Here is a 230,097-nt window from a genome sequence, read left to right on the forward strand (position 1 = left end):
ATATAGGATGCATACACCTTTTTGTAAGTGCAATAATATTAACATTTTAAAAACAACCTGGTATTATTTTTATTGTTAACTGTTTACTTTATTGTTTAACTATTATTTTAGTCATATTGAAAAAAGTGAGTGAATTTTATTTCCCAACTTTCTAAGTTTGATTGTGAGCAAAAATTACAAAAAAAATTAAAATAATAAAAAAATTATTATTCTTAAAACAAATAAAAATAAGTAAACAAACTTTTTATAAAAAAAAATGTCTGAGTGTATGTGTATAATTTTTAAATATGCACGCTTAATGGCCGGTAAGCACTGTTTTTAATGCTTTTAGGGGCTGTTGCGAGTATAAATCTCTTTTTCATTTTAAGGGAACGCAAAGAAAAACAATTTTATCCAAAAAGTGGCTTACGTGATTTAAAAATTGCGACCAAATTATAAAAATATATATTTTTAACTAATAAATTCTATAATATTAATTTTCCATAAAGAGAATGCTTTCTTAATGGCTTTAAATACTATTTTCGCAACCAAACTCATTTCTTTTGTGTCATTCTCTACTTTTACGTTTTGAGAATTCCAAAGTATGAATATTACAAAGGTAATTCAGGGCTAAGATTCTTTAAAAAAATTGGTTTTTTAAAAAAAAAAGTATCCAAATATTAACAATTGTATGCATGCTTTGGCTTTTAAAAAAGTAATGGCAAGAAAGTGCTAGCAACATAGCATTGCAAATTATTAAAAAAAAAAATTAAATTTGAAAGTAAAAAAAAAAATATTTTTTTGATAATCTGAGTAATAACTATTCAAATATTTTTTAAATATAATCATGCGGATATTCAGAATTATTCGGTGCCATTCAGGTACATGCTTATAGTGGCCATACCACCCTATTGTGTGCACTAACTGTTTTAATATGCACGAATAACTGTGAGCAATAACGACAGACACACACATACGAAGGTAAAAACTTATAAAAGAAAACTTTTCAGTCAGACAATCGGGCGAGTCCGTGCGTTGTCTAGCTCATTCATGTCACCCTATAGCACACCTGTTCGGTAGTCTTGGTTGCTTATTTCACTTTACTTATTGCAATATGTAGATATAGTCGCTATATCTTTTATTGCTGTTGTTGCGACTGTTGCTCCTCTGTTGCTGTGGATATTGCCATTGTACGGCCAATACATGGGTACAAACATACAAATGTATCTGTTGCTTCAAGCAACTTTGCTTTTCTCCATGAAAGCAAGCAAACAAAAGAATGAACGGCATGTACATTTTTACACACGAATTCACAGCACACACACAGACACCGTTTTTTATAAACCTGCTTAATCTCCTAAAAGTAGGCTATATGCCACAAAATTCATGCATATTCCGTTCGCTTTCAGTTACAAAAATACACATACGTCAGCTTTGTCTTTGGTGTTGAAAATGCTTCACATGCTCACATGTGTATGTATGTGTTGACCGCTTGTCCATCTCTTTCTTCTTATTATATTCGATCTGTTTTTTTTATTGTTATTTTTTCACTTGCCACTCGCGCACAGAATGCTTTTGTAACCGCTCGGTATAGAGTTGCACATGTAAAAGTTACACACTCATATAATATATACACATATATATGTATATGTATATCATCGTTTGTATTTTTAAAATGTGTGCACACCAAACATCGTCTATTCCCTAGACACTCTGTCGCCGCAACACGTTTTGCTTCATTTGTTTTTTGACTGGTTTGTTGAGCTAGAAAATGCCGACAAAGGACACAGTAAAGAGTAATGGTCGTTTAGGAAAAGTGTTGCTGATAATATATGCTTTTTTTGGGTTGCCAACTGTCATGCAATTGAATACCCCAGTGATTTGATAAGAAAGCAAAGAGTTCGCTTGTGAAATACATATTTGCGGCTGAAACTTGGAGGTTTGTTAGGAGAAAATCAATATGACACAATATGATAATATTTTTGCATTATTTATGGTAAAATTCTTATAAAAGGGTTAACTGAACCAAACAATTAACCTTGTAATTTTTCTACTACCAAAACTCTTATAGCTTACTCGCTATAATCTTTTATTAAATTGCCATATTTGTCTATTATAAAATTATTTGTCTTGTATATCTGAGTTAAAATACCATTGAATCTTTTGTCCACCCTTTCATCTCCTCTTGAAACTACAGATGGACTTGACGAGTAGCTTTTTATGTTAGAAATACGCTCTGGGAGATGACTACACACCTAACTTACTCCTTACGCAGGTTCGTGTCAAGAATAATTCAAGGTAAAATTGAGATATTTCAACCAGGTTCTGAGTGAGGTTTTATGCCTTCGCTTTTAATGAAAAAAATTTTTATCATGACGCATAATTATTCCGAAAAAAATATGATCAACATAGACTAAAAATTAGCAATATTTCTGACAAATTAGGAGGCATAGCGAGGCTGACCTTGAATATGTGGCGAACAAATCGGAATCACATCTAACTCTCATGAGGAAATAATGTCAACTTTCTTGTGTTGGAATTCTCTAACCAACATGTTCTCGATATAAGCAACAAGAAAAAATGTACAACGAGGCAAAACTATAACACCTTTCAAAAATAAATAAATGTCCATGCAAGAAATTGATTTTGATCGATTAGTTTGTATGACAGCTTAATGATATAGTAGTCCGATCAGAACAACTCGTTCGCAGTTTGTACTGTTGTATTCAAAAATAAGCCATGCCGAATTTCGTGAAGATATCTTGTCAAATACAAAAGTTTTCCATACAGGGGAAAAGAAAGTGCTTAAAGTTTTAGATCGACATTCCAAGAACTGAGGGACTAGTTCGCGTACATACAGATAGACAGGCGGACATACGGATATGGCTAAATCGACTCAGCTCGCCACGCTTCTCTTCCACATACATATGTACCTACTTTATAGGGCCGCCGAAGCTTTTCTCCGGTTTTTACAACCTTCGTGGCAAAATTAGTATACTCTGTTACGAATATAAATATATTATCAACAATAAGTCCAAAAAAGCTATAGTACTAGTGCTTCAGTCAGCTTCCTTAGATTAACACTGTGGATTACCTATAACTGTTATATAAAAGGAGCCAGACAGCTACAAAAAGTTTTGACAGTTTCTTTGCTCCGGATATATCTCGTTAATATATTCTTGGTATGTTTAATAATGTGAAGTCATAACTCGAAAGACTTCTAAGAGCAAATCAATTAAACTTAAAATGCCAATGGATAAATAAAAAGTGCCAAGCATCGAGAAAATTTAGTAAATATTATATTAAAAATGGCAACTCTAACAACACAATTCAGAGCGCTCCACACTAATAACACAAATTGTAATTTGCTCTCACAACAGCACAGAACCAAATTTGTTCTCTTCATAAAGCAGCACGCATCAATTGTTCTCTTAAATTTTCTATTTCTACTACCTTTTAGTACTTTTCTATTTCAACTACCGTTTAGTAGGCTCTCATAATGAATTTTAAGCACTTTTTTGCAACATTAATTTAACTGGCAAAACCTCACATTTCTACGGTAATAGCTTACACAAAGACACTTGAAACATGTGGAGCACATTTGCACTCAAATATTGCTGCCGTTTTTAGGGTTCCCCTGTCGACGTGAAATGTTTGCTTGAGTACGAAAAAGAGCAACAGGCAGTGGCGGCAAACGAAATGGGCATATTTACCTATACATATGTACACGTACGAATGTAAGACAAACCACCAGGCGGACAGTTATACGAGATCGGCAAGGTCCTTGCTCCGTTAAGCGGATTCGTGCACAGCATAACGGAATCAACTGTCAGACTGGCAGGTTCGTTTGCGCGCATTTAACTCGCATTCTATTTAAAAAAGGAACTTTCGTCGCTTGGTGCACGGGTCCCCCGTATGTGTACGTGTATTTATGTGTTGTGCGCTTAATCGCACTGGTGTAAAGTTGTTTGTTATTTTGGGCACCTTGTGCAGTGAAGTGACAGTGGATATCGGTATTTCGGCGAAGTTAAAATGGAAATGTGCAAATAAGTGAAGTGATGGCTGAACGCAAAGCAGCGGAAGTGGTGATAAATGAGGTAGCTGGTGCTTATACTTATACTTTTGAGAATGTGTGTTTGTATGGCTGTGCTGAAGTGAGTTGGAGCTGCTCATAAATAATCAAGCGCAACAAAGCGTTGTCGTTAACAACTAAATGAAAAACACATGGCCGGCATTGACCATAAAAAGCAGCTAGCAATATTTATTGTGAACACAAAAGGCATTATAATGAACACAGCCGAAAAAACTTTTAATTTCTACTATATTTTCATGCGAAAAGTTATTTTGCAAAAAGTTTCTATAGTCAGTTCAAGTCAACTTGTTGGACTCCGTCGTCGCCTCCTGTGACGTTCTATTAGCGTTGGGTGTGTTTTTTCTTGTTTTCATTAACCGAACAAGTTTTATGTGTTATGCATTTTGTGTTTGGTTGGAATGCTGTGAAAAGGCTTAATGGCGCACTCGGCCACTGCGCGGGATGCAAATGGTCAATTGTTGCGCGCTTTTTGTTGCATACTTTTTTGCGCCATCACCATTGTTTTCCCATTTGTGTTATTTTTATGTAAATGCAAATGGGTCGCCGTCATTTAAGACCCCATAGGACGCCACTTCAATATGAAATCGGCTGAATTTCGTATTTCTTTGAGAGTTTTTGAATGTTTTCGCTCGTAAATGCGTTGATTTAACGATCCCATATAAATTATGCTGAAAATTGTTAATTAAACTTGTGTTGGGAAAAAATTTTAAATTATAATAAAGAAGATCCCTTGAACTTCTGGTAATAAAAAAGCAGTGGAGAATATTTAAATTAGAACAAAAGAAGAATATATAATGAAAAACCAGTAAAATAGTAACAAATGTGGTGATATTATAACTGGAGTATAGGAAGGTTTGCGAAAAAAATTACTAGCGTTTGAAATTATAATGGTTTTTTATTGCTTTATATAACAATTTATGTTTAAAGTACTGAACATTTACAGCACAGGGTCAGTTAAGATTTAATTTGCAGGCTAATCGGAGTTACAAATAATGCATTAAAAAGACAATTGAATTAACATTTAAATATTTTTTTTTATTATTTCGTAATCCTGCATATCTTAAAAAAAGCAAATATTAAAATTTCTAATCCTAGAAAATTAGTTGAAAAATTCAAAACTTATTTTAAATCTCAAAAATTGGATAAATAATTAAATTTGTAATATTAATTACCCGATTGAAAAATAAAAAAAAATTTTAAATAATTTTAAACTGTTATTAATTTGGTTTTGGGGGTAAAAGTATATATAAGAATCTCAAATCTTTTATATAATTTTTTCTTTCTTTCTTTCTTTGACGCGTGCTTAAACAATATTGAGTCAATTAGTCATAAAATTGTCCGTGAAGTTTTTTAAGTACGAAATTTTATCTTATCTTAGGAAAACTCAGTTTTTCAAAATCAAAAAAAAAAAAAACAAGAAAAAACGTTAACTTCAGTTGCATCGTAGCTAAAATACCGTTTACAAATAAAAAGGTTTCCATACAAGAAATTAATTATGATCTTTCAGTTTGTTTGACAGCTATATGCTATAGTCGTCCAATCTGGAAAATTTTTTCGAATATTATAGCATTGACTTGGATAATATTCAATAAGAAATTTGATGAAGATATCTTGTCAAATAAAAAAGTTTTCCTTACAAGAACTTAGTTCCGATTCTTCAGTTTGTATGATAGCTATATGCTATAGTGGCGCGCTATCGGCCGTTCCGACAAATGGGCAGCTTCTTGAAAAGAAAAGAATGTGTGCGAAATTTCAGAGCGGTATATCAAATCTGAGGAACTAGTTCGCGTATATATGGTAAAGAGAGGCGACATGGCTAAATCAAGTCAAGCTGTTCGTTTACATATATGTTTTATAGGGTCTCCGACGTTTTCTTCTGGGTGTTCAAACTTCGTGGCAAACTTAGTATACCCCGTTCAGGGTATAATTAAAATTTTGTTTGAAATGCATTTGAAAGTTACGTATACCGCACGTATTTCACGGTATTATAAATTAAAATGTGGATAATTCAAGTTTTTAAATAAATGCCAAGGTAGACAGGTTAGTTATAATCGAATAATTTTTGACATGTCTCAATAACATTTTAACTTTATTAGTCCTAAGTTTCCGTTTTGGCGTTAAACACATTTTGTCTACTTATAAAGAAAAATTTTAAACATTTTTTTTCAACTACGAAAGCTACTGCATTGCTTATGTAAGGCGCATATTTGATATAACTGATCCCATTATGAAGATCTAAATAAATGAGAAAACTTTTTTGAAACTTCGGTGTATCCCAAATTATTCAAAGAATTCACTAAATGCACATTAAGGTGTTTGTCATTTCCCTAGTTGATTTTATTTTTGCGAACGCTCCCTGAAATTTCAGTATTTTTCAAATCTAGCCTAAATCCATTTACTTTTGCCATTTTCCTATTTAAAATCTCCTAATTCTATCTGGATTAGCTGTATTCCATTTTTTCTTATCTGGCAATACTATTTATCTCGAAGAAGTGTAAAAATTCGAGAGTTTTATCTGTTATATCAAGTACCACATAGTCTCCTTTTATGTATCTTTTGGCGGTACAGTTTACATTTTATGACGAAAAGATATATATTCGAGAAGCTTTCATACCATTCCATTTGTATATCTACGAAATAAGTTTTTTAAGATTCTAATATATATATTTTTAAGTAGTCAAAAATTTTCAAAAAAAATTTAAGAGTTTTGGAATTTCATAATTTTTAATTAATACTATTATTATTTAAAACGTAATTCAAAAGGTTATCGTAGACTTTATTCTCAAAGCATATAATTTTAGTTAAAATAATCGTTTTCTACCAGTATACCTATTATTATATAAATTAAACAGTTTCCTTGATTCCCTGAAATTTGAAATAACTGAGTTATTAGGTAATAATTATACTTGAACGTAAGTGTTGGCCTATATTGCCAAATTTCCTTATCAGCTTTTGTGAGAAAACTTGCAAATAGAGCTAACTACGGTATCATTGCCACTAGAATATGATGTATGTTTAGTAGAATATGTTAAATATTTTCCTAATTATAACTTATATATGAGAATATTGAAATTTATACTGATATCATGTTGAATTTAGATTGAGGTATTTCCACAAATTGTATATATTTTTTTTATAAAATGACTGATCTCCCTAAAATCTTTTACCGGGGGCACCCCTTCTAATAATGTCATTGCTCACACTTTTCAAATCGTTATGTAAAAATAAAACGTTAGGCTTAAATTTGAAAATGTACTCAAAAACAAGGCTAAGTGCTTTGTGCCGTAACCATAATGAAATTACAATTTGCGCATTTGAGCGGAATTATTTAATTTCCTGTTTTCGAACTTAAAACGCCTACATATCTAGCTGAATGCTTTTCTGCAACGCTAACAATATAAAAAAGGTATGAAATATGTTTACATGTCCTTGCTTAGTGTACGAGTATGCACACTCTGGGTTAAAAGTAAAACAACACTTCAACAAAGTGGTCTTTACCCATACTTATAAAATAATGGGGGTGCATTTTCGGTCGAAAATCAAAGGCAAATTTTGAAGCAATATATATATTTTAGATTAATTTGTTTTTGGTGTTTTACTTTTGATTAGAGCTGTAAAGGAATTTACTCTTGTATTCCTGTTCAACTTAGCTTCAGTCGACTCCCTACTTTCTACATATTTGCTAACTTTCCTATAATTGCAGGGTACTTGTAATTCATTTACTGAGCTCTTTTGTAGAAGTTTATTTGGGTAGAAATTTGAAAGAAATAATAGAAATTTGAGTTCTTTCAAGAAACGTTGACTCCTCACCAATTTTGTACAATATAAAAACGTTTATTTTACGGTAATTACACACAATATAACTTGATACCGCAACAATATTGGGTAGAAAATATTTGTAAAAGACAATGCTTCAGTAAGCAACTATCAGTTTACTTGAGATTTGCGACACATATTTTACCAATGAGAGAGAGATTTACATAAAAGGGAGTTATATTGACTTCCGTAACAGCTTTAAATGCAGTAACAGCTTAAACACAATAATTGTAATTTTCTACTTTTATAGCTTTTAAATTTAATAAATAGATAGTACCGGCGTTAGAGAGGTATACCTTCAGAATAATATATAAAAATTATTAAGAAGGTTTGCTAAGGTCTATGTATGTCCAGCTGATTATCTGATACAAAAATAAAAAATTTATAACTCAAACGAAAGTTCATACTCTTTTTGTTATTGTTTTCAATAATAATAGAAAATCTCCGGTACTTGACAGTTTTGTTTTTGAAATCATTGATAATGAAAGATAAGAAAACCCAAAATTTTCATCAAATGAGATAGGTTTCGTGTAACTGTAGATACCATATGTCGTATTAGCTTCTCCTAATCTTTTTAAATTTATTTTAGGTACCTTGATAGTGTCACCCTGAAAATAGCAAAAGAAGCTCGAAGTAGTCCCATGTTCCGTTCTGAAAATAAATATAGATGGCATTTAAAATGGCGAAAGCAATCACGATTAAAGCGTTAGTTTGGCTTTTTTGCAACTACGCTTTGACAGAATTTTTGGAGTATTGTATGCTTTATTTTGTGCAGATTGATCAATAGGTTTGTGAACGAATCCTTAGCTCACTTCTATAAGAATTCAGTAAATAGACCTCAACCAATAAAGTTTTAAGTTGTTGGTCAAGCAGCAGTGAAGAATATCATTATATGGCAGAACCACTCGTTAGATCATTTCAAAAACCGAAAGACAGCAACAAGCTTTTCTTTAGTCGGAGCTTTTTCAAGAAAAATATTTCTGAAAAATACTCAATACCGATTAATACGATATACAAATCGATCGATAAAAATCAAAAACTCTTTTGTTAAACAAAATATATTCAGGAATTTTTTCATGGATTATTATCCAAAGAAGCGCTACAATCTGCGGCTTGTAGCTGTCATATAAACTGACTGATCAAAATCAAGACATCATTTCCTTACCGAGTAACCGTAATTCGACTTGAATGTTTTTTTATATCAAACAATGTGGCTAGAGAGAACTAGCAATGCAATTGCCGTTAGATGCAAACCGTTAGCCGGTTACGTTTTTAGATTTATTTATACATATAGTAGTTAAAAGAAATACACCTGTCAGGGTTATTATAATTTTGGTGCAGCCGAAGTTAACGTTTTTTCTTGTTTTTCACTCAAGCTAAATGCAACTTTTTTATTTAAAACCAACCTTAAAAATTAAATGAATTTAAAACTTTTCATACAAGCATTCGCTAAAAGCTTTTCTTGCAAATGAAATACGAGTCTATAGATACCTGCAACAAAGTTGCAGATTTACGTAAAAGCTTCTTGAGAATTTCTTAATTAAAGTTTACAATTTTGCTACAAAATGCGAAAACATTTCGAGTTTTACGAGTATACAAATGCTCTTATTGAGATTAATAATATCGAGGTTATACCAAGAACTGCAAATAAAATTAATTTAGTTGAAAGTATGCATTTGTACCAAAAATCTCATGCTAAGCATGTAAAGCAAAATAAGGAATGTGTTCGAGGAGAGTGCGTGCTGGCATTTGATAATTTGTTAATAAGTAAAATAGTAAACGTTTACTATTAATTTAAGTTCGAAATTTGTTGGAAATTTTGATACTTTTGGGTATTTGAAAATATTCTGTTTCCTGAACTGATGTTTGTATGGGCATATATCCTATTTATCTGTAAATTATTTTTTATTTGTATATAAATATTTTATAATTAATAAATATACATTTTTTTAAAAAATTTGATAATTGGTTGAACTGTAGGAGGAAAAGAAATAACCAGAAATTAAATAACTACGGCTCCATTAATGAAACTAAATACATAGCAAATTCCACTCAGAACACAGCAATCAGTTAATATTGTAGTTGAAGGTATCAAATAAAAAAGTACATACCATATAGGTATACATATATATAATATACTCTCATATCTAAAACTCAATGTTTGACATTTATGTTCAGTATACTTTGACAAATCGGTTGCATTAGGTTAAACGGTCGATTCTGTTACAAACGCCAGCAAGAATATCGATTGGACAGTTCAGAATGTGTTATGGCCAGGCACCAAAACGAATGTAATAATGAAGAAGCTTGATTCTATTGATGGTGAGGACAAAAACTCCCTAACTAACTTTGAGCGCGCAGTGACGAGCTCAAGGCTAGTATTGCCGCTCTGCTGGCGGAGTTGGCTTAACTACGGTTTCGTAGTGCTGAAACACCAGCTTTGGGGAGAGGCCCTACATCTTCTTCCTCTACAGCAGTATAAGGAAACTAATGCCTCTCTTCTCAAACCAGTACAACGTCTAAAAGTCATTTAAATTTATCTCAAAACTCCTATTCTAGACTTATATGTATGCTTGTATTTTTGCCGGAAAATCATACCAAGTGACGAATGTTTGGCCGCGAGTATTCTTTGCCTTTACTGACGTTTACATGAAATCAGATAATTGCTCTACATTTTTCTAAAACTCAAGATTTAGTTAAGTTATTGCCAATGACTAACGTTTAAATCGAGGTATTCGCAATTTTTTGATTCCCCACTTTACTAATATTTGTCTAATACAAATAGCCATGTAGAGTCTGAAATCATCATTTTATTGTGACGAACTTTTGAATAGGGAATTTTATCCAAAAATTGATTCTAGATCGGCCATCTTGCACTTCATTGGATATATTTTTGTGGGGGACTTTACCTCAAGCATTAGATAAGCCGCTATGCTGATAAACCGGCTACGACTGACAGTATCGATATATTATGGTATATTATTGGCGGTATAAGACTAGTTATGCTGAAATAAGATAGACAGGAGATGTAGCCGCGGTAGTCGTATGCCCAAAATTGTATTCAAACTCCAAACTATATAAGTTTTTAATACAGCCGCAATATCGGTTGCTTTATTAAATTTTTGTCTTTAGTTTGAAATATAAGTTCTATACTTCTAAAAAAAACACCATTTATATACACACATTTCCAGTATACGCTTTAGAAATTCAACAAAGTATGCATTAAAAGTTTTTTAAGGCCTTTTTACATATGTAAATATATGTATGTATATTCCCAACCATAAATGTATTGTTTCGCTTGACCCATGTTGCTTGCATTCTCAATTGTACCATATGAAATCATTGGGGAATTTGTGGTGCCACCCATATGTGTGCGATGTTTGTTCATAAATGTGATTACAAATATTTATTTCCGTATTTCACTAAAGTGAGAAATATGTATATATATATATATATACAAATATTACGCATGAATTACTTAATATTCGTGAACTCAAATTAATTTATAAATATTGCATATGATTATGAATTTATGATTATATGTGCATTATCATAACAACGAAATAATTTATGGGAAATTTTAATCCGCTTATGTAAGGTATTTGGTAACAAACTCGAAAAAATATTGAACAGGTGTTAGACCCTTCAGGCACTTCAGGGAGTATGGCGTATTCTTCTTCTACTTCTAACTCGAGACATGTGATAGTAAAAAGATGTAAAAAAGTTTTTTTAAGAGGGTTGCCTCCTTTTTGAGTATTCTGCACTAAATTATCAGAATTAAGAAAACTTATATTGTAGATGAAAATATTTTTGAGAAGGTTTGCGACCAGATCTTTTTGATATCCATTGAAAGGTATTTCAACTTCTTAATTTGTGTGAGGTATTTTATTTAAACATTTTGTTACAGAATTTAATGTACTTTAATAATTATTACAAAAGTCTGGCGGCTGAAAACTTTTTTCCGTTTAAAATTATCTCAAATCCAAAAACCAAAAAAAAAAATTATTACTGTACAATAAAATACAATAAAAATTTTCGTTTAGAGTGGCTTAACAAATCGAAATTATTATCAAAAGCCTTCCCTCCTCCTTTGATCAAAACAAAACAAATGTATCAATTTGCCGAATAACTTCAAATTTTCGGTGAGTATTTTCAAATATATATACCTACGATTTATAAACAAAAAAATTGAGTTTTTGAAATTCACAAATGGATATTATCTCTTATAGAGGGGTTTTTTTTACTTTTTGCATCAAAAAAGTTCATTTAAATAATCTTAAAAATAATAACGAACTAAAATCAAAATTTCATGTTGAGCGCAATACTATGAAGAAACTAACTGTGAATTCTCAAGAAACTAACGCAAATTCAAAAAAAAACTCTCGCTCGGCTCATGAAGAAGAGCTACTCCATTTAATGGCATATAATAATAGAACTAGTCGGAATTTTTGTTAAAAATTTTGGGAAAATATTTTTGAATAGTTTTACTAATAATGTCGTTTTACTAATAAGTTTATATCCAACCATATTTCCTAACTTAATGTAAATACTTAACTAAACTTGTGCTATTTTTGCTGTGACATTATACAATACCGACTGGGCAAACACTGCATCGATTACTAAGAATACGATTAATAACGACGTTACTGTTCACCTTGTCCAGACGATTGACTAAATCGTTGAAGAGCCAATTGATGTGCAAAATCGCTTAAATACACACATTCAAATAAAAATTATAATCCCAGCTATTTCGGTATATTTACAAGCTCATTCAGTTGGGTGTTGACGTTCTGAAGAAAGCTTTTAATATATAAACACACATATACATTCATGTGCATAAATAAATATTGTGATTTATTGATTTTCATGCGAATTAGTTAGTGGCTGTCTATTGAAGGATGAAACAGCCTGCGCAGCCAAGTTTGTCTGGACGTTTGTGTTGGTTTGGCGAATTGCCAAAAATATGGCAGACAACCAACACTAGCAATCGCACTAAAAATAACCACCTGATGAATATGAAGGATATACAGTTATGTGTGTATATATACATATGTATGTGTATATACGGTATTTGTAGAAACTGCTCGTAATACTCGTATTTGTGCAAGTTGTGATGAAAGTACAGGCTTAAATTGTATTGTTTCAGTGAAGCTCTTGGCAGACAGATTTAAGTGCTTGCAGTTGTCGTTAGACCTTTATAAATGTGTTGTTGTATGTGCAAAAAATACAATAATTAAGTTTTGAAACTTATGGAGAAGAACTTGTGTATATATGGCAAGTAGGACTGCGAATTTCAAATCGATTTTCAGCAAGCTGCATATAATCAAATATTCCATCACCCGGATAAAAAACAGCACAGCAGAAGCTATTACAGTATATTTTACAGAACGTGACAAGATTTCGTTATTAATGGGGTACACCTAGTGTAAAATTAAAAAATCGTTTTTTTATCATATTTCGATAGGTAATTGAGAAAAATTGTTGATATTAAGTTCTAATAAGGGGTTATATCCAGTTCCAATTCAGAAAAATTTCGTTTTTTGTGCGGAAGTTAATTTGACAAACCCATAAAAATAATGTTCAAAAAAACCTATTTATTATTATAATAGATAAATGCAAGTAATGATCGAAAAACTTATTAAAATTTTGCTTTTTGGCAAAATAGAGATATCTCAAAGAAAAAAAAAAATCGTTTTTTGGTAAAAAAATGTAAACTTCAAAACGACTTAAAACATCAAATTATCAAAAATCATATTCCTACAATTAAGTCGATGGTTCCAGCCGTTTTGGAAAGAACGTTTCGAGAAAAATGAGTTTAAATATTTTGGTAGGCGATTACACTAAGTTAAGAAACTCTTATAGACACGCTCAAATCTGCGAAAATATTTGCCGGATGGATTCGCAAATACAAAATCCGAAAATTGAAGATCAAAAAGTTCTTCTATTAAGTTTTGCAAAACTAGATTAATAATTACCCTAAAATATGAATATTAACCGGTATTGCCGAATATTAGTCGATTGCCGAGTATGCCCTAATTCCAGCCCTAATGTAAATATTAAGAGTGTTTTTTAGACATGTGATTCTTAAAAAAAAATAAAACTCTTATAATTTAATTTTACCGCCAAGGATTTCGCTTTATTACAAAATAAGGGCTTATCATTTGTTTTCAATATAAGACGCCCAGTTTTCGACCACTTTTTGCAGCAAAGGGCCCATGGGATGCAAGATAATGCGCGCACCAAAAGTTTCCTTCAGTAAATTTATAATTTCGTTGGCTGTACTAATATGGCATGTAGCGCCGGCTTGTTGGAACCAAAGGTCGTCCTCCAATTCAGGTACGAGAAAGTCATTAATCAAGTACTCTATAGTGTTTCACATTGACTGTAACAGTATGGCCGGCTTCATTTTTGAAGAAATACGGACCAATGATTTCTTGTTCTTGTAGAGAACACCAAAAAGTGACTTTTTTGAGGATTTAACGGCGTCTCTACAATGACTTCTGGGTTATCATTACTTCAAATGCGACAATTTTGTTTATTAATGTACCTATTTTACCAAAAGTGAGTTTCAACGCTGAACGAAATTTTTTTGTAAAAATCGGGATCGGTAGCCATCTCGTTTTGGGCTCATTCACTGAACGTGCGTTGCGCTTGATGGTCGTTCGGTAAACATGGTATCTCGAATTATCGACTCTGCTGGGTGATTATATCGACCGAATATTGGACGCAGCGCACGATGCGTGTCGCGAACCGAGCCATTATTTTTGTAATTAATTTACACGATTTGCAAACGTTGTCCCGGAGTAAGTCTGTTCATTATAAAATGGCAAACCAAACTGAGTATAATTCAAGTAACAGCTGACATAGCTAACGAAAAGAGCAACTCCGAAAAAAGTTTCGGCTAAATATTAAAAATTGTTTTTTTTTTAATTGGCTTGGATTTAGCATTTTTAAAAATGCATGGCAGTTTAATAGCATCACTATATGAAGCTTGTGGGGAAGTACCCAATTAATTGTGTTGCAAGGCAAAATTATAATAAAAATTGTATGAAAACATTTCAAATATCCTTCACAAACAATAGGATATAAATGTGCGTGTGTCTGTGTGTGCTTTAATTTCATATTGAAATATATAAACACAAATGCGCGCATTAAGCAATTGTATGCTCGCTTGTGCGTAATTGAAATAATACAAATAACAATAAAAAACGCAAGAATTCAATTAAAATCGAGAACGTAAACTTGCTATTATTTCCAATACAATAAGCAGCATGCACAAACCGACTCTAGTGGCAGCAACAAGTTTATCAAAATCAAAAATACGCACACCATTGCAAATGCTGCTGAACTTTTGACGGTTATGCTTTAATTCCATTGGCACATGGCAATAAAATTTATTTGATATATCAAATACAGAAAATTGTATAGATGAAAACTCAGGGATTTTTTTCTAAACAAAAATTGAAATACAAAATTTTACAATAAGAGAGTTATGATTAAAAAAAAAACTAATTGTTAAATAAATTCAATGTTTTTTATTTAATGTGAAATAAATTGTTACAATTCAGTTTTGAATATAACATCATTCAAATGGACTCCATGATTTCTTTTTCAGGCGCGAATTCGATGAACCCAATTTTCGACTACTTTTTCCACTAAATCAAGTCGTATGTCATAAATAGCACGTTTAATATTGACTTCTAAAGCTTGAAGATAGTCTGTTTTATTGCTGAAGACCAATGATTTCAAATAACTCCACAAAAAGTAGTCTAATGGTGTTAAATCACAACTTTTTGGAGGCCATTTAATGTCACAATTTCTTGAAATTATCGCATCTCCAAACATTTCTCGCAATAATTCCTTTGCTGCACGGGCTGTGTGGCACATAGCCCCGTTCCAGATCAACTTATTCCAATTGCGGTTATAAAAATTTGCTTATTATCGATCTATACCGGTATATTCCATTGACAGTAACGGTGTCACTAGACTTTTTTATTTGACAAGATATCTTCATGAAATTATATTACTGTCCCTAGTAACGCTATAATCTTTGAAAAGGGTCAGACCGAACCCCTGTAGCATATAGCTACCATTCAAAGTGACCGGTTACGTTTTGAGTTATAGATATCAAGAGTTTACCAACAAAAATGACGCGATGTAAAAATGAAATAAAACACTAAGATTTGGTAAAATGGTTTTTATTTTGTTATGCAAATAATTTTATTCCGTTTATGATTTGAACAAAATGTCGACCGTTTACGCCAAAATGTCGAGCGTTGTTGGTTGATTGGCGTAAACCTTTGATTTCACATGATGTTGGCGGCCATTGGACTGGGCCATTACCGAGTCGCCGAACTTTTTCCGCGTCTCCATGTTAAGGCGTCAAACATAAGGCATCATAGTGTCTTGTTGGCAATAGAAATCGCCCAGTAATGGCATTTATTGTCTGATTTCGAAAGAAATAAGACCCGATGACGCCGTAATACCACAATCCGCATCAATTTTTGGGCATGCAATTGCGTTTCTGAACCACACGAGGACTTGACTCGCCCTAATGTCAAAATCACGTCATCCCTATTGGTAGACGCTGTGCATAGTATAGTTGCTATAAGAAATGCTCTTGTGAAGGAAATTATAGCTGTGGAAGTTAACGGTTTTTCTTGTTCTGCTTTGTGGTTGGCTACACTTATTCTGTCATTGACATCAAATGGTTTGTGTTTTACAATTCCTAACTTGTCTTTTCAACAGAGTAACTTACAAATTTGTTAAAAATCTCGAAGGACCTTTTATGGAAAGTTGCAAACAAAATTCACAGCTAAATTTCCTTAAAATATCAACGAAGTTTTTCGTTTAAAGCATTAGTCTAATTTACTCACACTTAGCACAACTGATACTTTCTGTTGGAAATATTGCTAAAATTTTTCAGAAGCGCATCAATTTTTAAAACCCATTAAATTAGAAAGCTGCTTGGCAGCAACAACAACGAAGCACAACACGCATAACAGACAGCGACATTAATGCCAAGCATATTTCACTTAGTCGAACCACTTGAGCATTAGACACTAACTAATGCAATAAAAACAAGACACAACAAAAACTAAAATCAGCGTTTTTAAAAACCAGCTGAGCTAGTAGCTTAGAACTACATATTATACATATAAAAATGAAAATGCACGCGAATGCTAGCTAGCTAACCCCTAGCAGTCTGCTGGTTTCTTCTGAAGTCGCGGTGAAAAATTGGTACGCAAACCGAGACACTTTAATAACAGCATGTACATACATACGAGTTGGCATAAAGGATGAGACCAGCTTAGAGATACATACATGTATACTTATACCCTGTGCAAACTTGTGAGAAGTTTTCACGAGCATTCTTATAAATTTTTTGCCAAGTCAAAGATGTGGCATGCCATAAGTGTTGGCAACAGTGAAATGTGGAGAATATACAAACATAAACAAAAATGTCTTTGACAAATTTACGAGCTAAAAAAGACGAAAGCATGAGCGAAAGAAATGAAAGCTTGAAATACAAAAGAACATTAAACGCAATAACGAGAATTGTACGGTTGCAGAGGAGATGACATGACAGTAAGGAAGTTTGTTGCAGCGCGTGTAATTTACCATTGCGGAAAGGAAAGTATCAAAATCCCTATCTTATTACGCCCAGAAGTACAACTGCATCGTAGTTGGAGAATACGAGGGCATCGCAAAACGCAATGAAGAAAGTTAAAAAAGGAAGAGAGAAGGAGTTTAGCTCAGGCGTACCTGAACTTAATTTAAAAAGGAACTAAGATATGCTACCATGGCTACCCGATAGGTGGCTTGTGAGTTACGACCGAGTCAGAGCGGTTGGAGTTTTATTACTGTCTGTATCTCTTTATATATTTCTGTCGGAAGGAAGTAATCGTATAACAGATAGAACTCATCATAACGGGAATTATTTTTATATTTATTTTAAATTGACGCTAAAGGTTCATTTTAACTAAAAAAACAAAATAAATCCAGATTGAGAGATTTTCTGCAGAACATCAGGCGTCTTGTAAATTTTAAATATGAACAGTAAATTATGTAAAAGTAAGATTAGGCTTTTTCCTTTTCACATAAAATCTGTTGGAACCAAAATGCTGAGACATAAGTGTGTAATTACAGACAAATATCTAATTTTTTTTAGTCCGAAGATTTATGCGGACATTTTTTTATTTGAGAATTTTAAAATACTTTAGTAGAAAAATTGTGCTTTGGTATAAAAAGATGGAGCTTAAATTTGGGGGTTGCCGGGTAATGCGTAGAAGAAAATAGGGAAAGCAGATTCGGAGTGGGAGCAAATCGTCAAGCACAAATGCAGACATATAAAAGTCTGTATTTGTCCCAAACTACTTTATGTGATTGCGGGTGCCCAGGTAGCATCGTAAAAAAGAGACGCGCTTTTATCGGTTTGGCGTTAAGGTGATGAAATGCAATAAACTGGCAAACTGATGTTGAGGAACTTCTTCAGCAAACATTGTTGGGGCGGACGCCTGTGAATGTGTCTTTTATGTGGGTACACAGTGGTTAAAATAAACCAAGTTCAATGCCTAAGCGGGTATAATGTCTAAAGCAAACAAAATATAATTCTTTCCAAAAAAAAAACATATTTTCACAAAGCAAGTAGAGTAGAGCGAGTGAAAGCTTTAACGTGCCGTGAAAGCGCCCCGCTCGGAAGCGAATATCTGATTGAGCCGAGCAGCACGGCCTAAATACCTGTCTTGCTGTTTTTACACTACACTATTATTTTGATTAATATTATCGTTGATGGGCGTGAGCGTAAGTGTGAAATATTGATAAAGCAGCCGTCAGAGTTGGCTGAGTTTTCAACAACTTTCGAACGATGAGCGATGGCTGTCGGTTACTTGCACACCCCGCTACATGTGCTCGCGTTAAAAAACTGCCAATTTAAAAGTGATCAGATAAATCATATAATTAATCAAACTCATTAATAAATAGGCCCTAACGTAGCAAGTGAAATATGTCTAATGCTTAAGGGTGGAAAACATACCGGCGTTAGGGCTTGCGCGAAAACATTGCGAAGTGAGAAATTAGTGCGAGGGGCTAACGATTCTTCGAGCAGCCAAAAAGCTCAGTGATGATATCCTTATTCGAAACAATTTCCTATTACAAATTATCCTAATTTATTAAATTTCAACAACATTTGACTCTTCGTTGGTAAATGCGTACTCTCAATATACACTTAGAAACCGATTCCGATGAAATATTTATGGTGCGCTGTCAATGAGTGAGCGTATCACAATAAAGTGAAATGTGGGTGCCTGCGTGTCCTTCGCCGAGGTGTCAGCTGTGGGTGGTGATTACCCAAAATGAAATTCAATACCACATCCAAATCAAAATTATTCAAACACCAGATCAAATTATATGGCACACCTACGCATACACCACCCAAGCATCACGAGCAGTGGTTACACTAGTTGACTGGCTCCATGACTCGTGGTTACCTGCCAGTACTGTTGCTCTTGTGGTTGATTTGTGGGCAAATGTTATGTGGTAATCTGATGCTCGCCCATAGAAATTTAAACTGTGAAAATGAAGTAAGAAGCTTTTTGGCGGCATTATAAAGTATCCTCTTTAATACCTAATAAAAACAAATAAATAGCCAATAAAAAAAAAAATTGGATCAAAAGAACATAAGCTGAATAAAAATAAATGTAGTTAGGAAGATATTGTACTTCTTTTTCACTAATTGAAAAATATTATTTTTCCTTTATAAGCCGTATGAGATCACAAATCGCTTCATTTCTTCGTGTAGAAAGCTCTTTGAAAATGTTTTTACATTGTCATCGATTGCGATTTCTTTTGCTACAGACCAATAACTTTCTATAAACTCAAACAACCTATGTGTAATTTTTTTAAATAAAAAGCAGCCTCTCTTGGCGTCGAACCACACTCTCTGGCGTCAAACTACACCTACACTTTCAGCAACATTTTTAAGTTCTGGAAGGATTGTTGGTCATTGATCCCTGCATTCTTTTAGTTCATCAGTTAGGATTTTTTTCATTAAGAATAACCTCACTTTCCTTAAAGTTTGCATTTATTTCATAGTCTCTTTATTTAAGCTAAATAACTGTTAAACACTTAAAGAGTGCGTTGAGTTGATCACATCAATTTGTAAATGACATTCACATTTAAACGGTGACGAATGAGGTGGGATTAAGCATTTACCCACATTGCTGCGATGATTAAGTGCCGAGTACGATATGAGAAATTCATACTGCTTTGCTAATGATTTAATCGATAACTGATTGGTAGACTAGCATTATAGGCACCCACAAGCCAACACGATGCCTCCAACGACCAAAGCCAGTAATAGTTTACCGACTCGAAAACTCACTCCAGCTGCATGCAAATGCAAAGAGCGCAAAAGCCGTCTTGTATGTATGTGCGCGTAATTATGAATAAGAAAATTTGTATCGGCAGGCAAAAACTGAAAAAGGAAAAATCCAGTTAAACCCAACTCAATGCATTACAACGAGGCACTCTGTTAGAAGTATGCTAGACTTTCAGCCGCCATTCAGAGTACTTTTCAGCAGCGTTAGCTGTGCTGTGTAGTGTTTTTCCGCCCTCGCACACCGCAACTGAACAACACTGAAGTGAGCTCGTGAAGAGCACTTTTTAATGCGTAATTATGAGTATTTGCAAAAGCTGGTGCCGCTGCTGTTTCTGGCTCTGGCTCTGGCTGATGGCCGCTCACTCATTCCCGACTTGTTGCGCTCAATTTACATCAATGGCCGCCGCGAATAGGCAATTCATACTAGTTGACTGCCAGGCATCGGAGAAAGCGGTGAGCGGCAGTGGCATATTTCCGCCAGTACCAGCTAACCAATTTGCTCCTCAACTTTTTCGCTCTTAATTGACTAGAACTGCTTGTTGCATACGCGCCTGCTATTGGATTTTGTTTCGCAAAAGTTCTATTTAGCTGCCGGTTTTTTGTTTGTTTGTTTGTGTGTTGGAGTTTCGGAACTGCTTGTTGTTTTATGCGCCTGTGTATTGTTGTTGCTATTGCCATCAGCTAATCTGTTGCGACATCAATAGGTTTTTATTGCTGAGCGCTGCAGTTGCACATTGAAGCTTGTCGGGTGGATTTTTGTTGTTTTTTGCTGTTTTTTGTCGCAGCACTTCCGTTACAGCGATTGCAACGGATACATTTGGCATTCGATCCTGGTTTCCTTTGTGCGCTCGGCATTGTGGAGCAGGCGTGCCGTGAATCTGCCATTGACTTTAGAGACTTGACTGCACGGCTTTGACCGGAACACAATAATTAGTGTGGTAATGAAGCGCTTGTGGTGAATATATTTGATGATGCCCACCGGAAATTGATCTACGGAGATTTGTTTAATGTCGTTTCATATAATGTATTTGAGTATGATTTAAAATAATCAGGTAAATTACATGTGGACTTAGAAATATAAATTTAAAGTGCTTTATCTTGACCATTCCACTTCCATTTCGACTATTTATGAACCCATTTAACTTATTCAAAGAACTCGTTGGGTTGATTTCTATAAGAAATCATGGTGAAAAATTGTGTCAAAAATCGTAATAATAACGCTAGAGCGCAAGAGGACAACGGAGTACCAACTCGCTTTCAATTGGATTAAATCGGGGTATTTGTCTTAGGTGAACCTCTAAATTCGTAAGTTTTTAAAATAAGTTTTCTTTTCCGATAGAGGTCGCTCCTAAAAGTATATTTACGTCATCAGAAATTCTGCATACACCTTGCGGAAGTGGAATACTGGCGTAGTAGAAAAGTTATATATTAAAAATTTCTCATTATTTATCGTACTTAACTACACAACACTTGATTAGTCTACATAAAGCGATAGCGACGTGGCTTGCCATATCTTTTCATATATTTATTAGCAAACCAGCAAAAATTAAGTACTAACTCTGATCACACATACAATGACTTTTTAAATACTCTCATATCATATAAAACTTTCAATATCTTATTTAGAAACAGTATAGAATTTACTAATATGCTCGTATAATAAAACAAAAATATTTTATTGCCCCATAAAGAATATTTTCCAGCAAGAAAATACACAACTAATATTCTTCTTATATGACAACTTGCAATTTGCACATAAATGCTTCTACATACTCGTACATATATATTATAAACGGATATGAGCTTAATCTAGACTCAGTAACCGCATTTCTCCACATTACCATAAATATTCGACCCTAAGGCCAAAGTATACTAGCCTCTCCGTATATTGTATACTATATAATAGCAGCAACTAAGTTCAGCAACAGCTGCCACATAACCTCCACTTCTCTAACCCCTAGAATAGCTAATACATACATATGTACATATTAAATACGCCTGCAGGTCCCATATTCATGGTGGAGATGCAGCTACATATTAAAATGCAACGAAGCAACAGGCAAATCGAATGCCGGCACTGCGACTGAGCACAGACCACACTGGCGCTCAATAAGAGATAACAACAATGCAGCTGGAAGTTTTCACCTAAAACGACAAGGCGCTTGCTTGGTCATCTTTCCGGTTGCATGACTTTGTGTTAAGGATTAATCGATATGCAACAAAGTAACTGTGAATGGTCCTTACTATGCAAATGCGAGTGTGTGTAGCTTTTCTAGTGGAGCTACAATTTGTTCGGTTGGAAATAATTTGATTACAAATTGTAGGTTGCTTGGCCAATTGCTTTAGCTTCTGCGCGTCTTTTTATGCTTTCAACATTTCACTGGCAGATATCGACTTTCTTTTGTGCGTTTGTGTGTGTGTTCCGTCTGCCTTACTACTCAAATTATAATTTATTATCTATGTATGTATGTACTTATACTGTTTGCCGCAAATGTCTATTGCACGCATGTATCTTGTTGCTTTCTCTTCAGTTGCATTGAAAATTTCCGGATCTTGTGACCAGTTTTGTTAATTTTTTATTTTTGTTATTTTTCATTTTCTTGGCTTATTTTGTTTTTATCATTTTAAATCCCTGTCGAACCCAGCTCGTATATTTCCATTTTTAATCGATTTATTTTATTTTATTTTAATTTTTTGGTTTGCGGCAGTGCAAAATTTACAGTTAATTTAAATGTGAGTGTGTTTTTGACACCTACTTTAAAGTAGATTAAATTCAAAGTGTTAAATTAACAGTTAGTTGCTTGAATGAATATTGTGGTATTTTTGTTTCAGATTTTTATTAAATAAATTAAGTTTTAGTCCCTCGCTTCAGGCTTATTTGCATAGGTGGTAATCTTTGTTCTGAGTTTTATGGTAGTGTTAAATCCTTTATTGTCTGAATTATTAAACTGCATCTAGCAAATTATTGTACAATTTTTTATATCTTTTAACAAATTAAATCGGGTTTGGTTAAATACGCAATAAAAAATCCAAAAAGGAAATGAAACGATTACCTAACACTGAGAAAAAATACTTTTTAGATATCAATGACTCATTCGAAAGTGCCTGTCTTTCAAAAATATTTTCAAGAAACAAATTGATCGATTTTTTACACCATAGTAAGCTATTTTTTATGTATTGTACAATATTTAAAAAATCATTTCATCCATAATCATATAAAAGGAAATATAATATCCAATTTTTTCATTGTAACTTACATCTTGAATTATATATAGATATATAATATTATATGAACCGATTTCACTTAAGTTTTAGTGACAAAATAGTAGATTTGAAATATAGCGATGTAAATCTACTTTGGGTAAGCACATTTAGGTGGAATTCGAGTATTTTCGCGATCACCAAATGAAAAGTATTATATTATAATTATTTATTTAATTAAGGAAGAAATACGTATCAGAAGTGTACGCGAAATAATAAAATATGTTTCAGAATAAACGAAAAAATATTATCGTACATATATAAATTAACTATTTCGGAGAGAGCCAATCAAAATACTCTACACCATCAGTTCTTGTTATGAGAAAATGGCAAAGTTTTCGAAATACTGCGCCTATCTTTCATGTAAATGTATTATTCAGATTTATAAAATCGAAAGTTTGATATAAGAATGACTAATGCTACTGGAAACGTTAAATAAAATAAATATGGGTTTTGATCGAATTTGATCCATTTTATTATGTGATATTCTTGACTTTGCAAGAATCAATCTACGGAGAAATTACACAGATCGAAGCACTATACCACATACAAGTAAGTGCCATACAAATTAAGCTCAAAATAAAGTTCTTGTTATGAACGGCACAACCGAAGATAACATTTCTTCTTATTTATATTAAAAAATATTTTTGCTGGTAAATTTCAAGCTTGAAGTTTCTTTTCCCGAATGATAGTTTTAACTACCCAAATTTTCTTGGCTAAGAAGTTTATGGAATATGAATACTCTCTAATTCTCAGTAAGCATTTGCCAAAAATTATGCCGTTGCAGAACTTCACATAATAATTGCGGGACTAAATGTGTCACTATTATATTCATAAATTTCAACTGCAAAACGGCATGATAAAAGCACACATATGTCTGTTACGAGTTAATGGAAGAAAATTCCAGAAATTCAGAGGAGAATAATTTAGATTGCTCACCTTCCACTTTGCTTGACATTTCATTCCAAGTGGTTATTACGATATGGTTGAAAAACAATTTAAAGTTTTACCCAAATACTGTAAGTATACGAGTATGTGTGTGAAGCTTTCACTTGCATCACAGCATTTCGTAAATTCTAAAAATGTTTCACCAACACTTTGTGTGTTAAATTTTCCAACAGCAATTTATACACAACTTTATCGAATATACGTTTGTAAATATGTGCTTATGTGACTCATGTAGGAGGCAGAGTATTTTTTTTTTTTATTTAGAGGAAAGCTGCACAATGCCTTTTAAATCACATTTTAAGTGTTTCCAACTGAATTGCTGGCAGTGATGTCTTCTTCACGCAGCGACTAAGCAGATTATTCAAACAATGCGGCAAAAGGGATAATGCTTAGTTAGTACACAAGTGTAGATGCATGTGGGAACATAAAGAACCGGTGACTGTGATTGAGGTTGAATAATGTGTTGTGTGTGCGAAAAAGTGAAACAATTCACATATTTGAATGAGAAGACTTGCTTTATGGAGGAGACATTGCTTTGTGTTCGGTTTTTCAAAAGAATTACAAGGGTGTAAAGCGTGCTTTGGATTAGAAAAAAATAATTTTTGTTAATAATAAAATAAGTTAAAGAATTTAAATGTAAAATAGAACACATAGAAGAGTAAAGACTAAAGAAGAATTTTCTTAAAAATATGCGATCATTAATGTAGGCAAAGTAGGTACTCCTCAAGAATTCAAGGAATACACAAGGGAAGCACAAAATATGTCGAAAGGAAATTTAATAGAAGCAAAGGAAATTGCATAATCTTATAATTGTGGCAAACACTCAGCAGACTTAAACACTTAGCCATTAGCAGGCGAAGCAAATGTTGGTTCTCTTTCATACAATACCAAGCTCCGTTGTTATTTGTTCATATTGTTGCATGTAGCAGTTTTCTTCTATCTTTGTTAACTGATCGCTATGTGTGTGTGTGTGTGATTGCTAGCTATGTTTTTCTTCTTATTCTTGCCGTTGTTTTGTTTGCGGTCATGCTCGCAACGTCAACAAGCGTTAAACAATAGCTGTGACAGAGTTTGAAAACTGTTTACCATTTGTGACAAACTTTATTAGAAGGCCATCAATATATATGGTGTGAGGATGTAGACGAGTTTTCTTTTAAAACTGTTATGCGACTTGTTTCTTATTCAAGAACTATAAGCGCATGGTGGTGAATGCATGGAAGAGAGAAGTTTCACATTTGACTTTTTTACAATCTGAGTTAGAAGAGATGCTTAAATACAGTTGTGCTTTTCTGAAATTTATGATTTTATGGCATTTGATTTCTCAACAAGAATTATTGTGTTCACTTAGTTACCAATCGAAGGTAGTATTATCTCGTTCTTTAATAGGCATCTTCTTATCTTAGTAATAGATTACAACGTATGATGTTTGAAGATACTTTATCGTACTCAATTGATATCGCTTCAGAAGTTACACAAAAAAGTCATACCGTGGCGATTTTTTATCTTCTTATAATAATAAGGTACTCAAAAATTTTTTCGTATGGAGGTTAGTATTGACCTTAATGGTTGTTGAGAATAAGTTTTTCTAGCACCTTTTTATACTTAGTGCTAAAATGGATAAAATCGGCTGATAACCAAGGCCCGACTAATTTTAACCAAATTTGGTGCATAAGATATCTTTAGTTTACTTTGAAAAAATTGCCAAAATCGGACTACAATCACGCATATTTGCCATATAACAATATTTTTAATTCTAACAGGTTGTTTAACCTTACAATATATATATCGGCCGCAAATGTCGTTATCAAAATAAAAATTTATGTAAATAGTGGCTATGTTCAACCCCCAAGATACTGAATATTTGGACCATAGTATCTGCAACTGTCTTTTCACCAAAAATATCGGTCAATCTCTGAGATATAATATTGGAATTCAGAGAAAATATTTTCCCAATAGTAATGAGAATGTTTGTGTTACAATCTTTGTTAGTGTTGCAATCTGGCAACTCACAACTTTATCGTAAAGTTTAACATTTTTGATGTTATACATGCACAGAACGTGTTGACATACGATCGCTATTTGTATTGTTAACAGTAGCTTTAAATATTCATACACGAACATATTGGCGCGATTTTTTTTAAAACTTTCGTGAAGGTAGTCTAAAATCAGTGTTCCGGAAAAAATTGATGCTGTGCGCAAACTGAAATTGTAGGATCCTCATGTGACCTATCGCGAGATAGAGACTATTAAAGGCATTAGTGGGACCAGCATATCTTAAATATTGCATGCGCAGTTGACTGTATAAAAATGTGTTCACCTTGGATACCAAAAAATTTGTCAATCGCTTAAAAAGGCTCGTTTCGATAGGTCGAATTATGTGATGAATTATGGATTTACGCATATGAGCCCGAAAGTAAACAGCAGTCGACTGCAAGCTGTTCGCGCATGAACTACTTCTAAGCAAATAGTTGCCGGTATTTTTTGAAAAACTGGACATGTCGCAACCAAACCACTAGAATAATGGAGAACATTAAATTATAAGTGGTACACAACCATATGTTTGCCAGTTGTCTTTCAAGAAATAAGTAAAATCAACCACCGAAGACGGATCACTTAAAACATCGATTTGATGGGTCAATCACCGTATAGTCCTGACTTGAGACCGAATAGACCTATTCCCGTACGTAAAAAAAAACTGAGAGGTCAACCTACGTATATCGGTCAATCTGCGAGATTTCTTATTACAACTCAAGAACACGTTTTTTTCGTAATGTAAAAGTTTTATTCTGTCAGCCGGCTTTATACCATATGTGTCGGTCAATTTGTAAAATACCTTAACAAAATTAAGATAATATATAATACTGCATATAATTTAGGGCTTAATTCGGAAAATGTGTGAAATCGGTCCACGAGTTACCCCAGCGATGTATACATGTTCTCCAGTATTCTGAAGTAATGCAATGAATTCAGACCTTCTCCTTTCTAACATATACCCATTATAGCGGTTTCCGCTTGACATTAGTCCATTTGTGTTGTTCAAATTTTATGATATTTTATTAGAATTATGTAAACACGTGTATTTAAAATAATGTGATTTAATGTGGAATATGAATAAAATTGGTCTAAACCTAGAAACTATACACATATTCTTAACATAATGATTTCCGATCTTCTGTTTGAATTTTTCCATATGTAGCCATTTATTATATTTAACCTATCTTAGTCTATATCACATATATCTCATTTGATTTTCGACTTTCCAGATTTCAAGACACACATATCTTTCAACCGGTTAAGTGTATCAAGCTATAAAGAGACTAGGTTCAGTAAGAAACAGCTTTTTTTCATTATTTTCGTTTACCTTTTGGAGACTAATTACTTATCGGATAGCCCTTAAAGATTTTGACGCTGAATAAATTCTCTTGCAAATTCGTAAAATAAATTAATTTTTCGAAATCATAAAAATTTCCAGTCAAGCTGGTGTAAACTTTTATTCATATATGAGTAATTTGTTTAAAAAATCATTTAATGAATTGCTTGGTAGAAATTTTGATAACGACTATTTAAATAATAATATATAGAATTTTTAGTTCATCTAATTTTTGTCACGGTGTGTCATATCTAGTATACTACTCTAACCTAAACTAAAAAATATATATATGATTTTGATTTTATTGCGAAATGTTTTCATTTATTTCGAGAATTTTACATATTGAAAAACATTATTAGACCAAATAATAATTATATACACAGAACGTATGAACTTTTCATAATTCCAAATGCTTCTATAGTACAATTTTATCCACAAACCTTACCTCCTTCACACTAACCGCTCTGTGCTCAATGAGCATTACCTTGATATCCGCACCTACAATGATATATATATATATTTGTGCAGCAACAATGTAACAGATGCTTACATCTACCACACCGTATAACCTCTAAAGTGTCGACACAAATGCATGATAGCTGCATTGTTAAAATATAGGTCAACGAAGGCAAACTGCTTGTGTGTCTGGTTTTGCTTTTATTACTTCAGCATGCGTGACACTGCGTACTAAGTAGTGTTTAGGTAGCAACATATCTACCAAGAGCTTTTTGTATTGTATTTGAAGTTGTGCATTTATACGAAATACTCGCAGCAATATATAATAAAGCAACAGTTAGCAGATTAATTTCAGAATGCCTGACATATTTTTGGGGTTTAACAGGTAATTAAAAAAATCACTATTTAGTTTTGGGATTCTATAGCTAATTAAAGAATTATTGTAACAATAAATTAAGGTAAAAGGTAACGCGCTCTTTTAACATTATTAGAGGAGTGGCAACTGTTTATAACTGTCTTTTATAGCTGGGACTTTCGTAAGCTCAACGATTGTGTAACAATTGACAGAATCTGTACAGTCGCAAAGTTCTTGTGACCCAACTAGTGGATCTTAGGAGGGTGTTGTTATAGTAGCGATAAACAAATTCCCAAAATGGTTACGAAGAATGCTATTAAGTCGATAGTGTTTGAACTGATATAAATTCGGGTTCGTTTCGATTACGTAGACCCGACTGCCCAGGTAACTGAATCGTAGGAGATTTTGGTAGTTTTTTGAGCTCAACATAATAAGTCACTATTCCTGTGACCACGATATTCTTTTCAAATTGATAATTTTTCTATTGGTACCCACGCAGCAAGGCAAATATATTTGTTTTATACATCGTATTCTACAGCAGCCTTTTGGTCGCAATCTCCTCCTAGATCCGGTAGTAAAATTGTGATATAATGCTAATGTTATTTAGTGGGATAAAGCTTCAGAGCGCGAATTGTTGAATCAACTAACGATAGCGAACCTCTCTTATAATTTAAGGAATTGCAAGTTTAGATTACAAGTATTTAGCAGAGCCGCAAATTTATTATTATATTTTTTCTTTAGGATATCGGATCTCGACAAATTACATTAGGAACGAACTCAATGTTTTTCGTTCGGATATTTCAGTACCTGTCAATAAATTACTGTAAAGTGGTTTCAGATTTTTTTTGAAACCTTTAGTTGCAAGTTTATTATTTGAGAATCTCGAAATAGTTTTGTTTGTATAAGGTAATATAGTTAGTTTAATAACAAAGAGTATATCACAAACTTTATCTCAACTATGAATAAGGAACCTTTTTTTTTTCTAACCCGCTACTTCGTTTTCCAGTATAGTTTAACAGATGTTTAACATGCGTACTTACATGAAAATGCACAGCAGAGTTGAAAATATGTCTGAGCATAGCATTGACAATCAAAAGCAGGTATGTATGTGTGTGTGTCTTGTCACTTGTCTTCTATATTACTTGCAGCAAAAATGTGTAAGTATTTACTTCACCTCATACACTTACACATAAACACTTAAACACACACATGTACGCAAAAAGGCTTGTACAATGAACATTGCACTTATGTACACATGTATATGTGAGCACAGAGGAATAAATGCAAATAAGTCGGCATGTGCGAGCTCGTATGATTACCCGTGTAATTGTTTGTTTGTTGCTGTCAATTTACGATAAAGACATGAGTTACACAAAAGTTTACACACTTCATGCGCTTTTTCAAGCAAAAGAGGCTTCCTTTTGCGCAAACTTTTCGTTAACTGTTCAGCGTGTATTGTGTTGTGTCGTTGGTGATACAGTGCGTATGAGTTATTTTAATTTACACTTAACTTTTGCATTCTCAGTGCGTGTGGACAGTGTGTATTCATAAAAAAAATATTAAAAAAATACTATTTACATAATTCTGACACTTTAACTGACACTTTATTGTTAATTGGAATGTAATGAGTTTTTATTTTATGTGCATTTAGGGCTGCAGGAGTTTTGTATAGCTAAATCTAAAAACCGGCCGAGGGTTTCCATCTTACGGTAAACGTTCTTTCTAGCCATTGTGTATGATATAAAACAATCTTCAAGTCGAATTAAGGTTACTTACTAAGGAAATAAGGTCTTATATGAAGATCTTTATCTTAATTTTGATGGATTCTTTTGACTGACTGACTGCTATATTCTATAGTGGTCCGATCTGAGCAATATGTTTGGAGATCATAACGTTGCCTTGAATAATAATCCATGCTATATTTCGTGAAGATAATATGTGAAAGAAAAAAGTTTTTCCATACAAGAACTTGATTTTTATCGAGTAGTTTGTATAGCAGCTATATACTATAGTAGTCTAAACTGAGTAATATTTTCGGAGATTGTAGCATAAAGTTGTCCATACCCTAAGCCAAAATACATGAAAAATTTTTTTCAAATATAAAAGTCTTCCACACAAAAATTTTTTTTGGCCAGTTTATATGACAGCTGTATGCTATAGACTAGTTCGCGTATAACAGAACAACGCACATTGCTTCGTAGTTCTGTTCTAGATAAAAAACTTAAGCTGAAATTTATTTTTATTTCTTTTAATATTTTTTAAACAGTAAATCGTGACTCAAGATTCAAAATTAAATAATTGAAGTAATAGTACGACGTTAAGACCGTCAAAAATCGCTGGAGTCTCATTTAATATTGTCTTTAATTCAAATAAAATTATTTTTCTTGAATTAAATTATTTCTTAATTAAGTTATATTAAATCTGCTCATTTTTGTTTACTCTTGCATCCGTGTTTATTTCTTAAATCTAATAATATATTTCTTAAATCCTATAATGCTTAATTAAGCGTTAATCTCAACTGGGAAATATTGACTTTTAATTAAACTTGCTATAAGCATCTCCAAGCTACAGCAAAGACTTCATAATTTTCTTTTTTTACTTACTCACCCACATGCTTGTGCGTATACGAGCGTGTCGCTGTGTTATTTTTTTAAGCGCTTACTCGCTTATTCCACTTGAGTTCATTTAATTTCTGTGTTTCCGCAGGTGATCAAGTGCAGCTGTATAACAAGTTGCTCATATTATTGAGGCGTTTATAAATTGCCTGCTTGTTTGTGCAAATTAAGGCTAATGAATGGAAAAGAAAGCACCAAATGGCGTGGAAATGTAAATGTTAGCTGGTTAAATTTGTTTATGTGTAATTTAAAGGCGCTGCTGATTAAGAAGCTTCAAAAGCATGCTGATGTGAGTGTGAAATATTTTGTATTTTAAAGTTTAATTAACGTTTTATGCATTTAAATGTGTGTAATTTGGCGATTGAGATTAACTATAAAACATATTTTTGTCAATATCTGATTTGTGAGTGATTTGTTCATTTTTTGTGTTTATTATGCTATAGATTTTTCAATTTTTGAATTTGTGGTTATGTTAACATCCACTTCATGGTTTTTAATATATACATACATACATATTTCCGAATATTTATATTAGGTATATGGGTGCAAAGGAAATATTGATCCGATTTTACCCATTTTTGACACAAGAGCATGCTGTCATTCCAAAAACATACCCTCCGAACCTTTTTTTCTCTAAACCTTATAAAAAAAAATCTCTCCCTAGCAAGGTGATAATTTAGTTATAAAATTAATATAATTTTTACTCTTGTTATTGGAAACAAAATTTAGCTGTCGAATGTTTATATTGCTTCGCATATTTAAAATGTGTTTTTTAATTAAGATTTCGTTTCGTTGTGCGACCTTAAGCTAGCGCTGTCAGTTGAATATTGAAAAATGCATAATTTATCTACCTAAAATCGACATTTGTTTTTTCTTACTTTACTTTGCACTCGATTTCAATCGTACAATATATATGGATTACTTCCACGTCATGGCAGTATCAACGTCATGTCAAAAAAGCTTATTTTACTTTCACTTTGACGCACCGAAGGGATTAGTTGTTGTTTATATTTTTTCTACTGCTTTCAAATGCTATATGTAAAATATTATAATTCTTTAAAACAACGCCAGACAAAAGTAGATTCTTTTAAATTTATTTATTATTATTTTTTTTAAAAGTTTTTTAATTGCGCACTTTTTACTTATTTTACATGCAGACATTCTTTAAATATTTAACGAAACAAATATTAACTGCTTCTTTATTAATTAGTTCTATTATTACTTTTTTACAACCTTACATATCGGATATCTTGCGAACAGCTTAATTTCATACAATTCATCTTCCAATAACGGCGCCATTTAAAACGTTTTTGCAATATGCTAATTATAAGTTAAAACTATAACCCACTAACTGATTGATGAACTAAATAATGCTCCATCATGTGTATATGTATGTATAAACTTTAAAAGTTGCGACGGAAAAACGAGTATATAATTTCAAGTCCTTCTGTCTCTTGTATACACGCCTACTCTGGTGTATTCGCATCATTGGAATGCAATCAACAATAAAAGCCCGCTCCCACTCGAATATGTGATTGAGTGATTTAGTATTTCGGTCGAAGCTTTCGTTTGCTCGCCGCCAATATTTGTTTTGATTGTAGTCTCAATGTCCTTTTAGTGAAAAGGAAATTTGACACGCTTCAATTTCCTTGACTTTGCAGTGTGTTTTGTGAGGGTGTGAAAGCAGTTTGTTGTTTGTTGACGTTTAGCGGTAATTCTAAAACGTCAATTTCGCGTGAAATTGTTGGAGTTAAAACTAGTTCGATTACGAGAAGCGATACGTGCATTAGGTAGCGACATTTTGTAAGCGTAAAAGTTTGTACTCGTTGATAGTATTATATAATATTATATATACAGCCATTCCGTTTTGTTGAAATTTTAAGCCGTTATGTGGAATTAAGAAAGTGTAAAAATAATAAGTGTTATATTTTCAACTGGTTTAAGGTGTCTATTACAAAACTAAAAAAATATTAATATTACAATATTAGTTCGAATTAACTTGTAGCTACATCTCTAGGGAGTAGAAATCAATAAGGTGGCGTGTAATCCCCAGTATGTATGTTGAGTCAATACAACGGTTTATACAACTGTCAATACAACTGCCAAAACAACTGTTAACATAACCGAACGGTTATTTTCAATGTAAAGATTCCCTGATTTGGTGCGTTGTTTCCATGTGGGGCAATTGATGCCTAAAATTATTCCCAAAACATTTCTAACCAACTTAATGGTTAGTAAATGTCCAAATTATTCATTGTTTTTATACCTAAATAAAGTGTCGGGCACCCTGTACTTTCCGTTAGTAATGACTTATTGCTTGAAATCTACGTACCGCCCATGTAACCAACAATTTGAAATAAAACTGTTAATGAATACAAAAACCAATTTTAACTAAACGAGACTTGAATATCGTTTTTCGAATAGCCTTTTTCGATTTAAGGGGTTAGATGAGTTTAAAGCCGTAAAAAATAAACAATTTAGTTTGGAGGTTAGTAAAAAAGAATTAAAGCATTCTAAGCATAATATAATATATTTGCTACTGGGACAGTTTTAGGAATCACCTTTTTCAAGAGGGCCGCTATAGGTGGCGATGATTCTAGGAACTTGTGCCATCTGAGACAAATTAAAATGTCATCTTAATCTATGGATATATCTGATAGTCTCCAAGTACTATCTTCACCCGATTTGAAATACGTAAAAACAGCAGATTAGAAAGGAAAACTTTTTTTCTAACAATTGAATAACGCTTTTAGGACTCCAAAGTGTATTTCAGACTAAAAAAAAAATAAAATAATTTTGAATATTCTAGGCAGGCTTAACTTTTTAATAGAAGCATGTTAACGGATTTTCACTAGTTATTTTCTCAAATTTCTTTTTGTATTTCGATTGACAGGAAGAGAATCTAATGAAAATAAGAAAAAACGTTACATTCGGTTGCACCGAAGCCTTTACAAATACAAAAGGTTCTTAAAAAGAACTCGATTCCGATCGTTCAGTTGGTATGACAGCTATACGCTATAGTAATCCGATCTGAAAAATTTCGCCGGAGATTCCATTCCATGAAGATATCTCGTGACATGAAAGATTTTTCCATACATGAACTTAATTCCGATTGTTCAGTTTGTATGACAGCTATATGCTGTCGCATTTATTATTATCAGGTTTATTGTCTGATACTCACAGAGACCAAATTGGTTTTAAGAACTCTCGACGAACTTAGGTAGCTACTAAATACCACCCAAAATATTACTTAAGAAATGGTAATGAGAAAACATTACAATATTTTATCACTAAAAAGAAAACAATTTACATTTTAACTCTACAACTCATTGTAAAAATATACGCTTTAAACAAAAGCTCGCTAAAATAACACTATTTTATTAACTGCATTTTTCCACAAACAAAAGAAATACATACTTTTTCATTATAATTCAATTAGTTTATAAATGTGCACCGCATTTTAAAAAACAATGCGCTTCAATTCAATTTAAACGTAAATAACTCATTTGCCAAACAAAAGCTGGGCAAAGTTATTGCGCGTCGCTCTGCTACTTTATGTTACTCATACGCCACGTTAAGCGGGCATGTGTCAGCGCAAGCGATGTGCTTACTTGCATGCAGATGTGCTTGCATTCGAACATAACTGCAATTTGTTGTGCACATATTGCAAATAAATTAATATGCAATAAAAGCGAGTGGCCAGTAAAAAGAGAGAACAATGAATGTGATTTACAATGGAACCGGCGAAAGGTAGTGCTCTTGATTGTACTCGTGTGTCAAGCATACAATATTGAATGCTATTAATAAAATAATAAGTAGCGAATTTTTAACCATTGACAGCTGATTGGGTAAACTGCATAGATGACTGCTCAGATACAAATATCTGGTGTATTTTTAGACTCATATTTTTATACACTCTAACTCTTATATAATGTGAGTTTTTCCAAAGATTACCATATAATATTTCTAATAAAAGAGAAAATTTTAGTATTAAACAACTTTCTTCTTTATTTATTTTATTTTTAATTTTTTTTTGAAAAATAAAGAAAAAAATAAAAATATCTCTAATATCATCTCAAGTTTTAAAGTTTTAGATGAAAAAAGCTGCCTGTGTGTGGCACACTCTAGTACACCTGTTACGGAAATTTTTTTTAACTTTTCATATTCGATTGAAGAATTTGAGATCCCTCCACCTTGGGTTGTGCATTATGTATCATCAGGATAAGTTTACATCACTTGTGTGATAATTTAAATATCCGATATTTAAGGATATTATATATATATTGAATTTAAATATTATAAGGAGATACTTCTATTCGTATCATTACTTTTTTGACCACTTTTTATATACTCACGATGCCAACAACTCTTCTGGGCTTGCATATACATTTTATTGCCTTGCTCTAAAGGATATTTGGTTTTGATATAAATGTCCAACCTTCAACGTTTTTTTGGAAACACCATTAAGACTATAAGTTCAATGCATTCACCGTGCGTTAAATCTTGTTTTGAGCTTATATAGCACTCAGTATTATACCACAAGTTGTTGGTGTTATAGTTGCAAAAATATTCTCCCAATAATTTTAAGAATACTATTAAGTTGGCAGTACGTAAAACTGGACAGTTCTTGTAACGAACACTAAATTGTCGTGGGAATCGCTCTTTTTCTTACTTTATGTTGTAATTCTTTAAAAAAATGTAATACTGGAAAATTATTCTAAAAATGTATAAAGAAGCAATAATTAAAATACTAAACCATCAGAGATTTTGTTCTCTTTAGATTTTAAAAATGTTTAATTTGCAAAGCAAGTTTTCGGAATCTTGCAGGTTGAATTTAACTACTCTTTTTTCCTTTTTCGAAAAAAAATTGTAAATACGCCGAAATTCTAGTTTCCTAAAAAAAGACACTTTTTCACGAAGAACATAGCTCAATTACTAATACAATGTTCCAATATTCCGAACATAAGTTGGAAAGCTACTGTTCTTCAGTATAACTCATTTATGTGAAGCGTAAACAACAATAATTGTTTTTCAACTAAAATATGTCGAACTTTTTGCCTGAAAAGTGTTTTTTCAAAGAGTAGAGCCGAAAGCCCTTGTATTTTGTTGGGAGTACATAGTGAACACATAATCGCTGAGCGAACGTGACAATAGTGGCTTGTACGATTGAAAAGTGGGAATTTGGGCTGGGAAGACGAAGAACGTCCTGGGCGGCCAGATAGGACTGAAGATGAGAAACTGAAAGCATCACTTTATGAAGATTGTTGTCAAAGAGGCTCAAGCAGCCATTACAAAACGTTTAAAAGCAGTCGGGTACACTTAAAAGTAAGGAAATGGGCAGACATACGAAGGTTTAAATACGTCGAAAGATGATTTTGAATGTCAGAAGAAATGATACTTGAAAGCTACAAAGAGAAGTTGTTTTTGCAGCAGATAGTGACAGGTGACGAAAAATGGATTCATTACGATAAGCCTGAATGCAAAAAATCATATGTGAAACTTGGTCAGCCAAATTAACGGCAAAGCTGACTACCATACGTTTCGGTCAAAGCAAAACGTCCACATTGTAATACGGTTCACAAAAAAAGTAGCAAAAAGTGGTTTTATTTATTCTTGGTCGCCAAGTCGGCGCAGTTCTTTTGGGATGGAATCCACAAATTGCTAGAAAGATGAGATAGAATTTAGTTGGGCAATACCGTGACTAATACTATTGTACATATTTTTATTAAATAAACTTTCAAATTAAAAAAAAAAACGCAATGTAGTTATAAACCCAATATATTTCACTTATTTTTGGGAAATATTTATTTTAGCATATATAATATGTATATGTATTTATTAGCGTACGATTTTTTTGTTCATAAAATTAAATGTGCTGCTTAATAGCGCTTCCACTTAGTTGACTGTAGGTGTATACGTTAAATAAAACTACAATTTACCGATTGGTCATTTGAATAATGATTTTTTAATACGTTAATTTTACAATGTAATATTTTATATGCACACTTAAAGCCCGATTATGTCATATTACAATTAAAAATTGTTACTCTTCTTTATTTTTGCAGCGAATATCGGACAAAGAATGTCATTGCCATATAATTGCATTGATGTACAGCAATAAACTTAAATAAATTGAGGACTTCAATGTATTGTAGAACCACCAAAACAAATTGTTGTAACAGCGAAGAGCTGACGACATAAAAAAATACGAGCGCATTGTGCATGAGTACGGGAGAGTAAGCGCCGCTAGTAAGCAACAGCTAGTGGCAACAATGAAGAAAAATATGTGGCATGCAATGGCAAATAATAACAATAGCGGTGAAGTAAGTGAATAAGGGCAGCATAAAAATCGTATTAATAAAGTGGCAGTAAGAAAACAATAAAAAGGAGAAGGCAAGAAGAGCGCAGAGCAACCACAAAGGCCAACTAAGTAAATTGTGTCGCATGCGAAGTGCCAACAACAACAAGTGTAGAGTGAAGTGCTTTGAAAATTGAGTGTTTTGTTTTTATTTTTGTATTTTCTTCTCCATACGAGCATAATATTATGTCAAGCGGTCGCAGTGCACGTCTGCCACCCACGCCCAGCGCCGCAGCCAACACTGCCGCGAACAAGCCACGAGGCGTACACAACACACTGCCCGAACCGAATAGTAACAATGTGCTGCCGACAAGCGCTTACGGTCACATGAAGAGCAACAGCAATAGCAACAATGGTATCGGCGGTATTGGTATGGGCGGTGGCAGCAGCGGCACCGGCGTTGGTGGCATGTCCATGCTGGGCGGCATGAATATGGCGGGTTATACGAATTTTTGCGCCGGCATGGGCATGAATAGTAGTGCGGGCGTAGTTGGTATCGGTGGTGTCGGTTTGATAGGAGTCGGCGGTAATGTTGGTGGTATTGGTGTTGGTGTTGGCGGTGGCGGTAGTGGTGGTAATAGCATTACAACCATCGATGCTGCCACTGAGGGCATACCCAGCGAAACAATCGATGCACTCGGTCCAGAGTTGGCGGTGGCCACGTCGCAAGTGCTGGAGAATTTGTCGGAGGCGGAGCGTAAAATGATAATTGAAGTTTTGAATCGGGATGAGAATGTGCGACAGCGCGATGCCACGCGTATAATGTGAGTACAGAACAAAAAAATAATAAAAAAGAACAGCAAAGTGCTGCACTTTATTGTTATTGTTATTATTACTATTATTATTATTGCTCGCATAAAGTATTTGTTACTGTGCTGACTAGCGCAGCAGTTTAAGTGTTGCGTATACGACACGGTGTACGTGTTTAAAACTTGTTTATTGCACTGCTTATGGTTTACGGAAGGGAGAATCAGCGAAAAATTATGCTACGCTGATAGTATTTATTGTGAATTTATTTATTCGTCGATTCGTAAAATGCTTACGAGGTGAATTATTTCATTTTTTTTTTATATAGGTACACCAATACATGCAAAGTTGCAAAAATACAATAGGAAACATTTTTGCAATAGTTACAACCCTAGATTTTTATTGAATTCTCCTTCCGTAATGAATTATATTTAATGATTTTTTGTTTTTCTTCTCATTAACTGAGAAAGGAAATTTACTTTTAACTAGAGGAAACCAAGCCTTCGCTCCAAATAAATATTTGTCAAATGTTAATTATTTTTATCTCTTTGATTTTGATTATTGACGATATACATTTAATTTATATTTTTAAGGATTTCCTAAGCATCTTATACATATATAACTTATTGTATAGGAAATCTGTTGATTCTGCTATTATTTCCTATGTAAAGATTAAGTTTTTAGGTTGGAAACTTACATTGAAAATAAAAATAAGAAAAATTTACGAAAGTAAGATCACGGTGGTGATGGATAATTTTATGTCATTTAGTTCTAACAATTTATGGCCATGATGGCTGCTATCTAGAGTATCATTCTGTCGGTACAAATGTTCACTACTTTTTCCAGCATTGCTGGTTTTATAAATGGAGACAAATCACATAACATTAGTGTTCAATTGAGAGGTTGGTTTTTCGATATTCGGTTACCAAAGGCTCGTATTACAAAATGATGTTTTCACATGCTGTATCGCTTGTTGCTCCATTGTATTGCAATTAGAATTGGGCTTCCCATTGGTAAAGTTGAGTTGAGTTTTATTTGGTTTTGGGAGAATGCGAGTTTTGAAAATAAATTTCTACGATTTTTAGAGAAATTTTCGATACCAAAAACCTATATCTAACGATTGATATTTGAATACCATTACACTTGATTGTGAAAGGGTGCGTTTGTTGTTTTTGTAATAATAATAATAAAAAAGTTGCTTGCTCTTGTTTTTCGAGGTTCGTTAACTGTGAGAGAAGTTGTTGTCTTTCCTTAGATTGCTTCAACTGTGCTAACACAGCTATAAGCCTACCTGAAATGACATTTCCTATTATTATTTGGCTCTATTACTTCTATAACCACTTAAATTTCTCTTAAACTGCCTTTTTTAAAAACGTTGACATCGAAGACACGTGTCTAAAGTTGTCTAGCTACACTTTTTTACTCCAAACTTTTTGAATGAAAAATATTTCAAGTATAATCAATAAATTTTTTCACCACAAAATGTGTAGAAAACAAAAAATAAATGCTTCACCTAAACTTTGAATTACGTCAGAGCAATATTACGGGTAAAACTTTTGAAAAACAAATTATCTGCGCAAAAAATTTAGATATGTTAGTTTAAAAAGGACTCCCCTTCACTTTTTGCTGCAGCCTAAAAGTTTTCAGCTTTCACTTCAAACAGTTATTTTATTCCAGTAAAAAGTTTAAATACAGAGTTCACGATTTAAGCATAAATGTATTTAAATTAATGCAAAAATAATGAGGGTTAACAAAAATTTGCATAAATGGCATGGTCAATAAGGCATGGATAGTATGATAGTTTGGTGGGTCAGTGGCGTTAAAGTTTTACCTACAATTTTGTACTGATCTTCAACTGCTATTAGAAAATTATTTTTTAACTCATGTGAATGCTTCCCAATCATTTAAAAGGTTCACAGATGCTCCACACATACATTGAAATGGATATGCCAGTTTTTTATATGTAATCATTCGCGTTCTTTTTCAATTTAAACCTTTTCATTTTAAACTCGTTTCGAATCTTAGGGTCACTCAGTATTGGTCAGTCTATATTGAAATGCATGAATATTTTCTTAAATGATACAATATAATGGACCTACTTGGAATGTAAGGAGATGTCGAATGCGATTTAAACAGAGTATGTAAGCAATTTTGATAATTTAACTTTTTTGCTTTGATATTATTTTGTAAGTTATTTCTTGATATTTGACCTGCATCACTTCTCCTCCATCTGGTTAAATGCTGATAATCACACCTTGCACAAATGATCGCTTGTTGCAGTCGGAGTCTTTATATTTTCAATTTCCAGCCTCAAAAACTCGATCAACATAACTGTGGCTCGCGGGCACCTTTGAATGATAGTGCGTTGAAAACAACAGTTTCAAAGGAAAGTTTCTTCCTAGTGTTATTGTTTTTCTCATTTTTTGAGGACACACCGACCTTCACAGAATCAGGTGCATATATCCCAATTCCCAGATTAGTTATTTGCGATCTTTGTCTGATAAGCTGAATTTTGGGGGAGTGATAGAGTTCCCACAAAGACATATTTAAAAGAAGTAAAATTTAATATAAAGTAGTAAAAATTTAATAAAAAAATAAGTTAAAATTACATAAAAATTATACAACAGATTTCGGATAGCCTCATAGCACTACCGAAAATATGTTGTTTTTATTCTGTTATCACAAAGAACGTATACGGTTGTGATTCTGTGCTCTCTGTTGCAGGGATAAGCCGCATTAGCTGACCTAAACTATCGGTTAACCAAATCTTTACAGGCAATCGTTATATAAACCAAGCCACAAAAAACTAACCCACACATTAAGTTCGGGCATAAAAGACAACATTTGACTGGCATTATGCTTTTATGTACAAAGGGCAACCGCAAAGTAATTTAAATTGTTATGATATGTATGTGTGTAATATTGAAAATTCCTTATTTTTCTCAACAAAATTTTTCTATAATATACTTTGTCCTTTATCCATGACCAACTTATTTGCTTTGAAGACACAATTGCGGCTTTATTTGTTTTGGCATCTCTGCTTTGCCTCTTCACGCTTTTCATATTTTATTTTTATGTCTCTCTTTCCCGTTGTGCAAATATAAAAATGTAATAAGTCGCTCAAAACAAAGTAATAGGTAAATACACATACATCCACATACACATATACATAAACATATATAGGTATATGCTTGTAATCACAGTATAAATAAACTTGATGGCTTTTTGTGTTGATGACGGTAAGTTGGCGTTTCTTGTTGTTGTTAGGCTGAGTATTTATAAAGCACTAATCCTAACAGAAGATCAACAGAAATGTTAACAATAACAATTGTTGCATGCAACATTTGGTTTTAATGACGTTGTTTTGAGCTCTGTTTAACGAAGGTACTGAAGGAAAAAAAAATGTAACAAAGACCACCAAACCATAAAGTAAAAAAGAAGCCAAATAATATTCAACTAATAAATATGGCGTGACCCTTTTTTTCTTGTGTATTGATGCGAAAACGAATTTGTGCATTTTCTAACATAAATTCACGATTCATAGACGTATTTCGTAACACCGTTATCACAATTTTTTTTTAAATTATAATATTACAGAGTGACGAGTCGAACTAACTATGAAATACCAATTGGCTTCGGTCTTTCGACCTACAAAAGCTCAATCAAAAAGTTATATTTTAATTCTTAATTTTATACATTTATACATTGAACGCTTAGAGCACTTTTATCAGATGTCCCATTATTTTCTTGTTTCGCTTTCACTTCGCCAACGCTTTTCTTGCTTTCACATGTAAATTTTTTTACCTGACCTTTAGCGAGCAACTTAATGACTAATCGATGACGGCTATAATCGTCAAAATTGTGTACTCGTAAATCTCTCCATCGGAAAACACTTTATCGAACTAAGCAAAATTCAATTTCTCTGATTTGAATGTGCTCTCTTTAAGGGAAAGTAAAAAAAAAATTTTTGAATGGTTAAAAAGTAAAAAAAAAATCTTCAAAAAATTTACCATTGCTTTTTACAAATTTTGACCACCTTCCTGGCAATTTGTGAATACCATGCCAATAGTAATGTTCGTCTTTTGAAGCAAATCAATCAGACATCCAATTTTTGAAGGAATCGAAGTGCTGCTCAGCCAATGCGTGTCCCAGCGCTGACAACAAATGGCAATCGGAAAGTGCTAAGTCTGATTAATACGGAGGGTGGGGTATCAACTCCCAGCCAAGTACTTTGACTGTATCCTGAACTGATTTTGCTTCATGTGCAGGTGTTTTCTCGTGTAAAAAAATTAATTTGCCTTGTCTTCTGGTCCATTCTGGTCGGTTTTCGATATCAGTAGCGATTAGTATTAACAGTTTCACTAGCTAATAGAAGCTCATGATATGCCACATCCTTCTGATCCCACTAAAGGCAGAGCATTGCCTTCTTACCGAATCTATCTGTTTTTGAAGTCAAAGACGATGGTTGTTCCAGATTAACCCATGATTTTCCCCGTTTTGGATTTTTAAAATAAGTCCATTTTTCATCGCCACAGACAATTCGATGCAAAACTGATTTTCTTTCGTGTCGTTGAAGCAAAAATTCACAAGTGTTGTTTCGGTTTTCCTTTTGCCTTTATTCAATTCATGTGGCACCCATTTTCCACCCCTTTGGATCTTTCCTATAGCTTTCGAACGCTCTGAAATTGTTTATTATGTAACATTTAACATGGCTGCTATTTGCTTTTGACTCAAAGTATCATCTTCATCCAATATTGCTTGAGGTTCGGAAGTTCGGTTTTTTGTAGTATATGCATCATATGACTTACACTTCGACGTGGAATGATGCCTTGTGTAATAAAACTAATAACCTTTTAATTAGTAAAATTAATTATAAAATTCATGTTATACAATGTTTATGCAACTAAAAGTTGTAGATTTGGTAAATCCATCAAACTAAGTTGAACTAAAATCAAAGAGCACGACTGTCTCTCAACTAGCTTTTGTATATAGTATATATATAAGTATTAATGTCTACATATACAGTTACATACTGATTGGTATAAAATGTAACATTTTAATTAACATTCATTAAAGAAAATTTAAAAGTTGTTCATCTTCTGTTGCGAACATAGTTTTTCCATTTGTGTAGGCAACACAAAGCTTCAATAATCTAATGCAACATATCGATTTCGTAACAGAATCCCCATTAGCATTTCACTTAAGCGATGACAAGAGACAAGACTTAAAGTAAAAATTGAATAAATCAAATATCTATAACAATGAACTAAAGGCAAATATACATACATATATACAAGTATATATATTTATTTACGAGTTCGGTTCGATAAGTAGGTATTTAACCTAAGGAAAAGATTTTTTTGAAGAAATGACGAATTAAAACTGAACATAGTCTTCTTTCAGCTAAATACACTTGACTCAGCGATGCTTTGATTTTTTAAACTGTCTGAAACATACGTTTCTGTTGGTCTGCAAAGTAAGTCTGCAAATTGAAATCCCTTGAGGTACTCACTGCAGATCACAACTGTAGCTCTTAAAAATCGTTGACCGTCTCTTATACGACTTATCATCTTAGTCCCCTTCGGTTTAGCTTTGCCGGGATAAGTCCATTGTATTGACTTTTCTTTGCTCTCTGGCACCCGTGGATCCATTCTGGTACTTACTGCATCGTCCTGGTATGTGTATGTGTGCGAGTGTATAGGTGTGCATTTAGGCAATAACAAACAGTTTATTGCAGATATTGAGAACTTTTTTTTGCTTAGAATTTCATCAAAGTTCAAGTGCTTCGAATAACAGCTGCATTTTTAATAGAATTGGAAAAGGAGAACAGTTTAAGAAAAACAACAAAAAAGTGGACACATTATTCTGATCGCATATATCAGAGTCTCAACGCAATCACGAAGGATTTTCGAGGGCCATGTACACTTTCATATAGTACAATAAGTCTGTATGTATATAGCCAAAAGCAAGCATATAAAGTTCTCAACGCAGATATGCGAACGCCTGCGAAATTTTAGTGGAAAAACGAAACAAAGTAACAACAACAACTAACCGCCTTCACTGTGCAAGGGTGTATAAAACCACGGAATTTTTGCGAATGTGCACATTGTTGTTGTGAAAATTTTAAATTATGCCAAATATACTAAAATAACAAAAACAAAAAAAATCCTTTTCACCACACGAATGTGACAGAACACTATAGAGAGTGGAGTGGGGCGTCAGTGGAAGTCAGAGAAGTGGAGCGGTTAAGGATAATATTTATGTTTGCATAGTTGTGTGTGTATGTTTGTATATATCTGTATGTATGTGGGTGGATGTAGGTATAAGAATGTAGTTTAAATATTAAGCCGGAAAAAGTGAGTAGTGCCCGCAACTGCAAACATGAGTGTTACCTAACATATATATAATACATATGTGTAATGTATGTATTACAGCGGTGGCGCAGTTAAGAGGGGGAGTTTAAGGTAATGGTATGGTGATAACGCTGTTGCAAAATTTCTTTTGTTTATGCCGTCGTTATCATATCTTTGCTAGAACTATTTTGAGCCGGAAATGTAACTTTAATATCAACCTCTATAAGTAAAGGAACCCTACAAGAAACTGCTGATGGGTTCACCAATACACTCACATTTGTTATGACGGTCTATTTACCCGGCAATTGACCCGCACTGTATGTAAGAATTAAATTGATAAATTCTTTAATACTTTCACCACTGACAGTCAAATAAACAGTAAAATGACTGTCAAAGTTTACGATTTTTCCAAAAGCAAATTCTCTATACGTCGAAAAAAAACAGCATACAGCATGTGAAATACCCATGTAGCTGTTATTCCGTGCGACAAACTGAAACTGTTGCGTGCTCTTGTGCAATAACACTTTTTGTGTTAAAAAATTAATAAATAAAGAAGAAGCTTTTAAATATAATATATGTAAGTTATTACTAAGGTTCAAATAAAATTATATTTTTAGTTAATTTTCATTTTTATTTAGACATTTTTAAACTCCGAAATATCCATGAACTGGAGAGGAGCAAGCATAGAATCAAGTGAAAATTTCTTGTCATAATTTATTATTTAATTATATTTTTGTTTCACCCTTTTTTATATTTACGTAGTGGTATATCATATAACTAAAATTAATTAAAAGTTTTGAATTTATTAAAAACATAAAAATTGTATTATATAAGGCGCAAAATAATATTTCACTTGTGATAGATTTACAGTTTTGATGGATTTATGATTAGCAATGAGGAAAAGGCATAAGAGTGAGCAGTGTAGATATATAGTGAATCGATTCCGAATATCCATGTGTTAAAGGGAGATGCAAAATCACACACATGTGTTTGTTTACATCAGTGTTTATACGAAACTCTTAAGAAAATGATCGAAAATTTGTTGCATTGTGCTGCTACCGGTACCGTATTACCGGTTAGATGACCGGTCACTGTTCTTGTAGGGAAGTTATTAGCTATCTCATCTGCCCTTTGTATGTGTATCTATTAACAGTAAGAGCTACTCTTATATCTTAAAGTAAGAAGACAAACGAATTGCCATATAAATGCTAAAGCCTGTGAATTTTATAAAAAACCGGTGCTTTCAATACCTGTAACGATTTTCTTATAAAAAAATCCCTAACATCATCTGCTCAGAGTTGGCTTGCAATGATAAGAAAGTCGAAAAATATTAGAGGAATGTGAAAGCGCAGAAAGAAGTCTTACGCGCTGAAAAGTCAGTTCACAGGCTAATAATCTCTTCAAAGAGCTCAAGTAAATTCAGTTTTAGTAAAACACACTTTAACTCTCTAAAGCTAAGAGAGACAATGTGAAACAATGAAAAAAGGAATATTAATATTTGGACTCAGTCTTATTGAATTTCTGATGAAATTGTCTTTAATGAACAAAAAACTCTGAGAAAGCTCTATAGAAGAATGCTTGGACCGATATATTTGTGTATGTTTGGGAATATAGTAGAATTATATAATAAATTACATTAAATGTTGCTTACTTTTATTATATAGCATATAACACTTAACAAATGTCCGACCGCTTTTGATAGAGTCCACCTTAATAAAAGTGTTAAAGTATCACTGACAAGTACTTCCGTTTCCTAACTAGAAAGTTTTTGCTGTTAATATATAATTGTTACACTTGCCGCAACAAAGACTTTTGGCCGAAGTTCTCCAATCCTTTGTCGTGTGCGAAGATTTTATTTGAGTAATAAAGCTTAATAAAAGTTTTAAGTTACCTCCAAGTGGATAATGAATTTATGAAAATTATTCTTGTTGGAAAATGACACTCTTAAGCTTTTTATATTATCAAATTACCGAATTACACGGAATATTATAATCATAGAAAAAAAAAAAAATTCAACAAAATTTTCATTCAAAATTAGAAGCGAATGAGTAATTTTATGGACCGGATATTTTTTAACTAATATTTGCGAAGAGAATGTACTTTTGAGTCAGAAAATATTTTGGGATGAGTGGTAGAAATGAAAATCGTCATGTTGAAATAAATAAGGAGTGGAATAAGAGATATTTCATTGTGAATTGATTTCCCCATCTATTTTAATATTTTTTTTATACTCTCGCAACTTGTTGCTACAGAGTATAATAGTTTTGTTCACCTAACGGTTGTTTGTAACACCTAAAACTAATCGAGTTAAATATAGGGTTATATATTATATATAGGTATAAATGATCAGGATGAAGAGACGAGTTGAAATCCGGGTGACTGTCGGTCCGTTCGTCCGTCCGTCCGTGCAAGCTCTAACTTGAGTAAAAATTGAGATATCTTTATGAAACTTGATAGACATGTTTCTTGGTACCGTGATAATATTGCAGATGGGCGTAATCGGACCACTGCCACGCCCACAAAACACCATTAATCAAAAACAAATAAATTGCCATAAGCTCCACAACAAGATACACGACTCTTATTTGGTATACAGGATCACATTAGGGAGGGGCAGCTGCAGTTTAAAATTTTATTTAAAATTGGGCGTGGTCCCGCCCCCTAATAAGTTTAATATGCATTTCTCTTAAACGTGAAAAAACGTTTTTATGTAAACATGAATCTCTAAAATTATTTTCGAGACGGCGACCCATCCTTATGCAGTACTTTATGTAGTGAATACCCTTATTTACATGTGAGCTCACCTATAAATTCCGCTGGCAAATGCTCAAACCACCGTCAAGCAATATGCCGGTGATCATTTAAAATTTATGTGAAAAAGCGTAAACTTTGTGGTTCGCTACTCAACAGCTGCGCTGCTATGCCCAGGGAAGCAGTCAACATTGTAATGCCAACCAAGAGCGTTGTTCTTTGCCGCTCGTACATAACCACATGCATACTCGTACACACACTAACATACATACGCGATCCCACATGGCGATGTGCACGAATATTTGTGTCCTACAGGGCGTATGCGGTTGCTTTGTCGTTGTCTGGTTGTTGTTGTTGTTCATCGTGTTGGCGCATTGTAAATTGTGGTTTTGATAAATTTACTTACAGGTTGTGGTGAACGAGCAAACAAACGCTAAAACAGCGATGAGGAAATTGAGGTGGAAAAGCGATATGCTGACGAGGGTGTGTATGTGTGCATGCCTGATCGGATTTGCGTGGCGGTGATGATTGAATGCGTGTGTTGCTATTGTTTGTATATTGGTTAAAATTAATACTAAAGTGATATAAATTGATTACAGTTGGTTAAATTTAATTTGTTTGCAGACATGTGCTTTTTTGTAGTGCTTGGGTTGATTAGTATCGGTTTCATTGAATCAAAGCGCAGTGTTTGTAATCTAAGTGACCCGGTGCAACGGTCATCGAGGTTGGTGTATACGGGTAGAGATATGCAAACGGAGACGTGGTGGACATTTAGCCGACATTTTGTTCAAATCATAAATGACATAAAATTATATGCTAACAAAAAAAAATAAACAGAACCCATTTTAAGCAAATTTGAGTGTTTTTTTCATGGCAATTTTAAAACTACGTCGTTCTTGTTGGTAGACCCTATATATGTAGGCAAATGTATATATGTAGGTAGATATCTAAAGTTAAGGTATATTACGATGGATATAATGTGCTCAGGTGTGGTGAATGATGATCAGATAGACTTTATTAATCGTAATATATCTTGTTTGGCCCCAGATACCGAGCATGAGGACCTCTGTGGGGATTTCGAGAGAATTTAAAATACTTAAGGGGTTATATTCGCTTGTGAATTTAAAAATATCGAATTTTGTGCAGAATGCACATATATTTGAATTTTATACTGTGGACTGGTGTTAAAAAAGATTAAAATCGGTTAAGTACAATATATATACTTAACAAGTATAATGATTTCCGAACTTTATTACGCTTATATCGGGCAAAGTGCGGGTTATCCAAATAAAATTGGGGGGAGAAACTTTCTTGATCATACCTTAGCTAAAAAACCCAAAGTTAGTGAAATCGGTGTAGACCTTCCGCTAACTCCCATAAACTCAATATATTGATTTTGGCACTTCTAATAGACTGTAAGCCGACTATATCGTATACGAAGTAAAATATTTCAATGAAATTAGGTTTCATACTTTCAATTCCTTGGCCTTAAAAAAATTTTCTGCGAACCGCAATTAACTGAAAGTATGTTTGTATGTATGCAACTTTTCGTTATAATCCTCTTGATCAGGCTTTCTTTTGGAAAAGTTACCCTTCAAGTAAGTAACCTTTAGTTCCATAGTGACAGCTGTGGAATTTCGCTTGCTTGAAAATGTGGCAAGCCATTGAAAATTCATTTATCCGGCTTCCATATTAAATTATTCGAAAATCGGAAAACGGAAAATCACCACTGCAGATTTAACATACTTAAAGCGTAACGGAGGCAGCAACACAAACGCACGATGAAGGGAACGCTAAAGATTCAATAAAAAGCCGAATTTAATCGTGGAAAATGGGACAAAATGGCGATAGCTAAGGAGAAGAGCAAACAGCGCTGCGCCTTTGTATGTGCACTGTCTGCAAATGTGCGCACAAATGGAGCGATGAGGCGTATGTGTGTGATGGACATGCTGTCTAACAATGGAACGGCGTTTTAATGAAGTCAGCAACTTGATGAATACCATTCACTGTGGCCAGGCACGGCTGGTGGTCGTCTGATCGAACAGCTGTGGCTTTTCGGTTAGCTCTTATGCTCAGCGGCTAAGTAGGCCGCCGCTGCGACGATGAAGCTGTGAGGCTACCAGAGTACACAATTGATTGGTGAATGAGCTGAAGCCTATTTATTGCTATAAGGAATAAACGGTACATAACAGTAAGGTTGTTGGGAGAAAAAAAAGGGAAACCAGTAAGAAAGGGCAAAATTCGGGTGCAACCGAACATTTTATATTCTTGCAACTTGCCAGAATCATCAATAACTTTGAATGGTTTAAATACAAGTGGAAAGACGAAAATAATTTTATGGGGTATATTAGGGATAGAGAACGGGGCCGTCCCGCATTAATTTTGACATTGAACATATTTTCAAGTAATTCTATATATAAATAATACTCACTGACCGACATAATCGACATAAAACTTTTTCAAATAATGAAAATCATTATAAGTAGTATATGGGAGTTGGGGGTAGTATTGACCCGAATTTATTAAAATGTCACATACTACTAACATGCCACAGTCTAATAAAATGCTCTCAGGGTTTCATTAAGATACCTAACATATCATCACCAATCATACGGAGTAAAGTCATGTGTTCGAAAATCTTGATATTAGGTATGTGGCGGCTAAGGGAAGTATCGACCCGATTCAATCCATTTTTGACATTCAGACACACTATTACTGGGAAAGGTGAACAAAACTATTATACTCTGTAGCAACATGTTGCAAGAGTATAAAAAGAAGAAAAGTAGAAAGCAATGCTTGAGAAAATCTACAAAGGAGTTTGCTGGCATTGCAGAGGCAACAGCTTGTTGCGGTCACTCACATAAGTGATTGAATGAAAGGCGCTGTAGCGCAGGCGGGGCGACAGACAATGCCATCAATGAGTGATGATTGCAATCAGCTAGACGCTGGCTCAAGCGCGATTATGATCGTATTGATTTTGGCGTTGATGAAAAATTACTGTTTCGCTCAAAAGCAATAATTGAAATTTGCGCTGCGGTTGGTGTAAGAAGGATTTGGCAGAGCAGTGAGGTCCTTGCATTTGAAGCTGACGCTTAATGACCTGTACCGTTGCGGCTTGTGTGCATGTCAAATATGCAAATGAAAGTGTAAATCATCGTGATCAAAGTATAGTAAAGAGAAAATAAATGATGTGATAAAAACCGCAATTAAATGGGAGATGATTTCCAAAAGTAATGCATACCTATTTGCAGGGCATAGGAATAAACGTAATCACACAGCCCCACACACACACACCCACACACAATCCCACACATCTGTAGAGTTTCAGCATGCAACAGCGCATATCCTTTAGCAGCCATTTAACTGCGCGCACACGCTTTGCCTGCCACCGACTTGACGTCCGTTTCCGTTGCCATCAATCATTCTTTTATCTCTGCACATATTTTCACCCCTCTACACCGCTCTACTGTAGTGTCATGTGCAATTATTAGCATAAATGATGTTGGCACTTGGCAAGCGTAGTGAAATCTCGGCTTTTTTCTGTTGAGTCATCATCACGTCCATCTGAAATGGCTGACTTTTTGCCGCGCTGTTGCACAGCTATGCATGCGCCACGCTTTGTGGCGAAATGCTAACGTGTTTTATTCTTACTACTGCGAGTCAGCGGTGATGTGTAAATTACGTTTATTTGTATGCATGTGCGCACAACAGAGACTGTTTTTTTTGCTTTTTAATTCCCTGCTTCATTCCGTTTATCATAATCATTTTGGTTAGTTGATTTGACGACTAAATTGTCTCGTCGTTTGACTGTTTTTGTGATGTTATCGCATTTAGTTTCGTTGTTAAATTTTTTTAAAGTTGTAGTTGTAGTCAGTGAAAATTTAATTTTGGAGTTATCATAAACGATATGAATAGAAAGCGATCTCCAGTTTTTATAAAATATACATTTTTACTAGAATTTTCAAGGAATTAAATTAAACAAGTAAGGAAGTTCGAAATTCGCGTATTGCCGAACATTTTATGCACTTGCAACTTGCGTGAATCAAAGCCGGCTAAATACCTTTAGGTGTTGGTAATATTAAAAAGTGAAGCGAAAGGGTTTAACGGAATCGTCAATGGATTACAATTAAATTTGGTATCATATTAATTTATTATGAAATTCATAGACTCCTTTAGTTTTATTACTATATTTTAATTTCCGTTAGCGAAAAATATAGTAAAATCATTCTCAAATGAGATATGTACATATATGTAATATAAACTCAAGCGAAGAGGCTAAATTTAGTATTTTGAGTTGTTATGAAAAACGTCAACCTAAGGATCGGAATTCAATATATTAGGGATATGAGGTTTAGACCAAGACCAATTCATTTATATCGAGCGCTAAACTATTAACAAAATTAGCTTTGTACATAATTTAAAATTAAGTTCAATAAAATCAATTTCGTTAAAATATCACATATTTTGAGCAACCTAAACGGTTTAAAGTCAGGAGGAAAGTCGAAAATCATTGTATACGATATATTGGTGTCTAAGAAATGGAAGGCTGATTGCATTATTTTTGACATTGACAAGTTATACTTGAAAAATTATTTTCAAGCAATTTTATAAATATATACATATAAACGTGTATGTATGTATGTATATGGCATAAGGTTTGCCGGATGTTTTAAAATCCTGAATATCACTTATATGGAGGCTAAGGCAAGTTTTTGCCCGATTTCATCCATTTTAGACACAAAGATAGTTATTAGAAAAACGCGTTCTTCAATTTCATTAAAATCACTGGTACATTGGCCGATATATGTGGTATAAAGTCAACTGGAAGTTCGAAAATCTTTATATTAGGTATATCAATGAAGCATTTTCTCCAAATTTGTATGATATATATCACAGATTGACCGATATTTTCGGCAAAATTCAGCTGTACGCTCTGGGGTCTACACACTTGGAGTCTGAGATTTTGAAAAGTTATAGTCCGATTTTGGCGTAAGTTGAAATACCGTATGTTTGCAAAGTTTTATCCGGATATATTGATTGGTTCTTGATTTGTATACTGGAAAGTGAAAAAATCAGATAGAATTTAAAATTGTGTATCCCCCATATACTTCATATAAGATTTTCAAACTTCCGATTGGCACTATACCGTATATACCGTATATATCGGTCAATATGTAAGATATCTTAGCAAACTTAACTGACTGTATGTACTATAGTTTAATGCCGAAAATATCTGAAATTATATTATACTACATATAATGATTTTCATTATTCTAACAAGTCCGCTTTGATCCTTGCAAGTTGTAAAAGTATGAAATGTGTGGTTACACTCGAACTTAGCCCTTCTTTACTTGTTTTATTACTTCAGAGTAGATAATGTGAGCCTGAAATTCCAAAATTAGTCGTATTGCCCACTTTTTCAGAATTTGAAGCATCCGATTGTATTAATAACTCAGCAGAGAGGAAAATTCAAATGAATATAATAATTCTTTTCCAAATATCTACTTTAAATTAATTTTTATTTATAATATGCCAAGTTTTGACATTTTTGTAGAAATTCAAAGAAGTAAATATGTTTAAATTAATATAAAATAAGCACAAGAAATATCATGGGATTCTCATACATACAAACATACTTGCATTTGTATGTGCACCTTTGCGATATACAGAGATGCCAATGGTTGCCAACTAAATCCCAATTGGTTTGTGTACATTTATATATAAGCACATATAAATTCTACTCATAATCATAGCCAACTTTCCATTCAGTTTAACACACACCAACACACGCACACATTCACATATAACCCTACAAGAACAGTGACAGTCATCTGACTGGTAATATGACAGTCACAGCTGGAAAAATATTGTCAGCGCGCAGAACAAAGTTTCTATAATTTTCTTAAGAGCTTTGTGCAAGCATATAATAAAGAATATAAAGAAACCTATGTGTGTGAGTTTGCATCTCTCTTTAACACATGGGTATTCGGATTGATTCACTATGTATGTATGCTGCTCACTCTCATGCCTTTTTCTGAGTCATTGCTGACCAAAAATCCATCATAGCAGAAAATTGTCAGTTATGACTGTAAATCTATCACAAGTGAAAAATTTTTTTGCGCAGTAGACAATGTAATTTTTATTTCTTTAATAAATTTTAATCTTTTAATCAAAATTAGTTATAATAATATACATAAATATAAAATGGAATGTAACAAAAATATATTTTAATAATAAATTAAAATAACACATGTAAGCAATATAATTTGAAGATGTCTCAGTTTAGCAATAACAGTGACGGTCAGTTGACAAGTAAACTGTCCATCACGACTGACATAACAAATGTGAGTGTATTGGTGAACCCATCAGCAGTTTCTTTTAGGGAACTGTCTAACGCTTTGAAAACCAACCATTATCATTAAGCTTTGCCGCAACCCATGGCACACGGCCAGCACCAAAGCATCAACGCTAACGGTAATATGCGCCGGCATTTAAGGCTTCGCTAATAATTGCAATAAATGAAGTGTATGATTGCCGCCACACACATTTCTACGTTCATACATTTGTATGTTTGTATGTGCGTGCATATGTGTTTGTGTTTGCTGTAGTTTTCTGTAGTTTTAATGCTCTGGTGTATAAATGCCTTGTGCTTGTTGGAGTTTGTTTAAACTTTTTAATTAAAATTCTGCATAAATTTCAAGTTAAATGAAATGAAAACCAACCGAAGAAATGATAACGACTATCACTGTATAATTGTTGTTGTTTTTATGCTTTGTATATATGTCAGAATGTTTTGATTGCGGCTTAAATCGGTATGCGGTAGGCGAATGTAGTGAAGGAAGTGTTGTGAAATAAGTTGGATATTTACGAGCATTAATTCGAATTATGTTGCGTAAGAGAACAGAGGAGAAAATATTATATAATATAATAGCATCTAGTAGCTAATATATTTACCTTGATTACTTTCGTAATCGGATGATATAGGGATATTTCTTAAAAATACTATTTTAGTATCATACCATTTTCCCGCTAATGAAAAATGCTTTAGCTACCTCTACCTATGGCCATTTATATTATACACTTAGGTGAAATGGATCATAATAAAGCCTATTCTTTTCCCACAAAACGCAATTAACCTATAAAGTGCCATAACTGAGCTCCACAATAAGGCTATTATTTAGTTCAACGAATTTCATTAGGGAGGGGCATCTAAGATTAAAATATTCTTATAAGTGGGTGTGGACCCGCCTTCCACTAAGTTTAATATACATATCACCATTTAAGCTATAATAATCAAGTTCACTCAGTGCATCTTTGGTATCTCTATCCAGCCTGTGAAACTGGGTAAACTCGGATTATAACCTCCACAAAACGAATTGTTAAAAAGTTCCAAAAGTGCGATAAATCTATAAATAAATCCGGCAGAGACATAAAATTTTACTCCTGAGATGGAGGAGCCGGTGTAATATTTGAACGATGGTCGTAACATCACACATATTTAGGTGAAAACTCATATCTCGGGACCTGCTCGACCGATTTCGTAGATAATATTATCCTTACATTCCCAAATTACAGTGTAAAAATTGACGATGGAAATCAGACAAAAACCACGCCTACTTCCAATATAACAAAATCTTAAATACCATCTGATTCTTTTACTTTTCAATATACAAATCAAAAACCAATCAATGTATCCGGATTAAACTTTGCACAAATAGTGCCTTTGATGTAAGCCACATTATGACCGAAAATTGCCCATATCAGACCAAAACTATTTATCGAAAATATCGGCTCTCATATCTGTGAGATATATTATATAAATTCGGAGAACATTTTCCTCTAGTGATGGTATACTTGTATGTCGAAAATGGGTTTCATCAGATCAATAATTCAATTAGCCCCCATATACCTAATATAAAGCTATTCCAACTTCTCTAACTTTATACCGCATACATATCGTATATCTGCAAATCTGTGAGTTATCTTATTAAAATTGAGAGAGCGTGTATTTCTAATAACAGTGCAATTTTGTGCCTAAAATGCTTGCTCTAGACCCCATATAACTAGCAAACCTTATGCCTGAAGGTAATTTTCCGGCTTTGATTCTTGCAAGTTGCAAGAGTAAGAAATGTTCTGTTAACCCGAACTAAGCCCCTCCCTATTTGTTTAGATTTGGATTTTTACACTTGTGTTAAAAATAATTTTTCGATTCGAATTCAGTAAGTTTTTGTCCAAAAGTGCTTCAGAGTTGACTAATATGTATTAATAATTTTTGTTTCCTGGTACCATCAGGCATTATTTGCTGTTTCCGTAGAAAATCTTGACATTTTAGCCGAAACATACATTCAAGTTTTAATTTGTGGGTTAAATTTGTGTATTTTACAGTTTCTTTAAAAATGTATTTCATTAATAAATTGGTTTCTTCTGTGATTATTTTCCTGTAATTAATTTTTAACTGGGCCAGAATGCATCGATATTGATTTCTGAGATATCGATCTGTAATTTTCCACATGTTGAATATACATACATAACTGCTTTATAAACTAATGAATCAAAAATAAGTTCTTGTATGGGAAACGTTTTTATTTGACAAGATAACTTCACAGATCGGACCACCATAGCATATAGCTGCATTTTAAACTGATCGATTAAAATCAAAACACATTTCTTTATATACTGTACTATATTAAGTTTACCACGATAGTTGTAATACCCTAAAAAAAAAAAACGTCGGAGACGCTATAAAATATATATCTAAATGATCAGCGTGACTAGCTCGATGCAAGTGCTTGTATGGAACATTTTTTCATTCAAGAAGATATTTTCCCGGAATCTTCCATGGATTATTGTTTAAGGAAATAATGCATTTTACGGTTTTTTGTAATTGTGAAGGGTATTATAGCTTCGGTGCAACCGAAGAAAACGGGTTTCTTGTTTCTGGTGTTCTTTACTATTAAAAGAGTTTAACAAAACATTTAAACAAAATATATAACATCAGGAGAATTAAAAGAGAATGTTTAGTTTCTTTTTAAACAAGCCGATGGCCGACCCATAAAGTTAGTAATGTCAAATTGCTTATTTTCTAGTCTATGTGGTTTACGTATTTATTACTTTAAATTACTATTTTTATGATTCATAAAATATTTTGTACATTTGATATTAAAAAATCAAAACGGTCTAAAATTTTAGTTCAGTAACAATAAATTATATGAGAAAATCTAAAACTTTCTTATATTCACTATTGAATTTACCATACCGGAACGTCTTTATGAGGTGGTTCCTCGGATATTTTCCTAACTTTTTAAAATAATTATTACTCATATTTTGTTTATTTCAGATATAATTAATGTTAAATTTTTCGAAATTCGTGAAATAACTTTTCCTCGTATTAAATCAGTATACAAATTCACGCATTTAATGCATTCGAATCAGTAACTTGGATGTAATTCACTGGCCACACGCCCCATTTTACCGATATTATTTGGCCATACAAACAACAAATTCACGAAATTCTAAACAACTACGTTATATCCGCAGTTGGCTATTAAAAGCCATTATTGTTTTTGTAATGTTAATTTACATCTTAACATTCAGCACCCTCCTCCGTCAGTACTTTGCACCTTTTCTCTTCGTGTTTGAATTGTAAAACATTGGTAAATAGTTGAACAAAAAACAAAAGGTCAAAGACTTTGCTTAAGAAATTTACGAAAAAGAGCAGCGAGCGGACAGCCGACTTGTGTCTATTTGTATGTTTTGTGTCAGTGTGAGCACCTACAGAGCATCTACATATATACTTAGTGAATTGAGAGTGGCGGCGTAGTGCCAATTCGCGTGGCACAAATTATCTGTTGAATTGTTGCCTCAAAAACAAAAAAAAAAGCAGTAAACAAACCGAATAGACGAAGTTTATTGGCTGCCGGTACGCAGATGGGCCGATTTAAACAAGCCATGACTAAGCGTCAACTGACTAGCAAACTGTCAGAAGCGAATACACAATTAGAATTTCTCAGCCTCCAATCTAGTTTTATTTACTTAGACTGCTTTGCTCGTTGCCGGGACGTTCGCAGTCATTTGAAGCAAAAGCATTCGCTTTATTTGACAGCGAAATGCCATTTTAGTTGACATCGGAGTCAAAGATAATTGCAATTATTTTTATTAAATTTTTTGGTTAGCATGTTTTCAAAAGCACTAATTGAGTTGTTAATTCGTCAACTGGAATAATTGAGCAAATGCTGTCAGATTCATGTACTCGTATACGCGGCGGTTTGATAAGTGGAGAAGTTAGAAAAATTTCAATTCTTATACTGCAAATAACTATGGTCTTTAATTAAGAAAGAACAATTGCTTACATTATTTAGTGTATTCTTAATAATCTGAACAAAATATAATATGTAGTCCTTATTTTTTCAAACGTATAGTTTAAGGAGAGAGTTCCTGTTTTGTTGCATAAATTTAAGGAGGAAACCTCATGATTGGGTTTTTCCACTAACCAGTCAACTTCATATGATCATCAATTTAAGAAGCGTTGTTCAACAGTAATTCTAACACTGCTTGTTTTTGCACTGATTTATTATTATTCTCATATAAAACGCCATTCGATACCTTTCTATAGTTTCAGAAGTTGCTAATTTAAGGGTCTTGTATAAGAGATTGTTAACCCGTTATTAATTATACTTGTGTTAAAAGCAGCAAGGGATGAGTCTAACGTCAGGAACCGGAGTTCTTTGAGTAGAAGAAAAGCGTGAGACCGGCTCCACAAGTTCTTACCAAACGTCATGTGTTTTTTTTTTCAGAGGAAATTTTACAGAGCTCAGGTTTTGTATATTAAGTTTGCCACGAAATTTTTACATCTTAAAAGTAAACGGCGAGCCAACAGCGGGAGTGAGCGGCGCTGCATTTTATTTCTAGACATGCGACATTTTTCTAATACTTACATTTTCAAACTCGTTAAATCGTTCATTCGAATAATTCAAAAAGTTGTATAAATGTATTGAATCAGTATTGAATACTAAGTAATTTATTTTGATAATGATTAATACTAAGGTACAAATAAAGAGCTTTTACAGAGGCGTCATTTTAATTTTTTTTTTTTTTATAAATAAAAGAACACTTATTGTGACGTAACTATAACAGTTAGTTTAATCAATACTATTCGCAGCGCACGCGATGTAAGGATTTTTTTTTGGTAATTTTTTACACCTTGGGTTACGTTATTGGCGTTTTAATAAGGATTTCTAAATTTTTTGAAATAATAATATAATAAAGCTTATGTTCACCGGAGACAGTGTAGCTTCCCAACGTTGAAAGAATTTTTCAAATCCGTCAATTAGTTTCAGAAGCTATGCAATTCAAATAAACAAACGATCAAAACTTTCCTCTTTATAATATTAGTATTTAGGTGACCATATTTTTCCCGCCAAAATCCGGTACGGTTTTTGTAGTCATCGATTTTTTACATATTATAATTCACTGAAAATCGCGACATATAACAGGTGAGAGAGCAGCACAATTTTATTTCTTCAATTCATTCTTTTTTGTTTAATTTACCCCAGGACGGCCGGGACGCTTAACTCGTAATCCGGACTGTACCGGCCAAACCGGTATGAATGGTCAGCTAAGTATAGATATATGTGAAGCTGAGTTGATTTACAATGTCCGTTCGGCTGTCTGTATATCCGCAAACAAGTCCTTCTGTTTTTGAGATATCGATCTGAAATTTTCATATCAATCCGAACTAGTCAATAAATTCGAATTGTAAGTAGTCATTCAGTCGACTATAACGATTACGGTTATTACATAATTATATTATTATATATAAACGAGTATAGGCACACTAGCTCAAATGGCTGTCACTTTCTAAATAGCTGATAGGCTAAGCGTACGCTCATATTTATGAGGTCATGGTTAAAATTGACTAGTTTTTACTTTTTAGTCTATGATTATCCTTTTGTTGAATTCTTGTAGTTAACCTTTTCGGTTGGTTTATTAACAGATGGTTAAGGATCACATTTAGCCTCGGATTAAATAGACTCGACGACCGATGTCGCAACTTAATTTTAAGCTTTCTTCTTGGGCTTTCAGTTAAGCTTGCAATTATAATTTGTCGAAATAAACACAAAACAAGTACATATAATATATATGTATATTGTCATGCGCATGTGTGTGTGTGTGTAAGTATATATGCATATACATATGAGTATATCAAAGTACTTAAGTGTTTCTTATTATTTGCAACTTCCACCAAATTACACACATTCTTTTGGTATAAAAGTGTGTGCAGAATAAATAATATGCAAACTATGCGCAGTACCAACAACAAATACAAAGCAACGTTGTTGCATTTATTTATAAGAAAATACAGGCAGTGCAATGCATAGCGGCGACGAAATGTGGCTGAAAAGCACTTAAGCTGACTGTGAGCGCGCAGCAGCGCACTTATGAAGTATAAACAGCAAACAGATTACGACAAAAAACGAACACACACACACACACACTTATATATATGTATATATATATATACATAGGTATGCAGATAATGCAATGCCGAAAGAATGTAGAGAAATTGCAACAAAGAGCAGAGAGTTGGGAAATTTTTAATGGAAAAAAAGAAAAGCGCAAAATTCAAATGATGAAGGGGGAGGGAGGGGTAAAGAGTGGGGGATGGTGAGAGTTATTAAGTGCAAGTATGTAGATATTTGTGCTTATATCTGTGTGTATGTATATTATATATACATATATAGTATATGTTATCAGTGCGTTGGTTTGAGTGGGTGGTGGCGAAAAATAATTACTCTCATACATATAAACATACATAGATCAGTAAATATATTCCCATTATATATTTATATTTATGTATGTATGTATATATACAAGTATATTTACAAATATTTATATCAGCTTTACAGTTCGCCTTGTGCCATTAACATTCGCAGCGGTGGCAGAAAACCCAGCGCTTGTCGTGAAGACCGCCGCTGTCTGAGCCACAACATTGCGGTGGGTCATGGCTAGCCCAAGTTGGTTGGTTGAAATGAGGGTCGGCACATAAATTTTTTCCGTGTTACTTTCGCATATGCTTGCATGTGGGCGTATGTGTGTGTGTGTATGTGTGTGAGAAATTCTTACTGGCATTGTTTAGACCAAGCGCTAGCGAGTAGCTATGCAGCATATAAGTAATATTGGAGCTGAGAAGGGTCTTGGCCGCCACACTGGTGAGGTAAATAACTAAAGAACGGTGAAATAGTGGCAGAATGCCGCAGTGTGGGATCGCTGGCTTAGCTGTTGGCTTGTGGAAGGCACATATTCATTGGTTGTGAGCACGGCAAATGTAATTAATTGATGTTGACGGCGTTGCAGCAGCGACAGGGTTGCGCATTCTAAATGATAATGGGATAATGCTAATGATGATAATACGTTTTATAATACCATGGTGTATTATTTAGCCGAAGATGTGGCAAAGAACGGGCAGAAAGTGGCAGCAGTGAAGCAGCCACGCAGACAAACAACTGAACTGTCAACTCGCGCGGTGTTGTAAGTATGAGTTGAATAAGGAAAATCTGTGGCGGTGACACGGCAAATAAACAAACACAAATCTACCTGTGTGTATATGACAGATAAACGAAACAAAGAAAGCGAATAAGAAGAGGCAGAGGAAAGGTATTTAATTGGAAAAAAATATATGGTGAATGAAAGAACGCGAAATAGCCCGGAGAGAAAAGCATAAATATTGAGATAAGAAGCAAGAAAACACAAAGTCAACAAGCGCAACAGGTAGACCACTATGCACACATGCACAAACATACACCTACACACAATCACATAAAACAACAACACATACAAGTGCGAAGAAATGAGCTGTGGCGGCTGACGCGGCCCTTCGTGCGCTGCGGAGCGCCAAGCGAGCTACTTGCCAACCTGTTGAGCGCAACGCTCGCAGCAAAAGTCTACAAACTCTCCACACATACCTATTGGCTATAACTCGTTTGCTGCGGCAACTTAGCGCTGAGAAATCACAACGTTAGCCGCTAAGATCAGTTAATAAACGGGGTTCAAAGCGAACGTATCGACCTTTAGTGGAGTTACGGTAATATTACCGAGGCGCGGTGTGGTGTGCATAGGAAGGGTGTGCGCTTAGGCCAATAATATATTGGGCAAATAGTGGAGAAAGAAGCCTAAGTGGCAGTAATAAAAGTAAAAATAAGCAAAAGAAAAAAAAATAGAAAAGAAATATAATATAAATAAGAAATAAAAATAGTAAGAAATTCAAAGTAGAGCGAAATACATGCAAAGTGCAGTTTCAAAGAAAGCTAGAAGTGTCAGCAATTTAATAAAGATCTGCTAAGCGCGACGCTGGTAGATAAAAATACAAATGCAATTTTATTTATGCGGTGCGAGCAAATATTAAAAATAATTTTTTAAACACAAATATTTTACGATTATAGAAAAATATGTACATATACATATACACATAACGAACAAACAAGCTTAGTGGCAAACGACGACGAAAAATGTAAAAATAAAACAAACCACAAAGAAGAAAAGCGCACAAAAATTCTAGTAACTTGCGCAACGAATAAATATTTATAAAGTTACTTAGCGAAAGTGGCAAAAAGTAGTGCAAAAATCGTGAAGAAATAAACAAATACAACAGTAGCGCAAAAAGCTGTTAAGACAAACGTTAAATATAATTTGTGAATACAGGCAGATAAATAAAGGAATCTCATAAATCAGCGCATAAAGAACGACAAAGCGACAAAGCTAAGTGATAACGAGACGAAAAGCAATAGAACGAGTCGAAAATACGCAAATACACACATATACATTCAGAGCGAGGAATAGCAAGGAGTGAAAATTAGTGTGAAAAGTGGTAAGATAAATAAAGGCTTAGTGCTTTTTCAAACTAAAAGAATTAAGAACTGCAATTAAAAAATATATATTTACAATTTTCTGCGGATTCTTATTAAAACTGAATGTTAAACAAAACAAAAGAAAAACTCGAAAATTCGTTGAAGAAGGCCAGCCTAAAAGCTTATGAGAAGTCTTAGCTTTATTTGATATTCTTAAAAAATATAGAAAATTTAAAAAAAAGGTGAAATGTGAAGATATGCGAGTTTAAGAGGTTACGTCAGTCTAGAACGTTGATAGAAGGCCTCATTTTAGTAGTTTAGCCCGGATTTAAGGAAAAAGCTATATTCTCTCTTTCATACTTTATTAAATATGTATTTGAGTGTAAAAAAGATTTTTTTTTAAATTATACCCTTAACAGGGTACATTAAGTTTGCAATACCCAGAAGGAAACTTCGGATACCCTATAAAGTATATAATATATAAATCATCAGCTTGTCGATTTAGCCAAGTTCGTCTATTTGTATGTTTTTTTTTTTCTCCCCAAGAAGTTTCTTATTTGTCGTAACCGTCGATATCGCAACACTATAGCATATAGCTGCCATACAAACTGATCGATCAAAATCACATCCTTGTATGGAAAACTTTTTTCTTTAACGAGATATCTTCACGAAATTTTGCATAGATTATTGTACAAGGCTTATGCTAACTAAAGCTCGGAAAAATAGGGTCTTAATTTATAATTTACTAAACAACTTTTCGCGAAGCTTCAGTGAAAAGGTCAAGTTCAAAAATGCAGTTTCACATTTTTTCAACAAATTCAATACTTCTTTAAGGCCCTAAAGCATACTTTAAGCCATGAAAAAAAGGAATATTCGAAAATCCCAAACTGGCTCTTAACGCAATGTTATTTTAAATATTGAATACACACAATTTAATAAAGCCTGCAGAGAAAAACATTCCTTTTTTCTTACTCCCAGAATAAATTGCCAAAATAAGGGTTTCCTAAGCACTAATTCTGCTATTTGCAAGCTTAAACGTATGCAAATACTTATAATCCGCTTTACTACAAATACTACAAGTAATCCTTATAATAAACCCAAGCGAACAGTTCGAAAAGGCATCTCCAGTTAAGCACATTTGAATTGCAGCGAAAACTAAAAATAAATGCATGGAATGAGCGCTACAATACACATAACCGGATCTTAAGTAAATGAAACAGAGCAACAACACCAACGCAGCAATAAAACGACTTCATACACAACTGCACACATACAGATAAATCTGTGTTTGTGAAATTCCTGCACGAAATAAGAGCTCTACGCTTACGCACATAGCTATGTGTTGCATGTACTATACATACATATAAACGCTTGCATACATATATACATACATACACACAATATACTTGCGCTCACACGCGAGTCCTATTTGCCTATAAGCAACTGCTAGATACACAATTCGAAATCGAAGCGATGCGACAAACAAAAATACTATCTTATAAACATAAAATCCAACTAGAATAACAATACAACAACAACGCGTGCCGTACAACAATGGCAACGTCATCCGGACACACACTCACTGACGTCAAGGCAATCAAATAAACGACGACAAACTGACCAGCCAATTGTTAAGTCAATCATCGGATATTACAAACGACAGGACGTGCGTGTGTGTGTGTGTGTGGGTGCGAACGTATTGATGTGTTTGCGTGTATTCTTAGCAAGTGTATATCGAGTTGACGTTTGAGCGGTGTTGGAAGGCTTTGCACTATTTTTAAATAGTAATTGTTGTTTTTGTTCTTAAATTGCCATTAAATATTTATGGACGTATAATTATCTAACCCCTTCTGCGCAATCAATGCCCTACTTTTGCATGAAATCAATAACTATTTTAAGTACTTAGCACTTGGTTAAGCGCATGGATCGCAATTCCTGACAAGTATACTTTAATTTTGCTAAATAAGTGCGTCAACTAATATATTGAGTTGTTAAGGAAAACGTCAATCAGAACAATGGAATTCATTATATTAGGGATATGAGGTTTAGACAAAGGTCTAAACCAATCCTATTCTATTTTAGCGCTAAGCCACATCATTTTTAAGAAAACTTGTCCATATAATTTCATTAAAATATTACATTTTTACCAACCTGAACGGCTTAAAGTCAGGTGGAAAAATGGAAATCATATTGAGACACACAAGTAACCATGAATTAAAGCTTACAAGTTGACTTAATTTCTCTCGGTTTGTGGTATGTGTCTTGACTTTCATAAGCTTCAATTCAATTCTGAAGAGTTTATGAACTTTATGGAAATCTTTTTGATTTAAGGGATTATATCCAGTTGCAAGTCATCTTTTTTAAGGTAATTAATGAATGATCGAATTATTAGTCAAATTTTAGATTTTAGAAAAATGGCTTCCAATGTCGTGTTTTTTGTGAAAAAATTCATACCTTAGAGTGGTTTAAAAAATCAAAATTGTTATTAAAAATCTTATTCCTTCTATAATAACCTGACAAATATAAATATTTACACAGGAAAGTTAAAGTCGATCAGTTGTTATTCCTGAGGAATTGTCCTCTTCGACTCTGAGAACAGCGTTTCAGCGTTACAAGAAAAACGTGTTTACAGTTTTGGAAGCCGATTACAATCAGTTAAAAAATTCTTACAAATAGGCACATATCTCCAAAAATATTTGTCGGATCAACTTGAATATACAAAGTATTTTTTAAAATATTTTATTCAATATAATCTAACATTACTTAAATACACTTATTTCAATGATCCTCCAATAATTTTATGCTATCTCTATAATGACATTCCGAAAGCTCTGCAAAATACCCGTTTAAAGCTGGAATAGCTTCTTCATTCGACGCAAAACGCTTTCCACGAAGGAATTGTTTCAGGTTTCTGAAGAGGTTGTAGTCGTTGGGAGTCAAATCTGGTGAATACGGTGAATGCTCAAACAATTCGTATTTTAATTCGTTTATTTTCGTCATTGTTAACACACCTTTGTGAGCAGGTGCGTTGTCTTGATAAAAAATTTTTTTTTGCTGCAAATTAGGTCTTTTCTCACAAATATTTTTTTTCCAGCTGATCCAATGCAATAATATTTAGAGTTAATTGTTTTACTTTTCTGCAGATAATCAATCAACGAAATTCCTTTTGCATTCTAAAAAACTGATGCCATAACCTTTTTCGTTAATCGGCGTGACTTCACCTGCTTTGGAGCTGAACAACCAGCTTCAGTCCACTGTAAACGTTCTTGTTTCAATTTAGGATCATCACGGTGGTAGATCCAAGTTTCGTCCATAGTTATAAAACGACGCCAGAAATCGGTTTTATTTTGCTTTAAACGCTCCAAATTATGGTGTTATGTTTTTCATCCAGTTTTCGTTGAATTGTTAACGTGTGCAGCACTGACTTTTCAAATAGCTCTTTCATATGTCATTCTCCATGTAAAATATGAAGTACTCGTTCGTCTGAAGTGCCTATGGCATTAGCTATTTCACGCTTAGTCAAACTTGGATCTTCACTAACAATATTATGGACTTGCTCAATAATTTCTGGTGTGGTTGCGGTTTCGGTCGACCTTCGTGTGGATCGTTTTCAATACTAGTACGACCACGTTTAAGTTCACCAGTCCAAAATTCAACGGTGCGTTGTGAAGGTGAAGGCACCTCATATACTTTTAACAATTGTGCATAAATTTACTTTGCTTTTAAACCCTTCTAATCTAAACACTGCGCGATATTTAATTTTTTCCATATTAGAAAATTGACACGTCAACTTCAAATGGCTTGTATCAACTTCAATTCTTGTTAACAGAATGACTTGTAACTTTTCATGTGTTCTAACGACAGATGTACCAACTTGAGAAAACAATTTTTAGCTAGTAGTGCTATTTCTTGGTGAGAGCGGAAACTTTTTAACCAATTTTAATAAACAAAAAAAAAATATAGGTATATATATTTAGGAAGTTCACTATTGAATAAGACTCCTTATGTTCCCTTCTCATATTGATTGCTTGAAATAAGATATTATTGTTATAAATAATGTATCCGCTATTCCTAATCCTTCATAGGTACATTTCACTATTTTTTTCTGACTACATGACGCCACAAGTGATGCCTATAGTACTTTTTCACATGAACAAGTCCAAAGTTAGTAATTTATGTGTATACGAACATCATATCTTTCAGTTATTTTTTTAGTCAGTTATATTTAGAAACTGTTTGAACCGATATTGTATCATAACGGTAAATACTCTATGTAATGCTCCTTTGTTACTTTTCTGCAGAACTATTCAAAACTAAAATAAATATGAATAAGTTGAGATTCTCAAAAGCAACAATATTGCATAGTTGAAGGGGCAGCAACCACATCACTTCTCAACTCTGTAACTCTGTTACAGGTGACATTCGGTGCTAATTTGTTAAATATACATGAAAATTCTCAAGTTCTTTATATAAGAAGCCAAACAACAAAAACGAAGACTTAACAACAACAACAACAACTATAACTAACAAAGCTGCCAAAACATTTTAATATCGTTTGATAAGTACAAGCGAAAGCACTTAAGTAAAAAATTAGCAAGAACTTTCGCAAAATCATTTCTGCCATGGAAGTTTAACGGAATGAGCATCAACAAACAACAACAATAAGCATGCAATCTAGAGTCAACAAGTCAAAAAGGATTATACTTACTGAGTTGAGTACATAAGACACGATATAACGGTATATGCGATCATATTTGCATGAGAGCAGCGAGTGGTTCACATGGAGATTTTTGTCGATTATAGTAAAAAAACTTAGATACAAGTACAAAAAATCGGTTATGTTGTGAGTGTGTGTGCCTATTTGATATGGGCGCCATGAGTGGATGCTGTCATTAATTCACCTTTAATTCGTTGCTGTTGTTGCAGGTAATTAAGGCCTGGGCTTTTGTTTTCCAATTGCTGTTTCGTATCGCATTTCACACTAGTGCGTTTTTTTATCCGCACATTGCAGACGACGTTGGATCGAACGATTGCGCGTACGCGTGAAAATCGCAAAGCCGCACGAGTTGTACCATAAAAGCTTTAGCGAGCAGCGAGCAGCGAGCTTACGCACTGTAGTTGTGTGCGTGCGTGTGTGTATTTTGTGCAATTGGAATTTTTACGGTTTATATATATTTTTTTGCTTACTAATGTGTAAATTTAATTAAAAAGATAAGGCAGCGCAATATGACAGCGAAAAATGCTGCAAAAATTCAATAGCATATAAAGCAAACAATGAGCAACTCAGAGCTTAACCATGCGCGAAAAGGGAGAAATTACAAAAACAAAAAATAAGTGTCTGCACTCTCCCTCCTTTTATTCGCGCGAAATTCGCATATTGCACGGCGCTGCTGAAGTAAAGTAAAGTAAAGTAAAGTTTAAGGCAAATATTTACTTTCGGGTAGTACGTGAAGGTATGCAAATGTTGCAGGTGTTTAAGATGGAGGTGTTGAGACGGTTGCATGCGTCTTCGCGTGGTGTCCGCAACCAGTTGTCTTTGGATTTGTGAAGTAGTTTGGATAGTGTATACACTTAGATACAATGTATGAAACCATTTAATATATGTATATGGCTGTATTATATCTACATGTGTATGTATATATAGACACATGTATATAAACAGCGCTGCTCGTCTTTACTCGATATTATGTTTATAGAGAATATACATATATTGAATGGATTAAAAGAAAGAGAGAAGGGTTAGAAAAGGTTTATCAAACCTTCGAGTAAATACATACATATATAAATATGCATATAAAGCTAAAACTTTCATTTTATTTTATAAAAAACCAAGAAAAACCGTTAACTTCGGTTGCACCGTAGCTATATCATCCATCACAAAAAATAAAGTTTCTATACAATAACTTGATTTTGGAGAAAAGTGTGGACCGAGCTGGTTACTTATAAACTTTGCTTTATCTTTTTGAAGATAATTTTTATCCCATAACATTTTCTGCTCTAAGCTTCTCGGAATGTTAATTGTTTTAACTCTACCACTGTCAAACATGTCCCGTCTGCACAATTTTGGGGAGCAAGTTTTCATATCAAAATTCTTTATTTGAAATATAATATTATTGGCACATTCTTCAATATTCAACTTAAGCTGATTCTATGCTAAGTTGTTAAGAGATGCGGCCTCTGACTTTAATGAAGCTTTGGTAAAATATCTTTTGAACCAAATTTAAAAAAAAAAAATTGTTTTTGTAAAATATAAAAATAAAAACCCATCAAGTTGGTTATTTAAAACTTTCACATACATTTTGAGGTTATATGAAAAAGTTGTTTATACAAAAGTTATAGACATATTTATTACTTATCACTTTGTCATAATAACTTTTTTTTCATAGGACTCGTAGTTTTGTCGAAAATGGAGATAATCCATTTTTAACCTTTCCGCCCTCAGCTCGCCCGCAATTTATTACACCCTGAACAGGGTATATGGTATGAAGTTTGCCAGGATGTTTGAAACACCCAAAGGGAATCGTCAGACACCCTATATAGTATATGTATAAATGAGCCGGGTAACGAGCTGAGTCAATTTAGCTATGATCATCGCTTAGTCCCTTAGTCTGCATATATACGAACCAGTCTCACAGTTTTAACAGTCATACAAATTCAACGATCGGATTTCAAGACTTGTCTACCCTGATCCATAAAGTTATTTCCTCCTAGTAAGATATATATGTAGGTATGTCTATAACAAATATGTTACCATATTATTTGTGAGTATTGAGCTAACATAACAGCTTTTTATTGAGTTCACAATAACGAAAAAAAATCGAAACGAATCCAATTAGCAGAGATTTGAGTTATCAAATTTCGACTATTGGCATTCAAGTACACACCCGTGTGCACCAAGTCCCTGGAACAGCTTCACGTGCTGTCCTCCACAGCTTTGAGTGCAAATGTCTGCAACATAATTCACATACATACAAAGAAATGTACATTTGACTCTCTCATTGCTTTTACCACTCTTTATTTCTTTATATCGCACATTTCACTTGTGACACTGCGTTACCATGCGTTTGAGTTGTGTGCGTGTGTATGGCCTGTTGCAGCCGGCTCATGTTACTGCCGTTAACTTTTTTTTTTAGTGTTTTTGTAATGGTGTGTAATGTATGTATTTTAAAATTTTCTGCACGTTGTTTGCCGTTGTTCGAATCCTGTTTGTCTTACCGTTGCCATCGCTGTTGCTAATACAACTGTTGCTGGCTGTTTGTTAGTGTTGTTGCCGCATATGCGATTGTTGATTTCTTATTGCCGTGTTTTTTTTCTCGCTTTACAGCTGCTATTTTATTGACATCTGATACGAAATACGCGAACTCATGTAACTGCTTATTATTTTTTGTTGCGCATCACTCTTTCTCTTTTTCTCTTGCCTTGCTTGTTTCTCCCTTTACCGTCGATGGAAATGCGTTTTGCTTTTCTTTCCTTTAAATTTACGCAATTGCTCAAGTGAACATAACAGTTCGTATATACTTGTAGTGTATCGTTCGTTTAAGTGTAGCTAATGTCGAGTTTAAGAATTTCGGTGTAAATGTTTAAGTATTTTTTAAACCTTAAACAGTAGAACAGAACATAGTTGTACCACGAAGTGTGTAACATTCAAAAGGAAACATCGGAGACTCCATAAAGTACATATGTACATATATGCTATACACATATGTATAAATAATCAGCGGGACGAGCTGAACCGACTTAGCAATGTTTGTCTGTATATCTGTATATACCGAACTAGTTCCTCAGTTTTAGAGATATCGATCTGAAATATTTGGCACTTTCTTCTCACCCCAAGAAGCAGCACAGTTGCCGGAACATTGGCCGTTCGGACCACTACAGCATACAAGTATAGCTGCCAAAAAAATTCAACGATCAGAATCAAGTTCTTGTATGGAAAACTTTTTATTTCACAAAGATATTTTTCGAAATTTGGCGTGGATTTCCTTGATAGGATCACTATATCTTATATAAATACCATTCAAACTGACCAAACAAAAGTTCTTTTATGGAAAATTTTCTTTTTGACAAAAGATGTTCACGTTGTTCTCATCTAAGATCATTATCACTTTTTTACTTACTTCCAAGGCATATTCGGAAGATCCAAGCTTGTCTAACGCCATTTCCATTCTTTAACTTTGAGGTTAGGACCATCTTCTGTACCTATTGTGTGAGTCAATACGAGCGCACTTATTTATGCGCGTGAGAAGTTTGAGTCTTTCTTGATGGCTTTTTTATTGAGAGTTCTATTCTGTAATGTTTAACTTCAATCTCAGTGAAGCTTTGAAAGATTTCGTAGTTATCAGAGAAGCATGGATGGGCTAACATACTATATGCCAGAAAAGTTACATTACTCAATAAAATTAACCTATATTTTTGGTGGTGTATTGTCTAGATATTCTATTAAATGTTGAACTTCAGTAACATCTTTTGTTATGGAATCCATTTAATTAATAGAATCTCTTTCGTATTTAACAATAATTCTTGACAGTCAATAGCATTTTTCTAGTCTGTACAAGAGAGGAAGCTGCCGAGTAAACAAGTTTATCAATAGCAACTGAAATACAGAGAGACAACAAAAGTTTAGAAAACCCATTTTCATTAACTAAATTTTTTAACTTTTCCTTTGCTAAAAATAACTGTTAAAATACAGGAATCCCATACATTTAATTTTAGCTGAAAATACGCTTCCGTCGAACTTGCGTCAAATTTATTTTTCTTAGTTAAGTTTTCGTTTTTAGTAAAAAAATACAAAAGTTTTAAGATAATATCTGATTGAGGGTCAGTTTTATTTTTAAACTTCTTGTGCGGGTGGCTACGGCTATTATTATGGCGCTGGTGTTCATTTACCATGAATGATTGTTTCCCAGAATAGTATTTAAGTAACTAAAAATATATGGAATACATTCACTACTTGCGAGGTAGCAACTCAAAAGAGTTTCATTCGACGGTTCATATGTCTTCACATCCCTACCTATATATTTAAGAGTATGAGTATCCCAGATTGACATGACGAGTGCTTACATATGTACCCTTCTCAAATAAGTGTACGCTTTTTTCTTGTGGGTGTTTTTGGGGTATTAAAGCGCCTCTGATGCTACCCTTTACTACAGTAATTGTAACCGTAAGTTTTACGAGCTGTGAACTTTAAATTTTCATTGAATTTGACTTCAGGTTATTTTGCTTTTTCAATTTCTTTGTGTTCTGTTTTCTTATTGTATTGTATCAATTTATAATATCGCCTGACGCTTATTGAAGTTTGAAATGCCTTAAAATTAATTTAAAAAAAACCGCAAAATTGAAGTCTAAAACATATAAATGTTGTTGATATTTTGGTTTACCTTTTTCCTTTAAGTTTGTCACAACCGGACGTAAAGAAATATATTATATGTCTACCTGTCGGCTAACATATCTTGTTATATTTAGTTTGTATCTCCAGCACCTGCGATTGGGAAATAAACAAAAAATACAGGCATCCACATAACTGAAACAGCCAAAGGATTTAAAATTCACCTCAGCAACTTTGTAAAAATATTCAATCATGCTACAAGCCGCTACAAAATAAAAACGATAAATTAATTATAGCTTTTTTTAATGTATATAAAAGTAGTTTAAAATCTCTGATAAAGTACTGAAGTATTTACTTTTGTTATCTCTGAAAAGATTGTGAAGAGATACGATCTCGAATAAGTTCTTTACTTTTGAAAATATGAGTTTTAGAAATGTTTAATAAATTTCACTAAAAATGGTCTACAGGTAGATATTATTTAAATTAAATGATATAAACAGGAAAGCGAATTCTTGTTTTCCCCACATTCAAGCTTACGCTTCCCGAACGAACCCGGTTTTATAGCCAGCCGTGAAATGCCACCATGCCACCATGGCCAATAACTGTCAAAAATAATAATAAGAATGTAGGAAACCTTTCATGGATATTTCTGTTTAAAATAAAATAATTTCTAAGAATTATTTCAATAGAACCCCAAAATTTTCTGAAGCAATTCAATTAAAACTTACTGAACTTTATATAGGCTAATTTCTAAAAAAGCTGCATAGTACAAATTAGAGTGCAGACTAAGTTCTTTATTTGCTGTAGCTACTCAAAAAAATTTAAATCTCTTCTAAATAATATTAGAACACTTCCCCCTTTTTTCTCCCAATTGGAGCTAAGAAGCTTTTTAAGTGATATTCATACATGAACTATGAACCCCTGGCTGCTAAAATAATTTAATCCCAATAATTTGATTCATCATTGTTTGATCTCTTGACTCCTCGTGAAAAAGTTACATACTCCGCGCACTAGCTTCGTGCATTCATCGTGTATTGGGTACAAAAATCAAAACTCCACCCATATTTAGAGACTTCTATATTTATTTACTTCTTTTTCAAATTTTTAATTCCAGCTTGTTTTTGCTTTACTGCTTCTTTTGTGGCTAACTTATATGCATGAATAATAAATATTTACCTGTTGTAGACATACAAACAAATGTAGCTATGCATGTCTGCAGTCCTAACAGAACAAATTTTTATTTTGTGGTTTGTTTTTTTACTTAGAAAATATCTGTCTGCGATGTATACGGACATAGCGATAAATTTGGCTTCGTTGGAGTTCAGAAACCGCAGCCATTCTGCAAACAATCAGCAGACGTAAGAAAGTACAAACAAGCTGTATAAATTCCAAAAGAAACCAACTCCCCTGACGTATGAAGCTTTGAATTTATACAAATGTACTTTCTGGTTCCCAAAGTCAAGCAAAAAATAAATGCAAGAATATGCATATTTACAAATAAACTAAAACGATTGTTGAATATGATAAAATGAAGTTAAATGAAAGTGATGAAATAAAATTAAAGGAATGAGATCAATAGAAGCCTACATAAATATAATATTATATCTAATATACGTTAATTCAATTCATCTTGGCGTTAAAGAATCTCCTCAATACACCATATAATGGCAGTGGATTTTAAATTTGCTCAAAGCAAACAACGGATTTCTTACACGTTGATGAAGGGCGATGGTAAATTTACCATGAATGCTTTTTATATACAGCTTAATATTTAATCTACCCCTAAACTACTGAAATCATAGTATTTTCTAGAATATAAATTTTTTAACCTTGGATGCTATTTTGCTAACGCAAACAACGTATTCTATTAGAAACAGAAAGTCAGACTAATTTCTTCATCCAACCTCACCGGAAGCGGAATCCACTACGTTTTTGGTTAAAACAATAAAGCCTTCGGCACGATAACCATCGTAAACTTGATATACTGAAAGGCTGGAACGTATTCATTCCGTGCACTTTAAGATCATATTTAAAACTCTTTGAATAAGCTTTAAACGCAATCACTGGAGTTTATGAACGGCTAAGAGTTCCAACCACCATTTATGCTTAAAAAAATAAGGAGAAATATAACATGTTCAAGAGTTTTCAGTATACAATAGGATTATGAGTAATAGTCTAATTATAAAGGCTTCAATTTTTTGTAAAGATTAATTTGAGTAACTTTTAGGACTAAAACCAGAGATCTCGCCTAAAAAAGCTTGTTAAAATATAATTACTAAAATATAGAGATATCTTGAGCATGCGCAGAGGATGAACTCTATAATACTACTTTTGTAAATACCCAGTTTTCAGTGGTTTAAAAGAAGATTTCGTTCAATTAAAAAAAAAATCGAACAGCGGTACCATTGAACATAAGGAGGTAGTGGGGGTAGTGGGGACTCAATGAGTTTAGTAATACATTTTTTTCTTAGGTACAAATCGCCAGACAAACTTTTATGTCGTAAATAAACTTGACACTTTAAATTGGCTTATGGAGATTAAACTTCACTCGAAAACAAAAAAAAGTTGTACCAGTCTAAAAAAAAGGTTTTCTCGATTCAATTAGTGTGCGCAGTTAGATTCTGTGAGCAAACTATTTTCGCAAATTTTTTTTCTTAGGTGTAACAGTTATATAGCTACATAATCATTACTTCTTAAATATTATAAATTGAACCTCGAAACTCTCCCGCGCATGGAAAGAAAGCTGTTTCAAAGAAAAGGTTCACCAAACCGTACACATAAACTGAAATAAAAGTAAAATGTGACAAAATATTGAAACAAGACAGCAAATATTCTTATTACACAAAACGAAAAAGCCTTTAATAACTTTTAATTAAAATGCGCTGATTCCCAAAAAAAGTCCTATTAAAAGCGAATTGCGAAAACATAATCTCTAATTACTGAAAAATTAACGCGCCTCAACGCAATGAAACGGATTTGATAATTTGTCTCCTGACTCGTCAGCAAATTGGCGGCAAATGTGCGAGTTTTCATATAATTTTGTTGTTGTTAATAATTTTCTTATTGCAACTACGGTAAGTCAACGGCTGAGCCTTTTCGTCAACAATTTGCAACAATTTGAAAATAAGTCGAGTACAAGCAAGCTGACAAATAATTAATTAAACTAATGCAAATACATTTAAGCGTTTTTTGTGTGGAAAAGGCGACATTAATAATGCATAATCAGCAAAGAAATTGAAGAGTGACTTTTAGTGGGGTGGGCTGGGCGTAATATTTACGTCTGAAACTGAAGACGAACTGCTTATTTTAAGTAGTTTGCGAAAAGCACACACACACACACGCACAACAATAAAAATAAAGGTGAGAGAAAACGGACAAAGGCCAGTGAACCGCTTGGAAAGTGGCAACGCTACAGACTTGGGTTTGGCGCGTTTCATTGTTTTGAGGCGCTCATTGATGGGCCTAACAGCTCTGCTGTACGCATGCCTGCAAGTGTATGGAAATAATGTGGGAAATTTGCTGTTAGCCGCGCAATGGCACTGAGGGAAAAAATTTGCGCGCAATAATTATAATTGCACAACAAACGCTTAATGGCGCTGATTAATTTAAGTGGAGTGAAAAAGTTGCACAAAAAATAGTTTAATAATGTGAAAATTCAACAAAACGAAAATAAGTAGCTACTTATTTAAGAGCGCATTGACCAGTTATATTCATTATGTTACATAAAGTGTAATAACTCGGTTATATCTTTTATGATAATTAAATATTATATAATGTTTTCAATTTCTCAGATTATATATGTTAAAGATTTTTCTAGTATTATTTTAAGGTTACCAATTCTTTAATGGTAACTGTATATTAGGGTGGAGCGAAAAAAGGTTTTTTTTGTTTAGCCTGAGGTTAAAATCTGTAGATTATAAAAAAATAAAATTTTTGTACAAAAAAAAAAAATATTTTTTAACAACTCAGTTTTAAAGTAAATTTCGAGTTAACATTTTTTTTGGACAAGAAAAAATTATTTTTGGTTTAAATTCTTTATATTTATATAAAAATTACCAAATGTGACAGTTTTTGACTCAACATTTATTTTAACGCTTTCCATGTTGTCGTTTAAGACTTTTTTTGAAAACTCCAATAATGACCACAAAATTTTTTTTTAAGTTGATAACTTTTAATTGGCCAGAAAGAGCCCTCTCCACAGCATCTAGAACACTTATTAACATTTTTTTACGAGATAAAAATTTTAACTCGAAAATTTAGTTTAAAACTGAGTGCGCCCCTAGTTTAAAAAAAATTTTTTTTTTGTCCAAAAATTTTCTTTTTTTATAATCTACAGATTTTACCCTCATGCTAACCAAAAAAAAACATTTTTTTTCGCTCCACCCTACTGTATATATTGAGGCTTCATTAATTTAAAAGCAGATCCAATTTTATCCCAGTTGTAGCCTTTAACTAGGATACAATGATTTGTATATTATTTACACGGAAATCTGTATGCAAAACCCAAATACAGGTATACACAACATATTGTTAGTACCGTTTATAAAAAAAATAATAATAGCAATAAAATTTTACTTCCAAACTGCATTTCGTACAAAAATCTCATTTTCTTCCAAATCAAACTGAGGCAACATCAAAGAAGCCGATATCAGCCAATTTACAAATTTCGAAGCAACAGAATTTTAAATATGCAGTTCTTTGATCTTGGTACGAAATTACGAATTTCATAGAAAAAGTGTATTCATTTAAAGGCTAACTGGTTTGTGTTAATGTGTGACTTGTAAGCAATGCTTTACTCACCAATTTATTGATTGATTTGCACGTAATTCATCGAAATCCAATTAAACCACAAATGGCTAAAGCGTTATCCCACAAAATCATATATGTAAAAGTATGCTTGTATATTTTAGGGGTGTGACTTATGCTATATTTTTTTTTACCAATAATCAATTTTTAATATAATTTTTAAACTTCAGTTATTAAAATCTCGTTATTGTATAATTTTTATAAACACTTTTATATATATAATTTGTTTCAAATTATTTTACTTATTTTTTCCTACCCCTAAACTGCCGTGGAATGCATCTTTTATGCGTTCAGTGCAGCAAATTATCTGCTCATTACTCAACAGCTGCGTAAGCCATTTCACGAGAATTCAAAGCGCATCACCAATTACGGGTTGAAGTTGAGTCATAAGATCTCAGCTTTATACCCGCTTAGTTGTTTTAAGTGCATATAACACGCAAGTATATATGTACATACATATATTGCAGTATAATAGTTACTAAGGGTTTAGTAATATGTAGCTTAATTAGCTTGTTTTATATTGAATTACGCCAATAGGATTCCCAATCCCCCTTGACTCGTTTACGTTTTGAAACAAATTAGGGGTCGTACGTTTGAGCCGTTACGTTGCAAGCGTACTTTTTCTGCAATTCGAAGTCAAATCGGCCCAGTAATTCGGTAGCCATGTTCTTTGAACATTTTGCCTTCTACAGAGCGCGTTCGCCGGTGAAGTGCACTGTTGCGAATATTCCTTGGTTTCTTGTGTACCAAGTTTCTTCGACGTTTCACGAAATGATGCTGAAACTTCTTCATTTTGCGCGCGTTTAAATACCGCTAAACACTGTTGTGAAATGTTTTCACTGTTGCTTTTGTATCCAGAGTGAGAAAACGCGACGATAGCTTTATCATACCCAATATTCAGTATATGACGGCCGCAGTTTTTGAGCCTACTGTCTCAGCTATCTTGTGGACGTCCATTGGGCAATGTGTTAATATGAGATGATGAACTTTTGTCACTTTATTCTCCGCGGTAGCCATTTTTGAGACACCTGGGCGTAGCTCACCAGAAAAAAAAGCGACCATGCTGAAAGTCGTTAAACCAGATTTTGACCAAATATTGTCCTTTGTCAAAATAAGATTATGAGTCTGATACGAAAATTTTCTTTGAAACTTTGACAGAAGTCGCCTACGAGAACGTACGACATTATCGTGAGGTGAGCCCAATGTACTTATCGGACTTCCGATAAACCTCTTCATATATAATTGTATATTAATGTTATTTTGAGCTGTTATGAAGAAAAAAAAAACAAGAAAAAACTTTAACTTCGCTTTCTCCAAGGCAGTAATACCCTTCACAAATAAAAAAGATTTCTTACAAGAACTTTGATCGGTTAGCAGTTTAGAAGTTATGCTATAATGACTCAGCTATATGCTATAGAGGAAATGAGCAGCTTCTTGGTGAGAAAAGGATAGGTGCAAAATTTCAGATCGATAGCTTACAAACTGAGGAACTAGTTTGTATATATACAGACAGACGGACGGACATGGCTAAAGCGACTCAGCTCGTCATGCTTTTCATTTATATAGATACTATTGTTTATTGTTTACGGTATAATTAACGTTTGACCTTATGTTTGATAAATGTCGAAATGATGCACTTGGGATTTTGTCATCAAATTGATCCCAAAGGTTTTGGATTATAAATTGGATTTTTTAAAATTCGCTACATCGGTATTAAAAAATGAAAATATAATTTTTAATCCAAAAAGTTTGAATTAAAAAATTCGCAACCCTGCTTCCTCATCTACTACTATGCAATTTGCATGTAGCTTACCTGAAAGGGGAACGCCAGATCGTTTCTGAGTGCGCCGAAATTATTTTAACTAACTTACGTATAATACATAATTTACAACCTGGTCAGCGAATGATATTTATATTTAAATTTTCCTTTATACGAGCTCATTTTATGATTCAATAAACCTAGACATTAATTTACCTTTTGTTGTTGCTCTATTTGCAAAAACAGCCATATACACAGAAAATGTAAAAAAAAAGCAAAGCACTCCAAAATGGCAAAGCAACCACTTCTCAGATGATAAGTACTTTGCACTTTGCCTTTTCAGGCATTTATTTGCCTCAAGCGTGCTGCAATGCCCCGTATATGTATGTATGTATGTGGGTCGAGAGAACACGAAATGAGAACAGCTAAATTAAAAGCATAATAAAAAGTATTGTATATAATAAATAAAGCACATACATATGTATATCGGGTAAATGAGGGCTTTCCATGGGCGCGCATGCGATTGAACTGACAGGCTATCATCCGCAGCGCAAAGTGAAAGATCCAGCATATCTACATTATATGTATAAGTATAGTATATGGTATATTGCAAATAAATATGCTTGAATGAGAATGACAGAAGGCCGCAAGCAACAGCGTTCAACAACTAGAAATATTGCGATTTTTGTTTTTATTCGGATTTCTTTTGATTTTACTAGTTATGCAGTAGTATTTGATTTTCTCTATTTTGCCACTCTTGAGAGCATTTCATATTGTGTTTGTCCTTTTGCTGCGACTACATTGCATGTTACTGATTAAAAAGTGGAAAACAATAACAACAAGAAAGCATTCTACTTACTGCGATTTAAAAAGATTTTTAGTTTTTTCATATTTATATATAATATTTATTGTACATACTTCAGTAAGTATGCTCGTAAGTACATGAAAGTAGTAAAAAAGTGTTATAGTTGAGCATAAGCTAGAAATTGACCTTTTCTTATCGCTAATCAGTACCAACCACCCAAATCGAATTCAAAATTGTTTTATTTATCGATTATTGAAACCAACGATAAATAGCATTTACTTACAGGAGTTTAATCGAATAACCATTATTTTCGTTTAGTTTTGCCTGTATTTGCTGTATCACTTGTTGTGCACCCAATTGTTGAAGCAAGAGATGCAAAGTCTGTAATATTTATTTTCTTGCTGCAAGCGAGTGCGAAAATAATGCTCAGCACTTCTTGATGTATGGTCGCTGCTGGCAACATTTTATGTATCGAAAGATTTATTGTTCGTTAATTGATGTTTGAAATGTTCACGGAATCTCCCCAGCATATCTATGATACATTGCCTTGCCTCCACACTTATTTTGAATTGCTTTGTTTTAGTCAACATTCTTGAACTCGATGAAATAGTCGAGTTAGCATATTTTCTTTTAGTAGTGTTTCTTGGAATAACAATAACAATTAAATATGACCCAGACTAACGAAAATAACATTTTCCGATGATTTTCAAGTACTGTTCCTTTAACTCGTTCGTATGAGGCAAGTTTTCGACGACTTCTCGACCTTCACCGAATACTTTATGCCACTCAAATACTTGTGTTCGTGATAAAGTAAACTCCCTAAACACAGTCAAATTTGATCAGTTATTTGAGCTAATGCATATTAGGTTAGTAATATATCTTTACAAAAACTTTTCTAAAATTGGTTTTTTCCTAAGCAATCAAACAGGTTGGAAAAGGTCATTCGATACTTATTTTGTGAGACAGATGCAGCGATACATATCTATATAGTAAGACTAGGAGCGCTCCGCTGCGCTCCGTGACGCTCGCTTCGCTCGCTCACCTACGTCCGCCCCCCGCCGAGCGCGAGCTAGCTCGCTCTTATGTTAGTTGATTCTCGACAGCAGCAGAAAACTTTTATATATAATAGAGAGATAGTTAGTCTAACGGCTCCGATTTAACTGTAGCTTATCATGAACTCTAGATTACGAAGAGACATAATTAAAAATAAGCAAAGCACTGCTCCACAATCAGTTAAGAACTTCTAACTTCCAGACTTTTATGAAAAGAACCTTTTCTAATTATAAAGATATGGATACATCACTTCAAATATATATTATCTTTTCTAATTATAAAGATATGGATATACCACTTCAAATATATATTATCTGTAGTCACTATAAACATCTTTTTGCGATCGTTCAATTTGCATGGCAGCTATAGTTTTTTAACTAAAATATAAAATTCTATTATAAATTTATATGAAACAGCTATACCTCGTCCGTTCATACCAGCCTTCAATTAAAAGACTAATGATTATGCTACCTTTGCACAGTTAGAATACTGCGGCCATTTAAACAATTTCAGTGGGCACGTCAGACTTTAAAAATAACTCAAAAAGACATGTTTTTGTTAAACGGGCGGGTAAACAATAACTCGTGACTAATTTCCATGCAAGCACTCTATTCCGGTCGTTCAGTTAATATGGCAGCTATATGCTATAGTCATCCGATCTCTACAATTTCTTTGGATATTACATTGCTGCCTTAGGAAATAACTCATGCCAAATTTCGTGAAAATATTACGTCAAATAAAAACGTTTTCCATACAAACACTTGATTCCGATTGTTTAGTTTGTATGTCAGCTATATGATATAATGGTCCGATATCGGCCGTTCCGACAAATGAGCGGCTTCTTAGTGAGGAAACGACAGGTGCAAAATTTCAGATAGATAGCTTAAAAACTGAGGGACTAGTTTGTATATATACAGACAGAAAGACGGACATGGCTAAATCAACTTAACTGATCATGCTGATCATTTATGTATATATTTTATAGGGTCTTCGACGTTTCCTTCTGCGTGTTACAAAATTCGTGGAAAACTTAATATACCCTGTTCAAGGTATAAAACCAAGTCACATTCACATCACCTAAAATCCATAAATATAATTGCAGTTATGATATATGTATGTATATGTATAAATAAGTATGTCTAAGTATAAAAGCATTCTCATTCTACCAGCCATCAGTTTGCAACAAAGAGCCGAGCATGAGCTCATTCTACACATAAAACTGTCATTGTTGAGTGAGTGTGGGAAATATCATCGCATGCAACATGCATTGAAATGAGCGCTGAGTGACTGTATCAAATGCATTGAAGTTCTCACTCTGTCTATTCTGCCATTCACGTCTTATCATAATAACTAGAAGCAGTCAAAAACAGCTGACGCTTCACAAAGAAAATAATAGAATTAAAGAATAATAATTATATATCTAACGTCAAGAAGTGTTTAGTACATATGTGGGAGTAAATATATTTATCTTATATATTATTTCTAACCAATTCAATTAAAAATATTACAATATATATAAGGTAGAATCATTATTCTTCGAAGAAGTATTCTAGATAAAATACTTTGTTTTCTATTGAAATTTAATGCAAATAATTTTGTGTAGAAGTTAGGTAAGATTGGTGGCAGCATTTCAAAGCAGCAAAGAGCAATTTAAATAATGAAGGCGTTGTCGAAACTTTTCCATAAGTGCGGTAAAAAATGGAAAATAGCCGTTTTCCTAAATTATGTATGCGAACGACCTCTTATGAGTTCAACGAGATGATAGCGCGTTCTCCAAAGCAGAGTTTTTAGTTTCGATATCAGAAACAAATCACAGAGAGCAAGAGCTAGCGAATACGGCGGCCCAGTTCCTAAAAAAAGAATTCGAAAGTTTCTAGCACTAAGCCTATCGTAATGTTGGTCTATCTTGACTAATTTTTAGTTCATTAATTTTTTTTACATATCTTTCGGTTTCATGACGTAAGACTCCCTTAAGTGTTCAAAGACACCGCATTTATGATTAAAACAACAACAAGCGAAAACATGAGCTCTGAAATTCTTATAATTAGTTACGATATTTCGAATTTTCAGATAAATATTAGTGCAGTGCATAAAAATACCAATTTCTCTACACAACACTGCATTTATATCAATTTTAAAATGACAACAATAACAAAAGCAATTAAATTTGTGGGGGAAGCTGTGAGTCAAGCCAAGAAAGTCGTTTCAATTGTTGAATTGCAATAAAAGTTGAAAAGCAGTAAACGCATTTATGGTTATTTTGCGGCAACACAGGCGACAACAACAGCAAAGCAATTGTAATAATGATGGCAACAAGCTGACAGCGAGGCGCAGCAATGCAAAGCAACCCTGCGGCGAAATAGCAAGTCATTAAAAATATTACTTTACAACTAGAAATTTTGTACTGTAAATGGGCCAGCAGAAAGAAACTAGTCGGCTGCTAAGATATCTGGACTGCATATGAACTGGTCCGATGAAGATTAGACTGGTAGTTATTAAAAAATTACTTTATGATTAAAATTAGTTAAATACAGGTTAGGTTGGATTTTAGGGTTGATACCAAAAATGGAGTCACAGTGGAACTGCCAAATACAAGTCCTCCATGATGTCTGAAAATTGTTGTAGTTGGATCTTATTTCAAGACAAAGCAGTTTCAAGCCAAAATCTGCTCCGCATTTTATTTATAATCCCGTTAGTTAAATGGTTGGCTCCCAGTTGTTTCAATCTTTAGCTCGAAAGTGTGGACAGCCCAGAAATGTATGTATACTGAAATAATTCTACTGAAATAATTCTATCCTCTTCCAAAAAATGTCTACATCTGACGTATGGACAACGATTGGACAATGATCAGTTAAAACCCATACAACTAGGAAAAGGCGAACCCTGGCGAAAGAAAAAAGCGTATTATACCTTCTGAGATTCACCTTTGACCAGAATGTTCTTGCGACTGTGCAAAGGTTAAAAGTTGAATAGCGCTGGCCAAGCTCACGTAAGGCTCAAATCATACAAAAATTAACCGCTTGAGGACTGCAAAGCTCTATATTTCGTCCCAAGTCACCATGTAAAAGATAATAGTTGCTTGTGTGGAGAATAGGCAGTCAGTGAAATAATTAAGGTTAATATTCTTACTAGTTTTAAGCTGGTTCACTTCAAGCTCAGTTCACTGCGGGTAATCATCAGAAAGCCAGCACATACATAAATAAAATAATAGTAGAAACGACCTCGAACCAAATGAGCCACTAGTTTCTCTACATTGTTGTTGTTTTTGGCGTTAGCGCTATGCGCTATATATCAGGTCTTGGGTAGGAAGCTGTAACGTTGAATCCATATGCGAATACGAATACTTGCTGTTGCATTTAATTCCGATTCCGTTGTGGATTGCAAGTTCGATTTTAATGTTTTACTGTTGATGTGTACACAACGTATGGTGTTGGTATTGGTGATTGCAAATTAAATTTTTGTGATTCAACTTCCCACTGGAGTAGAGTGGAGTGGAAGGAAGGCGGAAGTGAGGAGTGCGAGTTGTTGGGCGCCAATATGCATTTAATCGAACTCGAGATACTGCTGCAATGATCAAGTATATATGTATATATGTGCATGTGTGTGTGATATGTGTATATATGTATAGGTATGTAGGTGTGTGTGTCATGCAGCTGTTTTTATTTTTAGTGTTATAGCTATGGTTATATAAATTATGGGTGTCTGTTTTGCTGGCATATGTGTCAATTTTATTTCCCGCAATCGATCAAAGCAAAGTTGTTGTTTTTGTATTTTTCATTTTTCCATTTTTTGTTTCTTGCTATTTTCTCACTTCGCTTCATTCGTTGGCGCATTTCAAACGAGTGTCTATCATTTCGCTTTTTATACCCTAAACGGAGTCTAAAAATTCTGAAATTTTGCTCAACTTCTTTTCTCTCCAAAAAGCTGAACATTTGTCGGAAACATCGTTATCGGATCACTATAGCATATAGCTGCCACACAAAGTGGGCGATCAAACTTAAGCCTTTGTACGGAAAACTTTTTTATTTGACGAGATATCTTTACGAAATTTGGCACACTTTATTGTCTAAGACAAAGCGCGAAAGAAATTGTTGAGATCGAAGACTTATAGAATATGGCTGCCATATAAGCTAAACGATCAAAAGCATGCTCTTTTATGGAAACTTTTTATTTGTGAAGGGTATTTAATGTTTTTTCTTGTTTTTTGTTTGCACTCGCCTATGGAACTCGTCGACGTGACTATTTTCAACAACACCACTGTGTAGACAACTGCAATGTAATCAACATTAAGCGATCTATAAAATCGTGATCAGTGTTACTCACTTTGATACTCATTCACCTACTTACTTACATCACAAAGTGTCGTGCAAACTCAAATGCAAATGAGAATGAAAAACTAAATATTGAATACATACTTACATATACACGTATATGTAATTATATAAGAAAATTGACAAGAAACATTAGCATTATTTATATATGTATATTGTTTTAATAATAATTGTGAATGTAGTCTAAACTAAAGCACATTAATCAGCACACAAACAAACATTCACCTACAATTAAAATTAGTGTAAACTTCTAATATAGTATACTTCTTTTGTGTGTTACATATATAGTAATTAGCCGACGATTAGTGACGTATAAATTGAGCTCATTTCGAATATAAATTATTTAAATCTTTGCAATAATTCATATTTGTAAATATTTGTGCTATTTATAGCTATTTAAGTAATAATCCCTTAATTTTTCACAGCCATTTAAACTACTCAATCAGAACCTGTTTTTTGTCTTTGCATGTATTTGTAAAGGGCATTATTCTATTTTAATTCGTTATTGATTACTTCTGCAGGTATTTAGCATATTTTGTTTACTAAATTAAAAAAAAAAATAAATAAAGACTGATTAATTACTTTTAGCTTTGTATGGTTACAGATAACCTTGAAATATGTAATTAGCATACATAGAAACTAAAAATTGTACACATAGTATTTTGATATTTTCATTTTCGGTATCAAGTCGGATATACTATTTCTAATATTAAGCGCTTAGAAAGCAAAATATTTAGCTCAATATCTCATTAGAGAAGATAAACAAACAAAACTTAAGATCTTAATGACCGTATTTCTGTCCGCTACATAGTGGACGAAATGACCAATCTAGCACGGATTAATTAATAACTTCAGAACGAAAAGAACAATCTCCGTTTTGTTTTTTTCCTTTTAATAGTTAGGAAATAAGATCAAATCTTGGTTAACCTCAAAAACAAAAACATTAATTGTGGAAAAACCTTTTTTAACAATAGTTTACACTCTCTCAGACGTATCGGAGGGACAGTTGCAAGCAAAGTCCTTTTCAGCAGAAAGTAACAGTTCATCCTTCGTCCAAATTAATATCTATTTTTGCAAATTTTGCTGATGTTGTGGATTTGGAAGAAATTAGTGGGTCTGAAAAAACCAACAATGACTACAAACGATCTTCCATTGTAGCCAGCCTAAAAACTTTTCGAGTGTGAATCTGCCGAAAGTAACGAAAATCGTTTGTGCGCGTCTAACGCCTACTCTGCTATCATCCCAATTGGAAGTGATCGATTTTCTGTTATATCTGCTCCATGAATTAAAATTTTATGGACAGATGGAAGCCACTGATATGTACAAACGTATATTCCTGCCGTTTCAAATGTTTAAGTGCGAAAAGCTTCCATATTCACTGCATATCCTACGTCAGTTGCTTCCGAAGCCATTGTAGGGTTATAAAATAGGTAGTTCAGTATCGCATTCGACAGTTTTTAAATATTTTGATGCTATTTCTGGATTAGAACCAACCATCAAAAGTAATTGCGAAGCACTTCTCTTTCCAATGTTATATTGACTAACGCTGACGGCCACCATCAATTTTTTGCACAGACTTACATCCACAATTGTGCCAACCATTCGTACTTTAGTGTCCGACACGAAATGACTTAACTAGACGTCTAGATGACATATTTACTTTTGGGCCAGTTAGTACAAAATTTCCGTACCATTTTGTTGACAAAATTTCGTAGTTGCGTTTTTATTTTATTGATTTCATCGCTTTGATATTTACCCTTGCCAATAAATTCATTCAAAATGAGAATTCATAATAGAGAACAACCGATCTTGCAACATGAGGCCGAACGTTGTCATAAAATAAAACTATTGCCTTGTGTCTAGTCACAAATTCTGGGCGTCTTTCGGCAATTGCTCGCGTCAATTTGATGAGTTCTAGAAGCTCAGAATACAGCATGCCCTTCTGATCCCACCAAGTAAAGAGTATGAGGCCAAGGTCATGGACATTCGGCTTTTCCCTCGATTTGGCAGTTTTTCGCTTCGGCTGAGGTTTTCTTCATATTAAAGTAATGAAAAAGAACTCCCCGAAAAATCTCTTTTTCAGGCACAAAGTTCGACATACTTACATATTTGAGTGAAAAAAATTATTGTTGTTTACGCTTAAAATGAATGGCATATACTGAAAAAGACGTATAAGGAAAATTTTCCAACTCATGGTCGGACTATTGTTACAATGAAAGAATATTTATGTTATGTCAACTCCGATCCGATCCGAAGGTGAACAATGTAACTAGTTTTTGCGCTTGTAGAGAGTTGTTAGACTGCTACTGTGGTAGAAATTGCCTTTGAAAAGTTTATTCTCATTTTGGTAGGCTTTAGTAGGACGAAGGTTCCGATTTTTTGTGTTTCTCCAAAATATTATCTATGTCTTCTTCAATTATTTTAACCCTAATTAGTAGTTTTATACTTAATATTCAATGTAAAAAGTTTCAATAGAATACACGATGGTTTCAAACAAAATTTCGTCTCAAATATTTTATGGAATTTTGCAGAATTAACAGGCAATGAAGTAAATATTTAGAGGGTATTCCAGTCTAGAGACCCATATTTAGAGCCTTTTTTGGCAATTGATATTTGTACCATCGACTTTTCTTTTAATTACTTGATTCCTTGTCCTCCAAGTGTATGAACTAAAGAGATAAAATCCAAGATGTTAGCTGTCAAATTATATTAAATGAAAGTATCAAAAATGTTAGTCAAAATCTCCAAATTCAATGTCAAACCGAACCAAAAGTAATAAATTTAAATGCAACATCTCAGTTTACTGAAAATTTATCATACTCATGCTCCCATTCATATCTTTCTACCCATCATTGTCTCACAGCCCTTTAACAAAGATGTCTGTGACAAAGTTTTGAGTCTTATTGCAAGTGCCCGCTCATATTACTTGTAGACACATCGAGAAAGTTTTTAATCAGTAGCAAGTGGTAAGTTTAACTTGCCGGCGACCAATCCATAGAAGAAGCCTGTGGCTTAAAATTATGAAATAGCTGCTTAGTACTGTTACTTAGGGGTAGGTCTGTGCGGTTTGTGCCTGTGCAAATACAGAAATTGTCAATTTTAAAGTATACAAAGTTTTTAGGTCGTTTTGTATATAGATATGTATATGAGTTTGTAGATGAAAAGGAAAATTTGAACATGCATAAGCACTTTATGGCCTAAGTTGCGTAATTTATATGATATGGACAATGTTTTGAATTTAATTTATGTAGTTTGTATTGAGATGATTTCAATTTATTCCGTACTTTGTTACTAAAAGTTGGAGTTCAATGTAAAAAAGGTCACTAGGTTGACAATATCAAGCATATTCTGTTATAGAGAAATCTGCTTAAAAATATCAAATATGTACATATTTAGAGGTTACAAGCATGCTTGAGTTATCCATTCCTTCAGAAAATCTGGAAGCCTTATATAATTGTTGCGTGGTGTTGCCACTTAACTACAATAACATTGTGGATAAATAAATAAAGAGTTGTACATTTGTGATGTGAGTAAAAATTTATATACTTCTCCAAGTTTATGTTTCATTTTAAATTGGAATAGGGTTGCCACATTTAAATTTTCATCAAAATATATATTATAATTTACTTTAAAAATATTACAGAAATTTAAAATTAAGTTTAGAAATAAATAAATAACGGTAATATTTTCTGTTGCGTAGACAAATTGCCGCAATTAGAAATAACAACAACAACAAAAAACTCGTGTAGTAGCATATTTGACCCCTTTTCGCATCAAACTTCGAACATTGTCCATTGGGAAATACCCAAACCGCGAGAGGCAACCCAACAGCTCCAGATGTATTCCCCAAACAGTGCCTTAACGACCGCAATGAGCAAAAAAAGAATAGAAGACATGAAAATGTATATGTAAACGAAATTGAGTTGCATACTTATAACTGGCTTAAAACCACAAAGCGCCTGATATGACGCCAAGCAGAGACTTAGATGCTAGATGAGAGATTACACACACACACACACATACAAAGAGTTATATTTTCCATGCCGAGGCAAAAGTTGGCAGCAGCATCGAAAGTTGAGTGCCTCACATAAGTATGTGGGGAAGCACTTATATTTGCTTGCGGCCAGCTACTCAGCTTTTCAGCCGCTCAGCTACCAGTTTGTTAGCTCTTTCTATTCACCCACCCACTTTCTGTATTCTACACTTGTTTCTTTGATTTACTTCGCTATTTAATCGAGCTGAAAATGGTGAATGGTTTCGAGCAGCACCAACTGTCTGCCGTACTGAGAAATAGTATAAGCAGAAGCTTGTCGTGGGACTGGTGCTTATTGTGTGGCATGTTGTGTGTGGCAGGTGTGCGGAAGCCAATTCAAAGTCATAGGGGCGGGTTTCCCAAATATTTCACATTTATGCGCTCAATCAACTAGAGAAAGTTGAATTGACTTTCAGGAAGAACACCGAAAATATGAAAAATAAATTAAAATAACAACACCAACAACAAGAGTAAAGGCACTTTCAGTGCGGAATGAAAATATTGCTATTTCGCATTGATATACAACAAATGTTGCACTTACTGCTGAAATATTTTGATTTACAACTTTAATAAGAAAGAGCGTTAGCATGTAATTTACATAAAGCATTGCTCGCTGGCAAACAAACATATTTACAGAAGGTTGTTTGTTTAGAAATGAGCTGGGTTGCCTTGTGTCAGCAACGTTGATTAAATTCTGTAACAAAAATCTGTGAAAATTTTATTGTTGTTGTTGTTAAAATATATAGTCAAGTGGTTTTATCTACAAAAGCATTTCTAAACAAGAAAATGCGTTAACTTCGCCTGCACCGAAGCTATAATACCCTTCACAGCTGCATTTCTTATAGCAACTATAGCAGTTAGTGTATAACTAAATCTGATATACAAGTATAGAGGTCTGAACAGCATAATTTGTTCGAAGATTATTATAGCGTTGTCTTGAAGAATAATACAAACCAAATTAAGTGAAGATATCTTGTCGAATAAAAAAGTTTTTCATGCGAGGATTTGATTTTGGTCGATCTTTTGGCAGCTATACGCTTTAGCCGTTCGATAACGATGGTTTCGACAAATAAACAGCTTGTTGAGAAGAAAAGGAAATAAGCAAAATTTTGTAGAGCTATATTTCAAAAATTGAGGGACTAGTTCACATATTATATTTACAGGCAGACATGGCTAAATCAAATTCATTCTCGGTTTTACAAACTTCGCGGCCGACATAATATTATATACCCTGTTAATATTATACAATTTTTTTAATTATGTAATTTAAATTTTTCCATGAACTCTATGTTTTTAGTTATCTTTATGTACATATATAATGTATGTGTATGTGTGTGAGCATCTTTATAATGCATAAAAATAATATTTTCTCTGCCTTCAGCAAACAATTATTTCACACTTTGAACCAAAAAAAAAATTGAATTTTTTACGGTTTAATTGTTGCACTTATATACCTTTTTGCATTCATTTAAGCGTCTTTTATCGATAAACAAGCGAATAAAAAAATTTTCATTGATATAACACTTACACCGTGGCCAAGGTTAGATCTGTAAGTGTGCGATTACGACCAATTAAAATGAATGACGTGCTTAAAAGCCAACAACTTACGATATATACAAACGTCAAGCTAAGCTATGTACGGACATATGTATGTATGTAGACAAATACCTATAAAGTAAAGTGATAACTTGTTAATATTATAGTCAACGGTCCACAGAGGTTAACATACACTTGTTCTTGTATATAAATTATTTATTGTTACACATTTTTCTTCACTTCAAAGTCATAACAATTTTGAATATTTACTAATTGCAACAATAAAAAGTCTAAAGTATAAATGTTTATGTTTTGCCATGAAAACTAATGAAATAATTTTTGCTGTTACAAAATTACTCGTAGAAGCTGAATTTTAGAGTTTTAAAATTTACTAAACATGTTTTTGAAACTGATAAAGTTTAATTGTATTAAATACATATCTATATAAAAACCAGTACGGCGGCGAAAAAGAATACTCGTTAATATACCACCAAACTGTAAGTAATCTCACCAGTTTCGAATTCTAATATTGTATATAGAATTTATTCTTCACACCTGAGATGCTATTGGAGTAACATAACTCCTTAAAAGAAAGTTAGTTTAGGTTGAACATTTTTTGTCACTCACCTATAGGAAAAAGGTGCAATATTGGAGATACTACTTTAGTTACCTATATTTTTTTAATGATAAAGTCTTTAGTTTTCTCATTCTGAGAAATAAAATAGGTTTTCTAAAATACGATTACTTTAAAACTTGACCGATTTTGCTCGAGAATACATGGTTCGCTGGTGAAAACTCTAAACACCAAGTGTAGACAAATTCTTCTCCAGTTGGCATTTGCTGGGACCTATTTTATCCCTGCTAGTGTGTAATTTTTTTAATAGCAAAAAATTCTGAGTTTATAGCACAAATAAACCAAAATATCACACACTTGACAGCTTTTCTTAATAACTAAGTATTCAGCACTTTTTAGAACAATTAACTTAAAAAAAATTTTAAATCTAAAAGAGGAAATGTAGATACTATGGTATATTCATAACGGACATTTTATATTTGCTTTAAACATTTGAGAGAAAATTGTATGTACAATAGCATTCTCTTATTGTAGAAACAAAATGTCTCTATGATAACATATTATATATATATGTTTTGAGTTAAATCTTTGAAGAATATATTGAATAGTTATTTTAAGCTGAATCTTTGAAGAGTAAATAAATTAAACCAATCTGCAAAATAACCAATAAATAAATTAAGAAATAAATATGTAAACGTTCACTTTATATCACTTTAAAGCGCATTTTTATGTTATATTCTATGAGGATTTCAACATTTTTTCTGTCATACACACAAATACATACAAACGTACTGATATTTACCAATATTTGAATAAGGCGAGAAATTCAAATTCGGATTTGTGCGCACATGCGAAAGTGATATAGTACTTACGCACACCAATTATACATACATATATCTATCAGTATAAATACACATATTTACATTCCAAAGTAAGCTGAGAAGCTGCAAGTGGCTTTAAGCGCTAGATATGGAACACGTGTAATGCTTAAAGTCAAATACGAGTGCACGTTGCCTAACTTACATTCAAATATATCTTGTATGCGTAGACATATGTACTTTATATACATATATGTGTGTATATTAATGTAATGTCATTACATATCATTTATTTGAGTATATTTTCATAATGTTTCTATACCCAACAAATCAAACTTTTTGTTAGCATAAGAAAGTACTTTTTGATAAATGCCATGTATTTTTGTATATATAACGAGGTTTACTAATGAAAAATTACTTTCGAAGCATAGATAACTTAACTTTAAAATTCTTCTGCCAGAAGCATGAAAAAAGTATTCCACTGAGTGACCTCAAACTTCAAATGTAAACCTCTAAATCTGCAAAACATAACTGGTAACCTTGTCATATGTTGGAATATGGAAGACTACTGCTAACGCTTAGAGTCCCTAAGCTCTTGATATAGGTATTGGTTAATTCAAGGGCTGTACAAGAAGTCTAATTAAAACCATTCTTTTGTTTATAACCATTTTTGAAATTTCGATTTTACCATCATTTCAAGGTATTCTTGCACTCTCTCGATTCTAAGTATTTCTAGGACTCGTGGTTGTGAAAAATATTTCATCGTTTCTTTGCTTTCTATTATGCATCTCTATTTGAAATAATATATTGAATTCTTGATTTTTATAATCTTGCAACATGTTGCTACAGAGTATAGTAGTTATGTTCACCTAACGGTTGCTTGTATCATCTAACACCAATTGAGTTAGATATAGGGTTATATATATATAAATGATCAGGATGAAGAGACGTGTTGAAATCCGGGTCCCCCCGTCTGTCCGTGCAAGCGATAACTTGAGTAAAAATTGAGATATCTTGATGAAACTTGGTACACATGCTTCTTGGTAAGATGGTTGGCATTGAAGATGGGCGTAATTGGACCACTATAACGGGGATGTGCATCTTTAATTTAAATATATTTTTTATAAAGCTGAGCCCTACTGCTCAAAGTAATGATTACTTATGAGCTATTATAAATTACTCAAAATTGGTTATTATTGATGAAAAAATCATTAAAGTCAATAATTAATATAATTATGTCATTATTAAAAAAAAAAAATTTTGGTTCAAAATAATGATTACTTATGAGCTATCAATATATAATCATTATCATGTTATTTTTAAAATAAAACTTATACTGATTACGGTCTCTGGCCAGAAGTTATTATCTATAACCTCAGCTCTGAGAGCTTGATGCAAAAGCATCAATACCTCTAGATTTGATAGATGAAGGTGAATAAGGACTTCTTTCAGCTCTACATACTTGATATTGCGAGTTCGCAATTTTTTGCGAAACGAAGAGATTAAAAGTGCTCTCTTTATGCCGGATCTTTACTACCCATGCCCGTGCGACTATGACTTTCATCAAGAATAAGAAAAATAAGTAATTTTAATAGCTCCCTTCATTGCATGACACTCGACTTTCGACTCGTCCGAATATTGACAACTTCTGTGTGTTGGGTGTTGCACATTGGCAGAGTGTTCGCTAAATGAATTCGCAGGGAATGTGTGTGCGCGTCGAATTTCATCGAAATAAGTGGCACAAACGGCGGATGTTGATAATGGCTGACGGCTGGGAGGCTGAACGTTGCGATGATGTGCACACACAGGCACAGCGTTGACAGGCTTTAATGAATATGCAAAGTGCAAAGCTAGTGAAAACATGTGCGTGAACATACACACACAAACGCCTCGAACCCACACTCGCACGCGTGAGCGTACACACGCACAAGCATACGATTAATCAATCAGCAATGAAAAGTGAATGGCAAAAGCAACAGAGCAATAATAATCACGACAACAATAATAACAGCAACAACTACGACAACCACAACAACGTGCAATACATCAACCGCAGCTGTTGAAGCTATAACGTCAACAGCAAACGCATGCCGCACCAAAAGCGCCAATATACGCGCCAGCAACGGCGGCGGCATTAGTGCAACACCTGCGATGAAGCGACAAAATTCACCAACGGCAAACCACCAGCAATGCAATCAAATTAAATGACAGTAATCATTGCTGAACAACAACAACAACAACGAACAATGATAAAATACGCAACAAACGGCTGCGCATTGGAAGCAAGCTTGAAAACTGCAGGCTGGCAAAGAAATCTTAAAGCCGATGACAACAACAAAACATCAAATACGAAACCGAAAAATCCATTAAAATGACCGCGCTGAGAATTTGAGTTATTATAAAACGCGGCATAAATGTGTGATTAAGCTACAATAACAACAACAACAATACTGATGTGTAACGGAAAGTAGGTAAATCGCATTGGTTGCACCATTAGTGACAATACAGCTCGTGCGCCAACAACAAAAGCGACAATCGCCTGCGACTGCAAAATAAACCAAAAACAACAACAACAAGAATAACAACTGTAAGAGTGTAAACAACAACCAAGAATATAATAACAATTACAACAAAATAATAATAAAAACAACAAGAAATAATAAAAACAAAAATAATAACAACAACAACAAAATTACCTACGTCGTTTAGCAAAACTTCTTCTGGGACTTTTGCGACTACTCTCGGCAAGATAACCCCACAGCTGTGGCTTCAAGGCAAAACTTCATGCCAACAACAATAACAAAATCAAAACATTAAATTGCAACTGCAAAATGCGGACGCTGTAAATATTAGCACTCGGCAAGTAAAAGGGCAAAAAGCGAAAATTGTTGGTCGTAAGTGGCGACAGCGACGATAATTGCCAATAAACAATAACAGTGCTTACAAAAAAAAAAAACAACAACTGCCGCAACGACAGAGCGCCACTGAAAATATTATATATAAAATTGGTACAAAGTGAAAAGTAGAAAGTACAATAGAAAGGCAATAAAGTGCAGCGAGTGACATTCAATATACTCCTATCTGTATATCTAAGTCTCTACCATATATACATAAATATATTATATTTATATGAACATAACAAACATACATATGTATAGGCATTAGGCACCTAAATTTCTACTTATGGACATATTTATATATCGTATAGGTTTTGTCGGTTGCACTTACTGCAGTCGGATGTGGGATCAATGCCGCTGCATTGTTGTTGTGCAATTGAAGTGACCACAAACGCAGACACACAGTCACACTTAGACACCTAACCTATCTACACACATGATAGAAAGAGAGTGAGAGTGGGCTCATAGAAAATGATTGTCGTTCGAGACGTTAAAACGTAAATTAAGTGTTTCCACTAGAAATATTACTCTCAAGGGAATAATATCGAAAGCCATTGAAAATGAAAGAAAAACAATATTTTTTTATTAAATAGATATTTTTAAGTGAAATAATTGAGTAAATGCAGTTAGAAGTTGCTAACTTTTTGAAACTATAAATTGAGTTCGAGAAGTATATCGGATATTGATGTTAAGTGACCCCGGTTACCTAATATATTATATAAAAACTTAAGATTCGAAAGTAAATTCTGCTTAATGTTCTCTACTAAACTTCGATCAGCTTTGACATGAGATACAAAAGATACCTCACTATTGCTACCTTGTTCCATAGTAACTTCTCTCGAGTAAAAAAATGTTATTCCACATCACTTTTGTGGCAATTTACATAGCTATTACCGCGAGACCCATTCAAACCAGTGCTTCGTGCTGTTTAAGCGTTTCGCAATGGTCGACTAAACATGGATCCGCTCGTATATGTTGCACTAAAGACCAAGGTATGGTCGAAACTGTGGTCTTCAGTAAATTAGCTCCGAAGTAGGCGAAGACTGTCCTATTGGCAGGATGACAACCGTTGATTTTTTTAAACTCACAAGCTGTATTCTACTTGTACAAGTACATCGTCTGCTGTCCCATACACAGTGTTCTCCCGAAGTGCCGGGCTCGACATTTTTGTTTCTCAACAGCCAAGAATACATTTGATTCATATAGTTCAGAGTGGTTGAAGAAGTTGTAGCAACGCTTTTCACCTTTTTAATTAATGATTTTTTTGTTATAGAAAAGTATTATTGGAATCGATCCAGCTTTTGAAGAAGATTTTGCATTTGTCATGAGTCGAAGTTTTCGCCTTTCCTTGATCTTTCAATCATTGTAATTCTGATCAGCTATCCGATAGACAAGAGGCTTTTGATCCGAGCATTTATTCATAAAATCCAGTCCTTCACTTCACCTTCGCTACTTTACATGAAATGAAAAAACAAAATTCAAAATGATATCAACAACTATTGGTTTACATTACGGTCATCGCATTGGTTCAGTCATAACGGGGAATACTAATGTATATTTTGAATTACAAGGCATTTAGGCCGATGATTCCAGCGGAAGTTTTAAAAAGATAGAAAAATATAAAAAAAAAAATTCGCAAAATGATATTGGATATTACGGCTATAAGGATAAGGTTAACAGAGATAGTAAAAAAGTTTTGAAATTTTGGTGAACGAAAGCTCTCGGAAAAGTGACTGCCGATCGGGTTAACTAACGACCGATTCCTCATGTCACAAGCCAATGAAAACCATCGTAAAAATTTCATAAATATACATCTCTGTACCTGGTACCGAACAACCTTTTAGAAAAATTGGATTAAAAAACTGGTATCGAAAAGTTGAAACGATTGATTGTGGATCGCAATTATCGGATACATATTAAACTCTGATAAACCTAATATACCCTCTTAAGTTTGCTACAATTTTTTTAAAAGCTATAAGGAAACATCAGAGATCTTACAAAGTATAAATCGATACGTTCATAAAATTTTGGATAGATCAGAGTCCAAGGCAACGCTAAAATCTCTGAAAATATTGTTCAGATCGGACTAATATACCACATAACTCCCATATAAACTGACCGATCAAAATCAAGTACTTACATGGAAACCGTTTTATTTGTGAAGGGTAAAATACTTAGCTTCGGTGCAGCCGAATGAAACGGTTTTTCTTGTTTCTTGTTTTTTTTATTTTTACATCGATATTCACTTTAGACTTATCGCTTCTTTGATAGATTTTGCTCAAACAAGCTAATTGTTGCATTCTAGATAAATGATTTTGAATAAAAGAGCTGAAATAGTTAATGACTTCATTACATTTTAGCTATAGATATCGTACATGTGTTAGCAAGCGATCACGTGGCGCCTAAATTTCGACTTTCTGAATTAATGGCTTTGCAAAAAAATCTTGCCACAATAATTATTTATAGTAAAGTGTAATCAGAACAACTAATGCTGCTTAATATATACTTTTGCCACTAAAATTTTCAATTAACGTTTTTGCATGCTAATAAATTATTTCGCGCCAGCTATTAATTGATAAGATTGCATATGATTTGCACAAAGCTTTGGCTATAAGCGAATTTATGTACGAAAATAAAATAACTGCGAGTATTTAACACACAAATAATTCCTATTAATAAATAAATAAAATGTAAATATATACGTTTCGTGCTGCGCGACTTTTTAGCTGCCAACTTACCATGATTTATGGCCACGCCATTCCCGTGCGACACATTTACACATACGCACACCTACCCAGCTACTAACAACAATATCCACTTCGCTTTGTTTGATTGTGTGCCCATAACTAGCTGGTAGTTATACTTACTAATGGATACACCTATATTAATTAATGCCGACGTAAAGCCACAAGTCGCTGGGGACTCATTACCGGCAGCGGCGAAGAGTGACGCAAAAAATGCTTTCAAACTAAGTAAACACGCAGCTCAGCTCAACGTGGCACAGAACAATTCAGCTTAGCTCCGTACAGCATATTACAAGTATAGCGGAGCATAGCTCAACATAGCTCAGCTTCCTTCAGTCGCTTCAGCGACAGTCTTTGATGCTCGTTTGTGTGGGTGTTTGAAGACTGCTGGCAGCATGTTGAGCGTAAGCTATTTAAGTGTTGGTGCAATATTTCACCTTACCGTTAATAGCGATTACACTAAGTGTGCGTCTCAGCATCGTTTTCGACACCATAAACCACCGGCGGCGCGCTTTGCTTGGCAGCTACTTACCTGGACGCAAGGTCAATGGCGGTTAGCGGCAGCTGGCTGAACACTCTGGTGGAGACGGCTACAAAACAACTCTACGCACTTAACGGTAACAGTAGCAGGACTTATTAGTTTCTTTTCCTTTTCCTTTTATACTTTAAACACGGTTTATTAAGTTTGTCACGATTTGTAACTACCCAAAAGGAAATGTTAGAGTCCCTATAAAGTATACAGATATATGTTTTCGAGATATCGATCTGAAATTTTGCATCCGCCCTTTTCTCACCGAAAAGCTGCTCATCTGTCGGAATGGCCGATATCAGACCACTATAGCATATAGCTACTGAACGAACGGAATCAAGTGCTGGCATAGAAAACTTTTTTATTTGACAAGTTATCTTCACCAAATTTGGCGTGAGTTATTGTCCAAGGCAATAGTGCAATCTTTGAAAAACTTGTTGAGATCGAGTTATCATAGCAAATAGCTGCCATATAAACTGACTTATCAAAGTTCTTGCAAGGAATCTTTGGTATTTGTGAAGGGTATTATTTCGGTGCAACCGAGTTAACGGTTTTTCTTGTTTTATTTCTTTTTATTTTTGTTGTAGTTTCAATATTGAGATTTCGTCGGTGACCACCTTGCATGTAAATGATTGAAGTTCCGTGTCGTTTTAATTAATTTTTATTTATACTTAATGGAATTGTGCAAATTTTGTTAAAATAACGGTGTATATGCTGGCATTCGCTTGCACGCACTACTCCAGCGCCGTTCTCTTCCTCTCCTAAAACTTATGTGAGTCACTTCTACGCATCATATCTCATGCTTTACCCTCACCTCGCCTCAAGTTTACCGTTTTCCTGTTGAGCGCAGTGACGATACTTGGCGATAACACTCGCAAAACGTGCTCAATGCCAATTAATCTGCTGCCTGTGCTTAAGCGCAAATATTCAACATGTCGCGCGATAAGCGGGAAATTCGAACTGCCATGCTTTGCATGTGTGTGTGTGTTATGTTATCAATATATGGGAATATTTTCATTTTTATTATATTGTACATACATACTTAACTTCTTTGATTCATTTTGCTATTCGCAGTTTCACATTCATTCTAGTTGGCACAAATAGTATTCACATTTCCATTACCAAGTATAATTGATAATTACAATAGGTACGATACTGTTAGTGGCACTTTCGCAGCCAACTGGAGAAAAGTAAAATAAACGAGATTGGCTTACAAGCAGGAGCTGATAAAAGTTTCTCTATTAGTTGCATATATTAAATTCAAATTCAATATAGCCGTAAATGTGCTACCCAGTGGGAAATTTGTTAGCCAACACTTTCACGATATTTTTATTATTTATACAATATATGTATGATATAATCAAATTATGAGAATGAGGCGAGTTAAACCATTTCCAAGTTATTACATAACGACTACTGAAATTGCTGGAATTTCACTTAAACTGATAGGTGTCACGCCCATAGCCTAATTTTAAAACAATTGACATGTCATCTTGCTGTCTATCTTTATGGTTAAATTAAAAGCTTCTGATGATTTTCATTCGAGTGGTACGAAACCACTAGATTTAGTATATGTTATCTTAACGGTTCTATGGAATGTGGGCATGGTTGTCATGAAATGCTAGAAAACTTATTCCTAGTAAGTTTGGTTGATATAATTTTGTATTTTGTGAAATATTTATGTATATAAAACATTTAGATGATGGAACTCGGTCTGTGTAAATGTAATGTAAAGATCATAGTGTTTTTCTACCTCTTCCATGCAGTCTGAAGGTAAAAATAAATAAATTTAAGGGTTTACTCGGAAATGTTCGTGGGTAATATATCTATTCCAATATGCATCGGCAAATATATTATTTGTTTTGAGATTCCTTTTACCGTGGCGCACTATGGTCTGGAAGAGAGAGAAATATAGGTAAACTCCAAAAAATATAATTGAAATACAATATTTCTTATTAGTTTTTATACTTTTGCAACATTGCTACAGAGTATATTTTTGTTCACCTAACGGTTGTTTGTACCACCTAAAAATAATCGAGTTAGATATAGGGTTATGTATATAAATGATTAGGATGACGTGACGAGTTGAATTCCGGGTGATTTGGATACAGTAAAGCGAAAAAATCAGCTGAAATTTTAAGTTGTGTTATATGGGAAGTAGGCGTGATTCGATTTCTTCGGATAGTTGTGGAATATTACCAGGATTTTGAGTCCCTAACTGAACAGATTGTATCGATTCCAAACTGTCAAAATAACAATAGATCATCTCTTCTATAGGTTTGAAAGAATTTCATAATGGAAAAATTTATTTACTTCATATTCCACGCTTTCAGTCGATTTTGCCGCTTTAACCAAAATATTGTAGTTCGCGGAATAATTCCGAATTAATTGAGCTAAATATCTACAATGAGGATGCCAGTTTAAACAAACAAAAAGATTCACGGCGGTCTTTTCTCTTGGCAGTATTATGTCCATTAAAATAGCATCTCGCAGAAGCCACGGAGTACGGAGTTCTTATGACAAAATCTCGTTTGTCAGATAAAATCAATACGCATACCTCAAATATAAGCTTCGTTTAGTATCAAAGAGTGAATTTGGTTTTGTATAATTATACTTAGGCTTAGTAATTACACCGTTTATAGGGCCTTAAATACGAACTTTACGACAGTTAAATTTCATATTTTTGATATTTAAAAATTCTTGACTTACAAAAATTACTTAACATATTAAGCATAAACTTAAAAAAATTTAATTGACTGAGATTTTTGCACAAATAAAATTTTTCACATCACCAAGCAACCGATCAGCGCTTAAAAACCCAACATGTTTGAATATATACACACACATTAGAGTACATACATATGTACATCGTACATAAGTAATCAGCTTAACAACGCATGCAGTATTATCTAGATATCAAAGCAGATAGTTAACACAACAATTTACAAGTATTTACAAACAAAGCTTTCTTATTTACGCCAATTAAACAATACAAGCCGCCAACAGAGCGAAGCGGAGCAGCGAGAGTGAGTTCGGGAGAGTGTGATGTATAATGAAACGCGATTGTCAGATTTTAAAATGAAATTGACAAGCCGCACAATTCAAATGCTAATGTGTGTGCTAGTGTTGGTGTGGACGGTGCATACAAACACATACACATGTATGTACATATATACTATTATTAAAGCACTAAATGTCACAATGCAGCAAATTGATTGATTGAATTTTAGGAGAATAGATTTAAATGTGTGTTGCTGCTATTGTAATGTGATGATGTGACTTTTTCCGATCTGATGTTGACATATTCTGATTTATTTATGCAATTTGACTTAGTTGGAGAATTTTATTTTTATTTTTATATTTATATATGTACATATGTACAAATTTTTTCATTTTTATAGCGTTAAACTACTTTTAAGTGATTGAACTCGTGCTCAAGTGTCATTCATAGCTTTCGATAGATAGAATTTTCGCTTTTTATCGTTGTTACAAATTTAGCAGAGAATTACAAGTGTACGCCCAAACAAGTGCATATTGCATGACCGGTGATTAAATGGAATTTTCGTTTCGCCAGAAATTATATAAATGAACATAATATATTCTACATTTGATATAGGGTTTTACAATATGTTTTGAAGTACTTTTTTATTGTTAATTTACCAAGCCTAACGTCTATGCTTTTGTTTTAGCATATAGCTCTTTTTTTTAAATTACAACTGAAGATCTTTTCAACTTGACACAACTTGGTTTTGATTTCTTTTCAATGAAAAATTGTAAAACTCGAATTCTTTCGATTTTGAAATGATATTAAAAAAAATTATTGTGTTGAAGAATGCTGCAATATACTGCTTTTACCCTTACCCCTAATTATAATTTAATAAAGTTTTGATTAGAGATTTCAGCACAGAAAATCGAAAAATTTTCCTTCCTTGATTAATGATAAGATATATTGCCCTGCGATATTCAATCCAAAACTATTTTAAGACTGTTTCATACCTCTACCATGCTTGTAAGTTGGACGCAAACTAGACAGCCGGACTTTATATGGCTATCTTAACTTTAAGAAATCTATAACTATGTTTATTCCCGATTTTTGTATTTTTCAAATGTGAACGTATATTTAAGAAAACCGTGAAGACAATCCATCTGAAATTATCATTCATTTTTCTGGTAATTTGTTGATTCCGTTCCGCCGACTTGGCGGCCAAGAATGAATCAAATAAGTGCTGAAATACCGTTCTGATGTAAAGCGTATTGCATTGAGGTCGTTCTGAGGTCGACCGGAAAAAAGGTAGTTAAAAGGGGCAAGGTCTGGGTTATTAGCCGGGTAAAGCAAAACTTCTCAGCCTGCTGTTTTCCCACTAGTTTTTAACCCGTATTGCAACATGTTGGAAGATTATTGCCTCATCTTAAATTCTGGTCAACTCTTGACAATCGATCGCTTCAATTTGATAAGTTGTTGTTGATAGCATTTCCTACTAATGGTTTCACCCGGTTTTAGCATCTCATAATACAGCACGTCTTCTGATCTCTTCAAATACAGAGTATTACTTTGTGGTCATAAATTTTCGTATTTGCCGTCGGGTAGGTCTCACTTATGATTTTTTACGTTTAAAGAAGTCATAATGATCAATTTTTTATCACTACTCACACCAGCCACTTGCAAAAACGACTTCGTTTCCTAGCTTTAAAGTAGACATACAAAAACGTTTTTCAACGCCTCTTTGTTTTAATTCATATGGCACCCAAATTTCGTGGCTTTCGAATATAGCTGACTGCTTTTAAACTGCTTGTGTGACTTCCAAAGTTTCTGCGAGCGTTTCTTGTGTTTGTCAACAATCTTCTTCGAGTAATTCTTGCAGGTACTCACTTTCGAACTTTTTTGGCCATCCAGTACGTTATTCATCTTTCAAGTCGAAACCACCACGTTCCTCCTCAGCAGCAGCATGTTCGCCTTAAACTTGCACCAAAATACGATGACTTTTGACTGAGGTTTTATTCATATTAAAGTAATGAAAAAGAGTTCCCGGCAAAAACACTTGTTAAGGCAAAAAAATCGACATATTTGGGTGAAAAAATTATTGAGTTTTTTTCAGAAGTTCTTAAATTTTTAGCCGCTGATATTTTCGGTTGTCAAATCGATACTGTACTCGTGTATATATGTAGGTATACATTTGTATATATTTTTAATATCAATGAATTCTAGTCTGTCTGTGATACGGCATTGATGTGATTTTAATTGCGATTCGCTTTGCACTCTCATTCAAATTTCATGCTTCGTTAATTTCAAACGGTCACTTTTTAATCGTGTTGTCTGTTATTGTCGCTACATTTTGACATTCACAATTCATATTGCATTTTAATGGCGATTAAATTGCAACGCCTCGTGTTGCATGCATATAATTTTGACACCTTCGCCACAAAACTCACAGAGGTTGCCAAAACTGTTTCCAAAACAAACTCAAGTGTTTACAAACATACATAACTATATAAATTTACATAAACACTATTGTTCGTGGGCATGACAAACTGTGTCTCGCGTATAAATTGTTGTAACTGTATATGGGTACACTCACTCGTGTTTCTCTTTGTTGTTTTCAATTTTGTTTTGGCAAAACACATTTCATTTTAATTTTCTTGTATTTTTTATATTTCGCATAGTTCGCTACAATTAATTTGCACACAAGTGTTCGCTTGTCACCGCTGCTGCTGCTGTTGCTGCCGCTGGGCGTTTTGTGCAAATTCCGCTGAATGTTGTGGTTTTCGAATTTGATTTTTATTTAAATTGTTGTTTCGCTCCCAAAGCGGAGCTTGCACGTGTCAACTGCCATAATGCATCACTGCAATTTGATGGGCTTGTTGTGAATTGAAAAATTTAAAGCGAGTGGAGAGAAAAAGTGTACCACCAAAGTAATATTTCGATAAAGTAAAAAAAAACCGCGATAAAAATCAGTACAATTTTTTCGGGTAGTCTACGCTCGGGCGAGTTGTAACTCACTACACATAAGGAGGATAAATTAGGAATTAATGAAATCGATAAATTTTTATGGTTTGTTCCATTTATTGGTACTTGATTTGTGTGAGAAATATAATTTAGTGGATGTCGTAAGATGAATAGAAATTTTCCGCAGATGAGTTCTAAATCTCTGCCGAAAAATTGTTAAAAGTCGATAGAAACCGGTAAAACTATTTTGGGTCCTTCCCTTTATCGATAATATATTTGGGTAGAATAAATAATTCATATGGGTTGTATATCGATCACAATTTACGAAGTTTAATTGATAAAAGTCGATAAAATCGATCAAAAATCTATCAAAATATTTAGGGTAGTCCAATTAAGCACCAATCTCTTTGTTATGTATGCTTGCTCTGGGTACCATAATATGGAGAGAAATTTTTCTCAAGTTAGTTAGGAATATCGAGCTCAAAAAGTATAATGTTAGCATTATGAGAAAGCAGAGACTCTCAACGTCTTTTATGGTTCGATTTTACATATGTTTGATGATATTTTGGGTATGAAGTGCGTAGCCGCCAGACATACATCGAAAGACTGAATTTTTTTCGAACAAGATCGTCGAGTGGATATCGCAAAATTAGTACTGCGAAGGAATAAATTAATTTGTGGGTCTCTTCAATTTCCAAAATAAAAAAAAGGAGTTCTATGTGTAAACTACAGACAATTAAAGCCGAGGTCTGATGAAATATAAGGTTATAATGACTGCATAGGATTCATATTAGTACTGGTTCATATCTTAATTATTGAAAGAGAAATTTTTCAGTATAAACAATTTGATAAATTATCACTACTGCTCTCAAACAAGTGCCTGGCCATAATAAATATTGTTCGCACTCTCTTAATAAATATATAAATTGGAGACATCGAAATTGAATACTAATGCAGATGTCTAACTAGTGATTAGAATTGCGATATTTCATTTAGCTGTCAATGAACTGTTATTTATTAGAGACTGTCAATTCGTTTATAAATTGACTTGCGATATTTTATATATAATATTTTTCTTCTTCTTCTTCTTCTTATTTTTATTTGCTGAAAACAATCGCAGCGTAAGTGAATAAATATTTGTTGATGGCATAATTTCAGGTTCAACTGTTTGCAAACGAAGCTACTCAAGCGGAAGTAGATATGTATGCACATAAGTACATACATATATACTTATGTATGTACATATTTGCACAAGATGTTTGACAAATAGTGATACGTTTTAGTACAGAGCGTGTGGTACTCTGTCAACTGACAAAGCTCCAGCGGTAGAGGAATGCAAATGACAATTCAAATTTGCAGTTTGAATAATAATTTTTTGCACATGTCTATATATGTGTTTGTACGAAAAAAGCGTTAGCAAATTTTTTAGCTAGATGTATTTGGTATATTTTTTGAACAGGCTTCTATAATTAATGCTATGTGCATGCGAAATAAGTTTTCTTTTGCTGCTAAATAATTATGAAACATCGAAAAAATTAAAAAAAAAAAGAATAATAAAGATTTAGTAGTTTTGAATTTAATCATAAATAATATAATATATTTATATCAACAAATGTTTATTTATATAAGCTAGTTATATACTTATTACTTAAAAAACAAACATAAGTACCAAGTGTCACTTTTACCTAATAAAATATGAAAGAAGGGGAGCTATTGATTTTATTAATCTCAAAATATACTTATGTTGATAGTTTTGAAATATTTAATGGAGAAAAATAATTCGGCATTGTACTAAATAAACTGCACTATGTTGCAAGGAGTTGCAAGAAAATCTGGCTGGCAGATCGAAGACATACATATGTACATACATACTATGTATACAGGAGTCGTTTGCTAAATTAAAGAGCTCCACTGACAGCACAACACACGATATTTTTAGACTATAATGCATCCCTGAATTGATAATTGTTTCGAAGAACTTTTGGAAAAGCATTTTCTTGTTGCTGCAGTTTTAGCTGCCGCATTTCGCTTTGTGTTGCCTAGAGGGCTTAAACTCGTACACATATATGTTGACTCAGAAGCCGATCTAAATAATTTCTTCGGAGATAATTTTGTCAAGATATCTTGTCAAATAAAAAAGTTTTCCATACTACGGCGGTTCCAGCAAATGACCAATTCTTGAGCAGAAAAGGACGTGTGCGAAATTTCAGTTAAATATTATATATAATAAACTATTTATACCTTCACTGCTGCAATTATTTCGTCCTCCGATTTCTCCGTGGATGATACTTAAAGAAAAAGTTCTCTACTAGAAGATAGAAGTCCGTCGACTAAAAATTTGCTATATGGCGACGTTTCCAAAAAAAGTTGATTTTACCAAAACTTTTGATCGATTTTAGCCTGTCAAAATGCAATTATTGATCAGAACCATAAAACTGGTAGGTCAGAAAAAAGTGATAGTAATCGCATGTTTTTTTTTGAGTAACCGTTTGGAAAAAAACGCCTTTACAGAAGTACAATTACGGTAGGTTATACTCCCCATTAGCACGCCAAACATACATCATGCCATCGTCATACAGGACTTGATTTCTAATGTTGATACTTCATCTAGTCCCATGAACTATGAAGCTCCTAGATACTTAGGATGAGTTCTAGATAAGGCTGGACAGAAGCACAGGAGATGGTTTAGCTTCTCTCACATGCCTAGTCTCCTGCATTCCATCTCACCATAATACGTCTGCCCGCCTTTTCGGAAATTTCATTAAGTATTGTTTTCAACGACGTGCATATTACCTATAGTGGTTCGGTAGCCAGATGGATGATACTTTTGGCAATCTCATTAGCTTTTTCCTATTACGGAATTTCTTTGTGGCCTGCAACTCAGTATATATGCAGCCGCTTTCCGCCAGCTACTGCATCTACTTCCTCAACGCTTCTAAAACCATTCTCTGATCGCAAAGACTTCCGCCTGGAAGATACTACGGTTTTCCGGAAGTTTGAAGGGTCGCCTAAGATCCAGCTCCGAGCGAGGCGACGCCCACTGGAGAGTGGCATGCTTCTGAGCCACCCTCTTCTAGTATGATTGGAAACTTTTTCTCCTAAATAAAGCGTTTTGTTTTTTATCCAACTGCTAATGGAGCTATGCCCGAAGGCCCTTGTGGAGATTTCACCTAAAGTCGCAAATTTTGCAGCTGATTTTGCTGCAGAGCTTTTCACTGCAATTTCGATTGGTGGTAGATTGAGTAAGCTAGCGCTCCCGTTATGCAGAAAAGAGCGAGTCGTTGTATCCGTTCCAACGATTTTCAGTATGAGATTTTGCTTACAGCGGTTCACTACACCAAAACACCGTAAAACAAGATTGACTTGACCACTGCTATATAAAACCAATACATGAGGCCAGATTATAGGTCACATGCAGTGATTTCATTACTAAAATGATTTAGGTATACTTTCAAGTTTTATATTTTCGAAATCTCAAATAGTTGAATTTTGCTGTTAAACATGAAGAAATATTTTATTCTTCTACTGAAATCAATTTTTTAGCCTTGCAATATATTGTTTGTGATTTCACATATTTTCTTATAATTGCATATGTTGGAAAGTTATGTTGATATACCATGAAGGAAAACAAAATCGAAATTATACAAAAAACTAGTGCAAATAGATATAAAATTTTATTTTATTTAGAAATATTTGAAAAAAAAGTGTATGGCTCACACTCGTACCATATAAATTATATTAAATATAATAATTTTTTTCATAACGAAAATAGCATTTCACTCAATTAAGATAGCCAAATGTGGTTTAAAAATTAAATTAATTTTATTGAAGAAACCCTAATCGATTGTACATATGTAAATTGTAAATTCTATTAGAAATGGCGCGAGAGTCGTTATCCTATTAAATTAATTCGTATGTATGTAAGTATATATATGTATTTAAATGCAAAAATTAAAACAAATGCAAATAAAACAAGTAAGGAAGGGCTAAGTTCGAGTGTACCAGGATCAAAGCCCGGGAAATACCTTCAATGCTTTGTTAGTTATATAGGCTATAAGGCTAGTTTTCACTTGGTTTTAACTAAATACTTTAGGCATAAAGATGTATCGTTATTAGAAAAACAACTTTCTTCCAATTTTATTAAGTTAACTCACATATTTGCACATAAATGCGGTATAAAGTCTGCCCAAAGTTCGAAAATCTTTTTATTTAGTTTATAATCGCTAATGGAATTATTGATCCGATTCAACTCATTTTTGACATACAGGCAAACTATTATTAGAAAAGGATTCTCTCTAAATTTCTAATAATATATCTCACAGATTGACCGACATTTTTGATAGCAAGTCGACATGTGTGAAACTGTGATCTACATATTTGGTATCTGGGGGCTAACTTTGGTCCGATTTTTCTCAGAGGCGTTGTTCGTGCAAAGTTTTATCTGGATACATTAATTGGTTCTTGATTTGTATACTGGAAAGTGAAGAAATCATATGGAATTAAAAGTTGTGTTTTATAAAGTAGGCGTGGTTCTGGTCTGATAATGGGCGAACATTTTCACTGCGTGAAGTAGGCCCCGAGATATGAAGTTTCACCTGAATGTGTGCGGTGCTACGTCCGGCGTTCAAATTTAACACCGGCTCTTTTAAGCCTTTTCGTATCAACTCGGGTATACAATTTTATGTCTGTGGCGCATTTATTTATAGATTTATCGCACTTTTTTAGCTGGCAAAAATATATGCTTCCAACAAATTTTATTATTTTAGCTTGAACACTTTGGGAGATATGTACATTAAACTTGTTAAGGCGGGACCACGGCCGCTTTTAAATAAAATTGTAATCATAAATCCCACTCTCTAATGCAATTCGTTGTACTAAATAACAGCGTTTTATATTGTTGTGAAGCTTAGTTATGGCACTTTATAGATTTTCGACTAATGGAGTTTTGTGGGCGTGGCAAAGGTCCGATTACGGCCAACTGCAATACCCTCTTTGAGTGTCAGGAAATATGGGTACCAAATTTGATCAAGATATTTAAATTTTTACTCAAATTATCGTCCGCGCGGACGATCAGACAGACAGAATCTCACTTGGAACTCAACTCGTTTCGTAATTCCGATCATTTAAATATAACTCTATCTCCAACTCGATTAGTGTTAGGTGATACAAACAACCGTGAGGTGAAGAAAACTATTATACTCTATAGCAACATGTTGCAAGCGTTTAAAGTTATAATTCGATACTGCCAAATGCAGCCACAATTCCAAATGCGCACACATACACATTAACATATTTATCTATTTCCGTCTGTGTGTCTGTGTGCGTGAAATCAGTGCACAGTTCATTAACCCTTTGCTGGCATGTAAATAATAGGCAAAACCACAGCCTACATTAGCTGCAAATGGTGTTGACAATATTGCTGATTTGGGTGACGTTGACAGCAATTGACAGTTACACAATTACTGTAAACAACAAAAATGGTAAATGACAAATAACAGGACAGCAGTAAGAACAATAAAATTGACAAATATGAGGAATTCCTCATCAACGATTCACAACGCACTCACATACAGACATATATACATACACACATATATACAAACATGCAAGTAAAATAATTTAACACTAAGCGTGTGTCAAAATCAACATTAATAAATACATAAATTTTTAGCTCTATAGACTCATATATTATGTATTACCGTTGTATGTGTGTATGAATGTATGTATGTATGTGTGTATTGGTGCGTTAATCTACTCGTCTTACTCATCACTTTGCTAGTCTTCTCTGCCAGTTGGCTGAGCCAGCACGCTGAGCCGACCGGTCGGTCTTAGCCGAAGTCAATTTGACAAACTACTTTGATGAGTTGCTGCTTCCCTTTGCCCTTTTTCGTGCGACCCAAAAAACGCTGTCACGTAGAGAACAGTACATTACTCGCACGTTAACAGGAAAGTAGCTGGAATAAGCACGTACTCATATGCACATTTATACATAACCACTTAAGTATGTATGTATGAATACGATATGCATATAGTATGTGTGAATAGGTTCGTGGTAAACTTAAGTGCTGCATTCACATGCTAATATTCTTCAAGCCAAAAGATATATGTACATATGAACACGAACGTTTATAGCTTGTGTGGTGGGGAGTTCGAAAACTAACCTAATATGTCGGCAAGTGAAAACTTTGCGAATAGTTTAATATATGGTATGATATTCTGTTGTTTCAATTTTGTGTTAGTAAATTTGATTTAGTTTTTGATATAAGTATCGATATTTCTAGTAGAATTTCTGAAAATAACTTTCGAGAAACCCGAATATTGGCTCTCCTACATATATTCAAAGCGGCTGGGTGGCGCTAACATGAAGTCAATATGAAAACTTCATATAAGAAACTTTTAATAAAATATAAATTGCGTTTGAAAAAAAAAAATTCGTCCGCTAGTTGTCGCCAAAGTTAAAGTATTCTTAAAAGTGGGGCTTATGGTCGGTTTTGGTTAATATTTCAAATAAGTATTCATAAGAGCACCGAAACTATGTTTTTGTTTTCAAGTTTCGAATTATACAAAAAAATTTGATTGTTAAAATTATCAAATTTATCAGTTTGTCGTGAGAAAAAAATTGTAGCGAAAGATTTAGTAAAACTGCCTAAGAGCGTGGCCAACTTTTGGAAGCAAGTGTAAAAGACTACCAGATATAATAAACTATAATATACATATTCTTAAGATTTGTCACGTGTTAGAAATGTGGGTTTACTTTATATTTTTTTATCAAAAAATCTAATGATGCTAAAAATACATATTTTAGGTCTGACAGTTGATTTAATATCTGATGAAATATGATCCGGACTGACAAAAAATGCTATATTGTCACGTATTTCAGCTACATTTCTTTTGCGACCTCTACACGACGTCTAGCATTGATACGCTTCACAATCATCATATTAACCAAAATGTGTTGAGTCGATCTATGAGAGATGTTGTGTTCCTCTGCCATTTCTCTGATGCCAACACAACTCTTTTTAAGCACTGATTTTTTTAACTTTTTCGATGTTATCGTCATTAAAAGAGGTGAATGGACGACTCGCACGAGGCAAGTTTTCGACGGCATTCACAGAATGCTTTGTGCCACTCAAATACGTGCCGATAAAGTAAGCTATCCAAAACACTTCTGCAATATTTTCAACAATTCCGTAGCCGTGATTCTATTAGAAACACAAATTTCATGCAAACTCGTTCTTAATTTTTTTCATGGTAAAAACGCCAGACAAACTTTTCGCTAATTGACAGATCAAACTCCGAACATAGAAAAGTCTAGGAAAACATTTTTTAACGATTCGGTTTGAGCGCGTAGTTTAAATGGATCAGTCTATTCTATCTATCAATTTGTGCCAACTGAGGACCCATCCATTGTTAAAACGCGTATGAACAAGCCGACTGAAAAAAGTAAAAACATAGCGAATTTTAAAGGGAAGGGAGGTGCTTGAAAATTGGCTCTTGACGGTGGGTTTAGTCACATCGTGACAAGACGGATATTTGTTAGTACCTTATGTGTCTCGGAAACTTTCATATATAGATATTAAGCGTTGTGAATTACTAGTCTACTTATAATACTGCCGGACTGGTTAAGGTAGTTCTGCCAAGGTTCGGTTATTCAATCAATTATACACTAACCCCTAACCCCATCATTATACTTTAAGGCTGGAAACTCGTTATATTACTATTAATATATTTTGTATTTGGTATTTTTGATAACAGTAAAATGGTAGAGACAGAGAAATATCACATATTTAAGAATATGTCAAAGGGATTGAACTCAAGACCTACGGTGTGGTAATCAATACATAAAGGTAAAAACCATACAAGTATCTTTAGTGTCAATAATGACGAGTTCCAAAGTTTTCCAAACTAAGATTGCACTTGAAAGAATTATGAGGCCGTCTTTTAAATACCATACTTAGGTAAGGTCAAGTGGTCGTACTTCTTCATTGTTGCCAGATAATATATTTGTCCCATATATGTTGATTTCAAAGTTGATTATCTTATTATTGCCTTGAAAAATACTCTATGCCGGATTTTACGAAGATATTTTGTCGAATAAAAAAAAAAATCCATAAAAGGATTTGATTTCTACCGATCCATTTATATTACAGCTTTATGCTGTTGTGGCTCGATCTGAACAATTTGTTTGCAGACTATAGCGCTGACGTGAAAAATACTCTGCTTCAAATTTCGTGAAGATATCTTGTTTAAAAAAAAAAGTTTTCCTGGGAAGGATTTGATATTGACCGATGAGTTTGTATTCCAGCTATATTCTACAGTGCTGCAATATCGACGGTTCCGATGTAGAGAGAAGCACGTTTTGTAAATCGATAGATCGATATAAGTTTACTAAAAAAAAAACCAAACAAATTATTTCCAGCAAATTGACCATCGAAAATTTCTCGTCCAGAAAATCAGAGAAATTATAGTCGTAGAATATTTTCACTTAAACACTTTGCGCGAACAATGCTTGTAGCACTTTTTTTATACATAGAGTAACACATACGGTGGCGTGTTGGCATTAATGTTCACTTGCATTAGCGTCTATCTGTAGTCACATCAGCAGCAAAACTATTTGCACCTTTCCAATGCATTCATTGCTTCAATATTTTATTAAAACTCAAACAGACAGACAGACCACAACGAAGAGGCTTCAACTGACGGCGACGTATTTGCACTCGAATGGTTAACGCACTCATACATACCAAATATACATACACACATGCATACACATACATCGAGCGTCACCACCATTTTTCTTGTCGACTTTTGAAGGAATTCACGCCATGCTCGTCCATTGTTTACAATCACTCGGCAAACTTTTCGATTTTATCTTTTCACTTTTACACACTTGCATGCCATTTAATGGTTTGACTTGTGTTTACCTGCGCCAAAGTGACTTGTATGTATGTATTGTATGTGTGAACTTCTTTTTATATGTACATATACTTGTCACTCACTTCTATGGATGTGTGTAACGATTCAGTAAATGCTATAAGGTAAATATTAGAAGTGTTAAAGTGTTTTGCGGCTTAGTGGTAAGTATTTGTATGTGTTAGTGTGTGTAAATAATCCATTTGCGCGAATCGGATGCATATTTTATGTTGCAACTAATCGCGACTGATGCGTTTATACACTTTGAATGGCATAACAAGTGAGTGGGAAGTAGCGAGAACGTATTGGTATCAAAAGTGTGTATGTGTTAAATTTCTCATTTCTTGCAAAGAACTTAAAAATCGAAAAAAAATGGGCAAAAATCAAGCTGAAAATGCTCGTACAGAAATATTAATAAATTTCGATTTGCCTAGCGTTTGAATCCAACACATTATATTAGCTGTTCCGAGCTAACAGCACTGAAAAAGAACTTTCCAGTATTATATTATATGTAATATATATTATATTTGAATTCACCGAATATATTTTTTAGTAGCACTGAACTATTCGACAGTTCAAAAGCGTAACAAATGAGGCAAGATGCTAGCAGCGTCTATGCAAACAATTGTAGCCTTTGTCTAACAAGTGTTGGGCAGATATGTATAAAGAATCTACACTGTTGTTTGATCGGTTACGGAAAGCTAGGCAAATAAAGTTAATATATATGAAATAATATGCAGTTGCAATCGCTCGCATATGAACGTGGCACTAAAATCTTTGACAGCTAAAATTTATTTAGTCAGCTAAGAATTGCTCTCTTTAAGCTTTCTACGTTTCGTAAGTATCTACTTCCCTATAATTGCAAGGAAAACCGACTTACATAGTTTTAAAAAGTTTGGATTAAGTGCATTGATTTGGTTTCATTGTTTTCAGTGCTGCAGTTTATTGGAATTGGCGGCAATAAACTCATGGCGCGTTCACCGAAAAGTCAGTCAGAATCAGCTAGAGTGTGAAGGCACATGATACTGGTGAAAAATCCAAAAATCCTCACGTAGACTGCTGAAAATGGCTAGGTAGTATTCCTTATTAACCGTTTAACCCTGTGAAATAAATTCGTGGTGAGTTATCCTTTAAAAAAAAACGATGAGGATCACCTTAAATTTTGACTGACTTTGACGTGGTTCCTTCGGTGCCGGCTCATTTTTGTAGCGCCATTCGATTGTAGAGCAGTTTCGAGATCAAATTCATAAACCCATATCTCGTATCCTTTATTTTGCTTTCTTAAGGCTCATACTTCACAAAATATGTATTGAAGAATTAAATTTAATATTCTGGTTTTTCTTCACTGGATAACCAATCATATAAAATATTTCAGAATTGCATATTCAGAACCTGCAATAATATGGTGTATGATTTCTCGTAAGATACCATAACCCATATCACTTACCTTACACAAATATCATAACCTCAATCATTTTTATTTAGATCCAATCGAACTTGGACTTTATGTTATTCCTTATAAACAATATGACCTATTGAACACTAATAATAATTTCATACACATCAGTATAACTGCATTTATCTATACTTATACAAAATATTTTTTATACCTCATACACTTAAGGATTTTACGTACTTCTTTATTGAATCTATAATCCAACCACTCACTTTAACCCAACCATATTTGGGAAATGAGTAAACCAATGAAATGCGTCTGCCCACTGCCGAAATGACAGTGCCACCAGCACCGAACGTGTGCGAACAAACATGCTTAGTTTCTGCGTCTAATAACTTTGTGGCTTTCGATGAATGCATAAAGTAAGAGCAACAAAAATAACAACAACAATAGCAGTAGCAATAGCGCTGAAGTGAATGAAGTAAAGTTAAGTAAATGGACGTGACGAAATGACGAAATTACAGAACTTTACGTTGATGCACAAGAACGCACACACACACATGTATATACACATACAAATATAGCATGGATTGCGCTGAATAGCATATACATAGTTGAATAGTATTAGGTGTATTGTACATACATATACGAGTATGTACTTATAAGTTGCGATGGTAGTAAAAATGCTCATCAAGTCAGAGACGTATGTGTGGGTTTGCGCACTGCACCAACGCTCAACGGTAATCCGCAGAGAGATTTTTTATGGTCGACGGCTTGTGCGTATATTCGTGCGTGAGTAAGTCGCGTACCATTGTGCAAGCCGTAGCAGATTTGCATTTATATGCATATAATAGACAAACATACATACATACATACCTTGCACTTGAAAGAGCATATGGATATAGAAATATTTACATATATATTATATATTAGATTTCCCCTATACAGACTACTTAGAGCTACATTTATTTTCATAATTTAATGCTAATTTTTTAAGCAGTACTTTGTATATAAAAAATTAATTATATTATTATATATAATTAATTTAAATAATTAAGTAAATTATTTATCACATTTTTGTCTTGTAAAAAAATACTAATTCAAACAGGAAATAAACCTAATTAAATATTTTTAGAGATGTAATAGACCAAGGTCGATCATTTTTGGGAGCAAAAAATAACAACAACAATAAAGTAAAAAAAAAAAAAATTTGAAAGGAAAAATATTTTACAGGTGATCTGAGGTCGGGAAGCTGTAGCGGAGGAGGGTGATTAAAAGAAAAAATGGTGATTAAAAGAAACTAAATAAATAACCGAAAACTTGGTTAGTTGAATTTTTCGCATAAATACTTGTATTGAAATTACGTGAAAAAGAGTTGACGTGAAAGTTGTAAATCTTTTTACTACTGTCATATAGGGATCGTAAGTTTTCCTCTCCCCTTCTTCATTTCGACTTCAGATCGCCATTAAATTAGTTTTCCATTTCAATTTTTTATTTTATCAACCTTTTTCCAGTTGGTTTCATTCAACACCAATTTCTTTTCACTTTGTACCATTCTAATGGCTTTATCACTGGCCTAAAACAAAGAAATAAACATAAAAATGAAACAAAAATAAGTGTAGAAGTCTTAATTCTTTATTGTCAAGAAAATCGTCATGAAATAATTTGAAATCCATAGTTGCAAAAGAACCGAATAAGAAGAAGACTTGCTGAACACATGTATACAAACATAAAAAATTAAGGACAAGACAAAAGGATCAACACAGATCTTCAGGACCCTATTGATTTTATGTTCTAAATTTTTCTATGCATCTATATAATTTGTATAAATTTTTGACATTTCATGAGTTTTCATTTAATTTTTAATATTTTTGAGATTCTTTTCAAACAAAAAAAAAACTCAAAAAACTAATTGATCTGGAGATACCTTAATAAAAGTTTGAACAAAAAATAAAAAGTTTAATTTTTCTGATCTTTCTATATACATATATTTATGAATTATTTTTGTTTTTTTATTATGTTATTATTGAATTTTAGTTTATTTCAATTACTTATTGCTTCCTTTTCTTTCTTTTTTGTTGTTTTTATTTTTAGCTTGACGATTTAGACGCAGCACCGCTAATTGAAAATATTCATAATATTGAATTAGGTATGTACCTAAAAGTATACAAAGTTCTAAAATATTTTAACAAAAAATAAACAATTTAAAAACAACAAAATTTTTTAAACAACTTTGAGGTTTAGTTAAGTCTTTTGAGCATTTACATTATAATGAATTAGAAGTATTTTGTAACTCGAAAATTTTATATTAACTGCCAAGTGGCAATCACGTTCTCCAAAAAGCTTCTTCCCTGAATAAGGTATGTTATGTTTGCAACAGCCACAAGTATACGTCGGAGGTGCTATAAATTGTTTATATGTATATTCATAAGTAATCAGCATGCTCAGCTGAATCGATTTAGCTAAGGCCGTCTGCCTGAATATTATACAACTAGTCCCTTAGTTTTTGAGATAACGATTACAAATTTTGCACACGTCCTTTTCTCCACAAGATGCTACTCATTTGTCGGAACCGCCAATATTGGATCACTATAGCGTATGGCTGTCCTACAGACTGATCAAAATCAAATTCTTGTATGAAACACTTTTTATTTAACTAGATATCATCACGAAATTTGACATGGAATATATTTCAATGCAACGGTATAATATCCAAAAAAATTATTCAGATCGGGCGACTATAACATATAGCTGCCATACAAACTGACCGATCAAAATCGAGTTCTTGCATGAAAACTTTTTAATCTGTAAAGGGTATAACTTCGGTGCAATCGAATTTAATGTTTTTTCTTGTTTAATATTACTTCGTGAAAATTTTATACAACATTCTTTATTGTACGTATACATTTTTAACCAAATCGTAATAAAAATTCCTCGAATAGATTTTTATCAGATATTTAAGTAATCGAGCTAACAACTTAGAGGGAATCATTGTGATCACTTTTTCATAATTTGGAAAATAAGACTGTAGCTGGCCATCCTCAATATCAATACTATACAAAACGATACAAAGGGTTATGCATATAAAATCACCAGTCAAAGTTGAATATTATTATAATTATTATTGAAGGAATTTTTTCTTTTTAAAGCAGAATCATCTTTTCAACAATTCAACTTTGGTACCTCGATAACCCCTAATTAGTTTTGTAGAGCCAGTTACTGACGTATGATTACTCAACATACTTGTAATTGAGTAATTACTTGAATCCACGTTCATTTACATATGTAGTGGATAGTGGCGAGGATTGGAGGCTATTATTTATTATGCTTACTTATGCTAACGCACTCATCGTTTTGCCAACATATACTCGCATACATACTTAAGTACGTACCACAAGTATATGGTCTGTACGCATGTGCAAGCGTTTAAACGAACTTGCACGGTCAGGCAGGCAGTCGGGATTTGGCCCTACAATACAATACAAACATTTTATCCGCACAATTTCACCGTCAAAGCCAATTACCGTAATTTCAGTTAGCACGTAAAGTGTGTGCTAATTGACTTGTAAATAAAAATACACGCACACATATACACATATGTACCTACATATATCAATATATGCCCGCATGAGTACTACAAGTATATACATATGTGGGTATTTTCATGTATCTGTGCATGAAAATCTCATTATCCGTAAACGGGAATTAAATGCCACAAATTAATTTTGATTTATTGAAGTTGCCTAATCACCATAAATACGAAATTAATTTGATTACTTGAATCAATGCGTACAATAATAATCATAATATTTATATTTGCGATTTGTTGTAAATATTCAAATGTCAAAATAATTCGTAAAACTAAGAGCTCACTGTAATTAAATATTATATATTTATCATTGATATACATATTTCCATTATAATGAGTTTATTGGTAAATTACTTTCTATATTTTTCGACCATTTTTATTGCAGCTGAGCCAATATGGCATCATCCATCATAGTTTATTCTTATTTCCTTCATGTGTTTCATTTTCTCAGCATATTCTCATATGAAATCCACATATTTTATTTACATACATACATATTTACATACATACATATACGACGAATTTCTTCTTTTATGTATGTATTTGAAAAAGTAATAATCCGAATCGGCTCTCTCGTAATATATTGCGTGCATTTCGCAGCTTCAAAAAAAAATGTATTATCAGTGATGAGGTTGGTTTCTCCATCAATCAGATTATGCTAACTTATCATAATCCGTGTTTTTTCTAGACGATATGGCAGCTTTTGAATCTCTTCAGGTTGCTCTTCGTCCCAAGTACGGCAATTTTGCTTGTTGACATACCCATTGAGCCAGAAATGGGCCTCATCGCTGAGCAAAATTTGGCTCGAAAACTTCGGATCTTCTTGGAGCTTTTCAAGAAGGTCTTGCAGCTACAGTTCTTGCACAAGCTGTATTTTGTACGCTTTCAATTTAAGATATCGACGTAAAATGCGCCAAGTCGTTCCATACGTCAGTCCGAGTTACTGAGAAAAGTGTCGAATCGACTCTCCACAGTCTTCGTGTACAATCTCAGCTACGACCGTCGTATCTTCTTCACTGCGTGCTGGACGTGTTCTATTCGGTAGAATATTATCCAATAATGAATGCTGGGTCTCAAGATAGGTGATGGTATTGCGAATAGTACGCTCAGTAGGCCGATTATGTTGAGCATAAGTGGAGCAATTTGTAAACGATAAAATGCCAAATAATACTGAAGAAAAATAATATGACAGCTTGACATGACTCACGCGTGATCTATCAAAAAAAGGCTATTATAAAAAGTACCTTTACTTGGATCACCCGTTTTAAGGTTATTCTAATAAATATGACCCAAAAATTTTAGTTATGTCATGCTACTGCCAATCATATTAGTGCTGTCTTTTTATTTTGTATTAGTTTCATTTTTCTATAACCTTTTGCCGAGTAAAGTACTATAAATGTGTAAAATTTTTTGGAATATTTAGGTAATTTCGTTTATTACCTTTACTAACGATTCTCAACTAAAATATATACATACATATATTTAGCGCCTTCTCCTTCATGGAAATTTAGTTTAAATTAATTGACGTTAGTGACGTGAATTGGATTTTGAATTGTCTTGGGCTAGCTACAGTTCGCGGGAACTCGTTTATTTTTTTGTAACAGTATAATTATAATAATGGAAAGTTTCAGGTCTGTCTATAAAATGACAAAGGCTGCTATTTTTTGTCTTATGGTATGATTCTCGAATATATTTGAATACGGTAAATCTCCGAAGCCACTCAATCCTCCTAGTCAACCTTATTTGAGTAGTCTTTCGATATTTAATGTATATAACTATAATGGAAGTTAATGAAAATCATTACAACGTTATTTATAAGGCTTTGTAATAATTCGCCCAAATATGTGTATGAGCACAAACAATGACTCCAGTAAATAAAAAATATATATTAATTGATATATATGTTATATCATAATATGATAAATGAGATATTTTGGTAGCATAGAAACTAATTTTTTGCTAATCATATATTCATTATAACGGTATTATAAAAATATTTTTGAAAATTACCACTGAGCTTGAATTAAGGACAACTGATCAAATTTGACCCGGACTATTTTTCAATTTTCTTAAACACTTGATATAAGCCTCGGCTGGAACGGCCTTCTATGCCTTCAGCCAATTTTGTTTTTTCTTAAGTTTTGGTTTATTTTTGAAGCGCCATTCGCTGGATTGTTGGACACTTTCGTCGTCCATAACGATAACGATTTCCCGATATACCCTAATACGACGTTTTCTCAAAAGATTTAGGTCTAAGAGTGTAGCATTGACACGCATTATACTCATAACAGTCACCAAAATGTGCTAAGTCGATCTATAAAAGCTGTTGAGACCCTCTGCTATCTCTCTGAGGAGGCTATCTCACTCGAATGTGCTAAGATTTCGAAGACTTAGCGACCTTCACACAAAAACTTTTGTGTCGATCAATTTTGCGTTCACAATTTAAATATAAAAATCACTTCGGGTGAAATTATACACGTGGAATAGATGGCAAGGTTTTCAAGAAACTGTTTTATACCTCACCAATTAATTAGACATATGAAATGTTAAAAATATTTTTAACAGAAATATTCGAATTTACATAATTGAACCCAATTTTTCTCCATAGTATCCTGCAATCTCATAAGTAATGTCTTCTAATTAGCATACAGTTGAATATCCAAATTTATTAGCTCTCCTTTCCGAGATGAATAACTTCCATTTGTTTCTGTCAAAACCCAAACCACAACTCATTTGAACGTTCTCCATTCATCTACGCATTCGAAATGCGCAATCAAAACCAAAGGAGGAAATTTTTGGTGTCCCCCGTGACCGCACGAACACTGCACCTACTCACCGGCGCTGCTTTCACAACTTTCCCACGTTTTCCTTAATCCACCGTCTCACAAATCTCATCTATGCTTTGCGTAGTCTTCCGATTTACAAACTTACACAGCTGCCCACTTTATTTATTTGGTTACGTAACACTTTCTTGGTCCAACAAATTAGCACCATACATACTTGTACATATGTATTTGTGTTTGTATTACCATACCATTGTTCTGGGTTGTGCGATTTGCGCTACGAAAATTCAATTAGTTTCATTGCTTGTGCATCGTCAGTGACATGCGAACGTGACAGGTAACGAAAATTACACATGCATATACATTAGGTGTTTATATAACAACTAAGCTTTTATGAAATAGTTACGGGCCAAATTCAATTTCGAGCAGTCACGTTCGCCGCTGTGTCCTTGCGCTCTTAGGCGCTACAACAAATCTGCAGATTTTGCATAATTTCGTTTCATTTTCCAATTGACCAAAGTCTAGTTTATTGTACATATAATATGTATTATAATTTTCTTATATATTTTTTCTGATCATTCTTATTATTAATATTTTTATTACATATGACTCTGAAGTCGTAAATTCTTAGATGATATTGCTATTTTAATTGAATACGTGTGCTTAAGGGGTTATATTCACTTGCAAATTCCAAAAAAGCAATTTTTTACTGGAACCATTGACTGGAAATTTTCACAAGACCTTTTTAGGCATATTTGTCAGATAGCGATCGAAGAAATAAGAATATTGATAATATTTTTAATACCTTAAGCTACTCTGAAGTGTAACATTTCTTACAATACATTTTTTTTGGCATGTCGCCTAATCAACATTTTGACTAGTCCTTCGATTATTGTCTGTATACCTCTATAATAATAATACAGTTTTTTGGCTTTTTGGATTTGAAATAATTAATTATTAATTAATAATTAATTTCAAAATTAATCACCGATTTTTAAAGTACATTAAATTTTCTAAATGAACAACAACAAAAAATGCGTTTTTCTGACTTGCAGGTGGATATATCTGCCTCTGTATATTGAAATCTCCTTTCTAGACTCATACTATTCCACGGTTTATGTGTAAGTGCAAAATTACGTTCTCTCGTGGGTATAATCCCGATTTGAAATATTTTTCAACTATTTTCATCGTGTGCAAAACTCATCAATAGGCTCGAGAGCTTACGAAAAACTTCCCATATTGATAGGAAATGGGCAAATACTTGAATTAGACGATAACATTTTTTATAAAGATGGCCAATGCTACAAATATATGCCATTGTACAAAGACTCGATAAAATGGGTAAGGTTTATGATAGATTATCAATTTGTCAAGCCAAGTTTTGTTACCGTGTTCTGATGTGAACCGTATTCCACTGAGGCGTTCTGCATCGTCCGCAAAAAAACTTTTAGGCTGAGCATCGTCATGATGGAAAATTATTAAAAATGGTTGCGGTAAAGAAATGCTTGTATGTAAATAAAGTTGCTCCCTGAAATCGCCATTAAGTGATGTATGTCGTCACTTCGTAAAAATTTCAAAAGAGAATTTTAGATAGGAAATTTGTGAAAATCACTTGGGTAAGGTTAGGTTAGGTTAAAAGGTCGATCCAAAAACAAACTCCCCTTGAACAGCTGAAAATGCAGCTGAGAATGCCGGTTCATTTGGTACCTAAATACTATTAAGTGGGTCGAACAGACTGTCTGTCTGTCCGTATATACGTGAAATAGTCAACCAGTTTTCGAGATATCGTTCTGAAATTTTGTCCTGTATGTCCTTTTCTCTCCAAGAAATCGCTCACCGCCAATATTGGACCACTAAAGGCCATAGCTGCCATACAAACTGATAGATCAAACGCAAATTCCTATATGGAAAACTTTTTCAATTGACAAGGCACCTTTACGAACTGTGACGTAGATTATTACCCAAACCAGGACAAAGCTTTTTATGCCCTTTTACGCTATAAAAAATGAACCTGGGAAAGGTATTACCGAAGTTAATGTTTGTTTCTGTTTTTATTAGACTTTAAGTTTGATTGTTAGTTAGTTAGTGAATTATTTTGAATATTAAAAGTCATATTTAGTCACTGCGATATCTAAATGTTAAGCATACGCCCTGACAACACAGTTTTTTCAAATTTCAATTCGCTATGAATAAGCTTGCGTTTGTCAAAAATAAAACGGAAATGCCTGTGTTCTGTCAATTGCAGAGCCATGTATTTAATACACTTCAAACACAATACCTTTCCCAACAGCATTATTTTTACTTAGCAAATCAATTCAATACTAATAATTGCAAATGTAGACCTTGAACTGAAATTGTTTTGTGATCACTTTACACAAACAAAAGCCAACAACGGTACTTCCCTAAATAATATTGAACATCTTACCACCTAGGAAGGACAAAAAGAGAAGAGTTGCCACCGGGTTCAAGGCATATTGTTCGCTGCGACGCGAGTTAATGTCATCAATATTGGCGCTTCTCTCTCTTAAAACACACCCACCAACGGGCATATGCAACAAATGAGAAATTGCAAACGCAATGACAGCCGACAACTGGCGCGGCGCTGATTACCAAGCAAAATGGCAAAAACTATCAACAGGCACTCAAGCGACTGCCAGCTGCTTCAACCGATAGTTGCCAACAATCAGCAGACAGCCATCGACAATGAACAACATTTAACTGTCGACACTCTAGAGGCCGCTCGGCGCTCGCCATGCATGAGTGTGTGGCAAGAAAGGCATAGGAAAAGACGAAAAGAAATTATGAAAATGAAATGACGCAGATATATTATACATATGTATGTGTGTATATGTGTGGTTGCGTCCATTGAGTGCCAATGAAGCGTTAGCTCACAGCGGAAATGTCATCAAGGAAATATGAAAATGTTCAGCCGTCTAAACCTTTGAGCGCCAGCGGAGAGCACGGGGTGCTTTGGCGTGTTTAACAAAAAGTCAGGTTTGAACTTAAGTAAAGCAAACGCAATATATATGTTTATGCATTAGGCTGCGTCAAATACAATCAATGTTTTTTTTCGCTATGTACTCTGAAAATTAGTTGAAAGACGTCTCTCCAAGTATTAGTTCTTAATTGTAACGGGAAGGTCTTTCGCCTTACAGTTTTTTAGTTTTTTCTTATTATTAGTTAAAAAAATATCATATCTCCCTTCCAACTACTTGAAAAAATATTTCGATTCATAGGTTTTGTAGGAAATTGAATGATCTACAAAATAGTCTCTAACTAATTTCTCTAATTGTTTCGTAAAAATAACCGTTTGAAGAAACACAAAACACAAAATTTTAGATAGCAAAGCTTCTAGTCGTGTAAGAAACTGAACTACAAAAACAAAATAATAATTAATATTGAACGAAAAAAATTCGCTAACTTTGGCAACACCGAAGCTACAAATATAATAGCCTGCACAGAGGCAATTTTTCAAGCATAAAGCAGTATAAAAAGATCTTCGATTTCAATCAGCCAGTTTATATGGCAGCTATATGCTGTAGTAGTCCGATCTGAACAATGTCTGCGGAGATTACCTAATTCTTTGAAATTTCTTGAAGATATCCCGTCAAATAAAAAAAAAAAACATTTCGTACAAGCACATGATTCCGATTGTTCATTTTATATGGTAGTAATATACTATAGTGGTCTGATCTGAACAAATTATTCGAAGATTGCATTATTGCCTTAGACAATAATCATTGCCAAACTTCTTAAAGATATCTCGTCAAATGACAAAGCTTTCCATACAAGAACTTGACTCCGATCGTTCAGCTATATGCTCTAGTGATCCGATATCCGATAAGCTGCGTCTTGGTGAGAAAAGGACATGTGCAAAATTTCTGGTCGATATCTCAAAAACTGAAGGACTAGTTCACATATACACAAACGGACAGACAGACGGATATGGCTATATCGACTCAGCTCGACACGCTAATCAATTATATATACACTTTGTAGCGTCTCTAACGTTTCCTTTTGATGCTACAAACTTCGTGGCATACCTAATTCACCCTGTTTGGGGTATAAACAAGCGATATATATATGTTTATAACGCTTGAGATAATTAAAAAAGTATAAAGGACCAAGCGATAAAAATTATTCTTTTTTTTTTTATCCACCCTACTTCTTATACATAAATACTATATGTAAACCTGCATACATATCTACAAGCATGTGTGTGCGTTTGTGGCAAGAAATGAAATGCCATTAAAGGCGAAGGAAGGAAATATCACTGCTGGTATTGTGCGAAAGAGTTTAGTTGTTACTGTTGTTGCCGCTTTTGACGTGAACTACTCAAACTAACGGTGATGTGTATGCAAGAGGAAGTTCGTGCGGTTGCACAAATGACAGCAAACGTTATACAAACTGGGCAGTGGAGCAAAGTAAATCAATGTGGGTAAATAATGTTTGGTTCTGGTTGACCGTCTGTGCTGTCGAAGAGCTTGACAGTTTCCGACAGCTCGAAGAAGCGTGTCTATTTTAAATGAGGCAAAGTAGCCAATTGGCACAGAGCTTATGCGTGCCGTTTCTTACATGGGGATAGGGAAGAATTATAAGAAACAAAAATGAATTTAGAATGATCAATGAATAAGAAAATATAAACATATTGCTGTAATTGAAAATTTTGAAATTTCATTATATTATTTGAAGTCTTCTTCATGATATTTTTTAAATTTAATTTCATAATGCCACGCTATTGGCAAGAACTAGGACAATCAATACTTAGAAGTTTCTTTTGAGGCGAAATTTTTACCATCAAAATACATCGCCACGGATAGGAACAGTTAGTAATCACTTCGTGCCGAGTTCGGACTATAAAGTGGGTGCATAAAAACCTCCCAACAAAGCTCACGAAGCTTCTGGCGAGTCACTAGCGATATGTGTGAACTAGTCTTGGCTAGCTGGAAGTCAATTGCTCTTCTTCTCTCAGCTAATCCATTTGTTGACAGTACAGGTGCGAATTAAGACATTAGGGAGTAGCTTATAGTTAATGATTATATGCCAATCGCACCAAATACGTAGCAAAACCTGCCGGACCGTCAATTCCGGCTTGGCCACCATTTAAGCTGGCTCACGACGATTCGATCACGTTCGTTTTCTGTTGACGTTGTCGTAAGTTACCCACTCTTCTTCGTCAGTCACAATCCGATTCAGAAATGCATGTTGGATGGAAATTCGGTCCATGACGTTTTTTTTTGCGTTAACTCGTTTGGCCGCCATACTAGAGAATGGTAAAGAATTATTTAATTAACATTCCCTGATTATATCCAGGTACATGTCAGTCATTAATTTAATAAATAAATAAAAAGAATGCACTTTTACGGAATTTGATGTGCTTTAATAATTCCCGATTAATTTTGAAAAATTTTGGAATGCCTTGATCCCGTAACCGATCTTTAGGAGGAAAACCAAAAAAAGATGTCTGTCGGTGAGGAAGATTTTATATTTATTATACTGATTAAAAATTCTTCTCTCATATCTCCGAAACTATTTTCCGTGTTAAATTCAAATTTTCAAAGAATATTCTAAAATATTAGTATATTCGATATTTATGCACAAAACCGATGTTTTGATATTCACAAGTGGATAGAAGCCCTTAAGTTAGGTAATATTAGGTTATACTACTGATATCCATGCGGATGCGGATCATACTGCGTTCGAAAATGTATATTCCAAATACTGGACTTTAATACAGAATAATTGAAATAGAAATAAGAAAGTATATTTAAGAATATAATTAGTATAATTTTATCCAAATAGTACACATTGCAACACAATTTGCATAGTTGCTTTCCTGTCAGTTTTTCTTCAGTAGTCGACAAATGATCGTTTCAAAAAAACGTTTCCATTTACAATTTCTTTGATAAAATGATAAAAGAAAAAAATACAAAAATATACAAAATCACACAAAAACTACAAATTGCTGCACTTTTGCAAGCAACGCACACAGAAAGCAAAAAGCACCAGTCACTCATACGCCCCATTAGTTGTTGATTACTCGCAATTGAACTCGTTACTGACTGCACTCCTGCGCACAATAAAGCAAATATGACACAAATACATACATACATATATGCATCGTACATGCAGCGGATGTAGGCGACGAGCTCAGTCACTTAAGCACGAATACGCGTACGTCATTGGCTAAGCGGCCCACGGCACACGCAAATCCCGCAAATCGCCAGAAATGGCAACAAAACGTCGAAAAGTGTCCAAATGGCTGAAGCGGCATGCTTAATGACAGCGTTTAAGTGGGCGTAAATGGCATTTGGTCAGAAAATAGAGAACAAAGCACATGAATTATTATTTCTTTTGTTCAAGAATGCGCGCTGTATGCACAAACATCCATATATCCACACAATGCATACAGTGTCAGCAAAAATTATGCATGTGACTGACATATCAAGGTTGGTATGAAGAATAAAAACCAGGCCGACGGAAATCAATATTGACAATTTTTTTCCCATTTGCTTCTTTCCATAAATTTTAACCAATTATAAACTTCAAACAGTTGGCAACCCTTCTCAAATATATTTTAACATGTGGAATTTTTAAACCTCTTCAGTGTGTAACATTTCTTTATTTCGTAATTTTTATTGACTTACATTCTGCTATCAGGTGGGATTGGTACTCTCTCATCTATAGAAATCTAATGTTAGAAAGCCTCGAAAAAATACTTATTTTGTAGTTAATAAAAGAAAAGCTCTTGTATCATTTGAAACTGGTTAATTTCTGAAAAAGAAAAAAATTCGATTTGAAGTATGAATTCTTGGAGATGTGAAGCAAATACACTTGATTCTTCATCACCCTTTAAAATATTGCAGTGGTGTACTCTGGGATCAGATAGAGGAGTTTCCTTCGACCTCGATAGTTATTACCATCGATTTATAGGTATATGCCGACAACTCTTTTAGTCTGAGCTCTTCAGTTCCTTTTACAACATATATTCAGCTACATTTTACTAACCGAATTTTATTCTCAGAGTTACTGTTAGTTGTTATTTCGCTATGTGGTCAAGCTGTTTTGTTCCAAAATATATTGTCTCCGTGTTTTATTTCAAAAAAAAAATCTCTGCTGTGCTAAAAGACAACCTTTTTTCCAATCAAAGAATGTAGAGTGAGAGATAACATTACAGATAGCTAAATAGTTAGAAATTCCAAAACAGAACTATCTCAGAATGAATAAGAACTCATTAGTTTAAGTCCTCAATTAAGTCCTCATACGAACAAAATGCATATCGTGATTATATTCTAGGTCTTTTTTAGTCATAAAAGGTCATATAGAATACAGTGTATGTAGCGTTTTTCACTTATAATGCAAAAGAAAGAGCATAACCCCGTGAAGATTTCTCTAAATACTCGAGTATGTGACGAAGATAACCTTTCTATAAAAGAGTAAGGAAGATTTAATCATAATTAAATGAAATAATTTTTTAAATGACTTTTAAATATTATATAAAAATCACCATAACTAAAATTAAAAGTATACTTTGTCGTACAAACTTAATTCCTCAATCCCTTAACTATAGCTAGTGAAGCATGAACGTATAAAGTACTTATATAACAATATGATTGATGACAGCTGTCAAAACCAAATTGCAAGTAATATTTATTGCTCCAATGTAGCATAAGCCACCCTGTACTTATCACTATTCAATGCATACTTTTCCCACACACTGTTTACATACATAAGTATCTGTGTATTTGTATGCCAAAGTCATCTATCGGCTTAGGCATGTCAAATCGAGCGAAACAAATATATTTGTGTGCATAATAAATTACATTCAATGAATTGAGCTTTTGTTGCAACTTAACGCAATTTTGCTAAGACCCAAACAATGAAGCCACTGTGACATTTTAAGTCCAAGCGTTGGTAATTGTTTCTCCAATCAGCCGAGATGTTGCCGCAAACCGCAACAACGTTGAGCAGCTATATTGTTGTGTGTTGTTGTGATCTGGTGGTTATTGCGTGTTTGTATGTATGTATTTTTAATAAATGTTTGGCTATTCTTCTTTAGTCAATCTTCGCACTCAAATGTGAGTGCCCAGCTGAAAGCTGAATTTGTGTTTGTTTATTTAATATTTATTATTTTGAAATTTAAAATTTATTTATTTACACTATAAATCGACTATTTAGTTTTGTCTTAGCTGTCGACTTGAAAAATGCGCACGAACGAATAATTTCCACTCGACAGTTGCGATTATGACTTCGGCGTGGTTGCCACCAGAGCACCAGGTGCTAAGCTCTCATTCGCTGCGCGAATTATTATTACACTCTGCACTCCTACACACTCTTTCGCTTACAAGCCAACAATTCACTGACAGCCATTTAACGGAACGTAAAAATATGAGTGGAAGACTGCTTTTCATTGTGCAGCTCCATTAATGGTCATAAATAGTGCAAGGCTCTTGGTTGGACTTTTCGCGATGCTTTTATGGTTATTAACATATCTTGCTGCTGCGCTTGGTGTAGCTATTATTATTTTTCAATTTCTGTAACACTTCATACATTTTTTAAACTGACATACCATTTTCATATACTTCTTTGTTGTTGCTTATTACCGCAAGTGTTTTTCGTTTGCATTGCACGCGAGTGACAAATGGACACAACCTAAGGCACGGGCGCGTCAAAATAGCGTGTTGCCCCACTCAACTTCCCTAAATGACAGCACTCACCGGCATCACCATCGTCAGCTGAGTGCAACGCGACAGCGTCAAACGTGTATTGCGTCAGTCAGCTTGATTTGATGAAAGTATAAAAAGGTTTCTGTCCTTTATATATAATATATACTATACCGACTACTCTGAGTTTATACCTCTGTCTGTCACTTTTCAGATTATAACTTTTTATTTTCTGTGTAAATTTTGTAGTCGGTAGCATGGCGCATAGCATCTACAAGGTGCGACATCTTACACTATTGAGGAATGTGGAATTTGCGCCTTCCCAGGTAATATTGCCATCAGCTAATTCGTGCAGTTCCGACTTTCTCTATGATAATTGGTCTACCAAGACTTCTGCTTCCTTGAGGATTCCAGTCAAGCGACATTCTCGTAATACTTATTCTCAGACATTTGTTGACGAATGCTTGGAGTCTCTGAGTGGTGGAGTTCGCACGCGAGGAATATTCGGTGCTTTGGGCTTCTGGAGATTTGTGTGCTTGCCCACACCGATTGCAGTCGTCCAAACGCCGTTCTGAACTCGTTCATTATACAGTTTGTATACGCTTCTGTATAAAGAAAAAATTAGAATTTATTGCAATGTAGGGGTATTGTATTGAAAATTTAGCAGAGGTATATATGTTAAGCCAAAGTTGCTGTTAGCTGGCTTGATTAAAAGCCTTTCAACTAAGTACATTGTATCTAAAGTAAAAACATATAATATTTATATGACAAAATCAGGATATTGATTTTTATATAGGATTTTATGCTAAAGAAAATGAATGCAACTGGTAAGGGTATTAATACTTCGACGTAGCTCGAAGTTGATATTTTTTCTTGTTAAAAGTGTTATTATGTTCACAAAAATACTACTTATAACTTGCATAGCTTTCGGGAGATTATATTATGATTTACAGTTATCTTTTGTTGCAGATTATACAAAAAATGTTTATGCCTTGGATATACAGCCTCGATTTCAAAACATTCAAAGTTACACAACTGTTAAGTAAGAGCTGTAAATCCAAGCTTTGAAAATGGATTAAAACTGAACTAAACTAAAACTAAAGAAACTAAAAATTGGCAGAGAATTTGTTGAAAAAAGCGCAAACTGTGGAATTAATTCATGGAAAACATCCTACTAAGAATTTCGAATAAATAAATGCGCTTATATTGTATAACATATGTGAATATATGACCTGGCTATTTACATATTTACTTATTTGGCGTATGTATGTGCATATGTTCATGTTTAGAAATAAGGAGAATATAGGGTTTCTTTACAAAACTTTATTTTCTTTGAAACAAAATTCAAATGAATTTACATCCTATTTCAACACGGAAGTATAGTTTTCCAGAAACTTTCAAACAATTTTTTATTTACACACTAAACGGCCACCCAACGGGGAAGTTCTAAAAGCGTCGTACACGCCACAGCTGCTTGGGAAATTGAAATTAGAACAAGAAAAGTGAATTTAAAACGACTAAAAAATATAAAAATAATATAACAAAAATCCGCTTTGGTTCTTTGTACCTAAAAAATTGCAGCTGTTGCCGGGCTTCACTTCGCTATCACACGGTCGTCGTTTAGCCGCGGCAATATGTTATTATGCAAATGGAGTGAACCAGACCTTTATCATTATTGTCACTTAGGCAATATATGAGAAATTAAACGGAGCATTTGGTGAAATTCAGAAAAACAAAATAATCACAAAACAAAGAAGAAAATATAAAATGATCTGGCACGCCAAAAAACCGCTAACGGAGAGAAGATATTTAACGCTGAAGCACGCGAGCGTGAAAAGTGCTTAAACCGCAATGTGAAAAAATATGGTGATTTATGAAAAAAGTAAATTTTAAAATTTAAACTCGTAAAAAATCAGCATTTACAGGGGCACAGAGAAAAAATGTGAATGTGCCTCAGTAAGTGAACTCTACGAAAAATGGTCACAGTAAAAAAAAAAAACATTAAAAAAAATTTTCTTGTTTACTTGCTCTCATACAACTACACACACATACACATCGCATTACTCATAGCAATTTTTACGTTACGTATACGCAATGGTCACGATGTTTTTTGTTTTGGCTGTATGAAAAATGCCCATATTTATTGCAAGCTTACACGGCATACATATGTATGTATTTAACGGCATATAGCTGAGCAGTTGACTCAACAGGGTACCGTTGGTTGACCGGTTCCACAGGGTTGTGGGCGTGGAGAATTGCTGAGTGCAAAGGCGACTAGCGTCCCGTCCCGACTAGGTGTAAGTGTTGGTCACTATTGCTGTACTGTAGGTGTACTTACATATTCATCCATTAACCTATGGCGGTGTGGGTGTTGCGTGCTTTTTGCTAAGCTTGGCTAAGCATCAGGCGTGGCGCAGCTTTGGCGCCGGCGTCGGTTATGGTCATTGCTCACGGCAGCGTGAATGTAGTGGTTGTAATTAAAAGAAAATATCATTTAATAAAATTAATATATAATAATCACATAATATTAAAATTATTTTAAAAATATAAAGAGTCGCATTGTGTGAGTATATACAACAATATGGCATATTTACATGCCTTGGGTGCTTCTCTTCATACTTTTTATTGATGTAGCTAAAATTAAAAATAATCCTCTATATATTATATATAATATTATGTTATTAAAAATACTACTTTTATTTAATTAAAAATATTTGTTGTATGAACAACAATTTATCCCAAAGTTAGTTAAGTATAATTAGTTCAACGATCGTTATTAATATCATATGAATTGATAATGATCAAATTTCGGAATTAATTTTGATGATACTTTTTATATACCATATTTTTTTAATAATATGCATGTTTACCTACTGTATTATATGGCCAGCAACTCAAGAAAAATATACGATTTTAAGAAAATATTTAAATTTACAAAACAGTAAATAATTGAAAAAACTTCTTCATGATTATATCGAAGTTGCAGAGTATTAGTTTTTATAAAACTGTGTCTCGGTTCAAACATATGTATGCAACGAACATTAAATTTACTCTCATATTACTACTTCTTTGCTAAAGGTATCTGCCTTACCGCCATACTCTTATCGGAGGTGCGGATTGGCTACAGGATCAAAGAAATCCAAAATAAAAACAACGCTGATTGTTCATTTTTATTTGATATTTATAAAGTAAAATGCCTCTATATTAAAAATTCACACAAAAACGCGAAAAAAAACTAGCAACTATGAGAATTGGGTTATCCTTATATCTTCCAAAATGATCCATAAAGTATTAGTCTGCTTCGCAATTTATAAACATAAATTATCAAGTCGACTTAGCAATCAAAAGAGAACCGCAAGTTTAGTAACAACTGTTTTGTTATAGTGATTTTGAATTGGAAACAGATCATGTGGAGAAATTTGTGCTTTTAACCACAATTATCTTGTAACTATAAAGTGTTAGAGCCGGTTGTTCATTTATGTCACAACCTATCTTTCGATGACTGAAAAAAATTTACCGTTTCTCTGCGTTGGGAATACTATCGCTTTCTGTCTTTATCTCTCTCTCACTCTCATTTTCTCTCTCTCTCTCTAACATCATTTCGAAAGTTTAGTTGGAAAAATATGGAAGTAACCAAACTCTTGGAATTTGGTTCTGTTATCCAACAGAGGGTGACTGATCTTGACAATATGCTGTGATATAATTGAATGATTCTCGAGTTTCATAGATTATTAATATGTTATAACAATTTCTTTATAAATATTAAAAATTAATTTCATTGTCTGACAGAAAATTGTGAAAAAATTCTAGAGAAAATATTTTTCCTCATTTTTCATGATACTTGACAGCATTGTTTTTTTTCACAAAAACTACGAACTCATTTCAGAAGTTTTCATTTTCATCAAAAAGCATATCCCAAATGAAGTTATAAAAGTCTTCAACATTTAATGCCAGGTACATTTTCATATTTGATAAAGTATCACTCCCGTGGCGCTAGCAATCAAATACGAGTGCCAACAGCGATACCACAACTAGATTTCCGTTATGTGCGGTTGAAGCGCGTGCGTTTGCGCGTTGTTGGAAATTCGCATTTTATTTGCCATTTACTTTCATATTTTTAATGGCTGTCTTTATGGTAGAGCGTGCGGCAACAAAGTTGTAATGTCGGTAATAATTACACACATAAATGCGTGTAGTGGTCACCGACCACGTACACAAACACAAAGCCATGAGCCACGCAAAACGAGCAAACCTTAAAATGAAAATGTAAACTCCGCACATTCAGCGCAACAAAATGGCCACATCCACGTGTGCTAAGTTCGCCATGCTTACGTAGCGTAAAAATGTGAAATTCAAGCACCCACGTACGCAAATACGGATGATTAAAATAAACTCGGGCTGCACTCATTCAGAAAACATTAAAAACTAAATCGCTGTTCTACTGCCAACAATTCATCCAGATTCCTATAAATTCATTGACCGTTTTGCACGCTCCCTTAGGCTTATGCAAATTTTAATCAAAAGTTGCGCTCTTATTGCTGCTCACTTATACAGTTTGTTGGCTTAGAGCACTTTTGGTTACAATCGCGGAAGCGGTCGCGTGGGCGTATGATGAACTTTATGAAAAACATACGCATAAAAAATGTCAGAGTAACATATAGATTTTGATACGCTGAGTGGGCGCGACGCATTTAGATTAGAGAAATAGTTTATGTATTTAAATATAATTTAACTTCAATTAATAACTGTACTACGCATTTATGTAATATTTTTTTAGTATTCAATAAATAAATAAAAAATGATGTGAAAGAAATACCTTACTTATAAAATTATGGCAAGTTGGTTTTGAATTCAATTTTTTTAATCGAAAAAATTTTTAATTTGCAATTTCCATCTACATCGAGATCTTTTTACTTCTTTTATATGTTTTTCATATTGTTTTTTTTTTTTACTTTCAATAAAATTAATTTCAAATATTTGCGAATTATTCGTAGTTATTTATAATTTAACGTAAAGCAATATGTGCAAATCAAAAATGGCAACAAATTATCTGCATAACACAAAAAACAGAACCTACTTCGACCAAATTTGAGTGTTTTATTTTATTATACTCTTGCAACATGTTGTTACAGAGTATACAAGTTTTGTTGACCTAACCGTTTTTTTTTGTTTTGTATCACCTAAAACTAATTGAGATATGTATTTACATTCATTTTTATATCGTTGACATACTAATCGGCAGGCGTGCACCCATATACATCTTTGAATAGCTCCTCTACAACAACTACTAAGATTGCATAGTGTGACACTTCAGTACTGAACTATTGTAGAAAGGAGAAGTTAAAGAAGAAGACAAAAATTATTTTTTCTTATATGTAAACCTGTGCAATTATATTTCATAGCGAAAAAGTTATTGTAGTAAATATGAGAAAAGAAGTTTTCAAACTTTTATGTATATATTTTTGCTGTGTCGTCAATTCAACATTTCTTCTATCATCTTTCTTTATGAGATACAGTGTGAATACCCAAAATATGTAACAATTTGGATATTTTTAAACCCGCTTGCCATACAGACTATTTTACACAAATAGTTTAAAAATGACTCATAAACGAATATTGCCGCAACTAACATTTTTCAAGAAATTTTAAAAATTTGGTTAAGTGTTTTTACTGTTTCTGTAACTGCATGTCTGTCTATCTGTGGTAAATACAAATTTTAATTAAAATTTTATTCATTGATTGATTCAACATTGAATGGACATTGAATCGGTTGATGACAAATATGACCACGAAATATTCCAAAAAAATGTAAAGTTCAAAAATGTGAATTATTCATTTTACTCGGCTATCAATTTTTTCAAAACACATATAAATTGCAATGAATTTGGTTTTTAGTCATACTCGCATATTAGTGAAGTTACATGACGTTCAGAACTTGTCAATAATCAATGGAGAAAATATTTGTGTCGTCGCAAATATATCACACTTCTAGGAAAACACTCGCTTATAAATTCTAGAAGTCACGCCTAATCGAACGAAAACACGAAACAGGTTATACAAGTATTAAGTTGGTCAGGAAGTTTGTTCAACAGCTGAGTTGATTTAGCCATGTCCGTCTTTCTGTCCGTCTTTATATACGCGTACTTGTAGTCTGTCAGTTTTTGAGATATCGAACTAAAGAGAAGCTACACATTTATCGAAACGGCCGATATCGAAACACTGTACCATCAGCTAGCTATACAAATAGATCGATCAAATCAAGTCCTTGTATGGAAAACCTTTTATTTGACAAGATATTTTCCGAAAATTTGGCATAGATTTTTGTTAAAGACAACGCTACAATTCTTGAAACAAATTTTTCAGATCGTACCACTATAGCATATAACTGTCGAACAAACTTATCGAATATAAACAAGTTAAAAAACTTTTGTATTGTACTATTTTGTGCTACTAAAAATTCACCTGTGAAGGGTATTATAACTATGATAAAGAAAATACAGGTTTTCTTCAACCATCCTCTATTTTTGCAAACATTTCTGAAAATACCTTTATGTATTCGTTATGTACATAAATATGTATATTAGAATGTGATACTTTTAGGCAACTTTTTTTCAACTAACAAAAGTACATTCAATTTCCTGACAGAAAAAATAATGTCAGTTTATTTTTATAATGCTCAAATATCATGCGACAAAAATAGAGAAAAAATATATGTTTTTCATGTCATTTGAATGGAAAATAAAGAGCTGGGACAACTCTTAATATTTATATGAACAGCTCAAAATTTAAAAGGATTTTTTTATACCTTCAGAAAGCTTCTAGCCTGTTTTCTAGTTGAAAATTATTGCCTAACAATGACAAACCCTTGTATATATTTTCTTACATCTACTATGATATTGGTAAAGTATTTTAAAAATTTACATACTAATATTTAAGAAATTCCATTCGTATTAAATAATTAATTTTCTAAACAAAAAACTTTAATTAACTTGAATTGAAATATTCAACCTTTGTATGCCTTTTTTTTCATCATATTTCTCAACATATTTTAACGCATAATAATTCTCTGGAAAATAATTAGATATCTATTTGTGATAAATTAAATAATTAACTCGACAACTTTGAATCAATTGATGACAGATACGCATATATATACATATACTATATATTATATAATATAATATAAGCCGTTGGACATGAGAATGCAATACCTAAAGTAATTCAATTAAAACCAACCTATGCAAATATTTCATTGAAAGCAACGCATACAGAACTGCTTTGTTAACACGTTACATTTATATTTCACCTATGAACATAATTTTATGTAGACAGCAACACAAGAGAGCTCCCCTTAGTACCTATATGCATTCTACGCCTCCAACATATTAAATTAAAACAGAGCAAAAGGTGAAAATCAATACCCAGTGGCGCGATTGTGCTAGAACAACTAATTACAGTAACACCAACAACAACAACAACAACAACACTAACAAAAGTAGTTTTGTAAGCGCACAAGTAGCTTGGCGAATGTTGGCGACCGCAATGATAATGCAACAGCATAGTGGAAGAGTGTGTACTCGTAGAGTATGTTGACACAGTTAAACATGTGTGGGTAAAACAATTTCATTAATATTTAATACAAAAAGCAACAACAATAACATAAATGTAATATTATTGTCATAGCTGGTATGTGCCATTAATGAAAATTGTTTTGTTGCACACCAAACGAAAATGCGAGGCACAGCTGTGCACTTCCGCGTGTCACTTCAAGCGCGCACCTCGAATGCCCAGCATGTCGGCATAATATTTCCATAGAGGACATTTGTCCTATTCTCAACAACAATTCCATGATACATCTGAGCTATTCAAACACAACAGGATCACTAAATGCCCCAAATGCGCCCTTTTGTGTTGTAAAACAGCCAATTTTGTAGGCGAATCAATCATGTTGGCGCCGCCGTAAGCGCACCTTTCGGCCACCAGCTGGCCATGCTTCAGTTTCAGGTTGTGTATACTTGTAATTAGTGTTTGTTTTTGTTGTTATAGTATGTATGTCTGTTTGTGTAAGTCGGAGTAGGTGAACAACCTTTGACTTAGTAACCATCATATAGCCAATACATAGATGGGTCAGGACTTAAGTGGTTGTTATTTTAGACGAAAACATGTAAAAAACATTTTGTAGCTAAAGACGTTTGTAGTCTGATGGAAATTTTATTACAATTGGTTTGATAATTTAAAGACTTTAAAATTAGCTATTAAATAAATAAGTTTAGAGTTTATATTTTGTATATATTTTATTATATAGGTACATTGATTTCTAAGAAATAAATATAATAAAAATATATTTGTTATCATCGAAAAAGATGTAATCGGATGTTGACGGAGTCAAACTTTCCTAAGTATGAAGGCAAATTATGTTGACAGAATTTATGGTTCATATAATATATTCGGCAATAAGTAGGACGCATTGCTTAGAGAAGATTTGTAGTTTTACCAAAATTGAACAATTATTAGTCAAATGGTTTATATATTCACCAATTCTTATATAAAATAAAAAAATAAAAGTTAACTTCGACTGCACCGAAGCTATTATTCAAGCTAAAGTTTTCATTACAAGAACTTGATTTTGATCGTTCAATTTGTATGACAGCTACATGCTATAGTGGTCTCACCTGAACAATATATTCAAAAATTGAAGCGTCACCTTGTACATTACTCCTTACCTTGTCACGAAAAATGTTTTCCATACGGGCACTCCAGTTTGATCGTTCAATTTGTATGACAGCTACATGCTATAGTAGTCTCATAGCGTCAGTTCCAATAAATGAGCAGCTTCTTGGAGATATAAGAACATATGCAAAAGTTCAGAGCGATATCTTAAAAACTGAGAGACTAGTTCGCCTTTATACAGACAAACGGACATGGCTAAATCGACGCAGCTTGTCACGCTGATCATTTAAATACATATTTTGTATTGTCTCCAACATTTCCTTCTATGTGTTAAGAGCTACGTGGTAAACTTAATATGCCCTGTTAATAGCATTCAAATATGGGAATATATTATAATAACTTGGAAGAGTAAGTTAAGTGGTTCAACCTCACTACTTTCTTCTACTAATAACATTATCATTACCGAGTTGTAGTTTTGTGCCATTTCGACATATGGGTATTACTTATCTTTGCTGTAATATGTGTTTGGTCTTAATTTCAACTAATTTCACTTTTGATGTGAAGCAATTACAACTTAATTTAATATAATTATTTTACTCAGATCCCATAAAGCAAAATATCATTTAATTTTTGAAAGCCAATATTTTTATGACTAGCATATTGTGCTGTTAAAACCTTTGAAAAACTGCATTATATGATATTTTCCATTTGCTTTTATTATTATAGTATTAAAAAATTATTATAGTAATAAACAAAAATTCCACTACTTGCGCGTGGAATTGAATATTTGGCTGGCAAGTATGCTATCTCTGATTAAAAGCTCATTAAAATTTCACTTCATATCGCTTGCAGTCGTAAACTTTTTATTGCATTTCTGAGCGCCACAAAGCCGTTTATATCACACACGCTTATACATACGTACAACTATTTCTGCAAGTACATTATTAGTTTCGTATGTAGTACGCCATGACGTATGAGTAACATCGTACAGCGCCAAACTTGCCTCACTTAAGTAGGCGCCTAAAAGCAGGCAACTGCAAATATTCATAACGAACGTCACATTCGCCTTTATTTACTACATACTAAACTATTTTATAGGCAACACATTTTCGGTGATTGTGAAAACAATAAACACCTCCAATGTATATACATGTATGTATGTGTGTAAACAGCTTCCCGGTGGGAAATTTGCTTGTTTATCACAGATTTTCCATGTTGTCGCTAGTACAAAATTTCTTACGTATCACTATGCTTGAGGGTGCTGAGTTCATTGCTATTTAACATAACTTATTCACAACTGACAGATAAATATTTAAGTTCTCTGACTTAAAAATCTATTTCCAGAACTCTGAGAGAAGCAAACAGAAGTAATTTAAATATTTTTAGTATGAATTTGAAGAAATTCCAGTAGCGCAAATTGTTATGCATTTATATATAGATATTTAAATGCTAAGCTGGTTTAGGTCACGCCTGACATGTCAAAGGCGATGAAATTGTTTACTGACCAAATGGAAAAGTTGTGGTCGACTACATATACTACTAACCAGAGTAGAGCGATTAAATATGCCCTTGCTATTGCTCAGAAATTCTAACTTATTTGCGTGAGTGTGCGTGCGAAAAGTCGAATAAGAGATTTATGTGTACATACAGATATATATATCTACATATATTTATACACATATATACATACAAATCTTTATATATATATTTAAACGTATGTGTGAAGTCTAGTATAACCTCTCAACCAATACCATAACCAATAGGAACACTCTGCCGAGGGCAAAAGCATGTTTGTGCAACCCACGTTTCTCTTTTTGTATGTTATTCAACTTTTAATCGCCTCTTTTCTTCCTTCTCTCCCTCCTTTCTCTTTTTTTTTTTGAGTTTTATTTTGGTTTCACCTTCTAATAGCTGTATTTTTGGTGTGAATTTTTCGAATTACTGTAGTCAAAAAGGTTTTTCTGTAGATAACTTCAGACAGGCAAGTCCACCTACTTCAATGAAGGTGTCCTTAATGTGTTTTTGATTTAGCTTTTCGTTTTGCTATATAAATTTGTACTGCCACATACAACATATAAAACATGTGTGACAAGATTGATGCTGTTTATAACATAACCTAAAAAGCTTTTTTATATTCGTAAAAACCTTTCATAGTGGTTTATTTAGAAATTTCTCTCGATTTTTATAGTAAACTCTGTTCATCATACTTTCTGACCGAAAAATGTATTTAAAATAAATTTATGGAAAATATTTTTTAGACGAAAAAGGCTACGGAAAATCATTTTGTCCTAAATATTACAAACTCAGTTGCGTATTGGTGCAGCTATAGTTTTCTTAATTTTTTCGAAAAAAAATCAGATATTGTTTGGGTGAAATTTTGAAATTATTTTTGAACAAAATCACAAACAAACATATTAATAAAAATTCAATGGGCTTTAGTGGTGAGATATTTGATCTACTCTCATACAAACAATTACTTTTTGATCGTCTGGTGAAAACTTACTGCAATTTTAGCTTTAGCAATAAAAAAAATCTTTAAGATCTCCCTCATGGACAAACAAGTTTCACTCAGCATACTATTATTTCACGGGCAGATCTGACTTGACTTGGCTTTTACTCTATTCCACTCTTTTTTTTATTCATTAATATAGATGGTGCTTTTTTTAGACATGTGGTTTTGAGAGGAATTAAAAAGCATATAGTTTAATATTATGGTCAATAATGTAGCTTTAATATAAAGCTAAAGGTTCGCCATAATGTTTTCAAAAGTGATTTCGGGCAAGTGACCGCACGACTGGCTCGAATAAATACCAGCCCAAACGCCATTTTTTGCAGCAATTGGGGCCGTATGTCACACATATTCCATATTCTTTTCCAAGGCGTCAATCATCTCGAGCTTACATGCATAGTCAAACGACTTCCCATAACCTCAGAAAAAATAGCCCAGCGGTGTTAAATCGCACTATCTTGGAGGCCACGTCACAGATTTCTTCAATAAATTGAATGTTTCGTCAGCTATATGGCATGTACGGCCGTCTTATTGAAACCATAGATTATCTAAATTAACATCCTCCAATACAAGTAAGAAAAAGTCCTTAATAATGGCTCTATAGCGCTCCTCATGGATTGTAATATTATGGCCAGCTTATTTTAGAAGAAATATGGATCAATGATTCTCTCGGCCCATAAATCATACCAAACAGTGACTTTTTGAGAATGTAACGACTTGTCAAACATATGCTCTGGACGGCGTCTCTGAGGATGATTATAATTCACTAAAGTAAACATGGTGTCAAACTGTTGAATGGTTGTTCGAATTACCAACTCTGCTGGGCGATTATATCTACCGAATGTTGAAATATACTATTATACAAACTGAATATAAATCAAGTAAGTCAAAAAGACCAACTCCGAAAAAATTATTGCAAATTATTGAAAATTATAAGAACTCCCGTTACTTGCAAGGTCTTCGAGAGATTTCAGTACAGCTGATTGGTCTTTTGGAAATATATCGTTTTAGTCAAAATATTTTAGACAAATTTCGTTTTTTATTACAATTTCAATATATAATATTTCTGACTTATAATTGAAATAAAAACGTATAAAAAAATCTTCCATTCTTGTATTTTAGTAAAGCTTAATTTCCAATAACTATTTTTTTTGAATGAATGAAAATGTATACTAAAAGTAAAACTTTTTCCAGCTTAAAATCACAATAAAAATATGGTGGTATAAGGTAGAAGTGCGACTTGGCGAAATTCTGAGTAATGTATTTAAATCAGCCAGTTGACAAAATTTTAAATTTATTAATATTTTCATTCTGAAAGCTCCTTTTTAGACAAGTTTTCAAAGCGGCAAAATTTCATTGAAAATAATTAGTTTCAAATTTTTTTTTGCTGCGAAGCTAGAAGTTTCTCTCATGTAACCATCAAAACAAAACAAGCAAATAAGCGCAAATTGTAAAAGCTTTTGAAAATAATATGTAAATAATTTAAAACCGCTTTGAACAAAAATAAATCACTCTAATTAACTGTAATCCAGGCGGCAAGAAAGTTTTCGTTTTGAATTAACGCCTAATGCTTCCGAAACTTACACAATCCATTATAGACTTGCAACGAACTGAAAAGTGATTAAGTTGAGCTTTGAGTGAGTTTTACTTTTTGAATCACTTGCTTCATTTGATGGTTTGCCTACTCACTTTAAGTAACAGCAATCCATTCAAAAATGTGTGCTAACCTTTTGATGAAGCCTGTAATTTTTAATTACTTTAAAAGACCAACAACCATTTTCCTCTTTTCCTTCGCCATTTTTTACCAAAACTTTTTTTCAATTTCATCAACAAATTCGTCGTAATTCTCCTGGCGTAAATCGCTTCGGCTTACTCCAGCTTGCTGTGACCTAATTTCAACGGTTCAGTTGCCGGCAAATAAATAAAAACCTGTCTAACCGACGACACACAAAAACACGAATTATATCACATGATTATTTGTGCAGGTTGTGTGCGTACTTTTTCCATAAGCGCTGCTGTCAGAATGATAGATGACTGCAAGTAATTCTATTTTTTCGTATGCTTGCCAGTTTTTGATCTGTATGGATATGTGCAAGCAGATATGCAGAATATATAGTATTAAAAAGTGCATATATAATATATAACAAAATTTAGGGTGAAATCTCGCAACTATATAACTATGCTTACTTAAGTATTAAAAAAAAAATTTAAAAAAAAAAAAAATTTCAACCAGAAAGCATTAAATCTTGGCTTGATCCAATGTATGACACATCTAATCTTGGCTGCATTCAACATAAAAATATATATATATCCGATATCGACTATCGAATATCAAATAACACATAACCAATATCCAAAATTCAAGATCTAGGCACCCAGATGCAGTATGCAAGATCCAAGAACATATCCAATATTCAATGTCCAATGTCAAATTTCCAATATCAATATCAGTATCAGCATCGTTATCAAAAGCAGTTTCAATATATTTAAGAACGCTTGCTCAACAAGCACTCCTCGTAAAAAATCAAAGCAGTGGTAAAACATTTCGCAAATGAATATGCTCGCATATTGACAAATTCCACACTTTCTCTTCATTAGGTAAATGTTCATATATACTTGTACTTACTCAAATTAAATATTTATATATTTATTGTGCAAATTTCTCAATCAATTGCAAAGATTGATGTTTGTTCAGCGGTGATACACACTCTCTAATATTCATAATATTTTTCGCATATAGGCGACAAATTCTTCTCTTCTGAAGACTTTCGAAATATTTTCATAAATAGGCAAAGTCGTGCCATAAATCAAATTCGGAAAATGTATTGGTGTAAATTTTAATTACTTGGCTCGTCGCGGCTTTGTCGCCCATATCTGACAAAATTTAACTAGAATTTACTTTCATACATTATTATGTATATTATAGGTATCCATATGTACCATATAGATAGTAAAATTCACCTCTGAAATTCAGCACAAAGTTATATGAATAATTTGTAAAAAATCACATTGTGGGTTTAATAATGTTTGTTCATTCAATTCAGTATTTTCAGTATCTTTTGTAGGGCAAGTTTGCAACAAATTTCGTGAAAGAAAAAAAAAAACGTTTTTACTCGAAAAAAATAAAAGACCCAAAAAATTTTTTTTTTTAATCTTTCACATAAATTTGGCGGTTCTGTCCAAAAGGTGTTGATACAAAAGTTGTAGGTCTTTTAGTTACCCAAAACTCTACCCTATAAATTTTTGCTATTGGACTCGTAGTTTTTGTGACAGCCCTTTCGAACCCTAATCGAGATAACCCTTTTTAATTTAACCCTTAAAAATTCAACCACGTCCCTCGTCTGCCTCTTTTTTGAGCCTCACAACGCCCGTAAATTACATTTCCTATCATTTTCTTTATTTTATCTATCGTTTCCAATGGGTTTTAACCTACTATGAATTTCTTTCGCTTTTTACCATTTTCGAAAGCTTCTGCCATAGTCTATAAAAGCAATTTGTCACTTAGTAAAAGGCTCATCTTGTATTAATACAAATATGCCAACGCTTAATCTAATTTTCCATACACTTGTTATAAGCGTCGGCTGAAATGGCCTTCGACGCCTTTAATTTTGACAGCCATTCGCTGCAATTTTGAACAATTTCAGCGTAATTTTCATAGTCACCAGTAAGTTTGATGAATTTAGGGTTCTCAGCTGCGTTGGCGAGCATCTCTTTTGCGACCTCTACTCGACGTAATTTTTGCAAAAGCTTCAGGTCTTGCATTGACACGCTTCACATTCAAAACATTAACCAAAATATGTTGAGTCGATTCATAGAAGATGTCGAGATCTTCTACAATCTCTCTGATAGCAACACGTCCATTTTCAAGCACTGTTTTTGAAATTTCTCCATGTTATCGTCGTCTTCACAGGTGGATGGATGACTCGCATGGGACAACTTTTCAATGACTTCAATACCTTCGCTGAATATTTTGTGCTCGTTAAATACTTGTGTTCATGATAAAGTAGACTCTCTAAAACACTTTTGCATCTTCTTCAACGAAACCTTAGCCGTGATTCTATTGAAAACAAAACATTTCAAGCAAACTGATTCCATTATTTTTTTCATGTTAAAAATCGCCAGGCAAACTTTTCGCACTTATTGACATATGAAGATCAAACTTCACACACACATAAAAAAGGGTTGTACCAATCTAGGAAAATTTTTATTTTAAACCAATCGTTTTGCGCGACCAGTTTAACTGCACTTTTCCGAGTCAAATTTGTTCAGACTTGCTTCTAAACATTCCGCATAGGATTTTTGAACAAATTTGTAATTTTTGTATTTAAAATAAACTGGTTTTCAAGCCGATGTGAATCATTATATTTTATTAAGGTTTATAATTTTAACAGAAATCAAGTACAAATTACAATCTTACCTATGTAGACTCGATTTTTATAAAGAGTCAAAGGTTTAAATAGAATAACGTGTACTTTTAGTAGCATTTTATTGAATATTGTGAATTTCTTAAAAATTGTATACCAGCACAAGTAACTTTGTGAACCTTAGTCGATTACTAAATATAAGCACAATATCATTAAAACGTGTCGTCTAGCTAAAATGTCAAACTTTGTATAACTGTACTCCAAAGCACTTATATACTACTAAACTATAACAATAACACATATGAAGTACAAGAAATTTTTACTAATTAAAAACCAAACAGATTCTTAGCAAAACTAAACTAATACTCTTTTTCTTCTCTTTTCATCCCTTTTTGCTGCGCTGCTACACTTGTTCACTCTATACTTTTTCACTTTTTCCGTTTTCTTTCGCAAATTTCGATTTTAATTGTTTGACACGTCAACATGACACCAATCGAATGTACAACAACATTGAAAAACAAAAACAACAACACGAATGTTCGAAACCACCAATACTGACAAAAATAACCTCAAACAACGTTAAAATTAGCGCTAATTCATCCTGTCACCTACTCACCAACGCTCTACCAACCAACAAACTTTTCACAACGAAAATCAACCACAAAACAAACGCACAACTGAACCGCACACACGCACACGCCTTAATCTCGTGAACGCACACACCAACACGCACACATACACCCACCCATCGACCACGACCACCGGCTGTCAATCGAAACTCTGCCGTTAATTAACCGCAAACACCAACGGAACATCACCGACGAATTCTTGTAAAAAACACAATGCGCTCTCTCTCTCTCTCTCTCTCTCTTACACATACAATATGTGGATTATTCTTTCACCTGCATTTAAACACACACACGCTTGCACAAAACAAAAATGAAACGCACACACACAAATGCATGCATTCATCCGGATTAATGAAACGACAGGCTTTTGCGTGCCGAATTGTATTCGCTGCGTCGGAAGGGCGCTCTGCGCATGGGCGGCCCACTTGATGCCACACAAAAGAATCCACAATATCCATTGCAACAAGATAACCAACAACAACAACAACAACAACAGTACGAATTGCACAATCACAATATGGCGACAACAACAATCACAACAAATACAACAACAACAGGCACAAGTAACATTGGTAGCCATTATCCATTGTTGCATTCCGAATCGAATCGGCATTGTGCGCGTTGCAACACCGAATTGGGGCGCATCACGAATCGCGGAGCGCCATGTCGCGTCTGCAAGTTGCGCGTGTGCAAAGCGTGTCGTGAGTTCACCTCGCGCACCACCGATTGGGTGTGTGTGGTGTGTCACAAGCAAATGTAAGTGGGAAAACTGCATATTTGCATATGTTTGCAATGTCTATGTATGTACATATGTATGTATGTGTGTTTGTTCATTGTTCGTTCAACTGTCTTTTGGTTAATTGCTTGTTATAATCTGTTTTCGTTCATGTGCCCATCTCTTTTTCATTTTTGTCAATATTACAAGCGCTTTTTAATAATTTCCTAAATTCGTAGCATACCTTTGGGCAATATAAAGTTTTTTATAGTATTGTTTATTTTATTCCAAACGTTTCAATGCAGGTTAAAAGGGTTAGCTTTATATTCACGAGCCTAACAAAACAAAGCATTTTTATGAATTTTTGTGGAATGTCTATTTATAGTAATAACAATGATAAATAATTTAAACGAGTAGGGAAGGGCCAAGTTCAGGTGTAATCTAACATTTCATACTCTTGCAACTTGCCAGGACCAAGGTCGGGGAAATAACTTCAGGTATTGGCAAAACTTAATATTAAAAAATGTTGCGAAAGAGTTAAATTTCATTGTTCGACAAAATCGTGAATGCATTACAATCAAATTTGTATCTTATTAACTTTTATTATACTCGTAGGTCAGAAACTAAATAAGAAAATCTTATATTAGGCATATGGGAGATAGGAGTAGTACTGACCCGATCTAATATATTACTTTACTACATAATATTAATATAAACAGATGCTCTCTGAGTTTAATTAAGGTACCTCACATACCATCAATAATATATAAGAAGCAAAGTAAACCGGATGTTTGAAAGACCTGATATTAGTTATGTGGAGTCTAGATGCACCGTTATTAAAAAAAAAACAATCTCTCAATTTTAGTAAGATAACTTACATATTTTCCGATATATGCGGTATAAAGTCAGTTGATAGTTCGAAAATCTTTCTATAAGTTATATAGCCGCTAATGGAATTATTGATCCGATACAACCCATTTTTGACATACATACATACTATTATCAGAAAAGACTATCTGCGAATTGCTATAATACATTTCACAGAGTGACCGATAATTTCGAGAAAAAGTCATTCACAAACACTAGGGTGTCCACATATTCGGTATGTGGGGGCTTAAACATTTTTAGTTCGATTTTTAGACATGAGATGACATACCTTAAAGGCACTATTTGTGCAAAGTTTTATCAAGATCATTGGTGCTTGATTTGTATACTGCAAAGTGAAAGAATCAGATGGAATTTAAAAGTGTGGTAAATGGGAAGTAAGTGTATATTTTGTCTCTGACTTCGCCCATTTTTACACGGTAATGTGAGTATGTCGATATATTATATTATTACCATCCGAATTTAGTTAAAATCGTTCAAGGTCGCAGCTGCCCCGTTACCATTGTAGTCCTCTGCAAATTACAGTTTTATACCTTAGTTTGGAACTTAGTTATAGTACCTTATAGGTTTTTGATTAATGGACAGTGTTCCGATTCCGCCCATCTGCAATACCAACCCTCCTTGGGTGTCAGAGAGCCATCAAGGTGCTTTTCTCAGCAAGAAGCTGCTCATTTGTCGAAACGGCCGATATCGGACCACTATGGCATATAGCTGCCATACAAACTGAACAATCGGAATCAAGCGCTTATATGAAAAGATTTTTCATGTGACGAGATATTTTCACAAAATTTTGCATGGGTTATTGTCCAAGCCAAATCTTCAAAGAAATTGTGCAGATCCTGTCACTATAGTATAGCTGGCATTTAAACTGACCGATCAAAGTTCTTGTAAGGAATATTTTGTATATGTGATGGTATTAAAGCTTCGATGCAACCGAAGTTAACGTTTTTGCTTTGCTAGCTAGGAAAAAAGCTTGTTAGGAAAAAAGACGTAGAGTCCATAACATTAAGATAGTTTCGGCTCATTACTTCTTTAAAGAGCCTTTGAGAGAAAATTTACGTCATAAACTAAAAAATACGTTATTTGCAATTTACTATGAACGTTTGACAGATTCATTATGTAGTCTCTCCATTCCTTTGTTTTTATTCAAGCGTGACTCCCTCCACATATATAATTTATCATTCCAGCCTTACAACAAAAATTAATTGGATAGTTTTAAAAATATAAAAATTGAGTGTTCTTAGAACAGGTTGTTGTTTTGTCTTCAATTCTCTAATTGCAAAGGCTCTTCTTCAGTTTTGAGAAACATAGAAAAATAACGCGGCAACAATGAACACTGATATCAACAGAGTATTGCATCTTCATTCGCAGATTCCGCATAAATCTTCGTTCATTGTCAATATTAACGACAAAAACAATTATTCGGAAATCAACTGAATTTATTTGTGGCTAACATTGTTGATATTGTCATTGGCGTAACTGAAAATGCGCCAAAACGGACTACAGTCCCCCCTACTTCCCAAATATCACAATTTTGAATTCCATATGGTTATTCCACTTTACAGCATATAAATCTAGTACCAATAAAGTGATGGGAATAAAATCATGAGCAAACTAAGCCCATAAGGTATGACATCTCATGTCCAATAGTGGAAATCGGACTTGAACTTTTCAAATCCCCAAATACCGAACATTTGTTCCTCAGTGCCTACTGCTAATTTTCACCGAAAATATCAATAAAACTCTGAAATATATTATTGGAATGATAAGAGAATATTTTATTAATAATAGTAGGCTCTTGTGTCAGTAATGAATAATATCGGGTCAAATCGAGTCAAACTTCCTATGTCCTATTATGTAGCCTTATACCAAAATCCAGTTTAAATATATTTTTATTGATTAATACAAATAATTGATTCACTAAGGTTCTTAATATATGTCGTCAAATTTAAGAATACTTCTTTTGAAAAAAGTATAAAACTTTTATGAGACTATTAAATGTCTTTGTAATGATTTTAATGTTTAGGTCTCATCACATAAATGTATATTTTTTCTAACTTTCCATATAAAAATCTTTATACTATATTAGCAAATAAGTATATTTTGATATGTCAAGTTGTTAGAATCAAGAACAACAAATATATTAGTGTCCAGTTGATAGCTCTAATCGAGTACAAACAAAAATAATTGCATAGTATTAAAAATGTGCCACATACCCTGACATTACTCGCAAGCTTTCCGAGCTAACTATTTCTTTCGACTTTGCATTGTTCAATTGCATGAATTTTTAATGATTGCTGTTACAGTATTAGATATGCAGCAAATGCCTTCTGGCATCCGTGTGAGAAATATGTAAACTGATAAACACAAATATTATATAAAATTATTATTTAAAGATTTCAAAAATATCTTTCGTATAAAATTAGTAGGAGTATTGCAATATTGAGAATATTTGATCAATTTCTTTGAGAGAAATAGTTCTTAAACTGTTTGTGTTAAAACCCATAATGTACTTTTTAATTACTTGTATATTAACTAATTATTAAAATATATGAAATGAATATTTAAATTTTTTAAAAATGTGGCAACCCGTCACCAAAATATTTTCAACTTTAAGCTTTCTTAAACTTCTTAATTTGACACCAATCTTAAGATGTATATTTATTCTAAATATATTTATTTTCCTTGACAATTTCGCACAGGTGACATCACACGTTAGAAATGCTTTCAATTGTATGCTTTTTCAAATCTCTTTAATAGTGGTAGTTATTTATTTAATAAATTTTGTAATTAAAAATATGCAAACAAGCCCTTATAGCTTTTTTAAATGGAGCATTGCAGCGAAGAAACCTGAATTTCACTAGCAAAAACTGAGCATATCCCAGCGATTCTTTGTCGGGCTAAAATGTATTTGTTTGGCTTCACACAGAGTTGTAATTATCACACAAGCTTTTTGCTCGCCAAATTTCGCACAGCGTACTCAAATATTGCCCACATCCCCGCATATGTGAAAGCAAAACTGTTTTCCATTTCACAGTTCGCTTATTTAAGGAAACAATCGTATAAGTGGGTCTTCAAAAAGTGTTATATACAAGGCTGTGTGTTTGGGAAAAAGCATGCCATTTGTCTGTCGCTTACTAATGAACTGGTTCAAATATCTACTCTTATATGTACAGTTATACACATTTACATATATATCACAACCGTGAGTTGTCATTTCTAAATGACTTTATGTCCTTATAAATGATAATTATTTTGTTTTTCGCAAAAGACACGAATATTGAATTAATTTAACCTTCGACATTAAAAAGCAATTTAGTCGATCAGCAAAATCAAATTGCGCGCGGAAGAACAATACGACATTACAGTCTAATCCAGCAGTGGTTAATTATATATGTATAGCCAGTTTGTGGTTAGTACACAATAATTAATTCAATTTCTTTATTCTTTTTGATGACCTTCTTTTGTTGAGTCTAAACAATGATTTCATAATTCAATTGAAGGCTAAAATGATGATGGCAACGAAAATATATGTGTATATGGCCAAATGGGGTTAATCGAAAAAGTATATTAAAACTGAATGAATTGATTCATTAATATCGATATATGCGATATAAACAAAAAACCAAAGTACTAAATTCAATATATGGGGCTCACACAAAAGAAAAGTTAAACAAGGTCTCCTTCGATTTCATTCATATTAAAGGCTAAATCATATCGTGGTCAAGACAACACGTACATTTAATGTCATTAAAAAATTACATATATTAGTAAACATAAACTGTATAAAGTCAACCGGATATTCGAAATGCACCATACCCAGTATGGTTTAAGTTAGGGAAAGATGTGGATTGATTTCAAAATTTTCCACACAATTTTTATACTGTGAACAGGGTATCTTAAGTTAGCCACGAAGTTTGTAACACCCAGAAGGAAATGTCAGAGACCCTATAAAATAAGTAAATAAATGATCCGCATGATGAGCTGTGTTGATTTAGCCATGTCTGTCTGTCTATCTCTGTCTATATATATACTGTCCCTCAGTTTCTAAGCTATCGATCAGAAATTTTGCACCTGTCCTTTCCTCACTAAGAAGCTGATAATTTGTCAGAACGGCCGATATCGGACCACTCAAGTGCTAAAATCTAAATATTTATCTTCGGATTTTAAAATTAAGCTTAATTAAGAATTATGTATAGAATGCCACCTACTTCAGCTGTCCAAGTGAGATCCATCGATGGAATCAACTCTACGACCTAACCCAACCTACCAAAAAACTAAAAGCATAGGCATTAATGATGTATACCATTTTTCGTTCAAGTTTATACATATGATAGATGCTATAGTAAAAAAATATAAAAAAAATTACAAAAAAAAAAGTGTGTTGTATATTTCTACTGGTCCGATTCTTGAAAATTTTGTAACATCAAGTCTTTTGGAGACCCAATGTAAAACCACGGGGACCAAATTCCACTGACTCTGTTATGTCTTCTCTAAACCATCCTGTGCTTTTGATAAAGTTCATCAATTCAAAAATGAGATGTAGATGAGATGACACTTCTGTCATAGTTTCGATATCATTTTCGAAATATTTCCAAGAGATTCTTTGTACTTTTTCTTATATCTTATATATGTACGCATAAACATTGATGGTTGTAATAACTATTCCATAGATGACAACATTCCATGAACCGTTTAACGAGGATGTTTAGGCTTTTCTTGTTCTTAGGTTGGAATGGGATCATCGTAGGAATACGGCTTTTTTAGCTTTCGGATGTGCACTTGCCAATTCGTTTTTCTATGTTTCCCGAAATGGTTTACCCTCACTACATAATTTTCTTCTAGTATACATTCATTGTAGCGGTGATCCCAAAAAGGTATGTTCTTCAAGAATCCTCCATTGGGTTACTTTATTTAACAGTTCTTCCAACATAAGTTTATTATCTAATACTTACTGTCGGTTTCTAGCGATAAATGTTGGTATATTATCTCTGTTGCAAAACAAAATCTTGGCACCCAGTAAACAATTAAATAGCAGTTCACCTCTTCCGTTGATGTCTGGGCTACTCCATAGTATATGGTGTGCGCTTGAATAGCATCCAGATATTATCATGCTCTTGGATACCTCAGTGTCCTGTGCCAGCTCAGCTGCGATGGTACTTTATTCTCATCATACGGCATGTACAATAAATCGACACAAACCTGTACCTGCTTGCTATCTTATATTAGTTACTGAAAAAAATTGAAAATTTTAAGATATACATATAATTCCTTCAGAGTCCATAAAAAGCATTACCACCATATTTACATGTAACTTTCTTTTTGCAAGCCGCAGAAATATATTACAATAAAAAATAATCGGGCCATCAAATTTACAAATTCCTAACGGCATAATTTGTATGGCCTTATACACAAATAAAATATTGAAATTAAGTAGCTTTCACCACTCAAAACGATGAAGTGCAACTTTGTGCAAGTGTGCGTGCAAATAATTCTAAAACTAATTACTTTCAGCAACGCGAGAGTGTTAAAGATCCAACTCAGCATGTGCAAACCGAAGCATAACTGGGGTAGTTAAGTTCAATGTCAGTAGTGCAAGTTACATGTTAGCCGGAGCGAGTATAACCTCAAATACACACGTGTATAAAAGAAGTAGAAAATCAACATCAATTCATATGTTTATATATATTATACAAGTATATATATATATATGTGTGTGTGTGTGTGTAAACGTACACTAATTTTAAGTAAGGGAGTGTATTTTATGAAATAGGCATGCAACAACAATATTACACTTCCTAATTGGCGCTGATTCTGCAACGAATGGCTTATGCACACATATCTACAGTGGTGAGAAATATAAAAACATAACACACTTATATGAGAAATATGATATGAAAAAAAGTCACAAGCTCTAAGCAATTTCATATTTATATTGAAGATCAAACTTTTGTTTTGGTTTCAAATAAAATAAACCGTTGCTCTATGGCTATTTTACGGACTTAGGCTGAATATGATTCATTAATATATATTTTTATAGCAATATTGTTCATGTACTGTTAAGCTCTCTTAGTCTAAACCTCTTGAGTTTACTTACATAATAATAAGCATTACTGTCAACTCAAAAACAGAATGTGATTGAGTTTCGAATCGAGTTTAAACCGAGTTTTAAAAACACTTAATTATTAGTATCTTAAGATCTTCTCAAGAAAAATCGTTAACTTCGGCTGCACCGAAACTACAATACTCTTCACAGGTACATTTCAAGTAACCTAAAAGGATATAAAACATTTTTATCTTGATTTTGATCTGTCATTTTTTATGCTAGCTATATGCTATAGTGTTCTGCTCTGAGCAATATGTTCGTAAATTATAGCTTTGCCTTGGGCAATATTCAATAACAAATTCCGTGAAGAAATCTTGTCAAATAGAATAAGTGGATTTTTTTCTGTCAGATTACATAGCAGCTATATGCAGAGTTCCGATATCGAAATTTCCGACAAATGAACAGCATCTGGGGGACAAACTTTCATATGAATTCACCATGAATAGGGTGGGGCAAAAAGGTTTTAGGCGAACACTAAATAAAAAAATTATTGCAAAACTGTTTTCTCTCATCAGTAATTTTTACATTATTTTATTGTTTTGCCAATTCGGAGATAATTAGGAAAAATGTTGCCTTCATATTGAGAAACCACATTTATTACAAAAATCGTATTCTTTAATTATGCTTTTTAAAGAAAAAGCATCAGAATGGGAGAGGGAGAGAGGTAGCGAGCTAGAAAAGGAGAGAGTTAAAACAAAAAGAGGTTGAGAAAGCTAAAAAGGGAGCAAACGATTTTATAACTTCTGACATTCTAAATACTGGTTTATCACTTAAGACGGAAAGAAAGGCGAATCGAACTAAAAAGGGAAAGAATGTTAACAAAAAAATAAGGAAAGCAAGTTGAATAGAAAGCAGTAAATAAATCTTTACTTTGTAATTTCTGGTTTATCACTCAGAGAGGGCTAGAAAGGAAGTTAGAAAGAAATAGTGAGAGAAAGTTGGAAAGAGAAAAAAATAAAAAAAAAAATTATAACCCCTCACTTTCTCAGAGAGAGGAAATAAAGTTTATAAATAGAGAGAGGGAGGCAGTTAGATAGAGAGAAATATTGCATTATGATCCGTTACTGTCTGAATACAAGTGTGTCACTCAGAAGAGAGAAAGAGGGGATGGGAGAGTTAGAGGATTATATAATATAAAAAGAGAGAGAGAGAGATTTTCCTAACTTTTTTTCCAAAAACAAGTACTGCAGTTAGTAGTCCTCATTTTACTCACGCAGCTGTACACATATTAACACACATGCACCTGTGTGGTGTGAAAATTTTACCTTTATGAACTTCGCCAACCCATTTGGCTCGTCTAACTCAGCAGAAGTAATTAAAATATACTAATAAAATTTGTGTGGTGCAACTTAATGTGTTTCTCTACCAAATCTTTGCTTACTTTTGCTGACTATGCGCAGCTAAATTTGTTATGTACTCTCCGCATATATATATATATGTATATTTATGTCAGCTAATATAGCAGACGTAAATAGGTGATGTCAGTGATGGCAAGCAATTATTCTATTTGAAAAATTCGTATAAAAGTAGCTGGATACTCGCATATTAAAGACTCTTAGTTTATATAAGAAGAAATATGAACACATAACGCATATTTTAGCATAAACATATATACTTATGTATCTATATTCGAGTGTATGAAAAGCGCTACGAGTGCAATTTGTCTGCAAGAATGTGTCACCGTCAGGCACCCACATGCATACAACAACAAACCACAAGCAAGAACTAACAGCTAAAAAGCAAACTTTAATTTTGCCGTCAGCAGCACACAAAGACAGCAGCTTAGGCGTAAGAAGACGGTTAATGCATATTAATTCTAATCGTCTTATGTGACACACTATACCCACAGCCCTCATGAATAGCAATGGCATAAGATTCTTACTATTGTTATTGTTGTTGAAATTGTATACAGCACCGAAATTGGTATATTTTGTGACTGCTGATTGCCATATTTCTGCTGATTGCTCATTGTTGGCGTTGTCGGATGCACACAACGGCCCAACCCAAAGCGTCCCACACCGCTTATTAAGCAAAACGACAGACCAACAGAGGCACGGACCGATCAAGGCAGCAGCACCAGCAAATACTTCAAGCTTATGTGGACTGAGTTGTACAATAAAATGATTGAATGCAAATGTATTAAGTGCAGACTTACCATTCATATGTAGGTATGTATACATATATGTGTCTGTATCTGTGCATATGGCACTTAATGCCGATTATTCGCAGCCTTGTCATGCCTCAAATTCACTGACTAATTGCAAATGTTTTGCCGCACAAACAATGTTTGCCCACACACGTGTCGGTGCTGCCAACTTCATCTGCCACTAACTGCCTATTTATGTGTATGTGTGTGTGTGTGTACATACGTTTATTAACTGATCTTCAATTAATGCGTTTGCCGCCCAATTTTTGTCTCATAACTGTCGCTTGTGCTACCAAATCGTTTGCATGTATTCGCACGCGCGCTCATTTAGCCAGCAACCAGCGAAAACGACGAACGCGAAACTTTTCTAATCAAATAATAATTGTTTACATACTTGTATAACTACATAATACGAATGAAAGTGTTATTTTGTTGTTCTTTTTGTTTTTTTGAAACGCCGCGCCACTATCTTCCGACATAATGAAAATGCATCTGATTGTCAAATGGAATTGTTTCTCTTGTTGCAGGGAATTGCAAGCAACCACTTCCACTGGTGGTGAGTGGATTAAGGATTATACGCGCGGTTCGAGTGGCGCTGTCGATCACTTGCCGACAACGGATGTGCTGCGACGAAGTATACGCCGCTCCTGGACGATATCAAGTGAGTTAAAATTGATAATTGAAATTACATATATTTAAAATGCAATGAGTTTGTGCAGAATTTTAGCAAGTGATGTTTGAATAGCACTGTTACAATACAGCTATTTTGTGTTTTTTATGCTTGAGTGAAGTTTAAAATGAAATAATATACTTGTAAATAGTACTTTATAAAAATATGTTTAAATATCACTGTGGCTTGTATTTTTTGAGTTGATGTTATATAATTGCTAATATGATAATATACTAATAAATACATGAATTTCAACAAAGTGATGTTTGAATAGCACTGTGTTATACATGCGTTCGTGATTTTGTGTTTCAGGGAAATTTTGATTAAATAATACAAATTTAAGCACTATAAGCAACAAGATAGTAAATTAGAATTGTATAAAGAAATGTTTGAATATCACTGTGTTACAGTTCCCTTGTGTTTTTATGTTCGTGTGAAATATGATATGGAATAATACAAATAATATAAATATAATACCAATAGGTATTTGCAACAAGCTAGTATACTACAAATTTGTAGCAGCTGTTTAAATAGCACTGTGCTCAGAAGTTTATTTTGTTTCATTTACTTTTTTTAGACTTGTGTGTACAAAAAATCTTACTCTTATGCAATAAGCAGCAAAGTGATGTTTGAATAGCACTGTATTATATATATACATATAATATATGCAGGGACTTTCTTTTTAAACGTGTGGTTTTCAATGAGTTAATACTTTTTTCCGATTTGGTCTTTTTGACAGCTGGTTCTTGATTTATACTCAGTTTGTTTTCCTTTTTCAAAATGAACAGACTTATTTCGGAACAACGTCTGCAAATTGTGTAAATTTATTAGCAAAAAAATGGTTCGGTTCGCTCTATGAGCCGAAAGAATCATTAGTCCAGATTTCTTCAAAAATGAAGCCAGCTATAATGCTACAAACATTTGCTATATATTTCTATAGCCATGATTAATGGTTTTTTCGTACCTAAATTGAAGGATATTGATGTGGTTGACTTTTGGTTCCAACAAGATGGCGCTACATGCCATACAGCCATCGAAACAATCAATTTGTTGAAGGAAATATTTAGTGAGCGCATAAGCTCGTGTCGTAGACCTCAGACGTAGTCACCAAGATCGATTTAACACCGCTGGACTATTTTTTGTGGGGTTATGTCAAGTCGTTTGACTACGCAGATAAGGCCGAGATGATTGACGCCTTAGAAGAGAATATTCGGCGAGTTATTGCTGACTTGCGAACCAATCGCTCGAATTTATTCGAGCCAGCCGCGGCGGTTATTTTTTGAAATAATTTTTAAAACCCTTATCTTTATAATAAAACTAAGTTCTTGGCAAAACATTAAATTACATGCGTTTTATTTCTCCTTAAAAACTACATGTCTAAAAAAACCTCCTTTTTAAATAATATCAAAATAATAGCAATATTTTATAAAAATAGGTTAGAACAGCACTGTGTTGTTTTCGTAATATTTAAAATTGCAGCAACACGACTCTTCCAGTTTTTCGCCAATAGGGATGAGGGTTTTTATGAGTTTTACGAAATTACGTTCAATATAGCAAAAGAATTATCGAACGGAACGGTGCACTATAGATTATTAATGATTAGCTCAAGTTATTTTCAATTTAACTAGCTGTAGGTTGAATTTTAATTTTCGAACTACTCCAATTAAATCGACCTTTGCTATAATATGAAAATACGACTTTTGAAGAGGATATCATGTACTTAATCTTTAGCAGTAAGAGAAGACACATAGAAAAGTAAGGTCAGGTCAGGTTTAATAGTCATTCCTAATAGGGATTTCACTTGGACAGCTTATAACGCCGGTCAGTAGTAGTACATAGAACTACTCTAAAAAACTTATCATATAGACACTCATAAATCGACAAAGCACTTTGAGCCGATCACAAAATTATTAAAGCGGCTAATATCTGTTTCATTTATCTCTTCTGCTTTGCTGAAGGTATGACTGCCGAGATGTTCCAATGTTTCCACCTCTCCTTCTTCCATACAGTTCTGACAATTTGTGTCCGACTGGATTTAGTTTAATATAATACTACTTCTAGTGAGGACAGATACTCCTTCAGTAACTTTGAGAGCACAGTTTGCGAGCTCAATACTAGTATCGCCGCCTTGCTATCGGATTGAATGCTCGCCTTCCTGAAAGAATCTGCACTTCGAGGCAGTAGGTCAACTGTGAATTCAATGTGGCTGCTATTATTGCCTGAAAAACACTACAGTAGTCTGTTAGCCTAAAGCTAAACTTGACGAATAACTCCTTGCAGAAGATTTACCCTCCAACTTTCCCTCCTACCTACGAATCAGCGACTTTCTCCAACGACTTCTTCTCGTCCACATATCCCACGTCGACATGTGAGCAGAGAAAGAGGAGTAAGCCCTGGGAGGCAGCGTTTCAAATTATCAGAGGTGTAATTGAAGGAGGAGAGAATTTCGCCGTGACCACGTTTGAACCTCTTTATATACCTAGTTTTTCTAAGACTTTGAACGCCTTTTGCAGTAATGCATTTGCCGGCAATATCCACTGGTGCTATGAAAGCCGCTCTTTAGACACGTTCAAGCTTCTTAGTAACCTTTTCTACAGCTATTCACCAGCCAAAAGCCCCAAAGAACATTATTTGCTTGACTACGGTTTCGTAAGGCCAAAGCAAGCTCTTCTCTATAGCTCCTCTACAGCTTTATGAGATAACCAATGCCTGCAATAGCTTCAAATACATACATAGAAAAATATACACATAATTAAGTTCCAGTTATTTAAATGTTAATAAGCTACAACTTCTGTACAATCGTATTGTTTACCATCTTATTGCAAATATACAAATTCTGTAATCATTTTGTAGAAAAGTGCTAAAGTTATGCTTCTCTTTCCAGACCCCGAAGACGATTCGAATAATCAAAATCCACAAAATCTCGTCGGCGACAATCTTTATCCACAACAAAAGAACCTAATCGAATCACAATCCGCTGGCAGTTACCCCTCACTCATACGCCAAACCTCACAACAAAGGCCACACCCTGCCCCCTATCAGAGTGGGAGCGCAATCGGTATTAGCGGCGTGGGTACCACACATCCACATCCTACAACCGAATATTTGGTGAATTCACAACGTCGCGTCCTACGCCAATCGACACTACCGAGCTCTCTGGCCAATAACGATCCCAATCTGAGTGGTAGCGGTGCCAATTTGGCCAATTATAACTACGTGAATCTTACGGCGCCCACATCGCCGCATCAAATGCAAAAAAGTCCGATTTATCCGAGCGCTTACAACAGTGATGACGTCATTCACATGAGCGCAGCTGAATGTGATAATTATCCACATCAAATGCAACAACAACAACCTATGAACATACAGCCGCAACCGCAGCAACAACAGCCGCAGAGTGTTATTAATCCCCAAACGCATCATCGCCTACAGGTACGCATATGCTGACCATGAAACCCAACAGAGCATGCCACAGACATTTGCATTTTCACACATCGCCTACACGCCCATGTGTCTATAACAACAAAAATCAATATATTTTTTCCATCTACCCACAGGTGCGCAGACAATCAACCCTCCCGGCTAATCCCTGCCAACCGCCCATGTATATGTCGACATCACCAAATCGCTCGTACAGTCGCTCACCAGAGCGTTCACCGGGCGAGCAACGTTATCCGCCATTCATGCGTCAAACCTCCATCCCGTGCAATATGTCGGATCCACCTACGCAACAGCAGCAGCAAAGCCATCTTAATTTAGGCACTACGCCGCTGAACCAACCTTACCCCCGAAAATTGCTGCCCACATCGCCCAACTATCAAGGATCGATCATCTATCAACAACAACCCACGCAGCAGCAGCAGACGCCTCCACAGCAGGCATGCCAATCAAACTATGACCCACAAGCGAACCAAACGCAACCAACGGATGAGTGCGACTACACACAAGTTGTACCGAAACCACGTATGTTGCGTCAAGCTACATTACCCAATCCCGATCAGCATGTCAAGCTGCTACCCACCTCGCCACCAAAGCGTCAAACTTCGCCACAATATCGTCGTTCGCCGGAGTTTATGCGCCAACAGACCCTACCGAATCCGGAAGCTTTCAGCGGAAACTCGCTCTCGGTGCCACCAGGGCAGTCACAAGCTAAATTCATACCGCTCTCACCGCGTCACAAGCAAAACTTTCTCTTTCCCAATGTGCAGAATCCGCGACAATTCTTATCGCAGCAACATGTGCCCGCCGTTGGCGCGGGTAGCGGTGAAGTGACCACCACCACCAATACAGCTGGTGAGCAGTACTCGAGCAGTCAAAGCGTCAATATACAGTCACGTGATCATGCCAAAATGATTAAGGTGCGCAGTCACAGCAACGAGGAGTACTCGATAACCAAGCCGCACCACGCGGAGAATCGGCGTTTACTGCCGGAGATACCCACAAATCGCGCGGCCAGGTAAGTAATTGCCAAAATATTGTATATAAGTGTCAAACTTATAACAAACTCTGCTTTCCTTTACACCCCACAGTCGCTCACCTAGTCGCTTGGTGCGTCAAGATTGTGTTAAAGATGAACGTAGCAATGCGCCTGACTCAAATGCACGCACATTTGGCGACGCCAAGCACCAGTTCAACCAATTCCAAAATCTCGCTGAAGATGCGGACAATCGCCCCGAATATATGGACTATTTTGGCGACAGCACCAGCAGCTTCTTGGAGGCAGATGAGGTGCAATACGAGAATAATTACAATGCGGGCTTCAGCAGCGAACCGCGTATCATCTATAATGATGGTTCCGACGATGGCAGCTACACACAATACCAACACCCCATAGTACACAGCGCTGAGAATGTACGCACACATGATCAAAGCTATAGCTACTATGGACCAGATGGCGGTTTGAGTGGTCAACCTTTGACTACCGGTCTGAGCGCCAGCGGTGGTGCATTACCACGCACACCGCAAATGCACAACAGACTACGGCGACGACAATCGCGTGAATTGCAAATGCAACAGGAAGAGCTTGCACATCTGAATCGACAATCAGCTCCTGGTATAGGTACAACAGAGCCCACCGCAATGGGCGCTGCAAATGGCAGTGGCAAAGCTGCGAATGGCGAGGCACACGAAAGACGCAAACCCGAACAAATGCGCTCGGTCTCGGAAGATGGTGCCAAAACGTGTGCACAAAAACCAGTCACAAGACGATCGTTGTCACATCCCGAAAAGGAGACACAAGTGAGATGTGTAATTATAGGCATTAGAAAATTTTTTAAATAAAAATTTCTTGCATTTTATACACTTTCAGGCATCCAAAAAAGTTGAACCCACGAAAATACCAAGCCCAAGACCCTTGGCTGATATTTTAGATAAGACACGAACTAATACGAAAATCCCAACACCACGACGTCGCAATAGTCGTGGCACAAATGGTGCTGATACTGAAGAAGGTGAGTAAAATATGGGGGATTCAGTTAATTAAGAGTATATGCTGTGCTGCAGTAGTTGAATTGAACTTGGTCTTGTAAGCGAAAAAAAATTAAACATGTTGTTGTAATAGCAGTGAACGTTCAACAAACAACTTGGGATAATACAGCTAAACAAACAATCCTTGACCTGATCTAAATCCTGATTCGGGTGGAATTCAGTAAAATACTCCATAAACATTGAGAAGGTTCCCACATTATAAAAGGTTATATTACTAAGCTGATTCTCTCCACGGATGTCAGGAGGGCCTTGGGCTTTCCGAAAACTATTTCAACAGATCCTCATGATTGGCAATTTTGTTGAGACGGCTTATATCAATTCGCATAACTGTAGAGAGATTTTTATAAAGCCATGTCTGTCATTTTTTTTTGCGAGGCTAAGAGCTGCTGTACACATTTTAAATAACCTCGACGAATATCAAAAGTTCCAATATTTTTAAAGAATGAAACAATTAAAATCCAGATGGAACATTAATGCTATAGTATTTTTACAACAAAAAGTTTTGTGTTTCAAACTGAACGATACATACTGTAAGAAAGGTACCTTGTAATAAGTGGAGTTGATGACCAGACAGCTTAAGGCAATATTTCCTTACCTCAGTACCTTAATTAAAAATCAACAAATATCTCAGATCCCATACAATATAGTTCATGTTTAAAGTTTGAGTATAAAGTAAAATGTAGTTAAAATGTCAAATTATCGGTACTCTTACGATTTTATTTTGCTGAAAAATTACTATCGCATTTCAAGTCTCCATTAAAAGTGCTATTGCCCGATATCTAAAGGCCTTTTCATACTTATTTCACTAATATATATTCATATTTTGTAGCATATATCCTAGAAAATTTTCATTTTACGCCTATATCTATTCTCGAAAGTTGCCAAAAAGAACCAAGAAAATTTTCTTTTGTTTCGACGTATCTCTTGTAGCTTGCATTATGCTATAGGAAATTTAATAATATTGACTGGAATTAGTACTAGGGTAGAACATTACTTAAAAGCTTTTGGAGAATATTATCGCGTGGGCAGTAATTAGCGATCCAATCCAAATATGTTCCTGAGAACATTCTTCTTTCATTCCTTAGCAGAAGGTTGCTATAACATTTTTCATGTTTTTAGGGATTTAGGACTCTGATTTTAGTAGAAAAGGATTTAAATATCAATTAGATACGACTTAAAGCCAAAAACAATCAGTATATTTAATATAATAAAAAAAAACCATTACTGAGTATTCTAAAATTCTAGCGAACTACCTATCAATTATGCTATCGTTGATTTGACAACCGTTTAGTACATTATTTTGAAAGCACTAAGCAAAGAAATGAACGAAATAAAAACCTTGCCTTGTTACATAATTTAAAAGGAGAATAGGGTTTTGCAATTTTTTTTTTTTTGTCCTAACTGAATGCAAAATTCTCAAGTATGAAAAACAAAAATCAGAAAAATGGGCCTTGTTTTACACGAAATAAGCCTACTCCACCCTTGAAGCAATTATTTTAAAACAAATGTAGATTTATACCAAAATTTGCTTAATTCTTTATGTATATTTGTCTTAATTTAAATATCTTACACCTCTCTCCGCAGGCACCAGCAAACCCTATTCGAACGAAAGACGAAACTCCGATTTATCCCTCAAGTCAGCAACGGCGAGTAAAAAACAAGATGACAATGAACAAAAAACACAATTTTCGCATATAAAAGAAAATGGCAACAACAAATCACCCGAACAACAAAAGGAAATAAATGAGAATAGCAAAGCAGCAAAGGACAATAACAACACCAACGACCAAACAAAAACTGCCGAAGAAACACAAGTAAAGAAATCAACAAATGACACGACAGAGAGCAATAAAGGCGCCGCTATAGAGGGCAAGGCGACAGTATCCAAGGTGGGTAGTTGAGGTTATGATACATGCGTTGAGCATTTAAGCGCAAGTTATTGTCATGCTATTGGTTGTTGTTGTCTCTTTTGGCTATTGCTTCTTGCTGATTTTGTTACTCAGACTTGGCCGCACGTGTTATAATTGACAGTATATATGAAAGGATTCACTACTGCTGTAACATAATTAAGTCAACGAGTACACGAGTCGCAGCATCAAGCTACAAGCACACAAAGTCACCGTCTAACAGGACTTTTTGCTTATTTTAATTTTTTTATACCCTGAAGAGCGTATATTAAATTTGCTACGAAATTTGTAATTCCCAGAAGGAAACGTCGGTTATCCCATAAAAATACATATATAAATGATCAGCGTGCCGAGCTGAGTCGATTTAGCCATGTTCGTCCGTCTGTCTGTATATACGCGAACTAGTTCCTCAATTTTTAAGATATCGATCTGATAGTTTGCACACGTCATTTTCTTTCAAAGAAGAAGAAGAAGCTCATTTGTCGGAACCACTGAGATCGGACTACTATAACATATGTTATGTAGCTGCTATACAAACTAAACAATCGGAATTATTTCTTTGTATGGAAAACTGTTTCATTTGACAAGTTATCTGCACGAATTTTAGCATGAATTATTATCCCAGGCAATGGTAGAATCTCCGACTGGATGAAAATCAAGTTTTTGTATGTAAACTTTTTTATTTGTAAAGGGTATCATAGCTTCGGTGCAACCGAAGTCAATACTTTTTTCCTATTTATTATTCAAAACTCAAACTTCTCTTCACTTACAAATTTTCTACCGTTACTACAGCAACACACAACCACTCTGGGCGAACAAGAGATCCAGAATGCTGTTGAAGCGGCCGCCGTCATCTTCAAGAAAGTCGTACTACAGCGTCGGCAGGAGAAGAAGGCAGCTGAAGAGGGTAAGTGTATAACTTTGATTGCATTTCTTTTGCAAATTCATACACTTAATATGCGCTTACTTATTTACGCACGGTGTTGGTGTTGTATTCACGTCTGTACTTAACCGTTAATTACTTTTGGCAAACACTTGTCGCTGTACTCTGGCGAAGTAGTTGGTGGTGGTTATGGTGAGAGTGCACTTTCATGAAGTTACATTTGTACTTTTCTAATATTACATAGTAGTGTAAAGAGTAAGAGAGAATTAAGGAAAAAATCATAGTTTTTGCTCTAGCTGAGGACCAGTTCCTCAAAAATGTTTTAATAAAAGTAAACATACTTATGTATATTACGGGGGTTTCAAAAAACGAATATTTAATTTTCGCTTGGTACTCTGAAAAATAATCAACATATGTGTGTATATATTTGTGACAATACTGACCGCATTTATTGTATGTATATTTAGAAAATTTTTAAAATTGTCATAATTAAATTAAAATGCAAATACAGATTTACAGATTTACATATATATATACATACATACAACATATTTGTATGCTAATGTTCGTGCTTTCAGTTCTGCAGGAAATATGTTAACTATTTTAATCGCATCCCTATATACATACATACATATATTATATTTAAAATGTCAAGCCAATTGTCATGCGCTTTTCTACATTTCTTTGTTGCTGTCACTCATACCACAGTTATTCTGTATAGAAATGACATTCCATTCGGTCATGTATGCCTGCATTCAGCAAGCAATGTCCTAACAACATAATGGTATGCTGTAACACATTTTAATTACATGTGTATGCGACTGCTGTGATTTCAAATTTAATAAAGCGAATTATATTAGAGATTTAAGAAAATGAGATATAAATCTGAAATGGGAAAACTATTTATAATCATTGTAGTTAACTACTTTTCAGCCAATATAATCATGCTAACGCTTAATTAAATTTCAATACACTTATTCTAAGCCTCGGCTAGCACTGAATGTCAGCTTTCAGCAACTTTTTAGTTTCTCGGTTTCGCCTCATTTTTGAAGCATCATTCGCTAGATTGTTTGATAGTTTCATATGCATAGTCATATTCATAAAACCACGTCGCGTCAATCCTCCGCTACGTTGTCAAGCATCTTTTTTACGACGTGTTGAGTGGATCCGTAAGAAATGTTGAGATCCTCTGCTGTATCTGTGATGCCGAAGCAACCATTTTCAAGCACTGTTTCTTTAACTTTATCTATCTTATCGTTATTATGATGCTCTCAAACATTCAAATAGCTATGTATGTTCATAAAAAAGTAGACTCCCCAAAACACTTCTGCAACATTTTCAACGATTCCTTTGCCGTGATACGTGTGATAAACTTTTCGCGTCGTAATCAAAAGCCAAACAGAAAGAGATGAAACCTTGCAACAACATAACAAAAGGTTGTACAAATATAGGAAAAAAATGTATCGATTCGGTTTGTGGGCGAAATTTAAATGAACCATTCCCAGTCCAATTGAATAATTTTTAATTGCCCAAAGTATATGGGTAAATGTAGTTAAGATTGGAACAACCATTTCAATGATAAATTATTATTTGTGGATATATGTATAAACATTCCATACAGACTCAACCAAATTTTTCTTTTATATGTAGAATCGAAACATCAATGACATTGGCCTTATTTGTTCCCGTTGAACCACATTCAAGTTCTGCAGAAATTCTCTTAATTTCACTTCAATAAAAAATTAAACGGCTCCGAGAAAACGTCCATGACTATTTAGGCTTTCAAAAAAATTTGGGAATATATTTCATGGTTTATTTTTCGCACTAAATGGGAAAACACTTTTTGAATATCGAGAGACATAGATAATTGCGCTTGAGTCTTGCTACCCAAATCGATGGTTTCTAAATAATCCTCACAGATTCTGGGTGATATTTAGTGTATCTTCCACATTAGAACTGTTATGAAGGGGAGCTAAGCTACTTTAACATATAGCTGCCATACAAGCTGATCGGTCAAAATCAAGTTCTGGTTGGAAAACGAAAATTGGCATGGATTATTATTTAAAGCAACGATACCATCTTCAAAGGAATTGTTCAGATCGGACCACATAGCTCCCAAATATTATAGTATTATAGTATTATAGCTTCGTTGCAATCGAAGTTAACGTCTTGTATTTTTCTTAAATAAATGCTGTGTAGGTTTGAGTTAAACTCAACTCAAAACAACTTTACCTTGCTGATGATGGTGCTGAATTTTCTTCCTTGGTTCTTAAAACAACTTAACTTAAATTGATATATCCGGCAATTACTTTCATATTTTGTCAGCTACAATGTCATAATTGTTGTTCTCCTTCCGTAAAAATATTATGGTAGCTCACATATGTCTTACAGTATCACTTACAAATTCGCTTGCAATTTTCGAAAGCTATAAAAGCACTTTATGACACCTGTCGCAAGCTATCAAATGGCTTAGAGGATGTTCTTAAATACACACCCATATATGTTGGTGTAAGTACAGAAACTTTGGCAATTATACCTACTTACTCCTTGAATTCACAGCAACTGCGACATTTATAATCCTGTACACATATGTAACTCTCATGAAATTCATAATTTTTATACTTTTGCAATATGTTAAAGAAAAGTGTAATCATTTTGTTCACTAAACTTTTCTAAATAATTATACAGATTTATTACATATAGCAATAGGTAAATAATATATCATGGGCACACCTAAAATAATATAATAAAAAAGGCGATTTTTGGGAAATTAAAAAAGACTACTGTATTAATGGTTTTAAAATTTTAAGGGTATATTTATGCATATGTTTTTTAAGAAAACACAGTAAACAGTTTGAAAAAAATACATATTTTTTGATTTAAACGCAATTTCCGACAGCTCTAACAAAAAAGGTCCTCCACTGTTGCAGTGATTCCGGTCTTCTCCGTGCATGAAACCTTTAAAAAATTTCTACTAGAAGATAATATCCGTACAATGACTTACGGTCAAAAGAAAATTAAAATTTACAAAATGGTGGCGTTTAAATAGAAATGTTGAATTTTTACCCAAAATGTTAGCCCTTTTTAGCCTGCCAAAATTAAATTTTTTATTAGTTCAATGTATGAAAAATTATACACAGAATAAGCAGAAAAAATTTTATAACGATTATTTGTGTCCGAGTAAACACTCAAGCAAATTTGGAAAGTGTAGTTATGAGAAAAACGGGTGTAAAGATAAACTAATGGAGCTGGTTGAACTGAGCGGCTACGCTTTAGAACTATGTAACTAAAAAAAATGTAGAAATATCGATTAAATATTTTATTATATTATTTTTAAAGAATTATAAAAATTATCAGCGTTGTGAAATTGGTGCCCCATTTTGAAGGCAACAATGAATAAAATCCGACCTTGCAGTGAGAATGAAAGCAAATCAAATGGAAATTTTCAAACAAGTAATAAATATTGCTTAATATTTTGCCATTACATGTTATTTGTCCAACTACTTTTTTGGCACACGTTTTTTTAGTTAAATAAGTACATTATTTTTAATACAAAAAGAAGTAAAACTAACATATTTCACATAACAAAATAAACACGTTTTCACTATTTTGTTATTGTTCTTCCATCTTCCATTCCCCTTCTTCCATAATTTTGTCTGATAAAGACAATATGTGCTTATGTCTCTAAAACTTATGAAGTTATCATATCAGTATACACTATACCTATATTTAATTTTATACGCAAGTCATACTACATGTGAGTGCTTATGAGTAATAAGCTACCCTTATCTACATTTTTAGTGGTTTCGTACTTTGTCAAGCACATAGCCCATAAAAACAGGTGTTTTAGCGAGAGTAGAGCGCAAACGTTTATTATGTATTAATGCCTCTTTCAAAAATTTCAACTGTTCACTCTAATTACAATAGATACAGTGTTTAATGAAAGAACTAGACAAATTAGGTTATTTTGTAATACCCAGCAGTCGTCCCGGATACTAATTGTTTTCTGGGTTTCTGAAATTATTTTCTACTCACTTTATCCCTTCGTCAGGAGATTTTGTTTGTCATAGTATACATACCTCTTTACCAAGAATACAAAAATTTTAGTATCTTCCCTAGTAAAAAATCATGTTAACTGGGAGAAGACAGTGGTTAGAAATACTTACTACCAATACGCTGGACCTGAGTTCATGCTTGGTTTACATAAAAAAGGAAAGTCATGAAAAACCTTCACATAAGACCAGTAAACCACACGAATTTGCCTAAACTTTCTAAATTTATCCATTAGTTACATAACGTTTATGTGGTAACTTCACTTAAGGGTAATATCCACTTGCAAATCATAAAAACTAAATATTCCTCGCCGACTCTGAAAAGAGCGTTTCAAGAAAAATTAATTTAATTATTAAATTAAATTAATTTTTGAATTAAAGTAAGTTAACAAGTTCTTACAAATATCTCCGAAATGAGCCGGATCATTTTAAAGTTTTCAGAGAATATTCTCAATATGTACATTCGATATATTTGCAAAAACAAGTCGATTTTTTTAACTTATAAGCGGTGAAAACCCTTTAACCTAACTTTGTTTGCTCAACACAACTAATGAAAGCTTTAACAGTTAATTCTTCGATTTTTAACAGAATAACATCTATTTGGAACTAAGTTTATTTGTAAGGTATTTTTAAAAAAAATACTAATGCATTCACTAATGGCAGAAAAACTAAATTTACAAAAGTCACATTCTTTCGTAATAAATATTTAAAATGTTAAAAACGTGTACTGACTCATCACATATTGCGAACATAGAACCCAGTTGTTACTAAAAATGTCTATGATTAATTTTCCACCATGTGTATCGCTTTTATGGTAAATAATTTTCTTAATATTTGTATGTAAAAATTGTTGTAAAATATTATCAGTATTTCGAATAAAAAACCTATATTAAATGTTAAGTGTATTTAAAAATGTTATACATAACGGTAAAGTAGTAAAAATAACAATTCTGGTGTTGGTGATAAATACCATTAACTAACAAAAACGGTGACGGCATCTAAGAAAAATACAACTAAAAATGGTGGAACTTATTAAAGTGCATAATACTTACTCATAAATGGTATACTTGACAAAAAAAAAAAAAACGGTAAAGGCAATGTATTTACTCACTCGTACAACACGGGCTTTGGCTAACTAAACCTTACTTTTGTAAGCAAATTCAACAAATACTTGCAACTGAACGCTTTCCACGCTCCTTTCAATCCGCACAGATGTTTACGACATGGAAACCTCTTCGGAATTGGAATTAAAATCGATAACATTCAATCACCAACACTACAATGTGGATGCTGAAGAATTTAAACTCGTCTTCATTAATTCCTCCGACTCATCGTCTTCCGGCAAGGATGAGGAGTTCGAGGATAGCAGTTCCACCACTTCATCCACACACAATTACAGCAGCATTACCATAGACGATTGTGATTGGGATTACTTTGAGCCATCAATGATTTGCACCAGCGGTTCCATAACCAAACAAATCATCTACTCACCATGCGCCTCGCCGTTGGTCACGCGTCGCAACGCCATAACGCGTGACTTCAAGTCTAGCGAGAGCACCGCCTCGCCCACCGAATCGCCACTACTTTACCGCAAACCGCTTGTCTATTGTCCGCGCATACGCGAAAGTGACACCGGCACCGATGAGGAGCTGCTCATGCAAGGTGAAAGTTCTTCACAAACCAGCTCCGATGGCTATTTTGTGCGTGCACCAACCGCCGTCACGCCAAACGGCAATGCGACTGGTCGTCAGCATCAACAGCAGCAGCCGCAACAGCAACATCATCAGTTGAGCGTGAAGACACGCATCAAAACGCGTTTTGTGGGCAAAGAAAGCAAGCATCACCATCATCATCATCACTATCGACATCATCATCATGCCACAGCCAAGCAAATACAGGAGAGCTCAGCTACACCGCCACTAGGTGTCTGTAGCTGTGGCGGCGTTACACAAGTGCCGCTTGCTGCACCGCCGCAGCCACAACCGCAATATGTGCCCATACCAGTGCCGGTGCCGATACCAGTGCCCATGGCCGCCTTTCACAGCTGGCACCCCAACGAACTGTTGAAGGGCGCAGCTAATACGCATGCCGCCAGCCATTCAGACATACTTAACATTATGGATAAAGATGAGCAATTGCGCGCCTCTCTGCAGAAGCTCTGGTGCACAGCAGGTCCCGGTTTGGCACAGCAGACCGACGAAGCGGCCACCAATTTACAAGCAGCCGCTGCAGCGGCAGTGGTGGCAGCCTATTCGAATGCGGCAACCTATCAACAACTGAGCGCCGGCAAATCTAGTGAACTAACTGTTGATGAAGGTGGTGGCGGGCCTTTGTTGGGTATGCAGGCAAGACTCGCGCGCGCCGGTTTCAAGTCGTCGACGCCAGAACTGAGCGCCTCCATGTACTCACAGGGTTCGTCATCAGGGTATGGCACAACTGCCACAGCTGGCAGTTTGGAAACATTGACCAGCAGTGGTTTGGGTGAATTTGGTAGTTTGAGCCGGTTTGCGGCAAACAGCCTACAGCAGCAGCAGCAGCAAACTATTTACCAACAACAACATATAAATAATAACAACAACTTTGGCTCACAAACCACAAACAATACTGCCACCAATACACTAATGGTGCAGCAACAGTCCACAGCTGTCAGTCAAGAAACCAACAAAACACAAAGTTATACCAACACAAACAACGGCAACAACTACACCAGTATTGAAACTAAATGCGGCGAACAGTTGGCGTTTAGTTTGCGCGAATCACCAATATTAGTAGCAACAAAACCGTCGACGCGTTCGAGTCGTGTATTCAGTGAGACGGATCAACACGTTTTTGCTGAAGTGAACGCGTGTGAAACACTTGAAAATGAAACGCCCACATTTGTAGATGGTCAGCGCACAACAAGAGCAACAACAACTCACTATAGTGATTATAAAAAAGTACTGAGTCGAGCGCGAAATACCGATAAGCAGCAGCAGCTTTTACAACAAAAAAACGTTGATATCGAAGTTTCCGCGAACGCATCAGTTGATAAGCACAGCAACTTTGAGAGCACTGAGGACGCTGAGGGCATAGAAGAGGATATAGCCGCCGCTGAATGGCAGTTATTAGCAAATAGTTGCACATCTACTAATAACGCTAGTCATCGTTTCCCAGAAAACAACAAACAACAACGGCAACAACAGCAAAGGTTATCATTAAAAACAGCTGAAAAAACTGTGGAGCCAAACGAGTTTGCGCATTTGCAAGAAAAACTTGCAGGCGGACAGGTAGGCCGCGACGAAACAAACAGCGGCTATGTTAAAACTTGTACTGCCATACGCACAGCAAACATAGTGCGCCAACAACAACAATACAAGAACAACAGCAACAACAACAATAAGAGCAATAGCAAAAACCATAAAAATAAAACTAATATTAATAGTGACACAGACAAAGAGTGGAGCAGCGCGCTTGTTGAAAAGGCGAATGAGGCGTCGTCGTCATCATCGTCATCGTCATCGTCGTCGTCACGGAGTGACCAGAATATAAAACAAACAAAAAACAACGCGCTAGCCGCCAAACAAGTCGTAAAAGCAACAAAACCAACATCAACCATACCAATTGCCTTGCAAAGAACAACAAAAGGTGTAGCAAGAAAAGACACAGGCGTTGAAGTAAATTCGACAGCGCGACTATCGGACGCAGCATCAGCGCGAAGCCGAAGTCAGAGCAGCGATCGCTTAGCAGAACAAGCAGCGGCGACGCCGTATTGCTATGACGACGACGAGCTAAGCGACGGTGTGCAAAGCTTAAGCACAAGTCCGGCGGCGCAATGCTGTAGACACACGGTTGAAGTAGAAAAAGCGACAGCAGGCAAACAAAATCAATATAAACTTAAGGTAGCCAACAACAATAACGTAGCGGCAAGAACTCGTTTGGCGAACAGCGTGGACGCCAGCACTTATAGTAATTCCACCACCACCACGACTACCACTTGGACTAACCACAACACCACTGGTAGCAAAAATAACACTGTGCGCATAAGCGCTGACGACGGTGACACGGAGGAAAAGGTGGTTGTTTCGCGGAGCGGAAATAGCGATGTTGGTAAAGCGCACAGCGGCAGCGCGACAACTAACTATGTGCATGACGCCAACAGCGCCGTTGAAGACGTGAAAGGAATTGAGCAAGGCGCTGCCAACAGCGCAGTTTGCAGCAAGCGTCAGCGCGTAGCTGAAACTAGTTATTGTCTGAACACTAAAGCGGGCACTTGTAAGACTGCAGTGAAGGCGACCAGAACTACAACAGAACGATCAGAACAGCTGCAGGAAAATGTCGAATTACTTTTGTTAATACCACTAAAGGAAGAGGAAAATCTTTTCGAAAACCAACAAGCAATCTTCCAGCAATACAGTAATATTTCAAAGAAACGCGGCAAACAAACGAAATCCTATAGCGCCATGATTTCGATTGGTAAATTGAAGAGCGATGCCACAACGGCAGGCGGCTATCTACAAAGTGAAAATGTATTCTCGTCTTCAGATGCCGAATCGGCAGATAGTGGCGATACAGACACAGATTTGAGTGACAATAACAAAAAGGAATATAAGTCAAAGAGTCACACCTCTACTGCCACAGCAGCTGCGTCCAGCGCGCGACGCTCTGTGCAGCGCAGTTATGACATCGCTAGTGTTGCGGGTATCGAAGCGCTCATTGTCAGTCATTTGGACGATGATGAGGATGGCGATGTGTTGGCGACCAGCACCGCTGGTGAACCATATGCGCGCGTTAGACGCACACATTCACGTAGTTCCGCCACTTCCACGAAAGATCAGAATACCAATACGAGCAGTGAAAACACAACAACCAATAGTTCGAGTTCTTCCGAGTCGATCGACACTGATGACACTGGCACTATAGCCGATAGACGACCCAAAAGCAAACATTTCTCTAAAGTATTCGTAGTGAATCGTGTGCCACGGGCGCAACGACGACGTGGCGTTTCAACATCTAGCGAAAATGATTCACAATCATCGGATGCCAATCTCGAAGACTCATCCGACAATGATACAGACACAGAGCGCCCCGATTGTGGTATTGTCTTGAATTCGGTGAAGGTCATTAGTGAGGAGGAGGCGGGCGCAACGGCCAGCGGCTGGCATATGACGGATGAAAGTGAGAGTGATGATACAAGCACAAGCGACAATGAACGGAATGCGCATAATGATGCTGAGTATCAAAGCGACAATGATGATGATGATAATGTTGCCGCTAATAATCGTATGTGCAATGCAGTTAAAAGTGAACGCGGACATGCTGTTGGCAAATATGTGGCAACTTCGGCCGATGAGATTGCCAATTGTATTATTGTCGTTGGCGGCGAAACCGATAATGAAGCGAACGGTAATGGCGGTGTGGTGTTGCATGCGATGCGACTGTTGAACGACGAAGAGGCGGAGCGGCAAGCGCTGATTGAACGCGAACGTGAACGTGAACGTAAAAAGACCACGGCGGCGGCGTCGGGCAGTAGTAATAGAGCGCGCGCTATTGGTGGCACAGTTAGCAAGAAAGTGGCAAGTGAGACAGACATGGCTAGCGCCAACGGCCACAAATACATAGGCAAAAACACTGAAAGCAACAAAAACGCTGAAGAAAGCCACATGCAATGCAGAAAATCAAGCGATCGTATAACGCAACAATTAGAGCAATTAACAACAGCGCACGCCGATACAAACGAAAAAACAACAAAAATAAAAGCAGATCTTACAACAATGGCAGCAAAAAATCAAGTAGAAATTAAAAAAGATTTAGATAGCAAAACAGCTGTTGCAATGCCAAAACATGCCATAACAAACACAAATAATGAAACAGATGCGCCAACGATTTCGTTTGAATCCAGCGCAACTACAACAACAAACAAGTGCTTTGAAGGTACTAACGAAACACTGATGCACGCTGATGGCGCTGGCAGAAGCGCACCAACAACTGCACACGATTGGGAAATAGACACGCAAGAAGCCTGCGATGAATTGCACAGCATTTCGAACGACGTTAATCGCTTATTGACGCTAACAAAACAGAACTCCGAGCTCGAACTAAAATTGCAAAAGTTACGACGCGGCGTACAAGAAATCAACAAAGACCATCTGTCTTTGGCCACTAATGCTGAGGACGCACTAAGTAGCGCAACGCTGGTGGATTACACATCCGCTACTACAATTACGTCGCATAGCATTTCAAAGTCTTCTTCGCCTACTACAGCGACGATGACACCTGAGCGCGGCTTAAGCGATGACGACAATGGCGCGACGGAGAACAATACAGAAGCGCACAAAAGCGATGACGCGCGCAACATTGTTGCTGGTTGCAATGATGACGCAACTAATAGGGACGCGTACAGTGTTAGCGGCGACGAGGTGAGCGGTGCGCGACCACTGACAGCAGTTGGTTTTGCACGCGGCGACGAAACGCGAGCACAGCGCCAACAGCATTACGAGTGCGATATGGTTGTGCATGAAACTAAAAATAGTTTGCAAACAGGTTGTGCTACTACAACATATACAGAAACAACTAGAACAACAGCAAACAACACAAAGATTGCGACTACAACAAAGGGGGAAGCAATTATTGGTGGCAACGAAGTACTTGCAGCGAATGTAAATATGTTGAGTGTAGACGAGGCGGTCAAAGTGGTGGGAAAGGCGAGCAGCAACAAAGCAAACAGCGTGCGCAACGATAGCGCGGCACAGGAATACGCCAAAGTGGTGAAAGAAAATACAGAAATAAATCAAAATGAAAAAGTGCTTGAGCAAAAACGAGCTGCAAAACAACAAAATGCAGAAAAGGCAATGAAGGCGGACCAAGGTGTTGAATGTGAGCCGTACCGCTTGACTGCCTCTAAGGTTGGTGAAACAGGTAAAGAGCGCCAGACTTCCGAGAAGCACGCATTTGATTCTATTGAAAAAGAAACACTGAATGTGACTGAAATGGAAGCAGAAGAACAAAAACAACAACAACAAAACGCTGACAATACTACGGTGCCGAAAGACGATAATCGCATTGTTGTTTGTGATGAAAACAAAGAAGGCGAAGATAATAGCACACAAACGGCAAACTTAAAAGAAAAGCAAAACAAGAAAATATCAACAACTACCAAGCAGCTACAAAAGGCACTTCAAAGAGATAATAAAATTGAAGAAGCGCATGTAAATGAGCCGCTGGACGACGGGGTGCTGCCGCCAAATAAAAGGCCAACAACACTAAGCGCGAACGAGCTGCAAAAACAGAAAACAGGTACAGGTACGAGCCGAACAGCTGAGCAGTGTGCTAATATAGAATACAAACACAAAGAAAACATAGTAAAAGATAAAGGTGAAGAAAAAGCAGTAGTAGATGACGAAAGCGAAGAAGAGTACTTACAGCCACTCCAGCGACCAGCATGGCTGGGAAGATTCAGCGAAGCGTGCAAAACGACTAATGAACTAGCGCCGCCGCAATCGCTCTCCGGCTGCTTTATGGACTCGCTAGAGCCAACGAGTATGCCAGCAACTACAACTAATAACATAACAACAGCAACAACAAGCACCACAAGTGCACTTGCAGACACCGACGAGCAAAAGCATAAAACACCTGAGCAAATTGTTTACCGAGCTACACAAATGCTGAACGACGGCGCGGCAGCACAGTCAACTGCAGCAGTGGCTTGGCATCCAACACTGGAAGCGAAAGAGTGCGCGCAGGTAGCTGAAGAGATAAGATTGCAAATTATTGAAACGGCACAAGAGCGTCAGCGTGTTTGTGAGAGCGGGGTGAGTGACGCGCCAGACGAGATACCAACATCAACAGCAATAATTCACAACTTTGAAGAGCACGAACATGGAAATGTCACTAAATCCACCAACAACAACAACGCCGACAATACCGTCAATGAAGTGGCTAACATCGTGTCGACGTGTTCGGACCGAGCGACAGCGGCCGTGGAAGTCGTACGCGCAGCGTCCGCTAGTGTTTTGGCCAACTCGTTGTGTTTAGTTGAAAATGAAATGTTAAACGCGAAAGACCGCAACGACGGTGACGGTGCTGGTGATAGTGAGTTTGATAATAACGGTGTTGTTTTGTTAGATTCTACACAAAGTGGCAGTGCAATTTTACAAATTCGCGACAAGCAAAGTGCACAAGCACAAAACGAAGAAAACGACAGCAATCAATGTGAAGAAGATAAATCGCTCGAAGCGGAGATAGTGCAAAATAAATCAAATAATAATATCAACACAAAAGTTGGTAGTAATAGTGTAAGCGCGTGTGTTTTAGGTGTGGAAAAGTGCGAAGCGGCGCAAAGTGCAAACGACGAAGACAACGAAAATCAACAAAAATCAGGCATAATTGAGAATAATAGCAACAACAGCAACAACGATAAAAGTGTTACAAAAGCCAATCATAAAGTTAACGCCAAAGTGGTGGTAGTGAAAAGCCAAATAATAGAAAACGCTAACGAAAAAGGTTACGAGCGTGAGCGTGTACGTGAACGCGGTTACGACGGGCGCGCGGGTCAAGCAGAAAGCACATACGACGACGACGAATACGAGCGCGTAAACGTTTCAAAAGAACAGCAAAAGCAAGCGCCCATTATAACGTCATCAAGCGCTCGATTGGAATACGCTGAACGCGACGTTGGAGCGGTAGAAACAACTGCAGGCGCAGGAGCTGTACACACCACATACGCACCCTATTTCAGTGTCAACAACGAAACCTTTAGTGGTAGCAAACAATTCGATAGTATTTTTGGTGACGCGGCCGCACCCACTACGCGCACGAAATTCAACGCCAATTCTTCACCTACAGCCGCGAGTCCCTCTACTTCACTTTCGGCCAAATATCGCAGTTTAATCATGATTACAAAAGACAACGGACAAATCGGTAGCGACAATGAACTGCTGGCCAACAGCAATGCCAGCGTTGCATTTGTGGACAAAGCGCATGTGGGCAACAACAACACAGCAACCACTACTACCACAACAACAATAACGACAATAGAATCTGCGGCTACACGCGTAAAACAAGCCATACAAACACACGAGAATCGACTTGGTGGTGTTGGTATGGATGGCGCTGATTGTGTTGGTAGCAGTGCGAATGGTGGTAGCATTATACGTTTGAGTGGTTATGAAGCAAACGCGCTGAACAGTAATAGCAGTCATGCAAATCACGTTAGTAGTTCCCCCGCAGGTTCTACACAACAAAGAACAAGTTTCAGCGATGTGCACAGCATAGCCGCAAGAAACGCCAGCAGTACTAATAACAATAGAGTAGATAGCGCTGATGACTCACTGAAAGCGCCTTCCTCCTCGTCCTCCTCCCTGCTGTATGTGTCATCGCCAGCTGTTCGCAATACGATTAACAACAACAACAATAATAGTAAGGTGACGTTGTCTTACGACATAAACGCCAGTGAACAGGCACATTTTCCCGTAAATACTGTGGATTTGCTACGCGATCAGAAGATTATCTACGGTGATTCGGAAGAGGAAGATTTCGACAATCTTTCGAATGGCCGTGGCAGCGGTCGCAGCAGTAGAGCCGGTGCAGACGACGATGCAGATTTTCTAGATAATGAGGATAACTCAAAAACGAAAGCTGTTTGCTTGGAAGATGGTCTGGCGGACGATGACTCGTGGGTAGAGGAAATCAGTCATCGTGGTGATGAAGATTTTGGTGATGACACGACACCAACTGCATCCGATTCGGAGGATTTAAGTGGCGAAGACACCGTTACGGCGAATGGCATGTTTATCGATCGCGAAGAGGAATTGCGTGGCTATCATCGTTCTACTATTGATTTCACTTTACATACGATAGTGGAGGAGAGTTGTGAAGAAAGTGAAGTCGCCTCATTGCGTGGCGCTGAAGATTGCGGTGAGGAGTTGGATGAGCTAGAGCGACGCAGACAACGTACCATCAATCATCATAATCGCTTGTCGGCTTCCGATTTGGAAAAGTATTTCTTCTTCGATCTGGGTGACGGCAAAGTGATGAGCTCGATTGACACGCGTGGCGACGACACAGCATCTGAAGTGAGCAGTGAATGCTCGGAAGGCCTAGATTCGCTTGGTGTACCAGAAGAGAATGCAAATGATAGTAATAGCGCCGCAGAGCTCGCATCATCGCGTTTGGAGAAGTACTTTCTTTCTGGTTTTATGGGTTTCAGCGCAAGCGAGAAAAATGAATCCGACGAAAGTGGTAGCGTGGGCAGTGATAGTGAAGGACACCCTAGTCCCAGTCAGCGGCGTAAACGTTTGGTACGTGCACGTGGCACACCACGTTCACATAATTCCTCATTGGACAATCTGCTGGTCGATTCGCAATCCTTGCCTGCTGACTCACTCGAGCCGAGTCTTATGCCATCCACTGCCAGCGATCTATTAGACTCTTCCGAATCGGAAGCATTCGATGACACTGTGCTGCATGTAAGCAGTGGTGGCGAGAAGGCGTTCGAGAGCAATTCTTCGGATACGATAAAACGTAAGAAGCAAGTGCGTAAGCGTCATGACTCTTTGGATGAGAAGAAGCTACATGACTCTGCCGAGGATGCTAGTAAATCAGGTGGGGCAAATGCTGAATGTCGCACGCCCACACCCGGCTCAATTAGCAGCGCACAAGCGAAAAAACAACAACATCATAGCCGTGATAGCGGTTTTGTAGGAAGCAATGATGATCTGCTTAAATCTCCCGAAACCGAATTGCCAACGACCAGCGCGGCAGTACGTTCTAAATCGCCCACAGCGCTGGAACAGATAGAAGAGGTCAAAGAATCGCCACTAAACGCCACCAGTTCAACTATCGTTTTACCCGAGGTGCGTATAACAACACCGAATGACTCAACAACAACCCTGCAACCAGATGGGCTTATACTCAAGCCACCACTGCCACCCACAGCCAATGCAAGTTTGGTACGAAAGGATAGTTTCAACAACTGGAGCTCGGATGAAGAGACCAACTTGATGATGTCAAAGATGCGTCAGTTTTTCAAAACACTTGTGGTCGCCACTGCCAATGCGCAGCAAAACTATGGTTCTGCGAATAATTCAAAGGGTACAACACCCAATCAAACCACACCTATTTCTGTGCGACGCATGAAGACAAGACCACAATTAGCATACTTCGAGAATGAGCTTACACGCCTGATGAAAACAGTGCCTGGCATAAATGACGAACAGGTACGTGAAATCGTCGAATACTTGAGCAGTGAGGATACATGGTCCGACTCATGCGACTCTTCAGATTATACCAGCTCCGATCTCGAAGGCAGCAATCGTCGTAAAGGCGAATTAAAGGAGCAAATCTCGGCAAGCTGTCAGCAAATTATAAACAAATTTGAAATAGATGAGGAAGGCGATCGTGGAGACGGTGGTCTACTTGAGGTAGACACGCATGGACTGAATCCGGACACAGCACTGGTATATCAGAAACTAGTAGCGTCATTCTCAAAAATAGCTGTAGGAAATGCGAATAATACAACTACAACACAAGCCACGGTTGAGCTGCCTCCAGTTAGCACAGAGGACGTCGACACAAAGCGCACTGTGGAAGAAGATCAAATTTCAACCGGAAGCACACAAAGCGTAGAACGTTCTCCACAGCTGTTCGCCAAGGTAATGCAACACATCGGCACAAGGCTTGTCGCACTCATGCACGAGGTAAATAGTGGTAATGATTCACACGGCACCAATTCACCAATTGCGCCACAACGTAACCACCACAAACGACTACAAGCAAAAATATCCATTACTACCACGGAAGATGAAGAAGAAAGCCCTTCGGAGAGTGGCGATCAAGCAAAATCGACGCGCAACACACATCATACAACGCAACAACATTTGTCGTATCAACACCACCTACACCAATCGCATCATCTGTCACATCAAATGAAATCAAACAAAGCGCTACAGGACGAAGCAAACAATCTCGCACGTAGCAAATCACACGATCTACTGCTCGACTCAGCCTCGACATCGGCAGCATGTAGCAGCGTAAGCGGTAGCAGTACAGGTGCAACACGTCCACACCACCATCAATCGAGCAGCGGTGTCAGTGACACCGCCGGCGAGGAGTGTGGCGTCGCCAGCGATTATGAACGTTTCTCGTGGCGCGGTAGTTTTGAATCGGCATTACTGGCTAATGGCGATTCCAGAACGAAACTCAGTCAACTCGATCGTGACAACTCATCGTCTGCGTCCGCTTTGGCCGTTGCAAAGCGTCGTTCGGCAGGTGATCTGTTGTTCAACCACAAGAGTATGAGTCGCGAGCAACTAGATCGTGTGCGCTCGTGCGGTAGTATCGGTGGCGGCGATGAAAGGCATCAAGAACTGGAGGCATCACCGGCTAAACCCTGGGTTACCTCTAATGATTGCAAGGATGTGCGACGCTCGAGCGTGCCAGATGCCATCTACGAATCGGATTCCTCAGATGAGGACACATTCGGTGCGCGTTCAACATTACCGCGTAGCCTAACCGGTGTTACGCAAGTGGCCAGCACCAACTCACTGCCACGTCTACCCACTACAAGTATAGGCGCAACAGCTGCGACGAATGTAAGCGCCAGCGCTGCACAAACTACAGTAGCCACATCGACGCCGCTCACCAAATCGCAAGGCGCACTCAATTATAGCTCCGGTGGTAGCGCGAAGAGCGCGCGTTATCGTTCGCCGAGCTTGGCGAGTCGCGCCAGTGCATCCTTGAGCGCGAAGAAGTCCAGCGCTAGTTTGGGTTTGCAGCATTTCCTTTACTCCAAGCGTGATGCGCGCAAGCGCTTGAATATGTCAGGCGGTAAGCGCACATTTATTTTCATTTTATATGTTTATTTATGATTTACTCATTTTCTCTATAAAAATGTTCATTAGTTAGCCGTGAAATGTGTGAAAACATAATTACAATTTTCTTATATGCAATTCACTTTTATTGGCTTGGGTTTTCGGAGTTTTTTTTTGTTTTGAGTTTTTCAAAAGCGTTGTGTCATACAAAAGTTGACGGCGAGGAACGCGTCGCCGTATTTGTTGACTTTCGCTCAAAACAGCTCTATTTATCTGATACAGCTGCGATCGCTACGCGCGTTACTTAGGGCTAGCAATTAATTGCTGATAAATATTGAAAAGGTCAATAACTGTGTTACATAAGCGCGCAATAGAAAATTCGTAGCTATTTGATGCTTTCACTTTTATAATGTACTTTTTATATATATACATATCTCCCTTTTGTAGCTGCAGCTGCATTTACGTACTTCAAAGCCACCACCAACCAAGCGCATTCTCTACAATAGTTGTAAGCGCAAGCTTTTCCTATTTACACAATTAAGAGTCACAGCGACACATACACCTTCATGGCCCACTATTGCGCACCGCACCGAAAAAAACTAAAACAAAACGAAAAACTGCGCGCGTTCAAACGCAATCAAGGTCAATTAACTGTTCCCAAATTAAGCGTGTCTCTTTGAGTGCTTACGGGCCAAAAAGGTTTATAAATTATATTGCACACAAACGCACACACATACATACGTGTTTATGGTTATAAGCGAAAAACTAACAGAATAAACCAAAAAGAAATACAACAACTGCGCCGCTTAATAGTCTGCGGCAGTTCTGCGTTCGCATCCCGACACAACCGATTAGCGGTCAATTCTCGGTTGAGTCAAAGCATTACTTTTCTTCACACAAATACACACCATTCGCCGTTTTAAATTTACAATATTTGTAGCAGCTGCAGTGTTTCGATTTTAGTGGGCGTAGGCGGGCTTTGAACTCGCAAAGCTGTATTTTCTATTTTTAAAAAAGCAAAAACAAAGCCAAAAACCAATATTTTTTATTTATTTACTTTTGTCATTTGATTCGTTTGCGCTTTAATAAGTTCTTTATTTTTAAGCTCTCTTACGCTTGCCTGACATAATTTATCACCATCGCTGTAGGCAGTTAATATATTGTGGGCAGTTTTAATTTAATGTTGTCTCCTTTTATCTATTTACTTCTTGCATAAAGCAATATGTTGTTTTTGGCACTTTTTTATTTGACGCCTTAATTTTTGCCTACTTTATCTACGTACAGCTTAGCATTGCATGGTATATGGTGTTTTTCCTTGAGCTGGCGCAAAGACCCCAATCAAGTTTATTCTGGCTAGCAAACTTTTCGGTTTATTAATTTCATTATTTTCATAGATTATTTACTTCTTTTGCAACGCAAATGCATATATATATGTACATATAAAAAATCTCATATATGTACCTAAATATTACGTATATATGCGCTTTAAATTAACAAAAGTATGAAAAATAACTTTAATTTATTTAGCCTTTTCAAGCGCCGCACACACGCGATATTTCGTCGTTACGCTTGCATTTCCTATTCACTAGGTCGATTAGCCAACCACGCGTCATTTCCTCACTTCCCTTCACTCAAATTTTTGTTGTTTTCGTTTTGTACTCGCTTATTGTGTGCACCAGCATTACAATTACGCCATATTCATTTCTACAGTTTGGTTAATAAATTTTGAAATGCGCTTAACTCGATTTGGTGTTATAGCTACCATATAGACAGTATTCATCTATCCTTTTGCTAACATTTTGGTAGTGTTACACTTGAACATACTTCGATTACAGTCAAGCGGAAAGCATTTCAGCAAAGTAATTTTCGTTTTTGCTTAATCAGAATAAGCTTAAAATGTATAGCAAAAATTATTTTAAAAGCAATAAATAATAAAGATGTATTACAAAACAAAATCTTTAAAAACAAAATGTGTCCAAGATATTCATTCATTTTTCTTAAACAATTTGAAAGTGAAAAAAAAATACTGGAAATATTAGATATATGCTATAGACAATAAATTAATAGAAATTGCGAGTAAAACCGGCCGTTTGTAGTACGAGAGATGCTAGGTTAGGTTAGGTCCCTTAGCATATCGGGGGGACTGTGTGTTTAGTCTTTGAAAAGCCAAATGAAAAAACTCCTGTAGTTGGATATTAGATATCGGCAAAATGCCCTGAACCTATCACATATCTACTTAAGTATTTTTTCTATTTTCGATTTTCTCCTGGATGTCTAAGAATATGAGATCCGAGGTGTTTTTGCGTTGATTTAGCAAAAGCGGGACATGCGAGGAGGATTTGTTGTGATGATTCTATGTCATCATCTTTCAAACAGCTGATGTAGGTGACAACCGTTAAGATGTTCAAGCTAACCGCATGAATCGCAATCGAACAATGTGCTGTTAGAACTCCTATAACATATTAAAGCATATTTTTAATTTAAAATAACTTTATTAGTTTGTTAACGTTTGGTCAATTCATGAGAATTGAGGTATCTTGAAAACATATTATTATGTTTTAGAAGTCGAAAAACGTTGGTTTTTAAAGTTCAGTGCTATAGTTCAAAATCATTTTCTAGAAAGAATTTCTTTATTTTTTGAACAATGTAATAAATCCGGTTATTAGGGAAAAATTCTAGGTTTTCAAACCGTTTAACATCTTTTAAACTGTGTAATGTAAATCTTTTGAAACCGCAACAATTCGTGAAAATCTGTGAAAATAAATTTTGTTTTAAAAAATTATATTCGAAATAGAATTGCAGACGAAATTGGGTGGGGTAAATCATCTAATAGCTTTATAATAGCTTAAAGAAGTTTCCCATACAGGAACTAGGTTTTGATCGTTCAGTTTGTATGGCAGCTATATGCTATAGTGAAAGGACGTGTGCAAAATTCCACGTCCATATCTCTTAAAATGAGAGACTAATTAATTACAGTCCGTAATATAACCTATTCAGAGTAAAAAACATGCTCTGCATTCCGTTTTATACACCTTTCCAATTTTGTGAAGGTGGAATCTTAAAGGTGCCCTGTGGGGACCTGAACAATATTACTTAGTTCTCTTTTGCCTTGAAGTGGAAGCTTTTTCGTCTTTCCACCATCAACACTACCCAAAGTAACTTTTTGGTATGCCCTGTGTTAGTAGTGTTCAAAGACCTGAGGTGCTCCTCTAGGATCCATTGCTTCAAACAACCCTTGAAGGAGCTAAATGGTCTGAGGCAGCTTAGGGGAATTCGAAGATAAATATAAAATATGGGCTTTAAGTGTATTTACTTTTTATTATAGAAAGAAGTTTTAAATCTCCTCTAGCCGCTTCATCATAAAACATACTCTAGTGCTGAACAATAACATTTAAGAGGTGATTTTCATTTTGCCTTGGAAATTGGTAAATAGACAACCTAACTACTAATTGTATAGCAAAAGATAGGAAAATATCAAAATGTATTAAATATTTACCAAAACTCAACCTTAACCACTACTAACACTAGTATCATACTAGTTCAAAATAGACAAAATGTTGCTAGATCAATTTAAGACCAAACAGCTGGTTTGGTAGTTTCAGATTTTCCTATATAATATAAGGGTATACATCTGTTGATTTTTTGACTAGTTTCCAACTTCAGTGCAGTGTTCATCATAAATGTACATACATATGTTAGGTATTATATGCGCTTGAATACTTTATTGAATTAACCTTTTCGCCACCAAAGGTGAAGAGGTGACCTCGCGCACGAACAGTTAACAGCAACAACAAGACGCTCACGCTCTCTCCACGCTGGAGTGGACATATTAATTGCAGCTTCCCAGCTCAAATGAATGTATTTAGTTACTAAAAATATGTGGTTGTTTTGTACACAAAATTGTATTTAAATTATTATTCGAGCGTCAAGACCAATTCTATGCGAATATCGAGTGATGAAGCTCTGACAGTGACACTTCTCCGAATGCGACAGTGAGTAGCTTCATTTAGTAGCCACTTTGCGTGCGTGCGTTCGGGGCAACAAAACATATAATAAGGCGGAAGTTGTAATACAAATACAATGATATCATAGAACTCGCATGAAGTTAATTGTGTTCAGAAAAAAAAAATTTTTTTAAATCAATAAATCGAACTTGTACAAGCACAAAAAAATTTTTTTTTTAATTAAGTGTATTATAAAATTTTGCAAGGCAAAGTTAGTACACAAACAACGGCAAAAGGGGCGCAGTAAATATTAGTTAACTGCACAAAAGTTGCTAACAACTGAAAATCGGAGTTATAAATAACAAAAGAGCGCTAAAAATAGCTATGAAAAATGGAAAAAAATATTGCATTTTCTTTTTGCTTCAATGGTCAGCTGAAGCACACACATACACACATACAAACATGCAATTGAAGTGAAAGTGATTTTTCATTACAAAACATGGAAATACATAAAATTAAAAATATTAACGAATATTTTAGCATTTAAGCCGTTTCTGCGGTGCTTCTCACTTTTCTCGGTCGCAGTCGCTAATAGCTTGTTTCCACCTTAAAAGTTGGTTAAATGCACAAAAATGTGAAATAAAAAATTAAATACACTTTAAAAGAAATATATGCACAAGTTAAAGTCAGTAAACCACATGACCAGCTGGTCTTGGAGCTGCAAGTCTATTTAAATAGTTGCCAGCACCTACGGAGTCACAAAAAATACAAAAACTACAACAAAGCAACCAAAGAGCCAATTACCAAAACAAATACAACAAATAACATGCTGAAAACTACAACAACAACAATAACAATAATAAACCAGAAATTAGCCAGTTTAACATATGTTTCCCCCAAAACATTTGAAGCCGCACACATATTTACATACACACTCACACACACAGTCAGCGCTTTAGCGTTATTTTATGACGCTTTCGATTGCCATTTGTCGTTTTGACCATTTCTGCTGGCTATTCATAGAGACACTGCATTGCGACGTTCGCAGAATTCGTGATTCTCTTGTCATTTTAGCGACTTTTTGTGATTTTTGTACCCTGAATAGGGTATATTAAATTTGCTACCAAGTTTTTAACACCCAAAATTTAACGTCGGAGAACGTATAATATATATATATAAATGATCAGCGTGACGAACTGAGTCGATTTAGGCATATCCGTCTGTATATAAGCGAACTATGTATATATATAGAAACTGAGTTTTTGAGATATCGCTCTGAAATTTTGCACACGTTCTCCAAAAAGCAGGTCATTTGTCGTAACCGCCGATATCGCACCAATGTAGGGTATAGTTGCCATACAAACTGATCGATCAAAATCAAGCCCTTGTATTTAAAACTTTTTTATTTGACAAGATATCTTCACGAAATTTAGCGTAAATTATTTCCTAAGGCAACGCTATAATATGAAAAGAAATTTTCTAGATCGGACCATTATATCATATAGCTGCCATACAAACTGTTCGATCAAAATCAAGATGAAGTTCTTTTTAAACCGTTTTATGCTATTAAAAATGCACCTGTAAAGGGTATTATAGTTTCGATGCAGCCGAAGTTAACGTTTATTTTTGTTTTAATTTGATTTCTTTTTCGCGTTTCATGTTTTAGAATACTAAAACAACTAGCATGCGGGTAGAAATTTGTTAAAATATTCTCTTTGAGGAACAAGAGTGACATGCATGTTTAAACATATGTAAATATGTATGTGTTCATTTCTTTATGCGTGTCAAAGTATCTAAACTTTCAATTTTTTGCCTTTGCTTTGTTTTGTCTTTTCTCATGTTTTGCATTGATATTTTAATTTTTATACTTTCTTTTTCATTTGAATTTACGTCTATTTACAAACAAGCATATATTTCGTCTGCTATTTACATATAAATACATACACCAATATTTATGGTATATATAATATTATACAAACAGCTATTTTGTTTGCGATCTCATACTTCTTCTTCGGCAAGTTTGAAACCAATTTATTACTTAAATAGGCTTTTCACACGCTTTTCTAGGCTCATAAATTTTATTAGCAAGCAAAAGGGGCCGTTTAGAGGCGTGCAATCCATTTGGCTTTATTCCATTTTGGCATTTTTTGTTTGCACGCAAATATTTGCTACAATCTATTCTATGGGTTTTTATTTAAGCACACATTAAAACCCAACAATCGAACGTTTCGGTTTTGCTCTTTATCTTTGGAGCATGCATTGTTAAGAGACTTTCGAAAATTTCGTTCACTAACAGAAAACTTTATTATAATTTGGTTTTGTTTTTAATTAATTTTAATACTCGGTTTTCATCAAAAATCACGTACTTCTAATTAAAATGCCATAAATTTGGCTTTGACCTACAAAAAATTTCGCTTTTATTACGGTATTATACGCATAAGCGCTTATGTTTAGATATAGTTTGGTAAAAGTCACAAGTTTGAAATTGTTTGGAAAAATAATTTGAAAGTAAAGAAAACAAGAAGAAACGTGAACTTCTGATGCACCGAAGCTATAATGACCTTCAAAGTTGCATTGTTTATAACATAAAAGGGTAGTAAAAGATCTTTATCTTGATTTTTATCGGTCAGCTTTTACGACAGCAATATGATATAGTCATTTGAACAGAAAAATATCTTTTGGAATTCTAGCGTTGCTTTGAATAATATTATAAGCCTAGATCCGCACTAAACAATGTGTTTGGAGAATGTCGTGTTGGCATTGTCAAATTTCGTGGAGATATCTTGTCAAATGTAAACGAGATATTAATCGATCTGTTTGTATGGCAGCTATATTCTATAGTGGCCTGATATCGGCGGTTCCGACAAAGAGCAGCTTTTTGGTGAAAAAAGGATGGAGGTAAAATTTCTGATTGATATCTAAAAAGTGGTGGAATAGTTCGCGTATGTACAGGCGGTCTGACGAACAGATAGACGAATATGGCTGATCAAAGTTCAAAGACAAAGTTGATAGACCCTGTTCAGAGTGTAAAAATGAGAATGAATGAACTAATGTAAAAAGGGTATATTCAGGTAGCAGTAAAAAACAGTAATTGGTGAAAAATATTAAAGGAGCTACCAAAGATCTGAAGTAAAAAATACTGCTAACCAAACCTCCAAACGTCTTACATACAATTTTACTATATCATCTATCTAAATCAAAAAATTTCAGTTAAATACCGTTGATTTAAATGCTGTTATTACAATATAAAACTATATTATATGAAATATATTGGTGATCGTATAGGAGAGTAGCTTGAGTCGAACTTTTCTCAATTAATTATTAGTTATAGTATTGTTAATGTTCTATTCGCGGATTTTTAAACCAAAATTATATTTTACAAAATCTTTCGTAAAGCTTAACTCCCTCAAGTCTTTTTAACTGGACGAATATTACTTAAATTTAAATCAAATTATTTTGTTTTTAAAACTGTCATATTGTTCGAACATAAACAACATATAGAAAATGATACTCTCTTCACTCATTTAATTTAATTATATGTATATATAATAGATGTAGCTAATAAATTTAGTTCTGTAGCTGAACGTTTTTATACTGAACATTCAACAGACTTTCAAATTCCCTTTTGAACACTTTCAACTATTCTATTGTAGATCTTATGTGTAAGCTAACATGTCCTGGATCTCAGATAATTCTGTTAAGGTTTGATAATCTCATAAAAATAATGAATTTCGTATTGATTGATTGAGAGCCACTTTGACTCCGAACGTTATTCATTGACTTTTTTAGCATAAACACCAACTACAAAGTCATTATACCCTGGTATATTAGCTTGCCACGAAGTTTGCAACGCATAATTGTACTAATTTCCTAAAGTAGCTGTGAATCATTTCTTATCTGTTTTAGATTTTATATTCTTTCCTTACATTGTGAAAAGGAACATGCTTAACCTTCTAGTAAACTTTAAAAAATTAGTAAAATAGTGCTAGGATATATATGTCCCGTTATAAAGTTTCACTCCTTTCACATTTTTGCAATAAATTCTGCTTCGGTATTTCACTTAAGGTGAAATCACTTAGCATTTTCAATGCATGCATTTTTATATACATATAAACGTAGATGCTAAGTTCCATGAAGTAAACTCACGTTCTTCTCAAAACAAATGACGCGTAAATTTTACCAAAAACCCAGTGACTGCAATGCCATTGCTGCAAAAAGCAAATCCTCGTTTTAAGTTCGTTATTTCAATGCGGTATATATGTATGTATGTGTGCGTAGTTATATGTATGTTATGTATGTGTGTATGTGCCAGTATTGTTAGGCACTCACTTCGTTGCCTCCGCTACCTGCACACATCTTTGGCTGCACTCACTATGCATTACGAATATAAAACTGCATGCGTAAGAATGTAAAACAGAGTGCAGATTTTAATTAAAGAACTCAAAAATACAATATTAAATTTTTGTAATTTTATTTGCGATTTTTTCAAATGTAGCAAGTTTATGAGAAACATTTGTATTAAAAATTCCATTATAATTTTTTATGGCAAATTTTAGTTATTTTACCGAAAATGCTCACTAAAAATAAAAAAGTAAATCAACAAATTTAATATATCCTACTTTGCTTGATCGTTGTGTATAAAAATTCAAAAAAAAAATACTATCATAAAAAACCAAAAATGTTTATTAATAATTTTTGAACAGTTTTACCACCGCATAGCGTGAATATTTTCTTGGAACTTGTGCTGAGTCACCATATTGAAATGTAAAGCAAGTTAATTCATTTAATTTAATTTCCATGCAATAACAAGAAACCTTCAAAGGTTAAATGTACAATGGCAATTGATATGATTTTGCCGTTAATTTGTACTAAAATATGTGCTCACATTCAATAACTTTGCTGTAGCTTTCAAGCGCATTAATTTAAATTTAAATATAAATTTTTATGGAATTTACGGAATTCTTGAAAAATATTACGCAACAACAACTTTATAATAAAATCTATAGACCTTCATATTGAAATCAAACTCTTTGGTAACGGAAATAATCGTTATAACTGTGAATAATGATAAACCGAACAACGAGCGCAGCTTCAAGCTATATTCACACACGCCAAGTATGCGCATTTGCTGGTAACAAGAAAATAACACCTTGATCTGAAATGCAACTGCACCTATGTGTTGTAGACACCTTACTGGTTGACATTGCTTATGATGATTTCAACTGGCAGTTTTCGGATTTTGTAATATATCGGTCAAAGTTTCTTTGTTTACTTTAAAGCCGAACTCAGGTTTTCTACCCACTGCCGCAAGTTAGCTGAAGCTAGTACTGAGTTTTGCCAGCGTTAATTTGTGTAATTTGAGTTCTGCAGATTAGTTTTACTCTGACTTAAACTCACTTTTTCGTTGGGTCAATTACTAAATCTTTAATACTACAATTTTTCGTAGTGATATCTGTTGTGATAACGTATAATATATTTTGGTGGAGAAACACACAGGATTTACCATAAAATGTGAACAGTTTTTTGTAAAAATCATGTTTTACTATCCAAAACCATCGTTCAAATGAGATTTTTTCGCATGGTTTTAGAACGTAGATGTTTTCGAATCATATCAATTAAACACTTTCTACCTGGTTTAGGTTCCAAATTTTTTTTATAAAATTTATTTACCAATCAGTGCATCACCAAATGATTTGTAGAGACACCAACTTAGAAAGAACATGTTAAACTAACCAAATTATTCACATTTGAGACGTCGAAGACCTTTTAAAATATATATATGGTATATACATGATCAGCTGAGTCCGGTTCCGCCTGTCGGTATATACGCGAACTAGTTCCTCAGTTTTTGAGATATCTCTCTGAAATTCCGCACACGTCCTTTCCTCCCCAAGAGGTTGTTCATTTGTTGAAACCGCCGTTATCGGAGCACTATATCATATAGCTGCCATTTAACTGATCGATGAAAATCAAGAAAAAGATCTTTTCATACACTTTTATGCTATAAAAATGCACGAGTGGAAGGTATAATAACTTCGGTGCAGCCGACGTTACCGTTTTCATGTTTTTTTTTATTCATTTTAGTTTTTGATTAGGTCACTCATTAGAATTAGTTCGATGCCATTCTCATTATTCGAGGTAGCTATTGGACCTTACACGTTTAGTTTTTTGATTGACTCATATAGGAAAGATATCATTGTATATAGATCTTTGATTTCCAGGGACTCTTAGCTAATATTATGTCAGAGCCTGGTCTACAAAAACTTTCTGAATATATCTTTAGAAACCTATATAATACTAAATTTCGTTTCGAATCAAAACTGACAACCTGTTATTAGAAGTAAGTAATTATTTACATATAGTTTTTCATACACTGTGTATCACTTTGTTTCTTTTAAAGCATTTTCTATTTCCAAACAAAATATGTCGCTTCTTCTTTTATTAGATTTTCTTTGTTGAGTACATTTCCAAGCACGAGATGTAATTACGACCTCGTTGACCTCAAACTTGAGTAAAATGTTCGTAAGAAGTCATGAGCACTTAATTTACCGCTACTAGTTTTTATGTGTTACAAAAATTACCAAAATTTAACATTATGCGTATAAGAGCAGAGTTACAGCTGCTCTAGAAAAGAGATTGATGACCATATCTTAATCTTATTCTAGCAACACGAGCACTAATTATATTTTAACTAGTTTGTATAGGTTTGTAAAAGCACAAAATATTAAAGAGTGTTTATGAATTAATTACATATATATATATATATATATTTCATATATATGTACGCTTCGTGTTATAAGACCCTTTGATGTTTTTGGCCGGCTTACCTTTGTTCTATATACGAAATAATAAACAAAAAAAAGCGACTTGCAACCATATTCTTGAAATACAACAAACCCTTTATGCCTTCATATCAGCGCTATGAACTCAATTAAATGAATTTGACCCGAATCTCATCTAAAAACTACGCGCGCGCGCCAAACTTAAACACACAATGAAAAAAGTTACACGTTTATTACGTCCGAAAAGTAAGAAAGCGAAAGATGCGCAATATAACGCGTTGAGCGGTGTTAACGGTAATGGCGGTAGCGCTTGTATAGATGCTAGCGGCACTGAGCCCATGCCTGCCATACACAATTACGGAAAAAGCAAGACAAAAGTTAAAACAAAAACAACGAAAATACAACCAACAAAAGTTAAATTAACTAGCACACGCACGAAAAACCAATCGGCGTCATCAAAAACGCGTGATGCCGCCTACGCAACTGCAGCGCTAGAACGCGCTTCAAGCTCCTCAACCACTGACAATAACAACTTCAATTATTCATCGCTAAATCGCAAGCGCAACAGTTATAGTAACAGTAGTTGCGGCAGCATTATCACACGTGATACTGCAACGCCCACAGCCATCGCTTCAACAGCGTCGAAACAACCACTACAAAAGCGCCGCAGTTATAGCAGAAAACGCTGGTGGCGCCGCTTGCTGTGCTACAGCCGATGTGCATTCGCGCGCAGGAAACGCGCCACTCAACCGCACAACCGATACAAAGATTACTGGAATGAGCCAACAAAAATACAAAAGCGGCATAGGTATTGTTCCTGCCGCGATGGTTGGCGTAAGCGCGTAGGTGCTGCCAAATGCTGGCGCTGGTGCAGTTTACCCTGCTGCTGTTGCGACAGACGCATAGGTAGTTATCCATATGACTCGGAGGAAGATGATGACATCGATGGCAAATTCGCTGCATACATTTATGAAATGCAGCAGAGAGATATGGTCGCGTTTCCAACAGCCGCCGCTGACCCAACACCAACCATAGCAACCACACAATTACAAAGTATGCCAACGAAAGCGCTCGCAACTACTAAACAAGCGCACTCTCTCATGAAAACTACCGAAAGGGTTATCGAACTCGGCAGTGCGCCAGTAGTTGGCGCGTGTAATGTGAAGCCGCAAACTGCATTTGTCTATCGGCGCCGCAGCAGCAATGGTGGTTTGTTAAAGTTAAAGCCGCGCGCTTGGACATGGGATGATAGTTTGCGCTCCAATTCAGATCGCTTCCTCGAGACGCTCGAGGAGGACGAATTGAATGCGCCGCATGTTTGCAGTTTCGTGGCGCGCAGGCCACCTTTACTCGCGCCAACAGCTGAGGTGCACAAGCGAGAAGGTATACCCACCACACACATGGGTACGACGGTAGACCGCACGCAATTCACTGTACTCATAGCTTAGCAGCAAGTGGAATGTTTAGCAAGTAGAGCGCACCGAAATTAAATTCTTCAAGCACAAATTTAAGTGTATGCTCATAATATAAATATTTTCGTAAACTCATAAATATTTTATGACTATTTTAAGCAGCACAAATTATATCATATTTATGGTTTTCGTTTAGTCTATAAAAACATGAGTAGCTGCAAATTACTTACCCGTCCCTGAAATTCTTGACCCAACACCTCTCTCGAGGTCCACCAACACCATCCAGCAGTTTGGCACCCATTCTAGCACAAAGCATAGCACTTTTAGAATTTATGTTGTGCTAATATCGTAAATTTCCGTTCGTAACTTTTGGCGTAGCAATCAAGCATCCATGTGGCTCCAAAATTTATGCTTCTTAAACATAAATTTATTGGATGCACTTAATGAAGATGTCAAATTTGACGTTGCTATTATTTAGGTATTACTGGTAGGAATAAGAAGTGTAATTTTTTTACAATTCTCTATAAAATTCAAAATCTGCTATTAACCTGAACGCTCTAGTGCTCTTCATAGCGCTATTTAAGGTAATGAAAAGGACGAAAATTGCGACGAGGGGTAGAAAATTCAAGCTACAGCTTGTCGGTGAGGCTTTTATGAAAAAATAAAGAGTAAGGAAGAAACTCATTTTCAAGCAATTTTATAAATATTTAAATATAAACAGAGAGTAAAATCAGCCGGACGCTTCAAAATTCTGAATATCAGTTATATGGGGACTAAGGCAAGTTTTCGTCCGATTTTATTCATTTGAGGCACAAAGCTACACTGTTATTGAAAAAACACGCTCCCTCAATGCCATTAAAATAACTGGCACATTTGCCGATATATGTGGTATAAAGTCAACTGGATGTTCGAAAATCTTTATATTAGGTATATCGAGGCTAAGGGAAATGTTGATCCGTTTCAACCCATTTTGAACACAAGTGTACAATATATTATTATCAAAGAAACATTTTCCCCGAATTTCAATTATTGACCGATATTTTCGGCAAAAAGTTAGCCACACGCACTGGAGTACACACATTTGGCGTCTGAATTCTTAAACAGTTATATTTCGATTTAGACAAATTTTAAGTTGATTTATATACTGGAGAGTGAAAGAATCAGCATAAGATATCTTCACGAAATTTTACCCAAGGCGTGGCAAGAATTGCCGAAGAAATTTTTCAGATCGGAATTCTATAGCATGTAGCTGACATACTGCATATGTTCGTATAAACTGACCAACCGAAATTAAAATCAAGATCCTTTTCTACTCTTTTATGCTATAAAAAATGCACCAGTGAAGGATATTATAGCTTCGGCGTAGTCGAAGTTAACGTTTTTTCTTGTATATTGATTGTCGTTGTTTATTGAGAAGCAGTTCTCTAATCGTCCTAAAAGCAGATTTTATCAAATTATCCACTTAGTACAAATCACTTGGAAAATTTGTTTACTGTTACATATTTATTACCATTTTTAGTGTAGGTGTATCTTATGTTACTGATGAGTTCTATGGTGATATAAATCTTTATCTGGTTTGCTATATAGAACTTATTATACAATACAGGTATAAGAACTAACACCACTTAGAATTGACATGATTTTACCCTGTTGACCCTTGTTTTATAGGTTGATTATCTCAAAACTGGCAATTAAAATTAATATTTTATAGAGATATACTTTGAAACTGCATGTTAATCGAAAGCGCAGCCATATTTCAGAAATCAAAGTTGAGACATTTGAATTTCAAATATTTTATTCTTGAATTGAATGCTTTAAACTATAACAACTATTAGTATGAAATCACATTTCATATGAAATCACATTTCATATCATAAATTTATATATTTATATTAAAGAACAAAATATCATTTTCCTCAATAAAGTTAATTTTAAATATATATACACACATATAAAATACATATGCACCCTGTTACTCTAACAAATGATTGCTTTATCTATGCAAACCCTCATCGAAGCAAGTTCTTGTTATAAACTATCTATAAAGTATATAATTTTATGACTGCCAATATGCCACACATTCAAACTATACACAGACATTTGTATTCACATACATACTGGTAGTTATTTATAGATATAATTACAGGTGCTTATGCAAAGTCATTGCTGTTTATTGTATTCACTGCAAGAATATATAAATTTTAATAAAAAACTTGTTAGTATATATATATGTGGCTGAGATTAATAATGTTAATATGTTTAGTGTTTGCTCGGGGAATTTGTTTGCCTTGACCTGCAACTACTCCAACAGATGGAAAAAACTAACTATTTTCAGATATTTTATCGCTCTTATCAAGTTAATGAACTCGTGATTTTAAGGCGTGTTGTTATTATGATTATTTTTTGTTCTGACGGCAATATGAGTTTTCCCTACTAACAAGTGGAATACTACTTCGAGAAGTACATATATAAACAAAATTGTATATAGAACGCTAAATAGAGTGACTTTTTGTGATTTGCCGAATTAATTGTTTACATACACATAAATTTCTTTATGGTTTTACAAATACGTAGCTTATATACTTATATATATCATACTATTATATGCTTATTTACTACAATGACAATATCAGTTCATCCTCTGGTCTGGGAACAGCAGCTGGCGCTTGGGGTCCATTCCGAATGAATTCTGTAATGAAATAAGAATTAATGAATTTATTTATTTTCATATTTTGACGGAAAAGTGCAGATTTGGAACCATCAGTTCGTTCTTATTTTCTGTCGCTTTTGAGCTCGTGTGGCACCCACTTTGCCCTGAGTTTTCACCTACCCAAAAAATCATGAAAAATATGGCCCTTTTCATATGTTTTAGTTGTCAGCTATCATGATAACTTCTTTTTTCTTCTTAGCATATAGCTGCCATACAAACTGAACGATCAAAATCAATCTCTTCTTATGGAAATAAATTTTTTTGAAGAGTATTTTAACCTTACTAACGTACAATATTATTTTTTTTGGTTTTATATTTAAATTGCATATTATACATATTGGTATAGTAAACAGCTTTCTCTTAGCAATCAATCAGCCATCAGGAATTTGAAATTCCTAGTCGATAATATGAAAAGTATACCAACGAGACACTGACCAATAATTTTGTGGAAAAACTCGGCCTATTATCTCTCAATCCATAAGCACCATATATGGTATATTAATTTTTTATTCATCCATTTGCATGTTAATATAGAAACGTACACACTGCATAATAAATACATTGGCTTACTCTTACCCTGTTCAGTCGTAAGAAATGGTCACTATGCGCTGACCAGCCATAATCGATATATCCGAAAGCGTGTCTCGTGTCACATTCACTTAAATTTAATTACTTAACTATTGCTGGGGATTCGAATAAAGCGTGCTTCATTTGTTATTGTAATGCATACAAGAAAAAGATAAGTCAAGTTTGTGCAAATCGAAAGCTCGAAACGAAAAGTGTTTATAACAGTACATACATATGGTATACTCGTGTGTATGTATATATGTACGTACAATAGAAAACCGGCTGTAAGACACGTTTCTTTTTTTTTTTTTTTTGCCTCTTTAAATATTTGCTGCTCTTGCACAATCGTCGCCATAGGAGCGCGAGTCAAGACATTTGGGAGTGCGGCCGTTTATCAATGCTACTTGGGTGCACATACCCAATATATACATTTCTAAATTTATATATACAAGTATGTATATAGGCTTGATTGCATGCACAATAGCAGCGTTTTTTTCCACATTCGAACTCCATAAATAATATGTTAGTGTATGTTCATTACGCGTTAACTGCTTTGCTGCTATTACAACTATTTTTACTCATTACTAACTAACTATACAAATACTCGCATGCACTTGTGTGTACATACGTATGTATGTAAATGCTTACATTGGCATTTACGACTAATTAAATTGTTTACTGATTTGGCTTTGTTTTTTTTCGTTTACTTGCAGAGGAGGCCAAAGCAGCCGCCGAGGAATCCAACCAATCGCCAGTTATTGGCAAACGCAATGAGTCCACAGCGAGTCCGATACAGTCACGTGGCAGCGGCACAAGCGAAACATGGCCAACGCAATCGGATGAGGATATCGATCGTTTGGTGGCGATGCATCAAAATCGCGATAGCCTCAGTTCATTGGGTGTAAGTAGAAATTTGGTTATTTTTTTATAATATATAATCCATAACTTTTATATAAATTTTTCATTCATAAACTATTTTTTTATGTTAGGCTTGGTTTATCTATAGGTTATTTATACACCGTATATAAACAATAGTGCTGTACGATTATAAATGTATATTATATATCAACATCATGAATGGGTCGAGATAATTTGCAAAATCTGCCTGTCAAAGTACTCGTCTTTACTTTCGTATAAGTTAAGAAATGAAGGTTTCGGTTCACGTGTTCCTTGGCAAACCGAAGTGGTTGCACATTTCGGTCCCTATCACATAACATATAGTTACAAAAATTGTTCGGCAATTCGGAAGTGAAAATTCAGTTATGCAGTTAGGTTGGGTTGAGAGGTCGATCATGACAGGGATCTAATTTGGTTACTTAGTACGCCGATCTGTTGTGTTATCGAAAACTGCTATATAATAGATCATAAGGCCCTTACAAATCCACAAAGCGCTTTGAGCCTATCACAAATTTTTGAAGACGGCTAACGCCAGTTTCGGCCATTTCTGCGCATTTGTCGACACCGCCGATATCGGACCACTATAGCATGTATGTCACGAATGATCAAAATCAAATTATTGTATGCTAAACTCTTTTAGTTGACGAGATATCTTCACGAAATTTGGCATGAATTATTGTTTAAGGTAACGGTACAATCTCCGAAGAAATTGTTTATAACAGACTACTATAGCAGATAGCTGCCGTACCAACTGATCAAGAAAAATTAAGTTCTTTTATAAAAAATATTTGTATATATTTGTGAAAAATATTCTAATTCTAGCTTTGGTGTAACTAAATTTCAAATTTTGTTTTATTTTTGAATATTTTTACTCCTAAAATGAAATACGACCTACTCTTAGGTATAGTAATTTTCTTTGCTTTTGTGATGGGTATACATAAGTCGTGCGTAACACCCGTAGCTTGCAGCACTTTCGTGTTTAATCATACCTTAATCGTTTTTCAAGAGCAGCACTGCACTGCTTTCATGTTTGACTAATAGACGATTAGTACATATTTAAGAATGCATAGCGTGAAGATAAGAAGAATTTTCCCATTGCATTTAAAACAGCGAACGTTCACAAAAGCCGAAGCATTGTTGTGACGAATGAGAAAATTAGTACAAACTCATAAATTACAGATGCAGCTGCATGCTACTGAATTCGCCTTGATTATTCACTTAGGAGAGCAAATGTGCATATGTATATATATATATATATGTGCATATGTATATATGCATACATATACTATATACGAGTATGCGAATATATGAGTATAAACGAAAACAAAGAACTATGTAAAGGCATTGAACGAGAATGCTGCTTTCATACATATGTATTTATTGACTTAAACACGCGGAAAACAGCTGTGATTTTTTTTAATAATTGGTTGAATAAATTTTGTTGAATAGTAAATATAAAAAAAATATATATAAAAAATTATTTAAATTTAATAAAAAAAAATTTTTGTTTATAAAAATAAATTAACAATTGTATATTGTATTGTACTTATATATATATATACATATATTTTAATATATATGTGCATATTAATTTGTGTTTTTTTTCACTAACTAATTTCATTTGCTTTGCCTTCCTTTTCACCCATTAGCTACGTTCGGATTCCATGGCCAGCGTTTACTCTGGCGCCGGCGAGGGACGCTATGGCACAGTGGTTGTCAAAGGTCAAGTTGAGTTCGGCATGCAATACAACTATAAACTGGGCGCGCTGGAGATACATGTGGTGCGCTGCAAAGATCTCGCTGCCGTCGATGTGAAGCGTAATCGCAGTGATCCATATGTGAAGGTAAGCTAACTTATGAATAATATTCGGAAAAATGTGCCCTAAATACAATATTCTCTAACAAACCACACAGGTATATCTGCTGCCCGACAAATCGAAGGCTGGCAAACGTAAAACCAAAGTCAAGAAGCACACACTGAATCCGATTTTCGATGAAATATTACGTTTCCACATGCCGATCTCTAGCTTGGAATCGCGCACTTTATGGCTCACCGTCTGGCATTCGGATATGTTTGGACGCAATGATTTTCTCGGTGAAGTTAGCGTGAGTTTGCAGGGCAAAGTATTCGATAATCCACAATCACAATGGTATCTACTGCAGGAGCGGGTAAGTGGCAAACATTAACTCCCGAGAATATTTTCTTCATTTTTTTAATTTTTTTTTTTTTGTTGCAGAGTGAACCCTTTGATGAGATAGCCACGTATCGCGGTGATATTGTTGTCGGCCTGAAGTATATACCACCAGAGATGGTACGTCCCGGCTTTATGCGTAGTGCCTCCACCAGCAGCGGTAGTTCAAATCTGCGTAAATTTGGTAGCATCAAATCGGTGGCGTCGCGCTCCGATCGCTCGGCAAAAGGTGGTCAACTGCATGTGCTCGTGAAGGAGGCGAAACATTTGAGTCCGATTAAAGTGAACGGCACTTGTGATGCCTTCTGTAAAAGGTAGGTACACTGCGGGGTTGAGTTTAGGTATTTTTGCTTCAAATACGGTGACCGCTAAAAAATTGTTTGCATTACCTTTATTTTCGTATGTTGGGTACATGAGGGATTTCCCTATAAATCAGATGTTTAAATTGTTAACCTAAATTCGTTGCGCCATTCACCCCCTTCCTGCATTTAAAACCCTATTCGAACAGGGACGCTGTATATTGTTTATGTATTAACTATAGAGTTTGCTCTGAGTTGAAAAACTCCCTGTTTATTACTCTTTGAAAGGAACTTTAGCAATTAATTATGCATTTTTATATACATAGACATTATATCAAAACTTTTTTCCTTACAGTTACTTGCTGCCCGATCGTACGCGTAGCTCCAAACAAAAGACGCCAGTTGTGAAACGCTCATTGCATCCCACTTGGAATTATACTTTCATCTATGAGGACGTATCGCTGGACGATTTGTCCGAACGTGCGCTGGAATTAACGGTGTGGGATCACGATCGTTTGGCGAGTAATGAGTTCCTTGGCGGTGTGCGCTTTTCACTAGGCACAGGTAAAAAATTGATTTTAGAACAAAATAAATTTTAGATTTGAACTAGTATTATGAATACAATCTAAATTCTATCTGTCTCTCTCTCTCCATTTGCATAATTTTTACACTCTTACAACATGTTGCTACCGAGTGTAATAGTTTTGTTCACCTAACGGTCATTAGGTCAAGTAGTGCCCTCAAGATGTTTAAACTTGAGCCCACGATTTGTCGAAATCGGGCTATAACTTTTCAAGAACCCAGATATCAAATATCTGTACCTCAGTGCATTTGGCTGATTTTTTACCTAACACATCGGCCAATCTGTGAGTTTTAGTATTGAAATTTGGGTAGAATATTTTTGTAATGACAGCATGTCCTTGTAATAAAAATGGGTAAAATCCGATATATAATACTTATATTTTAGAACTGCCGGTTGACTTTATATCGCATCTATCGGTCAATATGTAAGAAATCTCAATCAGATTTATAAAGAATATCTTTGTTATAATAGTGTATCTTCTTACCTGTGATTGTAAATAATGAATGCAATACTATCTACTTTTATATAAAATATATACGAAAAACCAAATATCACTTTACCATGCGAGTGTATAGGTAAAATGTCCGGTTACGCCCGAACTAAGCCCTTTTTTACTTGTTGGATTTGTAACGTTTCTTTTCAATTTAAAAGTTTACTATAAGTTAATTAAAATTCAAAAAGCCTAAAACTAGCCATCTACCTTATTTTAAATGTTGAGTCGAAAATATTGAAAAAATAAAAAAAATCTCTGCAAAATTAAGAGGTTAACGGTTGAAATCATTTTTTTAGGAGTTTGATAAAAGAAATGAATAAATACAATATTTGAATAAAACGAAAGTGATTTAAGTAAAGTCAAGTAAAGTATAGTTGAGAATATTTTTGAGAATAGTTGCCACCTGATTAAAAAGTTAAATTCAATAAAATTGGTTGATTTTTTTAATGACTATTACAATATATGTAACCAACCTAACCGAAAAAAGTTTTTTCAATTGAACAAAATTTTTGAAAAGTGATGCCACTTATCTGGAAATTTTTTAAATCCATTAATTTACTAGAATTAATGACATATTAAAATATTACCATCAAATTAAAGAGATTTAAGGGAAAAATATTTTTTTTAATGGAACCTGTCTATAGCTGGATTTTTGAGCAGAAGACCGTAGAATAGATTCATTAAATTTATGAAGAAATTTATATAAAAGCTGACACTTGAACTAATTTGCATAAATTAATTAAAAATAAATATTTTGCAGGCAAAAGCTACGGACGCCCCGTAGAATGGATGGATGCAGCTGGCAAAGAGCTCTCACTGTGGCAAAATATGATTGATCGCCCGAACTTCTGGGTCGAAGGCAGTCTAATATTAAGATCGACACTAGATGGTATACGTGCAATACCATAAATGTATTAGAAAGGCACACCCCCAGCACACCTAAATAAAACTATTTGTACCAGTACAATTTGTAGCTGAGCGTTTAGTAAAAAACTTTTCAATACTGATGAAAAGTTAAAAAAAAGTTGAAAAATCTTAAAACAAAAGTGAAAATTAAATATGCAACTCAAAGTTAGGCAAGACACATTTACATATATACATTCATATATTTCGTACATAGATGAAAACATGCATATATATATATATATATATATATATATGTGTATATACGAGTATATATAAATATATACATATGTAGGCAATATAATTGTAAGAAATGTGTAGTTAATAATGAATTTGTTCACCTAAGTTCCACATTAATCGTTTGCAACTGAAAAGCATTATAGCATTTAGAAAAACTATAAAATGAATTGTAGCGAAAGTGTAGAAATTGTGTTTAAGTTTTGAGCAAAAAGCAAAATAAAACCATGAACCTAAGCAAGAAAGACAATTAAATTAAGCATGCATAGATGCATACATACAAACAAACAAATGTAAAAATTTAGTATTAAAAAAAATTAAACTAATTTTATATAAAATAAACGAAATTAAATTAAACTAAACAAAGTTGAACCAAGTTTGCAAAAAAAAAAACAAAAAAATAATGGAAAATTGGACTTGATAATGGATAAAAGAAACAAATTGATAATTGCGGCTTTTGGGAACGATTTTGAATACTCGAATATGATGAATGCGAAAGTAATTTGAATTTTAATCATTAGCATTAGGCAAGGTGGCAACGCAAAAGTGATGTAACTGTGAAAATAAAATTGTATAAAAAACTGCTTAAATCAATTGTGACAATTTGCAAATAAATAGAAAAGAAAACTGACAAAAAAGGCAAACACAAAGTTTATTGAAGCATTATTAGCCAAGCCAAAAGCTAAGCTTGGAACAAGTTATGTATGCGAAAAGTATTTACAAATGCATATGTAACAAAATAAGCTCAGAAAATATATAGTAAATACTTTATACAAAAATTTTGTTTTCTAGATTTTCATAATTAAAAAAATATTTCAAATTCAAAACAAAATTCGTTTTATAAATTTGCAAAAGTTACACTACAGCATTTTTAAAATATCGAAAAATGATATACATATAACAAATATTTACAAAAACAAATGTATCTATAAGTAACACCACACATCATATCAAATGTGCAAATCAATAGCAAATAACTATTCAAAATTTGTATTGCGCTGCACGTAAAAGCTTGCAAATCAAATTTGAATAATTTCAAAGAAGTTATAAAAGAAATTTCGAAAAATTTAGCAACAAAAGCAGTAAGCATAAATGCAAAATATAGTTTATATAACCGTTAAAAGTTATCGCACAATAATTAATTAGTAATTAATATTGATTATTGATAGTTACTAATTACTAATTAATCATTAATTAATTAATGCTTAAAAAATGCAATTACCAATATGAACAGTACTATTTTCTATATTCTGCAAAATTTATTTATACTTTGCAGCAAATAATATATAGAATATATAGAATAGAAAAAAATGCAAGCGTTACATCACTTTTACTATTAATGAACTACTGAATGTTATACGAGGCGAAGCGAACTATGACGAGAAATGAATGAATATTACTAAACTACAATAGCATTAATTATAAATTTAATTAAAAATACTTATACGGTTTATATGTAATACATATTTTACATACACACATACACATACTACATATTTACTTATGTGTTGAATAAACATTCATATTATATAATACACACTATTAAAAACGATATACAATAAAAATCTACTATATACATACATACATACTAAGTTTTGTGTTCGACTTATTTTATTTTGTTTTATTCTATTTTGAAAACTTTCTTTTACTTTTTTTTTGGCGCTTAGTAATAATAATAAATGATTTCAGCAGCTATTATTCGTGTTTCGCGTTTTTAAATCTTAAAATTATAAAGATTTCGGCTGTTTAATTGAAAATATATCTTAAGGAACATAATAATCATAATATTTATTTTTATAAATATTTTTTTTTAATTTCAAAATTAATTTTTTTTTAATCAAATAAATTAAAAATAATTATAAGATTTCATTTGCATCGTTTAAATTTAGTACTTATGATTTTCTTTTTTAAAATATCAGAGGAATTTCATTGATCAGGCACAAATTCAATGTTCAAAATTATATATTATAAAACTCTATAGCAAAAAAAAAAATCATAGCAGGATGAAACCTATTGGAACAGGTAAGATCTGCTACTACAAAATAACAGGTAAATGAAAGAAAAAAAGCAAGTATGAATTTGTTTGTGGGATCGCTTTTTGCATTTTCTGAGCAAACCGTAGTATGCATATTTCTAAATATTTTAATTTAAAAAAAATTATAGCATGTTTGGGACATAAAAAAGTTAGTTTATCCCAAAATTCGTGAAAGAAACAAAAAATTGTAAAAGTTAAAAATAAAAAACCAATAACTTAATTTTAGATTTAAATTGTAAGGTTGCAATTTGAAACAGGTATTTGCACAAGACTGTAGATCTTTTTATTAGCTACAACTTTGCCATTTAACTTTTTTCAATGGAGCCGTAGTTTCGCCGCACTGTTTTCAACTCTAATATTCAATCCCGAACCTCGAACGCCCGTAAATTATTTCATATTTTATTTTTCCCATGGGTTTCATTCTACTGTTATTTTTTTTTTACCATTTTCAAAGACTTCAGTTCAATAGATTCTCAGCACAAGAAAAAAATCGGTTTTCGAATATTGTTTGCTTTTTATAATAGAATAGATCTTCATGTTGTTTTCAAATAACCTTCTGTCAAAACATCAGCACGTGTCATTATTATGCCAATATCATTATTATAACTATACCGTATATAATTATATTGTACTTTTGCGCGCTTCCTAAGAGCAGATTTAACTTGAACGAACAGCGATTAAATACATTCTAAAACTCAAAAGCGATAACTTTATTATTTTTGAAAATTCTACAAGAACGATTCTATATAAATTCTATCTGAAGTTTGTGAAGATGAGAGTAACAAGTAGAGACAAGTTTATTGCTTTGAAATGATTTTATTCCACTCCATTCATAAAAAAAACTTGCATTCTTTTTTTCAAATAAATCTATGCTTGTTTCTACTGTGATTATATTTATAAATGGCATAAGAACTAATGTCAAGAAGCCTTATAGACGCTTCGAGTAGCACCATATTATTAACGATTAGCTAAATAATATATACCATCAAGCGCTAATTGACTCCATTATATGACTGCCTAGAAAGCTTAACAACTTATTTGACTTCTGCTAATTGCGTTAGAACAGATCTTACTTAGACCCACAATGACAATTTAAACATTATTTTCAGTGGTCTTTTAAGCGATAACTTTAGTGAACTTCTACAAGTACAATGCTATATAAATATATTACATATAAAAAGTTTGTGAAGACAAAACTATCAATTCTAGAAAAGTTGCTTTGCAAATTTCAACTGATTGGTTTTTTCTAATCAACTCCATTCATATAAAGAATTTACGTTTTTTTCTCCAAAGCAATCTAGGCTTGTTTTCACTGTGATTATATTTAGAAATAGCTAAAGAACTAATTTCAAAAACCCGTATAGGCGCTGAAGTTTGGCTAATTATCTAACAGCAAGCACTAATTGATTCAATTATGTGACTGCCTGAAAAGCTTAATGGCTTATTGGTTTAACGTCAAACGTCAATTAAGAGACGAGTTTTATAAACATATGTAAATGATAAACTCATCATAATTCTTTACTTCCAAATTATACTCATATAAAATTTTTTTATTATTTTTATTTTGCTTAAACACCTACTTTGAATTCAAAAATAGTATGATTATCTAACATTATTGAAAAATTATAATTATGACTGCTCATTAATGATTTATGCTATTAATTTCGCACTTTTAGCAAAAACATTCATTAAATATTAATTAAAACGAATTAGTTAATTAAGTCTCAAAGAAAATTTTACAAATACAAAGGCAAACGCAAAGTAAATGAATGTTAGAAATTTTAGTTGAGTGGAACATTTTTGAGTTAATTATTTAATGCGATTAGTGAGTATTTAATGAATAAAATTTGCGTTCTGTAGAAAATTAGTATATATTTAATTTATTGATACATATACAATACGTACATATATTAACACATATAAATATGCAATAATAAAAAAATAAAACCTAATTGCTAAGATTTGCATGAAATTTAGTTGAAATTGTTGCTAGTGCTATGCTATGTACTTGTTGAGTTAAATTAAAAAAAAATAATAATAACTAAAGGTTTATTTTATATTTGTTCGAAGTATATACTGACAAAGTTACATAAATTAAAGATATAAATATAATTAAAATTAAATATAATGTTGCGTCTTCGTTATGTTGCGAAATATGCCTTGTAAAATTAAATTACAATTAAAACTTAAATGAAATACAATGAAAATGTAAAATATTAAAGAAAATCTAACATTTGAAAAAATTCGTAAGAAGGTTTTATAGAAAATACCTAACTAGCTTGGAGTTCTCCGTTAAACTTTGTTACGCAAGTTCAGTAGTTGAAAAAGCTTGTTATGAAATAAATTTTTAGAAACATGGAAATGTTAATTCATATAAAAAAGTTAGTTCGTTGCGTTAAAAAAAATATGGTTCTTTATAAAAAAAAATTTAAAAAAAAATAAACTTTAAGCTGACTATTATTAACGTTTTAAAAGTAAATTGCTTTTTAAGAAGAGTAATACGTTAAAATATGTATAATACTTAATCACTCATTTTTAAATTCATATCAATATTTTATACAGTCAATTCCTTCATACATATACCTATGTACATATATAGAAAAAAATGATACAAAGATAATTTACTAAATTATTGCTGCTGAGTTTATATCAAATTTTAATAAGCTCCCCAAGCATTTTAGAAATGTTTTATGCCTGAGTATTTTTGTAGTATTTGCAGTTTTGGGAATAAGAAGAAAATGTCTGAGAACAAAGGTAGAACTAGAAAGAAAAAAAATTGCTGAGAACAAAGATGAAACTAGAGGGTGATGACGGGTATTATTCTGTAGAGACTGTATTACTCAAAAAAAATGTCTTCAAATTGCGAAAATAGCGTGTAAATTGAAAAAATTAGCCGACTTCGAATTCCTGAGTAATTTCAATCCGATTAAAAACTTACGCTCAATATTATTGGGTCTATACTACTACTATATTCATACGGCTTTTTTTTCAGTTTTTTGAAAAGAAAAGGGTGTGTGCAAAATTTCAGATCGATATCTCAAAAACTGTGGAACGAGTTCGCATATTAACAGATAGGCAGACAGATGGAGAGACAGACGCAACTAGCTAAATTAACACAGTTTCTCACGCTTGTAATTTGTATATACTTATACATACATATATTTAATGGGTTTCCGATATTTTCTTCAAAGTGTTACACACTTCGTATACTCTGTTCAGGTTATAGTGTATGATAAAGTACTAAAGCTATATTTTTTGGAATCCCACTTACATTTCAAACAATACTTCATTCACATACCTTCCATTAAACTTGATTCACTAAAAAAAATACAAAAATATTTAGAATATAAGAAAATAATAATAATATGTTAAGCAAATATCTTAACCACAAAGTAATAAATGAATAACGGTAAATAATCATTAGTACTTAAGCAATAATCTTATTAAATAAATTGAAATATTCTAAAATCGGACTTGATTGCATATCGAATTGTGTAAAAAATCACCAAATAGATACGTTAAAGGATCGAAATTAAACGCATGGTATATAATAAATAAATCCTAAGCTAGTTGTTAGTACATACAATCGTAAAAATTTAATAGAACTATGTAAGTGATAAGCATAAGCTGTTACCACTTTCTACACGTCTACCATCGGTTTTCAATAGAGACTACTCTCCATTATACACTTATATACAGTTCCTAAGCCCACGACACTCTACATAACTATTACAATAACTGTAAATCAACAAGTAGTGTTGGATCGTTCACTAAGAAATTTCGTGTTTTTTTGTGCAATTTTAACACGTTTTTTTTATTGTGTAACATGAACGATCGCGTTAGACAAATGTAATTTTGCTGCAAACGCTAAAGTTGTTATTCAGCAACCAACGACTTAACCTAGAGAGAGCTTCCAGACGTGGTGCATCCTCAACATCCAAATTGCCAGAACGAAATTTTGCAAACCAATTTCAGCACTGGCTTTTGGACAACACATCTCAGTACATATCACATAATTTTCGCTTTGCTTGAGTTGCAGTTTTCCCCTTTTGATAGTAAAACAGTAAAATATGCCAAATAAAAACTATTCCAAAAAATTTAAAAATTTTTTTTACAAACAAGCCTAACTATATCAGTTGTTTGAAATATATAACGGTAAAGCGATTAAATGTGAAGTTGGCTGCGAAAAATTTAATAAGATCAGCTGTTGCATCATACGAAATTACTTAGTGAACGACACAATACTTACCCACAGGTCATAATAAAAAAATACACAATGGTTTGTAATAGATCACACAAAGCGCCTAAAAGTAGACTTTGTTTGATTATATGTTGCATACTCAGCACAAAGTCGATTTGTGCTGCTTATAATTGTGGCGAAAAATATTTACACACCACTTACATACTTACAAAACTTACCCACAAACTTATGACCCGTGTAAAGATATCAATCAACAGAACTCACCGCTTCTTCCCTCTCAAACAAAAGAGCTCATTCAATAACCGTAACCCAAAATAAATACAAATTGTTGTTGTGTATGCAAAACGAATCTTATGAATGCTTTTGGTGTTAAACAAGAAAAGCCAAACTGATCACAAACAAAAAAGGTATATAAAACACATATTAAATAATCAAAACCTTAAGGTGTCATATGCGTAAGCAAAAATTTTTATGAAATAAAACTAAATTATAATAAAATAAAATAAAATAAACAAATTTTATATAGAAATATTGCTGAATCACTCGTTGCCTAAATGCCGCTTGTCTTTTATACTCGTGTTGTTTTCGTACTTAAAATGGAGATACATACATACATGTACATAAAATAAAAAAATAAATTGCAAAGTGTTGAGACGGATGTGCAAAAGTGAAATGTATGGAAAACAAAAATAGTTTATAAAAAATTCTCAATAGCTAACGACACATGCAGAGAACAAACACATACCTAAACTCATATGCATACAAAGTTTACAAAATCGTAAGTGTCAAATTTTGACAGTTTCTTTCATTTTGTCTCTACTAACTTACTTGAGTAAGCATAAGTATGTTAAATGAAAAAAAAAGAATCACTGCAAAGGTTGAAAAATGTTAGATAATTTGAAAAACCAAATATGGTAATAGTAGTAGTATACGTAAAAATAGTAATTGATATATAAGATTAGAAAAAAAAGAATAGTTTATATCTTTGTCAGTTTATGAAGATAGCATTAATTTAACAGCTAATTTTAGTTAAAAAAAAAAGCACTTTTCAAAGCAATTTCTTCATGTAATATTTTAATAATAAAAACCGATTCGATCACTAATTATTTTCTTACAATATATTTTTATCAGTTTATTACTGTACCAAAACAATACAATTTCTTATATTATTTATCTTAATTTTCGATGTCAAAATTTCTTCTTCAAATTAGAGTGAGTTGGGCTTTCCGTCAACTGTTATGTGGATGTGGATGATTGTGTTTGGATATCGTCCCAGAATCGAACATGTCATGCTAGCCGCATTTTCTTTTGAGAATCTCGATCCACAGGTTGGTTTGGTTTGTGCGTGCCCATAAGTCCGTGTTAGGGACGGTAACGGGTCAGAAAATGCGGCAAATATTGCGAAGGCAACGGTTTATGAAAACTTGCTTTTGAATGTCAGAGACTACGACATTCCATGTTTCGCAGTCGTATAGAAGTGTGGACTCAACACTGCAGTTGATTATTTTTATTTTGGTAAGCCACATAATGAGCAAGGGGCTCCAGACCGCATTGAGGGTGCCCAAAACTTGCTTGGCTTTTTATACGCTCAGTGATCTCTTCATTTGAGCCTCGCTTTGCAAATATTATACTAGCCGAGTATCAAAAAGGATTTCACATTTTCGAGTTTTATATGTATATACTATAGACTAGGAAGCCTGTTTGTTCTTTTCTCAATCTCGGCACCAAAGTGCTCGATAGACGTATGTTGATAATTTGTTTAATCTATTTCGAATATTGAATAATCTTTGATCTGCCTTAGTCGTCAAAAACTCACAAAGTTTTTCAGTTAAATACAATGCAAGAGACCATAGAGCTACTTTATTAAAAGGATATAATCGCTTTATTTGTATTATATCGGTTTCTGATTATGCTAGTTAGATTAGATTTATGCCAGCCATTTATTCGATTCGCCACTATCTAACTTTAAAGAGTCTAATACAATTTTGATTGTTTCCAATAAACGACCGATGTTTAAATTGCAAAATTCTTCGTGTCAAAAGATAACACCTATCGCAATTTCTAATTTGGAGTCTTAAGTGATTAATTTTTAACGCTAACGTGTGTCAAGGCGCGTCATACATAAATAACATTTTTTATGACATTTCGTCAAATTTTCCTGCGTTTTTTATATTTGTCAATATAACATTGTATGGACAATATCATTCAGTTTAGCGAGAAGTTTTCATAGGTTTCATCCGGAATCATTGCATCGGTGGATTTGTTTCTTCAAATAATTTTACTATGTCACCCTAAAACATGTATACCCTTAAATGTTTACAGTATGTATATTTTTTTTAATTATCAAAGTCACCTTTTTAAGGGTGTTACACTAGGTGTACCCCTTAAGTCTAAAAATTATGATTTATATCATTATGACCGCTAACGTTGAAACAGTAGCTTGGAGTGACAGTTTAACTCACGATAACTACTCGTATATCGTTCTGGTATATAAAAAGTTAATAGGTCTCACATATTTTGATAAAAATAATAGTGTAAATATTACTTTATTTTTATCTTTTATACAATTTACAAGAAAGTATTGATGGAGTCGGTTGAAAATAATTTTAAAATTTATAGACAGATGTTTTCTTTTTTCAGTTCTTTTACGATTGCTGCAAAATAAAATTAGCTAAAGAAGCAGGAGAAAAAGTCACTTAAATTAAATACAAACATTAAAAAGACAACAAAATATATACATATATACATACATACATATATAGTAAGATTTAAGATAAATTATGTATTTAGCATGAAAAATGCCGTTATAAAATAATCGATTCTACATTAAGGCAAATAAAATATTTTCTAAACTTTTTCTCTCGATCATATACTATATCTACCTACTATCTCGTGCATTTACATACAACTACTCTAAACATATGCATAAATATATTTTATACGAACTCATCTCACTGTCCTTACCATATAGTACATAGATATACTTATAAAAAGCAAAAACTAATTACTTTATATGAATGTAATCAGAAAAGTAATTCAATTGTTGTTAAAACGCGCATAACCCTCATAACTAACTACTAACTAGTATTGTATAATATAATTTCTAACTGTAAACTACAATTATGCTCTATCACTTGGAATTCTATCGGAAATGTTTCATTTACATGGTGCTATACTTACTGTAGAAGAGCGATTGGCTGTTCAATATTTGCAGCGTCCGACGCTCTGTTGTTACACTCTTTACAAAACTCGACGCTAGTCGCTAAGAATTGCAAATAAAAAAATAAAAATTATAAAAATATAATGTAAAATGAATAGTAATTGAATCGAAATTGGTGACTAATTAAGTTGAAATGTGAAAAGTGGTTTAAAGTATCGATAAAAAAAATACATGCAAACAATTAAATATTATACGATTACATAAAAAGTATGTATAAGAGAATGAAATTTTGTAAATTTTAGGCAAATACCAAAAAAACAAAAACCACATGTTATAAAAGAAATTTACACAATGAAATTTGAACAATTTGTGGTGCCCTAATGATCCACTTAACTTTGTATACTGGCAATGCTATTGAATAACAGTTAAATGCATAAAATTCATTAGGAAATACACACTTTCCAGCAAAAGTATTTATGACTACCAGCAAACAGTGATGTCTCAAACAAAAACAAAAGTTAAATTAATTAGTAATTAAATGATAAAAAGCAAATATTGTTCTACAAGCGTTTACTGTGTTTAATTGAACCAAATTAAATTAAATAAACAAAATTAAATATTTTGCATGCAATAAAAGTAAGTTTTTCAACAAATTGAAAAATATAGCAACAAAATAAAACAAATATGCGCGTTTAAAAGTTCCACTGAAAATTTAAAAACAAAAAAATCTTTATAAATTTACAAAGCAAAAAATATAAAACAAAAAAAAAACAACGCGGTTTGCACATTTGCAACCGTAAAACTTTGTGAGAAATAGCAATTAAGTGATCACTTAAATTGAAAAAAAAACTTGTTCTTTTGGAAAATTATTTAACGATTTATCGCTAAAGTGAAAGCATATTGCATTGCAAGCAGTCAAATGATAGCCAAGTCTTACTTGAAGTACGCACATAAGAAAATATTTAAAATTAAATAGCAATAAACTTGAATATATTATATACAAATGTATTGTATGTACGAGTATATTTGAATACAAATTTTCAATAGTGACAACCATTTACTGTGTCTATCCCTCCGATCATGTAATTACATATGTAAAACTAACTGTACTTTTCCACTGAACGTATACAGGTATTATATGAGCATGGCAATGCTGGACGGATTTTAACTAAATACCTGGCGATATAATTTTGTAACATATGTTTATATATGTATAATCTTATTTATCATCTGTACTCAAAAAAACACATAGCGATTGCTCCTTTTCTCAGTCCTCAATATCATTCAATTAAATCATGATTTTTCAAATAAATCACAAATAAAATAGTTTTCCATACAAGGACTTGAGTTTGATAATTCAACTTGTATGGCGGCTATATGCTATAGAGGTCCGATATTGTCGGTTCCGACCAATGAGCAGCTTCTTTGCGAAAAAAGATGTGTGCTAAATTTCAGTGCAATATCTCAAAAACTGAGGGACTTGTTCACGTATATACAGACCAACAGACGGAAATGGCTTAATCGCCTTAGCTCGTCACGCTGATCAAATATATATACATGTCTCCGACATTTGTTACTGGGTGTTAAAAACTTCGTGTCAAACTTAATATGTGTACACACTGTTTAGGGCATAATGAAGGATTTATTTTCAGGATTGGCAAATAGGTATAAATAATGATGGCAGTATTTAACTGAAATTTTTTAGCAAAATGGCGACTTCCCGAATAAATCGCTTTTTCGAAATTTTTTTTTTTTAATTTTTAAATGATGGATCCAGTCGATTCGATAAAGCTATGCTGATCAACTCTGATAATAAAACAACTTCGAGAAAAATTAGTATAAAGTTTGAAAATACATTTATTACTCTTTATGGCGTGGTTACATTCGATAAATAATTTTGAAAATACTAAATTGGCATAACCCCTTAAAAGTAACTAATGGTGATATCAGCGAAAAGTAGCGATCATTGGTTTGAAATTTTTCGAAAAATTAATAACAAATATATAAAAATACAAACGTATGTTACAAATATTACCTCCTGAGCATTTAAAGTAAAAAACGATCAGCAGCTCATATTCCATAAAGAATGTTTCCATAGTCGATTTACTGTATACCTATATTGATAGGTAATACAGCTCTGCAAATTTCTTAAAAAAGACATACATGCTTTCCAATTCACGTACATACATACATACCAAAGGAAAACATATAATTATAATATAGTCTATATAAATTTCAATTATTACATAAAAAATGCAAACTCGTACTGTGAAAAGGTATGATTCGAAAAAGGCGAAAAATACTTACATAAATAAAACAAATTGAAACTATTACTCTCGAAACTATACAAAATATTTATTTTATTTTATTGATATGTTGAATCGTGGTGAGTATGTGGTGTTTTTATCAACATATGTATTTTAGGTATTTTCACCTTATCCTAGAATTCTTTAAATACTCCCGCTTCTAGATGCGGTCAAAATAAAACTAAAGGTCCAATTCGGCTGAAATTTTAACAATACCTCTTGAAAATAATGGTAATTTTGTTATAATGGTGGCGCCATTCGAATCGGAAACTGAGTACTTGTCGGACTTTCCTCAAACAAGAGTGCATGAGTTTTGTTACCTTACGAGAATAATGTTTTGCTTGCTATAACCTGATGAAAACCCATAACTGCTGATATGGATTCCGATAAACTTACTAGACTTGCCATCTAGTATAAGTTAATTTGCTGCCAATATGTAACCGGTTCACAATTTTCCTCATATAACGCAAGATAAAACTGATTTTTGCCAATGCCATAATAATCGGATGAGAGAGAGCAAAAGGTGGTATTGGGCTAACCCTTTTGAAAACTGTGTCTGGCGTAAGTGTCAGACATCTAACAGACAGCTAATCGTGACAAGTGTGACGCGCTTGGCATATCTTCTATCATTATCATACTAAAGATCAATGCCTGACAACGTAGCTGAGGATTCAACATTCTTCAAACGCATCATTACCGGTGAAGAGACGTGAGTCTATCGTTATGACGTCGAAACTATCCAACAAACAATCTAGCGAATAGCGCTTCAAAAATGAACCAAAATTGAAAAAAAAAAATTCGTTGAAGGCCATCCCAGCCTAGGCTTATAACAAGCATACGAAAACTTGGTGTAGACCTCCTAAAAGATAACTAGTCTTTTGATTATGAGCCAGTCTAAGCGTCTAAAATAATTTTGCTATATGGAGAAGTTTAAGCCGTTATAACACAGTTAGGTGCCTATGTAATAGGACTGAATCCACATTTATAACCGGTCAACAACTGTTAAATCTCCAGCGGACGCTACAACAAAACAACCTTTGCATGTGAATACTTTGGTATAACCTCACCAATGTAATTATTTACCACAAGCAGTGAATTACAATAAAACTAAGGTTTTTTTTAATATTTCACATTTTAATATTTATTTCCTTATATTTTTAAATGATCTCTCATTTACATATGTGTGTATATTTATTAACTGCACTATCTTGCTGTATATAAATATAATATATAATAATAATAGTTACAATCATTACAGTTATGTAATCAATCAGTAATGCAATAATAGTTATATATAATCATTTGCAATCATTTCTCAAATAGCAGAGCAAAACAAAAACCTAAATATGCACTTATAAGTATAATCGATAATATAGAATATATAGGATAAATGTTTATAGTACACTTGTAGTTACTATAATATTTATAAGTAGACTTATAGTACTTGTGGATTATAGATGTATTTAATAATACAATCATATGCATTTAATAATAATAAATATATGCTTTAGTCCAGAATAGTCGCGCACACAAGTCTTCAAGTCTATATACAAAGTTGCTAATATTTTACTCACATAGGTATGTATCTATATGATCGCACATACATTTTATGAGGCTGTTTGTGTATTGCTATGTATACATGACACTGTTATATGTATGAACATATTATAACGGTAAAAATTATATGAAGAGCTTCTTAATACATACATATATATAATAGCAGAAAGTATGTGATAAATTATATTTTTATATGTAAGTGATTACTTTAATATAAAATTTGCATAATGAAATCATTTTTCAGAGACTATTTTTAAGAAAATTAACAAAAAAATTGAACATATTTTGTTGCCTAAGTATTAAATTATTACTTTTTCTACACAATTTGCGCTTAAAATTAATTTGATTAAAAATAATAATAATTTATATTACAAAAGAGTTATTTTATTTGCAAAAAAAAATATTTTTTTAATATATAAGTATAAATTTACAAATATTTATTTATGTTCTTTTTATGCAATTTATCAAACAGAATTTATTATTAAATTCACAGTTAAGTGATTTAACTGTTACAATAGGCTTGCGTATCTTTAAATATTAATTTAATTAATTTCTTTTTGCAAAAAATGCATGCAAATGCTTAAAAAATATTCATACTAAATATAATTAATTTATAATTTATGAAAATTAATGATTTTTAGGTTTTATTTAATGTGTTGTATTTATTTTTTATGTTATTATATATGTATGTAGCATGCGCAGCCGTACCTACACCCATGCATATAATTACTTCTAAAGCATTTTTTTCTCAATTTAATTTTTTTACAATAATTTAATGTTTTTAACGTTAGAAATAATTAAAACGCGCAGCCAACTAACCCAGTTTCACACGTGTGCTTTTAAGACTAGTTTTTTTTTGCTTTTTGGATCTTTTATGTCTCACAATAAGATTTTTATAATGACTAACGTTAGAATTATTTCCACTTAACTGTAATATAAGAAAAGTAGTCATTACTAAGCTGTAATCACATATGCAAAATATACTTTTGATTACTTGAATGCTTTGTTGTTGTTATTTTTCCAAATTTTCCATTTAATTTATTTTAATTATTTTTAAAAAAACTTTAATACAAATTTATTGACGCATTTACAAAATGTTTACTACTCTCTGAGCTGCAATGCGAATAAGGAACTTTTTCTTAATATTTAGTAATGTAGCATATAAATATTTTAATAAGGAAAAATAAACAAACTAGAATAATAATAATATGCAAATATGCGTATAACTGAAGTTGAAAACCGTTCACACTACAGTCGGTTCTACGTAACCGGAACGGACCCGGATTTTATCTGGCCAAGGACTGTCAACTCGGCATAATTCTGCCGTACAACAATAACAACAAGTTGAAAACAAACTTACATGCAATAAAGTATTTAAAGTTGTAATTCAATTATTTATAAATAGTAATACAATTAAAAATTGTATATGGTCGGTAATGCGACATGGGTTTCTATTTTTTGTAGGTAAATATGAAAGTATTTGAAATTGTAATTAAATTGTTTATAGAGAATAATGCAATTTCAACTTTTCTATGGGGGAAAATTTAATAAACTTTATTTGCAACGAATAGGTGTGTAACATAACTGTGTTTGTATGGAAAAGTAGCTTAAGTTGATAATGTTAGTTTGAGGTTATAAAGAATTTTTGTGAGATAAATTCAAAGCATTTCATCGTAAAATATAATTTTCGAAAACGTGCAATGTTTATTTAAACGCTTTTACTTATATAATGCCAACAATACCACGCCTAGTATCTCGCGAAACTTGACTTAAGCTACTCCGCCATTAAGCCACATATAAATAACTGCTTTTATAATGAACAAAATATTAAATAAATCACTTAAAGTATACTGTTTTTTTTGTATATTTTCTGCACTTTAACCAACTATTAAAACAAAAATGCAATTTTGAAACGCTCAAACCAATATATGTACATACTCGTACATACATCTTTGAAAGTGTATTACTAAAGAAAACTTGAATATTTTTTTAAGAGAAATTTATGAAATAAAGGTATTGCAGGGTGTTTATATGTATATAAATATAATATTATGTATAATTTTAGTAATGAGTTATTATTTAGATATTTAGAAATATACGTATTACAGTGTCTCACACATACATCATAAGTGCAAGTGTTGTGTTAGTATTGTAAATAAGTAGCCATATTTGTGGATAAATGCGAAAATAAAAATAATATAATTTTTAAAGGCGAAAAAATACAAAATCTACAATGCACGATACAAAAAAAATTCACAATACAGCGAAAACCTATTGACGCTTTACAACAAACAAATCAAATATTAATTCGAAACATTGCTTTTTCTAATTTAAATTTGAATTTTTTAAAAAATTTGCAACATCAAAATTTTTGCTAAGAAAATCAAATTTTAACTTTTGATAGATTTTGCATGTTTCAAAGTTATGCTAAGAAAATTTTGTATTTTTTTTTACTAAATAACTGTATGATTAATAATTCAGTGCGCCTATTTTTAATAAATGAATAAATATTTTTAAAAAAATTTAAATATTTGCATACAAAAAAAATGAGAACAATATTTTGCTAAAAAGAAATTAATATAAAATTGAACTATGCGAAACACACAAACAATTAGAAAAACACACAGTGTTAAGCAAAGTTGGAATCATATAGTGCTTAACACGCCGCTTAATTCAGGCTATCAAAAAATTCCTCTTCCTCTTCGGCCTCCGCTGCATTTTCATGTACTTTCTGTGCAACCGTCGCTTCAATGACAACCGCCTCCTTGCCCCACGGGTCTAACGCCAGCTGACGATAGTAGAAACTATTAGCGCTGCCCGCGCTATGACTACTCTCAGTACCGTTCTTGCGCGCATCTAATGAAACATCGATACTCTGTTCTACCTCCTCCTCCTCCTCTGCATCATCATCATATCCGTATTCCTCAAAAGTAGCATCATGTTGCATGTGATGCACTTTGAATGCTGCATCAGAACCAAAACGCGTTTTATTGCGTTCCGCCTGTTGACTGCGCGTCAACGCTGTATTAAACCAAATATTCTCATACGCCTCTTCGTCCTCCTCTTTTTGCTCCCAGCTATCACTGTAATCATCATCCTCATATTTATCCAAACAACCGACAGTCGCTTGTTTGCGCTGCCACAAATTCAGGTTCTCACACAGTGGCGCGCTCTCCAACTCCTCCTTGATTGGATAGACCGTACGCAGTTCGGGCCGAGCAATGCGCGATTGCTTCTGCTCAATGCTAAAATCATCATTACCGCTTGTCGCCTCGAGCAATGAGTCACTATAGCCATAATCGAAGGTCACCAGCAAATTAGCGCTGCCACGATCCGAACTGCGCAGCGATTCGTTCGAGTAGTAATAATCATAGCTGGGTATGCTGACCTCCGGCAGCAGCGAGTTCATCTTACGCACCGGTTGTTGTTGCAATTTAGTTTGCTCCTCCAACTCGTAGGCGCGCACAAAACTATAATGATCCTTACTTTTGCTCTTCAGCTGCAGATTTACGCTCAGCTGAAGCGGCTGCGTACGCGTCGCGTAGGTGGTGGGCGAAAACGCGCTACCGCCTACGCTGTGGCCGTCGGTGAGATGGTAAGCCACGCGCTCGGCCGCTCCAGTGCCATGGTTGTTCAAGGCTTGTGTCAGCACCTGTTGCCATTGTTGTTGTCGCCAATTTTGTACAGTTGCGGAGTTCACAGAGTTCTCATTCGGTTTGTAAGCTGGCAGCAGCTCATAGAGCAGTGAATGCTGTAAGCGTGCAAGAAAGGCCAAAGGATTTTTTTGTTTGTTTTGATTTTTGGAAAAAGTAGGGAGAAAATAGAAAAATAAAAAAGCAAACAATTAATAAACGAGTAATGCTAGAGTTGAGTGTTTAGCGGAAATTGAGCGGGAGAACAATTAATATATGCATGTGAGTGCAAATTTAATTTTCGGGCTTTGGAGTAATCATGCTATACAAAATTTTAAGGTTTTTTGCCTTTTCTGAAAGTGTTAGTGGCACATAAACACAATTAAATAAAGTGAATAAGACAAAAAATATATAATTGGGAATATATAACAAAGCATTGAAAATAAATAAGTGTATGTATGTATAAAGAGTGCTTGCTCACACCAACTGCAACCAACAAAAAATTTTCGGGTTATTTACTTTTATAAATTTAATACACAAACAAAAAATAATTACAATTTACAATAGTGACACTAAATTTATTTGGCAAGCTCGTGATAATTTTAACTTAGTTGATAATAATATTAAAATTGCATCATTTATAAGCAAAATTAAAATTATGTGAAGTAAATAAAAAATTTTTTGACTCGCTAAACATATAAATTCCAAAAAATATTTATAAAAACTGTTTTTAAACAGTAAAAATGTATAAAAAAAATTTTCAAAATATTTTCATGAAACGAAAAATTAATATGCTTTTATTACAAAAAAACTTCTGAAATTTTTTTATAAAAAAACGATAAAAATATTAATTCCAAATTTACATAAAAAATTTTATACAATACTATAAAAATATATTAAAAATTTGTATTGAAAAATATTGTCAAGAAGCATAAAAATAAATATAAGTTTATAAAAAAAAGTATTCTGATATCATTTTTATATTATTCTGGGTACTTTTTTTAAATTATTTTGATATTTTCTTATATTGTTCTGGTACTTTTTTTTTATTTATTTATTCTAAAAAATTTTTTTATCACGAGCACCAAAACTAAATTGAATTTAAAATTTAAAACTTACAATTTTCCACATGTTTAAAGAGTTTTTATAAAAAATTTAATGAAAAAAAATTTATTGTGAAGCAGCGTTAGCAGCCTAGCTGAAACTTCAACTTGAAACAGACATTTGCGAATAAAAACTTGAAGCAAATAACAACAACAACTATATATTAAGACGACTATATTTGTGGCGAAAAAGCATCATTAGGAATGTCAAAATTGTTGTACAAAACAAATGTATTTTAATGTACATTTTTTGGATATCGAAATATTTGCATATGAAACCTACAAGTGTTTTGAAAATTAAAAAAATAAATCAAAATATTTTATATATACATACATATATTTTGCAGATACCCTCAATTATGCGAAATATGATTTATAAAATATTTTTGAAGGTTTTTGAAATTCATTCGATGTATTATTATCTATAATCGGCAAGAAAATATCAAATCTTGTTTGTCAAGAGAGCACTTTATTGGTTATATCCACTTATGAATTCCGAAAAACCGACTTTTTTATATGCATATATATCGAATGTGCAAATATTTTAGAATATTCTCCGAAAATTTAAGCTTGATCCGACCAATAGGTTCGGAGATATGAACACATTTATAAAAATATTTACCGTTTGGACCGATCGAATTGAGATTTTCTAAGAACTCTTTCAATATATTTGTCAGGTAATGATCGAAAGATAAAATTGCAAGACAAACATTTCGATTTTTTAAGCCATTGGGACGTGTAAATTGTTTCACAAAAAAACTTTTTTTGGGAAGCCCCCATTTTGTCAATAATCAAATTTTTGATTAGCCCTTCGATCATTACCTGTAGTCATATATATATAGTGATAATTTTTTTTTTAAATATATGTATAATTTTGAATTTCAGATAAGTCTTTACGGAAAGATTTTAATCACACCCTATCACCTTCTTCGGTGGTACCCTTGGAAATTGGCTACTGATTATCGAATCACCGGCTTTTTAAAGGCAGAAATCTCGTTAGGGCTTATAAATACTAGCCAAAGGTGCTGAAAATATTATGATTCTTTTTTAGCTACGTCGCAAACCGAAGCAGAATTAATAATAATTTTCATTAAAAATTTCTGACCTTGGAAATTAAATTTTGAGTGCTTCAAAAATTATGCCAACGACAAGTTTATCTCAAAATATAAGTTAAATTTAGCACAAATTTGAAGATGCTTGCTCTTCATTGGTAAATTTACACATTTACTATTTTTAAAGACTGTTGCTCACCAAAGTTTCTGAAAAATTTATTGAGGATGAAGTGTTTAAAATAATTATAATTTTAAATGGACTACGTGAAAAGCTTTTTTTAAGTGCAATAACAGTAAAATTTTTCAAGCTATAATTCTTCCTATAAATTAAGTATGTGTGTTGTTGTATGTGTTTAGCTAGGGGGGCGTAAAAATGCATTTATATAAACCAAGTGAGCACATACATGTATGTATATGTAGGGAACTGTATAGGAGTCATGTGAAAGAAAGAAAGTTCAAAACCAGAGGAAGTAATTCCAAAACGTAAAAAACAGCGTCTACATGTATATGTTTGTTTGTGTGTGTGTATATGGTGAAGGGGCTTATATTGGTTGGATAAGGCAGTGCTTTGGGTGAACTAAAACTATTTTTCTACTAAAAACTACAACGCAACAGCAAAACGATAAGGAAAACAAAAGAAAAATAAATTTTTGTAAGGAAAGTGGTGAAAAAAATAACAACTAACTAAAGCAAATTACAGAAGTGCTAGGGAAACCAAAAAAAAACAAAGAAAGTAAAGAAACAACAACAACTTAAGACGAAACGAAACTTACGCGACAGACATTTTTGCTTGTTGCGGCAAAAACGTTGGAGTAGTTGCATTTGTTGTTGTACTGATATTTGTAGGAGTTGCATAAATGAACAGGAAGACAGGAGCCAGAATGAAGGACAAAAGCTGTCAAAGCGTTAAGGCTGGCAACACTGGTGTTTGTTGTTGTACGTTTTAGTTGCATTTTGTGCCTAACAAAATGGACAAAAAACAACAACAAATGCGCGTTGCATGCTGCTTGCTGCCACTAACGCTGTTGGTGACGTTTTCAGCTGGAGGCTTTTCCGTTTTTTGCGAAAAATGCTGCTTGTTAACACATGCCGCGCGTCGTGTTTCCCCTTTGGTCAAGTTCCAAGTTTCAAGCCTGCTGAACTACTTTCCTCACGCTGTTTCATAGTTGCTTGAGCGTGTTTGGCGCTGTGTGTTTGTTTGTATGCTCTTATTTTGAATACGAATTCTATTTGGTTAGCTTTTTGTGGTGCATGCAATCGGTTAAATAATAATAATTAACTGTATGTATGTACTCAATTTTGAATATCTGGCTACTACTGGGCTGTGAAGCTTGTCATGTGACGCGCTACCGCCTTGCTGTTACTGCCAATTCATCAGTCAGTCAGTGTGGTTGTTGCTAGATGTTGTTAACACTTTTTTCAATTATTACAACTTAAATACATTCATTTGTATTATTTAGTAGTTCGTGTTTTGTTTTAGTTTTAGTTGTAGTACATTGTGACCACCCACAAGTCGTTATTTACTCATACATCGTATTTTACATAGGTTTAAGTGGCACTCGTTTGTTTCGATTCGGGCGTTTTATAACGTGTCTTTTGCATGCAATCATCAGCTGTTCATCGTAGTGACCAAAACACAGATTTAAATATACATATATATATATTTTTATTATTTAACATTTTTTTTTTGTTAACACAATAGTCCCGTGGTCCAGTTTGCACGTTGTGTTTGTTGTTGTTGTTGTTGTTGTTGATAGTGACGTTGTAGCGTAGTACAGTTGTAGTTTTTGTAGTTGTAGATTTGTGGTGGTGTGATGTGGTGGGGGGACGGGAACACAATACACATTATATTAATTAAATAAATTTATATTTTTTCAAATGATTTTTGATATTTTCATTTTTCAAAGTTATTTGCCTAATTTTGACAAGCTTGTAATTAGTAGATGTAGTAATCATTAAGTAATTGATTTAAAATTCAGTATAGATTGTTGTTTTTGTAAATTACATTTCATCAGCAGTTTAGTGATTATTTAACAAGCATGCAAGAGTTAGCGGCGTCATGTAAGTTATACAGTTAAGTTAAGTTGAGAAGACATAGAAGAGCAAACGTTAAAAAAAAGATAATAAACAATTATTAAATAAGTGAGATTAGAAAACATTGTATACAGCAGTAGTTATTATATTACATTATTTATAAGAAAATATACATTTATATTAAAAACTTTATATTTATAAGAAAGTATTATTTATAAAAAAATATTATTTATAAAAAAATATCATTTGCGAAAAGAAATATTTTTGTAAAAAAAAATATTTATAAGAACATATATTATTTCCAAAACATATTTGTCTGACAAAAGACTATAGAAAATGTTTGCAATTTTCTGTTAATTATTTTCTATTTTTTATTTTTATGTATTTCTGTAATTTTGTAAATAATTTAAAAAAAATTTTATAAACAAATATATTATCTATAAAATAATATTATATACATATACAAAAAATTACAAAATTTATTAAAAAATAAAATTTTAATTTTCAAGAAAAACGTTTATTTTTAAAACATATTTGTCTGAAAAAGACTAAATAAAATATTTGCAATTTCTTTAAATATCTTTTTGTTTAATAATTTTTTTTATAGATAATATTTTGTATAGCTTGTATTTTTAAAATTATTGAATAAGTGAGATGTGAAAACACATTTGCAATTTTTAGAAAAATGTTATATATAAGAAAATATTTTATATTCAAAACATATTTATTTGCTTGCAGAAGACTATAAAATTTTTGTAATTTGTTTTTAAATAATTTTTTTTTATGTAAATAATAATTTTTTATAAATTTTTTTTTTTTTTTAAATAAATTTTTGTTTGTTAATATTGCTTTTTGTAAATAATTTATATTTACTATTATTCACAGCTAAAAATTTCGTTTATTTTTGTTAAATTTGTTAGTGTGTGTAAATTGTAAGTTAACGCGACTACGAGCGATGCGCTGAAATGATATTAAAAGTTGAGACACTGAAATGCGAAATGCTCGAAATGAGTTATTAAATATGATTTAAAACAAAAAGTGAAACACTACTTTCTTAATGTTAACAGCGCCGAATATTTAATGAAAGGTTTTTTGTTTTCTTACTAAAATGAAAAACTTGACAGTTGCATGACATTTACTAACTGTATATGTGAAGTTGCCGTCATTACAGTTGTTTTTAATGCAAAAAAGTTTCTATATGTAATATATTTAGATGTTTTTGCAGTCTAGCTGACCCACGTTTATATATATTATATAAATAATACCTATAAGCTAATGTCTGTAAACTAAAAGCAGTTAGGAATCTAGTGGACGCGCAGAATTCTTAAGTAGTTTCTTGAGCAAACAAAATTTTTCGGGTTCTTTAAATTTTAGATAGTTTTTAGTTTCCATTATAATTATAAATATAATTCATGTTTTTTAATTTTGACAATTTTAATTATTTTTAATTTTCAAATTTAAAAATTTTTTTTTTCGATTTAGGTATTAACTGTTTATAAATTGAAAACTGAATCAAACTAATGAAAAAACAATAATTTTCACAACCGCTCATTTGTTAGCAAAAACGTTGAAATGCCAAGAAGTTTTTAGAAATAAATAAAATAAGTTGAAAAACTAATTATCAGCTAGTTTTTACAAAACTCCAAGGAGAATTATGTGTAGGTAACATCTTTAGTTTTTTGAACATTTACAATTTTTTAACGTAAGAGTTCTGAACACCCACTTTGAAGCCTTCCGATAAGTTACAACTTTTAACAATTTTTAGAGTTGTAATTTAAGATCGACAAAAACGATAAATTCTGGACCTATACATTATATGGGAATGACCTACAATTAACAAACCTACAATGTTCAAACAAACTTGCCGCAACTTTCGTTAATGGAATTTATTGAGAGACTTTTACAAATCAGAAATACTAAAAGAAAAGCACTTGTTCTCTCGAATGAACAAATAGTTTTATTGACTGTGTTTTTGTAAACATTGCTTGTGTTACAATAAGCTACTAGTAATTAATAAAGAGAAAAGTCAGCTATTCAATCATTGTCACATAACCTTAACCAATACACCGAACGAGAAATTGTGGGTATCCAAGCTAATTTACTGGAAAATAATATTAGAAATTATTTAAAGAAAATATTTTTCAAATAAATTCGGTAAGATCTCCATTAGAATTGTTCTCTCATAGATTCTTGCGTAATTTAAATTTTTAACGAATTCACCTTAGCATAAAGGAAATTTAAAGCGAAGTATATAGGGTGAAGCCACAAAGTAACTTCTTTTCAATATTAATATTATTTTCTTATATTTACTCTATTCACATTAGGTGTGACCGTCTTGGGTTTGTAAATCAACCTACAGTAAAACCTTAAGGTTCCAAATATAAAAAATGGCATCGGAATTCTATCCCCACAATTTTCGGGTCTACGTAACTAGAACGGACCCAAGTTTTTTTTCCGGCCAAGTACTATCAACGCGGCCCCCTACTCAGAATTATTTTGAATGATTTCTGACTACCTGTCAGCGGAAATAATCTATATTATTTATTGTTGACACATATCTTATTGAATTCTTTTAAAAGATGATTTCTTATGCGGCTACCACAATAGATTAATCTCATACATTTTCAACAAGATATAGTATAAATAATAAAACATAACCTCATTTTTTTAGTAAACACTGAAACTGAAGAATAAAACATTATTAAAAAAATGTTTTTAATAACACGTGAGTTCTAAGATGACACCATAATACAAAGAGATAAGTTAAATAAAATTACATCTGTTGCTTAAACCCATCAACCATTACCTCACAACAGCACTAATGAAAACATATACAAATCTATGTAAAATATATATGTATATGTACGCCGTTAACTGTTGCTGTATATATGTATGAATCAAATAAATCAGCTACTCACACATGCATATACAGAGTAAAAATCGAAATATTTATTAATTATGAATGAGTATGTATGTAGTAAAAGTTCAAAAAAACATTTCGATTTAAATACACAAAGTTTGGTAATATTTTATTAATAATTATGATTATGGTTTTAACATAAAATTAGGATGTGAGCATAATTAATAATAAAAAAAATAAAAATTAAAAACATATATATTAATATATATTTTTTTCTCTTCGTATGTGTCTTTGATACACCGGCAAGTATTGAGCTTAATACAAAACGCGCGTAAGTAAATATTTATGTAAAACCCATAAATTTAATATCTTCTTCATGTTAACGTAATATACAGTTATGTTTTACATATATATTGTATTAAAATTAAGCACATACAAGTTTAAAAAAAAATTACGATTATAATAATAATAAACATTAATACGTAAAGTATTGACATTGAAGTTATAAACTAGTTAATTGTTATTATTTAGTAATTACATAAAATAATACATTTAATACATTTTTTGTTGCTATTTATCTTTATATGTATGTATGTATATGCAGAGATTTTGCTTAAGCGAAAAGCAAAAATTAAAAAAAAAATGTATTTGATAAAGTTTAAACACAAAAAAATACAGTTTTATGTTTATTCTATACAAAGAAATGACTGCCAACAAAGTGTCTGTGTTTGTTGGGTGAGATATTATTATTATTTTTTATTTATAATTTCTTTTATAGTTTTGTTTTTTTTAGCATTAAACACAAAGTATAATGCAGTCTGCGGCGCATGTCCTGCTTGACAGGTTTTTTTTTTGCAGTGTATGAGTGTGGTAAAAAAAAATTGCTTTTTCTGCTAGTTTCAATTTCGTTATGGCTCTATGTGTGCATAACCAATTTTTGTCTACTTCGGCAAAAAAATAAATAAATTTTTATCAGAAGAAATTGCGGAAGAGTTGTTTCGGGCCACTAGGAGAGCATTAAATAAACGATAACGCCAAAAAAAGAGCCTAAAAGCTATCATGTAAATAAAATAGTATAACTATAAATGTTGAGACCGCGTACATTCTAAATAATTGCATACAGGCATACAAAAAAACAATTTGTTATGATAGTAAGGTTTTCATAACGATTTCTTTACAGAAAAATTGGTTTTTGAAAATACTTGTAAACATATTTTTACATATTTCAACAAAATAAATATGAAGTTATGTGAACGAAAACCAATTACAGTTTAGGTTAGCGTTCAACATTATTTTTCGCTGTGTATGCCAAAAAAAAATTTTTATACAAAGTTGAATTTGCTACTTTTAAACTATATAATGCAGCTTTATAGTATTATCTAAGCTTGCAAAGTGGAAGCAGAGCTACTACTCTTCCGAAAAGCGACATTTGGGGAAATGAAAGTATCTGCAGAATCTCAGGAAAAAGTATCGAGCACTTTTCAGTTAATAAAAGCAGTTCGGTTTGATTATAGAAAAAATTAAAAATTATAGCAGCTTTCAACTGTGCGAAGTTCGTGTAACAACGATGATGTTAACATGCAAAACCGAGTATGTCAGCAAAAATTATAAATTTAAATATATTTCTGAGACAACTCACTCATTTTAGGTTTATAAAATTTTTTTTATACGAGTATTTAAAAGCACATTTTCTAGCTTAGAAATAAATTAAAATTTATAAAATTATTTTAATTGTTCTTGAAGACGGAGGACCCTACAACCAGCTTATTAATTTTATTTACAGCTAAATAGATTGAGCACTGGAGCTGAGATTGCTTGAGTACTGAAATTTGAATGCATAATTTAATATGTTTTTGAAGAAGAAAATTTTCAAACATTTGATAAAAATAAATTTAAAAAAAAATATATAATAAATAAATAAAATTTAAAAAATATAATAGAAAAAAAATATAAATATATATTAATTAAAAACCAAATAAAATCAGAAACAATTTTTTTTTTTTAAATTTAGAGAAAAGATATAATAATTAATTTAAAAAAAATATGTAAAAATATATAAATAAAATTCTTAATACAAAAAAAATATTAGTAAAAATTTTAAAAATTAAATAAAAATCAAATGAAATAAAAAAAAAATTAAAATAAGAAAAAAAATGTTAACATAAAATTTAAAGAAAATTAAAAAAAAAATTAAAAAATTAGAAAAAAGAAATAATAAAAAATAAAAATATGTAAAACAAAATTTTTGATAAAAAAGAATTAGAAAAAATTAACTGAAATTAAAAAAAAATGTATAAGGAAATATGAAAAATTGAAGCGAAACATAGTGACTTCAAACACTTGTGTCTGCTATCAAATTTGTAAGCATATTGAAATTTAGCTAATTTATTAAGTATTTTATGTAGTCTACATTAATTCTTTGAAATGTGAAGTAATTATAAATTTTTTTGGTATTTTACAAAAAAAAAAATTTTTTAATGAAAATTCGTAAGCTTTTAGCATGCTTCAGTTTGAGAGTTATAAAAGTTTAGCAAAAATATTTCTGCATAAATAAATAATCTAAGCCAATATCAAATTCAAAACCCAATAAATTTATGCAATCCAGCCACCAGCGCCCAAAATTAGTTCAATTTACATGTTGATATATGCAAGTGAATTGTTAAGTATGTATGTATGCATGGGTGTATGACAATGAGCCTATGCGTTATGCTAGCCTGTACACATGTAAGTAATGATTCTTTAATGACTACACACGTTCACACTTCAAGCAAAAATGTAAAAAAGAAAAAGTAGAAAAAACAAGCAGTAAAACAAATGATAAATATTAGCACTTTTTGCCATTATACTAAGAATCCGAACATGTTTGTACGCTATGACTTAATTTGGATAAGCGAAGTGGAGCGATTTGCAATCGCCATTTTTAGCAATAATTCTTTGTTTTTTTTGTTTTTGTGTTACTTGTGTAATATTGCTGCATATGCAATGTTTAAATATGTATTATATGTAGGTATGTAGGTATATGTGTGTGGATGTTAGCAGCTAAAATTTACGTTTCTTCACCTTTTTGTTTAATATTTGCATTTTAGTTATATATAATTCGTTAAATTAAATAGTTTTTTTGTTGTTGTTTTTACGTAATAATAATGCTATGCGTATTTACGTATGTATGTATGTATTAATGCGTTCATGTAACGATTACTAAATGTAGGTATGTAGCATGTAGTAGTTTTCAACGAACAGCGTTCAGCGCAGCGTAGTACATATGTATATTTGCTTCTGCATGTTATTTATTTTGATTTGTTTTTGTTTTTTTACTTTTTTGATTGCGTTTGTAAATTTTTGTATTTTAATTTGAATTTTTGTTGTTTAATGCTAATGGTTTATTTATTATTCAATTATGCTTTTAGATTTTAAGCCAACCCAAAAAAGTCGATTTTAAAGTGCGTACCTTGCCACTATCGCTATCGCTCTGCTGCTGTTGTTGTTGTTGCTGCTCCCCACTGCCGCCATCTTGCGACTGACTACGGCTCGCTATGCGCGCACCCACCACTGAGGCGCTGCTAAAGCGACGCGCAGTCGCACTGCTATTCACCACACTTTGACCAGAGCCAGCTGAATTAGTGGCGGCGGCGGCGGCGACATTGCCACCTGTGGCGCGGCGCAAAAATTGTTGTGCACCATAATTGCTTGTATTCAATTGTGTATCCTTGCGCAGCGTTGCATTTATATGCGCTGCTATGGCGCTGGGCTTTGGCGTGCTGCTCACAATGTAGCTACTCGCCGAACTGGTGGACAGCGCAGTTGGCGAAGTGGACGTTAGCAGTGTTGAATTGCTGTGATTATGGTTGTTGTGCGCCGTGGTGTAGGCCGAGACTGTGGGTGATGTGCAGAAGACATCACTGCCACCACCAACACTATTACTACTGACGTTCGAATGTTGATTATGCTGATGTACACGCGACAATGAATCCAAATGGCGTACACGTGAGGTGAGCGATTCACGCTTTAGCTTCGGTAGTGGAGAGTTTTGTAGCACTCTCGTGGACGGAGTTGGTGTCGCGTTGCAGACTATACCAATCGGTGACTTCGAGGTAGCATTTGACAAGTGATGCGTCGCCAACGGTATGGAAGAAGATGTAGAGCTGCGACTCGTATTGGTACTCAGCGATGAGTTGTCTTTGCGTATACTTTGTGCGGAGTCGGCACGTTTCAGACTGTTCGGTGATTTGCTGTATAACAGATTGCCGGTACTGCGACACAGTGACGACTTGTTCGAGTTGCCGTATGTGTGGGTGGAAGGAGGTGAGCGACCTGCAGTAGATGGACGTCCGCTAGGTGGTTTGCCTGCGGAGAAAATTTCAGTGAACGATTGATTTGAATAACATATTTAAATTGTAAGTGTGGTACATTTTATGAAAAAAAAAAAAGAATGTTCATATAAAAGGGAAAAAATAATTATAAAATAAAACAAGAAAAAACAATAACTTTGGCTGCACCTAAGCTATAAT

At 33.8% G+C, this 230,097-nt stretch overlaps 2 protein-coding genes and 1 long non-coding RNA gene across 9 annotated transcripts in view; 1 reads left to right on the forward strand and 2 right to left on the reverse strand.

Annotated features, from left to right (window-relative positions):
- The first annotated feature begins 61,506 nt into the window (after positions 1–61,506).
- Positions 61,507–203,241, forward strand: btsz (bitesize). 3 transcript variants are annotated; one of them, XM_070105988.1, is made up of 17 exons: positions 61,507–62,344; positions 115,882–115,936; positions 145,358–145,750; positions 155,374–155,507; positions 158,401–158,948; positions 159,074–159,972; positions 160,046–160,754; positions 160,825–160,966; positions 162,588–162,892; positions 163,703–163,817; positions 169,058–180,646; positions 196,759–196,946; positions 198,592–198,786; positions 198,857–199,111; positions 199,180–199,448; positions 199,789–199,997; positions 201,270–203,241. In XM_070105988.1, exons 3-17 carry the CDS (start codon positions 145,407–145,409, stop codon positions 201,416–201,418), a joined length of 16,050 nt encoding a protein of 5,349 aa, XP_069962089.1. In that variant the 5' UTR covers positions 61,507–62,344; positions 115,882–115,936; positions 145,358–145,406; the 3' UTR covers positions 201,419–203,241. The 3 variants fall into 3 exon arrangements, with proteins under 3 accessions (XP_069962089.1, XP_069962091.1, XP_069962090.1); XM_070105990.1 differs by lacking the exon at positions 169,058–180,646 and having other exon boundaries at positions 61,513–62,344; XM_070105989.1 differs by lacking the exons at positions 61,507–62,344; positions 145,358–145,750; positions 155,374–155,507 and having other exon boundaries at positions 115,887–115,936.
- LOC118679842 (uncharacterized) lies at positions 167,143–168,426 on the reverse strand. Its single transcript, XR_004975341.2, has 3 exons — positions 168,246–168,426; positions 167,960–168,162; positions 167,143–167,908 (listed from the first exon to the last, which is right to left on the reverse strand). It is a non-coding gene; the product is annotated as an uncharacterized lncRNA (long non-coding RNA).
- A 12,329-nt stretch (positions 203,242–215,570) lies between the features above and the next one.
- The window catches only part of jvl (javelin-like), a 156,116-nt gene continuing 141,589 nt past the window's right edge, over positions 215,571–230,097 (reverse strand). For 3 of the 5 annotated variants that reach the window (XM_036356855.2, XM_036356853.2, XM_036356857.2), the window contains 2 exons: positions 229,038–229,933; positions 215,571–218,659 (listed from right to left, as the gene is read on the reverse strand). In XM_036356855.2, the coding sequence (XP_036212748.2) occupies positions 217,577–218,659; positions 229,038–229,933 (1,979 nt within the window). In that variant the 3' untranslated portion in view covers positions 215,571–217,576. Of the gene's footprint in view, positions 218,660–221,917; positions 222,625–229,037; positions 229,934–230,097 lie in introns of those variants that run through there. The other 2 variants (XM_070105991.1, XM_036356858.2) reach the window with 2 other exon arrangements.

The sequence above is a fragment of the Bactrocera oleae genome, chromosome 2 (genome assembly GCF_042242935.1).
Source record: "Bactrocera oleae isolate idBacOlea1 chromosome 2, idBacOlea1, whole genome shotgun sequence".
NCBI lineage: Eukaryota > Metazoa > Arthropoda > Insecta > Diptera > Tephritidae > Bactrocera > Bactrocera oleae.

Excerpts from the sequence above, each read along its gene's own strand:
- btsz (XM_070105988.1), top strand. The coding sequence starts at position 145,407 with ATGGGCGGCCCACTTGATGCCACACAAAAGAATCCACAATATCCATTG. Across the intron at positions 158,949-159,073 it reads AAACGCATCATCGCCTACAG|GTGCGCAGACAATCAACCCT; the intron begins GTACGCATATGC and ends ATCTACCCACAG. Across the intron at positions 160,755-160,824 it reads ATCCCGAAAAGGAGACACAA|GCATCCAAAAAAGTTGAACC; the intron begins GTGAGATGTGTA and ends ATACACTTTCAG.